This window comes from Argiope bruennichi, chromosome 5 (assembly GCF_947563725.1).
Source record: "Argiope bruennichi chromosome 5, qqArgBrue1.1, whole genome shotgun sequence".
NCBI classification, from domain to species: domain Eukaryota; kingdom Metazoa; phylum Arthropoda; class Arachnida; order Araneae; family Araneidae; genus Argiope; species Argiope bruennichi.
In genome coordinates, this window is record NC_079155.1 from 63599904 (window position 1) to 63888261 (window position 288358).

The following is a 288358-nucleotide window of genomic DNA, read 5'->3' on the forward strand; positions in this document are numbered from 1 at the left end:
GTTACTACAAATTATAGACATAATTAAATTGAAATTTCACTGAAATAAATATTCAGCGGAGCGAAAAAGCATATAATTCATCTGCTATTTACCGAATCGTTCTTTATATTTTACTATAAGAAGAAATGTTCGTTTTTCTTGGCAGTTCGTTTGGTTTTGATATTTCTTAATTTTTTCTCTAAATGTTAGGGACTTAAACGATTGAGAAACTGTCGTTTAATGAATGTTTCATTATAATTTACTAATAATAAGGTAAATCTTCAGAAATTTCAAACCAAAGTTTTGGAAGTAATAAAAATTTACATATTTTAATGAATAAAAATATTAATTCATGGATATTTCTATATCTTTCTGTCTCACATTATCAAACAATAAGTTTTAAATCAGTTAATATAATGTTCCTTGACAAAGGAGATAAATATTTTTAATAATTTTTTCATTGAAGAACAAACATATTGTTAATTAGCATCAATATTTTTTGAAAAAATGTATTTTTATTTCATTTAATTTTTTTTAAATATTTTTTCTCTTGACTGCTTTAAGACATGTATTGATGAAATATCTTAACAATTGATGTTATTAATCTAAAGACCAGTTCAACTATTTAATAATTGTAAAACTTGAGATCATACAAATGTTTTGAACTATATATCCATTTCCAGTTAAAAATTTCCTCCCAAAAAAGTCAGTTGAAAGCTTCAAATCCAGAAATCGTTTTACGGAATGCACTAAAACCTTTTACTTAATGGCTATCTCTTTTTTTAGTAACGGTTGCCATGCAATCATAAAACTTCAGGAATTAAATCCTACGGTTTCACCTTGAAGCGAAAATTGCCTTTTTTTCAAACTTGCCACAATTCCTGTTTTAAACAAGACGGTTATTTTACGGTTATTTTGAAATCCACACACATTACATTTCTTTTCATTGTTTTTTTTAATAGTGTTTTGGATGGATGTTGATAGCTCAGAAGAAGAAAAGCTGACAATTCTTTCAAAATAGTCATGTCAAGGTGTTTTATACAGTGATATTATAAAAGTAATATTTAAAAAAATATTTTTATTGGTTCATAAAGGAATTTAAAATTACATTAATATAATGCAAGCTGGAAATTCTGGAGAAGAAAACAAATAATTAAAAAATAAATAAATGAATCAATGAAAGAGTTGTTGTATAACCTGTCACTTTGGAATTGGAATTTCCCAGAATGACGTGGACACACGTGGAATACTTTTCACCAAAGAAACTTTGAAATTTATTTATATTTTGTAGGAGAACTCTAGTGTCAGATTTGATCGTTCGGTACATTTAAGAAAATATAATGCCAATTGTGAGAGTGCACTTTCCTCTTTCAGAGGAATATTATTTCAAATGAACTCATGAACTCTTATTTTAGATTATTTATGTAATCGCAACAAGTTGAATTTACACGATGGATATTTGGGAATAAAATCAATGTAATTGTAAGTTTTACTGAGCAATTATTTACTTACTTTGTAATAGAAATTCCAGTGTTCTTAAAGCTGCATGGTTCTTTTTTGTTTCTGTCTTTCAAAAGCTTTTCGAAAAATGTAAATATTACTCACATTTAGCTTATGGAAGCTTTATTCCATAGACGATGTTCATATAAATCTAGTGTGTCATAATGTACTCATTAAACTTTTTTTAAATTAAATAATTAAAGTCTTAGATAATGGGATTTAAACGCCTTCTACGTAACATTCGTAATACATTTGTTTGTGCTAATGTAAGGAATATCAAAAATCGTTTTCTATTGATTAGATACATTTTGTAAGAGAAATATATTTGATGTTTCTTTAATTATATTGATGGGAGCTTACCTAATATATTTTTATTTGTGTTCCTTATCATGATATCTAAATGTATTCGAAAAATAACTTTTGTATATAAAATATTAAAGGGCCAGTACTAAATTTTAAAATATATTACTTAAACGTTTCATATTTTACGACATTGAATATTTATTTATTTTTTCACACTAAGAAAGTAAAAACGTTCTTCAGCTAAAGTGTTAAATTTTGATTATTGCAAAGTATTCATTAAATAATTCTTAAAGATATATATTCTGAATCACAGACTTCAGAAAAGTAGAAATAGCTTTATAATGAAAAACGTTATTGAAAACAATTTTAAAAGAAAAAGTCATACTTTGACAATTTTTTTAAATAGTCTACTAAATTAAGGTGAAAATCAAAACTTCTGGAAGTTTAAAAAATATCTTAAAATCAGCTTTTTAACATGTTTTAATATTTTCTCCCTTCTACCACATAATGAGTGAAAGATTTAAAAATCCATAACCTTTCAGTTTCGTTACATTATATCTAAGCTACTTCCTGTAATATCGTATAGTTATGTCATGAAGTAGCACGTGATCATCTTTAAACTTTTTTCTATGTATATAAATAATACTAATTTGAATCCCAAATTTTTATTTGTTAATAATAATTACATAAATATTTTCTTTTGAATAATAAAATTACAATCAAGTGTTGAAATAAATGCACAGTCTTCAGGAGGAACAATGTATGAAAATCAGAATAGTCTGAACTGTGTAAAGATTCGTCAAAATATCAAGTCAATTTTTTGACGCTTACACTGCATTTTCTTAGTATTCTTCATACAAAAGGTATTAAGGCATATTAGTATAGAAAATGAAAAGGGAATAGAAGACATATAAAAATGTTTCTTTGTAGGTAGGGTGAAAAAAACCAATATCTTCAATAATTTATTTTGGTATCTGAAGAAAATGTGTCACTTAAAAATTACTAAACCCGAGATGATGCCTCTAAGAAAAGAATTGTCACTTCCATTTAGGAAAGGAAACATGGCTTTAATTTTTATCTCGCTTTGATGTAAAGACAGATGGCCGAAGCCCATCTATGGCTAAGTTATGAATCTTTTCTTTATATCTTTTATATTCGTAGATGGCACTGTATGAAAAACACCATGGGGAAAATATAAATAAATGAAATAAAAATGAATTTTATTTAATACAGAAATGCGATTTATTAAATAGAACAATATTTAAAGAGAATACAGAATGGATAAGTAAAAAATTAAATAATAATTCCAATTTTTCATGAAAAAGCAAGAACGAAAGAAGGAATAACCTCAGAAATCTAATATCTAATCCACTTCAGACTTATCAATATCAGAATATCAACACAATGATTAAACAAATTCTCCTTTTCATTGAAATAATATAATTCGAAAAAAAAATTCAATTCATGTATTTTTTTTCAAATAAATGAGATTTTCCTATAAAATCCTGCAAAATATGAATTTAATATTTTTATCAAATAAGCAAAAAAGGAAATTCAATAAAAAAGTATTAAATATTCAATGAATTGAAAGAAATAGAGACTTTTAAACATGATATCTAATAAAATGAAAAAAAGAAACAATATATTTATGCAGATGAGAGTGAAAGTTTCAATTTCAACTTTAATTATTTCCAACTTTCTAAATCCCTTGAAGGATATTTGTTTGAATTTCAAATATATTTTGGTAGAACTAGATTAAATAAGTTAATTCAATTTATTTAACGTATCCTTACAAACTGAAGGGGCGTCGGGACATACGTATAATAGAAGATATTTTCTCTATTCACATGATAAAATATAGTAAATTACACTTAAAATTTATATATAATCGTGGAAGAAAAGCCAAGAAGTTCAGTTCATTTCTAACTGATAGAATAGGGAAAGAGAATTGAAACTGGATATCCTCAGTTGTTGACTTATATTGTAATATAATCGGTAGCATGTTCACCAGTATAAAATTACTGAACTGGTCAGGACAGCATTCAAATGATTCACATGTTTTTTTTCGATATATTTCTGAATTGTTTCGTTTATACAATGAGAGTTTATTATTAAAATCGAAATTTAAGTAATATTTTATAATTTGCATAAGAAAAAAATAAAAAAAGGAATAATTTAAATTTTTTGATTGAGAAGGGATTTATATAGCACACTCGTGATCAATTTAATCTATATTTTAGAACCCATTCCCCCCCCCCTTTGTATTTTACATGGCAGAAAAATTTATGAGTCAAATGCTGACCGTAGTGCAGAGATAATAAAAATCTTATTTCATTTTTCTCCCTAACATTGAAATTTTTTTCAACCGCAGAAGCTCTGCTTGTATTTACTATTGAAAGCTGAGCTGAATACTTCACGTGAATTTTTATCTAATATCATCAGTGAATTATACGATGAATCAGATGCGCATGACAGCCATGAATGCTGATCCCACAGGAAAGCTCTTTAACTCATTTTTGACAAGTTTTGATCGATGACGGTCCGCAGAACAGATTCTTTTTATATTGTCATAGTCCTCTATTTACAACTACAATATATTTTGGAAGAAGTCCAAACTTATAAAAGTGAGTGACTTCCGTCAGAAATTTGCAGCAAATATTCGTTTTGTGTCAATTATGAAAGGGTAATCATATTTCCAAGATTCGGATAAATCCCATCTTTATGCATTATTCATCTCATTTTTTTGACCTTTGGTTGCAAATCTGTGAAACGATTTTCTGCGGAATGTTCATTGAAAATCGATATTTTGTTCTTATGTTTTTGTGAAATCGATCTCAAAGGCGAGCTAATATTAAACAAACCAAGAGGACATGAAAAAATAAAAGAGAAAAATCACAAATGAGCACGAAGTTTTGTGAAAATTCCTTTGGATTCAAAATATCAGAGTGCTTATCAAAAACGAATTACCGACAAATATATTTAGATTATCATTAATGCGAAATGGATTGGAGGAAAATATAAATTTATTTTGCTGTCAAGTCTTTTTTTGTATAAGATCATAGAAAATTGCAAAACAAATTTCCAGTGTAATAGTAAAATATTTAATTACTTTTTGAGCAATGTATTCTAAAGTTTTTCAGTATTTCAGATTATTTGAAATGAAATTTCTAAGTTGGAAACATAAGAAAATTGAAGAAAATGATGAAAAAATACTGATTATTTGATTTGATAATATTGAATTAAACAATTTAGTAGAATATTATTGTGAATAAATATCTATTTAATACGTAAGAAGGCTGCCCAAACATACATTATTAATTTTTTCTATAATGGTAGAAATTATTTTGTTCATATTCTAAAATACTTTTTCTCTACCTTTCCATACTATATAAACGTCTTATTATTTTTACTAAGATATTGACTTTCTTTAAATACTATGGTTTTTAAAGTGCCATTAAATTTATAAACTGAAATCAAAAGTGAAAAAAAATATATTAAAAAAAATAATTTTCTCCGTTTTATCGATAGCTCATTTGTTCAGGAAATGTCGCCTCATATTTTGTTTTAAAGTTATTCTGAATGTTGTTTATCAGAAAATTTGATTGATGAAAAAGCATGGTTAGGTTTGTCGTTTTCAGTTTTAAGATTTTTCTTATTTTTAAAATTAATTTCCTAAATTAAAACCCTAATTTAAATTCAAAGAAAATTTTGAAAAAATCAAGGCTTTAAATAAAACGGTTATCAAATCCAACTTGCAGAAATCCAATATGTTCTTTTTGAATTCTTATCATCACTAACTAATACTCTTAAAAATATTCTTTCCAAGACCAATATTGATTTTTACAGAAAGACTTGTTTGATTTAGAAATTTAACATAAAAACTATATTTTTGGAGATACTTGAAATTAATTAGTTAGTTTCGAAATTCATTGTGCAAGGCTTATTATAGAGTATCTTTAATACTGCAGAATTGAATTCAGTTTCAGAGGATATTTAAATATATTTGAAACATTTCAAGACATAAATAGCTTTTCAATAAAAAAAACTTATCTAATTATCAAAAATTTGGCTAATTTTCAGCTTTATAAGAGCTTATTTTCGAAATTAAATTAAATCAGTGTAATGTAATGTCACACACAGAAAAATAATTCAAAATATCAAAAACAGTTGTTATTTAAAATCGAAAAGAACTGGCTAATTTTATTAATTTATATTATTAAAATTTATAGTATTAGTGATATGGTGCAGAAATATATTTAGAATAAAAAAAAATTATTCAATCTTGTGAAGTTAAAATAGTGTTTTAGTACATTTTATAATTTGAGAAAAAACGATAACGAAAAATTATTAATGTTCTACTGGCATTATTGATTTTAGTTTTTCACTTTTGCAAACTTTGAATACATTTTACTTATATTTTTATTATCATCGAGGGACTTCTGTTTTGTTCCTATGATTAATTTTTTTTCTCCTTCTAGAGAGAGTCTTAAAATTCTGTGTAGGTAGTTTCAAATATATGTGCTATAATAATTAATAAAGCTTTAGGTCTTAGAGTTTCATTTCTTCCGTCAGAAAATTTCAAAATTAATATTTTAGAGTTTCCATGCTTTTTTAAAAATTTAATTACAAGGAGAATCATTAAAATTCAACAAAGAGTGAGATTCTCAATTCCATATTAACTTTTGTTTCATGTAATAAAAAAATCATTTGGAAAAATTGAAAAAAAAATAATAATACATTAATATTAAAATTCAGAAAAACTTCAAAATTTTCACTCCTTAAAAGTTTTTAAATAATAATGTTTGCAAAAATTTCTTATATTTTTCAGAATCAAGTTAATCATATAATCTGAAAAAAATATTATTTTTAATATGACTGTAGACAAAAATTGTTTAAAAAAGAGTACTATGGAAAATGGCGCTTAATACAATTAAAGGAATTGATTAAACAATAAGATAAAATTTCTGAACACATTAGTTTTTCTAAGAATCAGATTAACATATCCGCATATTTTGAAAAAAGATATATACATATTTTTCTGTTATAATAAAGGCAAATTTCAAAAATATGATTGTGTAAATTAGAATCCAATTTCCGCTACTTGTTGAATTCATCGAGCTCAGAATAACCATTAACTCTGATGTGTACTGTGAGACACTCCGAAGACTACGCAGGTCTATCAAGAACAGAAGACTGGGGCTACTCACGGAAGGTGTGGTTCTGCTCCATCATTGCGCACGTCCAAAAGTCTCAAGGGTCACACAAGCGGAACTGGTCAAGTTCAAGTGGGAGAAGCTTGACAATCCACCCTACAGCCCGGACATTTCACCTTGCGATTTTCATGTGTTTGGTCCCCTGAAAAAACATTTGAAAGAGAAGCGCTTCAACTCGGACGGCAAACTCAAAGACGCTGTGAAGGATTGGGTCTCGTCACGGCCACAGGAATTCTGGGAACAAGGAATCCTTCGGCTCGTTGATCAATGGGATCGTTGTGTTCAGGCCTATGGGTTATACTTTGAATACAGTCTTCATTCATACTCGCAGTGCCGTTCCGTACCTTTTCATTTGACCATTACTTGTAATATATATCTATATATCAATATATTTATATCTCTATCAATCTATCTATATAGATAGTTAGAAAGGTGGACGTAGATATTGTTTGATATCTATATGAATTCCCAATTAATATTACGTTTCTCATTACTAAAGAATTGAGGTAACTTTCTTTATAAGCGAAAAGAATCATCGCATCCTGAATCTCACAATCTCAGACAATTTAGGTGCGTTTTATGATTTTGCGTTAGTATTTACTCACATATATGAGTCATGTCCCTTTATTTTGATTAGCCTTTAATCAGAAGCTAAATTATTTAAGTTACGATGAAGACAAACTAATATCAATTAATTCATTCGACAAGTTATTTTCCTTGTACTAGAATTACAGTCTTTTCTTCCCTCCTTTCGATTCGGTGGGATGTTATAAATTGTACAATTTTCTGTGAAAAATTTCCAAGAAACATTAGCGATCAAACGATGCTTTAAGATATAAAAAATATTTTAAATATTTTCATGCTGCTATTGCTTACCATAAAATCCTTAAACCTTTAAAGAAATAAGTGATTCAGTTCCTTCATAAAGCATTTCCAAATTCCTAGTAATATAGGTTAGAATTGGTATTTTTTAAAATAGAGTTTACATAAATAGTTTTTGTAAACTCTTTTTTAAAGATACAGTTGTTCTTTCAAAGTATTATTCTTTAATATTATTTACTTTGTATGAAATATTAACATTAATCACTAATTTAGGCAAGAATTAAATTGCGATTTCAATCTAAGATTTGTTATTCTATTTGATATGATTTCCAGTGTTAAGCGACTCAAAATGAGTCCAAATTAATTTGTTTAAAACATTTAAAAATGAACAAAAATAAATTTTCTATAATTTATTTACTTATTGCTCTGTTTTAGAATAGAAGGCAAGGAAGAGAGTAGAAGAAATTTTTCGATTAAAGTATTGGAAAAAAATTGAATTATAAGCCGCCTATAACTAAAAACATCTTATCTATAATTGTCCCGCCTATAGTTTATTCTGACAACAATTGATCACAAAAACTTACAAGATATTTATAATAGAAATAATTGCTTCACATTAAAAAATATTTGTATGTTATAAGAAGTTTATGGATAACGCACATTTTTGTTATGATGCTTAGAACTAATTTTTTGTTCTCTGAACGTTTTCCATTATACTTCTTTAAATCATCCAACACGTTTATCAATCCTGTGAAGAAAAAAAATACTATAAGCGGTTTTCAATAAAAAAATCTTAATTTGTGTAACTTTTATTTTTCCTTACCTATTCAGAAACACAATCAATAGCGTTACATTTCTAAAATTATCGTTCGCATTTAAGTTATATTTAGTAATACAATACTAAGATAGTTTTAGTGCAGTTTCTATTTCAGGCCAGTTTATCTATCGATTTTAAGCTTAAAAGGCTTTAAATGCTCATGACTAAGTATGTAACACCTTAAAAACATAATCCAATTAAATTTATTTTGTGAATAAAAAAGTAACAACACTGAAAAAAAAAGAAAATTGAATGCATCTTTCGGAAATCTCTTTATCCAATATTCAGTGAAACATAAAATCGAACTAAGAAGGTTAATGCTGCTTAATTTAAAGTTTTTTAAAAGTGAACACAGGTTTATTTATCTTGTATCTTTTTATTTTTAAATTTACTTGTTATGTATTCAAAAATACATTGCATTTAATTTAATGTTTCTAACATAATTCAGTTAATTAATTTGTAAAATGTGTAAAATAATTGAATTTGAATATTTACTTATAAATGTTTAGATATCAAGCTTATATTTAGAGATATCTAAGTCTTCAGAAATAAAAAAATTGCTAATATTCGATTTTCTTTTTAGTTTGCAGTTTTATCACGAAGAAATTCTTTGGTGGGGAAAAGTATTACACAGAACAATTCTTTAACATTCTTTTCGTCCTAGTTCCATTATTGAGGAACTTTTATTAGCGCTATGATCAACTACTACAAAACTCAATAGTATCCTAAACTTAACAAACAACATTTCAACATTAATTCCTTAAAAAGATATTTTCAAAACTATTTTTCTTAACATTAGTTATTATATGTGTATCAAGATCCAGTTTCGTAATGCATCAATGCAAAAATGAAATCATTAATTAGCTAGATTTTGATTTCTTACTTATGGCAACATTTGATATTGAGTTTGAGAAACATTGGTGCTCAAGAAAATAAAAATAGAAAATAATTAAAATGTAAACTCCTGTTCGGCGTAAAAATAAAAGATTGTTGTTTAAAACTGAGCTCAATTCAATTAGTTCTCTAGAAATGGGATATTAAAATATTTATGGTATTGAAATAAGAAATTCATTTGGCTTATTTTAATAATTTGATTTGCTGAATGATTTTGTTAACTAATTATTGATTGAGGAATATAGGTACTTTCTTAAGGTTGAAATTGGAAGATTTAAATTTATTTAATAATAATAATAATAATAAAAATTTCAGTACAAAATTGTTTCAAAATGATGTTAATGATAAAATGTAATTAATTTGATTGCTTAAACATTTTAACTTAACATATTCTTTATTAAAATGTTTTGTGATATGTACAAACAAGAATAAATAGTAACTCTAATCAGACGTGATATAATTTCTTCCCATAGGTAATTGAAAATTTCGGAGAAAATATATTTCCATATCTTCAGAAAAGTTTCCAATATCCTCATATTATAGTGAAAATTTAGTTTACTTTAAAATTCACGTACTGAAAAGTGTCAAAGGGATATTTTCAAATAAAAATTTTAAGAGTAAGTTTATGATTTTTTTTGCCTAATCACTGGTCAAAATTGGAAGGTCAAGTCCCCCAAAATTCCGTTCTGCTTCAAGCACGTCAAATCGGTTTTCAAATATTGCGCTAATCTAAAATGAATTGAAATAACTTCTGTATCTTGCTGAAATTTTATACTCATTTCATTGACTGCTAATTTAATCGTCTCTTTTTACTTCTCGCTGCAAACTAGTATTAGATATTACTACATACATGTTGACAGAGACACACGATCTTATTCTTACAATTGCATTTTTTTAAGTCGTTGGGTTCATCGCTATTACAAGGAGTGTTCAAATGAAAAGGTACAAAGCGATATGTAGGTATAAATCAAGACTTTATTCATACACCATAGGCCTGAGCACAGCGTTCCCATTGATTAACGAGCCGAAGAATTCCCGGTTCCCAGAATTCCTGTGGCCGTGACGAGACCCAGTCCTTCACAGGATCCTTGCGTTCGTCGTCCAAGGTCCGCTATCTGTTGAATTCCTCGAGCACAGAAGAACCATAAACTCCGATGTGTACTCTGAGACACTCCGAGACTACGCAGGTATATCAAGAACAAAATACCAAGGCTACTCATGGAGGGTGAGATTCTACGCCATGATAACGTGCGTCCACACGTCTTCAGGGTCAAACATGTGGAACTGGCCAAGTTCAAGTGAAAGCAGCTCGACCATCCGCCCTACAGCCCGAACATGTCACCCTGAGATTTACATGTATTTGGTCCCCTGAAAAAACATCTGAAAGGGAAGCGCTTCAACTCAGACGGCGGACTGAAGGACGCTGTGAAGATTTGGGCCTCGTCACGGCCACAGGAATTCCGGGTACAAGGAATCCTTCAGCTCGTTAATCAATGTGATCGTTGTGCTCAGGTCTATAGTGTATACTTTGAATAAATTCTTCATTTATACCCACAGTGTCGCTTCGTACTTTTCATTTGAACACCCGTTGTATATAAGCAGAAGCAAGGAAACAGTCTTGCCTTGTATTTTTCATTTCATTTCGGAACCTTCAGTAGGTCTTTATAAGTTGGTTTAAATTAATGCTTTTATTAATAAGCTAGTTTTTAGTATTCACAGCATTTTATACATTTTTTATCTATACATCTATATTTTTTTTATCATTGAACTGATTTAATACTCAATTCAATGATAATTCTATTATTCTCAGTTTCTTCAGATGATAATTCTATTATAAAAAAGTTTAGATATGAATTTATATTAGAAGTATACCCATATCTGAAATGACACAATTATATGAATATCATCGAGTTGAAAAATGCAATAATGAAGGATTTTAAAAAATGCTTAAACTCAGCTGTGTAAACAGTTTCAACACCATTCCTTAAATATACTTAATTAATAATTAATTTCGTATTATTTTTGAAAAGTTTAACTTTGAAAAATAACAAATTATTTCTCAAGGGAAAAAAAATTGCTGTTTCAGCTCAAAATTGGACAGTTTTTAACAGTACAATGTCAATCAAATATAAATTATAGGGATATTTTTGGGAATATAAAATGCCCGTTAAAATAACTTAACTCTGTCAAAATAATTACAGTGCCATTTTTAAATGTTAGAACATTTATTCTTCTGTTGACTTCTGCTAAAAATATACTATGTTCCAAACATTTACTTGTGAACTCACGCAGAAAGTTTGAAAATATCCTGATCAAGAAAAATAATACATCTTCTATTGAAATATTCAAGTAAATGTTTAATTCTTTCTAAAAGAGAAATCTGTAATTATATAGCAGAAAAATAATAAATGGAGAATGGCCTATCGCCTCACATTATATCATTAATAAATCTGTTGTTGAATGCTGGATGACGGATGCGATTAAGTTAGTCATATGACAATATACTGTCCTTTCATTACAACCGCTCTCAGGTGCATACAACTGAAGAAATATCGAAAAATAGCGTTTTCCAAAAAGCTAAAAGCAAAAGTTATACTATGTGAAAGAGGACATTAGCAATGTTTTAAATACAAAAAATGCAATGGAAATTACATAATAATAATAATATAATTATACCTGATACTACACAGTTTGCAATTCTTATAGACCTTTAATATATTTATCATTTCCATGGAATCAGTGTCAATCCTGATTAAATTTCGGATAGAATGATCTATTGATATAAGAATCTTTGGAACAATTCAGTACGAATTCATAGTTTATTATAGTTTTTTGCTCGATGAGTCGGTAATTACTCTACTCAGATTTGAGCTCATGGTCTTATTCAAAGGAGCAATAATCACTTCGAGGCATTCTATGCAGAACTGCTCTAAGATCTTAAATCAATAGATCGTTCCATCTACGTATTGGAGTATAGAATAATAGAACTATTTCTGATTCACGTATTCCACTAATTCTATGCCGGTGGTAACACGCTGCAGAGAAAGCTGATGAATATATCAAAGGATTATAAGCATTAGAAGCTAGTACTTGTACTGTATCAGATGTAATTATATTGTTGCCAATGGCAAATCCAATACTTATTATTTGCTTCATTTCTTTTTCTCTCATGATGGGTTCTTCATTTGTCTGTAAAAAAAAATGTTGAAAAGAAGTAGGAAGATAATATAAAATTCATAGCCATTGCCAAAGACGTTTTAAAGATTTTATTTACAAAACGTTTTGCACATAAATTTTTCTTTTGAAATCAGCTAAATTTTAACAAAAACAATTACTATCAAAAGAATAGAAGAAATATAACATCTTATAGAACCGGTGATACGTTATAACAGATAAATATTAAGAATGTTAATCCTTTTAAATATATGTATATTAACTTTTAGAATCGCATTTCTATATTGGAATCTTATACATGTTTTTTTTTGTTTCATGCTAATAATGCTCTATTTATTATTAATAAGATCTATACAGGGTGTCCCAAAAAATGTATACACACTTTAAATAATTGTAAATTTGGGGTTTATTATAATTCGAATAATTTTCAACATGTAAAAGAATCTACAAATATCATTCTATTGTCTTGTTATCGCATGTTCTCAAACTGATGTCCGTTCTGCTCCAGACACTGCTGACAACGCGAAGCGATGGAATAGCACACATGATGGAACAATTCCCTTGGGATATTCGTACATTCATGTTCAATGGTGCCCTCAATTGAACAACTGTTGCAGGTTTATGGACGTCCTGAACAGTTCCATCAGCTTCAAACTTATCTCTAATTCGAGTGATGGTAACTCGTGTAGGTGGTTCTTTGTTAAACTCCCTCTTAAATTGTCTTTGCACTTCTACTGCATTTTCATACTTCCAGTAGTATTTTAGAATAAATTTCCTTTCTTCAAATTCAAGTCTGTCTGCCATCACTCGGTTCAAAGGGTTCAGTCCGTAAAGAAAGAAGAAATAACTTAGTTATCATTTGCTAAAATGTGTATACATTTTTTTGGGACACTCTGTATTTACTTTTAAACCAAGAAGGATTTTTGGTACATAAAATTTCACGCTTTATTTTCTCTATCTCGATAAAAAATTATTATTTTTTAAATTGTATATTCAAATAATTTTTAAGAAAAGTATAGAATTACTTTTTGAAAGGGATAATTACTTTATAAGAAACAAATCTTTGTCACAACAAATTTATGTAATATTAACATCCTGCATTTAGCGTTCATTCCTAGATATTTCTTTTTAAATATACATAAAGCTGAAAAACAACTCCAATTTTACTTTTTGCCTATCTTTTGAATTCTTTACTGGAAAAATCCAGTTAGTTTCAAAAACAAATTCCCCATAAAATAACGATAAATAACAATACATTTCAAGAAAATTTTTATCAAGGAAAAACTTTTAACGCGTATAAGATTTTAAATAACAAGTTTTTAAAAGAAAAATAGGACAAAAGAAAAGATGAAATTGGTAATCTTAGATTCAAACTTTTGGTAATATAGTGTTAACCAGAGAATATTGCACATCATGATAATATTTTTCAATGGAAACTCTTTGTAATATTGCCAAATTTTTACAAACTAAGGTTCCTAAATTTTGTTATTTCTATGCATACATTTTCTTCTCCAAGCTTCAATATCGGTGTATTAATTCTAGTTTTGTACATTATGCTTTTTAGTAATCTATAAATAAGAAATATATTTGGACTGATATCATGGATTTTCCAGTTATTTAAAGATTTGTTGGATTCTTTATTATATATTCAATTTGAAATTATCCAAAACTAATACAAAAATTGAAAGCAAACAAGAAGAGCAATAAAAATTACTAGGTCCATATCGCTTTGTCATTGTTTAAATGACAAAAATGGGTAACATCGAAGATATAAGATAGAATGAGAAAAAATAACATGGTTTATTTATTTTTAGAAATAATATATAGAAATAATGTTATATTGCGTCATTATACTGCGCTTTATATAGTTTGCAATATGTTAAAGTAATTTTGTAATTTATAGTTAGAAAGAGATATAAAAAAAAATTCAATAAGAATTCCTAATTTATTCCATATCAAGCCCTAGCAAGAGGAACCACAGATATGGGAATGCGCTATCAGTGTGGTGCTTTGTTTTGCCACTTTAACATGTTGATGAGTATCATAGCGGTGCGGTGTTGGCTACCCCTCGCCGATGACGAGACGTACCTTACCCACAGCTGATGATGGCCCTTAGGACTAAACCATTATTTATACAATGTTGCTGTAGTGCCAAGATAAGTCAATCTTTTCCGTATGCTTTAGAGTGGGAGACAGTAGCTTGTTTATAGTTATTTCAAATCAAGCAAATAAAAAGACACTTCGTGACAAATACTATATTAAAAAGTAAGGTGAGCATCAATTTCCTTGTTTAGTTTTTTATTAGGGTTTCATTCAGAAAATTTATCTTTACATAGTATAGGAAATGTTCATTACTTCCTTTCTTTTTTTATTAAAGAGTTCTTTTCTTTCATAGGTAAAAGAAGGAATAGGAAAAAAAAAAAAAAAAAAAAAGGAAATCGAATTTTAAGAAATATTTTAAAATGATAATTATACTGATAAATACTGCATTCCACTTACCATCTTTATACTTTCCCGTACCATATAAATATTTTTTGTTTGTGTTTTAGGTAATTATATTAGAAAACAGTAGCCTAGAAATATTATTTGTCTCATAAGAAATAACAAAAGGATTAGGACGATTTATATTAACTTTTTAAAAAAAGAATAATTTTCAAGATATGTATTATCTTTAAACTTTAGGAACATATAGAATCATTTGTCAAAACTCTTTTTTTTAAGTATTCGAACTTCTTACTTCATAATCTCATTGTTTCGCAAAAATGTTTATAAATAATGAATAGCGTATGATCTTATTTATTTTTCAGATGAAAGAATTATGCTTTTATGAAAATAACATAGATTATTCTTTTTTTGCATATGTTTCTCACAAAATTTTCTTTATTTTTATCACAGTTCCTTCTTTAAAAATTTGTCTCGAAATCCCATTTCATTGCAATTCAACTAAGATATATATATGCAAAATTGCAGAATACAAATTAGGAGTGAAATCTTCCCAAATGAAAGGTATTTATTGCATAAAAGATAAAAGTTGAAAAAGTGTATATAGTATGAAGCATAAAAAAAAAAATGGGATTTTAATATATGATGACGTGATTAAAATTAGTTTTTCTTTCCTGTTGCAATTATAGTGGAGAAACCAAAGGTTAGCCGATAAATATCTAAGAAAAATTCCAGTTTTTTTATTTTAATATCTTACCGCAAAAATTCCTGAATTTATTATCAGGTTTCATGAGTTTCATTTGCTAATAAATTATTCACTACTATTAGGTTCCATTAAATTGATACATAAATTTTATTCTTCACGCTTTTGCTTTGACACTTTAATTCATATATTCATAGATGATACTTTTTGTATTACTGGTTAGTAGAATTATGGATTCATTTTGAAACACGCATATTTTTGGCACTTTATTAGTTGGAATTTTTTTTCTTCATTTTTTTTTTAGATTTAAAACTTGATATAAAGCAATTTCCTGCGAAAAATAACAGTGAAAATGATTTCATGAGAATTAGTTTATTCGTTTTAAAATTCTTCGATCGAATTTCTTAAAAATGAAAGTAAATAAATAATTAAAATAAAACACTTTTAAAGATTCTCAACAACTGATTTATTTTTTATTGAAAAATAAAGTTTTATTCCATAATAAGTTTATTTTTATGAGGAAATTTTCCGTTATAACTGAAAAAAGAAATTTAAAAAAAAGAAAGAACGAAATTCCATAATATACAGGGTTAGCAAGAAATAAGTTACCCACTTCAGAGGACTCTAAAATGCGTTCTATTAGTCCAAATGAGATAAAACTTGAACTCAGATTATTCAGGTGATGCGCTTTACATTAATTAATTTAAAAAATAGTACAAAAATTCACCAATAGATGACTCTGTAACACAAATGACATTTATTTTGCATGTATTGAAAATGTGAAAAATAATTTACGTTACAACGCATGTCTATTTCCGTTTTACTTTGAATAAAAAGAAGGCGGATTCTACACGAACATTAGTTTCTTCTCTGCTCGTCTGCTTCTTGCCTACGTTGCAAGAAAAAGCGCTACTGGTGAAATTGTTCCAACGAAATCCGTTGCAGCTCTAAAGGAATTTCGTCATATGAAGAAGATGTGAAGAAATACAATGTCTCCATGTACCTACGCAAGATGATGCAGAAATTTGAATTGAAAAATAAACCCTGGACAACTTGGCATTCTTCCATGTAGAGGACGAAAAAAAAATCCCTCTTCCAGCGCCGAAAATGTTGCGGCCGTGCTGGTTAGAGCCAGCAGTCAGTCGCCGCATAATGCTGTGAGTTTGCCAGTTGTTTCTCGTATTATGGATATGCCGTATTCAACTGTACAAAAAATCTTACGGCAGATTTTGCATTTTTTATCCATACAAAATCAAGTGTTCGTACCTGTTGCAGGACAAGGACTTAGAGGTCCGTAAAACTTTTTCACTTCAGTTCCTTGATCGAATGATGGTTGATACAACTTGGCCATGGAATATTCTGTGAAGTGATGATGCCCACGTTTGCCTCAATTGACAATGGAATCTAAAACTGTTTCGTAACAGAACAACAGTACCATGATATGCTGAGGGATTTTGTAATCCCAACTCTTTTACAGCATGGATGCCTTCAAGACATCATTTTCATGCAGGATGGTGCACCACCTCATATTGATCGTCGTGTAAAGCGATTGTTAATACAACATTTCACAGAATTACGAGTTATCAGCTGTCATTTCCCAATAGAATGGCCCCCTCGCTCGCCGGTCATCAGTCCTTGCCACTTTTGGTTGTGGGTTTATTTGAAGATCATTATCTACTGTCAAAGCCCATTATCTCTACCAGATCTGAAAGATAACATTTGGCGCCATATTCTTTATATTCCGGTAGACTCACTCCGGTCATCTATAGAAAATATGGTTTTCCGATTAGAGCAAATTATTGGAAATGAAGGAGGACTTCATGAGCAATTTTAATTTTGCTTTATTTAACAATTATAAACAGCATTAAATGGTTTTATGTGCATTACAAAGCCACCTGACGGTGAATTTTTGCACTATTTTTTATTTAATAAATATAAAGTGCATAATTTCAATAATGTGTAGTTCAAATTTTATCTCATTCGGATCAATAGAATTCATTTTAGAGTCCTCTGGAGTGATAATTTATTTCTTGCTCACCGTGTATATTATATATGAAAAGCATAAAAAATTATTGATAAAGAAATAACGATTCAAATAAAGGATGCTTCAAAGTTTCAAAATTTTGTGTTTGTAGAAAAATATATCGCAATTTACGATTTTGCATAGTATTGATTTCGTATTAATCTACCTATTAAATATTACATTCTTAAAATCATAATTACTTATATCAGATGGCTCTTTAGATTAATACGGAGAGATTAAGACGCATCTCATCATTCCTCTTCACAATTATATAAAGGCAGACAAGAAATACCCATTATATCGTTTTGTTTGTTCGTTTGAATAAACAAATAGAAAGCGAATACCTACATATAAAAAGAATACAAACGATCAGCAAAGAATTAATATAAAAAATATAGTTCAAGAGCTTAATTGTGAGATCATTTGGACTATATATAAATCTATTGTAATGGTCCTCGAATAACAAAATCACATTTCGATCATTTTAATTACTTTTCAGTATTACATTCATAAAGAAACAAAGAATATCTGAAATATTTATATAGAATCTAAATCCTCTCTTAATTAAGCTTGTGCTTTATTTTTTTATATTAAATTCTTTGCTCATTTTTAATAATCTTTTTTTATTTGAAAATATTTACTTCCAATTTCAATTTACAAAAGAGCAACAGCAAAAAAAATGATATAATATATATCCCTTGCTTGTTTGTGTATAACTGTAAAGTATAATGATGAAATGAGTCTTAATCTCTGCAGCGGACATAGTGTTAATCTGAAGAGCACATCTTAATTGATTGTGAGGTCAAATATGTAACATTTAACAGTTAGAAAGACATTATGCAAAATAGTATATGGTGGTACCTTTTCTACAAATTAATTTGAAGAATCCTTTATGTGAATCATTATTTCTTCTAAGCAAAATTTCTTTACAATAGAATAAAATGTGTGTTGAAAAATAAGTAATATCTATAAAATAAGCGTATTTTGTTTGTTTTCATATTAGTTTGTAATTAAGTTTCACAAAAACAATTTATGCATTGCAGTTTAATGCAATACTGGAAAGGATATAATAATTTAAAATACTTCTACTTAATTTTAATAATAAAAGTAATTAAATCTATTATTCCTATATTCTCTTTCTTTTTTGCTTTGCTCATATTTACTATTTCCAAAAATTCGTTCTCTTAAATATGATAATATGAAATAATATATCTAAATATGAAATAAATATGATAATATGAAATAAATATGATAATATGAAATAAATATGATAATATGAAATAATATATCTTAATATGAAATAAATATGATAATATGAAATAATATATCTTAATATGAAATAAATATGATAATATGAAATAATATATCTTAATATGAAATAAATATGATACACGCACTGGAAATAATTACTTCAGAAAATATTGAATTTATTACGTACTTAAACAATAACACATTTCATTTCTGTTTTCCACTAATACTGTTCAATGCTCATCATCATGTATAGTAATTTCTTAGTTCTGTAATCCATTTAGCTGATTTATTGCGATCCTTTGATGAAAAAAAACACAACCTACAAATGAAAATATAATTTTGTCGCAGGATATCTAATGTAATGTTTTGAAACAAAACAATGAATGATATGTTATATCTGTTTTTTTTTTTTTCTTTTTCATTAGAGAATATATGCAATGAAGCTGAGCAAAGCATACTCCCGATTTATTCAATGTTGTTTTACATACATTTTCTATTTAATAAATATATTACTTATTAAAAAAAATCGAAATATAATAGTATATAATATGTGGCATACCAAAGAAATCTATATTAAAGAAAATGTTAAAAGCTGCTAAATCAGAATCTATTTTTTTTTTTGCCATTAAACGCAAATATATCTCTTCCCAAGTGTATACAATGTGTAATCCAAGTATATAAAATACATGAATGCTGAATTTATTCTGATACATTTTGTTTCACAGAAATTCCATTTTGCCAAAATCTGGTGAGTGGTTTCAATCTTTAAAAATATTTCAAGTTAACGATGTATATGCAATACATTGAAGGAAATATATATATCTGCTCAAAAAATTATAAATGTCTAAAAATTGTGTTGAATTTTTTAAGACCATGTTTTCTGAAAAGTATGCCAATGCATAAGTCTTTCATAATGACTTTGTATAAAAAAAATTGACTAGTGTTGCGAATCATTAAAAGAAAATGGGAATGATACATTCTCATTTTGAAATGAGAATGATACATTCGATTCCATAAATTTCATATTCAATTCTTTCTTGTCGCTATTAGTCACGATTTTGTAAATATTGTCTTTCAGAAATCTAAGAATATTTTAAGAAATTTTGAATAATTAATAATTATCTTCTTTTAAAAAGTATATGGATTTTTTTGCACTTCTTTTAAAAAGCCAACCTGATTCACTAAGAGAAAATTAAAATTCCCTTCTCGAAAGTTTAGTTAAATAGCATACTAGTTATTCATTTTTATTTCGGGAAAAATAGTCATTTCTATATATTTTAAAAAAAAAACTGGTAAGACTAAAGAAACAGTCAACCAGCTCCTACTACTGTGCCGATTTCGTCTATTTTTATTTATATGAAAACATATATATCCTAGATTCATCTCCATCCTTTATTTGCTGACAGCGATAGTAATTTCGATAGAACCCCTTCACTATACATTTACAAAGGAGAAAATCCTTGACAGAATTCTCTAGACATATCCACTTTACCAATTTCATCATTTTTTTTTCTTCAAAGTAAGGGAGTTTTTAAACTATATGTTACCAATACTCACTAATCGTGTCAGCTGTCATAATTTTTCCCAGAATGAATTTTTTTATAGTAGCTCCCAGGAGCTGCAACTTGATAGATTTTGCTAGATTACTTCGCCAATCAATTTCGCTATTTTTCAAGCATAACTAAGGAATCGAAGTATTCTCTGTTTTTTATGAGCGCATGATTTTAAAGGAAATTAAAAAGGCAGTTGATAGCATTAAAATGAAGGGGGATTTATTCCATCTGATTGCTAAAAATGAGTAACTGATTATAGAAAACATAGCCGAGGCATAATTCAAAGCGTTCTTCATAAAGTTTAGGTTTAAGAATTTATATTATTTTGAAAATAATATTTTTATTTGTATGATATCGTCTACTTATAAGAGAATGATATCAGAAATTCGTTTAAAAATCCCTTTTGAAAATGATTAAAAAAATCTGATCAATTTTTTTTTCAAAATGAAGGGTTGTTAAAAATTTCATTTCATGCTGGAGAAGCGTATAATTCACTCGTTCTGAATAGCTGTATTATATTTTTAATTTCCAAATGCACTTGTAAACGTTATTTTATTTCTTTAAAATTTCTATGCGTGTATATAATACTACTACACGTGTATATGATATCAAATAATGTCGTTTAAGAGAATCCATAATATTCTTAACACAATAGTACGCATCCTGATATATCGCTGCCTTAAGTCAAAACAATATTGTTTCCTTTTTCATATTGTTTTTTTTAATAAATTAAAACATTTCACTATCTGTTATGAAAAATATGATTAAAAGATAATTGAAAGATAACCAATCAAAGCAAAATTACTGTAATAAGTCATTGAAATCAAAATATAATCGCTAAAAAGCTAAGATTTTTTTTAGATTAAAATTTTTATCAAAAACTAAAATGTAGTTGTTTTTATTGTAACCTTATTCCTCATATTATTTTAGTGTTATATTTTAGAAAAGAAACTACCCTAAAAATCTTTAATATAATTTAATGAGTTACAAAAGGGAAGAAAGAAATAGATTCCAAAAGAAGGAGATATAAAAATCTGACATTTTAAGGTTTTTATGTTTACAGTTTTTTAAAGGTAATCATTTCGTTAATTGAAAATATATAAAGAAAATATGTCTTAAATCCAATAAAAACATTTTCAAGGAATTGAAATTTATACAGCAGATTTTATAAGGCTTTAAATTTAACTTTTATTTATTAAATATGTCCTGAATCATTTATACATTTGCAAAATAAAGATAAGAATAATTTTTTTAAAAAAAATTATTCTTAACTATTTAGTATACATCAAATTTATCAAAAAATCAAGTCAAAAGTATCAAGATTGAAATACTCGATACAAACTTCTACAAATAACAATACACTTCAAAAAAAATTCTTCGCAAGAAAAAAAATCCTATCAGTATAAAGTATAAAAACAGAAAAAAAAGTTAAGTTTTAAAAAACGATCGGAGGAGTTGAAAGGCCGAAGAGAAAAGAAGATTTTCTTTCCTGCTACATTTTTACTTAAGGCATGAAAGTGCCAGCCGGGGAATGTAACACTGCGTAAAATTCTTTTTTTTAACGTCTTTATCGTAAAAATCTCGAACTTATTGCCAGATTTTATGAGATTTGCTTTTTATAAAATAGACTGAAGAACTCGATTCAGATTTTTTCATCTGTATACGATCTTCACCACGCATTTGGATAAATGAAATAAATCATGTATTTATCAATTGTAACTTTATATTTTTAAATAACATAAATTATTTTTTATAAATAACAAAGAATGCTTGAAATATAAAATAAAAAAAATTATGTATCTAGTTAGAAATTATCGAAATAACTTATGTTAAATATTGCTTTAAAAAAGTAAAAGAAAAACATCAAATTAAGGGGCAAAATGTACCTAAATCGGTTTCGTTCTTTTTGTTGTGGGAAATAAGTTTGCATCCAGTTAGAAAAATGTGCATTCTAATAAAAAAAGTTTAACAATTCTTTCTATTCTTAAACAGTATTGAGTATTAAGAAATTAATTATTCAGTAATAAAAAAAGTACAGTTCTGTAACTTTTTATTTATTATCCCATGTTCACAATAAACTTGTTAACTGAGTTAATTAACATCATTAGTTAACCCCTAATTCAAAGTTTTCCAATATGGCTATCAACTTTTTAGTTGAACAGTTGATCGTCATAAAATGAAACTCTCAATAAAATTTTACGGAATTCAGATGATAATTTAGAGAGTTTAGGGTTTGAAAAATGATGCTACCAACGTTAGACGAGTCTTGTGAACTTTCGGCGATATTTTGGAAACTCATATATATATTTAAAATATCATTCACTTAAAGAAATTTATATTTCATAAAATTAAGTAATAAATGCATAAATATATCAAATTGATATTTTTTATGAATTTTTAAACATAAATGTAGCAAAAAGGTGAATTGTAACAAAGAAAAATTTTGCAGAGGAGTAAAGCGGAACTGCTAAAATATTTAAATTAAAAAAAAAATTATGAGCATACTTCAAAAAATTTTTAAAATATACTCAAAAATTATAAAGTTTCCAGAGATAATTTGCAACGTCCTCTTTCTGGGGGCCCTTATATACATTTTATAGATTTACTCTTCTTGAGCTTAACTGCCATTATAATATCGCCGTTATTAAAAATTTTAAATTTATTTCAAACGATTTTAATTTAGCATGAATTTTGATTTAAGGAAATAATGCTTTTTTCCCACAAAGACGATAAAAAATTTGCAGAAAAGGATTGCAGGAAAGATTGTATGTAGGAATATTTAATTAATGTTTAAACTTTACTGTGAATTATTGCTTGCAAGTAAATGAAATAGAAATCCAAGAAAATTCGTACCTTTTCTCAGAATTCAGTAAATTATTTATGCTATAATAAATAAATAAATTACTATCCGTTATTTATATATTCAATACCTTAATGTTCAGCACTCATTCAGAAATGTCTGTAAATTTATTCCCTCAGAATTACGAAATATTATTCTCTTTGCAACTGCATTTATGAAAACACATAGTTTCGAACCTGTAGTTCGAGAGTTTGTAGCATGATAATATGCTTGGAACGAATTGTTTGTTTTCATTTCTCTTGATTGTATCAGTCGATGCGTAACAGAAAGAATGTCTATCACTCTGCCATTTTTACAATAACTCTTAATAATAATAATTTTTTTCCCTTATATTTCAATAAGTGATTTTAGAAAACCTCATCATACAGTTTACAAGCAACATGCCTGTCTAAAAAATATCAGCATGTTGAAAAAGACTTAAAAGTATCATTTACAATTTTCAATGAGCTCACGATTCTAAACAACGCAATTTTATAATATGCTTTAAAATGGGCTTCTGTTAAGCTTCCTCGCATCTAGCATTGAATCCAATATATCTTTTAAGTCTTCGATCTAGTGGTAAGTCAACCAACTGACTCTCCGACCCGCCACGAAGGCACATGGATTTAAACCATAAGGCTGAATGACTGGACCGCCACAACAGCAACACTGGCGGGAACTGTGGTTGAGTCTTAAGCGCCATCACCGGCCACGGTACAACCCTCCCCGAAGGAAGTACCCGTCATCGATGGGAGGAATTATATCCTCCACCTATTTATGTACCCCCCAAGGTGGTGAGATCCAACCACTATGCCGGAAGCAACTCATCTTATTTTGGAGGCGTCCCCCGGGGGTCTTCGATCTAGTGGTAAATTTATTTGAAGACTACATCTCTTTGCTTTGTTTAATTTGAATAAGGGCCAGTAAAAAAATATTCCAAGTTCTTTTCATCATCACAATAAATTTCATCACTTTAAATATCACCCAAATGCAATTCTACAACCAGGTAAGTGAAATTGCGCTTTGTAATTACCATCCATTTAGGAAATATTTTCATTTAAAATTAAAATTTTGCTATTATAGTATAATTTGAACGTGTTACAGATAAATTTTTAAATATTTAATTTTTGCTTAGGGTATGAGTTCATTTAAGTTTTGTTTAATTCTATGAAAAAAATTATACATGTAAAGCGACGACTCCGAAAAGAACCAATAAATGAGAAATACTATTCCTAAATTTTAAAATGATGTAGTCCAACAAAAAGCTTCAAAACAAATTAGATGCTTGAAATATATTCTAAACAGCCGAGCCATGTCATGAAATAACAATTTTTTAATTAAAATACTTTTCAATTTGTTTTTCCAAATTAAATAAATAGTTATTTGATTATAAACAAGATAATTTTTTTCTTGGTTTCATAAGCATTGGACAGATTAGTGAATTAATCATAAATCATAGCTGGAGTGAAAAAGTAAAAGAAAACTTATTTATTATATTTCCCCATTCCCATATTTTGCACTTTGTTTGATGACAGAGTCAGTGAAGAAAGAAAGAAAAAACTGGCTAGGAAAGTTTGATTTTTCTACTATTGTGTGCATATGAGATATTTATTATAAAACAAAGGAAATTAGATTAATCTCAATAATATAGATAGGATTTCTGCATTATTGAGATTGGAGGATGCATAGGCAAGATGCATTTGGCAAGGCATTTTTGATGACGTATTCTCCAAAGAAGTTTCCTGGAACCAACTATTTAGATTGATGAAATAAATGGTGAGAGTTTCGTCAGAATATAGAATAAAAAGCAAAAACTTTTCTGACTCTTTTTTTGCTGGGATAGGGGTAGAAAGAAGGAAGCAAGTTTTATCTTAGAGACTACTCTTTCTTTTATGCCAGAAGTGGAAATGGCCATCGAAGAGGAAGTACAGCAATTTTGTAAGAAGCGAAGAAAGTTTTGTTGCCTTTTAATCACAGTTAGAAGGGCAAATATTTGGAAACAATGAAAGAATGTTATCAAGTTTTTCTTTTTTTTTTCGGAGAGTAGAAATTAATCAATATTGTAGGTGAATGGTAAATGGAAAAATTCAAATGTTAGTGTTTTTTCAAGTCTAAAAATTGTAAATGAAACACACTGTTTAATTAAGATAATAAATTTGCCTGGACAAAAGATTTTTTTATGAAATTTTAAACTATTATTTTGATTTTAAATAACATGAATAAAATCTATGTGAATGAAAGATATAAAATCTATGTGAATTCATTTTTTGAGTAATTTACTGTAGTGTGTAGACAATACTTGTAACACACTACAGTAGTACTGTTAGGAATCTGTAACATTGCTTCTCTAAAAATTTTGTCTTATAGTAAGAGAATTTTTAGACATCAAGTCTATCCCCTACAAGAATTTTGACGGATATCATTCTGCAACAGGATAATGCCCAACATTGGGTTGCCAAGGATGTTAAGACTACTCTGCAGAAGTTTCGATAGGAAGCTCTTATACTACCTCCATTCCATCCAGATCTCTTCTCATTAGATTTTTATATTTTTGGAGTTTTCAAGAAATACATATCTGACCTCCAGTTTTCTTCGACTGAAGAGGTTCGCGACTGACTCCAATTATGCTTCCGTAAGCAGCCACAAACGTTTTTCCTCAAAGTATTGACCGATTTGTTTCTCAGTGGGATAAATATTTTAACAGTTAAAACTATTACTTTTGAAATACCAAACACTTTAATTCCTTTTTTCAGTCTGTTTCATTTTCATTTTTTTGCTACTTACACTTTCTCATATAGCAGTATAAAATAAGTATTATAATTTTCAAAATGTTTAATTAAATAATAAACACATTTTACTTGTTCGAAAAACTTATTACGTCTGTCTGTCACTCAGTCTGGCTGTAAACATGATAACTCAAAAATTCTTTGATCTAGACTTGTGATATTTGGTACATGCCTTTATGACGAAATTTGTAGATGGCTTTAAAATTTTTAACAGAATCCCTTCAGAGGAAACATGTTTGTCTGGCTGTTCGATTAAAGATGCATTCTATGACTTCAAAGGCGAAGAACTAGGTACAAAAAATTTATTCCACAGGTTTATTTTCTAAAATATAGAGTCTTAACAAATTTGAAATCAAATGCTTCAAAGGGTAGGCTATCTGTCTGTCTATACATCCGCATGCGTGGAAACTCATAACTGATGAAATGGAACGATTTAAATCAGTGAGACTCGGCGTGTATTCTTATGGATACAATTATAGTTCTGTGTCAAAGTTCGATTTCATTTAGTCTGCAAAAGGATTTGAAAATACATATTGGAAGAATGATTCAGCAGAAAATGTTAAAATCACACCAAAGATCTGTATTTCATAATTATGGTTCGCTAATACTATGCAAAGAATATACGGTCTTAGCCAAGGTCCATAATTTTATGAGGGAGGAGGAGATATCACCTTAAATGGAGAGTATGCAAGAAAGTTTCGGCAAGACTACTCCTAGTGATTATTAAATTTAATTTTATTCAGAATGGTATAAAGCTTTTATTTATTATAGGATTGCAGCACTTATATATTACACATTACATTTTCTTCTAGAGAGCGTCGATCACTTATTTTTACTTTTTACATCTTCAATAAGACTGCAGTTTTTGTAAAATGATGTTTTTTATTTCTACAAATGAAAATAGTAAATATAATAATAATTTGAATCAAAAAGTGAAAAAAACTATGTGGTCTGCAATAAGAATGAATTTCTTATAAAAACATTAAGGATAAATCAATTCAGGCTCACCTTCAAGTTTTCAAATTATGCTGCCAAATATAAAGTATTAATCTTTGTTGAAATATATTACTGATTTTCATGCTGAGTATCCGTAGAATAAATATTGTTTGAGAATCTAATAATGATATATTTATCCAATATTTCCCTCGAATGAAATAAATGAATTCATTCTGTAAAAAAGAAACTTGAGATTGTGAGGGTAATCATCCTCTGATCATTAGTATGATTCATATATTATTCAAGATGATGTTTTAAAAAAGATTTCTTTAAAAAATATATATTGGAAATGACTTTTTTCTTCATTTTTTTTAGATGAAAGTGGTGCAATTTCTATTTCCATAGGTGGAAGGAACATAATTACATTTGTTTTATTTCACATGTCGAAAATAGTGGTTTTGTTAGAGAAGATTCCCAAGATATGAAAAAAATATCTGGCAACTTTGTATTATAATGATAGATTAATTTTATATGAAACATATTCGTATATGGAGCAGTTATTATTTTATATACCTTCTGTACATCATGAAAATTTCAAAAGATTGCTATATAAAGAACATATATGTTAATAATGTATAAATATAATTAGTTTTCAAAAGGGAAAAAATACTATTTCTGATTTTTCTTGTTATTACTTATTAAAAAATAATATTCAATTTTAAGTGACATTTTTTATAATTGAAATTACTTGATTTTTTATATTTATAAAAATGTTGTTAGACAGTTTGATCCCGTAAATAATATTTTTTTAGTTAAATTCTTCTAAAAGAAAGTCATAAAATCAAATTGTATTAGATAACACTGTCAAACTTGATATAATTAACTTAGATTTTTGATTGACTAATCTGCTAACTTTTAATTTTCCCAAAACAAAAAAAAGTTGATTTATACAACTTTCATGATGAACGGTCCATATACTGCGTTTTGATATAATTCTGTAGAGGACTAAATTCGAGAAGGTATTGATAAACGTATGACATGAATAATTAATAGAAAAAAAAAGTTTTTTAAACCATTCATTTGATTTCATACTCAGTTTTAGAGACGAGGCCAATGTCATTCATCATCATGTCAGCCTTCATTTCAAGTATATTATAGAGGTACTGAAATTAAAAAATTTATGTAACCGAAATAAGACCCAATATTTATATACAATTATAAAAGTATTTTAAGACTAAAATAATATTTTTTGTAGTTTCGTTTTTCTGTGCAGATATAGAGATTTTTGATTTCTCAGCAGATTGTTCATGTGAGAAGCAATCCAAGTCTAATTTTAAACCCCGCAATTCTACAAATTGGGTCTGTGCTTTGTTGATGGAGATTACGAACACCAGTTAAATTGGGAATTGCAATCTCCTAAATTGAAATCGTATAACCGTTAGTATCATAGGAAATCAAGGAATGAGAATGTATTCACCTCTGAAAGATTCTCTAAGGATGGTTGCATTTAGATGTTACTCATTAATATTTCTCCTTTAAGTGGTGTACCGTTGCAAAGCTCTCCTTAATTCATGTTGCTCATGATGATTGGTTCTCTGATTTTCAGTTGTAGCACTTATGGTGGCATCTCTGGTAGATCGAGTGTATTTAAACATTCTGTTCAATATTAATTTCATCTGCTTCATAACAGTGTCTATGACCTTGTATGTAATTAATTTGCTCTGAATATAAGACTGATTAATATTGTTTAATACTTTGTTCTTGGTCATAAAAATGCATCGTTCATTCAATTAATCGACATTCTTATAATTGGTTTGAGTACTGGAAGTTAATTTTCAATCAATTCTTCGTTGACATCATAAACGGTGGAAGTTATGAGGCAATGAAATTTGCCTTCAGGTCAGATCAATCGGTATTTTTCAATTCCCAATTTCCAACAATTGATGTGAGAATATTTCAGTTGATCGATTGTTTTGAAGCTGAATATGCATATTCGTAATTAATTTCAACGTATTTATTCGTCTTTACAAAGTAATTTCAGGCAAACATTTATTTCGTCCATTAGTGTTGATCAAGGAATTACCGGTGATGTTTCCTGAAATATTTTCAGCAAGCAATATTAATACGATCCAAATGTTTCTTTCAGTGATCGATTAAGAGCCTCAAGTTTTTTTTTTTTTACTTATTTGTCTAAAACATTAAGTGTACATTTCTATAATAATCAAGTCGGATGTGTCGGAAATGTTGCATCTGGGAATTTCAATGAATTACATGTTCAATGGCAATTTCAAAACGGAATGAGTAATTCTTTCATCTGGCAGCAAAGTCGCAGCTACTCTGATGCAAAAGCTATGACACTTTGGAATTGAATTCCTAAAAAAATCAATCTAATTAGAAATGTTTTCAGTTTCTCCTGGCGCATCTATACAAAAAGACCTCCATCCCCGTTATTAACAATTGCATTATGTTATCTTATTTGGGTTATTGTTCAAAGCTTAGGAATATCTGATTGCACGTACGGTCAAAGATACTTTTGTGTATAATATATATCAAATATATCATATCAGGTTTTCTACGACACAGTTTTATATCCAAAGAACAGCAGTATTCTCAATTTATTGAGATATTGTTGGTGATTTCTAGGCATGAATATTCAATCATTATCAACACGCTGTTGTAAATTTTTTCTGTGAAATCCAGAAATTATTTTCTTAGTAAAATTAATAAATTTAAAAATTGATAAAAATAAATTAATAAATTAATAATTAATTAATGAAATTAATAGTTAATTAATAAAATTAATAATTAATTAATAAAATTAATAAAATATAAAAAAATAAATTTTAAAAATTATAATTAAATAAATAATATTAATAAAAAATAAAAAAACCAATTTTAAAAATTATAATTAAATTAATAAAATTAAATAAAAATTAAATTTTCTTCGCGTATTCGACGGAAAATATCTTCAACCATGTACGATTATATTGCATCCATAAAATTGTTGGGATAGAAGGAGAGAAGGCGATCGATATAAATACACGCAAAGCACGAATTTGATTTGTATGTGACGCTTTGCATGTGTCATTAATACATACATTCCAGTATTCGTCATTCTCGAATAAATTGATTTTAGCATGCACTAAGGAAAGTGGCATGTGTAACGCCGTTGACAGTTAACTGCTGGAAAATCATTGGATCAGGCACATTTATCTTCAGCGTATAAAGAAAGAAGCATTCATCTTGTTTGAGATGCATGACGCACAGCCTGCTTATCTTAGTTTATTTGAATACTCATGTTGTCCATCAACTCGCTTTTCTCGTGTACGTTGTTCAAATAATTTTCTAATCTCATTCAGTGCATAATATGTAGGATCTTTTCGAATACAGCAAAGCTGTGCAATTGCTTAAATCATGACGGTTATTTACATTTTTATTTATATAGATACCATTATTGTATAATTATTATTGTTTTTTTTATTTTTAAACTTATTTAAGTATTTAAATTGAAATAATTAAAACCCAGATCAATCGATATATCACAATTTCAACGCAATGAGTATGAAATATTTCGACGAAATTATTTCGATCAAATCACTCCAAGTGGTCAATTTTACGATACATTCTAAATTCTAATCAAAATAGAGGTCAATAACTTCTACCATCAACTGTACTAAAAAATAATTAAAATTCGAAATGAAAAACAATATAATAAGTAAACTATACTTTCAAAATGATTGCTATGGTAAACAAACAGCATAGTTCTTACGCAATATCAATGAATAATTAAATAAAAATTAAAATAAATCGAAATCTTTGAAAATTCAGTTTAACAATCCAATTAGAAACATTGAAACTGAGAAACATGAGTTCGATATCCTTTCATCAAAAGATATTTAAAAACATAGTCACAATACTTTCTCTACATTAAGGGACATTTAGAATATCGCACAAAATCATGAATATGTATAATATCTTGTACTAAAAGCAATAATTTCATAATACATTAATACAAATACTCACCATAACTGTAGATCTAAAACATCAATATTCAATTCATACGATTTTAAAAGAAATTGTACAATTTTTTAGAGTTTTTGGCCCAATATTAAAATTTTTGGAAGCACATCATAATGATTAATAATCAAAACAATCGAAATTGGCACTAACAGTTTACTTTTTTAGGAATATAATTTCATTCCAACGTTTTTGTTTATATCATATTTTTTTAAAGTTATGCTCCCGAAATTCTTTATTTTTTCAACTCTCTTTGCCGAATTCTCTATTTTTTTCTGCTCAACTTTCTGCTTCCAAATGATTCTCAAATCCTTCGTCGTAAAAGCGTTTATTTCGCAGAGGAGAAATTGCTTTTTCTTATTCTTCATGCAAGTTAGTAACAAAACACTTCTAGTTAATTTACTAGTGCAAGGTGTATGGTTACTGCCTGTATTGAAGCCTGATTGCCTCGTGAAAATCGATTTATCAGGCTGTCGAAGTTTCAAACAGAATTGAATGAAATATATGTAGTTTGCATAAGTAAATACATAGCTATTGCATATTGTTTCGAATCATTAACAATTAACTTTCTCTTCTGTTTTTTTCTTGCCCATTCAATTGCATATTTTATTTCTTTAGAGAGTGAAAAGTGAAAACAACAGCAAAACGATCCTACTACTACGCATCCAATCAAAAATCAATCCACAAGATTGAAAATAAAGAAAAAATTACATGCTATCAATAAGACCATTACAAGTATACTCATTTACTGCAGATTCATTGATATAGTTAATTTGAAGCAATTCAATGGCTAATGTAAATGCAATTATGAAAAACAAATAAATGCCAAAGTTAATTTGTTTGGTTAATAATGCATCAATTGTTAGATTGACCTCCTTTTTATTAAATGGTTGAATTAAACCTTATATTTGCTGCGTTTCAATTTGAATTATTCGATATGATTTCAATAGTGTATTTATCTGAATATTTACTTTAGTAAAATAGTCATAGCCCATTTAATACTTAACTTAATATATGTCTAAAAGCGCTGACATTTAATAATTATATTTTAGAAGTGTATTCTATCATATGTATTACTTTCATAAACGCTACTTAACATTAATTCACAACTACTTAACATTTGGGCAGCAATTACTGATAAATCCTTCTTAATTAAACTATCAGCATTTTTTTAAATTTCGAAAAGACTTTCTAAGAAAAATAAAAAAGTTATCTGAAAAAATCGTGGTACATAGATATGTCAGTTTGATTGATAGGGCTAATTGTTACATGCAAAACTATTTATTTCAAATGTGTATCAGATTCTGATAAAACAAAAAGGCTAGAGTGTGTTTTTGTGATCTGATTAAAACTTACAAGTACAACAATTTTCTTATTATGATAAATTGAATTATGTTTAAAAAACCATATTCCCTGCATTTCAATATGATATGTATTTTCGTTTGATAAGTCATCAACATTGCAACTGTTTAATTCTTCAATTGATAAATAGTGAAAAATTAGAATAAAATCTTTTTGAGTGCACATAATTTTAAATTTTTAAGTAATTAATCAGTTTTTAGAAGCTTGTGTTAATTTAAATCTATATGCGAAGACTACCCACAATTTCCATGCAAAACATTTGGAGCTATCTACCCCCCATGAGCGCCTATGGAAACACACTATTTCTGAGCAACTAAGCCAAATAAAGGGCTAATAATATCATAAATTTTTAAGACAAAAAAGTTTTTTAGCTGCATTTGTATGAGGCCTAATTTATGGTTGTTTAGATTTTGAAAACTTAAAATTATCTAAAATAATGAATTGTGTCTTCTCTCTGAAACAACACATCAATTTAGTGTTAATTAATAATTTTGGAACTCTAAAGTTATGGGAAACATATCAGTTTAATTAATCAGATAGTTTATGAATCCGTTTTGTTTATATACTTTTCTTCTTCGTTTTAAATGAATTCAGTTTTTAAAACATTTGAATTCCATTTGCCTCCTAATTGTTTGGATATATCTCTGAAACGTTGTCGGTATTAAGTCTATATTTTATAATATATATATATAATATTAAACTATATAGCAGCTTAGTATACTTACATTGCATCAAAATATAATAGTTATAATATGTCATTGTGGATATTAACGGTCAAGCTTTTAATTCAGCAGACTGTGGAATAGTTTATTAAGTTTGCTTTGAAAGATTATAATGGAACATGTCATTCATATTGAGATGGAGGAACTTTAGCTATCAAGACATAATATTCTAGATGAGATAATGCTGCAAATGTCGAGAGTTTTAATGGGGGCGTTGAAATCACGTTCAAGTGATGCTCCCGTCATAATCTTCTACAAATGATTCATACATATTTTATACTCTAATACTCATTTGACAAAATATCAGCAAAAAAATTCTTTTTTTGCAAGTTTAAACCTTTTTCTAAAGAAATTATAGGCAATGAGGTTCCACAGTTAAATTATTTTTTATCCAATGAAACCCCATTCCTTTAAATCTGAATCTCTAATTCTCAGAACGCAAATGGATTATGTGTATATGGATTTTTTTTACCTGTAGTTCTTCAGGTTCTTCTGATAATAAAATAATTTTTATATGTTTGAAGTGTCATTAATTTGTATTAAAATTTGATGTAATATATTCAAACAATAACAGCTTGAAAATTAAATTTCCTTCTACCTTAAATCCAAAATTTTATTTATTAGAATTCCTTCTTTCAAATTTGTCAAGCTTTATTTTTTTGTAATAATAATTTTTATAATATAAAATGACAAACGTTAGGAAAAAAATTTTACAAATGATATAACTGTAATCAAGAGAACTTATGGAACGATTCTTTTGAAATTATTTTAACATTAAAAAATATTTCCAACTTCTGGTTTTCTATTTTATTCTACCATTTACTTTAGTCAAATATGATTTTTGTAAAAGTTGTATTTGTTTTGTAAAAAACTGTTTTGAGATTAATCGACATTATTTAAATAAATCATTGTTTCACATTAAAGATTTTATCTTGCTGCCTTCGAATTTAAACAGCAAGGCAAAGAAAACCCCAAATTTTTCCACATCTTTTTTCAATGAAAATTTCATAAATTTATAAGGCTGTGCATGCCATTTTTATTTTTGGGTTATGCATGTCAGATCTGGTCTATCTTGACGATTTAAAACCATACACCATATGGATCTTGTCGAATTACAGCAATAAGAATGTCTAGAGTCGATGTTATTTATTATTACATGAATGTGAATTACCAATTCTCGATATTTTTATTTATAATTACCTTCCTTCTCTGACCTACCAAAAGGGATAATAATCATCGTTTTAATAGACAGATTACTTATAAATTATATTCCTACAATAACAACAACAACAAAAAAGTCTGAAGAAAGTAAACTTGGAATCCTGCAATTATTCGTGTGTTCAATTTCAATTTTTGGTTGTTTAACTTCCTATTTTTCTTTTCGAAATTCTAAATAAATACTTATCTTGAGTAACGAATTTGTATTAATTAATTAATGGGGTATTAATTAATTAATTTACATTTTTACAAATTTTTTCCATCCAGTTTGGCGCTTTATTGAACATAAATGCATTCGTTCCTATTTACAGTAATAGAAATAATTAATTTGCTGTAAATGCCAGTTCAAATTTTAAATTATTGTATTTCAATTTTAAAAGAATCTTTTATCCTGTCTTTTGTTATTTATAGTGGTTTCATTTTGTTGTACTATATTTTTACTCTCATGGGAATCTTGCATATTAAATCAAATATTCTAATTTCCATTGCACTCTCAAAAACGTATTTTTTAAAAAACAAATTTATTATTTATTATTTTATTGTTTTCAGTTTTAACTGTAGCTAACACTTCATTTTTATGAATTAAGAAATCTCTTTTATATTTTCTGTAAGATAAATCATGCATACAGAATCAAAATTCAATTAAAATTTTGGATTAGCAGATATAAGATTTCTAAAATATATAAAAATGCAATAATTTCGTTTTGAAGATAAGATGCATTTTTTTTTTAAATTTTAGTGCATCAAAAAGTTTGAAAAACAGATTAGATCTTTACAGACATACAACCAGACGCGTAAGACAATAAGAGTCTCTAAGAACTTCTTCTTTCAGAAAGTAAAAAGAAGTTCTTACAAGTCTATCATAGCCTGTTTAAATTAGTTTTAGTGTAAACTATTCTAGTTATTAGTTTTGCTCTGATGAAAATAATCCTTTATGATCATGGTGAATAAAAAAAAAGATGAAACAGCAGTTAAAAATTAAATTGCTATATATATTGTTTATGGCATTTGACTTAATTTTATTTTATAATTCATTTCATTTTCATATTTTCTAATTATTCTAACATTTATGAAAATTAAAATCGTTTGATGTTTGCTGATGTTACAAAATAATATATGCATTCAAGTTTTTAAAAATTATTGTATTATAAAGTAATTATTTGTACAATAATTACTTTGTACTTATTGTACAAATAACAAAGTACCTATATTAAAAAGATGTTAGATGGGGCCAGTAATTTAAAGAATTAAAATAATTTTTCTGTGAGTCATGTTTTCCCCCCTTTTAATAGGGAGCAAATGTTTGAGTCCTATATTTATAGATAAGCCAATTTCTGGATTTTCATAGTATTAATGTTTCATTTATCATCTTTTTAACACGTATTATTTGATATTTGTATAATAATAGCTGATGATCTTAAACTTACAAAAAATATTTTCTCGTCTATTTGAAAGCACAAAAAATATGAGATCTTTAAAATATTGAACCATGTAAGATAATATTTAATTATGCTTAAAAGGTTGATGAGTGTCATTTAATTATAAAAGAAATTATTTCAAAATAAGATAAAATAGACTCGTATATTCTTTATTTGTTCATATAATTATTTACACTCAAGAGAATAAAGGATTTTCCTTCTTCCTATCTTTCTTATTAAGAAACGAAACGTTTTTTCTTTACAAGGTGTGACAAAATTAATTATTGACGATAAACATTAATCATTAAAATTAATATGATGTTTCATTGAAACTGAAATATGCGGTATCACGAATTATTTTCACGTTTTATAATGCACTCAGTCAAAGTGCATAAATAAAAGAATTTTGGCGTTAATGAAAATTTTTAATGATAAATTGTTTCCTTAACGTTTCTCAAAATTCCTGAAGGATTTTATGATGAAAGGAAGTCTTATTAATTGCTAAGAATTCTTTAGGAAATTCACGCTTAAATTTTGTTTATTTTCTTTTTTATTATTTTTAGTGTGAGGATTAGACCACATTGTAATTTTTTTCATTAATTGGAAAAGCAGTGTAGCATTTTTTGTCTTTCAGGAACACTTTACAGCTCAAGAAATTAAAATTTGCTATCATTGTTTTAATTAAAATTAAAACTTAATTTTAAAATTATTATATTTAATTAATAACACACATTACAATTTAATTTACGTACACTTTTTCACACTAAACAAATGATTGTTAACTCTACTAATAATGAAAATTAATAATAAATATTACTGTTTGTGTATACATTTATGTGGGTCGTTATAAGTCAAACCACTTGATCTGAAGCTGCTGAATTTGGTGTATATATATATATATATATATCCAAAAAGATTCTTGTCCAAAAATAAATTTTACATCGTTTAAAAATTTAAAATTTGCCTTTTTTACTATACAAATTTAATAGTAGTAAAAAAATTCCTAATTTCGGCAATTTATTTAAAAAAAATTTTTGCTTTACTTCCAAAAATAAATTTTTTGCTCTGAAATTCAAAGGATTTTCATTAGTTCTTCATTATCGATTCCTTATTATATTCAATAGCACGATTTTCTGTTATTGTTGGAAGCTAAAACCGTAGGATTCTGCTTAATATCTAAGTAATTTAGAAATAGAATAAAGTGAATACTGTGAAATTTAGAAGATAAATGAATCGCACGTTATTATCCAAGTTGTTATTATCGAAACTGGCTGCACAAAACTGTATAATACATTTAAAAGAGAATGGAATTAATTGAACTGATCGCATAGTCACATAGTAATCGTTACTACATAAACTTAAAAAAAACCATCCAACTTTATATTCTCTTTCTTTATATGATGTTTTTATTGTCTATGATATGATGATCTAATGCGATTCACGATAGATTCTTAAATAAAATTTTAATTTTTTTGTTGAAGTTTATGATGCAGATTTAAAAATACATAAATATTTTAAATTCGATTAACGACAGATCTTTATATTTATTGAACCGATTTTATTTGCATTCCATGTTTATTTTAAAAAAAGAAATATGTTTTCATCATTAGCCTGTAAATTTACAAAAGGTGATTTACATTATTTAATTTATGTTCACCTTTGAATCTCTTAAAATTAAGGATTTTTTATGTGATCTAAGAAACAATTATTCTTAATTTCTTTCACTAAATTATATGTTATACTTAAACTGCTCATTATCTAGTTTTTCTTTCTTAGTAAGTCTTATGTGTAAGTTTTTAAACATTTTTAATTTTGAAGCTTAAATTGAATGAACGGAATGTTAGGAATGATTTGTATGAATTCAAGGAAATAATGTTGATCTTTATTATAAAAGGAAACACTATTTTTATTTCAAAAATAAAGAAAATGAAACTCTTACAGATTTCAAAATTCTCTGTTTCCATTAAGAATTTGAGGAGCTTTGAAAAATTTTATGTATGAATACCTCTCGAATAATAAAGTATACATTTACAAAATTTATCCAATTTCAATAAAAGTATAAAACTTCCTTTGGTTGTCACAGGAGAGGATTATTAAATGCTGCTGTCCTGATAAACAACATATAAAAAAAAACTGATCTGAACTAGGAGATATAATATTTCACATAAGCAATGCAGCTTTTAATTTCATCAATGACATTTGATAACAGAGAGAATAGTTTTCTTATACTAGGAGTTAAAAGATACGAAAAAAAGAATAAATCATAAATGTTATGAAGATTTAAAAAAAATTCTCTATATATCGACCATATTTAATATTTTTAATGTCGATCATGCATGCTATTTTTATCTTACACCTTAAAATCGTCAAAAATTTGTGCAATCCCTTGAAACACTTGTTTGTCTTGTCACTAATTCGAATATTTCTTTGTGTTGTTTGGATTATTTGAAGTGAGAGTGTTTAATTTTCAAAAGGACAATGATTTAAAACCAAAGAATCAAAATTTCCTCCCTGCATTTTGATTCAATGAACAGTTCAAGTTCTCATACTGAAATAATTTGGTATTGTATAACTTGAATTACTCGCCAACGGCCTACTTTGTTTTAAAATCCCTGTGAACATTGAAACTTTTTGAAACCAAATTGAATTTGAAGTTACAGTCCTTTAATCCTCTTTATACTTTATAATTCTTTGCAATCCTTTAGTTCTCTTTATAAAAGACAGCAGAATGCAAACTTGATACTTTCAACAATTGCAATTCTCACTGTAGCATTTCTTCCTGTAAATATTAAACTCTTGCATCGATCCAAAAGTTAATAAAGGAGCTTCAAATTTCCAACACCACGCACACAAAAGTGTAACTAGAGCATAGTAATGCTATTCATTGCATTCATCTTTGAATTTATGTTTCCCGAAGGGTAAGGACAGAGAAGGAGTTTCCAGCCAATATCATGATCTTTCATTTGCTTAGCGTTCAAACAGTCGTTTAGTCATTCTCAGAAACAGTTCTAGCCAATTCATCTCCCGAAGCGCATTCGGACCTCTTAACGAATTCAAATGCTTCAATTTTTCAACCAATTTAATGCCAGTTTACTTTGAAACAGAATTGTGAATTTAAGTGCCTTTCCTTTTTCCCACCGAGATTTCATCGCAATACGCACACGAGTTCAAAACTAAAGAAGATTTCGGATGGTAAAGAAAATTTTCAGCACTTTTTCGAATATTTAGGAATTATCTTACATTTTTTTTGTTTTTGCTTTTTAATTAATTATATACTTTCTTGCAATATGTATATACTGATATTTTTGACCATTTTTTATAGAAGTGAATGCGCTTCAGTTCGTCTAAATGTGCACAAAGCACAATATATTAGATCATTTTTTTTCCACATAGTGCTTTTTCTGAAATTTTAATTAATAAAAATCCAGTATTTCTGGTAATTTTTTTTCATTAGTTTCACAAAATATTATTCCAACAATTTTTCACACTATTTTAAAATTCAAAATATATCCTTTCGAATCTTGTAGACTGCTTTGTCATGTCTTTCATATTAATTTATTTTAAAATACATTTACAGGCAAAAATAAATGTTATTCTTGTATTGAAAGTCCAAACGATTTCACAAGTCTTAGTCAACACCTATGGAAATGTCCTTTCAGTAAAAAAAAACCAGGACTTGATTTTCTTTTTCTCACACTTTTGGATGAATGGGTCGGTGCATAATAGTTTTGCTGATTGATATAGAGACAGTAACTAAATTTGTAAGCAAAGAGATAGTTCTTGAAACAAGGCTTATGAATTTTCGTTAATCACCATATAAAATTTACAACTGTTAGTAAAAAATAATACCTTGAAGAAAAAAATGAATAAAGGAGAAAGGTTAGCAATAAAAATGAAAATAAAATGATTGAATGAATAAGAATCCTTATTCATTAATTACCGTTATTATGGGATATCTGAACTCTCTTATAAAAATATGAAAATACTTAGTTTAAATAAAATAAGACATTGGAGTGTTTTTTCATCTTTTTCACAGATGATTTACTATTTTATTGATGAATGTATTTCTAGCATAAAATTAATAATATCTGTTTCACAAAACGTATTGTTCGATCAAATAGAAGCATTTTCAATTTTATAAATCGGAAAAAATAATATTTCAGAAATTTATTGAGTAATAAAATAAAATTCGGAAATTTATTAAATATAAGCACATTTTTTATCTGATTCTCATTGGCAAATTTACGAGCTATATTATAGTTATAATCATTCAAATTGAAAAAATAAATAAATGCAGCATTTAAAAAGTATAAACTTATTACTTTCTTAAAAGAAAAGAGTTCATTTCAAATTAATTTTAATTGCTTCCTACACAATGGATAAAACTGAAGATTCTTCAATATCGATATGAGATAAGTAAATTATATATTTGAAAATAGAAAAAGTCGATCAAAAAATATATCTCAGAAAAATTTGTTGCAATTAAGTTTTATTGATTGCAATTAAAATTAAAGAATTGCAAATCGTCGCAAATAATATGCTGTAATTACAAAAAATTGGCTCGACATCAGGTTTTAAAGGGAATTTTTTTTAAAATTAAACTGTTTTTATTCTTTTATACTTTTATCTTTCACAATTATTTTTTAAGAACATAAAAAAAAATCAAACTTGATTTCAGCATGCATTAAATGATGTGAGTGATATACTTTTAAAAATTAGGCAACAGTCTCACAGGAAATTGTTACGATATTTAAACTTGTACTGTGAAGCTTCTAAGTAATTCTGTAATTTTTTAAGAAATACTTTATTAATATATATATATATATATATATATATATATATATATATATATAGCGTGCGTGCGTGCGTGTGCGTGTGCGCGCGCGCGCGTGTGTGTGTATGTGTATGTGTGTCTGTGTGTGTGTGTGTGTGTAAATTGAATGACATTCATTCAATTTTTGAATTATTGAATATATTAGGTGAAGATTTTTATACTATAAAATTAATAATTTAATAAAATGTTTCTTTTTCAGAATTTGAAAAGCGAAGATCGATTAATGTGATATATTGTTAGAAAATATTCATTTAAATATTTCTAGGATTGTTCTTATTTTATTTATACTTAACTAGAATGTTATTTTAACTGATATTTTTAATGAATTAATTCGTCTTTTTTTCCTTTTTATCTCTTTTAACTTTTGAAAAAATATATTTGAAATTATCTTAAATATTTCCCAGTTCTTTGAAGGACAGGTTTTTTCTAAGAAATTCTAAACTTTTATATTAAAATTTGTAAAATAATTAAGATTGCAGACAATATATTTTTTACAAATTTATAACCACTAACAAAGAGGGAATGTGTTGTAATGGACGACTTCTATCTTGCTGTATTGGACTAAGACCATAATAAGTGAAAACATGTGATAAACAGGTCACATATGATTACAGCCATATATTTTAGAGATTAAATTTCATTTGGAAAATTGGAGGAATAAAGTAGAAGGTGGTGTAAAAAAAAAATTAAGAGATTAGTTCAACTGAACAATTTTGTTAGTTATTAGTGAGCTGTTTTAGAACGTTCTTATAATTTAAAGCCGCTCTCAGATGACGAAAATGGCATCTGATCAGCTACTACACATTTTGTACTTTTTATACCGGGAAAACACTTTCATCGCGAAGATATTTGAAACCAGATTTAACACGTAATAGATCTATACTAATATTGTGGAATTTCTAACCTGAAATTTTACGTCTGGAAACCAAAACCTTGAGCATACCACGGTAGCCTTTCAGTTTCAAGTGGGAATTGAAAAGGGAGTGGTAGTGATAACAACAGCGAATACAAGACGACATACGATCCAATGGTAGATTGGGGTTAGAAAATATTTACTCAATAATTTATAATTAATAATTTTTCTAGATTTTATAATTTTAAGAATTTTTAGGAACTTGTTTTCCATTATTGTGTTTGATGAGAATTCATTATAGTGTTTAAACTATCGACCATGTAGAACAATGGGCTTTAATTAGATCATTGAAGTCCATGGAGGTCTTCAAATTCATCATAAGATCATAAGATGAAGTATTAATATGGATTATTAAAGGAAATGAGCGGAAAAATCTATCAATAGAATTTTTCTGATGAATGAATTTTAACGTATAAATTAAAATTGAAAAAAACATCCCTTTTAAACATTTATTGATTGAAGTCACATACAAATAATTTCCTGGGACATGGTTTAACATAAATTAAACTTTACATCGAAATTTGTGTTCCAAGACACATGCACGACATTAAACTGACACAATATGTATATTTATATAAATTTACGGTAATGATGAAGTCTTTCGTGGTCTACTTTTCATGTATTAGGAGCACAAAATGAGTGTTCTTTAGATTAATTTAAGTACATTTCTGAATACCATAAAATAGTTTATAGTTATAGTAACATACATCAGTTTGAAAAAAATCCATATCAGCATTTAAATGCCTGTTGCATTGTCACAATGATAAAAAGCCAAAGAATTTTCATCTGTATTTTCAATAATTTTTCTCTGTGTCCTTCTTCTAAACACGCTTCAACATAAATGAATTAATATTCTGATTTATTTAATCGATGATGTTTCATTCAGTCTGATTCGCTTGTTTTATTCAACCTTCCAATTATGTAGCAATTCATTCTGTTAAATGATTTTATACAGCTTTGTATGCGGTAATTAAAGGCATTTATAATAAAAAGCAGTCAAACGGTAATTGATTATTTTGATAATTATGGATATGTGTACAAAGAGTTGAAGTATTGCAGTAAAGAGATATATATTCATTTTATTAGAGCTCGTTTAACATTTAATCTCTATTTCAGCAGTTACTACATTTTCCTTATTCTTTTTTTAATTTAAGATCATATAACAGTTATTGCAAAGTATACAGTTGTTTTAGGTTTATATTCAGTGTGGTTATAAGAAGTATGCAAAATAATTTAAATTATGATTCATAGCAAGACATATTATTATTTGGGCCCTATATTCAAAACAGATAATAACTATTAAATAATATAATTTTACTCTTGATAATGCAATTTAATCTGAGAAAAAATAGAAAACTTTTAAAATCTGAATTTAAAATTTTGGCAAAGTATTTAAAAGGTAGTTAGAAAGTTTTGAATTGGGAATTGCATTTTTAAATTAAATATAAAACAGTTTGAAAGTTGATATATATCGCTTGTAAATTTCGAACAGCATTCTTTGAAATAATGTTAAAATAATCTTAAAATAATTTTGATTTTATTTCGAGAATCCTTAAAGGTATCTTCCATTCATTCATAAAAATTATTTTTGAAAATTTGTCCCAAAATCATTAACAAACATGTGTAATCATTCCATCAAGTACAAAATCATAATTAAAATGTATCAACTTTTTGAATGTCCGCATGCATTCTATCTGCTTGCGTCTTAGGTAAAGTTTTAATACAAGAATCCTTTGAATGCTATGAAATGTACATGATCTGGTCCAATGTATGATAACGCAATAATCCGTTAATTTAAAGTAATTTTATAAAATTCTGGTTCAAATGCTGAAACTTTAGAGCTATTAAAAACTTTTACAATAATATATCAGAGTGGTTTTAATTTTAATCAAAACAAATGACATTCTTGGAGCAAAATTAGAAAAAAAAATTAATGAACGAAGAATAAACATATGGAGCAAGGTCTGATTTTAAAGACAAATCTGTTTTAATTACATTAAAAATCCCCAGAAACCGGATAAAAATATGTGAAAAATCATGCTAATTTAAATTAACGAATAACTGCGTTATTTATATATATCCTCCACAACACGCTTCCGTTCAATGTATGCAAGAAACTGAGACATATCATTTCAAAATCCAAACATTCCAGGTTCAACCTGAGCCAGCTAGTTCAATCCACAAGATCATCGTCACAACAAGAAGGAAGCCCAGTGCTCGAAGGTCAGCCTGGCTATTTACTTCCTCCTGCGGGTCGATGTGGTGTTGTGGTGGTTGGTCATTGTGTTCTCTGGAGATGAGCAGCTCTTTCGATATGGATGTTACAAAATTGGAAATGGAGGCCTCACAAGCAAGGCGAAGCACACCTTCAGGAAGAGAGCTCGAATCCATAGGGATATCCAGTTTGGCTGAAGAAGATTCCAGCTTGTCGTGGTGACGAACAATCTCATGAGATAAGACTGCACCCTCTGGTACCATCTAAGAAAAAGTGGGGAAAAAGTATTTTAAATGTTAAAATTAGATTTTTTTTTAATATTTGAGAAAATGGCTGATGAAATTTGTAATCATTTGACTTGATTTGCATTTAAACAGTTTGGCTGAAGAAGATTCCAGCTTGTCGTGGTGACGAACAATCTCATGAGATAAGACTGCACCCTCTGGTACCATCTAAGAAAAAGTGGGGAAAAAGTATTTTAAATGTTAAAATTAGATTTTTTTTTATATTTGAGAAAATGTCTGATGAAATTTGTAATGATTTGACTTGATTTGCATTTAAACAGTTTGGCTGAAGAAGATTCCAGCTTGTCGTGGTGACGTACAATCTCATGAGATAAGACTGCACCCTCTGGTACCATCTAAGAAAAAGTGGGCAAAAAGTATTTTAAATGTTAAAATTAGATTTTTTTTAATATTTGAGAAAATGGCTGATGAAATTTGTAATGATTTGACTTGATTTGCATTTAAGGAAACACGGTTTGGGAATTGAAGATACTAATTGTGCATTTGTTCCAATTAAAGACTCAAATTTTGAATAAAGATATGAGCCTACATTGCTAGAAATTCAAGAATACCCATTTAATGCATGGAGTAATTCTGGTTGTGTGCTTGAACTGAGTTTTTCCTCTTCTGTGAAATATATTATTTGTAAAATATACATACAAAAAATAGCTTAAAGGTTTTTGAGGGCTATTCCTTTTTTTAGACACATTTTTTTTTCATTAAATCTTCGAATAAATTTAGATCTTAGAACAAATTTAACTTTCTGCTTTGTCGCATATTGTAGCAAGATTTGGGGACCAAAACCTAGAAAGCATTTTATAGTAGCAAGTAGAAAGCCTTTAATATCGAAATCACTAACACAATATTGTATAAATATTTATTGACACAGAATTGAATAAATATTTGGTACTAATTTAGCAATATTTTTTACAAAATGATTTATATTACATTTGAGTGCACTGCCTTAAGTAATTGTAAATATCATATTATACTAAAAGAGTAATATATTTTATTTATCAAATAGGACATGAACTTCAAAATAGTAAAATTTGCTTAAAAATAATATGCAGTTACAACTAAAGAGTAGCCTTTATTTATTTTAAGTAGCGTGTATTTTGCAATAAAACTTAAAATAGAAAATAAGCAAATTTTTCATGACTTTTAGCAATTGGAAGATAACAGGTTAGCAAATATTTGGATATATAATAGAGTTAAAATAGTTGATAATTGACTAAAATAGAGAATAGTTGTTAAAATTTCCCTGCAATAATTATTTCCTAAATTAAAATATTAATTTAATATTTTTTTTAATTATTACATTAATCTCCAAATATATATAAATATTAATTGCATTGTATTTGTCAATCTATTCTGTTGAGAACCAAAAGCATATTTACTTTTATTGTTACCTATTAAATGTGCTTACGTTTTAAGGAGCTTTATCTATTTTTCAATTTTTTTTTTCATGAGCCTTAAATCATAATATGTTAGACGAAATATTCAGCACAGCATTTTTATAACTATGCAGTACTCTTTTAGGATAAATTGGTCTTGTTGCCAGATATGATTTAATCAAAAATAATTCACAACAACATTTTTGAAGCAGAGAATGTTTTTTTAATGGTTTAAAATATTTTCCAATATGAAAAGTACTTTCTGAAATTTTTTTTAGATCTTCGATATTATTATATTTCTAAGATAATAATAGTTAATAGATAATTTATTAAAATTTTAATATGTTTGGAATCATGTTGGAAATAGTTAGAAATTCTAAATAAAAATAAAAACAATATATTTATAAAATGATTATTTTCCAAATATCAAAATACGTGATCGTTATTGCTTTGCAGCATTATATATATTTCAGAATTTTATATTTTCGATTTTTTTGCATGTTAATACATATATTAAAAATTGTGGGGAATTTAATAAAAGACGCCTAAGGAATTCCTCAGATATGATTTTTAATCTTCCTGCGGAATAAAATATATGAATATTTCTACGACAAATGCACTTTATTTTTTATTTTGATTAAATAAAAAGACAATAATCTGATTTAAAACTTAATATAAAATTATCGCTCCATGTTAAGATTTAAAGCTTGATTCTAAAATTAAATTTTTCTGCATTAAAGATATTAAACGAAGTTTGAGTCTGAAACCTTAAATTTCGTTACATGAGATGAAACATGATATAAACATGTAATTGCAGCTTTCTTAGAGAATAAATGTAATTCATTTTAAAATAGAACCAGCATATTGTTCCGAATTAAAAAATGTTAAAATTTTAGTTGAAAACAGAAGATTTTTATTAAAAACATTATTTAAAATTTAGAATTATATCTAGGATTTGCCAACAGATATTTAAAATCTGAAACTCTGTTATTTAATTATCATTTTTTTTTCACTGATGCTTTACACTCCATCAACTGCTTTTCCAAAAGGATTTTCTTTTGGAATTTTGTTTGCATCGAATACATACATATTTTAGTCATTAAAATTGATTATAAAATTACAATAGGTAACTGAGATCCCTCATTTCCATTTTTAATATGGGAGTACTTATTTTAATTTTAGCAAAATAAAGAGAATGCCTACAATGCGATTTTTTATTTCCATATTGAGAATACATATTATATGATCCCATATTTATTTTTTAAGAATACAAATATTCATATAAAATGATTTATCTCAAAATTAATTTTTTTTCAGGAAATAACAATTTTTTAAGTTAAATTTAACTTTTCTTCTATTTACCTGAAATGCTCCCTTTTAGTATTATATTTATTGCGTCTTAGACCTTTAGTAACATCTGAACTGCATTTTTTAAAAATCCGACACGCACACGCACACGCACACGCACACGCACACGCACACACACACACACACACACACACACACACACACACACACACACACACACACACATATATATATATATAAGAAATGCAATAAAAATTTTACTTTTTAAAATAATCGAAGCAATTTAAGTAGATGAATCATCTAGATTTTACGTAATAACCTTTTTGGCCCAAATATTTTTTTAAAAAATTTTACCAATAAAATCAAGATATGTCATCTGTTAAAATAAATTTAAATTTTGTAGAGTTAGGAAGGGTAATTGAATATTTGGAACGATAGTACACATCAGTGAAGTTTTAAACTGTTTGGAAGCATATTCTTTCTTTATAATTTCCTAGAGGAGGACAAACAACACTTTTCCGTGATTGTTAATGTTTTTTTCTAACGTTTGTTTATTTTAATTGAATTCTTTTTTAAAAAGACAGAAAAACTTTCTTAAGCTTCATGATTCTTTTCCTACACTGGTTAGTTACAAGTTGTGTAGGCATTATTTTTGTAGGATTTGTAGGATATACGAATAAGATTCATTTTTCCTATTTAGATTTTTTTTTCTTGAGGTGCAGCACAATGTCCTTAATCACCATTGTCAATTACATGGGGTTGTGGTGACGCTTTATAAGCCAGATAAAAGCTACGAGGCATGAGAAATTTCTTTTGTCTTGTAATCACGTCCGGGTCACCAATAGCAACATTAATAACAAAAACAGGACAAAATATCGTTCGTCTCACCTCCAACGCACTGGAGGGGGAGTAATGTGGTGACGCTTTATAAGCCAGATAACAGCTACGAGACATGAGAAATTTCTTTTGTCGTGTGGTCATGTTACGCGGCTACGAACCATAAGGTTGCAAGTTCGGTTGCTCGCCTATCACTAATATCAACAGGGTATTTGGGTACATATTTTTTGTTATAAATAACAATATACCATTTTTTCGGAATAATTTATTATATAATAAAATGATATTAAATCTATGAAAACGATCGCACCAATTATAATCATAATTTTATGTCAAATTAACAACAGAAGTTTTTAAAGAATCTTCTATATGACGAGTTTACATGTTACTTTTCACAAATAAAAGTTATTATTAATAACTTTTTGTATGTTGTTTGACGTTAAAGGGAAAAAAACAAACACGGAAATGGTCATCGAAGGATGAAAAAATATGTGAATTTGAATAAAAATCTAAAGATGATGATGATTTTAAATCTTTTTAATAACAAACGGTGGCTTCGGTGATAGAAGAAGTAACTTATCTTAAATTATCTGCAGTCAATTTTGAAGCAAATAAGTATTTTATGATCTATTGTAATGGAGATCGTAAATTTGAGGGGTTGATAGAGTTGACAACCAAAGTAGAGTTCAACCAAATTCTATCGCTTAAATATACATTTTCAGGTAACGTAAATATCAGTAAAAAATTAATTGGAAATAAGATCGAACATTCTATTTGAAATAGGAACTGGCCTTACTATTATAGAAAGTAATTTCTCACTCATTTTAAAGCGCACTTATGAGTCTCGTAAAATTTAACCATTTCTGTTTTTCTAAAAATTTCATTTCATGACTTTTTGGACATATTTAAGGGGGGGGGGGGGAGGAGATCCATAACAATTATCAAAGACTCTAAAGTCATAATATTAAATATTTCTTACAACTTGCATACAATATTCAATTTTATTAAAAAAGAATAAAATAACAGTTGTTTGGGACAGTTCGGAACCAACCGAAAAGTAAATTCCCAAGCAATGAGCAGTAGTTTCTTATCATTTCGAATATTTTTTTTCTTCATTTCAGCATCTTAGCATGCTCAGGAACCAGATACGCCTTAGTCCTGGAGTAATTAGGAACATACCAGGATAATTATGGACGACAAGGTAACTCCTGTTATTTAATTAAAAAAAATAATCTGGAAAAATGCATTATTTCGTGACTTTTTCAAGACTTAAATGTATATCCGCATAAATTACATGCTCCTTTCCATCTCATACGGTTCTTTTAATTTAAATAATGACAAAATTGGTGAAATTCGTTTACTCTCTATTTTATTTCTGAAAATTTTCGAATTTTAAACTTTTAAAAAAATGAAACGGAAATAAATGTATTAATGATTGTTGGAATTATCTGTAGATGATATAAATTTGAATACAAAAAATATTCTGAAATTCCTAAATATTTAAATTAAAAATAACATAAATGAATGGTTTTTTTCAGAAAAGTTATTTTTTTATTCGCTCCTTTTGGAAAAGGTAATGTAGGTATTTTTATCCCCGTACAGAATAAAATGCAAATGCAAATTTTTTTCTTAGACTACGTCTACTCACAGAAGAAATTTAAATTCATACATTTACTAAAGCGAAAGACTTTTATCTTGAATGTGGGTGTTGAATTTTTCAGCAAAGTGCACTAGTAAATGCACATTGCGAAGTCGAGAGCCTCTACACACTATTCAGAAAATCCCCATTATATTCATAAAAAAAGCAATTTTTCTAGAAAGATTTACATAAAGTTTTAGGGAGTTGACGTCGCCAAAATTGTAGAAAGTATAAAAATAAAATATTCATTTCTGAAGACAATTTATTGGAAGATAAGAAATCTAAAAAGAATTCTGCTATTTTGTTTCAGCAATGCAAACGACGAAATCAATGTTTCAAATCATTTTCTTTCGAGCGACAAAAAAAAAATTGAGAAGAAGTGTGTAAGCCAATCACATCTCCTAAATCGCGTATCTCCTGAAGCATAAAATGAAAGCAAATAACCCGGCAAATGTGCATCGTACTTAAAAACTAAGAAATAATAAATAAACTGAAAAAAAATTCCAGGATCTGATTTCTTTAAAACTTGGTCTGCACTCTTTTTCTTATTTATTATTGCTTTGAAATTATTTTTCTTTGAAGAATGAAGAACTTTATTCTTTTCTACAAAGTATTTTAATGGAATTGAAGCTATATTAATTCCCCAAATGAAGCAGAAAATTTATTATAAAACAATTTAATTTAATTAAACTTTTGGTATTTCTTATAGCAGATTAATAGTATGTATTAAGTTGTAGAAAATGAAGAAATACAATAACCATTTTTATATATTTGTATAGCTCTAAACAGTATCTTGGACTCTATTTTATTTTTATGATCAGTAAAGAAAGAAAATGTAAATAAAAAGTTTTTCTTTTCATATATCATCTAATTTTATATGAATTATGAAACCTTTGCTTTAATCAATAAAAACTGGAAAAACGTACCAAACGTACGATGCAGAAAGAATGAAAAAATATGTCTATAATAATACAGCTATAGAAATTTGTGAAATTTTTAAGGTTTATAGGTAACATACACTGTGCTTTATTTTAGAAAATTTTTATTGTGTGTATTTTTTTAAATGAGTTAAAAATAATTGATAATGCTTTTAAAAAATCACATTAGATACGACACCACACAGATATAAATTTATTGAAATATGAATTTAATATGATTTAATGTAGAATAAATTAAGTAATTTTTCAATGGTGAGGTCATATAATTATCTCTTCAGGCTTGGAAAGAAAATTAAGTTTGAATATTTGATTGTGTTTATGTATAAATATAGATCGACCATTTTCTGTATTTAACAGGAATTTTAAGCATTTAATAAAAAATAATTATTTAAATATTTGAAAGTAATATATTGAATTGAATTTACTTGATACTATGTGACTATCAGTTTATTAATTTTTATGCTTTCTATAGATATGTAATTAAATAGCATATCTGAATAAATTATTATTAACGATAAGTGAAATAATAAATATAAAGGTCGGTTGTCTTTTCCGTTTGTGATATTCTGTTTGTAAAAGTTCTCATAATTAGATTGCAATTTTATAAATGTTTTTTATTTTAGGAATTATATTGTTATGAAATAAAATGAATTTGATAAATGATTTTCTAGGGCTCTTTAAATGAATTAAAAAAAGTTATCATAAATAATCCTTGCACAATTCTACACAATTTTGATGTTTCGCCATGTTAGATTTCTTTTTCAAATTATTATAGATAATATATTTAATATATTCTAGTAAAATAATAATATTTTAATTTAATAAATAGATCGAAATGTTTACATTTAAAAACACTATTTGTCTGATTTATTTTCATTCAGATGTTGTTTTTTTTAATTTCATCTTATGCAAAAAGAAAATAAAGAAAAGCAAAAGTAATTTTTCTATTAAATAAAAATTTGATATTTATTTTTTTTATTTTTTCACTTTTTTTCAAGATAAAATATATTGGATTCTATAACTTTCATTTAAGATCTTCTAATAATAATTATAAAAAAATACATTTAGTTCTAAGACACCAAATGTACTTAAATTAACAATTTTATTAAAATGACTTGATTATAGAAATGAAAATTTTAAGCAAAATGCATAATATATATTACAATTTCTTATATTATTTCGTTGAGGAAATCTAATAAATGCATATATATAAATGATAAGTATAGTTAATGATTTTTTTTATTTCCATGATAAAAAAGTGGATTTTTTTAGTAAAACAGTTTAGTAAAAATAATCGAAGGATTTTTCTTTCATAAATATTTGAATATTTTATGTGTAAGTAATTTTAGAAAAATCATACTACTAAAAAAATCACCATCTGGTTTCTTAATGCAAATGGACAAAAATCGATGTTTCGAATCATTTTCATTCATGCGAAAGAGAACTTAAAAAAAACCGTAAACCAATCACTTGCGCTAAATTGCTTATCATTTGAGGCGGAAGATTGAAAGGCAATAAGTTTTCGATTGTGTAGTTATTTAAGAGAGAAAAAAAGTTGCATAAAGTAAAAAATCTAAAAATTCGATTTTTTTTACATATATTGAAGGAATAAACTGTGTCTTTGCTTTTTACTTTAGAACATTGCTTTTACATATCTTCTTAAGAGAAAAAACAGTATATTATTTTTTTCCCAAAAAATATCAACTAGAGGCTTTGTTGGATAAATACATGGGATTTGTTTTTAATATGTTTCAATGAACTGATTTTTTTGCATATAAAATTTGAATTAAGTAATACATAATGCAAGGAAGTATAATATTTTGATGATTTTTTTATTTATTACTTTTTCATAGGAAATTCAGCATGATTTTAAGTACTTTTACCAAAATGTTAAACATTTACTTCATTTAACTTTTTTGAATTACTCACTGACTCATATTATAGTTTATAACTGATAATAATTTGTGGTAATTCAAGAATAATTAACAAATTTGATTAAATGCTAGTATGCAGAATTATGTGAGAGTGCACTGAATATTTGTAGCGAAAATATTTATTGTTAGGAACACACAATAAATATTTTATTTATGAAATTTTCATTATGAAATGATATAACAGAGATAACATTAAATGATCAATTTATCAATGATATGAAAGAGATAACATTAAATGATCAATTTATCAATGATATGAAAGAGATAACATTAAATTATCAATTTATCAATGATATGAAAGAGATAACATTAAATGATCAATTTATCAATGATACACCATTACATGGCCAATTTATCAATGATATAACATTAGATGATCATTGATTAATTTATCAACGATATAACATTAAATGATAATTGGCTAATTTATCAATGATATAACAGAGGATATCTTACTTATTCCTATTTACAAAGCAATTTCAGATTGAAAGAACTTAAAATGACGTAATTGAAAGACCAAAATTTATCGCAATTTCGATGTAAGCTTAGTAGCAGGAAAATAACGACCAGCAGTGTAAGAAGGAATTATTTAGCATAGAGATAAGGAATGATCTTTGAATTCCAATAAGAATAAAATATTAAAAATGGAATCTTACATAATTTTACCTACTCTGAATTTATAAGAAAACTAAATTTGGAATTTATTCGTATATACTATTTTTTAATGTTTTACATTTTTAAAGATTAGATATGCCATTTTATTATAATTTTTATCATTCTCAATTTAGAAAAATTCTCATTGAATAGCTTCAATGAGAATTGAAGAAAATTCTTCTTCAATTGAAGAAAAATCTTCAATATCTTTTCCCTCAATAATTACTTTAAAGGGAAATTATATTAATTCCAATCACTTAAATCTATAATGAGAATTTGAAACATAATGATAATATCGGAGATGAACTAAGTTTATATTTTATGTTTTCAGTTCCAGTTAAATAATGTAAGAAATTGTTATAAAAAATACACCTTAAGTACGTTGAAAGTATACCAATTTTGATAACGAATAATGGTTCTGTATTTCAGGAGAAAGCACAAAATACAACATAAACATACACAAATGCAACATCTCATAAGCATCCATATAAAACGTCAAATTATGCAGATACAATGTAAAGTGTTTATGTCTTGTATGTATATGTTTTTTAGTTTATCATGAAAATAAGTTTGAAGAGAATATATTATTTTACAGAGAATAGATTTTTTAAATTTATTATTAAAAAATGTTAAGTCAATGTGTTTTATGTCAGTTGGTAAAATATCGAGTTAAATTACATTTTTTGAAGGATTAATTATATTTTATTGTATAAGTCTAATATTAAGTCTAATAAGTCTAAATATATTTTATTGTATAAGTCTTCTTTCTAAAATCTTCATAAGAAGGAAGTATTTAATTTTTTTTTATTTATTGAAATATTTACTGAATTGAATTTCATGTGATAAATTAACTGCATTTGGTTTATAAGTAAAATATGCACTAGCTGATACCTTTAACTCATAGCAGATAAAATATAGATATAAGCAACCATATTCAAGCAGAACTCATTCTGTTGAGTTTTTCACAGAAATGTATTGAATTAATGGCAGAAGGATTCTGTAAACATTATTCCCTTAAGCGATGAAGAGTCTATACATCTAATAAGCACTGTATTATTGATGGTTTGAAAAGTTTCTTTTGTGAACGAATTCATAAATGATTGGTTCGTGAATGAATAATTGCCTTACACAGTTCTCATTATCACTGATGCTTAATTCTGTCTTATCAGGATAAACATGGAAGCAATGCCAGAACAAGAAATCGCTTAACACATTTCGCATAGGTAACAAATGGTAATTCAATGCTCAAAAGCGTTCGTTTACTTCTAAGGATTTCTGCATTTACAAAAGCAATAATTATCCAAGCTATTCTTCTCTGTTTTATAATGGAAACTTAAATATGATGATCCAAATGCAAATTAATTCATTTCTGATTCGAACATAATTAAGAATTAATTGCTCTAATGTTTTTGAAATTTTTCTAGCTCTTCATTATCAAATCTTATAATTCGGCAATCGACATTTCCCTTCTTATTTTGCCGTAGATAATTGATATAATTTATACATTATTAATTTATTCATTTTCAATTTTAATTTAATTACTTATAAATAATAGTTATAAAATTTGACTGATTTCAAGATAAATAAAGGTAAATCTTAAGGCAAATTCCCTATCAAATAGAATATTAATAAAAATATATTAATCCAATAAAAGTTACTCTTATTAATAGGCCATATCGTAGAATAATTTCATTTTATATTATGTAATACACATCAAATTTAATCTCTTGAATTTAATTTTGGAATTGATTGAGTAATTTTTTTGGAGAGAAATAATAACGCAATACACATTTAGATAACGTAAGAAAGCTCACATTTGGATGATAGAAATTATCTCAATATCACTTGCTGTATATGTCACATATCCATTGAATTACTAACGAATTGCAGTTAAAAATATTATTACATGTAGAATCTGCAATTTTAATACCGCTTTGTTTGTTGTTTTTTTTCAAAATGAAGCGCGAATACGATTACCTTTTGCAATTACATTGTGATAATGTTTCTATGTAAGTTGAATTTCGCTTCTTCAAAAAAGATACACCAATATAATTACATATAACTAATTCATTTTGATAACAATTATGTCATTTAATTTTGGGGCGTATATGAGTAGCATTGCAAAGGAGCGGAACTATTGTAATAGGTAATCCATTCCATTTTACAATGTAATTAAGATGCTGTGTTGGACTAAATCAGATGAATGAAGTGGTCAATTTCATGAAATATTCAAATTCAGAGTAGTTATCCAGGATGAATATACGGAACGTTTTAGTTCAACAGACTATTTGCAATAGTGATTCCGTAATATCTCTGTATTCGATAGCTTTTTCTCTTTTATTAATATCCACGATGCTAAATATATAGACGTTTTAATAATGTATAATGCAAAATGTAATGAGCTGTTTTCTTTATTTTTTTATCTCTTTAACATCCAAAGAAACAATGAATATTATTATGATATTCAATTCAGATTGCTACTGCATAAATCTACATCTCTATTACCAGTTTAAAAAAAAAATGCGTGTACATTTCGGCTATCTACAGAAGAAACTATTTAAGCTAGAGCTACTACATCTGATCCAAATATAATTTATAATTAGAAGATAGAAATGTACCTCTCAAAATAATTTTTAACAACTGAATTAATTAAAAGATAAATGAAAAATTTGGCACTTTTTAGAAAGTCTTAAAATTTAGAATGGGAATTTAAAACCAGTATAAGAAAGAATATGAAGTGGACTTGTCAAAATTATCTTCCAAAGAAACTAATTTTAAGTCTTTGTTTTAGACTTATGTAAATATATATGCATACGCAAATACTAAGATAATATAACTAAAGTCAGCTAATAGACAGCATGCGTTGATGAAGAATGAATTTTAATAATCACTGTTAAGAAAGCTGTTGATGATTAATCTGTTAATCAACCACAGCAATAAGAATGATGCTGAACAATTTTGTTGCTTTCATTTGAAAAGCAAAATGTTAGTCCTTCTGGAGCATAAGTCAAAGTAAAGTCTATACATTTATTATATATTAATTGGTATATAATTTCAAAACTGCATCTCTATTCATATAAAACTGTGCCTTGAGAATTTTTCCTGACTTGTTTAAATTATTAAAAATATGTCTTGTTTCATTTTCTAAAATATATTTCATTATTGCAATAGCATTCAATTAGTAATTATTGCCTCTTACTCGTGTGATTTTTTTTCTGTTCTAGAAAACAATCACACGAGTAAGAGGCAATAATTACTGTTCTAGAAAAAATAAAGACAAAAAAAGGCGATTCTGCACGTTATATGCACGATCTATATTTGGAATCAGAAAGTGAAATTGCTGTATTACAAAAAGAAATGTGCAATTTGAAATAGATTACTCAGTCATTTAAGATTTCAAGACTTTATGATGTCATGGGACTTGACTCCCTTAGGAAAGTCCATGTACTCAAAATATGGAATAGTTATAATTTTAAAAAAATAACATGGTTTTAATATCTGTCACAAATGAAGGCTTGAGAATAATTTGTCCAGGAAATAACAACATCCAACATTAAATTATACATGAGAATCTAGATGAAATTAAATGCAATCAATTTTTCCTGAAAATCAGATTATAATCAAAAAGAGGCAAGTTTTATATAGACATTAATAAATAATACATATTTGCTTTTATTTTGATTTGTGATAAAACAAGTCTTGCATTTTGTTTTACGAATATAAGCAATAAAATAATTCTATTTCATTGTCATTGCGATGGTCGATTAGCAGGTCGTTCATCAAAAACTTTATCAAAATTATGTACCAAAATTCCTTCTGAACCAATACATGCTGTTCTAGTAATTGATTTTATTAATATTCGCTTAGCATTTGCATATGCATAGGATTTACAGCAGTGGGATGTCGGCGCTGCCGAGATTTTTAATTCTTATTTCTCATCAGAAAAATTAATAAGGCAAAGACTGCCCTTTTAGTAAATAAATGTAAACGAAAATAATTGGCATGACACCATATTTAAATTTTTTGACAACATTTAATTGACGTTGGACGAAACATAACATATATGAACACTATTACAAAATTTAGCATGAGAACATCATAGAACTCCGAACATCCATCTCTCTCCTCTCTCGGCACCGTCTCTCCCGCCGTCCTCCTTCTCCACACTCTTCCCTTCAGTTCGTTTTCTGGTTCTAATCATCCGCAGCGCCCTCACACGCCGCCCCTAAGAGAAAAACTGCTCTTCAAACGGCAAAAGTTTTTCTCGCAGCAAAGGCTTGAAACTAAATTCTTTGGAATCAGGATTGTAGCCGTGAATATAAAAATTGCAATTGTTTAATATAGTTTTGATTTCTTAAACTAAGACCTTGGCTTTTGTAATGGGATATCTGAATTTGACTCTCAGTTCCAATCAAATTTTTAAATGAATGCTTTATCTGCATATTATTTCTGTTGCCTCCTGTTTCTGTTATCTGCAAATTGCCTTCGATTGGTGATTTTTGGAAGTGTGAGAGATGCAATAGCAAAAGTTATTTTCGTCATCTCACGATTAAAAACAATGATATCTGTCAGAAAAAAAAATACATTCCTTCAAAATGAGTTGTCAATTTAAATAAAAAATATATTTTTTTCTTTTGAGATGCAAACACGAAATTTATGTCAAAATTACTCCCTTGCGCTCTGCCTAATCACTCAAATAATCTAAATGATAGTCAAAGCGATGATCTGGAGAGGGAATTAAGTTGAGTCCTACTGACCATCATAGGCCATGATACAGCTCTTCCCTTAGAAGGTATGTAGCACGATGGAAATGATGGTAACTCACTCCTAATACCTTAATGCATTCACCTAGGAAGTAAACACCAATCACCGTAGTGGAATTATTTGATATTTATATTTATAATGGACTATCATGAAAGAAAACAGGAGGAGATAGATCAATTTACTTCATTCATTTTACAAATTAAAATAAATAGGAACTCAAATATTTGAATATTAATAATTTCTGACCTGATTTTTTAAAATATTTTTTTAAATATCATAAAATAATTATCATTTGAAAATGTTTGAAATTCTATTTTGCTTATAAATATTTAAAATCGGCAGACATTTTTCCATACTATCTTTTTATTACATTCATAATAGTTGCAGCATATAAATATTATAAGCCGAAAAAAGCTGAAAAATTGGGTTGTTGAGAATCTGCAAGCTAACAGTTACAAAACGTTAAGCAGATATTAACGAGTAAAGTTTGTCTGCAGTAAAATGAAAATTCAAAAATCTAAATTCTGGATATTTGTTACCTCTACATTCATTTAAAAAATAGATTTTTAAATATTTTGAACACGAAAATTTTCAAGAAGAATTGCATTATTTTAAACGGATTTTTCAAAAAAAAATGCATTATTTTAAACGGATATAGTATATTGTTAATTTGATTCAAAATAATTAATAACTATTTTTATTTTTAGCAATTCATTATTTTTTTTTCTATTTTAAACATCTGCATTATTGTTCAGAATAAAAGTTAATTCTCAGAATTAATTTGATATATTTTTGTTTCGAAATTATTTAGAAGACAACTAGAATGGGATTTTAGTATTTTAAGCGTCAATATATAGACAAGAAAAACACACGAACAGACTTAACGTCTCTTGATATCATCATAGGATGAATGACTGAAGAGAGTAGTAGCATAAATTCTGTCAATTATGCCTTATTATTCACTCATTCTTCTTGTTTATTCTTCTTCCTACAATGGATTGATGCATATGTGAATTTTAGAATGTTAATCTAAATTGATTGAATTAATCCAAAGTCATAGACAACTCGATAATCTTTAAATCATCTGTTTATAGGTATCCAAGGATAAATAAATTACACCCAAAGAGATAAAATAAAAAAAAAGTTTTCTGAGAATTGTTTTTCTTTTATAAAGGTGTACGTACACACTAGAAGATTTTTTTTTTAAATTTTAACTTTAAAAATCCAGTTTTTTCACAGTAGGCCATTAATATGTTTAAACTCATTTTAGTGAGAAAAAACCATATTACACTCATTATTAATTAATTAATTAATATTTAATGAGCTAATTAGCATTTTGTTTTAACATGATATCTTAAATTCTAATTTGTACAGACACAATTCTAATTGGGAATTATGCCTACTATTAGTCTTCATGTTATCTGCCTCAATCAAGTTATAAAAATATATAGTTTTTTTAACAATTTTTTCATCAACGATGAATAGAAAAAGCGAGATTTTTTCTGTAATTTTAACTTTTAAATAGCTATTAAAAATTTATTTATATATATATATCTTTGATTTGAGGCACAAAACATCCTCTATTCCATACAGATTATTTTGATGTATAAACAATTGTATTTGGTTAATTTCTTGTTGAGTTATGATTGTTTGAATGAAGAAACATAGTGGGAAAATATCATTCTTCATAAAATGAGTTTAAAAAAAAAACGTAACTAGAGTTTTTAATGAAAGCACCTCAAGAAAAATAATTATAACTCGAGAAATATTTCGAATATTGACAACATCTTGGTATCGTTTGAAAGCTAAAGGATCAGAGAACATTATTAAGCAATAAAAAAATATTCGATATTTTGAACAATTTTCGAAGTTTCAAGTGTGTACATACGCACTATGTCAATGTTCATCTCAAGGTATTTTACGCTTATTCCTTTCCTGGAAATTTTTATGGCATGCATTTTATTGAAATGCCAGTAGAATGTCTAAAATCCTGAAATTAATTATTTAATTGGATTAATTTTATTTTCCCGGATTTTTAAATAAAAGTCATTTTGTGAAATTTAAGAAAAATCTTATTATGGAAAAATGAAATTTAAAAAAAAAAATGTCTATTTCATGAAAATAAATATCTCTCATAAACATCTGAACATTCAAATAATAACAAAAGAAATAGTTAGCAGGTGTCTAACATTTTAAATAACATTCCATAACGAGCGCAATTTTATTTAGATAAACGCTTGCTTAGCATACTTACTCATTTTATTACTCGCAGTTTTATTTAGATAAATGCTTAGCATACTTACTCATAAATATTGCTTACTATGTCTCAAAATTTTTTGTTTAGAGTGCAAGATATAAGTTGTACTTGACAAAATTGATTTTATTAATGTTCAGAAGTTAATTTTGTTTGATGGGAATATTCTTTTAAATCATTAATTCAAAAATTTCTAGATGCAAAACAAAATCTAGAAAAGGAGTGCAACATTTGCTGTGGTTCCGTCAAGGCCATAATAGAGGATAAACTTCTAAAAATATAAAAAAGATTCTGCTTAGAAGGAAATAGAGTTCTGAATATAGTTTTAGAAATAACGGTAAAATGAATTATAATATTTTTGAAATTGAATTTAATGTCAACGAATGATTCAAGTGTGGTTTATATAAAAATTGTTTCTTTCAATATCTCATTTATAGTATATATATATTTATATATAGTAGGCTTCAAGTAAAGTATATTTAACCTTATCATATGGTTTGTTTCCGTAATTATGTTCCTCCATAACCGCTGAAATTACAGAAATACATACCATGACGTCATTGATGTACCAGCTGAGATTAGCAGCTGGTTTTGATCTTGCAGATAAGCAGCGAAGAGTAAGATTTTCTCCGTAATCGGTGAATTCTCCAGTGATTTCAGGTGATTCTTCTGGAGGTACTACAAAAAAGGTGGAAAAAGGAAGAATTATTCAAATATATATTCTTAACAAATTATAGGAATAAGATGTTGGTCTTATAATTTCAAATCCGATTCTGTTTTAATGTTGTTCAATAAAATAGAATTCAGAACTTTCAGAGAAAATTTCTCTGAAGTCCACTTGATTCGTTACTTGAAATTTTAGAATTCTACTTCCATCAAGTGTTAAATCCATCAGATAAGTAAATATTTGTTCCCATTTTGTGTGTTTACTTTCACACACAAACACCAGAAAAACCAAATTATATTGTTTCGGATTGAGCCGTCCAAATACGTTAAACTTTTTCACTGTTAGTCAAGGCGCGGTAAAAAACATTCCCATTAAAGCCATCTTGTCACTCCTTTGACTTTAAAGATCATGATTTACAATGCTATTGTTGATGTTTCGATGAAGTTAGAATTTATATTCTGTATCATTTCCTGAGCTTGCTGAATGAGCAGCAGTCACATATTTTCATCTATATCCTCTGGTCAACTTCTAACTTGGCAGCTTTACAGAAACTGCTGAAATCGACAATTAATTTTAAGAATCTTAGTTTAATTTTGTATTTGAAAATCCTATTTTCAATTATATTATTTTTTTATATAAAAACTGAAATTCCTTTTTTGAGAAATCTGCGAAAGAATCCATCCATGCTGAAAACGATGAACTAACAACCATATTGTTTAATTCGCAGGATATGCAGATGAAGAATTAATGTTTTTAATATTCTTCTAAGTTAAAAATAAGTAAAATATAACACTTCAAAACAAGCAGTCCAGATTAAACTAGTATTCTATTCACTTTTACAATGCTCTAGTAAAAATTATATTCTGGAATATTACACAGCAGTAATGATTCGATCTATATCAAGCATAACAAAAATGAAATTTAACAAGAAAGCAAGTGGACAATGTTATATTAAATACAAATGAATGTTTATACGAATGAAATTCAATTTTTCCAAGAAATGGTGGAATGAATGGAAAGAAGGAAAATAGTTCAATGAATGTTTCATTCTTATTCTTTGGTCTGTTGCTTTTTACCAACTTCTATAATTCGTAGAGAAATATTTTCTTGATTATTCCTGAAAAAATTGAAGTGAGATATGTATTATAATTTCCGAATTTCAGAGGAATGTATCATATATAAATACTTGCTGCCATTGGCTGGTATTTCAAAACACGGAAACATTTTAGCATATTTTTTTTTTTTTCCTTTTTTTCCTAAATATTATGATAAATACTTGCAGAATATAAATAAATGAATTTGACTCACATTTTTTGAGCTCAAAAATCTATCTGATAAAGCGCATGGGGCACCACATATTTTGATACCGGGGATTATTTAACCTATTTCATATGGATTTCATGTGTTGAAACCAAATGATTTTAGTTTTTGTCCATCAGCTCTTGTTTATATGATACTATGGAACAATTATTTTATTTTTGTATTAAAAATATAGTTGTTAAATTAAAATTTCTTTTTGCGAATAAATAATGCAACATAATTTAACTCATTAAAAACCCACGACACATTTGTAAATCTGCAATAGCTAAAATAAAATTACTAAGATTTTTTTTTTACTTTACATTTTAAATCAACTTTATTTACACAATGTTTTTAGCAGATTTCGACAGCAATTCTTTTTTCATATGAGCATACTTTTCACTGTGATTAAAATAATTTTCTGCTTTGTGGATGACCGGAAGTCTCTTGTTAGAAAGAGGAAATAAAATCCATATTTTACTCTTTCGCGATCGCGTAATCTACGAAATGAAGATTATTTATGAATTGCCTAGTTTGACAACCATAAAAAATGCTAGTTTTAAGTGTTAGTATTCATAACAATTATTTTTATCAGAGCTTTAATTTAATTTTCAATTAATTTTAGCTTCATATTCAACGAAAAAGGATTCTACATCGCCCTTTGCAAAAATTCTCGAATGATATTTCTTTTAGGATATCTATGGTTTTCTTTTCCTATCCAGTGGTATTATTTGATTCTGTTTGAAGCCGAAGAAATTAGGGTATTTCCGTTTGCTGGTAATTAATTTTTCTTCAGACCTCACAAATTACGCACTGACGTTCTGAAACTCAATTTTCTCAATTTTTTTAATGCTGCTTATTTATTATTCACGGGACTTTCTGTATGAGTAAAAATACTAATATTTTATCTTTCTTTTCTCTCTTTCTTATATAACTCTTCTCTACAAAAAATATTTTAGCTAAAGTAATTCCTTAAAATTAGAGAGTTGGTGGTGAAAAACTGTTTTCATATTTGAAATTTGAACCAAAAATAGTTAAAATCAATTTGAATGACACGAGACAAAATCCATTACATTTATTGTGTCATCCATTACATTTATTTTAATGCGATGTAGATCATCTATTTTTATTACGATAAAATATTTTCTAAAATCCGTAATGGATACCAAAGAATTTTGAAGCTCAGGCATAAACTGTTAAACTCTTGCTATAGATACTACGGTTGATAGATTCATAGACACTATAATCACAAAATCTACGCTTACACCATTTTTAACGTTAAATATGATAAGAAAAATAAATTAACAAAATCCCAAGCACCACAACTTTCTGCATCACTGGGATTTTACCAAACTATACTGAATTAATTCAAGTATAATTTCATTAACAATTTCTTACTTCTGCAGCACGTGAATCTATAGTAGTAATATCTAAATATTACTTTTAAAAATAAAATTATTTAACAAATTTTGAGTGAAAATCTTCTCTGATATTTAAGGGAAATATCGACATATCTATGTACATTTTAAAAGCAAAACTGTTTCTGCCATTTAGATGCTTAGCTACAACTATTATTTTGTAACTCTAATAACTTCTTTTGATGATTTCCATAAACTGCGCATGTGTGATGTGTAATTTATGTAAAATAAATAATATATATGTAATTTTTAGCCTCATTTAGCTCCGCATTTACCAAAATTGTAGTTGAATGCTACCTATTTATCAAACGCATTATTTTTTATAGATCCCATAATTCTTCTTAGGGAAATTTTCTTCTCTTTCTAAATCGTCTTTAGAAAGGATATTTGATTGGAGATGAGATGTTTTGCTTATGTGAGGCGGGCATCAAAATTCCTCCCGGAAAAGTTCATCCCATTTATCGCTTCTATTTTGGGAATTCTTTAAGAAGTTTAGAAGAAATAAAAAGACTTATTTAAAGCCAGGAAGCACAGGAAAAGGAAAATAAAATTCGAAATTTAGTATTAATTGGATGAAGAGATGTAAATCTCATTAAAAAAGATAAACTTAAAAAGATAAACTACTTTTTTTAAATATTATCTTGCTCCCATCTTTAAAATGCTCGAAATACTTACTTTCTAAAATTGGTTTAGCATGTTTCATTTAAAAGCATACTGCATAAATTTTAAAAAATAAATGGGAGAAAAAAAAAACTTTAAATTCAATATTGATTGGAGAATGAGTTTGAAATATCATTAAAGCGATAAACTGAGAAGTAATCGAAAGATTTGTATATTACCTTTAGAGTAGGGTAAAAACGTCTTCAAGATTTTTGAAGCAATATAATTAGATTTAAAGGAATTACTGTTTTCATTACATTTATGTGGCAAATGTTTCCTTCAAAAGTTTTAATAGAAAAACAATTTTTTAAAATTGAATATTTTGGTCACTGCAGACATTACCGAAATTTATTTTATCAACTGTTTTTAATAAAATGAATAGAATGCATTAATTACAAGGATGAACGATAGATTTTAAAGCATTATTTACTAAAGTAAGAATCATATGGACATCATTATTGCCTTATGAATATTATGTAATTACGAGACTTTTTTGAAATAGTTTTAAATCAGTTTTTAATTATTTCACACATTTTTTTCTCGATGAAATTTATGTACATATTTAAAAAGATATCCTTCATCGAAATATTAACAAATCGCATTTTTTTCTGAGCAAAATACTTAGATCATTAGTGTCATTTCGACTCGTAGCTTTTTTTCTATAATTTTGAGAATTTATCAATAAATTTATAATTTTATTAACATTTTTTTTGGAAAATAAATATATTCCTGCATAAAAAGAAAAAAGAAAAGCATTAATAGGTAAATTAACATGGTTTACCAATATTAAAACATACTAGAATTCCTAAATATAATCTTTGCGGTTAATAAAGAAAAATGTGTGCTTGTTGGCTCTGTACAATCTATCTAACCTAGAAATAACTAACTTTGTATATATATATATATATATATATATATATATATATATATATATATATATATATATATATATATATATATATATATAATTAAAAATGGGAATGTGCACTTAAAAAACAATGTTTCAAATTTAAATTAATTATATATTAAGCGTGATTTTATGATTCTAGCACATTTTAATATTATTACACATTCAATATTTCCTCAAACGCGTTATTACAAGAAAAATATTTCATCATTATAAAATTTAACCTTCCAGTGGGCACACGCATTGTACCAACAAGAGATGTCGCGCGTATTTCCTAGGTATGCTTTATAAAATATAAATTTTTAAGATACGAATTATTCCTAGGTATGCTTTATAAAATATAAATTTTTCAGAGACTAATCATTAAAATTAAGTTGTAATTGAGTAAAAGTTAATATGTGAAACAATTTTTATTTAAAAAATAATAGAAGCCATGTAATCATAAAACACTAAAGCAATATAAACTTACCAAAGAATTAGCTGAATGGTGTGAAAATATAAAAAAACGCAAGTGTCAATGTTCCAACTGAAATATTTATATTTGTTTTACAAAAATGTAGAAACAATACAGAAAAAATTAAGATTTAGGTTTTAAAAAAAGAAACAAAAGTCGTTTCTTACTCATTCCGTTGTAACGTTGCAGTCCGTTCAGATATGTTCGGAATGTTCCAAACATATAACTTTCAGGGAAACCTCACATGTAAGCATTACTATTCTAAAATGCTTGCCATTTCTGCAGGTTTGCGTTTTTTCACTTCATGACACAACGCTTCCTTTTCAAAATCTAGTTCTGCTTTTATTTTCAATATTTTTAGGTTTACCTTGGTTCGTAATAATATAGGCGCTTTCCGCTTATCGTATTCTTTCATAAGAGCGTCTGCTAACTATCGTAGATATTTTTTTTTTCTAAATAGCTTTCCTTTATTATTTGTCGACTGAAGACTGTAGTTATTGATTGATGTTTCATTATTTTTAAAAGAGATAATTTTTCCAAATCAACGAAGTAAAAAAGATAAAGCTAATTCTTATGTAATACTAGTGCAGCATTTCTCAGCATTTTAGTATTCGTGATCCAATCAAATCAAATCAAGGAAATATTCTCAAGAACTTAAATTTTGGGTTTACCAGTACTGAAGTAAATGAAGAAGAAAGGCCCCTGTGTATTATTTGCTCAAAAATGTTGGCCGCAGACAGCATGAAATCTAATAAACTTAAACGACATTTGGAAATGCTTCATAGTGAATACGTCAACAAACCCAGAGAATTCTTCGAATTAAGATTAAAATCATATAAAAAGCAAAAATCATTTTTTAAAGAAACTTTGTCTGTGAATAAAAAAGGCTTTAATTGCATCTTACAAAGTTCATATAAAATAGCCAGATGTAAAAAACCTCACACCAATCATGAAAAGCTTATTTTGCCAGCAGCAATTGAGATTGTAGAAACTATGTTTGGAGATAATTTTTCAAAAGAATTGCAATCCATTCCTATTTCAAATGATACTGTTGCCTGTCGAATTGGCGATATAACTGAAGATGTACATTGTTAGCTTTTCTCCAAGTTGCGTGACAAATTGTTTTCAATACAGCTTGACGAAGCAACAGATAGTAATAAAGATCTCATTTAATTGCCTATGTTCGAATTTGTGATAATATGCCATTAGTAGAAGAACTACTTTTCTGAAACCCAATAGAACTCAAAACATCAGCGCTCGCATTATTTGTTATTTTAAATGATTATAGAATGTCCGGAAGATTCCAAGGTATACAAGCACTTGTAAAACAAAAATCGCCTCAGTGCACACTTTGCATGATCCACAGAGAAGCTTTGGCTTCGAAAGAAATGAGTCCTGGTTTGAATATTGTGTTAACTACGGTTGTAACCGTAGTAAATTATATAAAAATGAAACCCCTGAAATCGAGAATCTTTTCCGCACTTTGTAAAGACATGGGTTCAGTACATTCAGCGTTACTATTTTATTGCAAGGCAAGATGGTCATCACGTTTTTTTTTGCAACGTGTCACGAAATTTTTGCAACGTGTTTATGAATTAAGAGAATAAATCGTAATTTTCCTAGAAGAAGAAAACAGACAGGAGGCCTTGAATTTTCGCGATAATTTATTTGTGATGAAATTGAGGTGCTTAGTCGACATATTCGAGAAATTAAATAACATGAATCTTCAACTCCAAGGAGCAAATACACATATATTGGATGCGAGTAATAAAGTTAAAGCTTTTTGTAGAAAATTGGAATTGTGGAGCAGAAATTTAAAGCAAAAAACCTAACAATGTTTGTAAATGTGGATGATTGTACTAAAACTTATAAGGCTGAAGAAGAACATGTAAAAGTTGTTTTTGTAACCATTGAAAATCATTTAGCCATGCTGGCAAAGAATTTTAAAATGTATTTTCATGCTGACGACAAACTAATAGCAAGTTACGAGTGGATTAGGGATCCCTTTCATAAGACTCTCGAAGGACTGATGAGGAAGAAAAATTCATAGACTTCACGACAAATGGCGAAGCTAAAAGGCAATTTAGTAATAAATCACTGTTTGAATTTTGGGCAGGAGTGAGGGTTTATTTTTCTGCACTAAAAACAAGGACATTTCACTTTTTATTACCTTTCTATTCACATTCAACATCCTACCTTTGTGAAACTGGATTTTCTGCTGTGGCTTCTTTGAAGACAAAATATAGAAACAGAAGTGAGAGTGGCTATTTCTGATATTAATCCTCCCTTCGAAAAACTTTGCTCTGCAAGACAGTCTCAAGGAAGTCACTAATAATTGTTAAATTTGTTTTTAATTTAGTATATTCTGATTTAGTAAATTGTCTTACTTTAATAAGTTATTAAATATGTCGAAGTGTATTTTGTTTTCTATGTGTATGTGTGCTTTCCTTTCAGTCAGTTAATAAATTTTTAAAATATTTTCTCTTGAATATTCTCGCTCCCCCCTCTAGTGTGCTCGCGCCCCCCTAGGGGGGCGTGCCCCATAGGTTGAGAATCGCTGTACTAGTGCATATCTCTGCATTATAAATAGCGGATTCGATGTGTTTTATTAACATCTCTAGTTCTAAATGTTGGCTTCATTGCATTAACAGGAGTTGCAAAAACAGCCAAATTCCTATTTCATTATTGTAAAAATGTATAAGACGAAATTATTTTCGAGCATATCTCTCATATATGTGTTTCATGTAAATGGTTGAAAAAATGATGGCATCTAATTAAATTTATGCAATCAAATCTCCTCTATCTTTTCCTGTACATTTTTTAAAATGGAATCGCTTTCAATAGTAATATCTATTACTGAAATTCAATCCAATTCGTTTTTATTATTTCATTAATTATTTAACCTCATGTTTTTTTTTCATTGTTAAAGGTTAAATAATGAGGATTAGATTTATTATTCAGAAAATTTGTATGAATAATGAGAAAGTGAAGTTACAGAACAAAAATCGACAAAGTGATACGAGGAGATTGGATACTTGAACAGTTAAATTTTTAATGGCACTATTAGGCTAAGAGATTTAACAACATTAGAAATTTTTTGTATAATCGCAAAACAGAACAAATGATGGATTATTAAAATCACCTACCTTTAGTTCCTATTCCAATTTGATATTTAAAAATATTACGATGTGGAAATCTTACACTTCAAGATATACATAACAGTTTTAATTGAAACTAAACACACTCAATATTCCATTGAAGTTTGAACTGGACGATCGCTAAAGGAAATGAATATAATAATTAATGAAAATATTTTGAAAGTCTTTGAAGGCAGAATGCAACTTACTATAAACAGATATGTTTCTGTGCACTTGAACACATCCGAAGAAAGGTTCATCTGCAGAAACTTGGCAAGTAAAGCGGCCTTCAGTCTCCAGAGTCACATTTGTCAAATAAACGGTACTTCGACCAGATTTTGATAACTGAAAAAAAAAAACGTAATTATTTATACTTTTTGAGAATTTTGACTCTTTTCTTATTTACCAGAGTTATATTGAATTATGCTTTTGAAAGAACAAAAAAAATAATGAATATGAAAAGATGAATATATTATTGTGATCAATATAATATACATTATATTATATTGATAAAAAAGAAGAAAGGATTACAATAAATACCAGAAATAAGTCAAAATGCATTACATAACCCTCAAGGTAATCTTCTACTACTGCAAAGCACTTTAATCTATAAGATTTCCATTCATGAAAATCATTTTTATATTTTCCAATCATGAAAATAAGCCTTAAAGTCGTTCTGCGAAATTCCTTCAGATCGTAGTAAATATTTTTTACCAAATTAATGGATTAAAAACAAGGTCCACGAAGATCCAATTTCAATCATGAAAATAAGAAAATAATCACGAGATATCATACCAGGTAAATATGGAGCTGTGGAGTCATATTTGATGATTTTTTTGTCAAAAATTCATGAATAACCATGAATTTTTGAATAAAAGAATTGTTTCCATGATTTATTTCTCTACAATTCTTTGTTCTTTCGGTGGTCTTTCATACTTGAATTTTTTAATAATATCTTTTTGTTAAATGACAATCACTAAATATCGATTTCCTGATATGTTGTCATGTCAATAATTTCATGAAGTGAATTGTTTTTCACAGAGTAACAGATTCTCTACCTTCTTTACAGATTTTATTCCACTCAAACATCTTATATTTTTATAAGATTTATCTTTAAAAATTTTTTTATATATTTCAAATATTTTATCTTAACAATTGCTTTGTAAATTCATATTTGAATTATATTCTTTTCTCAATTACATTCGCCATTATGGGAAATTGACAAAGTAAATTTGTATCTTATTAAAAACAAATTTATTTTCAGATGATAAAATGAAAATTATTTTTTGATTGTAGCCAGATATTCATATAATTCAAACTCTTTGATAAGTATTTGCAGACGATATCTATTATTTTAAATGCAGTACTCCGGATGCTTTTTGATTACAGTTATAAATATAATTTACAATATTGCGAAAACTTGGCATCAATGAAATAATTTAAAATGATGAAATGGTTTTTATTAAAGAATTACAAATAGGAAATAGAATTATGCTTTCATTCCAATAAAATTATTGAACATCATCAATTTTTCTTTGAAATATAATTTTTTTTTTCAAACAGAATAATATCTTACTGGTATAATGCAAGATGATATGAAATATTAGCAAATGAGATTTTGATTAGTTATTAACTCTTTTAGCTGTTTGTTATAAAATTTATATAATATAATTAAATGTTAAATATCATCTGAACTAAAAATTGGTTTCTAGTATTGTACAGTGATGTTATTACTTCATTGTATAAACAGAATAATATCTGTGATTTGTTTTAGAAATAGTTATTAAAGGAAGAAATACTGCTTGGTTTTTGTAATTTGTAAGCTTAATTTACATAAATATTGCTTTTAATTAATTTAATATCAAATTAAAAGCTTGAATTTATCCATAATATCAATACTATTATACTAGTATTTTCAACTTATTTTTTAATTTACAGAAAAAATTTATTTTCGCCGTTAGATAATAGTAATGTGCATATCAATTTTATAAATTAAATAAATAAATATTGTTTTTTACTGTTCCTGTTACTAGTGTATATTTGCGGAAATCTTGCCACGTTTTATATATTTTCATCTCAGTTTTTCTTCATTCTTAGTTATCGGAGCACGTATCTGCTGAAGATAATTGAATGCAATCCAGGAATCATGATAAAAGTTCTGAAAGTTCTGATATTTTTGTATAAAAAGAGTCTTTTAATCTGTTATAAGTCAAGAAATAATCGCCACAAAATATCTCCGACTATAATTCAAAACAATGATAAAATTTGAACCTATCTTAAAAGATGTACAATTTCTACTTCACTATTTATATTTTTTGAATTTTTTAAGGTATAAGCGATGTTTTATTAATTTTCAAATGATGAAGCAAAATAAATAAATAAATAAAGTAAAAAAATAGTAAAGAATCTGTTAAACACGATAGCAAATTAAATCTATTTTCTCAATAAATTGTTTTATGATTCTATTATTTTACACGTTTATATTTTGGTAAATATTGCATTTTTATTTGAAAACAATAAAAAATATTCAAAAATCAAATCCATATGAATTTTTAAGGAATATATATATATATATATAAGAAAATTTTGATTCATGAAACAAAATAACAAATAATGAATAAAATAATAAAAAAAAATTTGATAGCTAACGTAGTATTTTTTTCCCTTTTAATGTTTAAATAAATAACTTCACTGCTTCGTATTTAAAGTAAATAGGATTTATTTATATTTGCCACAAGACTATGATATCTATTTGGCTTAGAAAAATGCTATATTTCTTCTTCTTTTTTTTCCTGAATAAGAAAATTATGTAAATGTGCAGATAATTATTTAATTTCATATTAAACTATTTTTCATTTATTAATAAGAAAGTATGATATGTATTGATTACTGTAGGAAATTAATGCATTCTGGTAATTAACATATGAAATTAACTAAGATTTTTATTTTCAAAATTTTCCAAAGAAAATAGCCAAGACTTCAAGGCGAAGATAGGCAGACGGATGTGCAGAGACATACACCCTTTCACTAATTCCGATGATATCGTTTCACAGTTATCATTACGCCCATAATACAAACTTCTCATTAAACCAAACAGAAAAAAGATGAGGGAGTTGAATCTAAATAAGTAAATAGTTAAGAATAAAATATTATCATGCTACTATGTTTATTCTTGGTTGTAAAAAATTTTGTATGTTTTTGATGAAACAAAATAGTTTGTCTTTCTTTCCTGAGAAAAGGTTATCGTTTATAGTTTATATATTTTTTAGTTTATAGAAGTGGAAGTAAAGGTTAGCATGTATCAGAAATGGCATATTATAAAATAAGGATAAATGACATCAACAATTCTTACGTTACTGATCTTAGGAAAAAAACATATCATAATTCTGGAGCATGTGTTCGGGAGAATATGTTGTTTTCTTTCACATAAAAGCAACTGAGCGGAGATGAAGAAAGATGAGAGAAACGATAATAGGTAATTGAATGGAAAGTTCATTTGATTTTATATTTTCTCTGTAGTGGTGTAATTTCTCCTATTTCTGGCTTATCTGCAGTAAGAATATTTCCTCGCTCCATGAAACAAAAAAGTGAAAATATATATTGATATAAATCAACAAAAGTTCTGTCATGATATATTCAGTCGTATAGAAATTAATTTTTGACTTTACGAGTGATTATTAAGTATTATATACAAAAACATATGTAATTTGTTTACTGTTGGCAACTTATTCTTCTGTCAATTATGTGAAATAAATTAATAACCAACATAAAATAAGTTGCTCTTTTCATGAAACCAATATATAGAAGTTTTGTCTTCAGACAAAGTCGATTTAATCTATAGTTATTATTATTTATATAATATATAATCAAAGTCGATTTAATAATGCAGTTTATGTTACTTTGAGTTGAAACTTGTAAGCTGATATATAAGAATTCAAGACTCAATTTGCTGCTATTCTGTACAAACTAATGAAATTAATGTCAAATTCTATCTAACTTTAAAAAAAGGCTTTTTGCAGTTAACTACCTCTAACAATTTTTTAAAAAAAATTAGTTCATAGCAAATGAATAAATATATAAAATTTAGAACAATAATATGGTTAGAAAAATCACCATATATATATATATATATATATATATATATATATATATATATATATATATATATATATATATATATATATATATATATATATATATGTTATTCAGGTTTTAACTTTTCATTGAATAATATGCCTTCAATCCCACCTCATCTAGACAATTTTATAGAATTTTCTAATATCATAACAGCATGAAGAAAATTCGCCTCGATCATTTAATTTAATATCCTTGAAGCCCACAAAAAGAAAAATTGCAGATTTGATAGAATACTAGTTTTATTTCTTTAGTTTAGTAGCTATTTAATCAAAAATTGTCTTTTTTTTGTCGATGTAGTAATAGCTAGAAATATTACAACAATTTATGCATATGTTACGGCCAAAGCCCGAAGTACGGCCAGTTCGCGAATTGGCTGGCCAATTCGCGAACTGGCCAAGAGGTTTGGCCAAAGTCCGAAATACTTGCAATTAATGTTGTATTTTCTACTTTGGCTGGCCATTTCGCGAACTGGCCGGGAATCCTTGGCCAAAGCCCGATGTGATAATCTATACTTATAAATAAAGCTCAATGTATGTGTGTGTGTGTGTGTTGGCGCTCTACAGTCCAAGCCTTTTGACATAGAGTCATCAAATTTGGCATATATATATATACCATGGGGGTCGGAAATGTGCACCGTGGAGCGATATTTTAAAATTTTTAATTAGAATTTTAATTAAAAATTAAGCGTAATTTCGGCGTTTTGTCGCTGTAAAAAGAAAATATTACAGCACAAATTCGATTTTTGCATCAAATTAAAGCTTAAAATTTAATTTATAAATTATGCTTAGATTAAATTATGCTAAATTTTTTTCTGCACGAGCGCGTCAAGTTAAAAAAAATAGCTTTTATCAACGTGTTGCCACCATATTGATAGAAGTTTAAGTTAAAAAATAAATCAACTATTATTGCAAATTTAATAAACAAAATTGTAATTTCGACAGGTGTCTGTATAAAATGAAAAAAAAAATGAAATAAGATATTTTTTGAAAAGTAAAAGGAGGAAAGGTTTTCTACGAGCTTTGACAATACCTATATTATTAATTCAATAAAACAATTTAATTTAAGTCAAACATAGTTTAATATACTTATGATAATCATTCTAATCAGCGACCATCAGCTAATTTGGGGCATACATTTGCTAACAAAATGGTCTAAAGGAACTAAATTATATTTAATATAACTTTAGTCAATAAATGCTCCGATGAATCAGGAATTTTAAATTTTTACATACGTCCTCTGCCCTTTGAATCATATTTAACAAAATATTCTTGAGACACCAATATTTTTAATAAAAAATCAACCAACTAAATCAATCACTAAAACTGACTGATTTATGAAATTTCAATATCACTCTTCTATAAAAACTGGCGATTTTAGACTACTTCACCGACTGTCCCAATGAAGATACGCTAATCCTCTGCAGGGTTTCTCGACAGTGATTGCCCTGTGATTATAAAAATGTTGATTGTTCTAAAACTGATGCATAAAAACTTCATAAATCAGTCAGATTCATCGCAAAAGATAAGGACGTTTATTTATTTATTTAAAAGTTGGTGTCAAGAGTATTTCACAGAATATGATTCCTTGGGACCAAAGGATTGTGTAAAATTTAAAATTCGTAATTTATTGACTGAAATAAAATAAAATATTTTTATTTGCATCGTCCTTTTGAAAGCAAAAAATTAATTTTACGATGAATCAGAGAAATTTTTGTTGAATAATTCTTTAAGATATTATATAAATTATTCTGCAGTGCACATATAATTTCACTGCCGAACGATTGATTTCAATTTTCATATTTAAAAAAAGACATGGTTAGCTTCAATATAAAAAGCTTATATATTGATTGCAGTTTAACATTTCCACTTTAATTTAAAGTAGAAATTTTATGGATACTGACAGAACATTAAGGAAAGTAGTACAATATAGTACAATGTTCAAGGCCTACATAAAAGTACGAATGAATCATATAACTACCAAAATATGAAGCTCAAAAATATTTTGCAGAAAAAGCTACTAAGAGAACAAGTAACATTAATTGAAAATTTTAGCGATCATTAATACTGGTTAACCGGCTGGTCGCCAAAGGCGACTAGTGGTAAATAAATATAATGACATTCATGTATAAAATATAATTAAGGACATGTTGTATGTGAAATTCGACGGATGGTTCCAACAAAGAAATGCCCTTAAATGATATTAATAACAAAACTATTTGTCCTTCATATTTGTTTTAATTAGTCCTTATTTTTGCTATTTGCCTTTGCAAAAAATTTCATATTTTTTGAAGCGATATTTCGGGAGACAATTTGATGTGGGATCTTTAACATTAGAAAATGGAGCAGAAAAAGACTAAGGATCACCCTTAAAGGTAAATGAAAACTGAATACTCAATTTGCCTTTGTATTCATACACGATACGCAACGCCTTTGCTCAAGGTATAATTCGTTCAATTTGAAGGGCGCAAATCTAATCTTACGCTATCACGTTGTTACAGTATATAGGTTCACTGAATAATTTATATTATGGCTTTAATATGAGAACAGAATAACACAAGATCATATTTTTATATATTACAAGCTTATTTTTAATTCAGAGGTGTCACTTATATTTAAACTCGTTTCTTTAACAATTGTACTTAAAAAAAACGGTACACAGAAGTACTCATTTTTAAATACTTCATTTTTAACAGGGTGTAAAACAATCTGCTCTTGATTCCTTTCTTCCTACTTTGGCCGATCGTCCCTAGCCATTTCGCGAATTGGCCAGCCAAAGCCCGAAATCATGAAAAGATCGGACATTGGCCGATAAGTTTACAGCAACGTTGGCCAGATCGCGAATTGGCCGGCCAATTCGCGAACTGGCCGATTTCGGGCTTTGGCCGTAACACATACAATAAACATGAAATACATTTTTAAATGTTTTTTAAAATATCAACATTGAGTTTCGAGAAATAAATTCTTTAGAAATAAAATGAGATAATTAATCATATGAAGTGAAAATGCAGAAACTTAAAGTTTTTTTTTTAATATATTATAATGAGGAATTGTTTGAACATTTTATTCATAAAGTTGAATTTTCTGCTTTAGATTAAAAGATAAACTCTTATTTCAAAGTATATAAATGTTTGTAGATAATTACAGCGTTAAATAAATAAAACTTATTTTCACTTGTTAAAATTTAATCAGAATTAAATTTTCAACGACAGTTTGTAGAACGAGTTTTTTTCAACTTAATCAATTTAACTTTACCAGAATGACACAAGTTAAAGATTTAAATTCTCTCAAATACAAATGAATTCTCTAGCATTTAATATGAAAAGAAGGTCAATCTCTTGAGCTGTGTTATTTCCACTGTGTAATTTGTTGTGGCATAATTTTTTAATAACATTGAAAGCATGAAAATTATTATAATTTAGATAAGAATTTTTAATCAGTTAATCTCTAAAGATTATAATTATTTTCTAAAACGTTTAAAAATGAATCAGCAAATGAATTCTAAGCAAGAAGATTAATGAATAAGTAATTTCATTTATACCAAAATTTTGATAGATTTTGAACTAATTATTTCTAAGCATTTTCTTTTAAAGCAAATGTAATTAGATGGTTATGAATATATTAGATCATTTGAATATTAAGTTGAACCCTTTAAAATAATATTCTTTATTCAAAAAAATTTAATTCAATAACTTGAAGATTATTGAATTAATTTTTCAGACATTATTTCATCAATTCATTCAAATTTCGACTTTAACGGATTCATCGTGGAATTTAAGAGATTTCATCAATTTTAAAGGATCGAAATTTTGAAGTATTATTAATAGACCTCATCAAATTTAATTGATTGAAACTTTGAATTAAATTTAATTAATATTCTACCATATCTCCGTATTTCAAATGCTCCAAAAATGGATCCTGTATAATTTTATATATTTTCACAAACAGGAATCTTATAAACAAATTTGAAATTGCATAAAATGTTTTTTTTTTGTTTACCTTTAAAAATATTATAGATACTTTATGAAATACGGCTAACATGAGCATACATTTTTATAAGAATTCAAATCTAATTAAAACAAAAAGCTTTTGCTTTTTAAAACTTCAAGATATCTAAAGATTTCTCTATTTTCATTCTACGCCAATCTCTAATTGTTTCATAATCCATCATTCGATTTATTAAAAAAAATTCTTTGCAAGTTATGATTACAAGAAATATTTTTTTAAAGGAATGTTGCTAAATATTGAACAACGCTGGCAGCTTTTATAAATTGTAGTAATTAAATTAATCTTTATAATAGCTAATTTTCTTTATAAATTCTGTTATTTTAATTAGATCAAAAGGTCATAAAAGTTCTAATTTTGTTTTGGGGCTTGAAGTGAATTGATCATTAACTTTTAAAGATAGGCTAGACGAAAAGATTTTAGATATCGGAAAAAGGTTTTAAGATAGTTAAAATGCCATTAAGAAATTTTTCTTGATACTTTGTTCGGTTGGTAGCATCTTGACAGTTAGAAAGATCTCATTCCTAATGAGATTTCCGAAAAGTTTTTTAGATGAATAAACGTCTGAAAGTATCTTGAAATTACAAAAATCATTATCTATTTTTTTTAAAAAATAGCCTGACAAGCTAGTGACTTCACTACTTGAATTTTATCAAAAAATATATCTAGTAATTGAAGAACTTGAATAATTTTAATAAATATTTGAAACGGATATTTAACTTTTACGGACCCTCTAATATTTTACTAAAAATATTAATTGTGAATTTTATTTTAATTGAGCCTTTAACTATTATATTTATTTTTAAAAATATATATGTTTCAATTAGAAGGTTTTATTTATGTTTTTGTATTATTATTCAGAAACTTATTTCATCATCCTTAAGATACTGAAAGAGAATTATCATTATAATTACTGATATAATCTTTAATTTCATAAAATTTGAAATTTCCCAGAAACGTTTCTGCTTCTAAAATTATAGAATAATATCAAAAGTCTCATCTTTTTCAATAATTTATTTATAAAATTTTCCAAGATTTGATAAAATTAGATTTAAATCCTCAAATAATTAAAAAGATTATATTCTGGAAAAATCATTATCTAATTTCAAAGTTCAATTAGAAATAATTTGTAGCATAAACAATAGGTATAAAATGAGAATTTATTCCTTTATTTTCTTAAAATCATAATTAATTTTAAATAAGAAGAGATGGATTGTTATTTTTTTAATTCGAAATCATATTTTAAAGGGAATTTAGATTATGTTATGTATTTTTAGTTCGCTTACAGACTAAAATATGCCCTCATTGTTTACGGTCATGTCACTTATAACCTGCTTCTACCAACACAAATTGAGCATTCTAAATTCAATTATAAGAATTAAATTCTATTTTAGGAATAAATAGAATAGCTCCAAAACAGAGAAATGCAGAAAAAGATGAACTAACAACTATACTGTTTAATTCGCAGGATATGCAGATGAAGAATTAATGTTTTTAATATTCTTCTAAGTTAAAAATAAGTAAAATATAACACTTCAAAACAAGCAGTCCAAATTGAATTAATATTCTATTCACTTTTACAATGCTCTAGTAAAAATTCTATTCTGGAATATTACACCGCTGTTATAATTCGATCTATATTAGGCATAACAAAAATGAAAGTTTACGAGGAAGCAAGTGAACAATGTTATATTAAATATGAATGAATGCTTATAAGAATGAAATTCAATTATTCAAAGAATGATGCTAAAAAGAAAATAGTATAATAAATGCCTCATTCCTATTCCTTGGTCTGTTCCTTTTTACCGACTTTTATAATTCGTAGAGAAATATTTCGAAATAACTCCTGAGAAAATTGAAGTGAGAACATGTTTCATAACCTTCGAATTTCAAAGGATTTTATCATATATAAATACTTGCTGCCATTGGCTGGTATTCCAAAACATGACAACATTTTAACATAGATAATTTTTCAATATTTCTTAAATATTATGATAAATACTTACAAAATATAAATTTTTGAATCCAAAAATTTCTCCGATACAGAAGGAAAATTGAGTACTGATTCAGATAAAGTAATTTATTGAAAAATTTTCAGAAAAACATCCAAATTAAGTCTAAATATGTAATGCAACTAATCGGAGCATTTTATATTATGAAGTTCCTATTCATAATCCTTATATTATGAAGTTTAAGTTACTAAATTTAAAATAAGTACTTTAAGTATTACTTTTATAAATAAAAATTTTTCTGAGATCAGATAATTCTAGATAGGATTTTTTCTAGAATTAAAATAATAGATTATTTGTTTTTATGTACAATTTATTAACAAAATTTTTATGCATGAATATATAGTAAATAAAATCAATTTTTCTTGAATATATTTAATGGTTATTTTGATATAGATATAATGACATTTATACTGAACAGATCTTCACTAAGCAAATTCTATGAATATATTGGATAAATATTTATTTGTTGAGAATTGAAAATAAGCGTTTGTAAAAAAAAAAAAAAAAAAAAAAAAAAAAAAAAAAAAAAACTAATTCAGAGAGACTGCACCGGTGAGAAAATGGTCAAAACATCTCAAAATCTCTAAATTAATAGTAAAAAAATCATATTCCTTTGCCATCAAAATATCACAAGAATTTTGAATTTCCGTTTACTACCTAAAGAGAATAGTTATATTTGACCCTTTAATATAATGTATTAATGCTAACATAAGATAATTTAAAAGAAAACTGATCTCTCATATATTCAAACAAGGTATGTATCTCTTTGAATATGTAAACATATATGTAAAACTGCATTAACGTAATTCTAAAAGTCAAATAAAGTTAGTTAAAAGACTTTTTGAAGTCCAACTTCCTGGAGGAAACAGATTATTGAATCACATCATTCTAGGTTTGAACATAGCGGGTTATTAAGGACCTTCCTTATAGATATTCGAATTTGGTACATTATATAAAAGACCTATGAAAAGGAATTTGAGCTCAATGAATTGAAGAGATATTTAGAAAATACACATTATTAAAGCTGTCGGAACCTGAGAATGTTACATAAAAGGCTTCTAAACTCAAATTCTTCTTCAAATGAATACACATTATATTCATAAATATTTATTTCAAAACGCCTTTGGTGACCAGCTGCATCGTAAAAATATTTATAATATTTAATTTTAATTAAAATTTTTATGTATAAATTTTATATTTATAATTCATAAAAGATGTTTTTAAGTATCAAATGATACACAAAAACAGTATTATTTAACAGTATATTTAAATAATTTGTAGTTTTTCTATTTATTTAGCAAATGAACTTATTTAGTAAAAATCAAGTTTCTTAGTTTCTTAATATAACAAGAACATTTAAAACTTGACTGTAAAAAAAAATCTTTTTAAAACTTCACGTCATCTTACATATTCTCTAATGATTCTTTCTTATGCCGGCGCCTTGGCATAGGGATAGCGCGTCTTCCCCGTGATCTGGACGTCCTGGATTCGAGTCCCGGTTTGGGCATCGTTGTTCTTCATCTGTTCTATCTGTAAGATGTGTGAATGCGTCCCCCCTGGTAAAAAGGGGCTGTGCAAGCGAATGTAATGCGTGGATAGCAAAATCGCACTCTTGGCCCTAGTTGGTCACTATTAAAAAACAAGAGACGCTCTCTCCCGGCTTAAAATCACTGACTTCGTTCAACAGGCTTGTCTATAGCAAGTGCCATTAGAAACAACAATATTCTTTCTTATTCACCATCAAAACTGTGAAGAAAATAAATGGAATCTTTCTTTTAGATTTTAAAAATACCAGAAGTTCAGTTGATTAAATACTTTATGAAACAATAAAAACTATTTAAACGTCATTCAAATTATGAAAACATCATTTAAATATTAAACAAAAGTTATTTTAAAAATTAATTGAAAAATTATGCAAGATAAGTAAATTGATAACTTTAAAAAGAGATTTTCAAGAGTTTTAATATGATTTAAAAAGCAGTATTTAGCAGCAAAATTTTTCGACAGAATGTTGAGATCAATCAGCCTTAATATTCAAATAATAAATTTGCGAAATAAAAATCTCTCTGAAATTCACAGTCTTAACCGCAAAAATATATTTGAACCTTATTTGGTAGTTTTGAACAAATTAATTTGTCTTGTTGAACGTCAAAATATACACACAGTAATTCCTTGAACCTTCCACACACACACTGGCGCATTTCTCATTTATTATTAGTTGATATAAAATAATCTTGCTGACATAAAATTTTCATCAACTTATCTGCTAATAATATAATAATATTAAAATTTATGCACACAATTAGTTTATATGGAATTTATGTTTAAATGAAAACCATAAATAGCAAAATTTTTAACTCAAAAGTCATTTATTCTGAAGACTTTTGGAATAAATTAGATGAATTTTAATTACAGGAATACCAAAGAGCTGAGAAATGTTTGGTAACATTTTTTATCTTTAATCCATAGTCTATTTATCACTTCTTATTAAGTAGTAGAGCGAAATATGTAGCTAATCTATTTCTGCGTACATCAAAATTTCCATACACATGTGAGTGTTTTTTTTTTCTTTATTTTTTTTCTATTGTATACGTTAATGTTTGTTCAGAATTCTTCAAGAATAAATGAATGCTAATGAGAAAAGGGAAGTTTTCTTCATTTATAAAATGGCTTCACTGAGAATAAAATATATTAATCACTGACTTCAAAATTTTATAGTATTTAAAAAATAATTGTACAATCGCGAATATATCTCTTTATAAGTTAGCTTTCTTTTCTCCTGAAAACTATTTTCTATAAGTAGATTTTTTTTTTCTTTTTCGAAAAAAAATACAACCATTGTTTAGATGCTGAAGTCATTATTTCTGCATTTTAATTTATTATGAAATGGTTTTATAAATTAAAAAGCTGCTTTAGTTGGATTTTTGAAAAACAATTAAATTTAATTACAATGGAATCAGTAAAATAATAACTCCCAGAAAAATGAAAAAAAGAAAGAAACTGAGTAAATAGCAGCATTTTATTCAGGTAGTATTTTTTCATAAAATCAAAAACAACTTTTTCCGCTCCTCTTAATTCATTTGCTAAAATTAGAAATAATCTCATAAAGTAAGAGTCAGCAACCATTTTTTGTACTAAACCTTGATCATTTTAGTAAATCATTTTAATGATATTAAGTTCCTTGAATCTTTATTATCTTAGTGGAATACAAAATGTCATTAATACTGGGCGCTTATAGTTAAAATGATACTATTTAAATTAATTTAAAGTCCCTTCTAGAAGATGTACTTCATAAAAGTCTGACTTATGCGTTATATGTACCATGGCGAAAAGGAAAATTACAAAAAAATTAACAGTTTAAATTTTGATCACTAAATGGCGATTTTCTTGCAATACAGGGTGGTCCAAAAAAAACTTCCCCTATATATGAAACCCTAGCGGCCTGCAACAGTTGTAGAATTCCGTTATTCCTGAATTGCAGCAACGAAATGTCATTAGGGACATTGTACGGATGCAAGATGGGGATCCTCCACACGTCGCCCAATGTGTTCGACCAGTGCTGCAACAACACTTTGCTGATAGAGTCATCTCTAGTAACTTTGCAGTTTCGTGACCACCACGATCCCCCGACTCACTCCTATGGATTTCTGGTTCTGGGGTTATCTGAAATCTAAGGTGTACACGCCTAGTCCACGAGATGTGTCAGAATTGCAAGATGCCATAACACGTGAAGTTATGCAGATTCCTCCATTCATGTTACGTTCGGCATTGTTGTCCACAATCTCTCGAATGCAATGCGTTGTCGCCTGAGAAGATGAAAACGTTGAAAACCTGTAATTATAACTTTCCATTCCAAAAAAAACTTTTTTTCTCTTTCCTCTCTGTGTTGTCATTAGTCCTTTATAATGCTCTTCTTTGCATATGCTTTACGGCGGCAATTTTCGTCACACGCTAATCGTTCCAACGCCATTTGTGGTTTTTCAATACGCTGATCAATTTGCGCAATGAAAAAGTGGGTGTTGCCATTCGAAAATTTCAAAGTTCTCTCACTGTAACCGTAACTGTGAACCCTGTGTTGTTTAGAATCATCACAATCTCCAGCGCATACCTTCAAACAACCATGTCTGAAATTTTGGTTCGATTGGTTGAGCGGATAGGCAGCTAGGGTTTCATATATAGGGGAAGTTTTTTTTGGACTACTCTGTATAATAAACGCATTACGCAATGCCAGTAGCTAATTCTGTAATATCATTCTTCAATTACAAGGGGAGGGCATGGGGTTGAAATCTGAGATGGAGATGAGATTTAGTATAATGATAGTATACATTTAGAATGTTCATTCATGAAAATATTAAAACGCAATAGTCAGTCAATTTCGATAAAAGGGTCCTCAAACTTTTGGAAAAGCTTATATACTGATAGTTTAACATCCCGATGGCCTGGTTGTCTAGGTAAACGTCTCGTATGCGGAGGTCAGGGTTCAAACCTGTCTAGGATTTTTTTTCTTTTTTAATAACTTTTATTCAATTAAAAATTTACAAATACTCTTAATTAATATTTTTTTAATTTTTTTATCCAAAATAAATATTTTTTATCGAAATATATAATAATAAAATTAAAATTTTAAAAGCAAAAAATATAAATACAAATGCATTTTCTAAACAAAATAAAATTATTTAAATTTAATTAACCATTTACAGATAGTTTTGATTAATATGCTACTTATTTTTATGCAAGGATAAATGTGTATTCTTTAAATATTTAAATTGTAATGTAATATTTCATAAATAGTAATACATATAACATAAATGGTGATAATTATTAATTATAAATACTCATATAGAAAGAAATATTCTGTATTTCTAAAAAATTATCCTATATACATTTATTTTCGATTATATACAAGAACCAGAATGGTAACTATAGTAAAAACATTGGAAAGAAAATCTATTTCGACATCTTGTACAACTGATAAATGAGCCGTTTATTTTGAAAATGGGAGAAGTTCATTTTTTGTTATTGAGTGATATTTAAAAGTTTGCATTTCAATAAATTTGAAAATATAGGTAACTAATAATAGATATATTTTTTGTATTTTGTGGTACCAAATAATGTAAGTTTATAATCCAATAGTGTTTATAGTGCTGACTAAAAAAAAAAAGAATTATAAATAAATGGACTTACCTCACTTTCAAAATTAATGAATTATTGTAAATGATCTTTTAATTGGGAAATATTTCAGTTACATCAGTCTTTTTCTAATAATAAAAACAAAATACTATTCAAAAATTTATAATTATTCATTCATTTGGTAAAAAGTGAAAAAAATAAAACAAAAAACAAAGAATATTCTTGTAGAAAATATAACATAACAAAAAACAATTCAGTTTTATTAAGAATTTCAATGAAATTATACATTTTCTGCTTATACGTAGGTATAATTAAATTGAATTTTATTCAGGATTTAACGTTTTAAAATGTTCATGATGAATAGGAGTTATGTATAGTTTAAATCCATCATGTCCTTGCATTTTTCAGGTGTAACAGATCTTTTTTTTCATATATGAAAGATAATTTTTGGTCTTCCTCATTGTGGTGGCAAATCTATAATTTTAAATTCATCATCTCGTTCTATCGAAGTTTTGAAAAAGATTTGTATGGTGCATCCCTTGTAAATCTGATCCAGCATATATTTAAACAATTCATGGTTTCTGTATTGGTATTTTTATTACTTTTTTAAACCACATTCTTCAGATGTTGGGTTGAAAATAAATACCCCGCGTTTCTTTTCATGTATTTAACATTTTTTTATATTTTCGGCAATTTCGTATTACTTTTTAGTAATCCTGGTGAATATACAAGGAACTGGTTTTCCGGTTTGCCAGTTCTACCACTCCAAAATCACAGTCAATGATATTTATTTCATTGTCACTGGATTGAACAATCCGTATTGGAAGTAAGAATATTATTATCGAAACACAAAATTAGGATATACTTTTTATTACTTATGATACACATATCCACATTACTTATGAACCACATATTTTCATTATCGAAAATAGATAGATAGAAACACCCTAGATTACAGACATGATATCAAACGGCCACATTTGCTTCGCCATAGAGCAACCGGAGATAAATTTTGCCATAATATATTCGGTCAAAAATAATTTCAATCTATGATGAGCTTACTTGCACCACTTTGAAAATAAATAGATTTTCAATACTGTCGAGAGCTAAAACTTCCATCTCCAAAATACTAGAATTTGATTTTTTTTCTTTAAATTGTTTGCTAATAAAAAGATCATAACAAGTTTTATCTATAACAACCATTATGAAAAATTTTTTTTTTCAAAAATTGACTTTCCCTACTTTCAAAATATACAACTCATATGGATTTAATTAGATGGAGACTTCATGCGCGCCTAAATAGATTCAGTTCTATTTAGATGCGGATCTAATTAGATGCAGACCTGGTGCAGATTTAGATATGGATCTAATTAAATGTAAATCTGCTGGTGGCCTAATTAGATGCAGATTTAATTAGATCAAGTTACATACAGTTCTACTTAGATTCAGGTCTGATGAAGGCCTAATTACATGCAGTTCTAATTAGATGCAGATCTATTAAGATTCACGTCGATCTAATTAGATGCAGACCAGATTCAGATCTGTTTAGTTCCGGGCCTAATTAGATGCAGGTCTATTTAGATGCTGATCTAATTAGATGGAGATCTGATGCGAGCCTTATTAGATGTAGATTTGAATATAACTAGTTACTTGCAGTTCGAAATAGATGCAGTTCTAATGAGGACCTAAAAAGATGCAGAGCTGATTCAGATATAATAAGATGCAGATCTATTTAGATGAGGACCTGATAAAATCCAGTTATATTTCGATGCAGATCTGATGAGTGCTTAATTAGATGCATGTCTGATGCTTGCCTAATTAGATGCAGACCTGACGCAGAATTAGATATGGATGTAATTAGATATCAATATGATGGCGGTCTAATTAGATGCAGATTAGATGAAGTCCTGATATACGCTTAATTAGATGAATGTTTAATGTTGGCCTAATTAGATGCAGATTTAATTAGATCAAGTTACATGCAGTTCTATTTAGATGTAGGTCTGATGCAGGCCTAATTACATGCGTCTCTAATTTCATGTAGATCTATTAAAATGCATTCCTATTTAGATGCGCATCAAATTAGATGCAGACCTGATTCAATCTGATTAGTTTCGGGCCAAATTAGATGCAGTTCTATTTAGATACAGGTCTATTTAGATGCGTATCTAATTAGATACAGATATGATGCGAGCCTAATTAGATGCAAATCAAATTTGATCTATTTGGATGCAGTTTTAATCAAATGCAGGTCTGGTGTGGGCCTAATTGGATACATACCTGATTCAGATCTAATTAGACACTGTCCTAATTAGATGCACAGCTGATGCAGATCTATTTAGATATGGATCTAAAAAATGCAGAACTGAAGCAGGCCTAATTAGATTCAGTTCTATATAGAAGTGGATCAAATTTGATGCAAATCTGATGCGGGGCTTATTAGATGCAGATTTGAATACATCTAGTTACTTCCAGGTCTAAATAGATGCAGATGTAATTAGATGCAGTTCTGATGCGAGGCTAATAAAATTCAGACCTAATTCATATATAATTAGGTGCAGATCTATACAAATGTGGGCCTAATAAGATGCAGGTCCATTTAGATGCAGATCTAATGCGCGCTTAATTAGATGCATGTCGTATGTTTGCCTAATTAGATGAAGAGCTGATGCTTCCTTAATTAGATGCAGACCTGATTACGATCTAATTAGATGCAGACCTGACTCAGATTTAGATGGATCTAATTGAATGTAAATCTGATTCCGGCCTAATTAGATGCAGACCTGATTCAGATATGATTAGTTTCAGGCCTAATTAGATGCAGCCCTATTTAGATGCAGTTCTGATTCAGTCTGATTAATTTCGGGCCTAATTAGATGCAGTTGTATTTAGATGCAGGTCTATTTAGATGCTGATCTAATTAGATGCAGATCTGATGCTCGCTTAATTAGAAGCAGGTCTGAAGAAGGCCTAATTAGATGCAGACCTAATTCTTATCCAATTAGATGCAGACCTGATGCAGATTTCGATATGGATATAATTAGATATAGATCTGATGGCGGCTTGATTAGATGCAGACTTGATACAGTCCTAATAAGATGCAGTTGTATTTAGATGCGGATCTTCTTAGATGCGGATATGATGTGAACCTAATTAGTTGCAGATCTAATTAGATCTAGTTGTTTGCAGTTCTAATTAGATGCAGGTCTGATTTGGGTCTAATCAGATGCATACATGATTCAGATCTAATTAGATGCAGTTCTATTTAGATGCGGATCTAATTAAATGCATACCTGATTCAGATCTGTTTAGGTTTGGGCCTAATTATGTGCAGTTCTATTTAGATGCAGGTCTGATGGGTGCCAAATTAGATGCAGAGCTGATTCAGATCTAATTAGAAGTATATATATTTAGGCAGGCCTTATTAGATGCAGATCTGATGCCGATCTACTTAGATTCAGACATGATGCAGATTTAGATATGGACTTAATTAGCTGTAGATCTGATAGTGGCCTAATTAGATGCACACTAGTTGCATTTCTATTTAGATACCGACCTTATGCATGCTTAATTCGATGCAGGTGTAATGTTGGCCTAATTTGATGCATATCTAATTAGATCGTCACATGCAGTTCTACTTAGATGCAGGTCTCATGTAGGTCTAATTACATGTAACTGTAAGTAGATGCAGATCTATTAAGCTGGTACTATTTAGATGCAGAGCTGATTAGGTTCGGGCCTAATTATATGCAGTTCTATTTTCATACATTACATTTCATCATTTTTGCAAGCCTTATTAGATGCAGATCTGATGTCGGTCTAATTAAATGCAGGCCCCAAGAGGGGCTAATTAGATGCACACTGATGCAGATCTATTTAGATATGGATCTTATTAGATGCAGGACTCATACAGCCCTAATAAGATGCAGACTTGCTACAGGCCTAATTATATGTAGTTACATGCAGTTCAAATTAGATGCAGATCTAATTAAATGCCTGTCTAATGCCGGATTATTTAAATGCAGGCGTGATGCAGATCTAATTAGATGCGGTCCTCATTAGATGAAATTCTAATTAAATGCACAGCTGATACAGATCTATTAGCTATGGATCTAATCAAATGCAGATATGAAGCAGGCTTAATTAAAGGCAGTTCTATTTAGAAGCGGATCTAATTTGATGCAGATGTAAATATATCTATTTACTTGCAGGTCTAAAAAGATGTCTATGTAATTAGATGAAGGTGTGATGCGGACCTAATTAGATCCAAATATGTTTTGATGCGGGCCTGATTAGATGCAGATCGGATCAGAGATGCACACCTGATGCTAATATATTTATATATGAGCCATTTATTTTGAAAATGGGGCAAGTCCTTTTTTTTTTTTTTTGTTATTGCGTTATATTTAAAAGTTTCCATTTCAATAAATTTAAAAATATTGGTAAGTATTAAGAGATATATTTTTTGTATTTTGTGCATTCCAATTAATGTAAGTTTATAATCCAATAGTGTTTACAGTGCTGACTTAAAAAATAAGAGTTTTATTATAACTAAATGTACTTGCCTCAATTTCAAAAATTAATGAATTATGGTAAATGTTCCTTTAATTGGGAAATACATAAGTTACACCAGTCTTCTCATTCAGTTACATTAGTCTTTTTTTAAGAATAAAAACGAAATACTATTGAAAAATTTATAATTATTTATTAATTTGATAAAAAGTGAAAAAAAGCAAAGGAATTTCGTGTAGAAAATATAACATAACATAATTTTAATAATATAACATAACATAATTTAATAACATAACATAAGATAATTTTTATTCTTCCTGATTGTGATGGCAAATCGATAATTTGGCCAAATGGACATTACGTGATTTTGTGCTATTCAACCTGAAGTATGCCCTTGTAAACATTCCTGTTCTTGTAAGACAGGATTTGTGAGTAAACATTCGTGTAAGACAGGAATAAAATGCTGTCGTAGTGAAGAGGTTTCTTGATGGAAAAAAAAAACTTTTAGGTCTTTGAGTAGTTTTTAATCAAAGAAAAACTGGCTTAAAATGAAATAAGAAAAAACATTGATCATTAAAAGCGCAAATGAACAAATTATATGATTTAAAAAACCACCTGACGATTGAAATAGGTATTGTTAATTTTTATTGCACTTTTCTTATTGCCGTATTCCAAATAATGTATATCTGCTTAAATTTTATTCCCTATATGATTCCTGTCCTATGAATGAAAAATTTATTCCATAATAATTATTGCAGCAAAATTTATTGAAGAGTATATATTGTCAGTATTTAAATTCGTTATTTCTTTTAATTTGTTTGTCGAGGAAATTTTATTCTGTAAATATTTGACAACAATTTTATTTTATCTAAAGATTAAATATTTATTTATGATTATGAAAAAGTGCCGTGCGTTCTATTTCGAACAGTTTGCTTGGTTTAGCATTTTTAATATTCAATATTCTTTAATTATTTAAACTAGATATTTTCATTAATATTTTTTCAAATATGTTGCCTTTATATTTAGAATATCTGGTAATATAATTAGAATAACAATGTTTTTGAATAGAAAATTTCAATCTTTGCTGTATTAAATTCCATTTCTCAAAAATACCCTCGACAAAATAAAAACAACCTTTGTTAACGAAAATATTTATTTTCGAGAATAGGATTTTATCCTGATAAGAAAACCAAAACATAGATTTTTTTGTATCAATAAAAATGAAAACATTTCTGACATATTTGGTGTTTATTCAATAAAATTATTAATTATTCTTTTTAGTTATATTAATTTTCATTCCCAACAAGCAAAATTATTTTAAATAACTTTGATTTATATAAACACTTCAACAGAAATAGAATTTGTTTTCAAAATTTTAGTGAATTCAATCATAAGTGTTTTTTGATTAGAGCAATCTATTTACAAGCTACAAGACATTTTAACATGCATTTTCAAGATATATACAGGTGGTTATCAAATAATGGAAACACCTTTGATTTAATCGTTTATTAGTATGGTGTAATGAGAATCCTTTTTTAGTATGGAGTATGACCGCCTTTGGCATGTGATATATGTAGCTTGGATTCGCCTAGTTGATAATGCTTGGAGAAATAGTAATACCATTTTTACTGGAGATATTGCGAAAGTTCTGGAAGAGATGCTGGTGGAGGATATCGATTCCGTATTGAACTCTCTAAAATAGAGCATAATGGTTCAATTATATTGAGGCTGGGTGATTGAGCGGGCCAAGGCAGATGTTTAACTTCATCCTCGTGTTCATGATTGGACAAGTCTCGCTGCACGGATAAATGCTTTATCATCCTGGAAAGAGACATTTTCTTGCAGGAAACAGAGTTTGCCTCATAGGATGGACCTGGTCAGCTGAAATTTCTATATACTTCTCCCTAGTGATCCTTCCTTTCAGGGTTACGATTGGTTCAGCAGAAAACCATGACATGGCTGCCAATATCATTGCAGATCCACCTCCAAGCTTGACAGCTGCAAGGAGACAATCACGATCATACGCTTGTGCAGGTGTCAACCAAGTGTGCACCATGTTGTAGGGAGAAGTGTGAAACACGATTCGTCAGACCATATTACTTTCTTCCACTTATCAATAGACCAGGTTTTGCGAGTTTGACGCAATTATAGACGACGTTTACCTTTAACATCTGTGACAAGTGGCTGGGGAATTGCTGCTCCGCCATAAATGCTCCGCTTATGAAGGTGGCTTCTAACTGTAATTACTGACACTGGATAATGCAGATGGGTATTGAGCGCTATGGTCACTTTTGCTGCAGTTGTTCCCTTTTTAGACATTACAATCCGTTTGAATTTCCCTTCAATTACTTTCACTGAGCTTCTCTTTTTGATCATTATTTTACATTGCCGAGCTTGTCTTGCCGCGCTGCAAGTATGCTGTCATGACTTCAGACACCGTACCTTTAGAAAAGCCTAAAAGCTGGGATAATTTTCGGTCACACTTTCTCCAGCTAGATGAGCTCCCACAATTTGGCCTGTTTGAAAATTTGAGAGATCTGACATTTCATGCTTTTGAAAAAAAAATTCAAGAATTACAGAACTTCAATAAAGCTAACACATACTACCAGAATATATACATTACAATTTATAAAAAAACTGGTGGATATTATTATATTTGAATGCTTACGAATTCAAAAGTGTCACTTTTATTCACAGGTGTTTCCATTATATATATATATATATATATATATATATATATATATATATATATATATATATATATATATATATATATATATATATATATATATATATATATATATTGTGGGAATAATTACTTTCATTAATTATTTCCACAATGTGTCAATTATACAGGGTGTTGTCTAATTCAACTGACAAATTCAGAGGGGTGATATTAGGCATCAAGAGGATAAAGAATCACCATACAATATAGGGTCCCAAACGACGTTTAGTAGGTGAAAATTGCAAAAATATAGCGAGTCGGAGCATTGTTGGAAACAGTAAAAAATTAATAAAATAACAACAAGTGATGTTTCAGCTATGATTTTTCAAAAAGGGAATACACATTTTTAAAAGTTTCTTTTCATGTAGTTAATTTGCCGGAATGGCGAACTAAAGGATTGTATATTACTTAAAACGAAAAAGTAGTTTATAACCCCTATTTTCAAAAATATGAAAACTTGAAGAAAAGTAAAAGCTTGAAAATGTAAGGAAATTTATTGTCTTTAATTTTATATAAGCGTGTAGCGTGAAAACTGTAAAGTTTTAAGATATTTAGAAAAACTAAATTGGACACCAGAAAACATCGCTGCAGTATCGGTACCGATGATTGCGGAGGGTGTTGTCCAATTCGAAAGATAAATTCTGTGAGATGATAGTACGCATGAAGGAGATTTAAAATTACCATAAAACATAGGGTCACAGTTAACTGTTTTCAGTGAAAATGCAAATCTGGTGGAGTTAGCACGCTGGATGCTTGATGCCACACAAGAAGATGCACATTTTTCTTCCAAAGTTTTATTCTCAGATGAAGCCTGCTTTACTAGAGACGGCTTCTTCAACACGGACAATGTATATATTTGGTCATTCGAAAATCCGCAGATCACTTTCACGTTTACTATTAACATCTGGAAAAGGTCCTCTATTGGAACCGTATCTTCCTGCCCAAACGCCTCAAAGGCGCAAAGTACCTTGTATTATTGTAGCCTGTTCTTCCGGATTTACTGCATAGAACACCTACAACTGTATGCCAGAACGTTTGGTTAATGCATGACGGAATACCAGGACATTTTAGTTGCATTCGGGAAATCTGACTTGCAGTTTGCGAATGAAGTTTAATGACCATCAATTCTGCAATACTCACAAATGAATACTTGATCGCTGCTTTTATTTTCCTCAAACGTATGAAAAATTTACATAAAAGGCTTGCTTCTTCTTGATTACTAATCCTCTCATTCATAAGGTCATTCTCTACTCCAGGTCTTTTTTTGCGATTTTCACTGAATAAACGTTATCTGCGATCCTATGTTTTCTGGTAATTTTCATCTACTTAATACCTACTATCCTTGCTCTGAATTTATGTTTCGAATTTGACAACGGTCTCTGCGAACATCGGTACTGATGTTGCAGCGATGTTTTCTGATGCCGGTATTAATTTTTCTTGACTGTCTTAAAAACTCTACAGTTTTCACTCTACAGCCTTATATCAAATTAAAGAGTATAAAATTCCTTACATCTTTCAAGCTTTTACTTTTCTTCAAGTTTTAATGTTTTTAGAAATAAGGGTTATAAACTACATTTTCGTTATCTACATGAAAAAAACTTTAAGAATGTGCTTTCATTTTTAAAAAAAATCATAGCTGAAACATTACTTGTAATTTTTTAGTTTCGAACAATTTTTGAACTTCCTATATTTTTGCAATTTTCACCTACTAAACGTTGTATGGACCCTATATTGTATGGTGATTCTTTATCCTCTTGATGCCTACTATCACCCCTCTGAATTTGTCGATCGAATTTGGAAACACCTTGTATATGAGATTCAATGGAAATTATATACAACTAGCATTTATGGTGAATCAACAAGTCGCCAAAGGCGGCTATTAACAAATAAGCATAACAAAATGCATAAAAGTCAAAGCATGCAAATAATGATAATCGATAGAAAAACGCAACATTATATAATAAAATTATCTGAAAATAAAGAAGAAATTAGATATAGTGGTAGATATGCAACCTTGTTTCCATTTTGAAACTTTGGCATGACAATGGTATGGATTTTAAGTAATAGTGTTCTATATATTTTAATTTTAAAATTAAATTATTAAACAAATTAAAAAGAATTATACTAATTAACTTTATTTTTAAAATTCTTTTCCGCGTTATTAGTTAAAGGAATCAATTACACATATCTTATTCAAAATACAAAGTATCTAAATGATTATCGATGGGTTCAATAAGCATGATTGAATTTTGTCCACGCATTATTACAATTATTTATCCAAAACTGAAATATTGAAACCTGAATTTTGAGTTTTATTTGTTAAGAACATATTCCATTATAAATGCTGTACACCGAAAAAATACTCTGATAGCTTTTAAAACTTTTCATTTCGTTTTCTATATTCAATGCAAAATGTGAGCTAACGTAATGCTTTATTTTAATTTAAATCTAATAAAAATAATCCTTTAAAAATATACTTTAGCTATATTATGAAAGATTTGAAATCTATTTCACTATCTGTTTTCTGACTTACTATCTGTTTTTTTAATTAATTCTTTTAAATCACATAATTTTCATCTGAAAATAATTTGTTCCAATGTAACTTGTTGAAATCACCGAATCTCATGTTACATAAAGCAGCTGTATCAAAATGATAAAATGGAATAATTCCTTACAAGATGAACGAATTATGTATGATATACGTTATACTTCATTGGTTCAATGATAATTTCAATAAATCTATGAAAGGATCGTAGACAACTTTATTTTGCATGAAACATTTCAAGCTAAATCGTTTAGTCCATAAATGATGCACAGTATCTTGCAACTCGGTGAGGTCACGAAGACCATACGTCAAGATGATTTTTCGGCTTTGGCTTTCTTCAACATAATTCATTTCCAAGCCATCAAACCAATATATATTTTCTAAAAATTTCCGATTGAATGATCATAGTCAATGATGCTGCACTGATTCCATTTGTCATAGGTCTTCGAGTGAGTCAAAGCAGTCTATTCAGATGACGTTCGAGTTTCAATCTAGGGTAAATGGCTTGGATCAAGTTATTGTGTTTCAGTGGAACTCGTCTACCTGTATTAACAGAGCTGATTTCCTGTGGAGAATAGGACGTAATTTCTCGGTCAACTTCTCTTTGCATTTCAAGCATGATTTACGCCAGATTGGACTTTAGGAGGGTTACGTCCAGAAACAATACTTGCCTATAATACTAGTGGACATCTGAGAGAGCTTGGTTAAGCTAAATAATCATTCATTATAAAATTATAATCTTATTTTTAAGTTATATTATCTAACCATATTTGATAGGTTATTTACCCAATTTAAGAAAATATGAAGAGAAGTTAAGATTAAAATTATTTATAAATATCGATTCATAATTCTGTAATCTATCCATGTAACAATTACAGGAAATAGATGGAATCTGTGGAAATTTAAAAAAAATATATAATTTGTGTAAAGAATAATTTTATTTCGTTTATTTAAAATATCTTTGATGCATCTATCTTGTTTTATTTAAAGATTTAATTGTTGCAGCATACTGCAGTAGGTAATGTAAAGTCTTACATCTTACTTATTATAGAAATTGAAATTAATACAAACTAATTAAAAAAAATCTGTATAATACAGAAATATAATCTCTATAAAATTATATTGTCTCATTATTATTCTGCTTTTCATATTTTATTTAAAGTTTTATTTTATGCATGATACTTTATAAATCTGCAATACTTCAAATGATCATATCATTTTATTTAGTCATATTACTCTCAGAAATTTATTAGCTAGCAAGCTTATAAACTAATTGTATTTTAATACAGGCTTTGCCGGCGTCCTGGCTTAGGGGTAGAGCGTCTTCCTCGTGATCAAGGGTTCAAATCCTGGTTTGGGCATGGTTTTTCTTCCGCCTGTGTTCTGTCTGTGAGGTGTGTGAAAGAACCCCCTGTGAAACGGGGCTGTGCAAGCGAGTGTGCGAGTGCCACCTTCATATAAGCTTGAAGTCAGACTTCTGCCCTCGGGTGCTCAGGGGTCTTTACCCTCAGAAACGACTGCAAACCTCTTTCAGTGGTAACGAGGAGACGACATCGTCATTAATACAGATTTTACAACAATTCATTTCGAATCTCATTTTTCTTTTTCAGTTTAAAAATTAAAACTTTTATTGAAAGAACCGACTTTTTCGATTTCGATGTTTATTTTGAATGTAGATAAAGTGCATTTCTTCATATATTATGTAAAATAAAATTAAATAATGGAAGTTTCACATCGCAGAGATATGATTAGTTACAAAAAATTTCATTAATTCAATTTAAAAACTTTTTTTTTTTCATTTAAAAGATATGCGATCAAAATAATTGGCCACTGTGTAATTTTATAAGCAGGTAATCTTATCTGTTGACATTACTTTCCTTAGAAAATAATCTACAATAAACTCCGGATTATCCGCATAATGGGTATTGCGGCAATCGCGAATACAAATAAATAGGAGGATAATTCTCAAAATAAACGATAAAGAGATGAATAAGCATGGAGAAGCTTTTATTTTTTTATACATAAAATGAGCTTTGGGAGACAAAAATATTGCACTAATTGATTATGTTTTTTTAAAGGAATCAGTCATTTTTTTTTTTTTTGAAAAAGGAACATCTATCTCTTTAATATTTATGTTTGGAACATTTTTACATCATTTTACGATTATCGGCAGCAGATTATCTATATATAAGAAAACGAGAGTATATTGTATTTGAAGAAGAAGTCTATTATTTATAGAAAGATACAAATATATATATATATATATATATATATATATATATATATATATATATATATATATATATATATATATATATATATATATATATATATATATTAAATTAATGTATTTTTATTAATTTTCAGAAAATGAATTGTTTATTTTATTGAATCTTTTTATATTAATTTCACTATTTTACTGTGCTTTTCTTGTCCACGAAGGAAAATAATTTTTTGTTCCATTTTCTACTATATTCAACATTCTGTTTTGATAACTGCTTTCAAAATGCTATTATTTTAGTTAAAAGTGACAACCACAGAGGGATTTTCTAATGCGCGTTTGGTTATGAAAATCAGATTGAAAAATTTATTACAGAATTTTTTTTACTAAATAAATAATGCATTATTTATACTCTATTATTATGAGAGGAAAAAAAAAGTTCAATCATTTTACTCAGCTTCTTTTAGAATAGGAAATAAATCGACAATAGAAATATATGCTAAATGTCACCACATTGAATTTCGCATCAAGTCTATCTATGGAAATTATATGGTTTAAGAAAAAATTTTGAAATCCGTATCACGCTAGTTTCCATAACTAATCTCATTCAATACTATGAATGTAAAAATTTTTATTAAAAGTTGTCTTGGAGGAAAAGTTTAGCTAATATTGAAGCTATTCAAATCAATTTAGCTATTTGAAAATAGTTTGGTTATTTTACTCTTTTTCATGATATATAATAGGGCATGATAATGATATATTTAAGTAATATTAGATGGGTATGCAATAATTTTCTGCTTTTATCTTATCATAAGTTCAACATTTGTTTAAACAGAATGGTTTTCTTTTATTTATTGATTGTCAGATAGACAAACGTATATCCAGAAACATCGTGGTTAAAATATTTTGAGAAAAATTCGAGAGAGTAACTAAATCTTTTATTGGTTTGTCATGCTCTTACAATCTTCTAGCTTCATGGATTTAATAATAAATACTCTAATATACTGTTTGGTATACAGTTTTCTTATATTGGATTAGTTATAAGAAAATTGAATAAAAAATATTTTTGAAAGAAATTGCAACAATATAAATCTAATGTGATATTTTCCAGGCTGATTTATTTTTAAGATAAATCCAATTTGGGAAATAAAATTCCATGGAGATTTCTATTGATATTTTTTGTTCATCACCCCTCCCCACAAAAAAATATAATAAATAATATGACGTGAGTTCTATGGAATCTCAGGGAACAATTTTTTTTGTTGTATCAATAAAGAGCTCTTGAGAATCGAATCTATTTAATCTTTAATCTATGCAATAAACTTTACTTTCATTTTTTGAAATAAATATAATGCAGAATTTTTGAATAGGAAATTAGTAGATAATAAAGCTCTACGTCCCTTATTAAGCATTTATACTCTGAAAAGAATTTAAATATATTTTCTTAATATATTTTAAAGAAAATGACAGTGTCCAGCAATTACAAACTACACAATACAATGTTCAATTAAACTAGCTTGTTTAACTGAAAGTCAATCCATTTCTTAATAACATGTTTATTCAGTTCTTGCTTTTAAACACGTGTTGATTAAAATTAATAAATTTCTTCAAATTAAATCAAGTAGAAGAAAAAAATTAATGAGCCAAAAAGAGTTCATGTTAATTAAGTTCTATGTGAATTATTGCAGAGCTCTCATAATTTACGTACAGTTCTATAGGAGTGTTGTACTAAAGGAACATCTGATCATAATGCTGTGAATGCTGGCTAGGAATGTGTAAAAAATGTTTTCCTGCATAGTTAGTCTCCTAGAAAGGAAGATATTTTTCCAGATGTTTTAATGGATGTTGATAAACCAGGGACAATGATCTTCAGTCATGGCTATAAAATTGACAATTATTTGGCAAATAGCTAACGAATTTAGCAACCTAGGTCGCCAAGATGAGTGTTCAAGAAATTACAAGAGTTATGGAAATATCTGCATTAGGTCTCGGGATATTATTTTTCTGGAATTTTTTAAATCCTTTCACGGAAATTTATATAAGCAAGAGAGGCAATCGGTCAAGTGAATTTTGTCATTGGCAGTTGACCATAGAGCTAGATTTCTTGCTGTTGTTAAATAGCAATTTGTTGTGCATTCTCTGCATTTAATGATTATTACTTGATAATTTATTTCGTAATTATTCAATTATAAATTATTGGACTTGCTCTACAAGTATTTACATCAAACACACACACACACACACACACACACACACACACACACACACACACACACACACACACACACACACACACACACACATATATATATATATTGGCAATAATGCAGATTGATTATTTATTGTTATTCAAACTAATCAATTGAATTATAAAATAACTACGCTCACCATGTTCAAAATTTTGACTAAAACTTCTATACGAAAGTAAGAATTCATAAATAAATCTAATTTACAACGTTCACTTCGTTAAATTCATTGAAATTTTATGTTACAATTCAGCATTCATGGAAAATAAAATTTTTAAAGAAATAAACTAAGTTCTATCTCATGTAATATTTATTTATGTTTGTTAATTTAATCTCTGAAATGTTTCTTCTCAAGATATTTGCTGATTGCATTTGCATTTTATGGAACCATTTGAAGTATCAAAAGATCAAATGCACTGCTTCACTAAATTGTAAACTAAAGAATTTAATTATTTCGAATGAAGATCGATAAGTTGAAACAATGCAACGTAGTTACGTAGTTTCAACTTTAGAAATATACTTTATTACAAGGTTCAGATTTTTTTTAAATAAATAATTATAAGTAGTGAACATGAGGAAGTCGAATTCGAAGGAAAAAATTCGTGAATTGCTAACTAGTTTTATTGTTCTTAGAACTAGCATAATTTAAAAATGAATATATCGAGATAATAGGTAGCAATTAGTTATTGGAAATTAAACAATTTTTAACACAAACTTGAAACTTCGTCAAGTTTTTAAACAAACTCAATTTAAAAGGTATACTGGAAATTATATCATGAATGCAATTTAAAATATTATAACTATAAATATATTATATGATTATTTTTATATATGACAAAGACACATGAAAAGAATGTATATTTTAAACTGAAATAACATGAAAAAGCAGAAAACCATAATAAGAGATGTTCAATATTATTAATATTTGACTAATTTTTCACAATAACAATAAATATAAGAAATTCAATTCAAAACATGATCCATATGTTTTAAAAACTAGACACATTGAAAAAGAATTGATTAATATTTCGGCCTCCTAATTGGATTAATTAATTGTGGAAAAGGATATTGTCTTTTGCTTAATTCCACAGTAGTGTTTACTAAAATGCTTGGCTAAATTATAGAATACGAAACAATCGCCAAACTGTAATTTTTAAAGGCAATGAATTGCCATCTATTGTAATCACCTAACTGCATTCTTTTATGAATATTTGGCTAATTTTCTTTAGCTTTTCATTATTTGGTAAATATTGGTAGAAATTATGTACTGGTTTTTTTTCTAATTTTCCCAAAGGTTTTATTTGAGGTTTTATTAATATAATGCTTGAGTATATTTTCCCATTAAGTTTTCTGACCGATTATGTTTATATATCAGTCCTCTTAACAAGTTTTAGTAAAACGCAGGATTATTATATTGATCAATGCAGTGACAGTGACACAGTGAAAGATATAAGAAAGTGCCTTATATTTACGAAAAAGAACAATTTGTCGGAAAACGCAATGCAAAATTAATTATCAGAATTTGAGGCTGAAATTGACAGTTCTCTAGTAATTTAGAAAGCCTATTTATCTGTATCGAAATTTCTTTTAAATATGAATTCGTCGTTGCAATTAGTCTAAAAATTAGAGAGGAGGGTGGTTACACATTCCTAATCTAAGCACTGATATGGACATATTTCCTAAGTCCTGTCAGGAATTTTACTGCTTTGGGAATACGCTATACACCTTCCAAAATAAACTGATAAAGGTCCTAATTCAATTTAATTTTTCAAGTCAATAAGAAAACACTTTTTTCATGGTTAGATATACTAAGAAAAAGAAAATTATAATAATTATAAGGAGAAAAACGAAGTTGCTATGGAGTTCTTGTATTTGTTTTTTGTCAACTCTTGTTGTTATGTTTCTTTTCAAAAATTAGAAGTGTCGTTTCATTTTTACTAAATCGCCTAATCCTGCTTTAAATATTTAAATAAGATTTTCAGATATAATAATACTAATTTTTTTCACAGCAAAATTTTTAATGATATGAGGTAAAATATTTTTTTTTCTTTATTTTATGAATAAATCCAGTTGAAATATTCAGGGTTTCGGAAAAGAGAGATCTTGTACAACGTGAACCTGTGTTATTCTTGACTTACTTTCAAAACTTTCAGTTTTTTAAATATGTTTTTATAGGGATGACGTCTCCTGATATAGCATAAATGAAATTTATCTCTATTTTAGAAGGACTGTGGATTCCCTCAAAAATTCATAGTTTTATTGCTTCATGCATTTTTTTCAAATTTACCATCGTATTTTATAAAAATGTCAGGTTTAATTAGCTTAGCTACATAAAGAAGTATTTAAAAAAACAGAATCTTTACAAGAGGATGACATTGGAGACAAAGCACATTTGCAGGAAGCCTTATTTTAGTAAGATCAAATCTGAGAAATATTTAAGTAATAATCAATAAATTTCATTAATAACATCAAATCTATTCGCATATGTAATCATGAATAGTGTCTATGTCATTGCATCCCTTGTCGAATATCTAATGAATATTTTTTATAGACATTTTCGTATTTCAGACTTCATAAAATTATTCGCCAAAACATAACTATTTGATACCTTCAAGCATTCTTTTTATTTTTCTATTCATTAAAGATGGTATTATAATCCTGCTGAATTGTATGGCATAAAAAAATGTTTTAAAATTTAATTCCAAATTTCATTTAGATTTCATTAATTTCTGTTTACAAAATGAATACCTTTCAGTTTGTGAGAAGAATGCTCCTTTTCCTTGAAAATGAGACATGACAAATTCACAGTTCACTCATAGTAGCGCAGACACTTAGGTTTGTTATAAACTTTAGAAAAATATATTAGCAAGGTTTATCATGAGTGAATAGAAATGATATTTTTAATAAGTTAATAATAGAAATAATTCTTGATTATTAGTTGATAGAAATGATACAGGGGAAATACAAAATTTTCCTCCACGACAGAAAAACCTATTAAAATTTAGCCTTAAAATGTTTTATGAACAATTCTAATTTTTTTGATACATTATAAAGAGATTTGTAAAGATTTCAATAAAACCACATCAGATTGAATTTTAATGTAACCATCCTTGGTAGCAAGAAAAGTTTTAAGTTTGTGTGCCTATTCTTGCCAAAATTGTCCAATATGACTGCTGTCATAATAGACACAGTAACTGTGTAAACTGTGTTTGTATCAGCATTTTCAGTTGGCGATGTAAAAATTGCGTCCTTTATTTAACCCCAAATGTGACACTAAGTAATAATATTCTATTTGAATTCATAGATGCACAGAAAACACTGAAATGTTTCCTTTATTCTTACTATTTTGATAACAATCAAAAGTAAAATCACAATCCATGAATTAGTTGCGTTACTTGTTTGATTGAAACAAGAGCACTGATATTTCAGAGTCAAGATAATACATTATTATATTCAATGGTTACTTTGTAGTAATTTTTTTTGTAATAAGGGAAAGAAAATGAGACAGTTCTATATTATTAGTTCAAATCTAAATCGATTGAATAAAATAGAATGGTTTAATTGAATTTGAAACATCGAAATTGAAGTGCATAAGATTTTTGATAAAGTTTAAGTTTATATCTTTAAAACAGTTACAGGCCAGATTTTTATTGATATCAAGTTTGCATTTGAGAATAAGAATTAATTTGTATGATTTTATATATTTGACAGTGTAAATTAAATAATATAAATTCGCCCAGGACCTTCATTCTAAGCTTTAAAGGTAAAAGGTAGAGTTGATTCTCCTACGCGTTATATAAAACAATCAAATGTCTAATGCAATTTATCTTAATGTTGTTTAATCTAAGCTTTAAAGCTAAAAGATTGAGATGATTCTCCTGGGTACTATATAAATCAATCAAATATCTTACGCCGTTTATCTTATTTTTGTTTAATCTCTCTGGAATGAAATGTTGTCTTTCTAGCGGCGCAATGATTTTTCGAGGGTGACATTTACTCATACTTAAAAATGAAGCATCCGTCAAAAATATATCTCATGTATTTAACTATAATACTCAAATCAAAATGGCTAATCTTCCTTTTTTAAGAATGTTCGAACAACGAATGTTTCCTTTTATGATTTAAGGCATAACAAGGACTACTAAACGAATTTTCAGAATTAATAACTAAACTATTCAAAGAGAATGTTAGTTAACAAGGTTCCATAATGTACGTTACTGGATTCAAATAAATTGGAAATCCTTTTGATTAATGCGAAAACCTCTTTCAAATTAGTCATTTTCTTACTTAAAAGAAATTCCTTTTATTTATCTAATAGATTTTAGTATTAAATTATCAAAATAGATTGATAAATTCGAAATGAAAATTTTAAATTTAGATACAGTGTGATCAAGAAATAGCATGAGATGTTCGGAGCCCTGTAGCGTGTTATGTACTGAACGAAATATAACAAAATTTGGCCACCGTGCGCATTAAAGTATGCGGTTTCGATTTATCAAGAAAAAATAAATTAGTACCAAAAGATGCTGATAGGAAAAATTCTGGCTCTGCGATTGAAAACTTCATTATGTAATTTGCATTTACGGGTACTTTGTGATAATATATCGAGGTTAAAATAAAAGATTGCAGGAATTCAAAGTCATTCTGTAAGAATCGCCCGTAGATAGCGTTGTCACTACATGAACGTGCCTTATTAGTTAATCTGTTTTATCAGTGGGATGAAAATGCCAGTGCTGCTCTTCGTGAATGCCGGCTGTTGAAACAACTAGAAGACCGATGAAAATAAATAATATACTAAGAATGGTTGAAAGATTTGAAACAACAGGAATTCTTGGTGTACAACCAGGCCGAAGACGTAAATGTTTCTTCACATCGAGGACAATTTCTGGTTGTGGAGCTATTTGATTGGCGTTATGTATAAATGACATATTCCTGACATTCCTACTTTAAAAGATCAAATAACGTTACATATTAGATGAATAAATGCCGATATGCTGTGAGCTCCTATCGAAAACCGCGTGTACCGCATGTAATAATTGGAACTTCAGGTGTTGGTCACCTTGAACCAAATTTATAAGTTGCTATAATAAACGTATTTCATTGGTATGTATTGTTTTGCTATTTACTGTTTCCATTAGCAGTTATGTATTCTTTTTTCGTACTTATGCACTTACAGCGCCAGGATTTCTCCTATCGGCAGTTTTTTTGTTACTTTTTTTCACAAATTGAAACTGTGTACTTTAATGTGTCTGGTGGTCAAATTTTATTATATTTCGTCCAGTGCATAACACGCTACAGATCTCCGAACACCTCCTGTTATTTCTTGATCAATCTGCATAATCTATAATCATTTCATTATAATATTACATTTCTAATATATTTTTCTTTTTAAAGTACAAATTATAATTCCTTATCTGTATAATGAATATTTAGAATAAAGATAAATTCCGTTTATTAAAATGCAATCTACTTAAACACAATTATTTAGACGACCGATTATCATTGGTATAACTTCCAGGAATTACAAAAAAATTACTAGATGAACTTTGTTTTTAAAGATTAATATCATTTTTGTATCTTCTTGTTTAAAGCAATTCAGTGCAAAGAGAAAATGTACACTTCAGTCTTCAAGGAAATAAACTGTTAAAGAAAGCGCTTAAAAAGAATCAATTACATGTATGCATTCAATGAAATAAACAACAGCAATTGAACTGATCTTTAAAAAAATTAAATGTTAAAGTTCACAAAAATTTAATATCGATTTTATAAGGTATTTTTTATTATTACAAGTTCCAAGTAAAGTATGAAATTGCGCTGAAACTATTAATGTATACCATCTCTTAAGATTTAATGTTTTATTTTATGACTAGACATATCGATTTAAGATTATTTTTAAATTAAAGCTAACTTTAAATTCTAATGACGGTGTTTAAACTTTAAAAAAAAAACGTTTGATTCAATGAAAATCATATTACGTTACTTAGTTTCAATTTATTGTGATAATTTACGGCAGTTTGCTAATTAAAATTCATAAACTATCCAAATCATATTAAGCCTATTTCAATTCGATTTACAATACCTTACGCCTTTTAAGTGTTTTATGATTACAGTGAAGTCTTGTGTGTCTTATGTTTGCTGTGACTATGAAGAAAACAATCTAAATAATATCAGCGACTTGGTTGCAATTTACCTTCATTTGCGCATTTTTGTATTTTATGATTTTGATAATAGAATAAAGAATAATTAGAATTTTTATCAAATATAAATATATACTTTACTTTTAATTAATACGAAGTGATGATAATTTTTCTTATATTACTTTCTTATTTAGTAATTCTTGCTTAAATATCATCTTACTTGGCACATTTTTAAACTCAATATTTTAAAAAAATATCTGAAAAAAATCATTTAAGAGCGAAACACATTACAATTTCTATCTACCTTGTTTAGCATATTAGTCCTAGAAAACGAAACGCACTTTTTGCTCTAGACTTACAAAAGTAAGTATTTCATAAATTACGCTATTATAATTCCAGAAATATATTCATCCAAATAATTTGATAATAAAAAGAAATACTAAAAAGAAAATGAATTAAGTGAAGGGATAAATCAGTTCCAGACAATATAATACCGTTAAAAAGAATTTGGAATTAGTTTAGTATGCAGGTATTTCGAAACGAAAAGATCATCATTAAAAAAATCACCTTACATGGCAGTATCAGATATGATAATCCTGAAACCAGACGGTAAGCTGGAAATAATATCTCTAAAAGATCAAGAAGTAAACAAGGATTCATAGCTTAAGCCCAAGAAATTTAGCAGCAAACGATAATGAAATCAATAGCTATGCACTTAATTATTTTTTGAAATAATTAGTACTTAAAGCTGAAAGTTTCATCTCCGATTGCTAATGTGCGTTTTTATTCACTGAATGTTTTTTTAAAGATTTAATTACTAAAAAAAAGATTTTACATACTGGTTCTTTTCATAATAATTTCACCATTTTGTTTTCAAAAGGAATTTTTCAAGGATAGAGGAGATTAAATTACCATTCTTTTAATTGATACGCAAAAGACGAATACCAGTATTTCAGGAAATTAGCCCAAACCATTACCATGCATAACTTACGAGACAGGGCAACATTTATATGATCAGTACAAATAAAAAATGATTTTTCTTTCATGAATTGTTATGAAAAAATTTTAATCTCCAGTCTGAAACTTCTTGGTATTATAATATTCATTCTTGACTTGTCTTATCCTCGTTTGGCCTATTTTCATCAACGATTCTTCTTTTATATTTTTTACACCTTAAGTTTAAAATAATAATATCTAACCCTTCAATTTCCTTTTCAAGCATTATATGAAAGCAACTATAACATGCTTCTTTAAATTTAATATTTTTAGAAGTAACTGAGAAAAAAACACACTCTAAAACATTCTAAAGAGTGCCCACCACGACAGTATACATATGCAACATGTGATATCTCTCGTTCAAATGGTCTAGAGTGTATTGTGGTGACACATACACACAAAGAGACAGAAGCGTAAGCATGCATACTACTTTAATATTCGTAATAATGAATATTGCAATCATTCATCGAAAGATCCAAGCTATTGTAAAAGTTTGCAAAATACAACTTCCTACAATGCCTTCGTTGCTGCACTTTATCAGGGTCTGACTAGCGTTGTTCCTAAAGGATCATTGAACCAGCGCTTTATAACGATAGATCAACCACGATATGACTTTGTTTACGAAGAACAATTTTGATTGCAAATCAATCGAAAGCTTCACGCAAGTGGTGTTCGCACTTGAATTGAATGAAAGCTTCTACCTTGTTAGTCACATGATGTTATTTATTTGTTTTATGCGAAATTGCATGATTCGGATATATTTGAAAAATATTTTAGAATTTCTGAAACTTTTTAAAGTTACTGGCTGGAAACTCAATAAAGACTTAAGGAATGAAGATAAAAGTGGCTAACAATAGTTGTGAAATATATCTCTCTCTATACATATGTAAACAAAGAGAGAGATACAGATAATTTTTAATATTGTATAAAATGCCAAATATTTAACATTTAATATGGTAAATATTCTCACAGTCAGCAATTTATATGTGTAAATATGTCGCTTGTGTGAGTCTTTCTAGGGGCACTAAACAATATTTTGTAGATTACCACAATTTTACTTATGGAATTTACCAGTTACGTTCTCCTCTAAATATCAGTGCAAAAAAAAATCTCCTTGTGAAATACCTTCTAAAGTCAGTAAATGATCACACTAGATTTTTTTTTAATGAAATAAGATGAAATTAAGCAATATTTATTTAAGCATAAAAATTTAAAAAAAAATATTCGTAACCAGTTTTAAAAATACTCAAGTCATTAATACAAATTTAATTTTTGAAATCCTTTGCACTTTTGACAGTTGTATAAACGAAGTGATCTCATATTCAATAGAAAAAAAAACTTCAACATTTAAATATCGGATGAATTATCCATTTATATTTGTCACTTGATTATAATGTTACCTAAACAGATATTATTAAAATATTTACCAAAGAGTAAAATAAGTAGCTGAATACAGGAAAAGAATTAGAGTTTAGAATTTTTGTATAGAATATAGAATCTATATAAATGAATAATAGTATCAGTAATATCTTTATAATATACATAGTAATATCTGTATAATAGAATGAATAGAATAATCGATAATTGTGAAGAGCAATACCACTTTAAAATCTGCTTTTTTATAAATTAATTCAATAGATGTAAATTATCGAGTGCATGTTCAGTATTTAAACTCCCGACTTTTGTGCCAATCATGTTCTGAGTTTGAATGAGAAAAAATTATTCCTGTCCAAATTTTATTTTGTTTATTTCGATAATTTTTAACTAATACTTCTCTTCTTCTTACAAACTCGATTCTAACTCTATTTCTTCAATTGCTAAAACTTTCATTTACATTTTATTTAGATATTTGAGGTATATTATTCTGCTTTTTTTATTTTATAACCGTTGTTTATTTTTAAAGAGCAATATTAAAAATTTGCATCATTTGCGTAGCATATGAGAAATCATCTTATCTTTAATTAGAATTAAAATGTTCACTTTACAAAAAAATAAATATAATAATAATAATAAAATTTATCACAAAAAATGTCAATGTTATATTCATATCAAAAATGAGTTTGCATAAAACAGAAACCCTTATTTAGTTGTTTCTATATAAAATGATTTTCATCTTTTAGAAATCAAGTTATTAATTGAATCCGCTTGGATTCAAATTAAAGATTAAAGAGAATATCTCAATACGGATACATTTTTATATTCATTAAAATAATGATATCATTAGATTGCATGTCAGCATCTTTTTCCATATTTTATTAAAGGCGTCTTGTTGAATCAATTTTGTCTCTAGTAATCTTAAATTGTTTTAGAATAAAATTGCTCTTATTTTCATTCATATTCAATGTGAGCGTAAAAATGATAAATAAAGAAAATTTCTGTTTCGAAGTTTGTGATTTATACAGGTGGTTAAAAGCCAAGAGCTCTGCTTTTTCCCATCAATTTATTTTAGTTTGATGGTAAATGTCTGCTTTTATTTTTGATCCAAAATTGCAAGGCTATCTTACGAATACAATTATTTACTTCTGATATTTTGAATACTTAGTGGTTTAATACTTAACTTTCAGCTCATGAAATACAGAAAATAAAATAATCAGTCAAAAACTCTACATCAGTTTTTTTAATGAAACCTCATGTTTTAGGTTTCTTTAGGCCCAAAAATGTTTTTAAAGAATATATCTAGTCAGCTACCTGAAAGTGCTATAAAAGAGATAGGACTAATAACTTTAAAATTATGCCTTTAAAATAGAAAATTACGATTAAGTTTCGTAGAAAATCTCTCCAAGAGATGTCTATATATATCTCTGTTCATAAATCAGACGAAAATGATTATTCACAAAAAGTATTTACTCGAGGAATTAAATTTGTTTTTAGAACATTTTCATTAAAATTGTACGTACAGTAATTTTAGGCAAAATGCCTCAAAAGGGAAATTTTTAATGCAAAATGCCTTAAAAATTCACCAGCTTGTCGATTTGTGTGTTTCTAACGGTGGTATTTTAAAAGTGCTAAAAATCAGAAAGACGAATAAATATTATAACTATATAAACTATAACTCCCACAACTATTCCAATCTCTGCCAATTCATTTTATCGTTTCACGTGACAGGACATCAAATGTTTTAAAGCAAATATTGGAATTAGAACAGAGATATCGCAAAGTTTCTCAAATATTCAAGATCCTTCCTTTCTGTCGCAAAATTCATCCAATTCGTCGCCAAGGTCTAAGATCATTAATTTGGCGCCTATTCAGCAGCCATTAATATAACAGTCTCTTCCTTAATGTAAAACCAACTGCGCAAGAAAGCAAAATATTCACATTTAATCATTTGACAGTTTAAATTTTGTATACAGCATTTTAGCCAGTAATTACATTTATTGTACCATTTTCCAGCAGTTTAGTAATTACATCTGCACAGTTTTGCTCAAATATATTGAAATGTTAGAACAAAGCAATTTATTCGAAACATTAAACAAGATGCTTTCATACGACGCTTTGATACCTCGGGGAATGGGAAACTATTCTTTACCATTCATTTCCATCCTGTCCCATTTTATAGGACAAAGTGACAAGGAAAATATTCAGTAAATTTAGACTCGAATCGATTTAGATCTCTTCTCTAAAAGCAATCAACAATTACATTTCCAATTTACAACTATGGTTGAGTTAAGTAATTGACGTGCTTTCAAGACTTTTAGAGATTGAGAAAGTGTCTTTCAAAATAATTTTCGCTTGAAATGAAACTTTTTGTTACATAATGTTTTCGAAAGATATTTTCTCTAAATCTTTACATGTTTACATAATATACAAATGAAATTATGCATTCCTAATTTACAGAAGTAAGATCGAAATTTCAAGAATATTAAGAAAGATCCAAATATACTTCTCTAAATCTTTCTTATTGTTCTTGAAATTTGGAGACCCAGGAAATGAACTAGCGGGAGTTATTTTCTTAAATATTGTCTGCATACTACCAAACAAAGGTGTCATTTCTATGGCATGATTAAAACTATGAAAATTACATGAGCTCCAGATTTTTATTTTTAAAGTCCGCTCTTGAACTTTTTGTGCTAGATAGTATAGTGAGTAAAATAAAACATGCATTTTTAGATGACTTTCCTGAAACGAAATTTAACACAGAGCTTCAATCTTAGTATCAAAAATCACATGCCGAATTTCAGTGTCGTCGCATTTTTAAGTTACCATGTTGGCATGCATACGAGACTACATGACTACAGACGGTAAACACTTTTGCGAATAAACTTGAAAACTTAATAAGAACGCTGGGAATTTTCATTCTACAGATACTTTTACAAAGCTAATTATTGTTTTTTGCCATAAAGAATACATTCGAATAAAAAAAGTTGGTATTGCCATTTGAAACTTTTGAAATTTTGCCACTGTAACTATAACTGTCAGAGCTTAACTGTTGATTCTTGAGTTCATACATCAAAATACCATGAACCAAAATTTTATTCTATTCGTCTGAACGACATGATAGTTACGGTCACATATATTGGGGTAGCTTCTTTATAATCACATTGTATATAAAATTCATGAATTGTAAACTGCATACACTGTATGAAAGTTGTTCTTTCCCTATTGCTTCAAAATTAATTATGAATTTAAACGTTATACATCGCTAAGAAATCCTACTCGAAATAAGTAAAAGATCATAAGACTTTACCAACTACCATGTAGGATCCCTTGCATGTATGTGTATTACAGTAGTTCTGCAAGATTAGTTTTCTTATTAGAGCATGTTATAAATCCCTTGCGATCTTAGTAATCTGAAGCTAGTAACTAGGTTTCCAAATCGATCAACTACTATTACGAGTATTGGTTGGAGTTACAACCGACAAGAGATGCTTCTCTTGAGGGTAATGAGGCAGTAAATGGAGTTTTCCTTTTCGTAAGAAATATTTGTTGGACACGTAGAAGAAGAATACATTTCTAGGAAGTAAATGTCTCTTTTGCATCTATGTATTGGATGTCGATGCTTGTCAAATGAATTATGATATATCTAAAGGTGGTTTTCATTTATTATTATCTCATGGATAGTGGGTAACTATCAATTCCATTTGACATAAGAAGTTAAAAGAATTATATATTTTATGTTTCTATGCTTTATGATTTCAAGTTTAAATGGAATTTATTGATCGAAATATAGTTTGACACATCTAAACAGTGATTCTATGTTTTTTACTATCCTATTGACAGTCGATTTTCATTCATTCTCCTTTTTCGTCATTTTTGATATTTTTGTAATCTCATTTGGAATCTCTTGAGAAAGTTTTAAACCGACTGTAATTGCACGAATATTCGTTCCAAAAGTATTATTTTTTTATTTTATAGATAAACATAACAAACACTTCTGTTTTATTACAATTACAGAAGTAACGATGCTTACAGAAATAAATGTACACTCAATTCTAACTCTGTTCAAAAATTCTTGAAAAAAGTTGAATGGAAATGAAAAAATAGGGATGAACATGAATAAAACAGACACAACATAAATGCAACACATAAAAGAAAAGATACACATAAAAGATACACATAAAAGAAAAATAATTCAAGACATAAAAATCAACATGTAACCTAACACATAAACACTCTTACAAACGACATTATAAGTTAAAACTTCAATTTTGAAAACAACATTGAAAGAAAGCATACATAGATAGAAACTTAGAAGAAAGAAAAGAATGAAAAGAATTCCTCTGCAAAGAAATTAAGAGTGAAAAATGTTAAAAGAAAAGAAAAAGAGGAAAGAAGAAAACTAAAAAGGAATGCAACGGTAAAAGTAATATTAAATAAAATAGTCTAATAAATGGTGTAATAATTCTAGACTATAGTAAAAAAAGTAACATTATTTATATTTAAAAATATTAGCAAATTCTGCAAATGATAAGAAATGGAATATTGTTACAAACCTGAAATGTTACTTTCATGCATGGTTAGTTAAATCACTGGAAAGACCATTTTACGATATCACATCTGTTGGGTGTAGAACGGGGCCGCGTCATTAATCTCAGAGCTTGGTGATAAACTTGACGATCATTTGACGACTTGGCGATGAATTTGGTGATTTTAACGACAAAATAGATATTACTGAAAACTTTGAGAATTTTAGGCATTCAGCCAATAGGAATTGATATACGCTTGATTGGTCCAGATTGGTTGGCGATTCTCGGTTCGCCTCCAGGAAAATATTAAAGGCCAGCAGTCAGAAACTCAAGTCAGTTGGAGCCGTTAAACGAGTCGTTGAGAGGATAATGAATGAACGGCGGAATAGTTAAGCGTTGTGCGGAGCTCAAACGATTGCTGAACTGAGCTGTGTGCTGAGTCCTGTCGTTTATTGTAGAAGCAGCATCGTGCCATGTGTGGAGTAGCCAGTCGTGTAGTAGTGAGTCGGCAGTTGGATACCACTAAAGTCATGGGACAGTGGAGAATTGCAACTGTTTTGGGAGACCGTAGAGCGAAGCTACAGAAATTCCCTCTCCTGCTGAATTCTGTTTGGTCGCTTTGTGTGCTGTGGTTGTTATTGCCACCAATTACTACTTGTGGGCTGCTGTGTGTTGTAGTGTGCTGTCCTGTGTTCGTTTCGGATGTATATTTGTTGTCTTTGTTATAATGTCTTCATGTCTAATAAAAGTCGTAGTTCGTTTTTGAGGTCTGCTGATTATTTTCACACCATACACTCACTACTATCGAACCCGGTGAATTTAGAGGCTTAGTAGTTTATTTTGAAGTTCCATAACAATATTATATCTACAAATGAGTTCAGAGTAACTGATCAATACTTTGTTGGAATGCTGAAAATTTGCTTCATTTTTTTTTTAAATTCTGTTACCCTGAGATGCAAGAACAGGAAAAAAAAAATACATTCTCAATATTTTGAATTCCTCTTAAGTGACGATTACGTAAATCAATTGTATGCAGATGTAATCTTTGAAAGTATGCTGAGTAAATAAGTAACCAAGTAAGAACAAAAGGTAGAACGATTCTAAAGATTCTTGTGCAAATTTATCATCGAAAAGAACTTTTTATACTGCTGACTTTCTCTAAAAAACTATATTCTTACAAAAACTGGTAAATAATTTTTTGAGTAGATTTCCCATTGGTATATCGGATTCCCTAGTCATTATTAATTTAAAAATTTAATGGTATTGTTTGGTAAGATTTATGCTTTTTCATACCAAGGGTATATTACAGAATCCTCTTAAATAAGCAAATGAAATTTGCACGACTTTTCTCCGCGATGTTCAATTTAACAGAATCCAAACACTTTTATCATATATGTTTCTATTTCATAGATCTTTTGAATAAAAGGTATTCTTTAAGAAAAGTAATTGTTTTTAATATGAAGAATCTTTATTTATAGGCAGGCGATAGATGATATTCAAAAGTTTTAAACGTTCCAGTTCCCGAGCATGAATCTATGGTTGCCAATTTTATTATATCTGTACAACAGTGAAACCACGTATCAGAAAAATTAATGTTTCCTTCCCAATATTTTTACTTTGTTTTGTAAAAATATTTTAATAATTTGAACTTTTAGATTAATATCTAGAAGAAATTATTAAAAGTTAATAATATGGATCTCATTTAAATAGATAAATTAAACTAAAATAAATAATAACTTGGAATTTTATGCCAACATACACACGGACACCCACAAAAACTATAAACGCAGAATTCATCAACAGAAGAAATAACCCATGACGCTCGCATAAAAATTAGGGTGAAATATTACGCCACAAAGAAATCATATGTAATTAAATATTTAGAGAAATCGTCGCTAAGCCTCAGGTAACTGAATATTATACAAAACGTTACCATGAAATATTAATAATTAAATAGCATGCGGTATTGCTCATGAATAAAGATTGCATGCTTATCATTAAAATTTTGTAGCCTTTTTATTAACATAACAAGTAAATAAAACTCACACAATTCAAGATTTAAATTTCTACTTTGCAACAATTGCTTCTAAATAGATTTTTTCAAGAAACTGGATCTTACATAATTAAAAAAAAATGAAGAAATTAGACTTACGTCGACATGTATTCCAGGCGCCCGAAACGCCATGTATTGGGGGTTGAGTGACGGAAAGAATCTGTAGAATTCCTGGTCGTCTTTGAACCACTTCACAGAGTACAGCTTCTCTCCTCCCAAGTCGAACAAGCAGGTCAAGTAGGCCGAGTCTCCGGGCACCAGCAATGAAGGGACCTCGAAGCTACTGATCTTCAAGCACGCGATCATTGGAGGTAGGACTGCATGAAAAGAAAAGACACCGTTTTGCTAAATGTTTGCATGTAAAAATTCTATTATTAGCAGACTCTTATACATTATTAAGCATATTATCAGAAGTAACAGTGATGCCATATTTGAACTTTATATTGAAATAGTTGTTGTTGTTTCTTATGGCACTTGCCATGGACAAGCAAGCTGTTCGAAGACAGCCGATTTAAGCCTGAGGGGGAGCGCCTCTTGTTTCTAAAGTAGCGCCATCTAGGGCCAAGAGAACGACTTTAGCTACACACACGTCACAACCCTTTTTACGGGCGGACTTCATTCACTCATTCACGGATCGTAATTTAGACCTGGATCAGAGAACGATCACCCCTGATCTAGTACCCCCAGTGGTATTACTCTCGACATGGAGGACTTTGTGACCACGAAAGATTTTACGCGCGTCAGCACGAAGCACGCGGGGAATTTTCGGCCGGCGGGGTTCGCACTCGCAACCTAATTGAAATAGTTCAGGAATGCATAAAAAATGTACATACTTTTCAAGAATTAGAAATTTCCTACAAAGTATTTGAATCTGCATTCTAATATCGGAGTTTTGGAATTGAAATAAAATTATGCTTGTTGTGAGAAAAATGAACAATACTCAATTTACCAAAAGCATATATAAGGATCTCAACATCATATATAATTGATGCTTTTTTTATACACTACAGCTATTTTAAACTTTTTGAAATTTTGAGAAATGCACAAAAATTGTGAGAAATAAATGTCCTTTTCAAATATAAAAATGCAATAATTTTTTTTTTGAATATGATATATACAACCCAATTATGAATTAGCACGATTTAACTCCTTTGACTTAATCTATATGATATTGCTCTGAGTTTACTTTGGCTCATTTTGGATAACAATTAAAATAGCATCATTAAAATAACCCAAATTATTGGTTTTGAAAATGGTATAAAATCATTTTTGCTCTTTAATATTTTTGTGCACTATTCTGTAAAGACATCATAGTGTTGACTTCTTTTTAATTAATTAAAATTTTGATTAAAAGGCATTTTCACAAACAAAGTTTAAGAATGCATCAATCATGATACACCATTAAAATTTTTCTTTCATCATTTCAGAAATCAAAGTTTGATTTGCCAATTAGTAACTTAAGATTACAAAATTTAGAGTATATCATGCTGATAGACTATTAAAATATCTGGTATTAAAAATCGAAATGTAACAATGACAAATGCATCTTTTACTTTTGATGATATCACTGTCTGTGCCATTGATAGAAATTTCTCACAGAGATTGCGTCCTGCAGGAATGATGGAAAGAGATATAAATTTTTCAATGTTGCTTCTTCAGTATTAAGGAATTTAAATTTACAATTCATATACTTTGTATTCAAAAGAATTCTTATAAATAAGTCTGTAAATCTACCGATCTGTTGCACATTTTTATAATTAAAGTAGTAAATGCATTTTTAATCAAAATATTTGAATAAATTTAAAACTGCAGAATTTTATTGTTAATTTTGGATTTTGCTAAGTATGAGGTATTGTACTTATCTTTCAAATACATGCATTCCAACAAAGATTTAATGCCAAATAACATTTCTCAAAACGAATTATGAAAAAGATTTTCCGAAATACGAGATAGTAATTTGTAAAAGTAACTTCCATATTTTTATGAAAATTTTGCATTCAAATAACAAGTTTTCATCCGTTTTAGTACATTTTTTTATGCAAGTTCTTAAATTTCAAATATATGCCGTCAAAATAATAACTCAAGTTTTTCTAGCATTTCTCATCGACTGTTTTTTCTAAGTATATGGGGATTTTACATGTAACTCTAGTGTAATGAGGTACGAAATGAATGAAGCAAATATTTTCTTAAAGATACGGACGGAAAATAAGAGGTGTTTAGCATATATTTTCCATTTCAGTCACGATTTAATGTTTGCACCAGACATTTCAATGGGAAGGAATATGTATGTGGTTCATGAAGCTGAGAAGTTTTCCATTTAAGTGGAAATTTAAAAGCGTGAAGGCGAATAACTTACAAGTCTTAAGAGGAATCCAACTGAAATTTACACAAAATTTTTTATCTGCGTAAAACGAGTTTAGAATGTGAAAGTCGTTGACGCTCATTTTTAGAGCATTATTAATTAGGAGAATGTCTCTTCATGTCATTGCTCATATTATTTGAAGCCTAGACTGTAATTTTCAGATAATACCGTATACCGAATAAACGGTGTGGGGATTTAAGAAACTCAAAGATTTGAGAAATTGCAATTCCATAGTTCCATTTAAATAACTGAAAAAAAAGCTACTTTTGGCTTGGTTTTGTCTCAGACAAATTATATTATATTAGTTATCATTTTTAAATGTACTTAGGAAAAATGGTAAAGAATTTAGGAAAAAGAAAAGTGTACTCTACCAAAATAAATGAATAAAAAGTTTAAAAACGTATTTTGCTACAGTGGTGGTTATCGGGGTTTTCAATGTATCTTAAGTCGTAATATAAGTCATTAATTTAAAAAAAAAACAGAAATTGTACTAAGGACAGCATATAACCACGCGCATAGGCAAGTCGCAGAAAAAAAGTGATGGAGACTAGATACAATACTGCCTTTCAGTATTATGTATTCCTTCGTCAATGGATGACATTGTGGCGGATTGGTATGAGCGAGGATAGAACCTGGGACCTTGTGGTTCGCATCCGAGTAACAAAACCACAATACAAAAGCAATTGCTCGTGTAGCGTAGTTGTTACCTGTCTTATAAGCTTTCACCACCGACTGACCCTCCAGTGAGTCGGAGGTGAGACGTACGATATGGCTGTTGAGTAGTGATGTATTTAGCTATAGAGTCTAATGCGCCTATACCATTTGAGCATTTGAGAAGCGCCAAGCGTTATGGCGAGCGTGTGTGGGTGAGTGGTCGCTGTTGCGTCAAGTGAGTCTGACGACTTTGACTGCGGGCAGCCACAACAGCTGTACGAATGTTTGAGGTTCATCATCTGAGGCCAGCAATGTAGCGGATTGGTATAAGCGAGGATAGAACCTGGGACCTTGTGGTTCGCAACTGAGTAACAAGACTACAATACAAAAGCAATTGCTCGTGTAGCGTAGCTGTTAGCTGGCTTATAAGCTTTCACCACAACATCATCAAAAGGGGATAAACAGGCGAGGAAATTCAATTAACCAAATACAACTGGCAATGATGCCACAGATCCCAAATTTGATATGAAATTACTTCTTACATACGGATTTAAATATGACAAAAGTTTTTTTAAAAAATACGATGAAACTTTTACTTTAATCAAAGCAAATATTAATTATAAATAATATTGAATACTCATCAAAATTGAAACATTATTCCATAAACTTCGGTCCACATTATTGTAAAAATTCACTTTAGCATCATTTCAAAATTAAAAAATTAGCATCATTTCAAAATTAAAATCAGTTTTTTACATATTTTTTTGAAATTTTAACAATTATTTAAAAAATATTTAAGCATATTTTTTTACAATACATACGACTAATTTAATTGTTGACTTAATTCTGGAATATATGTTTTATGTGAAAGTTATTGCTGCTATATGGTTAAGAGTAAATTTGAAAATAAACTAAAGAAGGGCGATACAAGATAAAAATATTAAGATATTTTGAACTGGAGATAAGAATTTATATTGAATATATTGCATTTTTTTTATCTTCACTGAATTCCCAAAATATTTACTATTTCTCTTTCTCATCTATTTTTAATTTTCGGAACAATTATTTTACTTTTAAATACCTTAGGTCCTATCATACTTTTACATTTAAATTATATTAAATTTGAAAACCTTTAATTATACATTTTACGTTTTGAGCATTTCATGCACTTTAGTTGCGGAAAAAGAAAATGAAATATTTCCACGAATATTTTGTAAATAACAATTTTAATTAAACCAGATTTCTGCAAGAAAGCTTGTTTTAACTTCAGTTTTCCCTCAAACGGTTAAAGAAAGTACTTTAAAAATAAAATATTTAACTTCATCCAAAATTACTTTCACTTTCTAGCGAGAAATTTGCATTTAAAATACAACATGCTGTTTAAAAAACTAATTTATTTTAAGTGATTGTAAGCAATTTTGACAGATTGGAATGTTTCTGCAGCTTAAAAGACAGTAAATCACTTATCCAACTAGTATATAAAAAACTAATTGAAATTATAAACGTTTCATTTAATTTTCGTCATTGGATTATTTATTTGGAAATAAGTTTCAATATGTTCTATATTTAAATGGCAGGTTATTAAAAATACCAGAAAATATGGAGCTGTTTTCTTGGAATTCTGTTATAGAAATTCATATTCAATACGTGATAAAGCTTTCTGCTTTAACTTGAAAGTAAAAACATTGAAGGAAAAATATTACTATGAAGACTTTGGAAAAAGAAGGAAGTTGATTTAGCTATATTTATGCCAAACAATATATCTGATAAAGATACAAGTACTTAAATTTCATATTAAATTTTAATTTATATTAATTCGTTTAGTTTGCATTTTCACATTATGATAAGTTTAATAAACATCTCCTTACTATATTATGATTTTAATAAAATTTTTAGTTTGCATTTTCATATTATGAGAAATTTAGTAAAAATCTCTCTTCTATATTATGATTTTAATAAAATTTTCAGATTTGATGAATTTATTACTTTAGTGAGTAAATATGTGAAGATTTATTATTTACATTAATTAATGAATTTGTCTATAGTCATTCTTTTAGCTATTTAGGAAGATATAAACGCTTATTAATTATAAATTAAGTAGTGAAAGAAGTCTCAGTGCCAGAACATAATTATGATTTGAAACGAATAAAATAATTTAGCTAAAATTGTAATAATGAAATTATTTAGCCAGAAATATGTAAAATAGATGTAAATTCGGTATGCATCAGTGTATATTATTCCAAATAATCAGTAAAAGTAAAATATGTAACATAATAAAATAAAAATAATAACTGAAAATGAAATAAAGATGATGCCACTCCTTAGAGTCTAAATATGTACAAGTCTTTGGTTATTTCATAAATATATTGCTTTTTGAATATTTATAAAAAAAAACAATTTCTTTGAAATTTGGCATGATGCATATTTTTAAATTTTGGAAATTATCAAATTATTTTACAGAAATGGATTTCGTAAAAATTTCTACTTGTCTATTGGAAATGGCAATATTATAAATTCAAAGGTGCAAACATTTATGAAGACAGTAATTAAATCTAATTATTTCGTCTTTCTTATCTTTCATCTCCTTAAATTTGTAATCTAAATAATAGATTTGTAAGCGATTTTTGTATTTCAAGCAATAAATGGATTTTAAAAAATAAATAAGCAGAGCCTTTGAAAATGAACGAAGAAATAATTTCAAATCTTATTTTAGAAAAAAACGAATTTTCAGCCTTGTTGCTGTTATATAAAAATTACTGCACTTTAATAAAAGTAATCTAGGCCATGCACTATAATAGGAAGAATAAAACATTATAATTATTTTTTGTTAAAGAAAGCAAATAAAATTTAAATTTATTATTCAACTAAGAAAATATATTAAATTAGAAAAATTGTGAAATTCACATGGAAATGTTTATTATATTTCTTGAAGAAAGTGCATAAATTTAAACTACAAATTATATTATTATTTTCCCTCTATAATTATATTTTCATATAAGATATAGGAAATGCGTTTGCTAGTAATAATAAATTAAGATGCTCATGTACTGGGTTTTACTGAAAGTAAAAATCTCTGATATTGTAAGTGCTATATAAATATATAAGTTTGGAGTGTGGAATTCCCTTCAAGGAAAATAATTTTTTTTCAACAGATGAATCTAATTTTGGTAAAATAAAACAAATCAATGAAATAATAATTTTTAAATTATTATTTGATTTATTTAAATTGTAGGAATAATTGATTTGAAGGAAAAATTTGAAAAAGTCATTTACGCTAAAATAAGAGTAAAAATTATTTCAATTATAGACAAAACTCCTCCGTAAAGACTAGTAGCATAGCATAATAAATATAAAGAGAAAGTACATTTGAATAGAATTAATTCATGCCCATCATACTTGAAATAAGTCAAAATTTAATTATGAAATATTTTGCACATCAGGCAGCCAGAAAAGGACATCTCTTAATTGCAAAGTGGAAGAAACGCTCTCCTAAGTGTTATGGTCATTTAAATGTTCGTTAGACTTCATATAATGTCATATAAAGTAATTTTATTTAAAAGCAATTTCCTTCACAAATAAAAATGACTCCAAATAAATTTCATAATTTTAAAAATAAAAAAAAAATATTAAAAGAATTGCAAATATTTTTAGTTTAATTTCACGAATACTCTATGTATCTACATACAATGATTTGCATCGGACAGCAATTAAGTGCCGGACATGGCACAGGACTTTACTTAACCGTTTATCAGATGACATATTGCAAATAGATACAGTGTGCGCATTCGATGTCCATCGATCAGCTCTAGCTTTATTGATGTCCAGCATTTCCCAGATGCAAAATGTCACTCCTGAAGATAGGTATATACATGTACAGTATCAGGAGTATATACATAGAGACATACTCCTGATACATTTATGAAACTAATTAAAATCTGCCATATTTTTGTTCCTTACTTGTTGTTTCCGTACTTTTTTTATCAATGTCTTATGATCCTGTGTCATCTTCTACCATGAAAGTTTGCTTTTCCGCTTTGTAGTTCATACTATTTATATCTATTTATATCTCATTCTACTTATATCTTGAATTAAATCCTTATTCTTTAAGTGTGGGAGCAATTAAGAATTCGGTTAAAGAGTTCTCAAAGGAATTAAGATAGAATACTGCCTTTTGAGTGGAAAGAATTGACCAGATATTGTAATATTTGATACGAAATATGAATCTTTTGCATATCGTATCTTCGGAACCATTTCATATAGTAATGGTTAAGTCGATAATACAGAATCTAGTAACTGATGCCATATTGTGTTTCAAATAATATGATGCAAGATGTAGCGCTGAATAATGGATTACAAATTTTCAATACATCTTCCCTTCAGTTGCATAAGCATCAGATAAAGAACTACAGTTTTACTTTGAGTGAAGAAATATTTATGATAATTTGATTAAACAAAACAAAAATAAAACGAGAAAAATATATATATCAAAATCGACAAACGAGATATATCATGTTTATTGATCTTGGTAAACTAGATCTTACACATGAAATTTTTACCTGTTTTTAAACATCATGTGCAATTAAATTTATACTATTCTTTATCAGTCTTAGGAAATATCTAGATATTTCAACGTAATTTTGGCAAATTGTTTCTCAGATAAGAAAACTTTAACATCATGAGAAATATGCTGCCTTCCAAAGAATGCTGTCTTTCAGTGCAAATGTCCTTCATGTTAATCAATTAGTTGATTTTATATTTTTAAAATATAACATGAACTTTCTGCATATCCAATTTGTTTTATTAAATGTTTTTGTTCTTCATTTAGCACAATTCCTCATTCAGCATATGAAGAAAAACTGGGTTAGCGAATAAACAACAACATTCATAAAGTAAAAAAATAAGTATTCACTACATGTTCATATTTTTTCTGCTTTTATCCTTTATTAAAGAACATTCATTTATTAATAATACTTTAAAATAGTGCCTGTAATTAATTGTATGACTTATTTCTTTATATGAATTGGTTTCTTAGTGTATTCTTTATATGTATTAATATATTACTCATTTCTTTGTAAAGGCTAATATTATATTATTAGCTGATTTAAGGAGTAACGAGCAAAATACTCCATTGAGAACTTTCTAACTTTCTATTTGGTTATACTCAATATTTAATGGAAAGTAAATGGTTCAAATAATTTAAAATCACTTACTTAAAAGTATATAAAGTTCCCCTCTCATGAGGCCTTCAAAGTAAATGAATGACGAGGGGAATTTGTTGAGCAAAATCTTTGAAAATAGTCCATGAAGAAATGATTCGATGGTGTATTTCTCACATTCTTACAGAATGGCCAGTTACACACCTGTGGGAAAAAAACAATATTTAAAGAGAGAACAATTAACTATTCAGAGGATTCTTAAATGTAATTAAAAAATGCATTCTACACAGTTGTGTTGGTACTGCTAACATGGATAAATATCATGAAAAAAAAAAACCCGAAAATTTTTTACAGGGAGGATCTTATAAGCCAGACAGTTTCTAATGCAGTTTCAAGTTGCAATCCTAAGACATTTTCACACTTGTGTGAAAATAAAAATGGACTTCATATAGAAACACAAACTGGAGGATTTTTAGAGATTATTAAACAATGTGTTACCTACATTTGTAGTATCGGAACTGCTAACATTAATAAGCTTCATTTAGCACACACTCATGTACACGCACAAAAACATACCTCTATGAATTTTTATGCACTTTACAATCTTAGCGGACGAAAAATTTTACATTTATAATTAGAGAGCCTCATTGGCTCGAAAACTGCCGTGGTCGTTTTAAATTTGCAATCATAGAATAGTTTCACATTGTGTAAAAATAAAAATTGACTTCATATAGAAACGTAATAAATAATAGGATCGGTTTTGAAAGTCATTCAGATACACTTTAGAATGGTTAAAAGATGCACTTTACATAATTTGATGGAGATGCCTGATATCCATTTGGGATTTTCAATTAAAATTAATTGAATAAAATCAAGTATATATTTTAATTATAATATGCTTACTTCAATAATGAAATTGAATTTAAATCAATTAAATTAATTCAATAAAAGTCAATTTAATTTTCTGATGTTTTTAATAAAAATTAAGATATTAAATACAAAAATTTTCAGTACTCGCTGTATATTAATCTCCCAATTTCTAACTTTTTCCCAATCATATTCTGGATTCTTTTTTTTTTTTTGACAAGGGCGTGTATTTTAACGTCAAGGCTTATGTGATTGGTTTTCTTCCTAAGATCCACTGATATTAAAAATTTCATAAGCACCAATCTCAATGATATCAAATAACATTTCTATGGTTAAATATTATGGAACTTAAAGCGCAGCAAAGTTTTCTGAAACGATTAAATAACAGTTTTATCTAAGTGCCATCTGTTTCATGAGAGTCTTCTTTTATGAAAGAATTTAGAATGTGGTCTAATTATTTATTATCAATTATATAGCATGAATAATTTATGAGGAAGATATATTTTCAATATATTTTCAAACTTTCTTAATTAATCCTCTTTAACCATATATATAATTTACTCGAATAACTGATATACGACATACATATATTAACATAATTCTTCAGCTTTGTGATGCAAATTTTCCTAACTGAAAGTGTTCTTCAAAAGTTTATAAGTTTGAAGACTAACCATGTTATATGTATATAAATTAATTCTTTTAAAGCACATCTAAATATACAGAGTGATAATTAAGTTATGAGTTTAGAACTCAATTACAAAGAGAAGTCATAACACAACGTGATTTCTCAAAAGTGATATTTAAACCTGAAGAAATTATTTAAAAGAAATAAATTGTTTATATTTCGCCAGCTAACTCGGAACAATAAAATCAGCAAAGAAACAAAAGCGGATAATTGTTTTTAGCGCTCGACTGAATTTTAACGGAATTTAAACATAAACTTTTTTTAAGCTATGTTACTTTTTGTTATTTGCATTTTTTTCCAAAAAAAATGAAAATGCATATTATCTTTTTTTAGTTTTTTTTTTTTGGCTGAGTGGTAATTTGAACCATCCTAGTTTAAAAAAATCGAGCAATTTACCCAGTTTAAAGGATTATATAAAATTTCATATCAGCCAGATCGGTAAAAATGGGCTACATTCTGCAATCGACAGTCAAATTTTGAGAAAGAACAACAAAAGTAAAACATGTGAAAGGAAAATATATGGGACGACATATAGAATAAATTATGAAAGAAGAGATCTTGTAAAAAATGCAAATCTGAATTGTAAAATCAACAAAGAAACTGCAGATATGTCAAAATGAAATGAAATATTAAAACTGAAACACAATTGCTCTCTCTCTCTCTTTATATATATATATATGTGTGTGTGTTTGTGTGCGAGGAAATGCAGTAGCTTGAAAACGGACTTAAATATATCAAATTCAAAATACTTCTTTAAATAAGACTATCATTTTAAATCAGAAATGAGAAACATTAATTCAGATATCGTCTTTGTGAACTAAACACGATTAAAAATTACGAATTCTATCCCAAATGACTTTTTTATTGCTTCAAAACACACATTAATACAATTTTTTCACTACGCAAATGATCAAAAGCTGAGTCAGAAAAATAAAAGCTCATGTGTTGACTTTCTTAACTAACCAAGATTGAAAATTGCAGAGTTCATTTTATCCTACTTTAAAACTGGTTGCATTGTAGTAAATCAATCCAATTCAAAGCAATGTTTATATTAAACTATCTTTAGAATAAAAAAGACAATATCTTAATGCATTCGGGTTTCCAAAAATATTCAGGAAGACAAATTGCTAGACATAATTAATTTTCAGTTTAACTTCTATTTTTCATGCTAGGAATAAAAATACTTTCATGACAAATTTTAGCCTTTGTCAAAACTCTCCTAAGGTATATATCATAACACTCAGAAGTGGATTACTTATATTATTCTAGACGGCTTTATCTATTATTTTTAGTTCTAAAAAGTTTAAGTCTAAAATGCATAAGAACGAAACTATCGCTTCCGTTTTGATGAAAAGTGTCACGTATTTGTTTTAGTTCTGAATTATTCCGAAAACAAATGCGAATACTGCGGCTGGTCGAATTTATATTCGATCAAACTCGTCAAATAGTAACCCTGGCGATATTTTATTTGAAGAAAAGAATACTGAAAATAGCAACTTTAAAACCTTTCACTCCTACTTTGTAATTCAATGAATTTGTGTCAAGTATAAAAAGTCAGACGGCTTTTATAAAAAAGGAATTTAATGTTTTATTTGTGTCTTATTCTAAGACTGCTGTAAAATGAAACTGCCTTTTTAGAAAGAAAAATTACCATGAAGTTCGGTGCTACTAACTCCTTAGTTGAAAAACTTTTTGTTGCTTTCAAATAAGTAATTAGATCTCCTTTTTTAAATGTCATTGTAATTAAGAATATGTGAAATCTGATATAAATTAACAGATCGTAATGCGTTTAACAGAATTTATACCATAATGAAATTACGTTTCTAATACTTTGTTTTTTATATGGTGAAAGAACTTCAATTAAATATAGGAAAAAACTTTAAAAAAATCCATAACATTACAAATAACTTAAGGTTAAATGTAGCAAAGGAATGAATAGCGCAGCATTTTCAATTATAAAATATTTTTGTTATTTGTAAGAATTTATTTTAATTCTGATATATATAAATTCTGTTATGATGATATTCGAATGTAAATCACATGGAATAAAGTTATCTTCCGCAAGAAAATAACTTTAAGTAAAGAAAATGATAGAAATGCGATAAAAATCTCTAATTGACATATTCCGAAATTTAAGTGTGTGTGTAAGTTTTTTCCACAATTTCAGAAAAAAGAAAAACAACTCATTTCTTAATGTTGGAAATTTGAGTTGATAAATAGACTTTGAAAATATTATCATTTTATAAATTTTATCGATATAAGGCACTATCAATAAAAATTGAAGCATTACCAAACTTCTTTCAAAATACTTATAGTGAGGTATATTACTATCAGTATATTAAATATTATTCCAAATCATTTTGAATTTTTAAAAATATGTAAGAGTGATATCATATTTTATCCTGTTAATGAGGATTGTCCTGTTAATGAGGATAAAATACAAGAATGCAAATAAGAAGTAATTGTAAATAAAATTTCTATCTATCTCAGAGAAGTTTCAAATGCTAAAAATTTATTATTTGTTTCAACTGAGAACTTCTATTAATAAATAATATAATATATTGTAACTAATAAAAAAACTTTAATACACTTGAAAATTTTATTAACTAAATTTTATTGTGCTTTTTGAAAACTGAAGAAAATAGTTACGTTACTTAAAAAACCTTTTTATGTTGAAAACATATATCCAAACATGTTTGGAGATCGATAAGGTTTTTGACAAGTTTAATTATTGATGCTATGAAAGAAATAGAAATATCATCGTATTTTACTGTGTTGCTGATAACTTCTAGGGGGAAAAAACCGAGGGGTAATAATATGTGAACGTTATAAATTATTCGGCAGGAAAAGAAAACATTGATAATTCATGATTTTCTTCCTTAAACCTTTTCTGAGAGAGGCTAAAGCTTATAATGCTTAATCCAATGCCACACAAAAATATTTAGAATTTTTTTACGCCGGTGCAACCTTGAATTTCTTCGTAAATTCCACACAGACATAAGAATTGTGTTCACTCTAGGTAGATCCTTGATTGCAGTTGATCTTAATCTTACAACATAGAGAACATAGTGAATGCAAGGACAACATCTTTGTATTTCACTATAAAATCCAAATTCTTGCTCACTATTTATTAGTTTGTCTCCAAGAGAAATCCTACATTATTTTGGAAGACACCTACACAAATAACAATCCATTACTAGAATGCATATTGCCACCACATGTGAACACTGACCTCTGTTTTAAACGATAATATCCAACAAATCTCATGTTTTCGTAGTAAAAAATCATGATTTCTTCAATTTATTTAGTCAGTGAAATGAACGACTAAAGACCGTGAGTGAATTATTCCTATGTCCCGTTGACTTTGTTGCCTTTACACAATTTTTTGATTGTGTTATCCTACGATATCATTTTTTAACTGTAATCGTTTGAATACATTTTCAAAAGGTAATCTACTTTGTACCTAAACTATCATGCCCAGCTTTGATGGAAACAATTTATTTAAACTTATGGAAACATTTGTGCCGAATTGTTCATTGCCGCTTTTCATTTCTTGTTGAAGTATAAAATTCTATTTGTATACGAATTTGTAATTAGATTGAAATATTTAAGATTAATAGAGTATAGAATATAGTATTGGTTATGGAGTATAGAGTAGAGTATTGATTACAGAGTAGAGTATTGATTATTGAGTATAGAATAGAGTATTAATTATATAATATAATATTGATTAAAAATATTATTAACAGAGTATTGCCATTTTATTGCAGATATCTTTTCAATTAATTTGCGTTAAAACACGTGAATGCATTATTGACAATCTCACTTGTTTTATTTGGAAAAGTGGGCATAGTTAATTATTCGTTGAATAATAAGATTTAAACTATTGCTTGAAGACACATAAAATATAATTCTTTTAACTTTTCCTAAAAAATAATCAACGAATTTTTGTAACTGTGTAGGTTCTTTATTTAACTACCGAAATAAGAAGTGGCAAAATTATGTGTAGCCTGGAATGAGGCATGAAATTCCGGGAGCTAACGTTTCACATATTGGACATAATGATTATTGCGTAATTAAATATACTCAGAATGGAAATAAAAATATCCAACAGATTAAAATTTTCTTGATTTTAAATTCTGAATCCTTGTGCAATTTTAATATCCTTTTTTCAGAAATAAATGTTGATTTAAGCCAATTATTTAAACTATATAAATTTTGTATACATGCTAAGATTAATATTATTAAGAAGTAATCTTTAATAATAAAAAAGATGAATATGCGTCTGTAAGATGGATAAAGATGAATATGATTAGCCTTTAGAAGTCAAACTGTTTAACCTGTAGAGCGCCACATTCGACAAAAATTTGCCTAGAAGGATGGGCGTTTTTTAAAACTTTGAATAGAATTTTAATTAATTAAAAATTAAGCAAAATTGTTGTGCTTTTCCCTCAATAACATCCCAAAATATGAAAGTACAAAAATGATATTTATGTTATCCTTAAAGTTAAAAAACAGTTAACTTTTATAATAATACTGATATTCATGCCTTTTTTTCTTATTATTTTGGCAATTTCTAACATATATTTTTTTAACTTGATTTCCTACAATAATTTACATCGCTTTCCTGAATCAAACAATTTTCGTGGTTCCAACAAATATTTGATAACGTAATTTTTCTTACATTGCCGAAAGATAAAAAAAATGATTTTGATTAATATTTGTGCAGTTTACAATACGAATTAAAAAGTAAAGTTACAATACCGCTAAATTTAGAAACCAAATAAACTGCATATTTGCGTCTTTAATAGTGCTATGTTATAGGACCTGTCTTCATTACAAATGTTTTGATGCACAAGTAATACAGCACACGGAAAACGATTAAAAAAAACACTGATTTAATGTCTGAGAATTTAACAGAATTTGGGACATAATCCTACATCCAACCACTGTAAATGAAATGAAATATAGCGAATATCGCCGGAATATCGAATAGCTGGTTACCAATAGCAACCAGTCATGAATAATAAACTGAAATCAAAATACCACGAAAGTTACAAACTAGATGAACTGGACAATTGTATTTTAAAGTGCTCTGACGTCATGGAATACGAATCTGCTAGGATGGTCAATATACACACGGAAATAAACAACTGCGCCTTATTAAATTAAGAGGGTTTGAAGGCTTGTCAAAATGTGATGCTTAAAAATATTTTCTTGGGGGCACTACGGTATGGAGAAGGGATTTAATGGAAAATAAATACAACCAATATTATATTCAGATCAGCTGATTGGCAAAGGTGTCAGTTATTAACAATAAATGAATAATCACATTAATCGTATTATATCTGGGAATTCCAGAATTCATTTCGTAGTTTAAAAAAAACAAATTGGAATGATTTGTTTTCTAATTTTTCTTTTTATTTTATGAAGGACATTCATCCATCTAAAATATTAGAGAAAAAGCAAAGAAGAATTAATTAAATAGTATTTGGAATTCTTAACTAACTTACTTGATAAATTCATTTAACATTTGCAATTTCAAATTTATTATTTAAAAGATAAATACACATGAATTAAACTTCTTTGAAGAATACAATGTTTCAAGAAAAGGTTTTATAAATTTTCAAAAATGAAGGCGTTCTCATTTCATTTCCTTTTACTAAGTTAGTGTAAAAGTAAAAAGCAAAATTTTTTCACTTATCTTAATTGTCTCATTCTTTTTATTAAAATTAAGTTTCTCATTCAATGTCTTTGAAATCCAGGGAAATTTTTCTCTTTTTTTTTTTTTTAAAAATGTAATTTAGATAATAGAATATTATGTACTTGGATTTTAACAGCATTGTACTTTGTTTGTATAGCAATACGGTATTCGTTATATTTACCAATATATATCAAACAATATTCAAGTTTCTACTCTAATGTGACTCAGTAGTTCATTTTCAGATCATTTGAAACAAAATAATACTTTAAACAGAACAAGTAATATATATATATATATATATATATATATATATATATATATATATATATATATATATATATATATATATATATATATATATATATATATATATATATATATAAATAAAGTCAATTCCTACTTAGGTCAACAAAAAAAATATTTTAGTTACTTTTTATTGAATAATTACAATTAATATAAATATGTATATACATATGACAAAATTACAATATTAAGTGGCAAAATAGAGCTTGGCGATAAACTTGACAAATATTTGAGACATGACGATAGATTTGGCGACTTTGGCGACCAAACAGAAATTATTGGACAAATTTATTTGAAAAAATTGTATTAACATCAAGTGTCAAAGTCAATTGTATTAACATCAAGAGCTAATAGTAGGAAATGAAATAAGCGCTATAAATGGCGCAAAGGATTAAAGGACGCAATAAATGTGCCACTGAAAATTTTGTAATTAAATGTTTTATAGATTTCGGTTTTATTATAACTATTTTATTATTATTCGGTTTTATTATATACTTGTAACAATTAATTCCACTCCTCAACGGCCAATATTCACTGACCTATTTATAAAGTGTTGAACATTACTAATTGAATTATTATTTAAACAGTTCAACGACCGCCTCAAGAAGATAAATAATCAACCCAGTGAATTGTAAGAAGAGATTAATAAGAATACCTTAGAATATGAAATTATTGATACAAAAAGAATCCTCATGATCACATTTTATAAATTAACGTTTTTAAAAAATAACTATAAGCATTTCTTCGAAGCGTTGCAACATGACACAAGAGCCTTGTTTATCGAACTCTAAATAACATCAAAGATGAACCAAAGAAATAAAGAAGGAAATATCTCTTCAGGCTGCGTTAGCCGTATGAATTCTTATATTTCTGCTGCTGATACTTCATCTTCCGATCCATGAAGTCTTAGTACTTTTTTTGACAGTTCTCTGGTATGGAATTTCCTCCAGGGAAAAAGATTGCGTTTTCTTTTGTCACTTTCGATGACTCCGGAAAATTTCATATATATATATATAAATAATATATATATATAAATATAAGCATTATTAAATTCAAACCTATTTTTGAAACCATCAAAACTAAAAAATTATTTCGGAATCAAACTAAAATCTAAAAAAACTATAAAAAAATAAATAGAAAAACCACCATTGTATTTAGAGAGCGCAAATGCAGCTGCTACTAAAACACATATGAATCTAGACTAATTAGTAATAAATACCAAATTAAAAGGAAAAATAGAATCAAAATTAAACCAAATAATTCTTATTTTATTTGGTTTAATTTTGATTCTATTTTTCCTTTTAAGTTGGTATTTATTACTAATTAGTATATTATATATATATATATATATATATATATATATATATAATAAAAAAATCAGAATTAAATTCTCTTTTATTGCTTTAGATATCTAACCTTTTAATAGCTTTGCTTCAATTGTTTATTCAAATTGTAAAATATTGGCACATAATAAATCCTAAGTAATTGACAATTTCAAAAAAAAAAAGCAAGCATGTTGAGATAATAAAACAAAAATCAGTCTGTTCTAATCTCTAGACCAAAATATTCTACGTTGATTATGTTTCAAATTCGTCTGTAGTTGCATTATTTTTTTTAAATTTCCATTTATAATAAAGTGAGTGAACAAATTATGCGTACTGTAGCAAAGCAAGGACATATAATCGCAATAATTAAAATAAAAAAAATATTCTTGAATTTTTAAAAAAAAAAATATTAAAATTTGAGAAGAATCTGTATAAAAATAACTATATCACCTTAAAAAATTAGTATTAATATTGCCTTTTGCCAACAAATACAAATATATTCTAAACAATTCAAAATGTCAATTAAATTTTAAATATGTAATTATAATTTAAAAAAAAAAAACATTTTTCTTGAGCATATTTTAGTTAAGAAATGTTGAGCTTAAGTATAGGTTTTAATTTTGCACAAGAAAACAACAACAACAAAAAAAGCTAAATTTTATCTAAAGTATTAAAAGAGCTAGTTTTTTTTACTAAGAAAAAGAGCTAATAAGCATTTGAGAAAAAAATTTACATATCAAAAAGAGAAATCTGCTCAAAAAAATTGCAACAGTTTTAATTAGTGAAAGCGTTTGATTTAAAACCTCATTACACGTTACCTTTCATCTTGTTGAAACTTCGCATGCTTTTTCCTGCCATAACATGAAAATAAAACTTCAAAGTAAGTTAGAACAGAATGAGTTGAACTCATTATCGTTTTCAATTTTTTCATATTAAATCTTCTTTGGAAATCGCATATCATATAAAAAGTTTTTTTCTAAATTCCTATATTTTAGCTTAACATTATTATTTATTTTCTTTTTCTTAGCGCTTTTGAAGTATATGATTTTATTTCTCATATTTATAGAAGAAAAATATATTATATTGTTTATTACAATTTCCTTTGTGTTGGTAAATCTAATAGAAATAGCTTTTCCAAATAAATATTTTTGTCAAAACACCTATTTACACTTTACATTAATTTTAATTACAAGGAGTAGTAAATATTGAATGTGCTTATAATGGGAAATTCAAAATTATTAGTGAATATTGAGAAGGAATTAAAACTAAAATTCAAAAGTGCGTTTAATCCAATACATAAGATCACTATATATGTTAACAGATGAATCTTTATATATCAGTTGAGAAAAGAAGCAATACAGTAATTTAGTGAAAGCTTTTTGGCATGGGACATTTATTACAGGTGATTGTACAAGAATTTTCCTTTATGTTTCTGCCATATCTTAAATACATTTAGAAATGTAAACCAACGTTTGATTATTTGCAAAACTGTCTCTAATAAACATGTTTTACCTTCCTTTGTACCATATCATTTTTTTTATTTTATTCTTGATATAAAAAATAATAATGCTCTTTATGTTATGAGGATTAACTGATGCAGAATATGGATAGAGTGATGTATTTAAAATTACTATTGAATGAAAAGTAAATGAAATATAAAACATTTTTTTAGAAATGAATATTTATTTAATACCCAAATTTATTAACAGATGAGTTTTAAAAGATCATCACAGATAAAATAGATCCAAGATCATCATAGAATAAAAAGCTTTTGTGGAAGTTTCTTGGATTGATTAAATATCGTTTAATGACCATGTCCATAAGAATATTTTTATGCTTCAGACATATCTCAAATAATTTTCGAAATGTAAGCAAATCTTCGAATAATTTTGAAACTCCATCTAATGAATAAATTTTATCTTCCTTTATACTAGATCAAAAATTTCTTAAGACGCTTAATGACGAAGAGTTTCTACATTTCATCAGAAATCAATGATTTCTCCCTAGGATTTCCAAAGCAATTTCATGCCTTGATAAACTCAGGTAATTTGAAAACGAAATAAAGTTCCTCGAATCGGTGATATCTGATTTCTGCCATTTAAAAACTTTAAAGGCACTCATTAGTTTAATTGCATTCTTTACTGAAGATATTAACACTACAAATTTTCTTGCGAGGTTACAGATTCGAATGTTCTATTCAGAAGCAGTTTGAAATTAGAGAATCTGTCTTAAAATCCATTGGTAATGCTATAATCTTATAGAGGCATAAAGCGTTAAAGTAATTAAAGAAAGTCATTTTTCGGGGCTAATTAAAAGTACATGGTGATAAACAAAGTTGTATATTTCAGATGTGGAGATTAGAATCAGGCGACTGTGAAGAAGATGTAATGATAGTTGTTGCTAATGGCTGATTAAATGCTTCCCCGAAAAGAGATTGAGAACTTATTTTCTTTAAAATTGACATTTTGCTCTCCGAGTTTTCTGAACAAGAGTGCATTTTGTTTTACACGAGATAGTTTACCATGCGTTGCACTTGGAATTGAAATATTTTCATGCCTTTTGTGAATGAAAAATAATGTTTCAATTAATTATCGTGAAATTTTTACAAACTCCTTTTATGAACAAAATTTGAAATGCTTACCAAATATAAAAATCCGTAAAAGGAGGCCATATATATCAAATATCAGATAAACATTTGAGAGAAGATAAACAATATACATCAATTCTTGACTAAAGCATACATAAATAAATATAAATTTTTTTTGAAAATATATATAACTAATTTTAAATCAAAATAATGCTTTTATATAGATTTTCATAATGCAATAAATATATATTATTCTCAGTAATGTTAAAAAATAGTTATAATGAGACTATCAGTGTACGAAATGATTTTCAAAACACATAATACATCGGTTTATTTCATCACTTTAATATTTTTTCGAACCTAAAAACATCCTAATGATATAAAAACTCGGTTTTAATGTCGTTGGGTTCGAGGCTTGAAATATAATTCTACGGAAGAATTGTTATGTAAGCCCATTTAATTCATGTTTAATTAATTCAATCAGCGTCCTCCTACTACTATAGCCCTGAAATATGGCGAAGTATTACTATTTCAGACGATACCATTGTCATCTGATTTCGGATACAAAATGTGAAGTTTGCCTAAAATCAATTGCTATATTACTTCAAAAAAGGAATTAGACTACATCAAACAGTTTTTAAAAAGTGTGAAAAACAAACTGCGCTATCCATAACTTAAATAGTAAGACAGTATATATAACATATAATAATAATGTTTTTACGCAAAAAAAAAAAAAAAATAATAATAATAAATTATCCCCAAAACCACACTGAATATTTTACTGTATTCGTGAGCGATATTTTGTAAAATAAAGTATTCTGTAATTTAAGGTTTTATAATGTACCAACTATTTACGAGCATTGCTTTTCCCGTGATCCGTGCAAAAAGGGGTTGTGCAAGCGAGTGTGTGTGTGCTATCTTCATTTGAGTTAGAAGTCAGACTTCCGCCCTCGGGTGCTCAGGGGTCTTTACCCTCTGAAGCTACTGCGTAAAAATTTGGCTTAAAATAGTCACACGACAAAAAAAATTATGAGCATTCACTCTTATTTATTTAGATTTAAAAATTATGCATGTTATCATCCTCAAACTAAATTTGATTTTAATTCGACTTTTATTGAAAGAAATTTAATACATTGTATTTTAAGAATATTCATTTTTCCGTGTTTCTTTACAGACATTCCACTTTTTATTTATGCTGAACAGAAAATCATTCTCTAAATTTTTGAGCTTGTAATATAGAATTAAATAATATTCTGAAATATCGTAGATCACATTTGCCTGAATATTGCTTTTATATTCATAAATAGATTAGCAAAAAAAACAATATTTTAAACAATAAATTCTTAAAAATATTTTTGAAACAAAAGTTTTTACTATTTTCTCTTCTATAATACCACGAAATTTATAAACAATGAAAGAAATTAATAAATATAATTAAATATTAGTTAAGGATAGCCAAATTAGCAGCAAACATTTCAAAAGAAAATAACAACGTACATCCCAAATGATTTCCCACTAATTAAGAAATGAATTTTAAAACCAACAATTTCTTAACATATTTTCAATCCGTTCGAAAATCATTTACACAGGGAATCAATTTTTTTTGTTACCATAATACTTCATAAAATGAGCTTATTTATAGGTTTACCAACTTGGAATTCCAGCACGTGTATTGGTAATGGATCACGTAATTTTGAGCTAGAAGATCATTTGCAGTCAAATATTGGGCACAGAACCATGAATTGGTATTTTCTCTCCAAATTTGCAGATTACATCAACTAAAATGTTTCATCTAGAATCAATTTAAACACGCGGTAATCTGCCGTACCGTCGAATTTTTGATTAAAAAACCCAATGAAATTTGTTATATTTTTACAAAGAAAGAACTTTTTCAATGGAATTTCATCAACTTTATTTATCATTTGTTTTCGAAAGTATCCTTAAAGTGATCATAAGATAATTAAATATTTTTTTGTAGTACCAAAATAGTGTTTTGCTATTGATCAGATGGTTATTGGATTTATTCACTTAAAAAAATGTTATATATAAGATTATAGTACAATCAGAGTAATTTAAAATAATATTGATTTTTTGTTCTCTTAATCATGCATCAAAATGCATTAATATGGTTAAAAACGTTACCATAAATATCAAAAGAAAGTTTGAAATCTTAATCATAGTTTAGAGCCTTTGTACACTTATTTCGAGTCTAACTCGTTATTTTGAAGGATATATCGTTTAAAAAATTCTTACTTGATAATCACTTTTTATAAATCTGTATAATAGTATCTGTATATCAACATATTTTGCATAGTATAAGGACTGTAAGGATACTTTTTTTATGCGCAGGAAGTTCAAAAATTTAGTCGCTAAATTTTTGAGTTACCTATGTACTAAAAGGAATCCTTACGGTCCTTACACTGTGCATCTTTTTGTTTTTGGACTTCAGAGGATTTTCTCATCAATGTTATTGCTTCATAATATTGTACAAAGTATCATTTCCAAAATTTGTTTCAACGGAGATTTATTAAATTATATTATATTCTTGGACATACCATTAATGTAGAAACTGTTTTATAATATAAAAAAGAAAGTTTTATTTTTTCGCATTTCAAGTGCGTGAAAAATGGAAATGGATTCTCATTAAAGGCAAATAATAGGAATGCTAACAAAACCCAGAAAAAATATTTGAATTTGCTAAGTGATCTTAGTGTTTTCTTTTAAAAAAAGGCTCAAATGCAAGAAGATGATTAAAAGATAGTTTATTGTTTTTATTTATTCGTTAAGTCTTAAATAATAATTTACTCATCATATTTTGCTTTCTAAATACTGAACAAACAAGTAATTACATATTTATAAGTAAGATTCAGCTTTGAAAGAAATGTTTTCATCCAATATATCAATGTTTCTTTAGAGAAGCAAAAGGAAAATCTTTATCCTTGGAATTTATTAAATGTTTAACTACTCCAGCACTAATTGCGACAGAGAAGAATTACCTTCACTTTTAAAAACGGCATCAAATCTTTCCAGCAAATTTCCTTGTTGTACGTGTTTTGCTTTCATAACATGAAGTCATGTACAAAGAAAAACTATCTTTTTTCCAAATTTAGCACTTAATGTCAAGTGCTTACACTTTACTAACTTTGGAACTTGCGAAGAAGAACAGAAAATAAACTAGAATTCTTCTGAAAAGAAGTTGATTTTTTTAAAAGAACTTTTTAGCTTACGTAAATAAAGTGCTTGAAACATCGAGTTAATTTACTTGCCTTTCTAGTTCGCTGAGTCTTATTGCAATGTCAACTGCTCTCAAACATATTCCATTCTCCTTTCTTTTTTAAAATTCTTCGTGTAATTTGTTTTATAAATGTGCTTCAACAATTCTAGAGATGCTGCCTGCATCAAAAGTTTCTTGGAAGAATGTATTCTAATTTTTGTTCGACGTGCCTATTGCTTAGTTAGTATGAGATAGAACCAATATTAAAATAAAAAAAATGTAATTTAAAATAAAATTTAAAATTTTTATTTTTCTTATTTTAATGCAATGCTTAAGAACAAATCTAATTTTCATTGTTATATATATATATATATATATATATATATATAAATTTTGATTTTATATATAATAAATAAATTGATTATTTGTAATAAATTGATTCCAATAAATTCATAATTTTCATTATGCATACACATCATCTGAACATGATTTGATCGTGCATTTTGTCCCTTATTTGTAGTAAATATAATAGAGAGAAACATACAGATTAAAAGTTTTTTTCTTATTAAGCTTTGTTCAAATGTTCTTTGAAGTATATGAGTTTAAAAGAATGTAAAGTGTTATATCTGAAAAAATAAAAATAATTTTCAAAAATTAAATTAAAATGTGTAAAAATTTAAATTAAAAATAATTTGAATAATTCAAATTAAAAATAATCCTTAAAAGGATCTCTGTATTTGTCCTCAATCGTAATTTTTTTCCATTTATAAAAATATTACATTTGTAAAATCTACATTAATTGATTTGTTTTAACAAGCAATCAGTTCATTTAAAAATGCGACATCGCTTGGCAATTCTAAAGATTTATCAGCCGGCGTCCTGGTATAGGGGTAGCGCGTCTTCCCCGTGATCTGGGCGTTCTGGGTTCGAGTCCCGGTTTGGGTATGGTTGTTCTATCTGTGAGATGTGTGAAAAAGGGGTTGTGCAAGCGAATGTGTGATGCGTGAGTAGCAAAGCCGTGCTCTTGGACCTAGTTGGCGCTACTAAACAAACAAGAGACGCTCCTCCTCCGGCTTAAAATCGCTGTCTTCGTAACAGCGGGCTTGTCCATGGCAAGTGCCATAAGAAACAACAACAACAAAGATTTATCAATTAAAAATTACCAAATAAAAATCTAATGCTAATAGTTTACAAAATGAATGTGTATATCCACTTTTTGTAGATATACATATTTTCTTTCATATGGCTTTTTAGTTTTATCATCTTTAATATTTTTACAAGCATGCATACGGTAATGACAATACAGAAATAAAAGATCAACATGTGATTGTTTTTTGTTTTTTTTTGCGTATTTTCAATTATCCAATATTTGATGACAGTCTTTCAAAGTGTATATGTATTTTCAAAAGTCATTTTAAACAGCTAAGTACTTTCAAAGAGGAATGCTTTTGAACAGAATTTACAAAATGATATTCAGAATTTAAAAAAAAATATTATTATAAGCAAAAATATTTATAATCTATTGATTTTAAAAGAAGCAGTACACTTAATTGTTTATGTTATCTCCAAATAAATAAATGTGCAATAATAACACAAATTATGCTTTAAGGCATTTTAAATCTTATTCAAAATGAAAAGAAAAAAATTACCAAAAACAAAGTATTTCATGTGGTTTAAATGATTTGTATCTCATAACATATTATAAAATTTTATCTGCATTTAATAAATGAATAGAGAGATGCATAATCTTAGTTTCATGAACTGTAAATTATTTTAGAGAAGAAATAACTGAATTTTAAAATTTATTCACTAATTCAACTTTTGATAATATTTATTTAGCTGCAAATTCTGTAACCTAATAATTAGCTCATCAAATATATAATCATAGAAATAAAATGAAGAATTAAATATTATATCCTTCCTGTCAAAGAACATTTTTTATTATAATTAAAATGTATTAATCTATGAAATAGATTTCTTCTAAAGACGGAATATTCATCAAATTTATAATGAAAACGTTGATTGGGCTCATAGACAATATTTATTCAATTAGTATGTTTATTTGTAAATTCAATAAGCATTCAAAATTATAATATTTTAAATAATATTCCTTCATTTTCATACAAATTTATTTAGTTTAATAATTAAAAGTAATTTCCTTTTAAGCATAAGGTTTTAAATATTTGCAGTTGAATTTTAAATGTTTTTATTAGGATTTATTACTATTTCCTTTAAATAAAATTTATATAAAAAAGAATTTAAATGACGTAAATTCACATAGTTCCGTGTATTAAAGAAGAAGAACTGACTGAAATTTAAATGAAATTTTAGAGAATAATGTTTTGGTTTTAATTCAATTTTTTTTAATAATAACGAATGTAAAATTTGAGTAGTTTTCCTCTCCATTGTTTTAATATTATCTATTAATGTTAAATGAATACTGTTTGGGGCATACTTCACTATTTGAGTCATGATCAATTGACGAGGGCGACCCATGAACCGGCATGCCATCCCTAAACTTGCATTCCTCTCCTCAGAATGTTATTTTATCTCGACGCATTCAATATCCATAAATCTTGAGCATAAAGTGGATTTTCTAAGGAAATGCCTTCATGTAACTACGATCTCTGGCAGATCAAATATTAGGGCTATAGAGCTTCATAATACCAGGAAATTGTTTTTTTTTAAAATTGTGTTCTTAATCCAATTTGCTTACTTTTTTTATCTGAGAGTCCAATGGCCAAGAACAGTGAGAGAAAAAGAAGTAATAAAGACAAAAAAAGAGAGAACGTAAATCAAAAGCAAGATAAAAAGAGGTCAGATCTGACTGCGAGTAGGTCATGAAAAGCCACTGTGCACACAACTGATTAATTGCTTTTGAACAAAAAGCAAACTTTTTTTCTTTGAACTAAAGGATCCCACAGCTATTTTCAAGCTGGACCTGCTTAGTGATAGGGAAGATTCGTTTTTTTCTTTCATTTCCTTTGAAAGTTTATTTTTATACTTTTTTATGTTTCTTACTTTTTTTCCTTTCTCTCATTAGCCATTCTAAAATTTATAAAACGAGGTCACTCTTCGAAGAAATTACATGGGTAATGTTGGTAAAATTCGCAAATTTTTGTAAAGGGATTGTACAGTTTATATATATAAATTGAGCAAATTTTCGCAAGACAACATCTATTATTATTAATGATTATTTGCAAGAAAATGTGAAAGGTGAAGATCATTTTTGGAGAAGCCTTATAAAATTAGCTGGTCTAAAATAAAAGTTTGTCTTGGGAGAGAAAAAGGTCCTGATACAGCTAAATCATCACCTCAACATTTATATAACTTTCATTTACAAAATAAAAAGGGATATACTATTTATATATTTTTCTAGTGATATAATAATTTTGAAATACATCTTTCTTTTATCTGATATTAGATTTAAGTATCTTTAACTGTTTATCGTGAATACATATTTTTTTTTAATCTTGTCATTTCTTGATAGATATAATTTTACGATATTGCTGATTTTTCAAGATGGGAATTGCTACTGACTACAACCTTCTAGATTTAAAATCGAGATATTATACTTAAAATAACTGTACACATGTAAAAGCTAAATGTTCAGAAAATTACGACAATCTGAGTATTATATTATATATTATCGATTTAAGATAAATAAATAAAAAAAAGTGTTTTATGCAAACGGTTATTTCGAAAATTTCTCATCTCCCACAATTTAGGAACTATTTAATTCTGTTACTTTTCCTATCAAATTTTCTCAGAATAAAGAAGAGGGTAATGAAATGGGCATCTGTATCAAAAATTCGTTATTGAATTTTTAATTAATGAAGTCAAAGTTCCGATCGCAGGATCTGAAACAGAGAATTGTGCTTTAAGGGATACGGGAATTTCGTTCAGTGCGAATACAACTGCGACGCATGATCTGCTTTAAATTATCAAATTCCACGGATGATTGTGCCGTTAAATACTGTTTTATTCCCGAAAATCGGAATTAATTTCTATCGTTTAATAACACAATTTATAATTGTATTTCTGTGATTTGCAACTTTCGATTAATGCAGACAACATTATATATATATAAAAAAATAGAATCGTTTTTTACGATGAAATCTTAAAGGAATAATGATGAAATAGTTCTTTCATTACTGATTTTCCACGGACAAAATCTTTAAACAATTGAAATGCTTTGATTTTAGTAGGATAATATTTTATTTAAAAAAAAAATCTGAAAAATATGAATTTAATGGCAAAATAGATTTAAACGTATCTAAATAAACTTTTTCTTCGTTGGTTTTCAAAGCAATACATTTTAATTTTCAATTAAGTATCTGCAAATGGCCAAATATAACAAATAAAATGCATTGATAAAAGTTTGCATGATAAATACCTCATTATACCTTTTAGATGAAAAAATAACGTATTGCTTCAAAAAGTACAAAAAAAAAAAGCTACGTTACCAAGCAATATATTGATGAGTTACAGTGTGTTTTATATTTTAGGCCATTTTTTTTAAAAAGAAATATTAATTATAATATTGCATCATTATAATATGTCTAAAATCTGAAATTACAAAATAAAGCAAATTTCTGATATCATTTATTGCAGATAAGTATTAGAGTATTTTCATAAAATTATTTTTTGTCACGATTAAAATTATTCTAAATAGCATCGTTCTGTTTTAGCAATTAAAAGTACAGAGTCGGATAAAAAAATTCGATTACATTAATTTAAGAAGAATGCTCATTTTAGATAATATCATGCTAGACTATCTATAAGTATTTTCAGAGAGGGGGAAAAATGAGAAATAAATGCCATACATTGGTGAAGCTTTTAGTTCATATTAGTGCTGTTGTGATGAGTCTCATCAAAAATGAATAACTCCTTGGGAACGACATGATGTATTACGAGTATCAGAGTCTGCAAATTTGATAAGTTGTATAAATATTCTATAAATCTGTATATAATAGGAAAAAAGGAAAGGACCCTAGCAGTTTCACCAGAATTTTCCTAGAATGAATAAGAAAGTTTCTCCTGAAAGGCATAAATACGATTTCTCTGACAAATGATTTATTAACTGAATTAATGTTGCAATATAAAATATCAAAACAAAGTTTTAGGTGTATGTATAATGATCTTGTTTGGTTTTTAAATTGATTGTATACTGTGTGAATATATTTTCACAATATTTTTTCTTACGTCATCTGTTTGTGAAGATAAAAGTGTTCGATCAATTTTTTTTGTCGAATCGCTAATATTTCATGTGTTTTAAATAGTGCTTAATTGTGTAATCTTGATGTCAATAAGCTACTATTGCTTTTTCAGAACTTAGTTGTCACTCAATTGGTAGTTATATTAATTTTTGACTCATTGCCACTGGTAGAACTTAAAAAAGAGTCTGTGAAATAACTGACAGTTAGATTAAAATGTGGGAAATAATTCAAATTCAGAAATCTGCAACCAATGTTCGATAAAAGTATGCTCCTTTTAAACAGGTATTTCGTATTATGCTCGTAGATAATGACTCATTTTGTATAGCCCCCACTACTCAAATATATATATCCTAAATTAAAACTAGCATTACAAATGTTTGATTGCACTACTATTTAATACTCATTAAAAATGTATTCCTTTTACTCAGGTTATTTCACAATATGCTCCTAGGTAATGATTCATTTTGTATAGCCCTCAGTACTCAAATAGATTCTAAATTTATACTAGCATTGCAAATGTTTGAATGTACTGCTATTTAATACTCATTAAAAGTGCGTTCCCTTTACTCAGGTTATTTCGAAATATGCTCCTAGATACTAATTCATTTTGTATAGCCCCCAGTACTCAAACATATATTCTAAAAACTAGCATTGCAAATGTTTAATTGCACTGTTATTTAATATTCAATAAAAATGTTCTCTGTTTACTCAGTTTATTTTGTAATATGCTTCTAGATAATGATGAATTTTATATAGCCCCTAGTACTCATAGACAAATGTTCTAAATTAAAATTAACCTTGCAAATATTTAATTTACTTACACATCTTAAAACATTAAAAACCCTAAAGTCATATAACAATTTCATACATTTTTCAAATAACAAAACAATGTTGAAATCTTAAAACTTTCCAAACATAAATCAAACAAAGGAATACACGCGAATATATTTTAACGTAATATAATATAATGTATGTTTATTATGCATTTATGTATAATTAATGTTTAGTTAATTATACATACTTGGCTCAAAATAATTCTTTTATATTTTTTATCGGCAAATTAATTCAGATACTAAATATATCGTTTACTATAAATAAGCAACATTGTAAAAAATGTTTCTTTTAAATTCTTTAGTTTTGAAAAAAAAACATGTCAAACAACAATATTCACAACTATTGGAAAACTCATAACTTTTTTTATCAGCCTCAATTTCACCGACGAATTCCAGAAGTTATTTGATATTTATGTATTTTTATCTATAGTACTTCGTTCAAGTACTTGAAAGCGACAACACGGATAACGATATTTTGAATTTTTCTTGCAGCAGCTGTTCTCTTTTTGTGAGCTATTTACATGGATGAAAGAGTCAAGAATCTTCTTTTTTATGTTATAAAAAAAAAATCAGCTTAGAAGTTTAGACCATCAACTTTCCTTCTGTAATGAATAAATTTACCATTACTCTGTTAATATCTCCATAGTGTTATGAAGTTTTTCTTTCAAAGTACCATCATCTCTTTTGTAGATGACTAATCTGTTTTCGAAAATAAATTGCTGTTTTCTACTGAAACCATTTTTTAAAGTAGGAAATCGTGAGTGGAATTATTTTAAAACGAGTCATTTTTAACAGCACCAAATATGACAGTTATGAACGAAACAAAGCACCTCAATTTATTAAAAAGACTAGAGAAATGGATTGAGAAATGAAAAAAAATACCAAGTAAACGGAATTGGTTCATTCTCCAAATATATTTATTATATTTCTCGAATAAAATATTATACTTGAAAATTAATTTATTAAAATATTCAATTCAATATTTCACTTAATTAATATTAAGCAATCTAGAAATCAGTTCTTTTCTCTCGCAATCTCTTTAAAGTGGTACTACGAAAAGGCAAATAATTTAATTAAAAGAATAACTAAATTATGAAAATATTAAAATAGTGGATTGTCATCGAGAACACTTAAATCACTTAAATGAACGATACTGTAGAATTCCACTCATTGCGTATTCGGTAATAAATAGTTTGCATTATTAAATATGTACAAACATGAAATACGTTATGTTTCTTAAAAATGCTTTTACTATTATTAATCTTATACTTTACCTCTAAATTTCATTGCTCATATATGGATGCTTTTTGAATTTCGTAAAAGACAAATTTCGGACATGAATATCTTTCTTACTATTTTAAATTACTAATTAGATAAAAAGTGCAATCAAATAGGCAAAAATCTGACAAGCAAAGGAATGTCTATTTTATCGTTGTATCGGCAAAATGTATGTTTTTCTGCGAATTGAGAAATCTATTTCTAAATAAGAGAAGGAATTAATATGTGTTCAAAATTCTTCATATGGTGTAAATTACTTTTTTCGAAAAAAATATTTTCATTTAGATTTGCATGCTTTTGCAAATCTTCATGCTGCATATATTTAGAGAAAACTGCATTATTCATTGTAAAAAAATACATAAATTGTATTAAATACAAAACATGAATCAATACAAAAGCTGAAAATGTGAAGAAAAATGCAAAAATTAGTCAATTAACTGCTCCATATGCTCAAAGAATGAAATCAATGCAAACCGCAAAAGGAATTATAGCATTTTTTTGAAACAACATCTAACAATTAAGTGAAGATATTTTTGACTTCACCCTGAATGCTAGAGTAGTCCAATGCGGAAAGATAGAAAAAGCGATGTAAAACCTAGATACAATATTAATAATTTAAAAGAAAATGCATGGTATACCAAGGTAAATCAAATATAGATATATATTGGTGATAGAAAATGACAAAAATTGAAATAAATTGCACATAAAAAAAAAGAAAAAGGAGTAATACTGGGAGCATCTTTTTTATCGGTATTGGCCGAAATATCAGATGTTGAGAGTGTATCAAGTTACTTAGTTATATATATATGTGTGTGTGTGTGTGTGTGTGTGTGTGTGTGTGTGTGTGTGTGTGTGTGTGTGTGTTTATGTGTGCGTGTACGTGTGTGTGTGTGTTTATGTGTGCGTGTACGTGTGTGTGTGTGTGTGTGTGTGTGTGTGTTTATGTGTGCGTGTACGTGTGTGTGTGTGTTTATGTGTGCGTGTACGTGTGTGTGTGTGTGTATGTGTAAAATATAATTTACACTTAATTTCCTAATTCTTAGCTCAATTCAGCAGATATCAACTTCGTTCTAAAAATATTCTTTTATTTCCTGATCTCATTCCACTTTTTCTATTTAATTAATTCCACGCGAGTTCTAAAGTGGCTGAATTGGCTAAAGGCCGACAAGTTCCACACTCGAGTGAAGGGATAAAAAACTCCCCAGAAAGCACATTCTTTTAAAAGGTAACTATGTTTTCCTTATAAAATCGATATGTGTAAGAAATCTCTATCAGAATCTCATTGTATATAAGCACTGGGGAAAATATTTTCCCTCTCTTTTAGCGTTTCCTCTTTTCGCTCTGTGTCGTTCTGTATTGTACACGTTGCTTCTGCTTGTTCATAAATCATGCCTCCCGGGATGGAAATAAAACGAATTTAAAAATTCGAAGCGCCTTTTCTGTCTTCGGCCACGACTCTGATATATATATATATATATATATATATATATATATATATATATATATATATATATTTACTATAAATAAAAATTACAGCAAGTATATTTGAGATAACATATAATCCAACTGTAAATAATATTTAATTTTTTCTTAAAATCTTTTTAAACAAAAACAAATTACAAAGCATTTAGCTTATTTCATTTAAAAATTTGTGCATCGTTTTATTCATTAGTGCATATTAATGCCAAATTTCAATATACCAGTTTTTAAATTTGTTAAGATTCTTTTCTGTCTTATTTAATAATTCATAAACTATTCTAAATTATCCTACAGTTCCTATTAAAGAAGATTATTCATACCTCATTAATAGTATTTAGCGCTTTTTTATTAGATATTTTTTATTAATATTTTTATGCATACTAATATATAATTTAATGATTATGTTATTTTATAATAATAAGTGATATTTGTTTCGCAGAGCTCAGCAAAGCACATTTACTTCAAAGTATGCATTATTAAAAAAAATTTAAAAATTCCTTTTTTTTATTGGACGCATTTTTAATAGATCTGTTATTAAAGTGCAATATGTGTCCTTATGAAGCGTTTTTACTCTTAATTGTTCATAAAATCTCTAAGATTGAAAACCTTTAGAAAATTTGCTAAATAAAAGAATTTTTTTTGAAATATTTATTGGCTAAAAGGATGTTTCATAAAGGAAAAAATCTTGAATTTATAATTTAGCTTATGTCCATAAATTATGTTTAGATTAAAGAATATCGAAACTCTGAATTTAAGAAATTTTGTGATCTAAATCGTTAAGTTTTAAATAAACATAGCCTTATTAATTTAAATATATTGCCATTTCCCTGTCGTTTTATTTCTAGCTATAAAGAAACATAATGAACAGAAATGAAAATAAAATAAAAGTATTCCATAACGAAAACTGTTTTATTGTTGTTCATCTTATTTTATGCATATAATCAAAAATATTTTTATAAAAATATAAACAAACTTTCAGTACTCTAAAATTCTGCTAAATGATAGATGGATATCTAATTATTGATGTTTTTTCAAAATTTACCATTTCTATAAAAATGCCATTATTATATGTTTCATAATATTAGGAATTTTTTCCGCTTTCAATTTACACTCAACACGCATATGGCAAATAAATCTAGGATCAGCTCCCATCCATTTTCAAGAAAACATTTATTCTTGGGGAACTTCGAGAAATTGAAAGCGTGAAAGCCAGCGGAAACCACTTCTGTCCAAGAAGTGTAAATCATTTTCTTTTCTCGAATCCCTTTTTTATTTTGACTTAGTGAATGAAATCATTGGAGCACGATATTACGGCATTGTGAATGGTGACATACCCAAGTGTGTGATGACAGAACATTCAAAAGATTGACGAAAGCAATGAATTTATCTTGTTTTAATTTTTTTTAAAGATCTCTTACTGATGCAAAACATATGAAAGTTCTGCAACAAGCATATTTTATCTTAAATTCTTAATCATTACTTACTTTTTTAATAATTACTTCTTTTTGCTCACTTTTTCAAATATTTAAAATAGAAACTGGTCGAATAAACTCTTTATAGTTAAGATGGAAAAGCAAAACAAACATTTTTTTTTATTAAAACTTTAAATCATTGAGAGCATTTTCTACTTAAAAATATTTTTAGGTCTTGAGCGTTTCATATTATGTCTCTCTATAACAAATTTCTACATGATTAGTCTATGTACATATTTTTCCAATAAAAAGCGTTCAATTAAAAAAAAATGTATTTATCTACAATTGTCCTTAGTGGTCGAGCTAATGCATTTAATGTAGTTTAAATATTAAAAATATTTCATTAATTGAAAGAATTTAAAGAACTGATTGGATATTATACATTAACTAATATTAAAAGAGTCAATCCAAAAAGTAAGGGAAAGAATGTATTAATGATGAACATAAAAATATTACCCAGGCATTTTTAGTTAATAAATAATGTTACAAGAATGATAAGTTAACATTTTTTCGAATATACGAATACTAGCATATTTCGGTATTTTAGAATGCAATGTTCTGTGAAGAACAAACTAATTTTTTTTCAATATTTTGATAACAATTAACCAACGCAATGACTAAATTAATGGTATAATAGAAAATTTGAATATGCTTAATGACGGACTTCGATAGTTTGCAGCCTAAAGCCGTGTCAATTATGAAAGATTTAATTAAATTGGTCGATGTAGTTTTGAATTTAAGTGTATTTTTAACATTTCTCGATTATTATAGTTTTATATTTTATTCCTTGTTAATGTTTTGAATACATAAATTTCCTTTTTATTTTTGTCGTTAAAATGCCGGACATCCATGTTATTCCGCAGATGTTTGGTTTTATAAATGCTTTTAAAATTATGTGAATGTAATGAAATATGAAGAACCCTGGCCAACTATTTTGATTATTTATAGAATTTGTATTCTGTAAAGATGCATTTTTCCTCAAAAAGGAAAATAATTTTCTTTATCACCATTTTTGAGGTCAAGATACCTTAGGGAATTGCCTGTCTAGTAGGAACAGTGTTTTCGTATGCGTCGGTACACTGCCAAATAATAAAATAATAATTTATTTATCTTCAGCAATTAGAATACAAAACAAAGACTGATTTTCGTTCAATCCAATTCACTATTCTCTTTTGTTGTTTATTTTTAGGAAAAAAAAATTAATTAGATATACAATCTAATTTATATGTAAGTGAATCCAATAGCCTATTGGTAGGACATATTAAAAAACGTAGTTTCAATCATTAATATTTGGAATCTTATAAAGTAATTTACAATGTACAAAGTTTATTCACTTTGATCTTTTATATCTTCTTCGCTCCTTTTTCTGGAAGTATCAATTACATGGTAATTAAACACGGTAACTGTGTCCTTTTTTTCAGTCTTCTGCTAAATTGATACAGCTATGCTACTAACACTAAGAGATTAAAATATAAAACTAATCAGGTTATCGATTTAACTAGCTGCAATCTATGGTAGAAGTATGAAAATCCTTTTATTATTCTCCAATATAAGGTCATAATTTTTAAAAAAATAAAATTTAACAATTCATAATTATGTTTAAAAACTTTGAAAATTTATAATATTAAATTCACGCTTTCAGAATTCAAATTATATCTGGTAGAGAGCCTTTTATAAAAACTAAACAAATTTTCAGTTGTCCATTTGTAGAGAAAACTGATTTGTTTCTTTATTAACATATTGATGCATTCTATTTTTTTTAAATTATAAAGTTGTACTTGAAACTGTTTAGACAAAAGTATTAAACAAAACACTTTATATTTCTTATATTTTATAAAATGAGAGCAATGGATGTTATTTAATATTTCTACTCAATACGATTTAGAGATATTTCTCCTCAGAATTTTTTAAAAAGTGAGATAAATAACTATTTTCAAAACAACTCTAAGTTTTCAAAAATTATGGAGCGTGTACAAATGGCTTAGATAATGAATAAACAAGTTTGGTCCCTGAAAACATGGGTTGTAAGAATGGCCTAGTTAGGAGCATTAAAAGTCCATCATTACAAAGTTACTCATTTGTCTTGGAGAACAACATGGGATACAAAGAGCTTGGAGTGAAAAATTAGTATTGTCATTACAGAAACAATGTTTTTAACAAAGTTTCAGAGGTTAAATATCCAGTGTATGCTTAAATGAACACCGTTTGGAATTAGCTTTCTTTGAAAGATATTTTTAGATTCCTTTCCTAATCTAAAAGGCGACAATGTCAGCAATTTATTTAAAAAATTGGAGCACTTCTATTCTTCTACAAATTGACATCAGATCAACAATGGCAGTTCGTTCAGTTCTTTTTTAAATTGATAATTCTAAGAGTAATGGCGTCTCATTAAATGCAATGGATTTCCATTAACTGCCTTATCGTGAGGCACTATTATATATTCATACTTAACTACTACATTAAATGGCTGCATTTAAGAAAAACATTTAATATTATTTTTATAATGTTTTACAAATATTTTAATTAAAATGTATAAATTGTGGCATTAAAAAACTCAATGCATTTTTTTAAAAATTACTCTTTCAAGAAATGGATTTCTATTATTCTGCAAACAACAGTCATGCCTTTCTTTTAGAATTGCAATTTGTCCGAAAAAAATTTTAATATGCAAAATTCAGTTACTCAAGTTAAATAAAGGGATCTTCGAATAGATTGTTGTTTTGTTTGAAATAATCCATGCTTGTAAGTTTATAATCTATTTTAGACTTACTTTCAGATTTGAATATTCAAATATCATCTGTACTTTGTATAGGTGAAAGTAATAACATTTAATTGCTTCAAGATTTTGCAACATAAACTACACTTGTTTCATTACCTAAACACTCTATTTTTTTAAAAAAAAGTGCGTCCCGCTTCGGCAAATTGGCTATTTCAGCTACGAATAATTTTGCTTTCTGGAACTACATAAATTTACACTCCTTCGTATCTCCTGGAACTTTTATGAAAAAATGTCGTTTCTGGGACTAAGCAAACAGAGCATGTTTTAAATTGGAATCGTCTGGCAATTTTTCTAATCTATTGCCCTCATCGTGCTTTCCGCTCGTACTTCAAAAATTTGGGAGTTCTTTGACTGCTTTTTGTAAGAAGTATTTTCCATTAGATAATTATTTCCCTATGTAATAGGGACTGCCATTTTTGATTATTCTATTTTATGCATAAATCAAAAATGAAAATAAAGATGATTTTTTTTTTACTTTTGTATTGTTAATACGCATTGTTAATGCATATTGATTTATAAATATATATATGAGTAGCTGAAAGTCTGTAGATGGTGCAATACCTTCTCTTTATTTCTAGTATTTCAGAAATTTACAAAATTTAAGGACTTTTTTTGCTCTTTATTCCAGCGAAACTGTAACCATTTAAAAAGATTTAAGAGCAGTTTTTAGCATGTGGATGGCATGATGTATATAAGTAAACAGGATTTTAATACCTTACTGGGTAAATTAATAATATGAAGTTGAGTTATACCCAGTCCAATGACCGAAAGTACCTCCCACGGGTGGGTTTTCTCCATAATCGTCGATAACCCTTAAGATACACACATTTTTCAGCATATATTATATATATATATATATATATATACAAAAGTATTAGAATCAAGTTAATAGGAAAATCAAAAAAATCAAATAAAAATTAAACCAAAAAAATTATAAAAAATATAAAAAAGAATCCGGCCTGAAGACTTTTTCAAGGGTCACCCTCAGGCAGGGATTCAAAGAAAGGGATTTTTTCTGTTAGTAAATGCAGACATTTGTCTAATAATGATTCCTCATGACCCGAAAATCCTCTGAAATTATGCCCAAGAGATATACCATTTTAACAGAAAGGAAAATAAAAAACAACAAATTAGAAGAAAATGACCACTACAAAGTAAAAATACAATAACAAAAATAACAATAAAAACAAAAAATAGCACTAAAGGAAAAAACGAAAAGGCCAGAACATACCTTCAACAGTCAAGGAAATTTTAAGCTATCGATTGTGATTCGCGCATTTTAAAATACTAACGGTAAATTATGTAAACAAATGTAGGCTCCCAGCGCCATCAATTGAGTGATCTAATATATCTAATTAAGAGTAGTTTTTAGGCCAAAGAAAATATTAAATTGAATGCTAATTTTCAGGACTTCCAGAAAAACAAAACTAAAAACTAAAAAAAAGCATAATTATTTTTTTCTTTCTTCATATGTATATTTATCGCTTTTCTTTATCAAAATAATTTATTTTTAAGCAAGAAATTGTATTCCAATTTATAACAATAAGAATGGATCTAAAAGCATATAGCTCTCATAAGCGTATAATAATAGATAAACTAAAATACTACAATTTTTGTTTTATGAATAAAATGAATTCAAAGTTATTCTCTTTATAAATAATAAAAAAATAAATATGAATGCACAATGCATTGTTCTGCACCAAAACGCAAAATAATTCAAGCAAATATAAATTTTATTGATTTGCATGGATTATTCTCTCTCCTTATTTTATTTATGTATTCTTTATAAATTCAGTTTTTTTATCTACTGTTCTTCATTCCGAAATATATATAAGTACATGTTAAAAAGAAGATTAGAGAGTTATCTATTAAAAAAAACAGAAATAATATTTAAGAATTCTAATAGTTAAATTCAGATTATTATGCTTTAAAAAATATTAATACGCCATGCATTTAATTCTACCAAATTTTTATCGTAATACGAAGTATGCAGAATCCTAATTCGATTGGGAATGAAATTAATTTTGCATTTTAATTCAGAAGACAAATTTGTAAAAGTCTCAAATCTTAGAAATTCTGGTGTTACATTTTAAATATGCAAATTGAATTAAGTTAACAATGAAATTGTTGAACCCGGGGGGAATTTAAGATGTGATGTGTTTATAAAGAAAGTCTGGAAAAAAAATCTACTCAATGGTCCTTTTTTTAAATTTTTAAATTAAATAAATCTCACAGGAATTTAAATCGTGACTTGAATGAATTGATCCTAATGCAATTTTTTCAAAAACCGTATAAAAGAAGGACGCTGATTTAATAATTATTTTTATTTGAGTGTTTGGTTCATTGCAAAAGCATTTTTCTCAGCACAACTCTTATAACATTATAAATTGGAATAATTACTGCTTTTTTAAATCATAGGGAGTATTTTAGCATATAATTTATATATAACCCGTAACTGGAGGAATGAATTTTCTTACTCAAGAGACATGGAATCAAAAAGACTCCACTATTATTTTTCTTTTTTTGTCCTTTATAAAAAAAAATGGAATTTATTTTGGCAATGAAATATATTCTGAAAATCATGAAATTACCAAAAATATTAATATTAAAAATGTTATTATATTAAATATTGAAAGATATAAGAAAAACTTAAACGATCTTTTGATGAGTACCCACTTCGTTTATATATTACGGGATGACACTAACGTTAGTAACTGCTGAATTTAACAAATAAAAAAATAAATACTATATAATGCAATGTGAAACATGTAGAAATAAATTGACACGTTAAATATTTTTTAAATCATAGTTTCAGAGATATGGAGTCAATGACACCATAAATAGCAGCGAATACTTTGAAAAAGAATGACTTAGTTATATGAATGTTGAAAGATATTATAAGAAAAACTTAAACGATATTTTTATGAGTACCCACTTCGTTTATATATTACGGGATGACACTAACGTTAATAAATGTTAGAATGAATTTAACAAATAAAAATAAAAAATACAATACAATGCAATGCGAAATATGTAGAAATCAATTGACGCGTTTAATATTTTTTCAATCACAGTTTCAGAGATATGGAGTCAATGACACCATAAATAGCAGCGAATACTTTGAAAAAGAATGACTTAGTTATATGAATGTTGAAAGATATTATAAGAAAAACTTAAACGATATTTTTATGAGTACCCACTTCGTTTATATATTACGGGATGACACTAACGTTAATAAATGTTAGAATTTAACAAATAAAAATAAAAAAATACAATACAATGCAATGCGAAATATGTAGAAATCAATTGAAGCGTTTAATATTTTTTCAATCACAGTTTCAGAGATATGGAGTCAATGACACCATAAATAGCAGCGAATACTTTGAAAAAGAATGACTTAGTTATATGAATGTTGAAAGATATTATAAGAAAAACTTAAACGATATTTTTATGAGTACCCACTTCGTTTATATATTACGGGATGACACTAACGTTAATAAATGTTAGAATTTAACAAATAAAAATAAAAAAATACAATACAATGCAATGCGAAATATGTAGAAATCAATTGAAGCGTTTAATATTTTTTCAATCACAGTTTCAGAGATATGGAGTCAATGACACCATAAATAGCAGCGAATACTTTGAAAAAGAATGACTTAGTTATATGAATGTTGAAAGATATTATAAGAAAAACTTAAACGATATTTTTATGAGTACCCACTTCGTTTATATATTACGGGATGACACTAACGTTAATAAATGTTAGAATTTAACAAATAAAAATAAAAAAAATACAATACAATGCAATGCGAAATATGTAGAAATCAATTGAAGCGTTTAATATTTTTTCAATCACAGTTTCAGAGATATGGAGTCAATGACACCATAAATAGCAGCGAATACTTTCAAAAAGAATAACTTAGTTATATAAATGTTTCAAAGTTGGACTTTTTCGAACCTACTGCTAAAAGTATTACTTGAGGGTACCGTGGATTTGATTGTATTCAAGGACCAGATATAATCAGATTCAATGAACAACGCGAAGTCATTTCGATTCCCGGTATAAATTGCCAACTTGTATCTCTTACATCCCCTGTTAAGTTCAAAATGACAGCAGATATAGATATGAAATCGGTGCCTAAATATAATGAGCTAGAAATGCACTGTGCAATGAGATCACCTGCGATTTTTCAGAATTATTGTTCCTATCTCGAAAGTGATACAGCAAAAAGAAATGTGAATTATAAAGTTGTAGAGCGTTTCCTATTTAATACAATATCATAGCTTGCGCATATTAAAGCTAAGAGCAATGTTCTCAAAATGAGCATATGTTGATACAAAATTCAAAACATTATTGTGGGAAGAAATGGTTAGAAAGAGATAAAATAAATAATTAGCTATCACAAGATATCTCCAATTTTGTTATTCAAATTGCTCTCCGTCAGTTACAATACTCATTTTGATACTTGTTTGTTTCTAACCTTGTACACTTTTACCATATCAGGTGTCACATCAGTACTAGCATCGTTAATACGTGGTCGAAAATCGCGCAAATTGGGCGTAGTGGTCACACATATGTTATTTCAAGAATCCCTAAAGAAAATGTTCATTTGGGAATGCGCGTTCATACTAGAGGAAATATCAAATAATACCTTGCAATAAGTCAAATCTTGCGAAGATTTGTCATTTATAATTGTCTCTGGAGAGAAAGTATGATGTTACATGTATATTTGCACAATACAAAAATTGAATATGATTCGTAGACCGAATACAAATGTAGTTTAGTTGACAATATCTCTAACGATGATATTTCATGATTTAAATACTATTTATATTGGCTAATTTTAAAGGTAGTCTGTAAAAGGTCACATCTTTGGAATTTTGAAGGACATTCTTTTTGATTATAAATTACACTTTATACACCAAATCGTGAACAATTAAATGTGCATTTTAAGAGGCCTGCTCTTAGTATTAATGTGTATAAATTATCTTTTATCTGGTACATCGAGTTTTATAAATTGTTTTTTTCCTTCTTGTATTGTTTCCTGTATATCAAAGTTATGTTATAACGACAATTGGTTTTTCATCAATTGATGCACTGTAAATAGTATCATTACTTGACATTCGTCATTTCACTATACTCAAATAGCATCGTCATGACTGGCATCATTGTGAAATCAAGGAGTGTGGATAAGGGATTTAAAGTAATTTTTATGGTCAATGTAACACATTAAAATAATTTGAAATTTTTGCTGTAATAAATATATTTCGATAAATTATTTAATTATATGAGTTTTTAATCTTGAATTTAAAACTTTTTGACAACAATGAAAACATCGAAAGCTCCAAGTTTTCATCAATATTTCATAAAATATCTCCTACATGAAATGTAGTCCTGCAAATAGAATTGTTTAATGTAGAATTTTATATTTTTGGTACTTAGAAATGGGTGAATTTTTTTGTAATAATTTTTCGTTGCATAAAAAAAAATTGTCTTGATTATAAAAATTCTTTCTTTCTTTTTTGAGAAAAAAAAATGAAGATTGATCAAACTTGGGAATGAATGAAACCCACAAGAAATTCAAAGCATGATTCTCGTTAGGTCATTTATTTTATGGAAGGAAACATCTTTTAAAAATATTTTTGGTTTCATTCATGAATACACCATTCAATATTCTATGCATATGTTTACTTATGTCGCATTACAAGTCTGCAAATGAAGCTAACAAGATCATTGTTATTAAAATTACACTGTTACTTTTTCTATTTTTCTGCGTAAAATAGAAAAAAAATTCATTATCTTGAGCTATCATAGATTCATGAAATTCTAAAAAAGTAGAGGCTTAATATCGTAAACAATTTAATTAAATTATAAAAATTCTAAGCAATTAAACTTGTAGAAATGAAAGATACTGAGGAAGACATTTTTTGGAGTGCCTGCGATTTTTTTTTATATAAATCTTAAATAACGACAAAGACAATTAAATTATAAAAGATGTCCTAAATTAAACGATTCTAACAAACTAAATCATATTCACCTTTTCCCACTATTTATCAACATTAAACTTAATCCTGAATTTTAATTAAGAGACTGGTTTTTGATATTTTGACATATCCATAAATAAATAACCACCGAGAACTGATTGGTTTTTAATTAAGGCATTTTTCCTCCAAGGTCTTAACCTACTTTTGAATGATTTTATACATACTTTTAATTAAAAATAGTTACTGAATGTATTTCAAGGTAATTTATAAATCAAAGACCAATTAAATTGTTTTGAAGTTGTTAAGAATCCTCAGAACTTTTCTACATTGCAGTTGTTTTGGCATAAAAAAATAGTTTTCTTTTATAAAGAAAATGAAATACTCGCATAAACTTTTAATTATATCCGAATCTATCACTTTTGGTACATTCGAGATATTTTATTTTGCAATAATTTTTAACTATCAAGCTGTTGCCAAACATCTACAGAAATCTTAGTGTTTAGCATTTTTAATATTGAACAAAAAAAAAAAAAATCTGGGATCATTTTAAGAGTCTCCGAATTCTTAATAGATCCTTTCCTCAAATCTGAAAAAACAGAATCATGTATTATTTACCAAGCGAAAGTGGAATCAACTCTGGTTCCACCCGATGGAAACGTGATCTGGATTTCGATTTTGATCAAAAATTTTCGTCTTCACAAGATTCGATATCACCCGTCCTAAAAAGCTTCCCACTGATTCTTTACTTAGACCGACGTAGTTTTTGGAATAAAGTTGAGACTACAACAAACTGATGTTCCAGTGATGGGAATAAAAACTTGAGTTTAAATACACTTTCGAAAAGTTCTGATTGGTAGAGTTTTCTTTGGATTTAACTTCTCGGGAATTCCTTTTTGAGTTTATTAGATTTAGTAATTGGGGTTTTGTTTAAAAAGAGGGATATTTCTGCAAAATTCTGAACGCTGATTGAAGTATTGATTAGTATTTTCTCCTGTTTTTAAGAAATAAATAAAATATATTTTAGTGATTTAAAAATAAATAAAATATTTTCTTCCTTTGGTACAGGATTACGTCATGTACAGAGGAATTATTTTTCTCCTGAAATTCTCGGTTACAATAAAAAAATCAGGGAATTTTATTAATTATGGAATAATAAAGTGACATATTAGTCAAACCTGTTCCTCAAACTAACTTTTCTGCTCATTTTTTGTTATTGGTAAAACAATATTGTAAAAATTTAATTCAATTTTTTTGACAACTCTTCTTTTGCAATGCCGTTGCACTATTTCAGAACTTAAGGACCGTTTTCCCTCAAGCATATTCTTCATATGTCCACTCTTTCACATTATTTTTAACTGGCTATGCTTACAAAAATATGCGAGTTTATTTATTATCTGGCTCCTGAACAATTTTAAAATTATGTTTCATTGGTGATACAGACTCATTTAATACAATTCCTACATCATTTAGTATTCAAAACAAATCAAAGCATCTGCAATATGCTTACGCTTCATTACCTTAAAAATTGATGGAAGTAGTTTTACGACTTCTACAATGGTCTGTGAATGATTTGGGAGATATATAACTGATGATATTCGAAAATTCCGCAGTAAGCGTGAGATATCGAATGCCTCTTACATGCCCTGGACAACGATACAATTAAGATGCGATGCTCAAATAATGTGTCTAGGTTTTACAACTGTTAACGGAGACCGGACTGCTTCTCCAACTGCATGAAACATATCTTTTCGTAAAGAGAATTTGAAATACGATTTACATTTGGTTTTCGGATAATAGACAGTCATTGGTCTCGAAGCTTAAGTTTTACCCAAAGAAAGTTCTTAGGTTAATTTGGTGGGTCTGAAAATGTGTAATCTACAATGTGCTCCTTTCTAAACATGAAGCCATTTATTTTACCGAATGCTGAAATCAGCCAAATACTGTTAAATTGAGAGCCCCCACAACAGAAAAACAACCGGAATTGAAGAACAGATTGTGGACAAGACATTTTTTTTTCAAGACAAAGCAAAGCCTGTGCTGTATCTGCATTGGCTGTAAGAGAAAAGCCATTAAATTTGATTGGGATATTCAATTACACTTTTATTGATTTCCAACTCCTCTTCCATCTGACTATTATTTACTTTTGTTAATAAAAATTATTTGTGTGTGAAGTTGTTGCAATCCATAAAATAAAAACGCACATTGGCGAATACTTAACAAACAAACACCGAAAAATTATGGAAGGAGATTGTAATGGGATTTCATTAAAGTTGGAAGAACATTATAGAGGATAACTGTTCATTTATAATACAATAAATAACATTTAAAAAATATTTATAGTGAGTTTATTTCGTGTAAAAAAAGAAGAAAAACGCTTAGTGTGCTCTAATACAAGGAAGAAAATCAAATGAAGGAATAAGCTAATTGTGAATATATAAGATTGTGATAAGATGTAATTTGATATTGGATGAAACTGATTTGGTGCTTTCATATAATAAGACTTCCAAAATTAGCATTCCCCGTTACAAAAAGTTTTACGTAAAAAAGTCATCAGACAAACTTTTTATTTCTTTCGGAAAGATTTTTTGATATTATTAGGGTTATATTACACAATAATATATAACTGTTACGTCAAGCAAATGCAAAAAGCCTTCATCTCTCTCTCATCTATATATATATATATATGTGTGTGTGTGTGTGTATTATATATATATATATATATATATATATGCACCCATTTATAAAGCTCTTCAAATATGTGTTTAATTGATCACAATTGCCTTGTGCTTCAGTTTGGATGAAATAGTAGCAAGTAAGGCATGTGATGGGTATGTCATTTCTTCTTTTAGAGAATGTTTAGTTCCTGTTTACCTATCCAATTGACATGGGAATCATTTGGGTTCCAAACTGGAATATATCATTGCGCTTAATGTATTCACGAACTGCTCGCATGCACAGAATGTACTTGAACTATGTGAAACATGTTTGGATTAATCGATCATACGATTACCTCGTCTTATCTATGGCACAATTCATTTGAATTTGACAGCATTTAAGGATTCACGAATTTTTCTGAGCGCAGTACTGTATGCATAGTTATATCTTTAATTCTTATATATATATCTTTAACTTCGTACCTTCGTTTTATTATTCAACAACATCAAGTAACAAACTGCTTTGTAAGAGATTTTTCTTCCTGGGGTGTCCTATTACTTGCCAGGAAAATCTCAATGGGAAAAATATGAGGTAACGCAAAAAAAAAAAAAAAAAAAAAAAAAAAAAAAAAAAATTATTTTGGATGCCAGTATTTATGCATTTGTTTTGGGGTAAGTAAGGACCTATATTATGAAGTAAAATACTTAAAGGTTCAAAACAGAAGAGACGCTCAACCAGAGAGTTTAAAACAGTTATACATAATTAGAAATTCCAGGAATAGTTATGTGCTTTTATAAAAGAATCTGGACTTATTTTTTCCATTTGATATAAACCATTTACTTAATAACTTTTTCATGCGATGTTAATAATCATATATGAAATTTAATTATTTATTTTTTTTCTTTTAAATTTTTATTACAATTTACTGTTAAATGCATTATGCATTATCTCGAAGAACTTCAAGAATATATGTTAATATGAATTTTAGTTTTGTCAATACAAAGCAGGATATTACGTGAAAGTAATAAAATAGATTCAGCTTCGTTAGATATTTTAAAACTCTTGGGCATAATATCGTTTAAACTCAATTTAGATTAGGGTAACTGTTCTTATAAATAATTTATTCTTTTATACAGCAAACATTGCTATTTTTAGTAGATATTTTCCTTCATCTAAAGGTTTTACAAGCAACTGTTATCATTTATCAATCATACGTGCCATATTTAGACTATTTACCCATAAAAATGTCTCAAGGCTAAAAATTGTGAAGCGACAGAATGTTTCAAATAATTTTGAAAAGTATATAAATATATATTGTTTAATATTCTATAGTAATTTAATATACTGTGTTCTTATATACTCTGATACAAATATTTGCACGTATCAGTAAAATGTTATTTCAAGACGCCTGTACAAGTGACGAATTAAATACCAAATGCAAAGAATAGTTTCAAGGACTGGGAATTGCACAAGATAGCCGGAGTTAACTTACTTAACATTCGGACATTATTTATGATAAATATATAGTGATTTTGCTATTTAATTCACCTAGAAGTGCAAAGCTACTGACTACATCATTATGATTATTTTTTTAAAATTTATTTAAGTATGCAGCAAAGAATCAAATGAAAAACAGGAAAAAAGGAAGTTATTTATAATTTATAGGGATTTTTAGTCCTACAATTTAAATTGAAGTTTGATTATACTCAAAAACTATGTGAACTTCCATCTATAAAATTTAGAGTTTTTATTTGATGTTATTAAACCAACTGATTGGTTTGATTTACCAGATACTCGACATATTTCTAAATTGCAAGAGGATATTTTGCATCGGTCTTACCGTGGCATAGTTAAGGAGCATGAATTTAGTGCAATCTTCTTGCTTCCATCAGTATTAAAAATCGTTATCAAAAAACGAATTTTGTGCTTTAATTATGAATTAATCGTTGTTACCAGGATGGATTTTTCAAAGAAAAATTACAAGGCCTCTTGGAAATTCCTATCACAGTCATCCTTAGCATGTGGATGGCATGATGTATATAAGTAAACATGATTTTAATACCTTGCTGGGCAAATTAATAATATGAAGTTGAGTTATACCCATTTCAATGACCGAAAGTACCTCCCACGGGAGGGTTTTCTCCATAGTCAGGCGATAACCCTTAAGATACACACATTTTTCCGCATATATTATATATATATATATACAAAAGTATTAGAATCAAGTTAATAGGAAAATAAAAAAAAATCAAATAAAAATTAAACCAAAAAAATTATAAAAAATATAAAAAAGAATCCGGCCTGAAGACTTTTTCAAGGGTCACCCTCAGTCAGGGATTCAAAGAAAGGGATTTTTTCTGTGAGTAAATGCAGACATTTGTCTAATAATGATTCCTCGTGACCCGAAAATCCCCTGAAATTATGCCCAAGAGATATACCATTTTAACAGAAAGGAAAATAAAAAACAACAAATTAGGAGAAAATAACCACTACAAAGTAAAAATACAATAACAAAAATTACAATAAAAACAAAAAATAGCGCTAAAGGAAAAAACGAAAAGGCCAGGACATACCTTCAACAGTCAAGGAAATTTTAAGCTATCGATTGTGATTCGCGCATTTTAGAATACTAACGGTAAAGTATGTAAACAAATGTAGGCTCCCAGCGCCATCTATTGAGTGATCTAATATGCAAGGAAAGTTATATTTTTATTTAAGCCAAAAGATTAATCCCAAACCATACCTTATTTAATTAAAAGATTGACATTACAGTAATTTCTAGTGTATATATATATATATATATATATATATATATATATACACTCACACACACTTATATATATTTATATATAGATATATGGAGAGAAAGCAATCATATATAATTCTAAATTTTTTTAAATTAATTTCGAAAAGACTAAAATTTTTTTATTTTATAGTTAACTGTTTTTAATAATTTTTATTTTATACTAGATTTAAATTTAATTTTAATTAAATTTTAAGAACTCTGAAAATAAAATTATATTAATTCATGTGTTATGTTTAATCGAATCTCTCTCTCTCAAACCCATTGGCGAAGTTTAGAGATTACAATGAATTCTAATTGTAACTAATAGCTCCAAATGCAAATTACAGTAAGCGATTAATCATGATATTATGAATATATGCAATAATACGCATTAGAAGCAAGGATTTCATTAGGCTTGATGAATTTATTATGCATTAATCGCAGTTATAGACTTTCAAGCGTAATCAGCAGTTCAAAATGTTAATCGTATTTGGTAGGGTTTCGTAGGTCCTACCTCAGACCAGAATAATGCAATCATAGGAAATTTCACATTCCATCTGTTTTCTTAAAGAGTAAACATATATAAATGAAGAAATTTAAAATTAATTTCGAAAATACGATGATAAGATGAAAAAAAAAAGTCATAAAAAGAAAGTTCATTTAATGTCATTCCTTAAGTTATCTTTAAATTGTATGAGCTATGGCGTTACTTATTTCATTATTTTAAGGTTGCTTTTCTTTGAGTAATATGGCGCATATAAAGTTTCATTCAATCAATCATTCATTTTATAAATTATTGATTGAATCTTCGTGCTGTAAGTAAAATAATATTGTTGCGGCAACTTTAAAAGAACTGATATTTTCCAATAAACATAGCTAAAAATCAAAAAGGATGAATGAGTTATTCCCATTTTGCTAAGATACACAGGGTTTAATTGAATGACAACCTGTAATATATATGTAGGTGAAATTAGGAGGGAAAATTCCGATTGTCAAAAGGAGGCACATTCTGTCAATGGAGTAGAGACAACTTCAACTAACGTTATTAGTTTTTCATCAGAGAAGTAATAACATGTTTGCTTATATGGGAACTTGTAATCTTCAAATTAATGGTAGCTACTAATACATAAAAAAAGTAGGTATTCCAGAATTAAACCATGGCTAATATATATATGATTCGAAATCTTCCCACGCTAAAGCGACACGGGAAAAGATAAGTTCTGCGAAGCCTCAAACTTGGTAAGAAAGTATCAAAGAAAATAACAAACCACAAAATAACAAAACAGACCACGAGTAAAAAAAAAACTCGAAAACCGATTGCTTTTGTAGACTTTCAAAATGATGCCTGTAAGATCAGCAGACAGAATATAAAATGATTCTTAAATATTTACAGAATTTAAGGATAGATCATAAATATAGAAGCATATCATTTTTGTAATAAGACAATGGAACGCAAACGCAAATACATGATCGATACATGACATGCTTTATCGATGAATCAATGAAAGTAGAAGGATACAACAAATTAAGTATACAGTATAACTTTAATGGGTGAAATAGAAACAATTGCAAAAATAACAACATATGAATCAAATACAGATTCAAATACTAAGTGTTTTACGAATCTTTTTAAGCACTTTAAAGATTCGTCATTGATTATGTATCCTGCTTGTCAGTATGTCTGCCCTTCTGCATAAAACCTGATTTTTTTTATTAATGCACTCTATACTCTTTTTAATGTGTTTTGTTCTATTTCTGTTGAATCTTTTTTTTCACTTCATGAACAATTAGCTCATTGTAACCATAGAATTATACTATTGAAATCCCTTATTCTGTGGTAAAAGTGACATTTCTTTATGTTTGATCTAATTTTTTATTTTATAAAAGAGATTTCTAAGAGATAATTGGATCCCTTTATAGAAAATTTAAAGGTCCACACAGTAGACCGCTTTTTTATTTCTCTCTCCCATAATTGAAATAAAAATTCAGGTCTGGTAATTGATATTTTTGTTAAATTAAATGACATATACAAGAAGCTACTGAAATCTGAAATCCATCGGAAGCCCATAAAAAATGGTAATAAGAAGTTTCTGACATGATGATTGGTTCTCACTGCCATGGTGGTTACAGAAATGACTTGGATACTCCATACTGATGACAGGATGCGGCTCCTACATAAAGAACTGTACCATGGCTGGTACAATTGTTAAGACTCATCCATAGTTTCCGCTATTGATATCGTGACGTTCCAATCATTCAGATGTATCCGAATACTGAAGTAGCCTCTTTTGATCTTTGACTGGAGTTATCCACTATCCAAAGTATTTCAATGATTTTAATAAACTATTATTTCTCTGCTATTTGAAATTTTTAAGTGAAATGTGAACGTGAAATGTTTGATATTTTTAAATGCATGAGCATAATATTCAAAAAATTCAGATTTCATTTGAATTCGTTTCATATTTATTAAATCATCAATAATCAAGTCATCAAAATATAAATCTCTTATTTATTAATCAAATTATTTATTAGAATTTTTGCATGGATTAGGAATAAAAGTGGATTAAAAAACAAGAACGTTTTGTAAATTTTTAATATGGAATATTTTTTTCTAGTAATCTAGGGAATACTTATTCTAATTAAATATTGTAAAATAATGAAAATTTTTATTAATTTAACTAAATAAAGATTAGTCCTAGAATAGATTTTTTTTTATTTGATTCATAATTATATACATTTCTTATCTTTTCATGCACATGAAATAGAAAGATGAAAAATTTAGACTAGTCTTTCTGGCTGAATTAAATGATATAAATATATAATTTGATTTTCTTTAATAGTAGTATCATATTACATTTTATATCAACTTTTACACTATCTGTTTTTTCCATTAATTATAATATTGTATTATAATTATAAAACTAAAACTATAAAACTAAAAGAAATTGAAAAAGATGCAAATGTATTTAGAGAGCGCTAATGCTGCTACTACTAAAGCAGTTTTTCCGAATGATTAATGCTTTTATGAAAAGACAACTTTGCTAGAAGAAAATAATGGTGTAAAAGGTTAATTGTAACGATATTTAAAGAATAATTAAAAATCTAAAAGAATCATTAAAGTCTGAAAAGTCCTTTAATGTTTAAAAGTGTGACGATATCACGGATATGAAGTTTTATCAAAATGATTAAACTGAAACTGAATATGACCAATATCTTCTGCAAATCATCTCATTGCCAGAGACGATTAGTAATAAATTAATGGAGTAGACTCTGTCAATAGTATTAGGCAATGTTAGAGATGTAATTATTTATCATATAATGAGATAATTCAGAGTAGCCACTAAATTTAATGATGAGACATCTCAGTACAACATATGCTATGATAGTTTTATGATTTATGCGTGAGAACACACACACATTTATATAGATATAATGAATTAATAAAAAATACAAACATTATGAAATTTCAATTAAAAAATTATTTCTGAAACAAACTAAAAATCTAAAAAAATTGAAAAAGATGCAAATGTATTTAGAGAACGCTATCCCTGCTATTACTAAAGCACAGATGAACTTAATGAAGTTAGTAAAAATTTTAAGATAATATAAACAAAAAAATGAAGGAAAAGAAATGATGAATCCTGCCTGAAGATTTTCTCAAGGGTCACCATCAGGCAGGGATTGAAACAAGGGATTTTTTTCTGTGAGGGGTCTGACTTTCGTCCAAAAATACTGACCCCTCGTGACTCTAAAATCCCTTGAAATTGAGATTTTAGAGATAAAATAGTTTCATAGAAATAAAACAATTAATTATAACTTCCAAATCCAAGTGAATTTCAAATAGTGTTATTATTTTTATGTAAATCATGATGCAATTATTTAGGTAGTTAAGATGATGCATTAATTATAAATGTAAAACTATAAAAGTTAAACATGAAGTAAAAGTTTAATATTAAATATAAAAATCAAAAGTTTTAGTCTGTCGCAGCGAAAAAAATAAAACATAAATAATACCTCCTTGAATAAATTCCATAAGTGTTAGTATCACAGTATTACGTCACGTTAGTATCACGTCACAGAAAGAAACAGTTTCTTTCACAATGAACCATATTTGTATTCATTAAACGTAATTTGAGAAAAACGTCGTTATGTTCCTTCTACTAAAATTATTTCTTTTTAAAACATTTTTTTTAATATATTTCTTTAAAATAATGAGATTATTTTCATGATGAGTCAATTTCATGTATTAAAATATAGATAATATATAAATAAAGCTTATTTCATTAAAAAAAACATTGATTCTACACCTTTAAAAATAAAGATTAACGCAATTAAGTATTCTTAAACATGATCTGTAATGCTGACAAAATAATGATTTTTTTTAATGAAGGCTAATCTAAACAGAAACTAGATATCTTAATAAATGGGATTGCCAAATAATGTTAAAGCAAGTTAAAGCGTCGAATGATTATAATGAAGCAAAACTCATTTAGGATGACGGAGAAAAAATGTTGCTACGTAATGAAGAGCATATTGATTGTTAATGTTAATAACTCATTAATGAGCAAGAATGGATATAACAAATAATTACGTAATTATTAAGAAAACACAGATAATTAGTTTTTGATTCTGCTTTATAACCTAGAAAAACATTTTAATAACAAATCATGTTTATTCAATAATTTTATGAATTAAACATTGGTTAATGAATTTTAATAGTGGAGAAATGTGACTTATTATAAGTCGTCGTCTACATTAATAATTTCTCATTAAAAAAATCAACTAATGGGCGTTTCTTTACAAAATGAGTATGGGAGAGGTAATTTTTATATATAGGACGAGAAACAGCGGATGTTTCAAATTACTTAATGATTCATAGAAAAGCGTAATGAGGTAACACCTGTAAATAATGTCAAAAATCAAGTACAGTTGTTACGATGATGTTTACTTAATTTTTAAATGTTTACAAGCCTGTCGTAGTCCTCAAGATTAATGATTTACAATTTTATTAAATGTTTTACAAATGCATTTAGCAGCTTTTGTTTTATTTTACATTTTAATGATATTTTTCAATTCGAACACTATTTATTGGTGAATTCTTGGACACAAGATGATAATTTTAACTAAAATTTATTGCAAATTAAACGGCCTATTATTTTTATATGTATATATTTATTTTATTTTGCATGTCAAATATATTATCAATACATCTACTGCCAGAATAAGTGTGAATCAATATTTTTTTCCTTCTGAAAATAAGAAATATTACACTAGCAAAATATTTTGAGTTTGACTCCATCTTCCTCTTATGAAGCTCATTTATCTCTCCTATAATGTTCTAGCTGATAATTTTACTATCCTAGATAATCATTAATGCTTATTATATATGCATTGTAAAAAGTTTAGTTGCTAATAAATGAAACCTGAAAGTATAAGGAGTAAGCTCCTTTCTGATCTTTCTCAGAATCTCCATTCTAACAGCTTTCAATTCTCCAATAGATTTCAATCGAAAGGTAAGATTTCAGTCAAATAACTATCGGGTTTGTTGAAGGGGGAATAATAATAAGAATAATAATTTTAAAAAATTGACTCTAAAATTTTAAAACTTTATAAAGATTCCATCTCAAAAGATTTCCAATTTTTACTTACATCCTATCGCTCTCGACTCATCTCTAGAAATCGTATCTCTAGTCGACAATCTGAAATCAATGATTTAATTTTTTTTCTTCTAATCGCTATATTTTTTATTGATCAATAAAAATGAATGAAACTATGCGATGAGAAAAAAATAACATGTTACAATTTGCGAGATTTATCTTGATTTATATTTGATTCATGGAGTTGGGTTGTCTGTTTAAAATATTACCAGATTATTAGCCCTTAAAGTTCAGATCTCTCTCTACAGAATCACGCGCAATGAGTCTACCAAAGGTTCAACTAATTACAGAAAAACTTTCCTAACTGACCCACTTGGAAAAGGTACAAGGAAAAATAACAAAGTGACATAGTTAAAAAGAAGTTCAAATAAGAAATTTAAGAAGAAAAAAAGAGCCTGAAAGAAAAAGGGGAGGAATAGAATTTGGCACTAGGATATAGATTCTGAAAACGAGAAAGAGACTGTGAGAATTGTTCTAATTAATATGAGTTTAATTTGCAAAACTTGGGTACCAAATATGTGCTATAGGAGCAGTGTATCATTTGCTTTGCCAAAAATTGTGATGCTGATGATATGTTTATATTATACTAAAATCCCATTTTTAAACAACGTTAGGATTATTTTGAAGCAGATAAAGTAATTGTGAACAGCGTTCAGATTACGAGGACAGTGCCTGAGCTGACAGTCCTTATTTAATCTTTCTCATCACATTAGCGGGAACACATTTGGCCACGATAAATTCAACCTGTAGTAGATTCTTCAATGAAATCGGGCCTCGATGCTAAGACTTTAAAAACAGCGCATCATGACACACCATCCTCATGAAGAAAAAAGGTTCATTTTGATAAATTCATTCATTAAAGATTCATTTTTGTATTGAATATGGAAGATAGAAAGAAGTAAATTCTGTTGCATGAAGACTTTATATTGATTTTACATGCATTTTAAAATTGTTTACGTGTTTTACTGGAAATGACTTGATAACATTTACTATTACTATATCTATTGATAAAAATAAAAAAAAATCTTGTGCATTTTAATTCATTAAGTAATAATTCATGTATAATATTTATAAGCAATTTTTGTTTTTACAGCTTGTCCTAAATTCAGCGTAAATAACAACCGACAAGTTATGAAAAAATATTTTCTGATGCTAAATTCATAAAAAATGTTGAATGATTCATATGCATATTATGAATGAAAAATCAAGGCACAAAAAGTAGTTATAATCAAGTAATCTAAAATATATTTAATATTTTAAACTTTTTCTTAAAAATATGTGCCACTAATCCAATCTCCGATACATGAAAGATGATATCTATGTATTGAAAATTATTGTAATACGCACGGGAATTTAGTAGCAAATGCTTTTTTTACAAACTTCTTTTTACTCAATAATTTGTTCAATAAAAATATTTATACAGTTACTGAATTTGTATTTAATTTGTATGCTGTTACCAAAAAAAAATAAGAAAAGTTTGAATAGGACATTTTGATACTATAACAGTCTCCATGAGACTAATCGATTGACTATCCAGTTTTATTTCCAATATATTATTTTTTACTTCTCATCCTTTGTTGGATAAAATCGATTTTATTGCTCACTTTACATTTTTGAGATTTTTATGTTATGTTTTCCTTTCTTCTGTGTTTGCTTTCAGTAATATTGTTACTATGTTAAATAAAAGCATTTAACCAAAGGCTTTTTTCTAATGTCAAAGAGTTCATTTTGAAAAGTTAAGAAAAATCCATGATTGTTAAAGGAATAAATATTTTACGTAGAATAAAATAAACAAATAAAAATAATAATAAAAAATTAATAAAAAATCTAAAGCCTTTAGTAATTATCTATCTGATAGTTATTCTAATGATTATCCCTTATCGTGGCAAGATTGCTTTTTTGAAGAAAAGCAAAAAAATGTATATAAAAATTATTTTATATACATTATTAATCATCATCATCACCATCATCATTATTATTATTATTAATGTATATAAAAATTATTTAACTAAGTCAAAAATTATTTTATAGTGGTAGTATATTTTTATAAAGTTGTATGTATGGTATACTATACAAAACGAACATAAGGGTTAAAGTCTCATGTACAGGGGCTTTAGCCGATTGGACTGATTTCATTGAACGTGTCCTACTCCTAAGGGGCCCGTACCAGTGGGTGATTACTTTTGACTCAAATCAGCGGCTAAATAAGAATCAGACACTTAGGAAATATGATCTAGATAGCATTAGGCCATATTATGTCTAACCAGGAAATATGGCCTTGATACCATTACAACATACTGAAAATGGTTAAGGATTTAAGAAAGCCATCTTTTTTTTTTCTTATCTAAAGTATTCATGTATGAATGCATTAATGAAATTTTCAGTGTGTTATTCTTATTTGTCAATTCACCGCTTTATTTTTAATTCATTCAAAATTTGAAAATGTGTAATGGAGGTTTAGAAAATCTTGTGATACAAATTTAATGAGCGGTTGTTTCTAAATGAGCTCCATACTTCCAAAAGTCGTTCCTGCTCATCAGATTATTGATTTTGAAATAGTTGATTATTAAATGATTAGTGATTTTATTATTTTTTAAATTGGAAAATGAAGTAAAGAATCATACTTTTTTTTTAATTAAGTTGTATATTGCTGAAAAATTATTGAGAATAAATTACTCTCAATCCTATTTACGAAATTTAATAAAATATTTATGACAATGAAAAATATCTTTTCTTCTGTGGCTTCCAAGCTTTGATGATATGAATTTTATTATTTCTAATATTCAACAATGTCTTCAAAGAAACTCTGTGTTTTGATTGGTGTACTGCTTGGTCAATCGCTTTGAAATGATCTAAAATCGTCTGAAATATTTTCATAATTCAATTGGAGCAGAAGAGAAGAACTGTTTTGCTTAAAATGTTAGTACTTCAAGAATATGTAATTAAATGTGATTAACGCATTTGTGGCGATGATAAAAATTTAAACTTCGTAATTTTTTTCAGCATAACATTAATTTAAACAACATAAAAATAATACTTAATGATATTAATAATAATTAATGTTCATTTTTTATTTGAAAATATATGTGTATTATTTTGCAAGTTTGAGAATTCACTATCCTGCATGCATTTACATATAATAATCAATTTTAATTCTCAGAAATTTATTTAGCATAAAGATATTGCTCATAAATACTTTCAGTGGATTACTGACGGGAAGACAGCTTGCAAACGCTAAAATAAAATTTGGGAGCTTTGAAATACATAGACCCAATTCAAATGGTGTCTATTTACAATGTTTGAGTCACATAAAAATTGAATAAAATCTTTTATTTAATTTCTAATTATTTCAGCAGAAAGTACTGTTTTAATATGAGCGAAAAATTTGCGAACTAATTCACTTTCCGCTTTTGAGGCGTTTCAAATGAGTATAAACTTATTCATTTGAAACAAATTGCTGCAAAAAATAGTTAATTTATTCTGATACTTAAGAATACATATATTATCAATGACTTAAATATCTTGCCTATCCAAAATTAGAGTATAATATATGAACAAAACTCTTCCTTGAATAGGCTAATTTTACTCTAACAATTAAGCCACAGGGTAATAAATTTCTAAATAATTGAAGAGCACAAAAGTGCTAAATCATAAGTTTCACAAATCTTCAGAACAAAAGACCTCTGTCGACTATATGACCTTCAATCGACCTTTAAAGATTGCATAAGTGAGTAGCATCTGATGTCTTATGGCATACTGAATCTGAAATGAGTGCATGATCCTTTATACATATTGCATATTGGTCAATTTAGACGCTTGTCGCAACAATGACAATTGCATTTCATCAAAGGATTGCTGTAAAATATGAACTCAATAACAAACTAGCGATATGAAAGGAATCTTCCAACTAATTAATAGGAAGCTGAAAAATAAAACTTTTCTTGTTTGGGCTTCTTATTTCAAATAAACGCCTTTCAGTTTTTCTATAAGTTAGTAAAAACGATTTAGTCTTTTTTGTCTCTTAGAATCATTAATTGTTTTCAACATTAATAAACATAACTACTCATCTGAAACAAGAAATGTTGGACATTATAAAATGACGTAATTTGCCTTCATTCTCCTATGCTCTAATTTTCCAAGTATGAATTATATTATATTGATTTCTACTTTTGATACTGGATGTAAGACAATAAAAGCTTTTTATTTTATCATTTTAAATTCTAGAAGGCAGTGATTTGTTATTTAGTATAAATGTTTTAATTCTAAATACATATACGTATTAAAATGTTAGTATATTGTTTGAACGCTTTCTTTAATTATTTCCTCTCTCTTATATCATTCCTTTTCGTCAAAAATTATTTAATGCAATGTGATGAACCTTAAACTAAACGAATCTAAAAGTTAACAAATGCAAAATATTAAAAAAAATACCATTATAAGACTTCTACCGACCTTACCTCATTTTTTTAATAAAAAAAATATTTGCAAGAAAGATTGTGAACTAACTGAATTTTTCTTAATTTCTAGGCTTTTCTTTAGGAGTTATATAAAAGATAACCTTTCTTATAATAAAGTGTTAACATTTTTTTTAGTTACATTGTGTAATAGTTATTCGCTATTGTGGCTATAAAAACTTCATACAAAATGTATCCCGTGCTATTCTGGTTACATTTTCTGGAGATTCTAAGACATTTTGTAACTTCTCGATTGTATATAAAAATAATATCAAGAAAGAAGGCACTTTTAGTTCTTAGAAAGGTGTCGAATGAGTTAATGATGTGTATAGCAAGAGTATGGATCAAATGACATTTATTTTTCCTCATTTTTATAATGAATTTAAATTTGAATGTTAATATTAAGGCCAAGGTTAATCTTAAAAAGGAAAAAAAAATGTCATAACTTCATAATACATCTACAGTTAAGCATTAGTCAACATGATGGATTTTGATATAAGACTATAATATATCATTAATCAATTTTATTATTAATTTGAAAATCATAAAGTTAAAAATTGATTCCTTTTCTGAATGAAGCCGATTCAATAGAGAAAAATTAACTTTTGATCCATTAATCATATAAATCCTTATTAAATAAAAGTAAACCAATATTTTTCTATGGCATACAATGTTTAAAGTAGCAATTTTATGCATGATTTTTTTAACAATTATCTACATAAATGTTCTTTGCATCGGATTTTTACACTATAAATTAAAGCAATCATTAAATTGTAATTTGACTCTCTTTGCAATAAAAATTTAACAAAAAATGGACGCCACTAGTTTTGTTGGTAAATCATATAATATATCCTTTCTACCACTTTTATCCCGGTTGCCGAATATATCTCCACTTTTAATTTATCCTGTACTTATTATGCACTTACTCTGAGGACTCATTACTGTTATGAATACTTATTCTGTTAATTTAGTTAATATTAAATACTGCAGTTTGATTCAGAATGTCAGGCAGAATAATTACTACGACAAATTCAAGCTTGACTTCCATTATTATAAAATCAGTGTTCTCAAATTTTTTGGCACCTATTTGCCATCTGCAGAATTAAAATATTTTTATATAATTGGCTAAAACGTTCTTACTCTCAGTGCAAGTTTTTTTCGTTCAATAGTAGATAACATGGTAAATGCCTATCACTGCTAATTGTTATATATATATAAATAAAATTAGCTAAGTGATAATAATCTAAATCAATCTTTATCCAGATATCTCTATAATTATTATAATTATCTGTGTGTAAAATAATTATTCATACTTATAGTACCTACAGATAGCAAAAAATTAAGACATCTACAACATGAGGTTGTAAATCGACGACATCTAGATATGTGATCTACAACCTTTTGTTGCAATACTTGAATAGCCTCAGAATACTTGAATAGCCGAAGTTCTCTTTAAAGGATAAGTAAAATCACGTACCTCTCATCTAAAGCCGCAATGACAGTCTGTATTCTTAAGGGGGCTTACATCAAAAAGAAGATCCCACTTTGCTGAGGGCTATTAAGCATACGCATTCTCAAGCATCTTTTGAGAGTTTTTAGAAAATTTCCCTAATCCTTAAACGCATTAGGCCGAGCTTCTTAAAGAATAAAGCAAGATTCAAAAGTATCGAATTAATTACATTTAATCAAAATGAAAGGAAATTTTGGAATAATATCCAAACATTTCGCCCATTCACCTTAGTTTCGCTGACATAGTTAATTAGTTATTTAGTTATATTCGCTTAGTTAGACACATCTCATATTGAGTTGAAAAATATGAAACTTAATTAATTAATTAATTAAATGAATTGATCAATACTTTTTTTTAAATATTAAAATATTCTATTGTCTTTTGAACATCCGTTCAGATAAAAAATCATATAAAACATAGCAAGCAAAAAAAAAAAAAAACTTTTAAATTTTTATCAATACAATCATGAAAATAATCAAATGGAATAAAAAGTATAAAAATGAAATATAACAGAATACCAATATGTTATATATCAAAATAAAGTATATAAATATATATAACAAAATAAAATTATTGTTCAGATATATCTATTATTATCAACAAATAGAAAAATGTTTACAGTCTTTCACAATAAACCAATCTACCAATAAACAACACACACAGTCTTTCCCAACGAAATAATCATCATACCATGCTTATCATTATCATGATCTTAATTAGATCAATTTGAAAAGTGGAAGGGGCAGTCATTCAATGAGTAACACTGTTATGAAGCTTATAGCTTATTCTCTGTCTACAAACATATCTTATTACGGAAACAAAACATGTTCCCTTACCGAAATGCTCGAACAACAATATTTTAGGGAAAAAAATACTTTTACTATATACTTTTTTTATTTTTATCTACGGGGATGGCAGATTGCCAAAGTAAATGAGTCTATGCAAAGCGTTGTTTATCACTGTACTGCAGTTTAGAATTGACAGATAAAATTCTTTATTGGAGTTTGACTTAAGTAAAAATATTAAAAGGGTTTGAACTGACTATTTTACATTTACCCATGTTTCACTTCAGTAAAAATATTAAAAGGGTTTGAACAGACGATTTTACATTCACCCATGTTTTTTTTTCTGAGTTACTTGTATGATGCCAGAAATTATTAACTGTAAGTAACTAATAATCTTCAAAAATTTATGTAGGAGATAATAAAAGAAATGAAAAAGGGAATTGCATTTATATTTAAAATAATTACATATTAGACAAATATAAAGTAGTAGCGTGTTAAGATAAATTAGAAAGGAAAAGCTTGAATTATACTAAAACATTAATTTGGGTAAAAACTATTTTATTTTTTATTAAATTGATGCAAAAGTTTTCTAACTCCTCTAAAATTTCACAGCGCAGAATTTCCAGATCGATATTTGCATTACTTTATAGAAAAATTAACTTAGTCGATAAAAACAGAGTCGACAAAAACTGACTGTATGTCTGCTCCTATCTTCCATATTTGCGAAAAGAAAAAAAAAATCAAATTTTAAAATTTTTGTTCTACAGAAAAGGAAGGATTAAATTTAAAGAAAAACGAGTGCCTTTCAAAAAAAGATAAATAACGATAAATTCTCGTTCATAACGGCTTAATAAACTTTAACGTATCGTCATAGTGGAAAATAAACATATTTATAACAATGTTTTGTTAAGAAGATGGATTAAAATCCGTATTTATCACAGAAAAGGAACGAGTTCTAGACTTGAAAGAGGCTTAATACTTTTGTAATATAGAAAAAATGCGTTGCCCACAGTATACATTTTATGGTAAATTTTTGTTGTTTTGCTTACTTTATCATATAGTTATCATTTTCGACACTTGTGGGCTAATATCTTTGGTATTCATATTCTAAGAGTTGCTATGTTTTGTATACATCCTAGGAGAGAAAGTTTTCATGATATTTTGAAATGAATCAATGACACATTTAAAAAATGTTTTGGATGCCGAAAACTTGATAATGTTCAAGGATTATTACTCCGAACCAAAATTATTCTTTTATTTATGCTTCTTGATATTTATCCAAAAGGAAAAGTTTAAAAAATGAACTCGCATAACTATTATATCAAACATGATTCCAAAGTGATACAGCCAAGTGATACAGCAAAGTGATGAGGCTTCAGCTCCGAAAATAACAAAGATATTAAATTTTGGTGAGACTGTTAGCAGAGAATATAATATATGTAGTTTTCCTGATTTAATATCAAATTGTCTAACTGTCTAGTTAATTCTTTTTACTGAGAAAATGTAGCACATATCTAAGAAAATATCATTTCATCCGTTCGTAGTTTTCGTAGGTTTTTTTCCACAATAAAAAAAAAAAACTAGCACTGATGGTTTTACATCTCAATGATATCGATGCAAAACTAAAAATTATTAAAACCAAGGCATATCAATAAAATAATCCAATGAATTAACTGAAAAGGGATGACACTTAGCGAAGCATAATTTACATGCAGGATAACGTAAAAAATGTATTAGAGCAGCATTATCTGCTATTAATATATGATAATCTCAGAAAGCATTGAACAATTTACATTTTCATTTAAAAATTTTCAAAACCACTTCATTATGTTTCTAGGATTCGTACAATGTAAAATCTCATTTTTCTTATGAGTATATTTTTTAATCACATCTGGAATTTTTATGATATCATGAGTTTACTGCATGAAGGGAACATATTCAAATCGTAATTTTATTTTTTAAATGACTTGGATATATTTCCTTTCCAGAATTGTGCATCAAATATATTAGTAGACAGCCAGAAATTTAAACGACCACAACAATTTTTCTTCATTTGGAATAATAAAAAAATAGGTTTGTTTTTGGCAGTCAGTAAGATTTATATTTGGGGATTTATTCCCTTTTTGCCATTAACAATTCATTTATCATAACCTAAACAAAACAGGATATTTGTTGTGAGATGGATTTGTTTTCCAATACCAGGAACGTACACACAGATATGGAAATGATATGAAAGATAAAAACTTTTAAATATTGGAGAAAATTCAGTCATCCTCATAAGAAATCCATTAAGTCCCATTATAGTGTAAGAAATATCTTTGGTAATTTTTCCCACATCATCTAAGACGCTTCTCTTTAAGAAAATTTATTCCTTATTTTCGATGTGAAAAATTGAGTTTTTGTTTACGTTGAAAACATAGTTTTTGCGCCATTCAAATACTGCAGCTACGCTCCGATAAACCAAAATAACAATCGTATTTTCTTATGTGAATATAATTCCAGTAAGCTTTAAAATTTAGGACACAGAAATGAAATGTAAATACAAGAATGCGTACCTCTGTTGTATAATAATTCTTATTTATTCAAATCATATTAAAAAAGAAAACGTATTCAATTTCGGATAATAAAATCAACTTTCGAATTTGATGGAATAAACGGATCTTCAAACTTTCTAAACAGGCCAAGAAAAATAAAACTTAATATGTGGAGTTTAGATAATTTTTTTTTGTTTAAAATAAAATTTAAGAAGCATAAGAAGCATTTTAAGCAGGTTACTAAATAACAAATGATACTATAAATTGTGGAAATTTCTTTCCTCAAGCCTTATTTTATAGATCTAAACATAGAAGATCATGAATATTTAAATAAGTTTAGTTTTCAATAAGTTTTTATATTTTCATCTGTATTAAACATTTAAAATGTTCATGATATACTATGCGGATTTTATTTCTTAATCCGCTATAAGAAATAAAATCCGCAAACTATAAGAATGTATTAAATATAATACAAGCCCATAAACGCCTAACGTTTTTGAGAAAATAAGTGTATTCATGTAAAATGATCAATTAAGAAGCAAAATCTGATATAATTAGGTGATAACATATAAAAAATAAAATATATATTTTATGTACAGAAAGTTGATAAGATTAATAAATTAAAGATCTGCCATTCTATGAATGAAATGTGTTTCATAAAACTTCGAACTTCAAATCAATACACTTATATTGCTACCAAATAAAAAAAAAATGTATGGGTGGGTGTATGTTTGTTGGCACATTACAGGCCAGATATTTATCAGAACCAATCTGCACCAGTTAGCATTAATATACTTTTGAGCGTGAAAATGAGTACAAAAGAGGAAGGTTTTGGATAAAATTTAATTAATTAAAAATAAGGGATATTTGGGCATTTTCTGCTATACTTCAAAGTATTATGCAAATAACTAATTTTTAAGCCATTTTAAAAATTTTAATGACACCAATTTAGATAAAATGCAATTTTTTCCAGAATTTTGAAAGTTCTCTTAAGATGTATCGTCTTGCTTAATTTTCAATAATAGATTTCACTTTTGCACTGGAATTCGGTATATTTTCATGGTTCCATCTCATCATTGAATCTCACGAATTTGTTCCATTATATAAAAATAAGGACGAAAGGTCTAGCTGATTATTCAAGCAATTCAAATGAGAAATTAGGTAGTGAAATTGCATTATTGCAAATTACAACATGAAATTTGAAAAAAATTTCAGAAATGATAAAGGGTTTAAGTGCTTATGGTACTGTGAGATTTAAAGATGTTTCATGTGTATAATATGCATAACAAAGTTGAAAATAAGTTTTATAATAATACATGTTCAAATTACTCACGTCTGAAATGAAATAATATTGTAGCGTATATAAAATTAGTTTCGGAAACTCGCATGCTAAGCTAAAATGGAAGCACGATATTGAAACTTAACTTGTAAACATGTAAAACTCAATCTCACATCCGGTAATAAACAATATAGGAAACAAATAAAAAAAAGTAGAATATTTCTACAGATAAATCCCGCAGAGTGCTTTAAGCGAATTTTGTATGAGCAAATTTCGAAATTGTGCCCCTAATCTAAACCACTAACATACTGAAAAGAATCAATTGAATTTAATTGACTATGTATTTTAAAAAACAGGAAAAAATATTGAATGTACTAAAAGTATTGGTTCAAATTCATTTTTCCTTCACAAAAATATTATGTTTTAAATATGTTTTGATAATTTTTGGTAAAACAAATTTTGAAAAATATTTTCTCATTATGGAACAGAATAAATGAAATTTTGATAATGTATCGCATATCACTGTAAAATGTAAAACAATGGCTAACACAAAAGTATCAATATGGGCTACAGAGTGAAGAGCTGCAACATTGTGTATTACGCTCAGTTTTAAATCCCTGTTTTTTTGTATTGAAGCTATTTTGAGACGGACCTAGTACTTTTGAACTGCAGTCAGAAGACGAGAACGACTAAGACCCCTTCTCCAAACTTCCTCATTATACAAGCGGAAGAACATTTGGCCCCTACGAATGGGGAGCTCACCAGACACATTCACCAGCCATATTCTGGAGAAAACGGTCTTGCACCCTCCGATCCATAACTGAATCCTTAACTGTTAACTACTTTTAACAAGAAATGTATCCTCCTCTAGCTGCGATGGAGCAATTTCGTGCCATCAGTTTTTGTTTTTATGCCATTTTTGCAAATTTTCAATTAAGTTATGACACTGAACCGGAAAGGGAAAGGATCAACGTTTGTTCAAAGTCATATAAAAACTTTGAAAAATGTCGGCTTTTTAGATAGTCCACGGGATGTTCGTTCAGATTAAACTCGGTTGGCCAATTCACATGCTCCAAAATTGATTCAGAAGTGATTCCTCAACTCCTCGCTTTGTGATATCCAACACTCCATCAATTAACATGAATTATGTATTGTATGCATTCAGTAGTTTTAATATATGATCCGACGTATGGATTATATCATGTATTGCTTGTTACTATATTCATATCATAAAGGGAATTCCCTTATGCAGCACATGGGGCAACTTCAATTTCATGAGAGGTACCGAATAATAATCCTTACATAAATTCCTTCAACAATGATAGATCGATGGCATCTAAGCCTTAATCTATCATATTAGAGCATACCGTGATTATTCAGAGCAAATCTGGGCTCTTTTGCTAAAAGTAAAGCATTCTTAAAGCACTTCAACCCACCCGAAATACGGTTGAATTATCAGAACGCCGCGATTGTAGAGTCCTGAAATATGATTGAGTTCTAAAGCTATCAATGGCCACGTTGTAACCCTTCCTGCAGGAGGCTCATCCCGTCATCAATAAAAAGTTACTCGACACCAAACCATTACTACACCCACCAATAAAGTGAGGACCAACGACGCTATTGGAAGCTTCACGTATGTCTGATGAACATCTTGACAGACATGTTAAGAGTAAAGACGTGTCTGGTTAAGGTAACGAGGCGACTTGTTCGTAATAAATGAGCACTTCTCCATAGTCTTTTAAATGGGGCATACTAGTGATATTTTTCCATGTAATCTATAATTCTGAAGATTGCTTTACACTACAATAGCCAACATTCTCGGCAGTACTGAAGGAAATGATCTCAAACTAGTTGTAAGCACAGTAATGATACTGCTACTTTGGTCTGAAAATGTCAGTCAATATTGTTTGCAGATAAAAAAGGGTTGTGCAAGTGAATGTGATGCATGAGTAGCTAAGACGTACTTTTGCCCCTAGATGGCGCAAATGAAAACAAGAGACGCTCTCTCGGCTTAAAATAGCTGATTTCTTCAAAGGGCTTGTCTATAACAAGTGCCATAAGAAACAATAACAAAAAAAATATTATCTTGTGAAGAATAATATATTAGGACTGGGAAAAATGTTAGAAAATTGATTTTTTTTTTCGGAAATACATTTATAGACTCAATCGGTACAGAATTATTTATGTCTGTTAGATCATTTATTTCTCTTATTTTAAGTACCTAATATATCTCGAAGGGTTTTGAAGTCAGGTATTGAATAACAATTAAAAAAAACTTCCTGTATGTAATAAAGTAGAGTAAAAAGTATAAATCAAAACACACAAAAAAATGCAAAAAATTAACATAGAATATATCAGGAGGAAAAATACCTGAATTTTACTTCAAGAAAAGGATCTTTTTTTGCCTGCAGGCGAATTATTGGTAAATCATGACAATTATTCCGTAAAAGAAACTTAAAAATACATCTCGGAAAAGTTAATATACATAAATATATATTTAAGTTAAAAAATTACGATATCAGAAATGCAGACAAGCAGGAACCATCAGAAAAGTAAAGGAAGTAAAACTATTTCATGTATGAACTGTGGGAAGCGAAATCTGACAAAGAAAATGCTTAATTATACCCTCAGATTAATTTAACAGACTGTATTCTACTGATTAAAGCTTTGGATATTTTCGACAGTAAAATGGCAAAAATTATGATCTGAAATGATTTAAAAATTAATTTAGAGATGCATTGTTTAAATTTAAGTTGCTCTTTTAAATATTAAGAAAGAGTATTAATCAAGAAAAAGAAATATCAATTATATTCAAAGTGCTGATTTTCTATGCAACGTTTAAAGAATAAATATATAAGAGGAAATAGAGTACTATTCTCTCTTAATTTTAAAAAAGAGAAAATAGAATATAAAATAAAAGGAATTATGCACAGAAATACACAAAATAAAAATACAGAAAATGCCGTACTTCAAAACCAGGAATTGCATTTTCCTTCCAGGCTTACCACACATGGACTACAGAAAAGTTCATAATAGTACAAAAATAATTTAACAAATCTAGAAAATCAGTTTTGATCCTGAATTATACATTTAGGTTTGGAAATCTCAAATGTTTCTAATTTCTTTTTTGATAAGCTGTAATAAATGTGGCATTAACTGAAATTTATTAGTAAATATTTCTTTTTTAATATGATTATAAATTTAAGAAATTTTTTTATAATATTTTGTTTTATGTAAATGCCTGTGGAAAATATTAAAATTTCTAGATTTCTTGATTTATAAACAATTCAAGTTTGTTTTTATTACTTTATATATTAAAAATATTTAATCGGAAAATTCTTTCTAAATTTTTTTTTCCAATTTTCCAATTATATTAGGCCAATGATAAAGTTAAATTTTAATTATAAATTTAAATAGCTCTACACAATATTTAATCATTATATAGATTTAAAAAATAGATATACATGATGTTTTGGCAGCTGTAGATAATACAAAGTGTGTTATTAACTAATTCCCATTTGCTTCTAGTCTAAGTTCAATACTTATTTGAACAAGCCTTCGAAATTAAAATAAGGAAAACTTTCTTTGTTTCAAATTCACTAGATTACATTCAATTTAGAAGTCTCTTTTTATTTTCCATGACGACGAGTCTAGCAATCCTTCGTTAACATAACTTGGACATAACATGCTTGACAAAACATAGGACGCTCTCTACCAGGTAAATTAATGGAAGGCAAATTTATTAAGATGGAAGACTAAATTCCTAATCACTTAATGACAATAGTATTCGTAGAAGTCTGTTAGAAAAGGAAACATTCTGTTCCTATGACAGTAATTTGAAATCAAATTGTTGCACCTGTAATATTTGAGCTCTTATTTACTTACTTATTACAATTAAAACTTTCCGATCTACTTTTCTATTACTATTATATTCTGCTTTCAAATCATTTCGAAAACTAGGTTATTAATTTATTACTTTCAGTTGATTAATTACCAAAAATATTTATTTAATCAATGATTATTAATATGTGAATATCACAGACTAATTACTAAAAACGAGGCACCGTAGAAAGGATTTCGCTTTCGTTGATTTATGACACTTAAATTAAAGTAAAATTTTAACTAAACAAATATCTTTTAGTGGATAATGTCATTAAATAGAGGCAGTGCAATAAATATTCGGTCTTTAATAACAAAATAGCTTTTCTCCAGCAATCTTGGCAACGGTCCTCTATAGTTTAAGAACAAAACAACCTTCAAATAACTTAAAACATATGTCTTTTTCTGAAATAAAAAATATCAGACTATTGATTCTTATATCATTGTTTGAGTAATTTTATTACAAAGGCTTTAAGACTTTACAATAATGCAATAATACTTGTACCTAATTTTTTGAAGCAAATAATGACATTTCCAAATTTCGAATTCTTCTAAATTTGATTAGCTAAAGATGATTGATTAAAAACACAAATGGTAATCGTTTTTTTTAAGTAAAGATCTATTTTTTTAGCTCTAAGAATTGAAAATCTTATGTTAAAAAAGGAAATAGTCAAACGTTTTATTTCAGAGGAACACAACAACTAAAAACATCTTTTCCATAATATAATGAAAATAATATTTTTACTTACTAAATACGAAAGATTTGTGATTTTTTTTATTCCTTCATTTTTTTTCACAACTTTATGATTTTCTTACTCTATTAACTTTACGACTCGATAAACAGGAAAGAAAATTCATTTCTGGAATTTTCACAAAGAATCAAAATCCTTCTCCGACGAAACTATTTCATTCTTATTTTTTTCTATATAATTTAGATTCTCTTTGAGTTTTGTGGCTCAACTTTTATCCGTTTATCGGTTTTTGTTGACTCAGATTTTTTCCAGCCAAAATTCATTTTCCTTCATTTATAATGTTTATCGTTTGCCCTTTTTTTAAAACTTAAATTTCAATAATTTTATATTTTTCCTCTCTATACTAAAAGGAAGCAGTTTTTTTCTGATTATCTACTTCGGTCTCCGGCATAGCATTAATTCCCGGAAAATGTGTTCCTATTTTATGAGGAAAAGGAAATTTCCTTTTTCTTTTGAATACATCCTGTAAACTGAGTAACTTCCACAAAAGAATTTAGTTTTTCTTAACTGCAGCCGTAATTCTTTTTTAGTGCAACTTTTTCTTATTATTTTAAGATTACTCTTTTTAGTTGTATTTTGTATTTTATTTCGAGAAACGTTTTTCTAGATTAATGCTTTATTTGATAGCTATGTGGAGCAAATACTTTAAAAAAATTGATTCTTTTTTTCTAACAGCACATATATTTTAAAACTAAAATATAAATTCTTATATTTAAGTTATATAAATATTTATAAAAATTACGAAATTCATAAATACATGTAATAAGTATTTTTTTGAGAAACTTTTTTGCAGATTATTTCTCTATTTGAATGCTATGTGAAGTAAATATTTTTTTTTAAATTTGATTTTATTTTTCTAACAGCACATATTTTTAACTTAATCAGAAAAAATTGATTTTTTTTATTTATAGAAATATAATCAGTAAATATTTTTCTTCCATTTAAAAATTCTAAAAATCAATTTAGTACATTGATGAAATGAAAATAAATTGGGGAAAATAAAAATCTAATATTTTCTATGTTTTTAAAACAAAGTTGTTGTTTACTTAAGACAATTATAGAAGGAAAGTAACGATTACTAATACTTTAAAATTGAAAAAAAAAATCTTGTCTGTTGGCATAGTTGATTAGAAAATTTTATTTTACTTGCTTAATGTGTTTAGGTACAATTTTATTTTCGCTTTTGTATGAATAATAAACTTGACGCTGATATACAGCACTCTTTACTTTTTCAAAAACGAATATTTTCCTAAAAATATACTTTAACACAGCTAAAGTCTTTTTTCTAATTTTAGAATGTGAGTAAAAATGATTTTATTTTCTAAGAGAGAAATAGAATAAAAATAAATTCATTGATAGGTTAGTTTAATTAAAAGATAAAACGATGTAAAAGTTTACTTTTATAATGTAAATCTCAATATAATAAAACATATTGAAGCTTTTTAACTCTGAGAACTAAATACTAATTTTCATCCTTTGAAAAAAAGGCAAAATGATAATATTAAAAATTCAGTATTTTATTTATTTATTCATTCATTTATTTATTTATTTATTTGCAATCAATTCACTACTCAACTGTCATTTGATTCTAATCTATAAAGTAAAGCATTGCTTTTTTTATTTTTTATTTCTTCACTGAAGCACAATTTATGTTAAATATCTCTTCCAAGAATATATAATTATCAATAGAAAAGAATAAAAATTTTAAATTCGTTTTTCAATAAAAAAATAATGTGCATATATGTTGCATTTTATATACATGTTATTTTTCCCATGGCGTAAAACAGAGTCTGCACTTCTACGTAGTGTGTAACACTAATATTATAAGTGAGTTCTATTTAAGTATATGGACATGAGTGTTCAGTATTAACAATCATAAGTAATATAATAAGATTATTTATTTATGTATTTGATAAAATGAAATATGCTTTTCTTGTGAAAAGAAAAATCTCTTTTTATCTTTTTGTTTCCTTACCAGAATCTAATTTTAATTTTTTTAAACACAGGGGCTTTAAATATCATGTATCAAATATGCTTTCTTAATGTTTAAATGATACATTTAAAATATATGAAGACACAAACTGTTTTCGACAGTTTAATTTAGTTATATTAACATCCCGTTTTTGAAGCTACATTAGGGCTATTCTAGGTCACGGTCAGATGGCGAAGATAATACATGAGCCAGTACAACCCCCTCTTCAAAATTTTGCACCACATGACTGGGAGGACATTTCGCATCGACTAATTTAATGCGCGCCAGATCCGCTCATATGATGTTTGTTCCCTAGGATCAATGTGGGCCGTGGTGGCCTGGTGAAAGTGGTTCAGCTTCGGAAACGAAGGATATCAGGTTCGAGACCTGATTCCACCGAAAAATTGCCGGTTAAGTGGATCTGGTACGTGTTATATCAGTCAAGACCAATCGTCCTACAACTGGCGTGGTGTAGAAGTTTGGAGAGGGAGTGTCAGCTCAAGTGCTCTCCTCGTTATCTGACCGCAATTCTGTCCCAAAATTACGAGGTCCATCCCAAAATAGCTGTTATATCGCTTTAAAGCGGGACGTTAATATAACTAAAGCTATAAAAAAATAACCGTGGGATTGGGTCTCGAAACTAGAATCTTTCAGCCCCAATGCCGACACTTAACTACTAGCCCATCGCGGTCTGAATGTGTTCTAAATATCAAAGTTTCAGTTTTTTAAAATTTTAATGCGCATTTTGAATACATTATATCAGGCTCAAGCTTTGATCCCAATCATTGTCAAATTAGTAAAAGTAAAATCGATTTGATTCAGATTTATTCCTAATAATTGAGTATGGAAGTTTAGTAAGACGAGGTATTGTCCTTGTGATTGATATATATCTAAAAGTGCACAAATGTTAATACAACTTTGATTCAACGGTTATTAATAACAATAATTGTTAATGTAACTTCAAAAAAATATCATTTCTATTATTGAAATATTTAACCTGTCACTTTCTATGTAACAATAATTAATATAATATTTTAAAGATAATTAAGGTATAACTCGTTCCTAAATTGCGTTGGAACCTGGTATTAATGGAGCGAAAATCTACTTTAACAATGTATCTGCCTATGGATTAATCGGTTCTCCAAATCAAAATTAACCTATCGAGAATTTCTGCTGTTATCTTAAAATAGTAGAAGATTGGCAATTACTAATGTATGTTTCTCATTATGAGACAAGAAATTTATGCGGGAATTCTATGCGGGATGTAATTACAACATCCCGCATAGTTGTGTAACAATTGGTCGATTTACTTAATTAGAATATTGACCCTCAGAGTAATTAGGTGATCTGTCGACTTTTCAAATCTCTTTTGGGTAATGAGCTACCAACAGATCAGATCCAACTGATTTATGCCAGAGTGTTAATCTAAGCATTAATCCGTATCTTTTCTATTGTTATGTAATTAATATATAATTTCCGATAAAGAAATTTGCAAAGTATATAAATTCTGTATCCAAAGCCAACAATCTAAATATCTAGTAGAAGCTAAAATTAAATGTGAAAGGGTTTCACATTATTCATTCTTGTATTTCTAACCCTTTCTGCAGATTTTTTTTTTCTGTCATTCATTTAGGTAACGTATTTTTTTATGTTTTTTATATACTTTCCTGTTTACAAGCCAAAGAAAAAGAAAATAAGGCGATATTAAAAAACAATTTTGAAGAATATCCACTTTTTAGATAGTTTTTAGTTTGGAAAAAATTTTGATTATAAACATATTTTTAACTTGATAGTTAAACAACACTATCGTATAAATTGGAAAGGATTTAATGAATAAATTATGTGTATATGATATGGTTTTTATTAATATACTAGTTTTAGATCTAATGTAGGTTTGACCACCTATTTTTGGAATGAATTATCTTGCCTGTCCTTGAATAGGACTGAAACTGGAAGGCCAAATTGAAGAAAACTCGTTTTGTTGTGTTTACGCTACAAATATGCATTTGCAATAAAAATTGAAATCGAGTCATTGCTCTTCAAATCCAGTCTTAATTAAATCAGAAATATTTTTAGTTAGAAGTAGTGTTTTAAATCTATGTGGTTCTCTTTTCTTTATGAACTCAAAACATATGCCTTTTATTGTGTGGTGAAAGCTTATAAGCCAGTTAACAGCTTCGCTGCAAGAGCAGTTGCTTTTGTATTGTGGTTATGTTACTGGACTGCGAACTATAAGGTCTATCCTCGCTCATCCCAATTTGTAACAATTGGAAGTGTGTAAGAATGTGCACGGAAAAGCAGATTTGGTGGTTTACCTGAATAAACTTCCAGCAAAAAAGAAAAATTTATATATTTCAATGATATTCAGTCAAGTATTGTAATTTACTACAAATGCTTTTGAAAAAAGCTTTCAATTTTAAAAAGTTAGTAACTGTAATAATTATTACAAAAAATTTGTGAATAATTAGAAACTCTATAATAATTATTACAAAATTTGACTTCCCAAAATTTACTAATTTAGTAATCCGGGATATATAAATAAATTGTTTTAATTTTTTTACAATTAATACCTCAGAAATTCATTTAAAAATGAATTGTGCCTGTATTTGAATACCTATTTCCATTTTTACCTTATTGCATTTGATGTAATGATACTTTTACTTCTTTTTTCCTTTCATTTGTAAACTTCTCTGATAAACGTTCTGATCAGTAAAGTTAGAAAATACAAAACACTATAAATTTGAATTTGCAAATAATAATCTCAGATACCAATTATTTTTTATTATATCACTTCCAGAAAAAGAATCAATCTCAAATATAGCTTTAGAAAGAAATAGAAAGAAGTAGAAAATTGAGATAAATATTATACTAACTTGATAAAAATAATAAAGGATTTTACTTACAGTGCATTTAAAATTTAGAAGGAAGGTTATATCTTAACTTTGTTTCTACGTAAAAAGGGAAATAAATGGTTTTCCAAAAGCGGGTTCAAATGTCACAGAGGATTAATCAGGATTGATATTCTCAATTGCCATTTGCTGAAAGTCCAATTGATCAATGTCGTTAGATTCGACTATAATGTTTCCACAATGTTTAATAGGCAGAAACATGTGATTATGACAGCAATATCTCGTATTCCAACTGCTTCGGATACGGATACGATGTATCAATGTCCAGAAACTGACAGAATTTTCTGACCAAATCCGGGATATCATTATACGTGGGAAATATACTTTGTTGAAAAGGGGGCTGGGATTGATCAACGATCATTTAAAGAGTTTCAATTACACTTTAGTTACTTTAAGCTGATTACGAATGGATATTTTAGTTATTTGTTAGAATTGATTGGCAATGATTTTTAGGATTAAAAAGATACATTTTTCTGTCTCAAATATTTCATGAACTATAGATAAGCAATATAAAAAAAATATATTGCTAATTTCTTTTTGATAAGCTACTATTTTGTATCCATATCATAATTTTTTAATGTTCCCCTCATCTTCAATATTTTAGCATTATTTTCAACCTCAGATAAATTTCAATTCAAATTAAAAACAAAAATGTTTTAATTCTGCAAATATTCGTCGTTCTTGGTAACTTCAAATGTAATGAATTTTTAAAATATTGGGAATATTATTGTTCACTTACAGAATTGTTCGATTTTAAAAAATAAAACCAAGATGAATTTATCATAATAATTATCAAATTTTGTTTAAAAAATCAAGCAACAAGCTAGTGTAATAAAATAATTCAGGTAATTGATTCTTCAATACAAACGGAATTGAAACAGAGTTTTAAAGATAACTTAATAATAAGAAACAGAAAGAGTAAAGGATGAAGTATTTGTCAGTTATGTTTTGCTTGTATTTTAAAGTTTAGACATTGCATACGTTAAAAATAGCAATAATCAGAGAGCAATACAGAATATTTCGGGATAAATTATTCCTTTGAATTTATAATCACGAAATGTAGAAGAAGTTTACATCATTACACCTCACTGCGCGTAAATATTAATTTGTTCATTTTACGAAAACGAATAGAATATGTGGCAAAATGTAAAAAGATTTTTGCTTTTCGAAAAGAAAAAAAAAGTTATTCATTTTTGTTCTTTGTTCTACAGAGAAATGCATTAAATATGTATTTTAGAAAGGTGAATCTTCAATTTGACTGATATGGTCTATAGTTTCGCACTGCACTAAATATGAACTCATTCTAAATCTTGATGTATTTTTGACTTCATATACAGTATCGAGGATTTGCGTAGTTCAAAATACAGGGTGATTAGAATTAAAGTTAGGATTTCAAAAATCGATAATTTTAAAGCTACTGGTCAGAATAACTTGATATTTTAGCAGAACAATCGTAAGGTAATAGAATTCTCTTTGGCAAAGGAAAAAATAATTCCAAAATCTGTCAATAGATGGCGCTGTCAGAGGAAAGACCAAAAATTGATTCGTTAAATACAGGAAAATCGTTAGCTAAAATGAAACAATAGAGTTAAGAGTTTACTAAAAATTTATTACTGATAAGGCAAGACTACATATTTTTAGGGAAAACAGGGAGAAGACATAAAAAAAGCTTCATGGAACAAACACCTTACTGATGGGTGGTTAAGGCATAAGTTGTTCGATAAGCCCTCCGCCTTGTTCCGCTACTAATTGGAAGCACAAGACAACATTCTTCGCAACAGATCGGAGGATATCTGTACTGATACAATGGATGTGCTATGTGATGCTTTTCCTTCAAGTCTGTTAGATTCTCAATCCGCCCGCTATAAACAACATACTTCAGATACCTCCAAATCCAGAAATCACACGAGTCACTTAAGTCTACGTTGCCACGTTGTTTGAAAATTTCGGCTTACGATCTTATCATCTCCGAAATAAGCATTCATCAGTTACTTCACAGGAGTAGCGCCATCATGCATGAATATTGTACTATCCACACACTGATGCTGCCGAAGTGCCGGAAGGACCAGGTTGCTCGAAATTGCTTCATACCGCTTGTCAGTAACGGTGCAAGTAACGGGACCCACAGGTGTGACTACTCGAAGAAAAACGGATCAACGATAAACGCTGCCATTATTCCGCACCACACAGTGATCTTTACAGATTGAAGAGGTAATGGCTGTAGCTGGAATGGACTCTCGGTCGCCCATATCCTGCAATTTTGTGTATTTACAGAAGCGTGCAAATGGAATTGTGCTTCCTCAGACTACAGAATGTTTCATAGCCATCCGTTGTCCACTTCCATCAGGGCAAGAAATAGGAGTGCAAAAGATTCACGTGCTTCCAGGGCAGCAGGTAGCAATTGCTGCACATGAGTTATCTTGTACGGATAACAGCGCAATCCGTAGGACTTTACTCACCATACTGATAGACATATCTAGTATTCGGTCAACTACCCTGGCACTGCTGATTCCAGCATCATTGTTAGTCTGTTCCTGTAATGCTGTAGCCACATCTCTGAATGCCGCAGGCGAAAGTGGTTTTCTTCCTCTTCCTGATTTCACGTTAAATGAACAGGTCACTTCGAATTTAGAATCATTTTTCTCAGGCTATTTGTGGTTATTAGGCCCGACTTTATGGATTTTAATTCCGAAACTCCCTGATAGGTGTAAGTGAACAGTCATCGTTCTGATCAAAAAAGTTTCAAGAGCAGAACGCGATCCTTTATAGTCAGAATCATGATGAAGCCTTCATGATGAGCTGGTGCTCTGCATTTTTATGGCAGCTATGTCTACGGTGCGCACGTCACGTATAAGTAATTCGCATATCTCCAGACAATGTGAACCCTGGCAGAGCCATCTATCGGTACATTTTGAAACTATTTTTTTTTTTCTTCTCCAAACAAAATCCCATTGCCCCACGATTGTTCTGTTGAAATAGCAAGTCAATCTGACAAGTAGTTTTAAAATTATGGAATTTTGAAATTGTAACTTTAATTATAATCGCCCTGTAGAAAGAAAATTCCCAATTATGATGATAACCAAGCATCATTTTTTCTCAACTTTCTTTTTACGTTTTTCAATTATTATAGTGGAACGATGACATATTTAATCTAGTATATACAATTTCTTGTAAAAAGGTAAGGTACCGGGTTTCATCCATTTAGCATTTACAGTCAGGCTTAACTCCATAAATATTTATTCCATTCTTTGAAAGGAAAAATCTTTGGAGGTTTATTAAAATCTCTAGAGAGAATTTTCGCGTTGCAATATTTTATCTGTTCATCCTTCGAATCCGAAGGATGAAAGAATATATTGAGAATAATTATAAAAAGAATACGATTCAGAATAAGAATAAATATAAAAATAATGATAAAATTTAGTGATATTTTTGCAAAGAGTATGTTTACGGTAGAGTGAAATGGCAGACATGATTCGATACGATTTGTTCCATGAATATAGATAGATGCGGAAATATTTTTTTATCGTTATATTTCCAACAAAATCCCATTGGAATGCTAGATTTTATTTAAAGAAAAAGCTAATTATTGGAATATCAATATGTTAAAAAGACAAAAATGTCGCTTATTTTAAATAAAATATTTTATTAAAAATAACTATAAATGATAAGTTTTATTGTTTACTCACATCCTTCAGTTTTATTAAACATTTCATAAAATTATTCCTCAGAGTAGAACACTAGAAGAGTAAATTCAAAAATTATGGGCAATGAAGCAGCAATTCAGGAACTTTGAATATAAATAATTTTATTTTAGCTTATTAAATTTTTAAAAAAATATATTTACCATACAAGTTTAGTAAAAATTTTATTTTTATATATTTCATATTTTTACTATAATTTCATTTTTAATCGATGTCTTTAAATAGGTGTACATGCAGTAATTGATTGAATTAATAGATAACTAAATTTTTCAAAAGTAAGCAAAATCCTTTAAAGAGTGATTTTTAAAAAGGAGAGAAAAATAAATATGTCCTTTTTTTAAAATCATATCAGAAGGATCTAATCTTTCATCAACATTCATTTTCCAGAAAATTTTTATTCTCAGCATTTATAACTTGAACATTTAGAACAACTCCTTCTTTTGGTAATATTATCTCCACGAAGATTTAGATCATAAAAACGGATTGTTCGCAAATATTCAGTGACATAAAAAAAGATAAACCGATGAACAAAACAGATAACAATTTAGAACAGTTTACAAGAAAATCTCCAAAGCATGCATTTCCTCCAGTAAATGGTTCCGATACAAGTCCTTTCGCTTAAGTACTATCAGCATAAGTCTTACCTAGTTTTATGTTAGAGCCATTTTCCTTGAAATGATCTTGAGAGCAATGCTTACCGAAGACCGAATTTCCAACGATAATGTTTCCGGTGTCTTCTACACAGTGCAATTTAAATTGACACACCGAGCTATTCGATCTTATCAGCAAACAAACACATTGTTTTGGTGGTGGTCTTTTAAACTATTGAGAATCTGAAGAAATTCTGTTTAAACCGAGGCTCGAGTAGTCTTTAGTAGCTACATAAAATTGAGCTGCTTTCATTAGAATAAAAATATTATGCAACTGAATTATATTTGTCTATGTCTTTTTGTATGAGTTTGACATTCTGAGAGAATATTGTACATATGGTTTGCAGAGTGTTAATAAATATTCAGTTTTTTATTTCCTTTATATGAAGCTTAAAAATAAAAACTAAAAGTTTCTGCAGCTGTGAAAAGGTTTAAAGAATGTCCATTTTTCGGAATTTTTGGATTTTTGGAATCAGAAATCATTTTTGATCTTATATATATATATATATATATATATATATATATATATATATATATATATATATATATATATATATATATATATATATATATATATATATATATATATATATATATATATCTGTCTACCTGCCTCTTGCTGTCTATGTAAACGTGAGAAGTGAATATGGATTACATCAAAGAATTATTAGTATAGACAATATTCTGTACTGAATCTGTGGAATTTTTGATGGAACCGAGCTGGCTCAAATATACCTTAAGGTATTAATTTATTTAAATATTATTTTTCCATAATTAATGCATCTATGAGACGTTTTGTATCAGTGAAGCAAGCAATACAACTCAAATTTTCAGAAGGAACTGAATGATATTTTATATCATTCAGTTACTTCTGAACGAAAGTTTCTGCACCAAAATATTTGATCCATTTGAAATTGTGAATCTATTCAGACAATGAGATGTCTAAATTGCATATACAAGTGAAAAGGTTAAAGACAAAATACATCATTATGTATAAATGCAGGACTGTTATACTTAATAGCATGCAAGAATGTTTTAAATGTTCACTAGTTCCTAAAAAACGTTATTTCTTTAACATGTATGCGAATAGTATGTTCTCTGCAAACAGAAAAAAACATCCTGTTTGAGTCAGCAGGCAGCATTGTGCCAATATATAAGGCGAGCTTCAAAATATTTTGTTAAATAAATAAATGAAACATTTATTCATTTTTGTTTAAATTAAAATTTGCTGTTTCAAAAAGTCATAGGGCCAAATCTAAGACTCCAAACCATGCAGAAAACGTCATGTAATGGAATCCGCATCAAATTAGAACAATAAGTTTCTTTTTAATGGAAAATCTTCAAAACCAGTACTATGCAAAGCAATGTGCCTTAGTTATTTTCAAGCAAGAGTTTCATTTTATAAACCGGGCTCTCTACTGCATAATATAAAGTGTTTTCTATGATTGAACGGTTGTGAAGCGAAATACTGAACATCAGATCAGAGATCGTCTAAAATTTAAATTGAGATAAAAAGTCTTTTAAAAAATTTCACAGGCAAAAATCGCATGGTGTAAGATCAAGTGATCTTCATGACAACATTATTTGAAAAATGAACTGCATAATGCACGGTGCTTTCTAGGAAAGTTATAACGAGATAACCAGCAACGTCGTTGATATTTAGATGAAATAGTTTTAAAAAAGGATCCGCTTTTTTAAAGTTTGTGATTCTTACAAAATTTTGAGTCTATTCTTTTTCAAAAACAATCAACTTGTTCATTATCAAAAGAATTACAAATACTTTGTTATGAAGCGTATATATGGGTTTTGAAGTTGTAATATAGTTACTGTTGCACAGTTTGTCAAAAATTTGAAATAAGGTGTCTTCAGGTTGCTCATAATAACTACCAAACAATTCAAATAGATAATTTAATTTTGATTCATTGATAACGCAGTCTGGGAAAATAACCTTACATATTGGCGTAGAGCCATCTATTGAGAAAAAATGTAACTGATTTTCTCCGTTTTTACAGAAAGCAACAATTGTATTACATGCTCATAACGTTTTGATTCTTTGGAGTTATAGATTTGGTTGTAGAACCTTTTGAATAGGAGAGATGAAGTTGTAACAACCGATAATTTTAGAATCATTAAGAAAAAAAAAAAACTTATATTTCCTTTAAATTTTCCCGCTTTACTTTTTAAAGTAATGATTTATATTTTTCTTTTCGAAAATAAATTAATACATTTATTTTTATAAATATTTGGTTTCATATAATTGAAATATAAATAAAATCCAAAAACTCCTCTGGTGAATAAGACCAACTGTTAAATTAAATTTATGAAAGTAATGGCTACAAAAAAGCAAAGCAGAAAAAAAGTAGTTAAAATTCCATGCTTAACTTCTAGTTATATTTAAAATGCACTGTGCATCTGTGTGACTTAAGATCAATGATAAGATCTTATTTGTTATGAAATTCTCACAGACAAATGTCAAAATATCTCATTTCCATAATTAATTGCTTTTGCGAATATTTCTGCAAATATTTCCATAACTCATTCGCCATTACTCATTTCCATTTCTGGCCGACATAAATAAACAGCGTCAAAGTTTATTAACAGTTCGCAAACTTAACCCCGTCCTTTGTATAAACCGTTCATCATTCAATAAACGAAACGAATTTGTTTGCCGTTGATTAAACAATAGTTAAGCAGATGATGATATTCATAATTAATACTTCAAAAATACAATGAACGGATCTGTGTTTAGATGGGAAATATTTCTTAGCTAAACTAATTAATTATGATGTTTCCATTTAATAACTCTTTCTGGAAGGAAGTTGATAGTTCAGATTGATTGTGTTATTCCTTCCAATGCCAGGAGGGAAATTCAAAATAGTGATTTAAAATAATAATAGTAAATTATGCAATTAAAGTTTTTGAATCTGAACAGTCTATCAAAAATAATATTCAATTCTCAAAAAAAAATGCAAAAATAAAACAGAATTCAATAAAGGAGAAAAGAAATAAAATTCGTGCATATATTTTTTTAGATTGTTACATTGTAATGTGTGTGTACGCTCGGGCGTGCATGCAGGCATGCGCTCGTGCGTTTGTGTTAAGAATTTGTTTTTATGCTTTTTTCATTGATAAAAGATCTGAATGATCACTTTTATAATCGTAAGCGGTTCACTTTTGTTCATCTAATAAAACCTCGGTTGAAATATAAGCAGAATAGAAAATGTTAGGTGTATGCAATTTTTCACCTCATATTTTCATTTATTTCAATTAGGAAAATAATTTAAAATAATGCCAACAGGCATGCTTCGTTTTCTGTTTCATTTTAATTTTTTTCATTCCTATCAAAATATATTTGTATTAAATTGAAATACCTATCTCTGAAAGAGAAAATCGTGCTATACCAAAAGGTTATGACATCGCTGCATATAATTTGATTTGAAGGCAACGAATACAATTTTGAACAATGATTCTTTTTTTTTTTTGCTGCAATTTTGAACAATGATGCTTTTTTTTGCTTCAATTTTGGACAATGATGCTTGATTTTGATACATGAAAATTTTGATCTTCAAATTTTTTGTGTAAATTTAAAAATTAATTAAAAATTAATAAATATACTTTTAAAAATAAGTAATATTTCTTTTTCAAGAGAATTTTGATGTAAAATAATAATTACGCTGAAACACATTTTTTATATCTTGAAATATGTTGAAACAACAGGGGCTCTTTTTCAATAGAAGGAGTTGAAAATTTCAATTGTTTATAATCTTTCAAAAATGTTTTTTTCACATTTATAAAATGCTGCATGTATTCAAACCTATTTTAATCCGCAGAACTTAGATATGTATTTGAAATTGATTAGTACTTTTTAAATAAGATATTTTTTTGTTTGAAAGTAAATATTAAAGTATCTTGCATAAAAAGGTATTTTATATACTTATAAAGAACGTACATCTAAAGCGAGATTAATTTAGGATTTTAATGAGAGGGAAATAGCTTCGAAATAGTGATGAATGTCCGGAGGAATTTTTGATGAACTCTACTTAGAGCAAATATGTTGTATTTATATTTTGTGTGCACACTAGTAGTATTTGTAGGACTCTGTAGTAGCTCACACAATTAGTAACTGCAGCTTCCAAGTGTTGGTAATGCACAAAATGTAAATATGTTGGCCTTTTAATAAAAGTTTTCAAATAATACCCTCTCGTCCCATGGGATATTTGGTTAGTTCTGTCTCTCTTAATAAAATTACAAACTGATAGGTCTGGTGTCTACTAGTACTAATAATCAACAGGGTTTATGATCTAGAACAATATGAACACTTTTCTAATTTTCATCTATTTTCTTGTTTCCGTCGCTTCAGTGCTTATACTGTACCATTTTATGTATGTCACCATTGCAGAATATTTTGAGATAAGCCTGGATGAAGATATAGAATCCCTTTATTCAGTTCATTATGCCCTTTAGCATGCGTATGATGATGCAATAAAATGCATTACGAACTTCATGCACAATAGTAAATTATTATCTCTATTAGCAAACAATTTTTTTTAAAAAAACTTATTTTTTTATCTTCTTTATAATTTGCTCTTTCTTCTTCATTCTAGTAAAAAATTCAACAATAGCAGAATTTGCGATAATATAAATGGACATGGAATAGATTCATCTAAAAATCTATATAATTAATTTCTCTGGTAGGTTGTCAGTGGTATTTCAAAGTCATTTCATAAATCCGTTGCACCTTTTCATGTGACTGATAATTATATCTCGCCTCCCAGTTGGCATCTTTTGCATCTGTCTCCATATGGGAATGAACGATGACACTTCATTATGTCTCTTTGAAAGGTACTATATCGAATTATAGATTAACATAATATAGTATCCTAATTTCTCTATAAATGTTTTCATATTTTGAATAATTTTCCTGAACTGTAACATTATACAATTACTTCCTAAATACCATCATTTCTGTCGCCTACAATTATCATCTAAATGTCAATTAGAATATTAGTAAGTAAGGCATGAGAAATATGTAAATCAAATTTGAAAGCAATTGTAAATAATATTTAAGAATAATTTACTGATAATAAATTTCTAAAAATATTACTTGTGTAACACTTTTTTCCAAAATTGCTATTTATTCAGATTACAATGATCATAATTACTACATAAGTACTTAAAATAATTCCATAAGCACTACATTATTTCAAATGAATAAGAAATTCAAAGAGTCCTCACTTTCTTATTTGTTTACTATATAATTATATGACATTTTATGTCGTAAATAAATTGCTACTGTAAATTCATTTTCTTGAATTCTTCTACCAAATATTTTGCCGGATAGTAAAGCTTTGAAATATTAAGTTTTAAAATACAATAATTACCGCCTACACATATTATGGAGAAAACATTTGGACTTTTTTAAAACGATATATTGCAGACATTCCAAATCAATTGAAAGAATGTTTGAATCGATTCCCAAAATTAGAGTAATAAGATTCCATTGTTGATGACAGAAAATCGTTATCTGCTTATAAAACAGAGGCATAAAAAGTTTCATAAGTAAAAACTAAGTATTGAATAAAGTTTTATTCGAAAACAATGGATGAAAAAGAATAATTGAAATTGCATTAAAATGATGAAATACGTACACGTAATATTTCTTTTTATTTTAAATATTGAATATTGATTTTCTGTTTTTGGACTATTAAATAAATCCATTGATTGCGTAGATGGATTTTAGATTATTGAGGTTAAAATAACAAATAGCATTTACCCATTTTATAAAATCTAAAAATGTGGAATGACTATAGTATACTAATTTTTAGGATTTGATTGAATTTTTGATTTTTATGGTGAAAGAGCTAGAATTGGCTATGCTAAGCTAATTCCGGCTTTAATCTCTAGATAATAATGATTTCTGCAAATAGGTAATAACACAATTTCAATAATATCATAAATATTCAGTATTGCCAATGGATGTCAGACCAAAAGCCTTACCGACAGACTTAACAACTATTAGACAAATGAATGAAGAATTTGTTAATTTTCTCAATGAAAGCTCTAATGAGGCAAAAAAGAGATATAAATAATCTATATATGCAACCATACAACTGTCTCTATTAGCAACTGAGACATAGGAATTCTTCTAGAAAATTCCATACTCTTTTAAGCGACAAGACTAGGCAAAGTTACTCACACGAGGAATCAATTATCTTTTTGAGGAGTTATCGGCTGCGGTGAGTGCTTTCGTTCACTAATATTGTTTAATTATTTGTGTTTTGTGGTTTGCGTATACCTTGTTGATTTCTACAAGTACTGATATTATATATGATAATGACTGCTTTTATGTCTGAGCTTACATGTGGATGATGAATTCCAGTAAGAATAACATACATTGATTGATGTTCATATTAAACATAAAGATATTTAAGTGAGTATTTTTCTAATAGATGCTCTTCAATTCAGTGATTGAAGTCATCAGCTATATATTAAAAACTATGCATAATTTCTATTTTTTCGAGATAAATTAAAATTTTAAAAAAAATAATATGAAAAGATTATAAATTCAGAAAGTAACATGTGCGATTTGAATTGTTTTTTAGGTACATTTCTGTTCTTGTCGTACATTGATAAGAAACTTCGTGAATATTTTCACCCTCGAACCACTTAATTAACAAATTTGAAATCTGAGTGATTATATTTTTATATGATTTCGTCAAACTTTGTTAAAATAAAAATTTAACATCAATATTCGTTTTACAAATAAACAAATTTAGATAATAATAGAAAATATATATTTAGTCAATAATAGAAAAAATATGATACATCAAATAATTTAATCGTCAAATTTTTTTTTAGTTCACAGAAGTATAATATTTATTTTTATTCACTTTTGTCAAGGTCAGCTTAGTTTTTAAAAAATCGTATTGTTTTTAAGGGCATTTTAGGTTTTCTTGATTGAGAGATTTTCAAAAATGCTAAGCTTAGATATATGAAAATGTTAATAAAACTGTCAAAATGATTTGTCAACACTAAAGTGATTTCAAATTTCTCAACAGTCTTGAAAATCACGATTAGGGAAGAAAGGACAGAGATATAAAAAAGTAAATTAAAATTGAAGAAAGAAACCGCTATACGAGTTTAAAAATCAGCACATCTGTTTCAAAGGATCAAATTCTAGTCCTCAGTTCGTACTTAGTTCATGTTTAGATAAAGTATTTACTAGTGTATAAAATGTCAAATAAATGTCAAATTAGTCATAAATAGTCAATGAACTTTTTTACTTCGAAGAACGAACACATGTCGTGGACAGATAAATGGAATTCTGTCAAATCCTGAGATGAAAGAAAATTTAATATACACTATCCAGATGGTTACCAATAATACAGACATTTTCTAAAACAAATGATGATCTCTACGAACGGCAGATAATACATTGAAGGTCAGCAGTTGAATATGACTCAGAAAATCAACTTTAATCATTTTTAATGGTAAATAGTATTGTTGAGATTATACTGAAATGAAGAAATCAATTTTTCTTCCGCGTAGTTCAGAGTTGGGAGAAGAATGGATATTATAACCAGTGAGGACATCCATTCATATAGGCAGTGCAGTTGAAAATTGATTCTTTTCGAATAATATGCGGGTTTTATCACAGCCTACTAAATGCACTGATCTTAGTACAATGGAAATAATCTGGATAATGCTGCTACTACTTTAGAATTCGTCGTTAAGTATTGGGAATGTAAATCAAAAGAAAAAAATGCGTTGCTAAATACAAAATAAAAATAAATGCTGAACAAAAGAGAAGAAAAAGCCTATAAGCATTCAGAAACGTTAGAACTTCTCTCTTTCATATTTACACACACATATTAAAAAATGACGCATGCTAAAACAGAAATCGGCAAGGTGCCAAAAGAAAGTTGTGGATATCTGCAAATAATTCTTATATAAAGATATTACTGGTTATTATTAATAATAGCCACAACTATTATTAATAATAAAATCAACCACATTGATTTTAACAAGTGCAATAATTTAAAATGTAATAAACATTTATAATAATAATAATAATATATAAACTTAAAAATATAATAAACATTAATAATAATATGAATAATATGAAAACTTAAAAATATAATAAACATTAATAATAATATTAATAATATGAAAACTTATAAATATAATAAACATCTATAATAATAATATCAAAACTTATAAATATAATAAACATTTATAATAATAATAATAATAATAGTGCAATCATTTATAAATATAATGAGCATTTAAACTATACAGATGCCACTTAAAAGCGTTTCTTGGAAAATGATATTTAAAAATAATTCGCAACTATTTTAAATATGTTTTTTTTAGCACCAAGCATATTTTAGTGTAATGGATTTAAATTGCTTTGTTTCGACTCTCGCATTTAAGATATATGCAGTGCTTATAAAAAGGAAAGCTTTTAGAAGGCGTTCCGTTTTACGAACGAAATTATTACACCTCTTTTTAGTTTCTTTTTTAAAAAAGTTAAAAATGTTCCTTTTGAGAATCGTTTTTCTTTTAAGTCAAATCTTTATAAGCTCCATTTATGCATTTCACAGTTTTTAAAATCCTTGTTTACTTTACTTTACATACCAATATATAAAACAAACATATCCGTTCATTTTTAAAAGTCTAACACAGCAATAAACTGTAAAATACTCACAAGAGCAAATAAAAGGCCAATTTAGAGAAACAATGGTAATTTATTCTCTGATAAATAATCTTCTCCTTTTTCCCATACAGAAAGAAATACATAATTAAATCTCTTTTTTTAGCGTAATTTGTTAAAAAAATATAAATTACCGTGAATAGTAGAGATAAATCCTTTCATGTTTTTTCTGTTTTACCTTCAACGCAGTAAATTAAGTTTGCTATAAGATATTTTTGAAAGAAAATTAAATTAGCTTATCTCGCAACTTAAATTTCTTTGAGGCGAAATATAATTATTCTGACGTTAGGGTCACTTGCTTCCATTGACTTTCTTTTAATCGAAGATTAATTTTAACTTTGCCAGATAACTTAATTTTTTGAAATTTTCTTTGAAATATATTTGGCAATGTTAAGTACAGATGTGCTTTTGAAAAAAATATGTTAAAGTTTTGGGATACCTAAAATTAAATTATTTGATCCCATTTGCGGTATGTAAGAGGAAATCATCAGTCGAAATTGATATTGGTGTTTGTTGCTGTTGTTACTTATGGCACTTTACAAGCCTGCTGACGAACTATCAGCGATTTAAACCAAGTGTATAGTAGTTTCTGAGGACCAAGGCCTCTCAGCACCCGAGGGCAGAAGTCTGATTTTTAGCGCATATAAGATGACACACACATTCGCTTTCTCAACCCCTTTTCACAGGGGGGGGGGTCACACACCTCACAGATAGAACACAGGGTGGAGAACAACCATGCCCGAACCAGGACTCGAACCCGAAACGTCCAGATCATGGGGAAAACGCGCTACCCTTGGCCAGGTCATTGGCATAATGGCACTTTAAATAATTAAATGATTTCAGAAATATTAAATTTCTTAATATGGAACTTAATTCCTTTTTTTAAAGTTAATAATCAGTATGATATAACTTTTCAGCCACATCACTGCATCATTCATTCTGAAATAAACGCTGGACAGTTTACTAGATGGACCGGAATTAACTTTCTTTCCCTTAAAAGCTTTTAAACTTTTTCACAATGCATCCTTGAGAGTTAGAAAGACAGAAATAGAGAAGAGAAAACTGACTATTTGTCGTCAACGAGAACTGTGTACTATATTCTTGTTTACTTATTTTCTATTATTCAATAAAACATTGATGCTAAAAATAAGGGAAGGGGAATCTATTTCAACTTATAGTTTTTGATAGAAAAATATTGAAGTATAAAACTTGATTGTGTGACAAAATAGATTCTAATAGAAGTACTTTTCCTTCTTTCGGTCGAATGTAAGCTGTAGAAAATATCTCTGAACCTGCTGTGCTGACAAAAAACCTCTAAGACAAAGGACTATAGCTTAACAGTTTTCATAAAGGAAACTAAAGTTTATTTTATGAAAACGTCATTACAAGCCTTCTACAAAGTGAATTTCCCTGTTACATTTTTAATTTGTTCACGGTATCTGCGACATTTTTAAATTTCAGCCAATACTACTTCAGATTAAAACTTGTTATATTTTATACCAGAATTAAATTAAAAAAAATATTGGTTGATTGATTGACCTATCATATTTTTATAATTTTATTTTGAGTAGCTAAAAAAATATCTGATATCTGCTTTTGCCTCTCCTGCCGGGACCTCTCTCACTATTACTTTCCAGACGATATATAACAATAAATTTTAATCCTTGGAATAAATATGGTTCTTCTTCTGATGATAAAATATTTAATTTGGTATAATGTCAAAGCAATGTATGTGTCATAAAACAGTGCAAAATATTACATGGGGGATATATGGCTCAAGAATTCATTTTAATTAAGGTTAGAATATAAATATACAGTGTTTCTTTTTCTATGTAAATCTTTAAAATATTAAAGGAATAAAATAATCTAGTAATGCCAATACATAAAAGATATTTCTTATAAGTTTATTTTATATAACTGCAAATTAGTCTATAAACTTAAATGATAATACAAATACGAGCCAAGAATGAATGAATAAACATTCAGTCCTGGCACACTTTTAGATTCTATATATCTTAAAGTATTAGAGTCTTGTTATTAAACCATTAATAGAATAAACAAATAATGCTGCTAATAACTCCGCATTAATATCGAAAAAGGGTCTAAAGACTTGGAATACGATGCAAAATATGAGACACAGGCGGATTAAATAACATTCCCTCTATAAGATTCTCGTGCAACTAAATGACCCACTCTAATATTCCGTACTGCAGGATTTCACATTAGCGAATATCCATAACCGCATTCGTAGAATTCCCCTGAAACAACCTTGATCGAAGCCAGCTGTTGCGGACCACAAGGTCTCTGGAACATTTTACTTTTCCCTGCATTCTTTTGCTAAAAGAGATAGGTGAATATCAAGCTGTGTTGATTACATTTAGGTTATTTCCGTCCAACAATCTTTTCCAGTCTTACGAAATAGCAGGATGTAATCAAGGTTTATTCTAAACAATGAGAAAGTTAGATTTTCAACACAAGAGAAATGAAGTTGGAGAATAATTTGAATGATTATAAGATTGACTTTTCTATATTTTCGTATGCACATCATACAAGAACAAAATAGAACATTAATTTGGCTAAGAAGAAGAACAAGTAGAACAATACAATGGCTAAGAATTATAACAACAAGATTCTTCACGAATATCCAGGTATTGAACCTTCCAGAAATATGAATTATAATAGGTGTATAAATATGACTCCGTACTCTTTAAAGGACTTGCTTTCAAAAAAAAATTAAATATCGATTTATTATAAGAATTTCCTCAGAAACTATATTTGCCCCTCTTTGGGCAACAACCGATTTCAAAGAAGAAAAAAAAGTTTGTTTCCTTTATACAAGTATTGGTATAAGCGTGGGAATTGAACATTCATCCAGAAAATGCATTCTACATAGAATCTATACCAAATGGTGATCTGAAGGTGCACCATCTGGTGAACAGAGAGACTGGGTCAGCATATTCTAAAGTCTATTTAACTGGCACTCCGATATGTGGGAGATCATAGACGTGTTGTAAAATAATCTCGCGATATCATTCGCCATTTTTTTGATGTTTCTCCTTCAATGATTCGTTCAAATGGATCAAATGTCGCTTGTATCATTCACCATTGACTGTTTGATTGGATTGCAATAGTCTTTTCATGCGTTTTACCTTCTATAACAAGCACTAAGATCAATCTTTTTAAATCTTCGAAACCACTCTTTGTAAACTGTCTATGAGGTATGTTCATCATAAATGAAACCAATGTGTTTCTGCTGATGTTTTATTCATTCTGCAATTAATAACATAACATAGCTCCCCGTAAATATTATTTATTTGTAAACAAACTCTTTCTGTCTAAGCTAAATATATATACATTTTAAATATAAGCTAAAAGTTATACAATTTTTTTTAAGATTATAATCAAGCTTTTTCAATTTATTTGCAGTCAAGCAGTACTACTAACGCAATTTGTTAAAATCGATGGAGTGATATTTATACACTGAAGAGGTGTCTGCCAGCGAAAAAGGAAATCAAAGAACGTGTCAATACAAACGAAAGAAACTGAATATTTTGTCTTCTAGTCGAAATGTTGGATCTATATTGAATTTTAGCGCAAAGACAAAAATATTTTTATCGAATTTCGAAACATAACCCACCAAGAATTGTCTACCTCTCAGTCCGCATGCATGTAAATTCAAGAATTTAAATTAAAACTTGATCATTTAAATCAATGAAATTAGCTAGGTGATAATGTGGTCACAATTGTTATTCTGTGTGAAATTTTAGTTTTAAAAGGACGAAAAGAAAGATTCGAAAATACATATTTACATGATATATTCCATAAAAATCATAAATTCATTAAAAAAAAATCTATATTCTCCTAACTATTGTTCGAACTATTTCGTTAACTATTGCTGTGCAAGGCATTCTCGACCTGACACAAGATGCGCAATTTTATATGAGAGCAGGTGGAAATGTGTATTTGATGTGTCTATGTCAGCATGTATTGATATGATTTATTGCTGAATTCCCTATATTTCCTAATATTTTTAATGTCATTTGAAAACTAATGTTATAATTATATAAAAACATTCAAAATGTTGAGAAATTTCTTTTAGTGTGTAAGATTAAGAGCAAATAATATCTGCATATTTGATTATTCTTTCAAAACAGTTACTATCCTGCATTTTTGCCGTCTTTCTTTCAAAAATGTTGTTGTTTCTAATGGCACTTGTCATAGACAAGCCCGCTGACGAAGGCAGCGATTTTAAGCCGAGATAGTATTTCGTGTTTTTCAGTAGAGCCATCTAGGACCAAGAGTACTTATTAGTTTCTCACACGTCAAATTTGCTTATGCAACCCCTTTTTATAAGGGTGCACATTAATATACCTCACAGACAGAAAACAGCAGCAGAATGACCATGCCCGACGAGGGATTCAAACAAGGGAGGCCCAGATCACGGGGAAGACGCGCTACTCCTATACCAGGACGCCGGTCTTCAAAATTGTGAATGCGGGTTACGAATCTTCTTTTGCTTCTTTTTCACTCTCTGTGGAGCTACAACTCTTCAGAACTTTTGATTTATTGTTTCTTAAGCAAATAATTCACAGAGGAAAGGTCACATGATCATTCAAAAACAGGAAGTAAGGATATTTTGTTTCATATAGATACGTATTGATTTCAGAAGTAGCAGGATTTGACTTTTTAACAAACAGTTTCATATCAACCGAAACATATTAAAAAAAGCCTAATTTTTTTGGAGTACCCTCTATTTGATTTTCACTGTAATATATCGTTTAAAATGTTTTTAATGATGAGTTTCGCGCATTCATATTACACATTTAAACTGAAAAATACTAATTTTCGTCAGTGGATCATATGACAATTTTTGTTTATCACACAAATGCTTCATAAACTATTTACATTTGGGTAATATTTAAAAGTTCTGGAATTTTTTTAATGTAATTGCACTTTTCACATAATGACATACTTAAAAAGTATGTCATTATACCATTGTAATGATTGTAATGATTTTCTACACTATATTCTTTTTTTATTACAACCGCATAAAACTGAATTGGCTGTTACAGTCTGATATTAAGTTTTCTTGAGACTGCAATTGAAAGTTGTAAGACAACAAATGAATCCAATTTGCACACGATTATTAATGAAAAGATGCAAGACCGGAATTCTTCTTGGAAGTTTCTCTTAAAGAAAGATCGATCTCGTTTCCTCCTGGAGCTAGAAGTTGGGAAGGTTCATCACTTAGTCCTACACCCTAGACGATCAGCAATAGCGGAAATATTTATTGGGATCTACACCAAATGAATGAATTTATTTTCTGTGTTATAATTTTCCGAGTACCAGAAATAAAAACTGTTTTTATTAACAAATTGGTCCCAGTATTAGAAAGATTGTTATTTTTGAATTTTTTTTTTTGTATAATATTATAAAATCTTAGAAATTATTATTACTCTGGGAAAATTTTAAAACTTGACTAAATGAAAAGCATAATAGCGACAGCTTAATTTTATTTTTAATTAATCGAAGAATTTAGATTCTATTGAGTTTAGTTGTTTGAAATTCCAGTTAAGAAGCAATATATAGGTTAATGTCGGATGGGTTTCAATGCTTTGTGCCGTGATCAGACACCATCTAGCGATGCAAGTTGACGAACTTTCTCCGAAATTCTACACCACACTAGCTGAAAGAGCCTCTAGAGATATATAAGTTGGATAATTTTTTATTGAATTTTCAAAAGGAATATTTAAAAATAGGAATTAAAGAAAGTTAGATTTTAAAAATCCGTATCTCCAGTCCACAAACATTTTCATTTTTTCTGAGTTGCAATTTTTTTTAAAAACATTGTTATGGAGAACTTTTCTGGTACGTTGAGAAATCCACTCAATAATAAATAATATCAGTTTACTCGAAAACAAAGCAAAATTCATGGCAAACAAAACACAATATGACATGCATTGCATTTGCAGAAATCTATAATACAGACGCTGACTGTCGCAGATGCATCACGGCACAGGGATGCTTCTTGATCTCATTCCAAAGAGCGCAATCAGTTGAATGACTCATTGTAGCTCTTTGGAACAATTCTTAGTCTCCGGAATAGGGTATCGAATTCTCAAGAAGGATTTGTATCTTGGCTCCTAAAAGAAATGTCGCCAAAATGTTGTTTCCAGAAACTTTGCCTTTCCAAAGTTAATTTCAAAAGATTTGTTGCTAAGTCGCAAAATGGTTGGCAAAGCCCGGGATCATTATTTTCGATTCTATTTATCTATCAAAATATCTGTAAAACTCCCTTCTTTACTATGAAACTAAACTACACTTGGAAGTTACATTACACACACAATTCGTAAAGATTTTTTTTTATTACCAACTTCTATATGATGAATAAAGTATCAATGGATTCTAAAATGTACGGATTTTTTTTTTAATTTAAAAGAAAATGGAAACATTATTTGCATTTAGTTAAATGCCAGGATGTCAACGTACAACTCTAAGGATTCCAGCAGGCAATATGAAAGCGTGCTTTTTGAGTGCTATTCAGTAATGCGTTTTCATAACGATAGCATTTGCACTTGTTAAATTATATCATTATGGTATTTGACAATGGGTATTAATATTAGGATCTTTCGAATCCATGAGAAGTTTATATTTGCCATTTTTATAATTACCTTTAGTATTTAAAACGCGGAGTACCCTCAAATCATTTTTTTTACAAGGCAAAATTTTATCAATCACAAATTGTTTGACTTTTCCAAGAGTCTTTAATTCTAATGAAACTTTTGCATTATAACTGAAAATGACGAAAAAAATAACGGTGATTGCATTTTGATTTCAAAACTGTAAAAGGAAATTATAGAAATCTTAAATACGTTCACACCGATAAAATATCTTTGCTAAAGTGAATACATTTTTTGTTGGATGTTTAATTTGAACAACGAACTGCACCATTAGATCTTTTTTGGAGTGGAATGCCTTTGGTGTACAAAAATTTGTCAAGAATTTAATGGTATTTATAAGACAGAAATATAAAATTTTAAAAAATTCTGTCATTTAGAAAAATATGATATTGGTGTAGAAATTTGTCAAAAAAATTAAATAGAAACATACAAGATTGTAATACAGAAAAATATAATTTCTTGGGTAAAAATTGTCTCAATATGCTAGTTTCAAGAACTGACTGCTTTTTATTAATATGTGAAATAGTAAATTAACTCGCTAGATGATATTCTTGTTATTACTTATATGTTACTATCAATGCAATTGATCGGTTAATATTAATAAAGACTGCAGTTAATATGAATAATTTCAAGTTATTATGAATAGTCAACCAAACTAGTACTTTAAAGTACAATAAGTGTCCATTATTATTTTGGTTCATCTGCCAGTTTCGAAACAGTTAGAAATATATTTCATATGGAAAAATGCTTTAAGTGATATACGGAATTGCATTTTATGTTACTTGAATAAATAAATATGTTAAAAAATACCGAAATCACAATTTTGTACAAGGGGTGTTCAAATGAAAAGGTACGAAACAACACTGTGGGTATAAACGAAGACTTTATTCAAAGTATACGCCATAGGCCTCAACACAACGAAGCCATTGATTAACGAGCCGAAGGATTCCTTCATCCCAGAATTCCTGTGACCCAGTTCTTCACAGCGTCCTTGAGTTTACCGTCCGAGTTGAAGCGCTTCCCTTTCATATGTTTTTCCAAGGAACCAAACACGAGAAAATCGCAGCGCGACATGTCCGGACTGTAGGGAGGATAATCGAGCTGCTCCCACTTGAACTTAGCCAGTTTCGCTCATGTAAACCTGGAGACGTCTGGACGCGCGTCATCGTGAAGCAGAACCACACCCTCTGTGAGTAGACCTGTGTAGTCTTTGGAGTGTCTCACAATCGAAGTTAATGGTTCTTCTGTGCTCGAGGAATTCAACAAGTAGCGGACCTTGGAGGGCGAACTCGAGGACGCTGTGAAGGCCTGGGTCTCTTCACGGACACAGGAATTCTGGGAACAAGAAATCTATAGTGTCGTTAATTAATGGAATTTTTGTTCGCATGCCTATGATGTATAATTTGAATAAAGTCTTCATTTGTACCCACAGTGTCGTTTCGTACCTTTTCATATGAACACCCCTTGTATTATATCCCTATTGTGATAGACATATTTAATAAAATATTTTCGAATTGGTGACAATCAAACTGAGTTGTGAAGATTTGAATATCACAAATTTGAATATCACTAATTTTTACGTAATAAAAACCTCCCTGCTTCCCTTGTCTAGATTAATTTTTCTAGCACAGAGCAATATCATATTTAATTCGAATTTTGAACTGTAATGGAATACACTATTTTGAAAAATTTACACCTATTTTTGTTTTATTTTGCTTTTTTGATTTTACAATTAACTTAAAAGTTTAAAAACACGTAAAAAGGATATTAAATGCAAAAAATAAATGAATAAACAATATTCTATTTTTTCATAATATTCGAAATAGAATTTGAATATTTTTAATGTCTGAAAAAATTTCGTTTAATTTTTAAAATAATTTACAGAAGTATGTATCCAATTTTAAAAATACATATTGAACATTTAAGAAAAGTCAATTTTATAATTTTTCAAATTTTCTCCCCAAGCAGTTTAAACAGTCAAAAATATTAATTATGTTAAATGAATGAAAATGAAAATAAGAAAACAGAATTTAAAATTGCTGACTCTTTATATTTTGTGCACTGTACTGATTTTAGATTCCAATATGCCTCTTGCTTTAAGAAGAACAATGAGACTACAGTACAAATTGCGTCAATATGTCATTCACCGAGAAATTTTCCATGTCTCTATGAATTAATATGAGATTGAATTAAAACAACAAAAAGACAAGGGTAATTTCAGATGAAATATTTCTAAAATATTATTAATACGGCGCGCAAAAATAGATGCACACAAATAGAACGTTAAATAAAAATATCTTCAAAAATAAATCAACTTCTGTTCTGGAATAGGTAATAATATAGGAATAGGTAATAGGTATAGGAATCAGGTAATATTACACAATAAGAACGTAATTACGCAAATAGTGTTCAAAATCTTCAAAAAAATTTTAAGCGCATTAAAAAAATAACAAACAATAGGCATATTCTAAGAAGGTAACATGACTTTTTGAAGAAGATGGTGGATAACAAAAATTTGACAATCTCTATTATCAACTCTATCTTAAAGACATTACTTTTAAAGTTAAATTATTAATTCCGAATAACAAATACAATTAGAAACTGTTAGATACTGATATATAAAATGTGTAATATATAAAACGGTAGTGATCATTTAATTCGGGAATCAATTGATTTTTCGTTGTACATTTCAATCTTATAATATTAAAAAGTAATCATAACAGGAAATGTAAAGTTGTGTGTTTATCATCGAATTGAAATTGGTTATCTTGAAAAATAACAAATTTAAACTGTTTTAAAAAATAGTCAGGGAGAATCTTTGCTTCATTTTCTGTTTCCTGTTTTTGAAATAAACATATTGATTAAGAGAGATTTCAATCGGATCCTTCATTTCACAGTAATATTTTTTCAGGCAAAATACTTATAGATATAACTCACTTTGCAATGATTTTCATTTACAGTATAGATATAACTCACTTTGCAATGATTTTCATTTACAGTATAGATATAACTCACTTTGCAATGATTTTCATTTACAGTATAGATATAACTCACTTTGCAATGATTTTCATTTACAGATATTTCTAATAATCTGCATCGATCATAGTCCTTAGAAAGGTCAATTCAGCCTCCTTTTGTTCAAGTTAACGCATGCATAAGGTGACTCGAGTTATTTTGTTTGGGCATGAAAGGCGTGACATAATGCTATAGAGAAAGTGAAAAGCTTGACCAAGTTCGTAATAGGGCACCTAACTGAATAGGGTTGGTAAAGATGGGAGGTTTTGTTTCTTCTATGTAGTTTTTGTTCTTTCAAAGTAGAAAATTAGTTCATCCTGCCTGAAAGTTAATTAATTGGACATAGCTCCGAAATTTCTAGAAAAATGCCACAAGAGGAGAGCAGGAAACCCAAAGCAAATTTTTCAAAATTGCTTTAAAACAAATGAAATGAAAAAAAAAAATTTTAAACGTAAAATATTTATTCCTTTATATACATCTCTATCTTTCTCTGTATATATATATATATATATATATATATATATATATATATATATATATATATATATATATATATATATATATTTCAATAGGAAATATTGATATAAATGATGATATAGAATAAATTTGTTTATTTAAAACACGCAATACCTTTCGTCAATATAAAATAAATCAATATTTCCCCCAGGTAGCAATGTATAGTGGTTATATTTATAAATTACAATAAGGTAACTTATCCAAGTTTATTTGAATTCAAAAGTAATAAGATTTTGAATGAAAGAACAAACTTTAAAATAAAACAAAAATAATTGCTTTGAAATCCATTTTGGTAAAATGCTATATAACCAAATAATTTTTTTCAAAAATAGGGAATAAATAAGATGCGTATGAAAACCCCCTGTTTAGTCTCTAAACCAAACATGTTTATAATAAATTATTTTTAAATTACGTGGATAATCTCCTCCCGATTATGGTTAGATCTGATAATAAATGATATTATCACTTTAAATAGCTTCTACAGAGAAAAATTCAACACATAATAGTTTTAAATACATACTTAATCAACCCACTTCAATGCATAAAGGAAACCAAATTTTATTCATCAGTGTTTAAAATTTTTATATGTTCTCTCAGAGCCATTTTACCTTACTTCAAATGGATGCTTAAGCATTTTGAGAATTTCTTTTATGGTCACACTTAGTTTTATTAACAGATTGTAACCTCCATTAAAGAACGGTAATTTTAAAACAGCAATATAATCGAGACAAAGTAAATGTTATTTTATTTATTTTGTAAAACATTTACTTCAAAAAAGTAATTCATTGAATAATACTTATTTTCAAAGATTACTAAATAATAAGAATAATATTATAGAAAGGAAATTCAAGCACCTCTTACAAATAAGATTATACTTTTATTATATAATAGCTCTACAATATCCATGATCTTTCTCTGTGCTTTTATTTTTACAACAGTATAATATACTTACATTTTAAATTTTAATAGAACAATAATCCTATATTTGCATATAAAATATTAAAATTTATATACTTTTTTAAGATTTAGAAGAAAATATTAATTTAAATAAAAAAAATATTTATTTTGTTATAAAATAATTTTCCGTATTTGAAGCAACCGAAATGCAATGTTTCTCCGAAATAATATTCTATATTTTATTTCTAAATTTCACTTTATAAAAATGTGAATATGATGCGTATTTTTTTTTCAAAAAGAAATAATAATTCGCAAGCGAGATAGCATTTTCAATTAGGTGAATAATGATTGACAAAAATTAATGTAAAAAAAACTTACTCAAGCTAAACTTTTTAAGAAAATTTTGTCATGGCATAAAAATATATTGTTTTAAATTAGGTTTTAAACTGTATACAATAAAAAAAAATTTTGCAAGAGAAGAAAACAAATATCATTTAATGGACTTTTCTTTTTCTTTTTAATCCATGTATCTAAAGTGAGCGAATTGAATAAGATTCCAAAATACTTAAGATGCTTTGCTTTCATTTTCAAAAATCTTAAGCTTAATTTTTGAAAAATCTTATGAAAGGTGTTAGATTTTTATTCTTTATATTTTATATACATTTAAAAGGGATTTTTAATCCTTTTTTTATATTGGATAATATTACAATTATTTAACACTTAAATTTTGAATATATATATATAAGATTTAAGCATTAATTTTAAAATCAATAGATTTTAATTAATATGCCTTTTCTATTGCATATTCATTTAATTACCAATTGTAAAAGGTTCAATTAAAAATTTCACTAAAATTAATATGATTTATAATAAACATATATATACCTGCTGTTTACTATTACAAGTTGCGTTTCTTATTCATATGGTTTTTAATCGGATCAAAATAATATTTCGTGAGCTTAATATGTTCGTTATATCATGCATAATAATTAATTTTCTTGGCACATGTTAATTAAAAGTCGATTCAATTTTCATAAAAAATTTAAAAATACAATATTTCAAAGTCATATAATAGAATTAAAATGTTAAATTATATCTAGTGTACAAAAACCGTCGTTCTCACTAAAAATTTTAAAAAAAAATGTAAAATAGTCAGAATGTATTAGTAATTCTAAGTAATTTATTCTTTTTGTTAATACATACCTAAAAAAGTCGGCTTGATAAAAATTTCAAATTCAATATTGCAATTTACATAAAATTTTTAAGTTAAATTCAAAAACTAATTCCTTTTAATATCAAATAATTCATTGCCTTTTGAAAGATATCAAATGATTTCATTTGTACTATAAATAAACTTCCATTATTTGAAAAAAAATGAGACAATACTAACCGTTTTCAGTTATTCGTGTATAATAAAATATTTTTCTCTTTATAAAACAAATTTATCGAGCCCATTAAGCAAGTTCTAAACTATTAAAACTTTTCAACATAAAAGTAATATCTATCATCTTCGGAGAACTAGAAAACATATCATTTTCACAAATAAATACTTGTTTATCTAGTTAATTTTTTCAAACAAATTTTCAGTTTAAGCCGAAAAGAACTTACCACATCCGATAACAATGAAATATCCGAAGCAAAGTAATCCACAAGTTCAATCGATACAGAGCGAACACGGGCAAAAGTTTTGGAACCACTTTCTACTCAGCACTTTACGAACGGAGTGACATAGGAAATAGGAGGGCCCCCTTTCACTCTGAGGGTGTGCGATTGTGGCGCCCTAAACGTCAGCTTCGTAACTTATTGACAGGACTCACAGTCGATATTGGGTCTGATTTTGATAAAATAGAATGATGGTGTCAGGAGATGAGTGATATATCTATTTTCAAGATTCAGAGAATTTCTTTTTTTAATCGATAAACCTTTCCTTTATGAAAAATTAAATAAAAGTTTTTTTAAAATTGAATATTTTGTGATGGAAAGAAAACTGGCAGAAGTTAAAAAGTTAATTGATTTCTGAATGTCATTTGTACATTTAAAAAAAAAGGCACTCATCTCAAAGTGACATCGACAATAACGGATGGAGTTAATTTTATTATTAAATTGTTTGAAAAAATTGGTTAATAATTGTATTAATTTATATACAAGAAGTATGTACAGTTAATATGTTGTAAAAACAAAATACTTATTATTGTGAATTTAAGAGATACCTCTTTTTTGGTATTTTTCAAACACGAAAAATAATATTTTTGAAATTATGTTTTTTAGTAGATTTTTTTTTCTTTTTGCCTCTGAAGGGGAAAAATTAAATAAAATGAACTAGTCTAAATATTTCTCCATTAGAAAGGCTCATGCACACAATAAGCAAGGCACGTATAAGACAATTAAAAAATATATGATTTTAAGGTCTGATAATTTGACAGAATAATTATGGTAATTTAGCTGAAATTAAATATAACCAATGCCGGAAAATCGGCAGGTCGCTAAAAGCGATTAGTGAATTATATAGAGTGTATTATGCAAGGAAAAACACTTCTTTTAGTTAAAATATGTCTTAAGTGTTCACTCATTCTCAACATTCACGTAGTATAAATGAAGTTATTGCACAGGTGAAAATCACCATAATCTCTTGTAATTTTAATTAGTTATTACATGTATAAACTCTTATTGAATGATGCCAAAAAATTATTACCTGATTTCCTCAATGATTAAATATGCTTAGCATTTTGAATTTCTAGTAAATAAAAGAAATATAGGATCCAATTATGAAGCATCTTGATTTAAAAATTATTATAAACGACATTTTTAGACTCCTCTAGTTTCGGGAAAATATTAATAGAGACTCTAACCTTTAGTTTGAAATATCTATCGTAGCACTGTATTTTTATAAAATTAATTAATTTTTCTTCATGTTTTTCATATATATACTTCTAGTTATCGCAACAACATATGAATAGAAAACGCAATTAATATTATTCTAAATTATGGTCAATTCCGGAAACAATTTCGAAGAATCGCAAAAAAATGTAATATGGATTTAATTAAAATTTTAAAATTAGAGAAAATATTTACAAGAATAAAGCCGATACCACAAGAAAGCTAACTGTTTAAATTTTAAAAACGGTCTATATGCGAAAATATATCCGAAGTTGCAGGTGAAAAAGAAATTCTCAAAATTTTGATAATGGTTAAATTGAATATCTAGTTTAAAATTAATAAATTATTATTAAAAAATCTAGTTATACTAAAATTCTGTTAATATTAAAAAAATATAGTAAAATATAACTCCTTTTCTTCATGAGCATATTTTCCTGAAGTATAAGTTATCTGCCATATTTTCTGTTTCTTTGTCCAACGACTTGTTTAGTAGGCTGTTTTACGATTCTAAGTTTAGTAGATATGTTTCAATAGTGAACGTTACATCATATAATTTCCAGATAATATCCTAAAAAATGAGTCCTTGGCTATCTTAGGTATCCATGTTAAATCAAAATTTACCATGCTACAGATCTTTTATAATGTCACAGGATAGATTTGGTGGAACTATCCTCTCTAGAAAAGATCTCCAGCTTGATCAATGACTATAGTAAATCTCTTAAAGAAAATCACACTAGCTCCAATCTTATGTCGGTTTCTCTTTTTTAAAAATTGATCAACAAAATGTCCAAAGAAAATACATTTATTAAATCGCCTAAAGCACTAAATATCCAATAACGAGTGCAATTCTATAAGCTGTTAGACATTATAAGTTGAACCATGTAAATAATACCCTACTAAGTTTCGAATTAAAAATCACTATTTTGGCATTAAATCTTATAATTTGGGATTTATTATAGATATATTTTCATTAATCAACTTGCATATATTGTAGATTTATAGAAGTTCCAAAGTAGCATCCAAGCTTTCAAATTATATTATGTTGGAAATATATTTTACCACAGAAAAATTTAAATGGTATATTTAAGTTATTTTTCATAGCAACATGGAGGAAAAAAACATTAAAAAATGATATTTCAATAGTTTTATAGCACATAAAATCCTGTGAATATTTTTATTTATAAAATGAGACTTAAAATCAAAATTTCTAACAAAAATAAAATCATTCAAGCATGAATTTGGGTTTAATTATAATATTTATTTTGGTAGACATTTCATATTTTACATTAATACATGAGACACTGTATATCTGCTTCTTATTTTTTCTCTGTCTTTTCTATTGTTATTTTCGCCTTATGTATACACAATGTTAAATATTCTGTACCTTATTTATCATATATATTTTCTCCATGAACTTTTTTTTAATTCAAAATTATATTTCTTCATATATTTTAAAAAGTATTAATAGTTAAACAAATACTGCTCCTGAATTGAATCAAAGTAATGAAAAAACAATTTTTTAAACTCTGGTATGTTTTATAGTATTACATATGGTCTTTTCTCATGTAGAATTCGAAGGGGAAAACTGAAATATTTGCAAATATATAAATACTTTAAAATAATTATTTCTATCTTCAATTTTTTATAACCGATGAATGATTCTTTTGATGCTATGCTATATATAATATTAAAATTTCGAAAATAAATTAAATAAATAGAACTATTGTTTAAAGGAAAAATGATTTGTGCTAGTTTATGTGAAATATTATTCTCCATTTATTTCGATAAAATTCAACGCTGCTGTTTAAAAATGTTTATTTACATCGCATACATTAAAACTCCAAAGTGCATGAAAAACTTATTGCAAATGTGTTAAACTATTATAATAAAAACAAAATCTGATTTAGTAAGAATATTATTTTTTAAAATACCCATTGAAATATTCTTTACCCTCACATATAAAAATTACAAAAAATAGTAATAATATTAAATAATAATAGATAAGCAAAATAAAAATATAACAAGAAAAATATGAATTGAAGTTTATCGTTTTTTTTTCAAAAAAAGTACTTCTAGCGATATCTACATACCATACTTCAAAGATGTTTATAAATGTTTGGAAATATATATTAATATTAAAATTATTATTTGTTTTCGCTAATAATTTAGAAATGAATGGATGTTAGATTTTGAAATTTGATGTCAGAGCAAAAATATTTCTTTAAGTTTGAGATTTTACTACAGCAATACATATTTTGATTGGATGATTTAAAGTAAGTGTATATTTCCAAATACAGATGAAAGTTTCGGACATTTTTCACTTCCAAAACTTTAAGAGAATCTATAACTCTAAATCTCTAATCCAAAACGTGAAGAGAATTTTTAAAAGCACATTTTTTTTAAAGAATAGTACAAGAATATATTTGATTTTATTTCCAACAACTATATACAATAAGTTTAAGCTTAATATAACAGACTCTTTGATTTGTCTAATATAATTTTCTTTAATCTATCGTGTTATTTTAAACAGAGAAAAGAGAGTTTTGTTCATAAACAAAATGCACTTCTATTAAGCAAGAAATGACTTTGAATTATATTTTTAAGAAAGAACTCAAATGATTTATAGAATGAATTAATCAACTCAGAAGAAAATAGTTAGGTTTTTTGTTATTTCTTATATATATATTTCTTTTTAATGAATACTTTCAATATGCTTTTAAAATTGTCTTTACGACTTCGTTTAATCGAAATTAAACATTTTTACCTTCTGGGTGTCGTTAAATGTATTGTTAAAATAGAAGCATTGACGCGTAAAATGTAAATTCTGTCTGGGACAATGTATTATTTTATCACCCTGTTTAAATATTTATATGCTTTATGTATACTTTGAAAACCTGGCGTAAGGGAATAAATGGAAAACCTGCCATAAGATCTTTAAAATGTTATAAAATCTTGTATAGTTTTTTTTTCTTTTTGCAGGATTGAAACATTCTGTTACATAGAAAAATAACTTTAAATATAATTATTCGGCTATAGTAATTTTCGTAATATGCTTTATACCCTATTTGCTTTTACTTATACAGCTCACAAAAATTTAATTAAATAATAAAACTAAGTAAAAAAACTCATTATTAAAGAGGATGAATAATTAGAATAATTTTTTTTCATTCCATACCTTTTAAAGGCAGAAGAAAAACGTTTACTTTAATTATTTGCAGAAAAAAATGAGACGATTTGAAAAACATGACCAAGTAAAATAATTGGAACAGATTTTGCAGATGTTGTCATTTTTTTACATCAATCTAAAAAGATAGTAAATGACCTGAAAAACATTCATATCATTTATAGAAGTGCAATTTTCATTTACGAGAGAAATCTTTTTCTAAAGGGCTCATTTTTTAACTATCAAATCTTAGTTACGGAAACATTCGTAATTGCCACATTATGCTAGAGACTGAATTTTTTTTTTAATTTCTAATATCAGTAATGATTTGAAGGGAATAAGAAATGACGAGAAGGAACTCCTTATGGACTCGCATTTTATTTGACGCTCCGTTCTCAATTACTTTTTTGCTGTTTTTTAGTAAAAGTACATTTAATATCGTAGAATATTGCGTATGGTTATCTTAATAATTTAGTGTCTTCGATTTGTCTTAATTTATAATTATATCTTCAATTTAGCGGGAAACTTCGGGAAATGAATATGTGCAAAAAAAAAAAAATGTCCGAATATTATGAATTAGGAGAGAAAGGCGTTAGTTATCTAAGAGTAAATAATATATTAAAGTTATGCAGTTGTTTTTAAAATTTTTAATCAGAGTTTTCGCAAAAAAAAATTATTCTTATCATGGGCTTTTTTTCCATAGGTATAATCTGTGCCCAACAAAAACGAATAGCCAGTAATTATGAACATATTCACTGTTTTAACTAGGTATTCAATAAAAAAACATTAATTAATTTTGATGTAAGATTATTGATGGTTTTTTAAAAAGCTTTTTACTATTTATTTCATACCAATAATAAGCTTTAAAATATTGAGCAGCTTTTTACATGAATCCACAAAAATATATGAAACTATGCAAACGATCAAATTATTAAAAAAAAAAAAAAATGCGAGAAAACTTGCACCATATTTCAACTTGCGAGATTTATCTTGCTCTATAAGCAATTCACTTATACATAATTTGATTTTTTCTATATACCTATATAGTTCGACTGTACTGTTTACTATAAATACTATACTTATACAGTTTGACTTTTCTATTTTATATTTCAAAATGCACCTTTAACGAGTAGATCCCTGCAGAAGGATTTGCATTAGAAAGAATCTGACAGAAATTAAATACTGATATCTTTACTGAACCATTTGGAAAGGAAGCAATGGAAAAAGCATGTGACGACATAATTAAAGAAGAAATAAAAATTAAAAAAAACTTATAATAGAAAGATTTAAGGGGAAAAAAATCTGAAAAAAATTATAAAGAAAAAATTTTGAACTTGCTAACAAATTCTAAAAAAGAAAAAGAACATTATTTTTTTTTCTTTTAGTTTGAGTAGTTTATTTTGTATAGTTTGACTTTAGAGCAGTTAAGTTAACTTTAAGCAACTACATATCCACAATCAATTTCTTATTGAAAAGAATACAAATCGACACCCTCAGATTCTCACATTTTTGTTTCAGTTTTCCTTCCTTTCCCACGACTTGTTAATACATTTCGATTTTTGATTTTCCATATTTAATATCAAAGGGTTTTATGTTATTAACAAAGCAACTTCCAACCTTAAAAGATCATGTATATATAGAACACTCAGTGTATTCTTTAAAAGCAAGCGTCAATTGTTATTTTAAAATTAAAATACTAAGCATTACTGACTAGACAGAATGTTTCCTCGTTCCTAGATTAATGTCATATCTTATCGTGAAATAAATTATTCCAAAATTATATACAATTTTTTGCATTAAAAATGTTCAGAACTATCCCATAATAAAGACTGTTAAAGTAATTGAGAATCTAATGTGTTACTCAGTAGCGAATTCAAAAATTAAAAAAAAATGATTTTTATTCCTGACAGTTATATCTGGAAAATTCAAGAATCGCATAACTTAGCTACTTCTCTTGCATATAACCTATGTCAGGAACGAATAAAGACATTAAAGGAATAAGTATCGAGCAAAATTAGTTTCAATTTTTATTTAATTTTATTACACGGTTATAGCTAAAGCAAGCATATGTCAAAATAATGGTGCAAATAGCGGGATATTCTACGAAAAATAGTATTTCGTCTTCTCGTAGAATATCTTAAGGAGGCACATATTTTCAGTTCTCTAATGACTTACTTGTCCATAATCACTGTTCCCACTTGTACCGTCTAACCGTAACTTTAATAATTAAATATAAAAATATTTAAGGATTTCAAAAAAGTTATAGAGAAATAAGACGACGTAATTAAAAAGATAATTTTTGAGTTGACAATTGATGTAATAAATATTTTTTATGAAATTTTTTTTCTTATATTATGATGGAGTAAATTAAAAATGACAAAATTTCTTTTACTTTTTTTCTTATTAAAAATCTAATTAAAATTTAAACCCCATAAAGAAATCTTTGAATAAGATTTCAAAAATTAAGTATTTCCAGAGTATTTTTAGCACTTTATAAATAACAAAATGAAAATCCCATTTTTGCTTATATTATTAATATAGATCTCATGATTAAGTCATTTTTCAGAAAGCTGGCACGAATAAAATTAAGAACAATTATTGGCTTTTAGAAATATTTCGTATTTTTTAGATCCACCAAACCTTACTTTTTCAAGTTGAAATATATTGTTCTAAAATAGAAGGGGTGTTCAGATAAAAAGGTACGAAACGACACTGTAGGTATAAATGAAGACTTTATTCAAAGTATATATCATAGGCCTGAGCCCAACGATCCCATTGATTAACGATTATCGATTGATTGATCCTTGTCCCCAAAATTCCTGTGGCCGTGACGACTCAGTCTTTCTGAGTTCGTCGTCCAAGTTATAGGGCTTCCCTTACAGATGTTTTTTCAGGGAACCAAACGCATGAAAATCGCAGGGTGACATGTCCGGGATGTAGGTTGGATGGTCGAGCTGCTCTCACTTGAACTTGACCAGTTCTGCGTGTGTGACTGTGGAGACGTGTGGACGCGCGTTAACATGGAACAGAACAACACCCTCCGTGAGTAGCCCCGATGTTTTGTTCTCCATGGACCTGCGTCGTCTTCAGAGTGTCTCAAAGCACACATTGGAGTTAATAGTTATTCTGTGCTCGAGGAATTCAACAAGTAGCGGACTTGGGACGACGAACTCAAGAATGCTGTGAAAGACTGAGACTGGTCACGGCCACGGGAATTTTGGGAACAAGGAATCCTTCGGCTCGTTAATCAATGGGATCGTTGTGCTCAGGCCTATGGTGTATACTTTGAATAATGTCTTCATTTATACCCACAGTGCCGTTTCGTACCTTTCATTTGAACACCCCTTTTACGAACACGTTTAAAATATTATATTAAAATCAAATATTTTTTTTTAAATGCATTTGTGCGACACAAAAATTTTATCATTCATAGTATAATGTTTTAAATTTTAAGATGAGAAATTTTAAGATATTCAAATCACTTTTGTGCTATACTATTTTTTGAAGTTATTAAAGAAAAAAATATCATGAAATGAATGATAAGTTTTAATAAATTGAAATAAGTATAAGTGTTTCCAGGTGCCTATTCCTACCTTCCAAAGTTTGATCGAATCAAGATTGGTAGCTTGGAACCCGATGGTCTGTCTTGCAGAGTGTCCTTATTCACATGCGCATATTTATCTTCATTGTCAGTAGAGATATTCAGTTGTTCAATTTTAGAAAAATGGTAAAAAATGGAATCTCTTATTGAGATAATTTCAATAGAATATAGAAAAAAATATTATTCATTTCATTATTATTATTCAGGGGAAATCATATTTGACTTTCTAAATTTTAAATAATACCAAATTTATTTCCGTTTTTTTACTCTCTCACATACAAAGAATAGAAAGTGAAAGTATTGTAATTGTCAAAAAGTTTGAACTCGAGGTTTCGAAATATCTTCTTGTTTCAATCCAAAAATCTCATTTCTATAAATGTGAACAAGATAGTTGAAAAACGCTTTCGTTAGGTAGATGAACTTTTAGATGTATAGACTTTTTTTTACCAAATTGTAGCTTTTATCAAATTCTGAACAAAATTTATTCAGAGGACATTTTCTGCCAAGCGGTGGGATTACAAGTAAACTCGATAAATATAAAACAAAATTTGATAAATTCAGTCAATTCTAAACTTTATATTATTTTACATTTGAAACCATATCCGTCAAAGCGTTGGCCATCTGTCGGTCATCACTTCCATATGTATGTAAATGCAATAACTCAAAAACCAAATGATTTAAATATATGAAATTTGGTATGTTAGTTTTTAATTGCAACTATAGTTTTATTTCAAATTTTGATAGCAATCGGGGGGAGAAAAGGCATCCAAAATACACATTAAATTTTTTGGTTATGTATTAACTACATACCATGGGTTAATTTTAAAAAATCCCCAAAGATTCTATCCTAGATTCCTTAAAATGGCTACATAAGCATCAAAGATAGATATTCCGCAACTATTTTTATCCAATGCCATGAGAAGCTTTCACTGCCTTACCCAAAATCCATAATTTTATACGGAGGGAGGTGAAAATAAATTCATTAGAGAGTATCCAGCGGCAGTGCCGCTGGTTTCAAATATAAATCAAGGATTATGATTTCTCCTCGCTGAAATTATAAGTAGCTGCCATATTGCAATAAATTTGTGCCCTGTTTGCATTGCATTTTTAAATGATTAAATGAACGTTCAATAAGTATCAACTCATTAATCGTCGATTAACGTTGTTGGGTCAAATTTTGACTTAAAAATTTAATCAGATTAAGCAATATGTGTTTAATCAAGATCACCTGCAAGTCAGTTCACTTTAAGGCTATTAAACTTATCCAATCCATAGGTTTCAAAAGAATGCCTATTTCGTTAAAATTGTAGATACCTTTTAAACAGAAGATATGGAATTCTTATTAGATTCCTATGACGACAGTTTTAACCATGTTAATTTTCAGTGATAATACAAAACATTAACAGCAACGTTTAAATCAAGTATTACATGCGTAAATACATTTTAAATTCACAATTTATTTAAAATTTGGTGCATCTTTATTTTTGAGACTCCCAAGTTCATTTGACGATTTTCAGGACACGCGTGAATCGCCAATCCCCATTATAAATGAGGTGCCAAGATGTTTGCATCTCTATGTTTATTTGGCGATTTTCAGATATCATCGAAGCTTTAATTTTGGATGATTTGTAGCTGAGGCCATAAAAGTACCCGGAATTTTAAACTAGAAAATATTTATAGCAGACCTAATGCATCAATATCCTTTATAATTATCTTCGACTGTCAACTTATGAGGAATTTCGTGTTCATGCTTTACTAAACTAAGTATTTTTAATTATTAGATTATTGTAAACATAATAGTGTGCTATTTTAATAGGTCACGCTTGTTATGTTTAATGTGTGTATGAACTTTCCTAATAGAATCGAGTCCCATAATTCTATTAAAAAGCCTCTATTCGCGTTATCATTGCTTTAAATGCATGTTACCTTTAGTGATGCAATAACTTGCCTTTTAATTTTTCATGCGCAAATTGCGCTATGATAAAGAGACTTCCTTCCTTAGTGTGTAATAATGGATGAAAATCAATCAGTTAAATATTACAGAAAACAATAAAAATGTTTGAATTGCATTACAAAGGTAAAAGTATTTTCGAAGTATTCTGAAAACTATATTTAAAAAATTGCCAAAATTTAAAAAAAAAATAATGCTTGCCTAAAAAAAATGGATATCATTAAAAAGATAATCTTTTAAGTTATTTATAATGATGAAAAAAAAATCTAAGTAATGTTTCTGAAAGATTTCACGGTAAAATACCAAATGAAACGCCTAAGTTTAACTAATTGAAATTATAATTAAAATTGGAACAATTAATTGCTATATTGCATACTTAATATAATTAAAAAGACAATTCTTTGAATTTTAAAATGATGTAAAATTGTTTTTGAGGAATAATATTTTTGGAAGTTATCAAAGAATAACAGTGAAATATCGGTTAATTTTGAATAATAAAATATGTATCTTCCAAGTGCATATTTCTACCTTTGAATGTTTGCTTATATTATATTTGATAGCTTCAGTCAAATGATCTTCTCTGTATAGTGACATCAAACAGACACATATTTTCCTTTATTATTAGTAGAGATTTCTCTTAATAATGTATGTTACTCCATACGCATAACTTGAAGCAAGAAGTAACATAAATAAAATATATCACAAGATGAGCAAGAATATGTCACAAGATATGTCACTGTTGACTGACTTCACTTCGACGTGAACTGATTTATCACAACTCTTCCACAGCTATTGTTCTAAGAAGAGAGCGTCTAGCCATCCTATAGATTCACCAAGCAGATAATAATGAATATAAAATAGCAACTCCTGTGCCCAAAGCGAAGGCAGGAGATTCTCGCGTGGTTAGAACAATTGAAGCTTATACTATGTATCGTTGCACAATTAATGAATGTCGATACCAGAAACTTAATTTAGCTATAAAACTTGAATGTCAGTAATTAAATAAATCCGCTTATGAAACATCTGGGGGGAAATTGATAAATATATTTTTCATGTTGGCGTTTTAATGATAATCGAGGAAGTGCTTGTTTATATCAACAAGGTATTGTTTGATCAGAAAGGCAAACTGGTGGTAGAAAGCAATTTTAATAGACAGGTAAATTATTTTGCTTTTGGAAAAAGGTATTTTTAATGCTTAATAATGGTGTTGCTGCTATTTTTAATAAAATAAACTGTCGCAATTTTGATTAAATTCTTTTAAACAACAAGTCTTAATAATGTGAAATTATCAATTCAAATTTGAAAGGCTTTATATGATTAGTTGACTTCATATTCTTAGTAGGCATTAAAACTAGCATATAAGATTTTAATCTATTCAGATGTCATCTCATTTATTTTTAATACATTAGACATTAGTGAAAAAAAACCTTGCTAATGTTAATAACTGGTTAAAGGAATTTAGAGGTTGGATATAATGTAAATATAAATTATTTTTTAAAATCATGTTTGAACTGAAATCATTATAAAGACCTAAAGGCCTTTTAGAAAGTCTTCAAGTCTTTAGATTAGTTAAAAATCTGTAAAATATTACAAAAAAATTGCAAAAATAGGCATTTGTTTAAAATTTGTATTTATAGAATATTGAATATTGTTTAATATAATTTTTAATATACGTTAAGGCTTATACAAATGCATTTTACACTTTATATATAAGATTAGTCAATTAATTTCTGCTTATGTGCAGATTACATGCAGATTATACTAAATAATTTGTAATAAATAAAATTCACTTCCGGTTTTATTTTTAAAATTATATTAATTCTTTAATTTGGATATGGATATAACTTAATTAAATGCGTATACTTGTAAGTATGTGTTAGTACTTGGCGTTTCAATAGGAAATATTTTCAAAATAAATCAAATGTCATCTTCATTACACTTCGTCCACCATTCACTGAAATTAAATAGAAGTACCAAAAATTAAATTAAAGTCTAAATCAATGAAAGATGATTAAAACTATTTTTTAAAATGTCTTATTTAATAAAAAAAATACCCATTCTGCCTTTTAAACATCAAAAAGTACATGTCTTTTGATTTCTTAGTTCGAGCATTTAAACTGAAACGAACAAGCAGTGTTGGTTTAATTGTGGTGGGAGGAAACTAACCGATTGTCTGACTCGTCTAATTATGACTTCAGCAATGTTATATGCTAAGAGAATGTGTGTTTATCTTTGGCAACTTAAAATATTCGAAAAGATCGTTTTCCATATGCTGTCTAACAATTGATATGCTGAGATATTATATCTTAAAATCAGCATTTAATTCTAGTTCTTCTTGGTGTCCATCTGATTCCACTTTTTTAAGCTTAGGAATTTCTACTTGGATCTGAAAAAGCATGGAATTTAATCCATTGCGTTCATAATTTCTACGAATGCAAATGGTTATCTATATCTATACTTATAATAAAGCTCAATGTGTGTGTGTGTGTGTGTGTGTTGGCGCTCTACAGGCCAGGTCATTTGGCATACAGCTATCAAATTTGGTACATGTATACCTTAAAGGTCGGGAATGTGCACCTGGGGTCCCTATTTTTGAAATTTTAATTAGAATTTTAATTATTATTTAAAAGCTAACTTTCCCGCCAAAAAGTCTTCCATTTTCCCCACCGCAAACTTTTCCTCCAAAAAAATCTTCCATTTTTCCCCACCGCCAAATAAGTAAGACTTCAATTTTTTTTTTCTCCCAACAGTAATGAGGCTAGGGTTAACATTTTTCGGCGGATTATTTCAACGATTCTGTTTATTTTCTTAATGTTTTATGCATTTAAAATTAAACATTGTTAATCAATCCATGTTTCAGATTCATTCTGAAGTACTTTTGAATTAAAATAACACAGAATAAAGGAAATTAAAAATGTATAATCTGCATAGCGTTACCCCAACTGGCGTAGAAAAATTCACGCATTTCCGTTACCGTAATTGGCAAAGAAAATTCACGCATGCTCATTGTGTTCCGATTATTGTCATGACAACCACTATCAACGGATGATTTAAATTATTTTTAGGTTAGTTGCATGCTTTTGTAATTAAATTGTTTTTATGTTAGTTATATATATATTTTTTGTATATGCTTATAGTTTTAAGTACATCGTTTTTTAAGTAGTTTTTTTAAACCTGTTTTAGACAGATTATTTTAAACGATTTATTTTATTTTCTTAGTGTTTGATGCCTTTAAATTTAAACATTGTTAATTAATCGATCTGCTCATAATGTATCTAAGAAAATTTTGTTGACCAACTCTTGAGATATTACATAAATTTAAAAAGATATTCTTTAGTGCCCATAAAGTTTAAACGCTCAGTGACTCTATTATCAGTAATCATATTATTAAAAGAAACGCTTTGTTTCAGTAAAAAATATTATTATATTAATTGCAGTTTAATCATTTACACTTTAATTTAAAGCATAAATTCTACGAGGGGTAACAGAAAATTAGAGAGATACATATCACGTTATGACTGAAGGCCTTTATAATATTATGAGTAAATTATATGACTATCAAAATTTGAAGTTTTAAAATATTTTGCTGAAGAATCTATTAAAGTTGGAATTGCATAAAATATTTAATTATTAAAATCTTAATGAACATTAAGATTGGCGAACCGGCTGGTCGACAAAGGCAGCTGGAAATATATAATATCAAGCTTTCTTTTTATACATTACAAGATTGTTTGTTGCTGTTTCCCTGACTCGAAACCTTCCTTTTTCTGTAATAATGTCTACTTCCATTTCTCAGGTCTTTGTCATCTTGAAAAGGGTTCTTTCTTGTTTCTTACATTGCAAAATGCCTTTTAAATCAAATCTTGGAAGATATATAGATTGTCAGATCATATACAAGCCTTCCTTCAATAGAGTAAGTACACATTCATAAACACTTAAATGTATTATCTAATTTTAAGAGAATTTATCAAATTTTTACTCTTGCCATTTGGAATTCAGTGCCACTTTTATGTAAAGGTGACTTTCAAATTCTAAAGTTTTTGGATACTTTTTTTCAATCACCTGCCCTAGACATTATGTATATGTTAAATTAGCTTTAAATGTAGAAGGAGCAAAGTAATTATTTCTCCCATCATTTATAAAAATGGTACCGACTTAGTTGTAAGATTTAGGCTTCGAATGAGAAGGTTACAGGATTATATTCGTTTTCAACAAAGATTTATCATGTAGGCGAAATTGGTTTACTGTAAATTCGGGCTATGTGGTATATAACTGGAACAGTACAAAAGTTTGGAAAGAGAGGGAAGTTTACTTGCTGGCTCAAATATCGTCCTGGGAGACCAATTCTCAAAGAAGTTGTCAAGTCCTAGGAATGCTATGGATATATTCAATTCCTCCTTATTTCCTTTCCTCAGGCCTACTCTATGAGTCTCTTAAAATGATTTCGTTTTTCATTTAAATGAAAGATTTGAGTTTTGAAAAATAATTACTTATCATTACCAAAACCATTTTGAATTTTTAGTTCAAAAAGAAGCAGCAAAACGTTTTCAGACGATTAACATTCATATTTCTCTTGCCTAACAATGTATTAACATTTGTTTCGAAATTATTTCTTTTCAAATAACGTAGATAATCCTACTATTGATTAGATTTTTTTTAAAAAATGTCCTACGAACAGAATAAAATCGATAATTACTAAATCATTTTTCATTGAGAGTCAATTCAATATTTGAAAGTAATCATTATAAATGCTTTTCATTATATGCGAGACTAAAAATCTTCAACATCATAAGAGATTGAATTTCATCGGGTTTTTTTTTCAGCAGTTGCAGAAAATAACCGTTTAAATATAAGTAAAGTAATGTAAAAATTCTATGATTTAAATAACTACTGCTTTTGTTATTTGTAATTTATGTTCTTTTTTTCACTAATTTGTTTTTCAAGGTAGGAGACATCAAATAATTATGTATTGCAAATGGTATTCCATATAGAATATAAATTTGTCTGGTGTTTAAATGATGTTCTTACATCAAAATGTAGTAATTTAGTTATATTCTTCTGTAGGAGTATATAAACTACACAAATATTTATCAAATCCTAAAGGAATTTACAGTTTGCAATGCACTTGTATGAATGGTTTTACTTTTATTTTTCTGTCTTTAATACATTAATTAATTTATTTTTTCTGAAGATCATAGATTGGTCCACTTTAATGTAATGTGTTAGGTAATTATTAGTTCTTCTTCCTTTATTAATGCATTCGTCTTCCTTTATTTGACTTGTAATTACCCTTTAGTAATTTATAAGCATTGCTTCTGTAATGTCATTGATTTTGTCTTTTAATAAAAAAATATAATTTTCTCTTTGATTATTGAATTTAAAATAAATTCATTTCTTGTCACTCAGTTAATTTCTCATACAGAACTCAGAAAAGATATTCAACTATGGAAAATTGTGATTTATTATTACTTTATAGTTTTCCCTATGGTAATTTTTAACCAATATTATTGATGGATTATTGATGGTTGAATAACTTACTAAACGTTTTCAAAATGTTCTGAAATAATTTGAATATGATTTTCTAAATCAATTACAGATAAATAATATGAATCGAATATCAAGATAATAATTTATTTATAAAGCTGAGGAAGATAAAAAAAACTACAATTAAACCCTTAAAAAGGTCAATTTTGTTCTAGTCATGGTACATTAAAATATTTTTGGGATTGAAACTGGCTTAAGAAAAAGGATTAATTTAGCTTACTAGACAAATTTATCTTGATTAATTAATTAATTTGGCTAATTAATAACTAATTAACAAATCGAGACACTTTTTTTTGTGATATAAGAGACTGAAGCATATATTTCTCTATTTTATTGAAAAAATTATAATAGCTTATGCCAACCTACATATCTTCTTACAAAGATTGATGAATTTGATAAGGAACATACCGCCGGTGTCCTGGCATGGAGGTAGCGCGTGTTCACCGTGATCTGGGCATCCCGGGGTCGAGCATGATTGTTCTTTCTCTTTGTTCTATCTGTGAGGCGTGTGAATGCCCCCCTCCACTGTAAGAAGGGATTGTGCAAGCAAATGCGACGCATGAAGTAGCTAGCCATACTCTTGGCGCAACAGTAAAAAGAAGAGTAGCTCACTCGGCTTAAATCGCTGATTGATAACTCTCAGCTGGCTTGTAAAGCGCCATAAGTCACAACAACAGGAAACATACTTCCCAAAGAGTTAGAAATGGGTAATTCAGATTTTTAAATATGTAATGAATGTCAGTACCAATTTAAAAATGGCAAATTTTATATGAACACACTTTTAGCACTAAAAAACAGGATATTATTTTATCAAAAGTGTCCACCAAAAAATAAAATAAAAAAATAAAAATGCTTGGGATACTGATATTAATGCTCTAAACAAATTGGAAACTTAATTTACTTTAATTGCTAATGAATATCTTAGAATTCTCTTTCGTATTGCATCCATTTTAACTTTATTTATAGTGTAGGTTTAGAGTAAAGAGCCTTTTAGCTTTTAGAAGTTCATACTTTTGACAAAGTATATTACTCTCTAAAATAATTTTAAAAAAATTACTTTTCTTGATTTTTTTTGAATTGTATTGTTTTATAATTTATTAATATAAATGTTGTTATTATTATTATAACATTTATTTATATTATATTTAATTATAATTATTTTATTTATGTTATAATTATTTATTTTATTATATTTATTGATTATTCTTATAAATTTTATAAATCTTAAAAATATCTTTTATTTCTGAAATTCGCTAAAGATGGGCGCATAGGGCTACTTTCATGGATAGTTTTACTTTTTAAATTGGAAATTTCAAAATATTTAGTACACTAAGAAATCAGTGTACAATTGAATGCTAAATTTCATCTATACAAGCATTAATTGGGCATTTTAAATAAAAGTCTAAGATAACTGATTTTTAAGCATAATATCTCTACATTAATGATTATGATATAAATAAATGATTTAAATTAGGATTCGCATTTGTTCAACAGTTATATGTGATCCTTTCCTAAAATGCAAGAAATATGCTTCAATTAAATAAATAAATAATTAAATAACTTGTCATCTACTAAATGGTATTCAAATGGCCCATCAAAATATGTACTTAATTAATTTAAAGTTTATTATTTATATGAAATGCTTAATTTAATTAAATTAATAAAATACAGCATAGTTAGTCTAAAACTCTAAGGCATTTTGACAGTTCTTTGTAATGTTAACATCAAGAAAACTTGCTGTAATTTTTTTGAGTATAGCAATCTAAACATTCGATAAAACAATGATTTTTTTAATAAAATTATTCTGGTAAAACAAAATTTTGGCTTCATAGTTGTAAATTAATTAAATTTCTATCGATGGAATTTTAGATTATAGTTTGAGAACTTTCAAAATTAATTAAATCAAATTGAATAAAATAAAATTTAATTAGATACAGATATATTTTAAGAACAGTTTTTGTTTGCATTTTAGATGCATATGTGGAACTATAATATTCTTTTGGGAATAAGGAAACATCAATACTTACAATATAAGTTAATTAGATGTACGTCTGGATTCCAGTATTAAACTAAACAATATTCTTTTTCTTCTTGATTATTCACAATAAAATTAAACAATAAATTAATAAATGTATTATTTATGCTTCTTCTAACTTAATTCTTACAATATTCTTTGAATTAAATTATTTTTAAAATTTAATCATGTCAATCCATAATGACATTAAAGAAATTCCAATTATTTCTGTATTGGTATCGACTCGTGAAATGGCGAATTTCTATTTTACATAAAACAATACTTATTTTATTTTATTTATTCTTTTATTTTACCATTTAACAAGCATTCAAATTATATAGAATATTCAGCAAGTAATTTCTTATTTGTTTAAAGTTGGTCATTAAAAACTAATATATTGAAAATTTTCATTGGTTAATAGTACAAAAAAATATTGTTAACAAGCTAAAAAAGAAGTCACTTTAAGCAATTAGGGAATTTCCAGAAACTTCTAAAAGTAAAGAAACATTAATTTTGAAACAGGTACTGATAGAAATATGTTGGATTTAATCAAGGCCTTTCTGTTCATTGCAAATAAATCTCAGAATGTAAACGGCTTTCTCTTTTCCAATGTTTTAGGTTTTAATGTGAGAAAAATTCTGTTTGCTTTCACTAAATCCACTGAAGTGGCAGGCTTCAATTTACTATACTCCAAATTTGCCAGCGCAAGATCATCTGAATTTATCTGTTTTCTCAGTGAGAAGATATATTGTTGAAGAACGAAAATTTTCGTTTTCTCTAATTAGTTACTAAATATGGTGTATTATAAGCTCATTAGGATTGCAACGTAGCGTTCCTAATTTTTCCTGTGTTCTGTAAGTTAGTTACTTTGAATGTAGTAACTATCGAAGATTGGATTGATCTCACTTTTATAAACTGCAAATATATATAAATAATAGCAGTAAATGAATTTACGTGTGCATTGCCTTAATTATAGTATATTCTATTAAAAAACGTCCCGGAATCGTAACAATACTATATAAAAATAATAAAAGAGTAAAGAAGACGCAGAATAATAAAATAAAATTTTCATTAGAAAAATAAATGCCCAAAACGCTGGTAACTTGCATAAAATTAGAAAAAAAAACCTCGAGAATTTCTAGATAACTTTCAAACAACAATCAAAATATATAGTCTAGACATTTTTTAAAATATCAACCATTTTTTTCCATCTGAACGAATTAATGAAATACTATAGAAAAAAAAAATGTACTGCACACTGTATTTTTTTACGATTTTATTCAAATATCCAATTAAATATAATAGACGCTTAAGAAAATAACACATCTATAATAAATCTGGAAAAATATTTTAAATCTTTGTTACGAAAGAACTTGGGGCCTATCATAACAATAATAAAGGCATGAATTTCATAAAATATAATAGAATGGAATAATAGAATAGAATCATAGACATCACGCTCTATAAACTATGATGCATGTTAATACGCTATTATTTTAATGGTTTAAAAAAGTTTATTTTAATTCCTCACATCCAAATTCCTAAGACATATTGACCTGAAACATCTTCATTAAAATGAATGTATACTTTTTATATTAAATAAAAAAGTATACTCTGTAAACTAAAATATCATATAGTTGGCGACAACATAACTATAGGCAACTATAAACGACATACCATAGATAATAAAATTTTCAACTTTAATCTCAAATTTAATCATTAAAACAGTAAGTTACGCAATGTATTTTATAAATTGTGTAAGCATACTAATGAAATGATGTTTAAATTTCAGTTATTTTTTTTATTTATTTATAGTATTTATCGAGAAGAGCTTAAATCAATAACATTTAATATGCAAATTTAGCAAGCGAACAATCTATATTGAAATATTAGATATGATAACATTGATACACATGAATAAATTGGACTTTGATTTTCATGTAAATAAATTCCTTGGAATCAAATATTTTAAATCACATTTACAAAAATAAAATCATTAATTAGCTTATTTAAATCATATACACCTGTCACTATCAGGCATGAAGTGTTTACAAAGTATTATTTTTAAAAAATTAAAAATGTTCTTGACTTAAAAAATTTTCTTCTTCTTTCACATTCCATTATAAACTATTTCTTTATTTTTTTCTATCAAGATATCGAAATTAGATAAAGAAATGTAATCCAATAAAAGACGATAGCTTCGATTTATTTTTGAAGCAAATATAATTTCGAAAATATGGATTAATTCAGGAGGAAAGAAAACAAGACTGAAATGTGATAAGTTGCAAATAAATTAAAATACAAGGTTTCTATATTTCACAGGATTCAAACAAAGATAAATTTTGTTCTTTCATAAAATTTGAATTTATTCCGAAGTATAAATTACAAGCCAAAAATAAGGGGAGAAAGACTGATAACTCAACAATTGATAGAGTGACGTGTTATCCAACAGAAGATAATAGATTGAGAAGCGACTTACAAATGTTTAATAGATATACGTTTGATATACGGTTACCAGATTTTGTACAAATTTATTTTGCCGTGTGGTAAGGTAGATTTTATTAGCAATTATTTTAAAACTTTAATTAATTAAAAATATGTAAGATTTTGACATTCTTCCACAATAATTTTCTGAAATATACCAATACCCAAAAATGCTTCAAATGTTAAAATTTAAAAATATATATGGTTTAGGTGATGCTGATTTAACTCTCTTATCATTTGTTTTCAAGAATTTGAAGTTTTTTAACCCTTAACTGGGCAGGTGCGGTCTCTCAGACCGCTAATGATGAATTTTCGGCCACCCCTATTCTATTTTTAGCTCAATTGATTGGATGACCCTGTAGCTTCCTGTTTCATGACCTTCACTACACATGCACTTTTTCAACTGGTTTCATCGGATGCTTTTTTAAACATATTTCAGCTATTTCTTTGAGCGACGCCTGTGAGACCTTCCTTTTAGTCTTCCAGTATTACACAAGGTTTAGCAGATAGCTCTAAAATTTAGTCTTCGAAATATCAATCAATATAAGTGATAGTCTTATGAAGCAGAGCTCCAGAGACTTTTAAGGGAAGTAGAAATTGGTTTTAGTGATGAAGATCATTGTACAGAAGATTTTTTTCAATGAAAGTTCGCATTAGACTGATTCCGATATGCATGTTAAATATAATTAATTTTTCTAGTGATAATGTATTTTGAAAACTTTTATAAAATATATTAATATGCCAAGTGAAATATCTACAGAATTTATAGGCTGATTTTTTACACTAGGACTTCACCTGTATATTTAAAATGTCTTCGAAAACTGTGCTACGAAAGTCCCACAAGCCTATAAAAAATGGTCAATTTTACCCATTGTCATTTTTTTTTCATATAATTGTTGAATTTTCCATTATATTATTTTCTATATACCTTTATATACTTTGGAAAAATATGATTTAAAAAGTGAAAAGCAATATGTTTTTTCAAAGATTTTATATGTTGTAATATGCGATTTGAGAAGAAAATGTATGTCGCAATGCCATCACACTTTGCAGAGATAATATTGATTGAAAAATTTCTAAAACATATTTATATATCAAGAAAAATATTTGCAGAATATATTGCCAGATTTTCATACTAATATTTTCATTAGAAAATTTAATTTGAGTGTAAAGAAAATGCGGTCCCGTAGACCGCACCTCCCCAGTAAAATCCTAAATTTTCACTTCACCAGTTAAGAGTTACACAAGTATTTTAAGCACAATTTTCAAGATAGATTTCTTTGGAGCTATGAGATTCGAACTGTTTTCATTGTTTCATCATGCATTATGCGTATTCCATAGAAGCTATTAATTACTCTTTCAGTTTAATATTATTATAAAACGTGTCGCTCTCAAAAAAAGTTTAATTTACACAATAAGCAAATCATGAAGCTGTTAAATTAGGTTCCAATGCTTATCACATATAACCTTCAGATTTAGTTGCTTAAGAATTCAGGAACCAAACAAAAGTTTTATATAATTAGTTGGAATTAAGCATACTAAATAATCTTGGTAATTTTGATTTCCAAAGACGTTTTGCTAGTTATTGTACTGAAATTATACTATTTTGTAACTGTTTTTTTCATAAAATAACAAATAATATAGTTTTTGTTTCAATTCATCCAATGTATAAAAACTTGAAATACATCTTTTATACTCATAATAAATATTGAACATTAAATTTTAACAGCAGTGAATACGCTGACTCCATAATGCGTTGAATTCTTAAATTTGTCACATTTAAAATATTTCTACAACTACGTTTTGTACTGATTAAAGCTGTAAACTGAACCATATATATATTTTTTTATTTTTCGTATTATTTGTAAAATATCTAGAAATGTAGGCTTTAAAATATCATGAATGATTTAAATAACTGTTTGTAATAAAATGTCCCTTTTTTTAAAGAATAAATGGGGATTAAATGCAATCTAGATATACAATCAGCGTGCATTTTATTTTTTTATCAAGTTTTTCTAGATTAATTTTTCAAGTTCTATTATCACAGAAAAGTCTTTTTGATAAATAATGTGAATTTCTAACTTCTGTCTTATTTGTAATGCAGAAAATATATTCACATTAGTGAGATTTTATCAGACAAGGAAATGCAATATAGAATTCCTAGAACATGTTTATTTACAAAATGTTTTATCGTTGTGTCTTTTACTGTGAAATTTTAAAAGTCGATACAAAGAGAAAAATTTCTAAAAATGAAACTTGAACTACTGTTCGAAAATAACTAATTGCCTTACTGCATTAATATTTTTAGCATGAAAATGCAGACTTATTTTCCAGAAATTATTTGATACCTTATATTATTCAAGGATATCTAAAATTAAATCTATTGGGAACACATTATTATTATTAGTCTAGATAGTTATTCGGAATTATTTTTCTATCTATCTATCTAACATGCCTTTAACTCTAAGTTTAAAGTGTACGGAGTTCACGAATAAGTTCTTTCTGAGTGAACACTTTAGACTAACTTGTTGACACTTGCACACACGTCTAGCCTGAACAAATGTTTTCTGATAACATTTCTTCTTATTTTATTTCAAAACAGCAAGTAGATAATACACACATTCATTGTAGCATACTTTGTAAACGTCAACGTTTTCAAAACATTTTGCAATGAGTAGTCTGAAGAATATTAATACTTCAAAATAATTTTCATGTAAATCAGATTTATGATTTATCTCATATGTATTTCGCAAAATATTCGTCATACGTCATTCATTAGTTCTCAAAATGTTCGTAAATTAAATTTTTTCTGCAATATTTATTCGGAACATTTTGAATCTCGTGATGTAATTTCTAGTTTATTGATTTCATTTTCATATCAAATAAACGTTTTCCTTTTTTACTGTTTTTCTTAACTTTTTTTAAATTTTATTCAGAAACTCTATAATAAAAAAAAAGTCCAAAACATGCCTGATTTAACGATAGATTGAAACTTGATGAGAAGATTAAATAATTCTCTGGCGTACATACACTCTATACTATGAATCACAAATTAAAGAGCCATTTGAATTTTTCAAGCGAAGGGTTAAACGTCTGTGACAGAAAACACAGTGTACACACACCTTAATATATTTAGTTATAAAATACATCGTGTGTTTATGTGGAGGGGGGGGGGTAAATATGCTGATGAGGAAACATGTAACAGTAATTAAATTCTAATATTCCTAAACCATTGCTTAAAAACATGAGACATGTATCTCAAATATGGAAATGAAAAACCTCTTAAGAAATTAGGCTTCTTTTTACATGCGGTACGCTAATGGTGGCGGTGTTATCTCGTTAATGTATTTATCACCGATGACGGATTGTACCTTTCTTCATGATCTAATGTTATGATCATTACAGGAATGTTATAATCTCATAGCTCATGGCGATTGCTGTTCAGGGCGACGCCATTCAGGTCATCCAGAATGCTTACTCTAGGCAGTGATTTATTTGTAAATATCAATTTATCACAAGACAGAACTTATCGATTGCAAGAGGTGTTCAAACGAAAAGGTACGAAACGTCGTAAAAACGTGACCGTTAACATATTTGCCTATGCCACTATGGCTTCATAGCAAGACATCAGAAGAACGTAGCAAGACATTTAGGGATGTGGTTGCAGTCTTCTGCGTAGATCGGAGTATGCGCGGGCACCTACATGCGCAGGACAGAGCAGCGGTTCTTATAAAGTGTGCAGTCAAATTGCTCTACTTGTCGAATTCCTCGAGCACAGATGAATCATTAATTCCGATGTATACTGTGAGACACTCCGAAGACTACGCAAGTCCATCAAGAACAAACGACCGGAGCAACTCAGGAAGAATATGGTTCTGCTCAATGATAGCACGCATCCACACGTCTCCACGGTCACACAAGCGGAACTGGCCAAGTTCAAGTGGAAGCAGTTTGACCATCCGACCCTACAGCTTGGATATGTCACCCTGCGATTTTCATGTGTTTGGTCCCCTGGAAAAACATCTGAAAGGAAAGCGCTTCAACTCGGATGACGAACTCAAAGATGCTGTGAAGGACTGGATCTCGTCAAGGCCAAAGAAATTCTGGGAACAATGAATCCTTCGGCTCGTTAATCAATGGGATCGTTGTGCTTAGGCATGTGATGAATACTTTGAATAAAGTCTTCATTTATACCACCTTGTCATTTCGTACCTTTTCATCTGAACACTTCTTGTAATTTACAGTAAAAAAATATGAAACATTTTATAAGATTATAACCTAATTAGGATAATAATAGGCATTAATGTTTCAGTTTAACCTTTTTCCTTACCAAGAAATTAATTCATTATTCATTATTATAAATACAGCGATATCGCATCATGAAATGTTTCTCCAACTCAATATCAGATTTCACTACCTGTTTAAAATCAAAATTTTGTTAAAATTATCGCTCTATATTATTAAGATCTAAAAAGTTTAAAATAGTTCACTGCAATTAAAAATACAAAACTAATCAAAATTTTAAATGATTTCTAGATAAGAAAATAAAACTTATTTTGAAATATATTATTCACAAACATGAGTCAAATCAAGTTAAATAAAAGTGCTTTTGGGAAGAAATATATCTTTTATAACGCGTTGCATTTTATCACAGTAATCTTATAATAAATTTAAATATGCATATCATATGAAACTCTTCTGATATTATTCAAAAATGAATGAATGAAAAAATATTTAAAAACGGTGAGTATAACAACGAACTAATGGAGAATATAAAAGCTTTAACTATTTGAGTAGTTACTTATATTGTTATACTCTTAAATCTTTCAACCATAGAGCATAGAATATAGAAGTGAGAGCTAACCAGTGGGAAAGAATGAAATATACTTCTTTCAAAGCTCGAGAAATGATCTTTTTCCAAACTAACTATTCGAAATTCACCGTTACAAATAAATAAGCATGTTAAAGTATCTAGTTCATCTTAAAATAATTCTCTTTCAGTAATATTAAATTATTATTTTTTATTTATTAACCATGCAAATATACATTCTATTCGTATTAGTTTTGTTTTTATGCCCATTTTAGAAGATAAACATTTTGGATATTTATTTTCGAGTTTTGAAAAATTTGATATTTTATTTTTCATTTTATATGATTTTAAATTAAATAAAAATAGTAAGTTAAATTAATTAAACACATTTATTAATCTTAAATAAACTTATTTGTTATCTCGGACCAAAATTTCAAATATCGTTTGCATTACCCAGATTGACGTGAAATTATTATCATGATTTTTATCTCAATAAAAAAAAATTAAAAATATAAATTTTTAAAAAAATTACAGTGAGTGATAGAGCATTGGACAAAATTTTATTGAAAATTATGGATTATGCATACATAAACTGATGTGAATTTTATATTAAATTATTAACATCTAAATTTAAAATCAAACGCATTAAAAATTAAATTTTCGTACTCTTATGTAGGAAGATAAAAAGATTTTTGTCTTTTATTTACATTTGTTACCGAAAGTTTACTTTTTGCATCATAGTTCCTAGAACAACAAGCCATGCCTTGTCCAAAATTTTATGAGACTCTATATGTGTTTGTGTGTGTTGTGTGTAAAGGCATCTGTGTTTGCATCCGTATGTAATGTATTTTCTTCATAAATGAAATATATAAAGAATTCTTTAAACAACAATCTTTATTTTGGAAAAATTTTGTAACTTCTGGACGTTTGTATTTGGACACTTTTGTAATTTTTAACGTCGTTTAATTTCCATCCCGGGAGGCATGATTTATGGATAAGAAGCGATGACGAACAACGCAGAACGACAGAAAACGAAATGAGTAAAAGCCAATGAAAATTTTATCCCTCTGAATATATACTGTGCGATATTAATAGGGATTTCCTAAGGCCTAAGCCCTGATGAAATTGGTAATTTGTTGCGAGAGCTTTCGAATGAATCGTATGGTGGTGAACACTCTTCTTACTTAGATTCCGATGAAAACATAAGATTGCGTGAAAGTGACTGCGAAATATCTGAAGAAGTGCAGATGAAACTGATAATATCCCAATAATAAATACCGAATTTAAAGGAATTACAAATTCGCTAAAACGTAAAAAGTGCGAAATTAAAGAGTTTAATGGAAATGCAATTAAAAGAAATGCGTGTCTCTTGCATGGAAATGGTGTGCTGAAAATGTACAAAAAAAATGGAATATCGCTGTATTCTATGCAAATGAGGTATGTACGAAACATTATGCATTAAAACGATGCATAATGATTAAAAAATTTACATTCTCACAAAAATTACTATTTTGCTTATTATACTAATATTTATGAATATTATTGTTTTATTTTATTTTACAAGATTAAGTAATTTGTTTTGTTACACTTTTTTATGCTATAAAGTGTCATAATATATGAAAATTTACATGAAATAATATTAAAAGTCTTAAAACTAAACCCTACTGAACAGTAATCCTGCAATTATTTAGTTATTACAATTATTTCATACATTTTATATCGCGGTGTCAAAGCGACACCGGTGAACGTTTAAGAGTAATCGAAATCTAGTGTTAAATGTTAAAACTAACCTTTGAGATATCCAATGATAAAATATATGTTTAAATGTTAAAATTAACTTTTCAGATATCCATTAATAAAAAATTATGTCAAAAGACGAAGAAATAAATTATAAATTATTTGATAGAATTTCTCAGAATTTTCATACGTCTATGTATTTTTAAACATTTCAATCCATGATCATGCTCCTCCATATAGTTGTACAAAATGTTTAAAGTGGTTTAGAACTATATTGATTTATACCAGATTTTTATTTGAAATGAATCAGCCCGATCTGTCGTTTCTTGGTCAATCTAACTAAAAGTTTCTGATAAAAATAAGTAATTTTATTTGTGACAGACATATCTAAAGCACCTCGCTGCTGGTCAAAGAAAAATGACTTTGATAACGATCGCGGAATTCTTCTGGCTTCTTTTCCAGGAAACTTGTTTGACACATCTTTTCACAGACTGATTGCTAACGTCACGATTTACGGGAAGCAATTGTTAAGGTCCTTTTAACTCCGAATCTATAAATGAGTTTCATCTGTAAAACATTCTTATATAAGGAATTCATTTGTTAATTAATTTATATGGAATCGACTGTTATTTTTTCATACATTTTTATTTCATAAAACTGAAAAATCCGGTCTTTTCATTACTTTTTCACTATATGTTTATTCCTGACAATGTAAAATACTAATTTCTCTTCAAATGTCTTCAAACAATCCGAAAATTGTTCTAAAATAAATTTTATTAAATATATATGATGGGAAAATGTAACAAATTCAAGCTATTAAACTATTGTTTATTATTTTAATTTTATAAAAATATATTTGTTTTATAATATCCTCTTAAATTTTCCGATTCATAATTTCAATCGAATTAAACGAATGTTTGAACGCTTTAGACACTTTTCTGTAGATGTTTGCTCTGGATGAATGTTTCTTTAGATAATGGTTAAAAATTGAAATATTGTTTAGTTATTAATGTGTAACAGTTTTTGAAAGAACTGAGTCAATTCACAAAGACGTCAGAGTCAGAGAAAATAAACTATTATGAATATATAAATCTTCTGACAGCTTTCCACAAATTATTTATCTATAAGTTGTAATATCATGATCAATTTAATCGTGTCAGATATAAAGTAGAATACAAAGTTTAAATTACATAAGTTACTTTATTTTAACTATAGACATCAATAAATTATGGATAATGTCTATTATTAACCAAATAATATTTGCAGAACCGGCTTAAAATTCTAAATTGTTTAGCGGAAATATTTGCTAAAATCACGATTAAAAACTGTAATTTGAAGAGAAAGGAATATTGGAAGGACAATTTATTTAATTACAAATCACATTGCAAAATACTTTTTATAAAATAAAATGCCCGTGACTGAAAGATATAAATTATTATATTTTATGCTGTTTCAATCAATCAATATACTGTCGAAAAAGTTTTAATTTATGCAATTGTTCGGTCACGGGGAGTAAAATGCGTTTGAGACATCAACATTTTAAATAAGAATGTTAGAGAATTTTATCAGAATAATTTTTAGATCATAACAATTAGAAATTTTTTTAGACAATTTAGGCCATTTCAAAAGTTTCACCAATAAAATCTTTAAATAAATGAACACCATTCCTCTCGATTTTGCTGCAGATTAGCCTAAAGAATTTTCAAAGATTTAATTGTTTAATTTTTAAGATTTAATTGTTTAATTTTTAAGATTTAATTGTAAATAATTTATTTTTGTTTCAAATATATAAGAATGAAAACAATATAATTTACTATATGGTGATTCATAGGATTAGAAATATATATATATTATACTTTATATGACTATATTTCATCAGTATGCATATTAACACAAGCAACATAAATATAAAGTTTTATCTCGTTTAAAACATTTTACGAATTGGTTAAGCATTTGTTTAACTTTAACGGTTTAGAAATTAGCAATTGATCTAAAACTATATTGGACACCTTGTATAATGTAAAAAAAATGTCTATACTAAAGTAAATATTTGGTTTAATATTATATATTTTAGGAAATTTAGAAGCAAAATTTGATTTCAAATAATCATATTCGAAAAAGTTGTAAGAAAGTTTTGAAAACTTGATTTTTCTAATTGAACTAAATCAATTTATTAAAATTTTTTATTGTTCAAAGTGATTTTATTTCATTATTGTTTCAATTCTATCAAAACTTTCCGCAAATGCATAATAAAATATATTTAGCAAAAATATATTATTTCTTGGAATTATAAAACTATTAAATTGAGTATTTATTTAACTGGATTCATATAATGGATGGATTGATGCTATTTATTTTCTGTCACTTTATTTTCTGAAAATATTCTTTCCAATATAACAAAATAATATTATTAAAATATGCGATAACAACTGAAATTTCATATTGCCACAAACAAAATAATAAAAATTAAGCGAACCAATTTAGTTCTAATATGAGTATGCGTTCTTAACTTAATTCAAATTTATATTAAGAAATTTATGAAACAAAAATAAGAGGTTATTTTAATATAATTTTTACAAAATTATTTAAGTAATTTTTTTTTTCTGAAATTGATTAGTGGGTCCAAAGATTTAAATTTTTGTTCGCCGGCAACAAATAAAAAAAAAATTATTAGCTTGACTTATTAATTGTGAAAAATATAAGATATCGCCATAGGAATAAACAATACTGCAGTAAATAAAGTTCAGATCATTTATGTTAACCTCTGTTTCAAAATCATTTAGGCTTAACAGATACAAAGCCATTGTATCTAAGGTCCAAATGTCATTAAAGTACAAAAGAATAAATCATTTGTATTAGTCAAGTATACATATTATATTACTGTATGTATCTTTGCATTACTAAATCTTATTATATAGAATGTTGTATTGTTACATAAACACGGGTTCTATAATCTGTTTACGAAATTAATCATTTATTGAAATGTGTATAGATAGAATCTATGCATTAAACAAATGAAATGGTTGGTTTTCGACTCGTAATGTGGATTCAAACAGTTTGCTTAAGTCTAATTCGTATTCGATGATAACAAATGTTTGATTGTCGAAAACTTCTCAGGCAGATTCGGGTTTCCTGGATTTAAGTCAAACATATGTATGTTAATGAATCATTAAGTATTAGTTTCTACAGATTTTAAGGACTTACAAATGTGATTGTAAGTGTATTGTAACCGTGTCTATTGTCGAAACTCTTGCATGGACTCGTGATTTCTAATTTTCGTTATATGAATATTGCACAGAATTAATAAATGTCAGCATGAAAGTTCAGTATGTATTAGAATATAAAAAAATACATGTTTGTAAAAAATTGTTAATTAATTAATAAAACAATTTTTAAAACACATTCTTATTAGAAAATTGAAAAACTTTTTTTTTGTTTTATTTATTTATTTCCTGAATTAAAATGCATTATTGCGATTGATATGGATTATCGAAATCTAATTTGAAGTCAGAATTATTATTTTTATTATCGGAAATAACGTTAGTTTTTCCTATTGTTTAGTAAACTAGTAAATTTGGTTAAATACATAGATTAAGTATCTGAAAATGTAAAAGTACCGTAGTTTCAACCAGAAAGCAAAGTGCAAAAAAATTCAAACTATGAAATCGAGTAAAATGCCATGCTTATCGGTATCATTTTTCCATTTAGACTTTTCTTTAAACAGTCTAGTTAAAATCTATTAGAATATCTGTAAAGAATTTACAAAACTCATACAGATGATATTCCGTCTAAACAGGATTGAATATCTAGTTTTTAAATATTTAATTTCAATCCTTCCATGCCTTAGCTTAAATAATTTTATTTATATTATTTTAATAAATAAGCCGTTGAAAACGTGAAGACATTTAAATGTTTATACAATCCCTAAACTCTCAATGATAAATTTTCTGAAACATAGTCATCATACTAAACAAAAATGAAAGGCTCCATTATTCAGGGAATAAAGCTGTAAAAATTATAGGTGAGTGAATATTGCATGAATATGTAAAGAACTACTCTGTTAGTTTAAACAAAAAGTTAGAATTATTAGAACAAAGCAACTCAAACAGCACGACACTGAGAGCTTAGCCATCAGTGATGGGACTCAGTTTTTATACACATATAGAATGTTCGAGAAGAATCCAATTTGAATATTTAATAGAGAACTAGAACCTTTCAGATTTTCAATAATAGATAACAATTTAAATAAAAGAATCCACTATTAGGATGAAACACAGTGGCTGGGGTCGAACCACTGACCAATCAATCATAAATAAGATGCTCTGCTCCACATACTGTACCACGGTAGCTGTTCTGGCTTATGCGGCGATATCACTATTTTAGACCAGTCAACTGCCACTTGGTAAAACTGTCATTCGTTAATAAGCAGTCCCTTCTCAAGATAGCCGTTGAAATGGTCGAATACGGAACTTATTATTGCGATCAAATATATAATATAATCACGGAATTTTACCTTTTTAAATATCAATTACTCGGTTAAAGCAATTAAAGCAACATTCATTTCTGCAAACATCAACAATTCTTTCCAGGCTAACGAATAGACACCACTCAAGTTATCTGATTTGTGCAATGGTCCCTAGCTATATTATTTGTATTTTCTTTCAAAGTTAATTACGTGAAAATTAAACCTTAGTCTCTTGATAATCGTTATCCCTTCACTCGCTGGGACATCTTTTGTCTAGAAATGCACTTTAGGAAGAACTTTTGTGAAGTCTTCTGCTGATAATAGCCTCGAAATTAAAGCGAAAGGGGAACATTGTGTAAACTTCTGAAACAACATGGAACAAAATAATTCGGAAATCTTTAAGGATATTGTTTGATCTAATCCTAAAGATAATGTATTGACTGACAGGTATTGTCGAATTATTGTTAATTCCGATTTTGAGGCTTGATCTGATTAATGAGATTGGAAATTATTAAGGTCATATATTATAGAATAATAATTATATATATTGTATTATATTATAAATTATATAATAATTTCATGTCTGTATGCATGCTAGTATACATTCTCTAATCGTGTCTAATAAGTAAATTGTAAACAATTAGATATGGATATATAACTCCCATTGTGAAAATACTCAAAACGATGCAAATATTTATATCATATTATTTTAATAAATTGATAAATTGATGAAAGAAATTATGAAATCTGAATTTTTATACAATCTGCTTCTGTAAATTCTATTTAATAAAATATATATTTAGAATACTGAAATTTAAAAAAAAACACAGCGAAAATAGTTTCCACAAATCTTTCTTCCATGCTTTCTAATTAAGATGCGATCTCCTCCCCTCCCCCGTATGAAATTGTGAACTTTGAATAAGACCGTGATTGCTTTACACGACATTAGTGAAAAATAGTTACAGTTAGTTAGTTAGTTATATTAACATCCCGTTTTAAGCAACACTAGGGCTATTTTGGGACGGACCTAGTAATTTTGAACCGCAGTCAGATGACAAGGACGCTACACCAGCGGGAGGACTGTTACAGAATATTCGTCTTCGTAATGAATTTAGCATTTTTACTGCATCTATCGTATGATCTTTCACAACTTTTTTGGCGATTAATCAATGTTATTTTGCAATGAGTACCCGAAATTCGAATTTGTGTTTTAGACGCGTTCCGACTAAACCAACATTTGTGATTATAATAATACATTTACAGTCACAAAATCACATACCAAATCTCATTGACTTAAGTAGCTGTGCCTTAAATTATGATGTTTACATGATTGTGAAAGTACAAACCGAAAAAAGTCGATTCCTTGGAAAATTTGGTTCCAAATTGGATAGGTGTCTATAATTTAGATGTAAAATTATGGAACTTCAAATGCTTGTTTGAAATTGTATCTATATAGCTATCTTTGTTTCGTAGTTACATTGTTAAATTATATTTCAGAAGCCGGATTTCTCTGAATGGATCTCGCTTAAAACATGTCATAAATCAACAAATTTGGTCTGAATCTCATATAGTTGATCCCTCTAACTCAAATAGTTTCTATCTTTATCACGGACAGACATGAGGAAAATGTATTTTTTTGAACTCGTGAAATTCTAAAACTTGAAGATATATTAAATTCCTGAGTACGACTTGTAAAATCCCGATATTTATTTATTTATTTTTTTTGCCAATTACTATACTTTCTATATAATTCATATACGAGAAAAAAAAAGAAACTCCGTTCTTCTGTGAAAAAAAAATAGTCGAGTTACGTAGCTTTCATTTTCATTATTATATTCTACTCAATAGCTATTTCCCAAAAAGGGAATCCGTTGATTGTATATTCTTGTTTGAGGCAAGAAAACGCAGATCTTATCTAAATTAAATTAATTATCATATTAAAAGCCTCAGAACTCTATCAGTATTAGTTATTATTCAGATATCAGCTCTTAATATTCATACATATGATTATATTATATTATAGAATAATAATTATATATATTGTATTATATTATAAATTATATAATAATTTCATGTCTGTATGCATGCTAGTATACATTCTCTAATCGTGTCTATGCATAATATGCATGATTATGATATGCATTGTCTATGCATGATATGCATGATTATGATATGCATTGTCTATGCATGATATGCATGATTATGATATGCATTGTCTATGCATGATATGCATTAATATGCATGATTAATAGAACCGAGAGACTTTTAGAATTCAGATTTTCCATTTTTTTCCCCCACAAATCCAACGAACTCGTTTAAGCATAACGAAGTTTCTATCCCACAAGAATACTTGAAATACAAGTGGCATAACACTGAAGAAACACAATTGATGGTCAAATAACGGTACGACTTAATAGTAGTCAGATTGCTGCTACAGAGCTCTCTCCAAGATCATATTCTAAAGAGTTATTTACTTGAATTGATTTAGATTCTCTCTCTATATATATACTTTCTAACAAGAAACAAAATTCCAATAAAAATGTGCGAAACTCGATTCCTAATAGGCAGAGCGTACAATTCTTGAATTTTCTAGAACCTTTATTTTTGAAACAAAACTGGCTCATCAAATGGATATAAAACGAAGAACCATTCATCGGGTCTTACTATCCGAAAGAATTTATCTCGAAAATTTTCTTCCTTACTGCAATACCAGAAAAAATAGCAAAAAAAAATCACAACATATAATTTTTACTATGAAATGCATTTTTCCATACGGAACTACATATTATCTATAAAAAAAATCAAGAAAATATTATAAAAATACAATTAGAAATGTACAATTTATATTATGTTCTTTGAAGTTTCATAAAGAATTTCCCCTTCGTAAAAAGGAAATATACTAAATTAATAGAGAAAATAAATTGCCCTGCAATCTTACTAGCAACTTTTCTTGCTCAACACGCTAATTTTGTGTCGTTGTTTACTGCATTCAATAAAATCTTCACGGAAGGCATAAACAACTTCAAGTGATTTAATACCTCTTTCTCTTTTGTGTATAAATAGAATAAACTTAATTAACAGAGGAAGCTCTTAACTTATTAGATAAAATATGTCAGTTTTACTTTTTAATGCAGCAATTTATTATAATTGTTATGAAATATCTAACAGTAATGTCTTGTAATAAATGATTGATATTGCATTAAATATTTCTATTGGATAAGTTTGTAAATGTTTTTATGTGATATTATATGAAAGTTATGAATATGAAAGTTAGGCTTAAAACCATCTTGCCGAAAACGTGTGTGTTTAAACACACATTAAGATTAGCTGTTATTTATATGAAAAATATTCATTATGATTTAATTATTTTTCATAGAATCCCTTTCACTTTGAAAAAGCGTTTGAAATATAAGTGTTCCGAAATAAAAGTGACAAAGTAGAAAGAATTTATAAATATATCCTTCTTTATATTATATTTTTAAAGAAATTTAAAATTAAATGCAGTTGAAGTAAAAAGACGATGAATTTTGAAACAAGCAAACAAATGGCAGAAATATTAAAAGTTGTTTTTAATTATTATTATTATTTTATCGACTAAACAGCTTATATTCAAATAAAACAACATTCGAAAATGCATTGTTCTACAAAGTTCAAACATTTGAAGGAACCAGAGGATTAATTATATTTTTATAACTTTTTCAAAACAAAGTTCAAATATCTTTGAAATCTTCCTTCGCTTTTTTAGGAAATTGAATAAAATTTGTAATGAAGATTTCGGATACATATTAAAAGAAATTTGGTATACATTTTATATTTTGAGTTCATTTAGTTAACTAAATATCAGTTTTAATTCAGAAAAATACAAAATTCTTATGAAACTCCAATCCATGTGCATAAAAATGCTACTAAAAATTATCTTTTATGTGGAAGCAAAAAATCATAATCAGATTTATATAGGAAATATGTAAATATATTATTTATATATTGTAACGAAGGAAAAATAATAGAAAAAAATTTAATCGTCTAAAACATTTTTTAATTTTTAAAAATTATATGATTTTTATTTTTATTAGAATTGTTATAAATGATTGCAAGCAGTTTTTCTAGTATACCTAAAGTATTTACATTTAAATACATATGCATAAAACTTTTGATTATTATAAGTGAATATTTGCAAAAATGTTTAATAGGCATTATTGTCTCCTTAAAACATGTCTTTATAATGACTAATTTTCTTGAAAATAGGCGCTTATATATAAAGCATCGTGAGGATATTGCTAATTTTTTAGCAATTTATTAATAATTTAATTGCTCTAGAAAGATATATAGTTCCGGTTACATCCGTAATTATATTTTAAGTTATTAGAATGAATAAATAAACTGCTCAAAAAATCATGAAGTTTACATTTTTATTGAGTCTTTTTTTTTTTTTTTTTTTTTTATCATATTTAGTATCGCGTTTTTGACATAATGATACTTCAAACTACAAAAGTGACAATCATTTGCGCAAAAAACTGACAGAGATGTAAGGTTTTGAATTTAAGTATTTCAGCCAAGGAATATTCGCTTCAAAGTATTGTCAGCATTGAATAGTGAGCCTACCTTTGAAGTGGTTAAAACTCGCCTAAAATTGAAATGTTCTAATTTTCATAAATTGATCAGTTTTCTATCAAGAAATTACTTTCTTTTTTTTGTTAAAAATGTCTATTTGTCTGAATATTCTGCTACTCAAAAATTTAATGAAACTTCGAAAAATTACCTGCAAAAATACATTTCTTTTCTGGAAAAAATATTATAAATTTCTTTTTCCTTTTTTTTTCAGATAAAATTGTTTACCGATCTATAGTGGTTTAGAAATCATTTATTGGACCACGTTTAGCTTGATCATATCAAAAAGAACATTTATTTATGTCTATTTAAGAAAAATATCGATTTTTTAAAGTTTTAAAATATTTCTTTCAAAGTGGATTCCTCTTTCTTAAACTACTTTTTCATAAGATATTTATAATTTAGTGATTGAATAAAAAATATATAGCTAGACGAATGTACAAAGGATTTATAGATTGGATGCAAAACTGTTTTCAAGTCTCTTCGATCTAAGTGGTTCAAAATCTTTTCGTGGTCTTTTATTCACACAAATGCGGACACTATTATACTTACGCAGCCAAATACCAGACCTTTTTATACTGAATTTTCAAATTATCATGTTCATGAAGGTAATAATAGGCATACAAGTAGACATGTCCAAATTTAAATCGGAAATAGAAAAATTAAGCAAAATATTTTGTTCCGAATTTTCAACATGTATTTTTTTTTTTTTCTTTTTGGTTAATGAAATTATCTGTAGTAAAGAAATTAAGTTAAAAATTTTCACTATTACCCTTTTTCATAGTTTTCCTCGGACAGAGAAATAATTAAGTAACAAAATCAAAAATGAATAATTTGCAAATTTTCTTTCTATTCTATGATTTGTAGTTGATTGAATTTACTGTAAAATAATCAAATTTACAGTTAGTCAAAAAATGAGTAAAATTTTGAGCTTAAAATTGTAAACTATATTCTTATGAAAAATTATAAATTAAGTCCATACAGCTTTTCCTTTATATTTTAAATAGTTTAATTCATTGGAATAAATATTATGTATCTATTTACTTTATTAAATGTAGAAAATAGAGCATGTTTGCTTCGTTTAATTTCAATTTTTTTACTATATTTTTTAACATTTGAAAATTTTAGGTGAAGAAAGATTCATAAATTTCTCAACTAATAAATTTCAAAATTTCCCTGTTGTTTTAATTATTATGTGTTTATTTTTGAATATTTATATTTTATAAACGAGCCTTTTAAGGAAATAGCAATATAATATAATTTAAGATGGTGCTTTCCCTTTTCACAGTCAATAAATTGCTTAAACTATTGGAATTATATTCTATAAATAAAATAATTTCTTTAAATAGCAAAATTTTCTAAAGCTTGAGCGAAAATCGTATATTTTTATACAATATTATACAGAATATATTTTTATTAATTAACAACAATTATTAAATTTTTAAATTTTTGAAATTGAAAAATTAGAAAGTTTATTGTATAATAAATCTATAATAATAAAAACATTTTTGAAACTTTAAAATGGTATACAAATTGTTTTAGTGTAATAATATTTACGCAATGTAGCTAAAATCTTTATTTGTAACTACACTGGTGGACAAAATTAAGAGATGGAAGACATTTTCCCAAATATCTCAAAAAATACTGAATATAAATATATGAAATTTGGTATGGATATAGCTTATACCATGATAATAAAGTATGCAAAACAAAAATGAAAGTGCCATTCACTGGCAAGACCTATTGTCAATAAATCCAATGTAGTCTGAACTTAAGGATAAAAGATGACAATAAAAGTGAGGCTTGTACAGTGTGTGTTGCCTCTAGTATGGTGTATGGTCACCCCTGACAGACAGACAGCATGCACAACGAGTATGCATGCTATTAATAAGGGAGTTAAGGAGGGGTTGTGGAAGACCCTCCCATTCTTCCACCAGAGCAATTTTTAACTCTAGAATGCTTCTGGGGGGAGGTTGGCTCATCGCAATAGCTCTCCTAAGAGCATCCCAAGCATGTTCAATAGGATTCAGGCCAGGGGATTTGGCTGGCCAATCCATTCGTTGAATGTCCTCGCTTTCCAGATACTCATCAACCATGAGAGCCCTATGTGGTCGCGCATTATCGCCTATAAAAATGAACTCAGGGCCAACAGCGTCCCTGAAAAGACGCACATAGGGCTCTAGGACCTCCTGCCTGTACCTCTGGGCATTCACGGAACCATTGTCAAACACATGGAGCGGTGTGCGGGTATCTTGCATGATCCCTGCCCAAACCATGAGTCCTCCACCAGCATAATGGTCCTTTTCGATAATGTTGCTGGGATGGTATCGGGTTCCAGGTTCCCTCCATATCAATAACCGTCCAGAATCAGGTTGTAGACTGAATCTGGACTCATCGGTGAAGAGAACATTAGCCCATTGAAGCTGTGTCCAATTCTGATGTTGTCTGCACCATTCTGCACGCGCTCTTTTGTGGGAAAGAGTGAGTGGGATGCAAATAGCGGGCTTCCTGGCATACAGCCCTCTTTCATGGAGTCTTCTGGAAACTGTTTTACTCGAAATTGATGTTCCTGTAGCAGCCGCGAGGTCCCTAGACAATTGAGTGGCTGTAGCCATCCTCTGACGCTTAGCTGAAACGAACAAATACCGGTCTTCATTGGCCGTTGTAGCCCTCGGGCGACCTTACCCTGGTCGTCTGCATACTGTCCCACTAGTTTTAAATTGACTCCACAAATTGGAAATGACGCTTGTTATATCCAATTCCCTAGCAAACTGAGCTTGGGACTGGCCTGCCTCAAGTATACCCACAATTCTCCACCTCATACCGTCGTCTAAACGATGATGTTGACTCATTTCACCTAAAAACCAGCAAGAAACAACACGATTATTCAAAAAATGCACTGTAATCTGCAACTGTGTTGAAGAGTGGAATGAGATGAACAGCTCGATGCGGACTTTTATACCTCCTGTTGGCTTAGCAACGCCCACAAGAATACGTAAACTTATCTTAGGGTCAATAGCGCTACAGTGACCATATATGGCAATCAACTGTCCAGGTTTTGTGCGGTATTTTTAGAGAAATGTTCGAAAATGCTTTCCGTCTCTTAATTTTGTCCACCAGTGTATTTAAAACTCTATTTAAAATTCCTAAACTTGTTCCTTATAGCACATTTTCACTTAGTACATTTATACAAAATCAAATAATCTAGCTTCAAGATTTCTAACCGGCTTCAAGATTTGCAAGCGTATTCTCTTTTATTGTTAGAAACACCGAGAATATAAAGATATTTTAAATATTCTCTTGCGGTGTAACAAAATTTAAATAAACTTCCCCTTTTTTATATACTGTCGTTCATTTTAATGCACACCTTTTCTCCAACGATTTAGGGTTACTATTGTATGATGTTTCTTGATTGAGATTTAAAAAAATGCATATTAAAAATAGGGTCTGGAAGTCATTTGGAAGTTTCGAAATATGACTTACAAAAATGTATCCACAGCTAAAAAACGGTTTATCTCAAACTTACAAAATGAAAAGAAACGAATGTGGAAATCTGATATTCTTTATTACTAATTTTGTAGAATAAATAAAGAAAAAAGAAATTGTTATTATTTTGTTTTCTTGTTCAAAATACGCTATCTTACAGAAAATTAATAATTTTTTCAATGCCGTTTCAAGGTCAGTTTTTAAAATTGCTCCAAGGATATGGGTCGAACATAACAGTATAGTCAAAATGTCATTAAAATAAGAACCTTTTATCTATACATTAAGTTTTGAGATTAAAAAAAATTTTAAATTTTCGTAAAAAAAAAAAAAAAAAAATGTTGAACATTCTAAAAAGTACATTTATACTTTCATCCCATTTTCAGTATTTTTTTTAATTTCACGATATACCTTTTTCATTCGAATTAGAAAATACAAAATTCAGTCTGATGTCTATTTATAGAATAATTTTTAAACCTCTTTTCATGTGGCATTTCATTTGTAATTTTTTTATTAACTTTAGTAGTAATTTATTCGTTCTTTTGAGTCTTAATCTAAATTTTAAATAGACACAGAAAAAAAATATAAAGTAAAAAAAAAATAATAAAATCTGAAAAAAATGCGATTTACTTCATGAAATTGTAAAAACATATCATTTGATCGATATAAGATGACATAATTTTGAAAACAAGTAAAGAAAATCGAAAATAAAAGTTAAGAAATTAATAAATGCAGAGGAAATGGAAATAACAGTATCGAGAAGTTAAAAAAATTAGGAAATGGAATTTAGAAAGTAATATAAATATTTAAAAACCTCTTTTTTTCTTGTACTGAAAAAAAAGAACTCTCATTAAAGATGATGCATGTAATAGCTAAAAAAATTAATGTCATTATTAGTTGTAAAAAAGTATCAAAGTTTTTAACGAAACTTAATTATTCTAAATTGAAATGCTGAGAAATAAATATATACCCTACATATATTACAAACATGCTTATTTCTACATAGTCACGTAAAAGTTTCATTAAACAAAAAAAGACACCCTTCTAATTTTCTAGATTTGAATAGTTTAAAAAGGCAGCTAAATTTTATTTTAAATTGGTGTGATAAAAGTAGGCCTCACAAAAAACGCTACAAGACACAAAAAATGCTTTCTAAGATATTTCTTTGAATTTATATGCATGAGCGTGGAAAAAAATTCTAATCATGGTTTTTAATGAAATAGTTTGCAAATAAAAAAACTTCTTCTCACATCCTTTGGCTTCATATTAAAAAATGATTCGTTAATATTTAAACCTTTTAAATATTGCAGACACAATAATTTTGTAATACTTTGTTAATATTATTTTTATCACCTTCTTTATAATTTACCTTGAATTTAATGAATATCAATATTAAAATACCATGTTTTATTTGTTTATTTATTTTATAATCTTATCCCTTTTTACAAAAAAAAGTAAAGAAGTTAGTTTCTGTAACGAAAAGTTTTCTTCTTATTTCTATAGCTGTTATAAATTTACAGTCTTTTTTTCTTGAAATAAATTAATGAAATTTGTAACGGTTAGCGTTTTTGTATTTAAGACCTCACTACCATCAAGTATTAAATCAAAAGGCTATTATTAGAGACCAAAGAGATAAAATTAACTTCTTCCTGACAGTATAAATCTCTTTAAAAATTTAATTTCCTAAAAAGCAATATAAACCTAGAATTTTTTTTCACCGTCATATGTTATTAAATTCAAACAGCCCGTATATATCAGCTTTAAATTTGAAGTAAAGAATGCCTTTTATCAGAAATATGTGGATTAGTAATAATTTACAGTTGAGGGTCTTAACATTACTCATGGGATTAAATACAAAAATTGTGCGATGTAAAAATATTTCTTGTTGTTTTTATCAATCTTCAAATAGAATAGATAAACCGATGGAAAAAAATGGAAATAATTGCAAAACATTGAAAACGATTTGACTTTTATCCATAACAATGAAAATATTTTAAAATTACCTTAAAAATTATTCAAATGTTAATTAAAATGGCTAAAGTTTTTTTGCAGGAAGCAAACTTAATCATTGAAAAGATACATTTTTTTGGCTTTTTAAATGATATAAAAAGTGTTATTGCAAGAGGATATTTTTGGAAGTTATTACGAAGAAACTTCAAAATCTGATTTAATTTTCAATATCTAAGATTGCAAAAAAGCTCTTTATTATTCTCCTCCAAACTATCTGTGCTGAATTTGGTATCATAAACAGTCTAATCTGTACATACAGTCTCTTTTATTTTTAGTACAGTTTATAACTTTTAAAACAGTTTTCGCCATTTTTCCCAAGTTATTACATATTTTTATTTAAAAATAATTCCGAATAGAAAAAAAACCCGAAAAGTGATGCTGAGCTTGAGACAATAACATAGCAATTGAAATTTGTAAATTTTATAATCTTTCAGGGCAAGCAAATGCTTATAATCCTACCAGTCAGTATTAATAATATATTAAATGAGCAGAATCAGAGAATTAATTGCAAGTGATATTCGAGTGCTTTCATCAAATTTCTACTTTTCGTTCTTTTTGTTCTCTTTAGTCTCATAGATCTTCCTCAGACACCAAAGCTTTAGAGGCTCTCAAATCGAATACTGAAATTAGCGTTCTCCTGCATGTAGAAGACAGGTAGTACAATTTGAGTGAATCTTTTTTGATGTCATGAAAACTCTTACTGGACATTTTTACCCACCTTGGAAAGATAAAATGATCATGAACTAAACGCATTACCAAATGTTTGAGAATTTACATCATAAATTATTCGGGACACGATATTACTGAATTTTGCTCTGTAATATTCCAATTTGAAACTGAATGCAGCTGTTTAGTAGCTAAATTAAGTTAAACCAAGATCATACAATATAAAATATATACTTCAACAATAAAAATATCTAATTCATATTATTCTAAACCTGTTATGCTTCTGTTTCTCGTTAATTGACTCTAATTTCTGTTAGATTCATTATATCAAATTAATCTTCCTCCATTTTATAAAAAGTTTCATAAAAAACTGTTTTTTGATACTTTGTATGGTCTGGTATCGCTTGGAAAAATGAATTTTGTAATACACCATCAAACCTGAAAATATTGAACTAATCCCAAAGAAAAATTCCCAATTTTATTTATAAATTTAGATTGAAGCAGTGCAGAGCTTCAAAAAAATTGAGAAGCACATTAGCACGAATAGAGTAAAAATATGGATTATTAAAAAATATTAAATTCAAAAGCAAGCACTTTTTGAATATAAAAGGAATTAATGAACAATGAAAAATCCAACTTTATATATGTTCAACAAAATTCTGCATTTTAATCTTTTCAGAGAAATTCTCTTATTTAATAACTAAACACAATTTTTGAATCACTAATTTTGCTTCCTTTGAGAATAATTTTTTTTTGAAGGAGATAATGTAACTTTTCGAATTCCTTTTTTAATCATTCGCACTCGAAACCTAGCAGAGATTCACATTATTTGTTTTTGGAGCAAACAAGAAGAATGTAATATGAATAAATTTTAGACAAATAATAATAAATTTTAGATAAATGTTAATAAAATAAAACGATCCATAATAATAAAATATGCATATATATTACAGTTTTCTTGTAACATTATGCATGAGCCATTAAAGATAGTTACTATATTGCACAAAGTTTTAGATTTAAGTGATAATAAAAGGATCATGGATACGTTTTCGAATTCTTTGTAAATATTTGATTTTCGGTCATTTAACAAATTTTGATCCACTAATTATGGAGAATATTCGAATGGAAACAACACTAATAAAGTAAAAAACAAAATTATGTTTCTAAAAAATAAATTCTTATTACCATGGGAACCGCTTTTAGTCCTCATAAGGATAGGGGATTCATTTAAGTTCTGACATATTTTAATTAATGTCATTATAACTTATATTATTTTGCGTTTTTTATCACTTTGGTGTTTGCACAAACATGTTCAAATTAATTTTGAAAATAATATCTAGTAACATTAAAAATCATTACAACTAAATAAAGAAATTTTAATCTTTTTTTTAAAAAAAATTGGATTTTATTTTAATTCTGATTTGTGAAGATTAATATATTATAATTTCATTTTCGAGCATTAATTCAATAAAGGTCTGAATTGACAATATTTATGACAGGATACTATTTAATTTAAAATGTGTTCATTGTATATTTTTCTTAGATGTAAGTGGTAGCAAGCTACGAAATAAATGCAATATTTGAAAATATCTACATGACTATCACCTGTTAGAGAGGCCTTAATTACACATTTAATGAATTAAATTCCACCAAGCTTCACGGAATACTATTTCAAAATAATTTAATTTAATAGAATGAAATTAATTTTTAACAATTTGTGATACGTAAGCAGATTTATACGTTATATTCTTTTCATATTTTAGCATACTTCGAAAGTTTTAAGTTGACAGGGTGCACTACTATCCATTGCATTTATTATTCTGCTTAATATTTTTTATTATCTATAATTGAAATGTCGAGCCGCTGTGACTTAGAATTGCATTAATCTGCTTTAAATAATATTCTTAATAAATGATTTTCCATCTTATATTCTTAATTTATGTATAACAAGCTTAATGTTTCGTACCCCCCCCCCAACCCCACGTTTTGATTGCAATATCACCACTAATAGTTTGATATTTGAATTTAGAACCAACCTCAATACATAGTTTGCTTCGTTTAATATTAATAAATTCAAAACGTCAGGAAACGTCGGGAAATTTATCATAACTAAGTCTTCCTTTCTATTACAGAGAGCCCATTCTATTCAGTTATATTCGCTGGACAAATCTGGATTAATTTTAATTGTTGATATTTATTTCATAGCTGAAGAAATTAATTTCAGATAAAAACTTTTCTTTTTAGAATCAATCTTTTTAGAATAATTTAATCCTTTGCGAAGTTCAAATTCTTTTTTTAAACATTCTACAGTTCAGATATTAAGATACAGACTATTAAGGATGAAATTGACATGAAATGCCACTATTTGTTATACTAGCACTATGGTAGAACAGGATATTTAAATATGCCTTTATTGTAATATTCTAAATGCATATAAAAATAGTAAGTACACATTAGCAAAAGCAGCAGAAATCAGAAACGGAACAAAAGTAAGTAATATTGAATTGCAGACATAAAAGAAATATATTGTAACATCTTTTTACGTCATATGTATTATGTACTTAAAATAATATCAGTAACAAATAGAGATGACAAAAGAAGCAATTTAATAAAGTTACTTGGAGGTACATAATGATGTGAAAATGCATGATTCGCCAAGACATAATGTACTTTCAAATACACACTCCATCAATATATTTGACCCTCTTCACTAAAAAATAGTAGAGTGGATAATATTTCTGTTGATAACTAAAAAATCTAGGATTCAAATCAGGAAATGAACTTCAAGTTGTAATAAAGCAAATGATGAGGCAAAGAAAAAAAAAAGGAACAATAAATATCATTTATATAGCAATCCTTAAATCTAATCAACTAAATTTCAAACTTTTTAATTTATTATTATTTATTCAGGTATTTAATTATTAGTTTTATTGTTATTTATTCATTTATTACTCAGTCATGTATTTACTAATTATTCATTTTTTATTCACACATAGAATATTATTAAGCGTCATTGCTTATTAGAAGTAACGTTCATTTTTTTTTTAATATTAGCGAAAACATTTTACATTTGTTTGCTATCATGCATAAAGGACACAATAATATGCATTTTTTTTATATATTAGCGAAAACATTTTACATTTGTTTGCTATCATGCATAAAGGACACAATAATATGCATTTTTTTAATATTAGCGGAAAACATTTTACATTTGTTTGCTATCATGCCTAAAGGACACAATAATATGCATTTTTTTTTTTTAATATTAGCGAAAACATTTTACATTTGTTTGCTATCATGCATAAAGGACACAATAATATGCAATATTCAAACCCATTATTGAGTATTAAGATTTGTATATTTTGAATTATTTCGATTATATAAGAAAATATTTTGCAAGATTTTTTTAACTTGCAGTATCGTGTACTGCTGATGATGCTCGATTCTTTGTCTTATTGCATAAAACACCATTTCTTTCTAAAATTCGCAATCGAATATTTTAGCAGGATTTGAAGTAGAAAGAAGTGCCAAATGAGATTTCAAAATAAATTTGTGTTTGTATAAAAATTAAAGTAGTTTTTCTTAGCATGCGCGTTACCCACATAAGCATAAATTTTGTTTACTTCGCACCCGCCAAAATTTGATTTTCATATCCTTATTTAAAATCAACCCATTCGGCGGATTCGAAATTTGATTTTTTAAAAAAACATTTATTGTTTTTAATGAATGTATTCTCGATCAAAACCTATCTTTCTCAATCTTGCATCAGATAATTCTAATACACCAAACTGCTAAACCAACGTTTAATAATAGATAATATTCTTTAAAAAATATTATAGAATATCTGTCGAAACATCAGCATTGGATAACGATATTGAATCTTTTAAATTAATAACTTTCATGCAGTTAAAAACATAATTAATTTTGAGCATAAAGCAGGATGAGTCAATTACACTTTACTAGTTGATTCAGACGTAATTGATTTATTATATTCCAGGGGTAATTACAGTCTCATGAAAACGGTGGAGTCATCCAGCAATACCGATCCCCAAACCTAAAGTTAAAGAAGAATCACCTAGTGGTCAGAACAACTGAAGGTTATTCTGTGTATCGATGCACATTTAACGAAGTGCGGTGACAGAGAGCTAATTTATCTATGAGATCGCTAATTAAATAATCTGCTGGAAACATGTGGAGAAGATTTAATAAATTATTTGCCTCGGTTTATGTATGAAAGATTAATATTAAAAGTGCTTGATGGCTGTTTAATGTTAATAGCCATCAACGAGATATTCGTTACCTGTTTATACGGCTTAGTTCTGTGGTAACTAGACGACTAGCTGTAATTAGAATAAAAATATATTTGTATTAAATGAATGATGCGTAAGTTCAAACGTTCTCATGAATTTCACTTAGAAAATATGCTGTAATTATAAAAAAAAATTGGGTTTTAAAGTATAAAATTGAAAGTATTGATCCTTAGATTAAATATAGATTGATTTGCCTCTTTAAATTGCACTATTAACCAAAATGTTGACAACTATTGCATCCTTAGATTAAATATAGATTGATTTGCCTCTTTAAATTGCGCTATTAACCAAAATGTAGACAACTATTGCATCCTTGATAATATTACGGATAAAATGTCTGTATATCAAAAAAAAAAAAAAAAAATCACGCCTCTGTGAATTCATTCTCAACAGAAATGACAATACAAGCAAAATTGTTTACATTTAATAAGCACAAATAACTTCAAAATTGTTTATAATAATAGCCTTCTAAAATTTTACACACACTTAAAAGGAAAAAAAAAACTTTTTAATTGATATTAACATAAATTTAGTTTATACTAATATGATAAAAAATATTTCCATTTCCAAAATGTTTCCAAACAATGGTTTAGTGAAATATTTGGTTTCCACTTTGGAAACAAAAGACTCCAAGATCGAAGCCTATTTTACCTGAATTTCTTCTTTACATGGAGTTGACCATCGACGTTACAACATTCACTATAAATCTCATATGAACGGAATGCGTATTCTGTAAACTATTTTTTTTAAATTGTGTTTATTTTTTATCGTTTTTAAAGCATCTGCATGCTTCTTATATATATTACAGTTTCAATGGATGCAAGTTTTACAACTGAATAGTTTTAACTCGTTCATGTTAGTTCTCAGATTATTGGATTTTTATAAGTAATTGTTATCACAAAAAAACTAAGTTTATTTGATCAAAATTACATAAAAGAAAACAAGGCCTTGTTTTTAAATTTAGTAGGAAAATATGTTTTTACAATTATTCTATGAATACAAAATTCCAGTTTTTCCCTCCACGAGTGAATTTTTTTCAATCATTTTTGAAACTGACATTTCCTAAACAAAATTTACACTTGAAATCACATTAGAGAGGAAGAAAAATTACGTATGCACTGACGCCATACAATAAATTTAGATATTCACCTGGATTCTATTTCAGTAACATAAATAAGAAAATTGGAATTTTTTTTAGAGTCCAAACGTATAATTGAATGCATGAATATCATACTTTTTTTTTTCCGATTTTTCTGAAAGTAAATGTTACCAATTGGAAATACAAACATGCTTTGAAATTATTTTATTTATAAATTAGCGTTTTTAAATATGAAATTTAAAAAAAATCACCTTTTTGAAGAATGTTCAAAAATGTATTTTTAACACTTACATGTGCACAGATGAATTTATAGGATTGCTAAATTTATTTTCAATATGTTTATTAAAGCAAATTTTATGTGATATATATTTTTTGGTCTTACGTCTACAGAGATATTTTTCAAATAATTAGATTCTTTTATAATTTATATGTTGATTTTATGAAAAAATAAAATGGTTGTTTACAGGAAAAGAATGTGTGTTATTCCTATATTAAATTATTCTATAGTGAATGATGATTCGTCTATGTTCCAGAAATTAAAATTCAAAAGTAATTTAAAAAACTAAATTTTTAAAAAAAACTGATTTTATGATTATTAAATCTCCAAATAAAGTGATTTACAGAGAAAGAAAAAAAATATTAAAAAAATATAGGTAGAGTTAACTTTTATTATTATTACAAATTATTCGAAATATTAAATATATCAGATACCAAAGATTTCTCAATTAAAAATATCACCATTATATTTTTAACTAAATATTTTTAAAACAATTAACATTTTTTTAGCATTAATTCAGCTATCAATTTATTTATACTTGTAGAGTAAAAGCAAGCGATAAAATTAAATTGATTTTTTTTGTTAAATAAAGTGATAAGTATTTCAAGAATTTCAAAAAGGAAAGGAAAAAATATGTACAGATTGCTTTTATTAAAAAAATATTTTGGGGGGATAATAAATCTGTATATTTTTGCTTATACTGCATTTAAAACATTTTCACTTCGTTACCTATAAGTCTTAAAATCACTCTACCTAAAAATTTTTACATTTAAAATTACTAGAGAATTTAATTTCTATTCATTTTATATTCGTAATTAAGTAGTTGTGTTGATTATGAAAGTAATTCATTACATTAATTTATGTATCAAAGTTAGTAAGAGGTTACGGATTGTAATGCCAGTCTATTATTATTTCACAAAATGTTTGATCGAATGTCAACAAAAAGGTTAATTGGTTTTTAACCTATCTAAGTTAATTGAAATTATCCTGAATTAAAATATTAATCACCACCATTTATAGAATGATAGCTCATAAGAGATTATGAATATTTTTAATTTTAAGTTCATCTTAAAACATAATATTAAACATTTTTACCAATAAAATTGAATGAAATAAATTCGCAGAATTAATATTCCTTTAAAAGAAGTGGATGTAAAGGGACACTATTTTTTAAAATTAATTAATAAAAATGTATTTTTTTTTTAAATATATATATAATCTTTACACACGTTTGAGTTGAAAATCCATTTAATATATTAAAAATGTTGCCTAACGGATGTACGTTCCAAACAAAATATGTTCTTTTAATTTAAGAATTCTTAGAATATTTCTTTCACTATATTTGCGATTAAATTTACTTGAGAGCATATGACTCAGTTATTATATTCAAAAGCAGAAAAAAATAATTTAAGCTATTAATCTACTTTAATCGCTGCTACTACTACTACGCTAATACTACTACTAATCGCCTTTGTATGGATAAAGTGGAGTTGAGCAACAAATAGAAATTTCACATTATATTTATTTAAACGTCTGAACTCATTGAACAAAATTTCAGGATTAGGTAAATATTTTTTAGAGTTTCATAGGATAACAAATATCCCAGAGGTAGGTAGTAATAATTGTTCAGAATGTTTGATTCAATTTGAATTAAATTTAGTAAATTATTTATTTTTGCATTTTCCCCCCCTAGAGAGACACCGGAATTGATTGAACTGCACCAAGTAATGTTAACTTCAGATAGAATGGTTTTAGAAAAAATTAAGACTAAAACTATAAAATGCACATAAAAAATATGAATAAACTTTACTTTCTTACAGAATTTTAAGAAAGATTTCCCACCTAATGAAGGAAGATTAAAAGATTGTATGAAAATAAGAACTATAGTGTGAGTTAAAAGAAGGGCATTCGATAAAAATGATATGATTGTAAATAATCGTAACGCTTACACCAACCATGGGATGCCATCTAAATCCTCAATCATCATCATCTTAATCTTATATAATCATCTAAATCTTATATAGAGTGAATTTGATGGCAACTTCATATGTCGAACAAAAAGCAATTATGGGTTAAACGGAATGTAAATTATTGTGGAACGCATATTCATTAAACTAAGAAATCTTGATTTTCATTATTCAACTAAAAGCACTGCAATGGTAAATGAACTCTAACCTACTCCTCCTATGCTGAATGGCAGAAATGCATTTAATAGATGAAAATGTAAAAGAGAAGTATTTAAAATTTTTAAAATTTAAAGGAATGAGAATAATAGTACGAAATTCTCATATTAAAAGCTCTAATGCATTACGATCTGAAAAAAAATTTATAACATTATATGAAACTGTGGTGGTATGTAGATTATTATGATCCATGCAGGAAGGAACAGGACGAATGTTTCTAGGAACATTTCTTTTAATAATCACATTCACACACTAAACAAGCAGAAACACAAAGACAAGACATTCACGCGCGCGGCTTCACAGTTCAGCATCACATCTCATTCTAATTGCAATCGCAATGCACTATGGGATGACATATGGGATGGCCTAATCAGGTTTCGCCATCTAGTATCCAAAAGAGAAGATAAGAGCAATGCGACTGCTACAAAACAAATAAAAAACAAAATAATATACCATTAGAATGAAGATAGTTAATATTCTTTTAATTTGAAATGATAGAGTTTGAGTTAAATTCCTTTATTAAAATAATATTAAACAATACTACGTAATAGGTATGAGTTTGATTAAGTCCCTGCGTACCAGAACGCTTTGACAAGAAGATAAACCCTCTACTAGTTTATATATAAAGATGGCAAAAATTTCTAAAAAAATAAGAAATATATTCAGAATGAAAATTTTCTAATCTATTCCATTTCTTTATTTTTCTTTTGGTAAAATTATAATGTTAGAGATTTTTTAGCTATAATTAAATACATATCTTAAGGCTAAAATACATTACAAAAAAATAAAATAAAAAATATTGTGTAATTTTGAACAGCTAATTTCATTTGCATAACTAAAGAAAGAAATCTACCTAAGAAAAAAGAAAAAAAAAAAAAAAAACGTTATCTAATCACCTTTTCTTTTCCTGTACGGATTTAATCTAAAAATATTATCTGAAAGTCATCCAGCTCTTTATTTGGTTATCAGGCTGCCTAATTGAGTCTAAGTTGACCTATACATAAATTCATTGCATTTTCCAGTGCTTAATTTGAACGGGAAAACGATCCCTCTGAAAGTCATAATTCAAGATTAGAATGCCTTAAGAGAAATTCCAATGATTTCTAATTATGCTAGTGAACTTTTTGACGAAGTTCTTGGAGAAATTTATTTCTTGAAGGCTCAGTAGATGCTAATTATTCTTTAAATATGTTACTAGAATTATTCCCAGTTGTTATCCCGTGTTAAAGTGTAAAACAATAATTGACTTTTTTTATTTTCTCTATATTCCGATGAAAATGATGAAGTAGAGCGCATACAAGACAAAGGATTCTATCAGACATTTTTTGAATTATTTACACTTGTATGCGCATTTTTACAAATTTGTAATATTGCTTGGTTGTACATTTAGTTTTCTATTAATAGAGATAATTTTGTAGATAGCAATAATGGATGTCGAGTGAATGATCCGCAACCATGGTGACAACTTGGCGATTTTGGTGCAAAAATGAATGAGACAAAATATTCAAGAATATTGATGATAATTCTATTAAAACACGAGTTTTGCCGCTTGTTTCAGAATATTCAATGCTCTGTTACGAGAGTTATAAAAAGCCGAGAGGACTCGATAGTCAGTTGAGTCGAGCTCAAGCGAATGAAGCAAAATCTTTCTTTGGAATGGTGATCAACAGAGGCAGCAAGTTCTCTCTGAATGTGCTGTTTTGGTTGTTTAATAGTGATTTGTTGTTTGTGTGCGGCTGTTTAACTGATGCTTTTATGATAAGTCGTGTGTCTCTTAACTGATGGTCTTGTGATAAATCGTGTGTCTCTTAACTGATGCTCTTGTGATAAGTCGCGTGTCTCTTAACTGATGCTCTTGTGATAAGTCGCGTGTCTGTTAACTGATGCTCTTGTGATAAGTCGCGTGTCTCTTAACTGATGCTCTTGTATGCACTTCTTGTATTCTTCATTCCATGTTTTGCTTCTATATATTTATATTTACGTCAAATAAATTGTCGCTTTCCTTTACTGAGCCTGCTGAAGCTTTCTTTTATCAAGCCACGGAAGAATTCTGGATTTTTCCATTACAATATGCTTTTTGATATAAATGCATCAAATACCTTTTAAAATATCCTTAATACCAAATATATTATTTTTAAAGAATTAAAAAATCAATTAAAATTTTTAAAAATCTTAAGGAGTCATTTTGATATTGTCTCTTGTTTTTTTTTTGTTTTTTTGTTTTTTTTGTTTTTTTTTTTTTTTACGAGATAAAAAATGCTTTTCTAAAAACTGATTATTTTCTGATTCCAATAAAATGGTAATTATTTTAGAAATATATTTATGCTTACGTATTATAAATTTTGTATGTTATTAACTGAAACTAACTTTTTGATATCTAAAGGATCTTGAAACATTAAAAAAATTAGAAATATTTTATTTTAGAAAAATTTAATTTAATGTTTAAGAGGAGTCTGTATCAGGAATCTTATTTTGGTTCGTCGAAAATTAAGAAATCTGAAACGTTTCTAAAACTTTAAAACTGAAAATATCATAGCTATTTTTTTAAATCTTTAAATTATATTTGCCTGTTCAGACTCTGTTACATATTCATTTTATTTAAAATTCAATTTGCTTTATAATGATAATCGTATATATCATATATTTATTCGTATATAATCATAAAAAAGAATACATTTATGATTCAACATCTTTCAATGCGATATTATGTCTTCACTTTTAAAATAATGCTATTCATAAGTAACAACAAAAATTTATCTGTCAGAATCATATTACAGTTATAATATTTATTCAAAGAATCAATCTAGCAGTAATCAAAAGAATCAATAAAAAATGTATTATATAAATATATTTTTGGAAATTCAATCATTTTTGAATAAAAAAATTGCCTTAAACTATTTGCTGAAAATATTTAAATAATGAACATGCTTCCCTTTCAATTTATCTTTCGCGTTTACAATTATTTACAGTAAAATAAAAATAAAAACTAATTTTTTTTTTTGTAATGACGGAAAATGATTTTGGCATTGGATGTAGTTGCAAGAACTCTGATGATGATGGCAAGCTACTTTTATTTTTCTAATAATATTTCAATTTTTATATATATATATCGCTATTTTGTCATTTTACGTGATCTATCATTTATATTTTTCAATTTCCTTATTTTAAGAAGTTTTTTTTATTTAAGAAAGTTTTCTGGGATATATTTATTCAATTCTGTTCTACTAGGTAATATGTTTTAATTAATTGTGAAATTTATCATTTTAAAATTTACTTTCATTCCTTCATTGCTATTAGTTAAAAAGTAATAATTAATAAAAACATAAAAAATTGCTGTATTTCTTAATTTTTCCTCAAATCTTCGACGTTTTTCATCATAATAATTTTTATCACGCTTTGATTATAGTTTAATTATTGAAAAATTTCTTCATTGCAGTTTGGACTGCTATTGCAATCCAAAACAGTAGCTTTAAATGCATAATTATGATTGGTGTTGGTTTTGTTGTTTCTTGATTGCTTTTTAATTTATAAACCATTATACCATTTTCAGTTTTTAACTCGTATCACAAATATTTTCTAACGCATTTACTTTTATATAAAAATATCTAAAATCATGAATTGATTTCAGATGTGGGATTATTTAATGAATATAAATAAAAATAAAGGAATAAAATATAACTGAACGTAAATTCTATATCCACACAAAAATATGTAGTTAAAAATACCATAACAAGAATTATACACCGAATAGTACTTATGAAATTAATATTTATAAAATTATTAGCAGAATAAATATAATGCCATTCGTGCCACACTGGACACAATACGATGCTCGGAATAACAAGCCTCTTTTCTTTTCAAACAATTCTGGAGAGATTCTTTTAGAAATGCATATGGGATGGGTTCTTTCCTCGAAGGTATGAAGATGCATCCATAAACCAAAACTCATATGCACATATATTTCCTAGACAAACAAAATCCCATTCGTATCTGTAATCAATGTTATTGCAGTCTCAGACGCAAACTGATCCTTCTTTGATAGGAAACAACAATATCCAGAAGTATTAGAACAGTTTCACTGGAAATAGAAATTTCTTCCAAAAATTGTTTATTTTACAAAAATAGTTTACATTTTTAATTTATAATCTCAAACGAAAAAAAACAGACAACCTCATTTTTGTTAGAATTTAACAGAATTCTGAATATAAAAAGTTGAATTACCAATTGTATTAAGTTCAAGAACAAAAATTGGTAGAAACTTTTGTTAAAAAGTTGGTAACTCATTGGCAGAAATATTTTGAGAAATGAAGAATTGAAAATTCTGGAATTATTTTTCAAAATGCGAAAGTTAGAGATAGACAGACTCTTAATTATATTTTGATATTTTTACACCATAACCATTAAGGAATGTTTCATATTTTTTTAAACACAGTACAAGGTAGCTGCTTATTAACTGAGTGTTATGCTTTTATTTTGGTGCTCCAAAATATACAATGGAGGCAACATATCCAAATTTTCTTTTTGCGTCAAACAAATTTGATCAAACAAAAGACATTATATAGAATGAATTATTGATTTAATGTGCTTACAAAATACCAAGCGGTGTAAGAATACATATCATTTAGTTTCATTCATAACTTTATGTTCTTAAATTTGCTTAATTCATAAACAATACATTTTCGAGCACAAAAAAAAAATTAATTCTATAATAGGAATACTATAATATGCATGATAGAAGGTACCAACAACATACGGTTACATATTAGTATATAATTTGCAATTACGTATTATTCTATATTAGTTGCAATCATATACTAAAAACACAAAGAACTATAAAGATGCAAAGGTATTTAAAAAACCCAGAATATGTTTCTGTCATTATCTCAAATTTAAAATAATTTTTTGAAAGGGGACATGAATATCAAATTATGCATAACAGACTCAACTGAAAAATTAGTATTTTCGATAGATAGGTGGTTTGCTAGAGGCAGTTAGTAATTTTAGAAAAAAAAATGTTATGTCTTAAATGCGATAAACATCCAGCTTTGTTTTGTGAGAAACAAAAACTTAAACTATAGAAAAAATAAAACAACATTTAGACTCAGAATACCCTTTCAGCAGTCTTTTTATTAAAAATATGGATCGAAGTTTCCGATCTATTAATCATGCGCTATTTGCATCAAAAAATAAAAATCCAATACACATTTACTTGAAAAGTTTATTGTTCAATAAAACGTAAATTTAAAACCTCTTACTGAATATAAATATATCATGAATGTGATGGGTTGTTTCCTAGTTCTTAAATACCAGCTTTTAGCACAGAGAAATTTCAAATGTAATGTATGTAATATATCCACTTCAACAAAGTATTCATTTTCTTATCACTTTTTATAAAGTTTTTTCTTGCTATGCATAAGATATTCGGTACGAAAAGAAAGAAAATTCTGCATCGCTCTTCGCGAGGAGACAAAAAAAGCTTAATGGTTTTTTGTAACTCGAAACGGCATATAAAGGAAGCACAGTAAGAAAACGCAATCGACATTTTTATTAAACATCTGGAGAAGCTATAAAATGCAATACAGTGATCCAAAAAGACACTATTCATAATTGCATTCTGTTTTTGATTCTTTTGTGGGATAAAGTCAACCATCTAACTCTCCGACCCACCCTAAGGCACACGGATTTAAACCATAAAACTGAATGACCGGACCGCCGCAACAGCAATTGGCGGGAACTGTGGTTGAGTCCTAAGGGCCGTCACCGGCCACGGTACAACCCTCCCCGAAGGAAGTACGTCCCGTCATCGATGGGAGGAGCCAGATCCCCCACCTATTAGTGTACCCTCCAGGGTGGCGAGATCCAACCACCATGCCGGAAGCATCTCATCCTCATTTCGAGGTGCCCCCCGAGGGTCTTTTGTGGGATAAAAGTAGCCATTAGAGATGCCATGAAGTATATGGGAAAGTTAACGCTTTCTTTTTCGTTTATAATATTTCAGTAGATATTAAAAAATAGCAAATGCCTAGATCCTATTTCTTTTCAACAATAAAAAATAAAGAATATATATATTTTCATTTCGTGATTAATCATTAACCTAGTTAAAGAATGTTTTGAAGAAAAGTGTACTTTTATACAAAAAATAACTTAATTCACAGGCAATTCTTTTGTTCTTTCTTTAATTTATAATAATCATTTTAAAATTATTTTTTAACAGTCTGGAATTCTATTCTTAAAACATAATGGAATACGTAAAGTTATAACCATTAATGCAGGTGCTTTATAAGGCATTCAGACTGCTTTAGAAGGCAAACAGTAGGATTCAGAACAACCAAAATTCCATACGTCACTGCCTCATTAGTAATATGTATCGTTCAATAAATCCTCAGAAAAATCATCACATTTTAATTTAAATCAAATAGTTCTTGTGAAATATCTCAATAAAATACTATGATTTAATATATAAATAAAAATAATAGGCAATTTATTTACAGACATTTTAGACATGGTATGACAATAAATTTGGAGTAAAACTTTTTTAACTAATGAGTAAGGTTTAACTTAATTATTAGTATTTTAACTAAATTAGTTATTTCCAAATATATTTTGATTTGAACAAGAGCTACATCGGAAAATCAAACGTTTCAATTAAGGAATAGAAAATCTTTTTCGGATTATAAATAGGAAAAAAATTAAATCGTGGGAAAATGTATTTAATGCAGTTTCTAGAGACCATGTGCTAGATGTTATATATGATAGGGAGTTTCAAAATTTGTTATAATTTAGCTCATTATAAATTTATTTAAATATACCAAGAGCATATAATCATTAAATAAATTAGATTAAAAATTCGTTCATATAGTCTTAATAAAATTAAGAGCATATAGTCATGTATAAATTCATGTATAACAATTTAAAATTCAAAAAAACTATACTTGTAATTTTTAATTACATTTCCACGAAATTATTTCTTTAATTTTAACAAATTGACCACATTAGATTTGAATATAGATTTATAGCATTGCATTTTCTTTATTTTACCGTGCACAGTCAATTTACTAAATGAAGAATTTCCAACTAAATATTTTAATAGATCTCGCGCAATTAATTAATGACGATAATTAAATTTTCAGTTTATTTCTAACTGTTGTTTTCAGCATATTTCAAAACTTTCAATTACTTTTATAGCATGTAATGATTTTAAGCGAATTCGTAATACACAGAATGCAATAACAGATGTAATCAAATAAGACGAAGAAAAAGCTGGCTGATCGATTCAGAAAAAAAATTAATATGTTTCACAAAAATTTTAAACATTTTTCTATTTTTTTTTAAATATAAATGTCAATAAAGTGACTTAAAAATATATTTTTTTAATATTCCGCTTATGGTATATCAAAGTATTTCAAAATGCCAAATTTAAAGTGTTAAAATTGATTCTTTGTTTTTTTCCCCTTTATGTCTTATTTTATCTTTCTTCATATGAGATTTGTAGGATTTTGATTTAAATTAAATATATTGAAAAATCAAAGAAATAACAGAACGAGTCTGTTAGGCTGCAAATTTTGAAGTCTGATGATATATGAGAGAAAGGTGCCTTGTAGATGCATTTAAATGTTTAATAAAAGCGCCAAAAGGCTATTTGTCTTGAAAGAATAATTCAATTTGTAATCAAAAAATTTCAAATGAATGGAGTAACAGAGCAAAGTTTTCATCAAACCCATTTAGAAGATAAATGTATTAAAACTTCGAACCAATGTCATATGATTAAGGGGAATATTTAAAGCAGAATTTTTTAATCCAAATAGTTATTCGGTGGAATCAAATCTTTAGAATTTGTGTTCATCTGTCGTCGAAACTGGCATTCATTACCAAATTGTTTGTGACCTATGACCGTTGAATCCTTTTTTTTTCAGTTTCGATATCACTACAAACTCTGAATACCGTGTTGACTGTGTAATAAAATGTATCAATTTATGAGCTTTTCCTACGTATATTTATTTCATTTTTTAAGCAGAGAAACCTATAACATTTGTACCTTAAGCAATAATATGTTTGATAAAAAAATAATCATGCCAAATAATAAAGTAGGGAATTGAAATACTCTCTGGAAAAAAACTGTTGTCTGATCAAGACCAATGAATTTCTATGTAATAAATTGAATTAATTGCCTTTGTTTTCACGTTTATCAAACTTATTCAAATTAGAATTGAATTCCTTGTTATTGCCGGTTAAATTTTTTATTTCAATGCAATTATGATGAGAAAAAATTCACAGTTTAAATTATCTTAACGCTATGAATTAGTAAAAACAATTAAAGAAGAAAAAAACCCTATTATTTTTAATAGTTTGACTTTTAAATGAGCAATGTCAAAAAAATTGAAATCTTTATAATTCTATAAAAATGATTTGGAATTAAAATAATGTTATTTATTAAATTTTGCTGTGACAGATATTTAGCATGCAATATATAAAAAAACAGAATAATTAGGAAACTGTAACTGTGAATGTAGATAATGTTTCAAAATATTAATTTGCTTCTGACTTTTAATAGACAATGATATAATTTTTTTGTTACTTCTAAGACAGAATAAGCTATATCCTTTTGTATATATTATTATACTTTATGCATTCCACGACTTTGTTAAATCAATTTCTATTCAAGTTAATACACTATATACAAGATTCAAAAAAATTTGAAATCACAGTAAAAAATCGAATTTATTGTTAAACGCAATGATTTTTTGTATTCTATTTCTCACACTCCTTAATATTGTACTGACGTTACTTTTCTATAAAGCTTAATATTTTTAAAACAAATATAAATTTACTGTAGTTTATCTTGCTATCTTGAGAAAGTAGCAATTTTTCTCCGCTTTCTTCAAACACAACCACTCAAAAAAATCAACACATTTTTTTTTTATTTCTCAAGTATAACTGCTTTATATATATATAAATAAAAGTTTTAATTTATTTACAAAACCAACACCTTTATCATTGAAATTATTTTTTTTTTATTTTTTACCCTTCAACACTTACATCCAATATCATTCTATCCGGAAAAATTTTGGATTCCCTTCAAAATTATTTTTAAAAAAATGGAAACCCTTGAGATCCTTGAACCTGCTTTTTTGGTGAAGTGATAATTATTCCTTTATTTTTCTCAAATGCAGCTGTGCATAAATATCTAAACACTAACGTTTTTTTTCATGTATAACTGCTTAGTAAAATTAGCTTTTTATATATTTCTGAGGTTGCTAGAGGCTTGAGTAAATAACATTCTTTAATAAATACTTTTTTCAAGTATTGAGTCGAGATAGGCTGGTAGAAGGATGTTAGATTAAGAGCTAGAAGAGAGAGGTTTCATTTTTGATTTCATTAACATGAAATAAATGGAAATGATATCAGATAATCTATGAATTTCAAAGAATTTAAATATGCTGTTGCAGCACTGATGTTTAGGAATGGTGATTGTTCGGAAACTGATAACTGAACAGTTTACTAATATAAAGCAATATACTTATTTAAAACTTAGTTTCGTTACGATATCCTGACAGAAATTGAAAAATGCATTATACATCTTATTCGCATGGCTTAAAAGCGAAAAACTATGAAACCAATGAGATTAATCGGTTTCCTTTAAGTGATGCAAAAATAATCAATTTAAGAATATATGTGACAAATTTTTAAAAATAACAATAATTATATTATACTATGAAAAGTTGGTTGAATTGTATTTGCTAAAGAACTTTATATTAACAACAAATTGTCATAGTTTTAATAAATTCGTAATTAGTGTATCGATATTTCTTGATCTTGTAAAAAGAGATAACTTACGTGGTAGTTTATAAAAGAGGAAATATTCATATCACATTACCAATATAGTAGTACTGAAAAATTTATTCAAAGAATTATAAAATTTAATAATTTTTTTTATGTTGTATGATGCTATATAATTGTAATCATATGGTACTTGCTATTCCTTCTTAATGCGATACTTGTGTTGCGCCAATCATATTTTGATTACATATTGCATACACATGAATTTGCGTGACGTCATTATAAACATACAGAATTCTAAATTTCAATACCATGTCATCTTTATCTACTCTTTTAATTATTTGCTTATTTAGAAACATTATGTAAATTTTCCCTTTAACACCCACGCTATTGTCCGAAGTCCATTATCGGAAAACTCCAAATTGCTTCCCAAGACAAACATAGCCGGACAGTAGGTGCTTCTTCGGTGCGAAAAGAGAGGAAATTATCAAAAGACCGAAGTTTAATTTCCATCCAACTAACTTTAGCACAAAGTTAGAAGAAAATTGGAATCTAATTTTAAAGCAATATACTAGATTAGATTGATCTAAAATTACCTATTCAGCATCTGTCTAAGCATCTGAAGAGTATTTCTATCTATTAAGAAACCATGTTATAGCAACCGAGATTAAATGAATGGAGTTCATACTTCTCTCAAATTTTTAATTAGGGCATCTTGCATATTAATGAAGAACAAACAAGAGTTTTATATAAAGTATATGGTAAACTTAAAATTCCTTTCTTGTTTTTAAGGCTGATTCTTGCGTTTGTTCTTGTTCTTATATTATTTAAGAAATTCAAATTAAAAAATGCTTTTAAAGGGTAATTTTTTTCTCTTAATTATATGTTTAAAACATTTTGGAACTTTTGATTGAAATAAGAAAATCATTCCATTTGACTTATTAAAAAAATTTAATTTAATTTAATTTTTTGGTAATTTGATTAATTTATATTTAAGTAGCAAATTACAAAATGTTTTGAATATCTCACTTTTGCGTCAAGGGACATTCTGGATAAAATGAATGCCAGTTCTCTTTTAAATGTTGGATGCTTATTCATTACTATCTCAAAAAATATTAATTACCCATAATTATTTTGATTTTTAAATTCTCATTAATGTAGATATTATGCTACCCTAAAAACAATATTACATTTAATTAAAGTACAGGAAAGAAAAAAATAATTTAATTAAATTGAAATCCCTATTTGAAATATTTTAATGTATTTTATTCACTTCCCGAATCAGACAAATAATCACAAGATTAATTACAATTAATTAATAAGCAAGTAATACAAGATAAAATTATTACAATTTAAGATAATCTACACATAAAATAAGTAAAATAATTATATAATTAATAAAATTTCAAAAATAATAATTTTCTCTTTAATAATGAGAAAGTTTAATTCTTTGTTAAAAGTGTTTCACCCTTAATACATTTAATTAAATGCAAATACATTTTGTATTTTTACAGTAAAACTTATAACAAAAAAAAATTCAATCTTTATTTTATTGATATCTAATGAAACACTATTTGTTATTTAATAATACTTCACAAAATAGTAATGAAGGCAAAAATTGCCATTGAAAGAAAGAAATTCTCTTTCAAGAAATATATTTTATATAAAAACTCTGAGTATCTTCCATGATCCATACACTGAGGGTCAAACAAAGGAGACTTTTTATGATGGGGACAGTAAAAAGTTATCAATGTAAGCTGAATGAGGAAATTTTCAGTGAAATGAAAATATATGAACTGCATGTATTGCATTCCAATTATCCATATTTGCCTGAGAAATCTTACACTGATTCCGAATAATTTCATGTGAAAACGATTTATTCAGATTTCTAATCTTCAATTTTTTTCAATTCCAAGAAATGTCAGTATCGTTTTTTTTTAATTGATACTATCTGTACCTGCTCATGCTAAGTTGAGGCTCAGTCTATTTAAATTAAAAAGAAAGAAAAGATAGACCACATATTTCTAATGTTTTTCACAATGTTTTTGGCTATACAATATTTTTTTTCTTGCCACAAAATATATGCAGATATAGGGATTGTCTGGCTTGATGAGTGAAATAAATGTAACATGGAATTGTCAATGGGAGAAACAATACGTCTGTGGATCTAAACCGCACAGTTCGAAAGATTAGTCTTGGCTTTGATAATGGCTATTGCACATTCTAATCGAAATGGGAATTGCAATTTCTTAAACTGAAATGGCCTATCCATTGGAGTCATAAAAATGCAAGGACTAAGGATACAGTCACATTTGAAAGGTCCTGTAAAAATTATTCTTTCTACATTGCTCATTAATTTGTTTATTACAATCCGCATGCTGTTGCAATGCTTTGATTGATTCAAGTGAGGACAGTTAATAATGGGCAAACCGATTTTCAGTTGCATGGAAAGTATTTCTTATTTTTTCTCTGATTTTTTTTCACTTTCTCGTATACGAAGTATGGAGTATTATACATGTCAAAAAATTACAGCTGTATGTTTTGATGAATCTCCAGGTTTTCGACTTTCCTGAGCAGGAGAAACACGTTTTTGAAATATGCCTATCTGTCCATCTAAGAAGAAGAAAATTAAGAAAATGTCTTGAACTAGACTGATGAAATTTGGTATATGGTCTTTATATCAAATTTGTAAATTTTTATCCCTTTTGAAGCATTCTGAGGAAGTTTCTCCATCCGATGTTAGAATATAATAACACTACACAATGAGGAAACGATAACTGCATAATGAGGAAATCTAGAGATATAAAATTCAGTGCACAGACGCCTCTCAAATTTTGAGCCAAATCAGTCTGATCATTGAATCATTTTTGAAGATATTTATATATTTCTGGAGACATATTTCATATGAGACTAGAATTAGTTTCTCGCTCATGAGTTTGATATGACCAAAATCAAAATTCTGAAATCGGATACTGGAGAAAAATTTTATTTTTGTTGTAAATTTTGAAATTTTACAATAACAATATGTATTTTATTGGATGATTTTTTATTAATGCATATTTCAAAATATAGATGAACGTTTAAGAAATTTTTCAATTACAAAAATCTAGTAGAATATTATTTATTTTTAAATACACATTTTCTTTAAAAGAATATAACAAGAATAAACACTTATATTTGATTTTATTCTATATCCAATAAAAACCTTAGTTTAATAAGCCCAATACATCAAGAACTTTATCTACTTTTTTGGAAAAAGGTTTATTTGCAAATTAATAAATTGCATCTATAGAAAGTAAGAGATTTCTTTAAATTAATTTTTAAGAAATGGCTCCAACAATTTCTAGAATAAATAAATCGTATTTATATGAAAAAAATTAAATATATTATTATTCTTTTTACGAATTTCTTTTAAAAAGATACTTTCCATATGCTTTTAAAATTGTCTTTATGGCCTCTACTAATCGAGTTTAATCATTGTCTTCTAATGCCATTAAATGTGTTGTTAAATTAGAAGCAGTAACGCGGGAAATGTAAATTCTGTCTGGGACACTGTATTATTTTATCGTCTTGTTTAAATATTTGTTTAAGTTATGTACTTTAAAAATCTGATAAAAGCTTTAAAATTTTATAAAATCTTTTATAGGTTTTCCATATCATTTTAGCTCGGTTGAAACGTTCTGTTATATAACAAAAGATTTTTAATTACAATTATTCGGTGTACAATATTATTTCTTAATATACTTTCTATGTCATTATTTGTACAGGGATCTCACAAAAATTTAATTAAATAAGAAAGGATATAAGAAAATCTTGACGACGTTGCTAAAAAAATCATTAACTATTAAAATGAATTTTCATTCCTTATCCAGGCAAAAGAAAAATGTTTCATTGATTATTTGTTGAAACAATGAAAATGATTTGAAAAGCAGTATCAATTAGGATAATTGGGAACGAATTTCAACGACGTTGTTATTTTTTCAATTTAAAAGGATCATATATGACATTAAAAACACGCCTATAATTTAAGTGAGTGCAATTTGTATTAACGAGTGCAATTATTTTCTGAAAGACTGAAATGAATATGCATTTTTTAAATTAATTTTTAATTATTATCCAACTATAGTTACAGGAATGTTCATAATCATCACAGAATGCTCATATTTATTCCATAGACTATGATTTTGTTTGGCTTCTGAATTTAATAACGATTTGAAGATAATATGAAAAAATGAGAAGCTACTGAGAAATGAGAAGGTAATGAGAAGAAAATAATTTCTTGGAATTTGTTTTATTTCTAATTTCTAAATATTCAAACATATTATCTTTTTATACTTCATGGAATATTGCATTTAAAACACTTTTGCTATCTAAGGCTTCTGATTTGGAATCAACTTATAATCATCATATCCCCAATATCGAAAAAAAAGTGAGTAAATGAACTTATAGAAAAAAAATAGACTGAATGATATGAAATAGGGAAGCGAAACCCTAGTTGTAACAGGAGTAAATTATAACCTGCAAATTATGGACTTGTTTTTAAAATTTTTAATTAGAAGTTTCGCTAAAAATGGTTCTTATGATGGATTTTGTTACACCAGATTAATTAGTGCCCAGCTAGAATGGGCAATGGAAGGATGTAAACACGTGTTCCTTTTTAGTTACTTAATTGGTAAAAAAATGTTTCATAAGTATTTATTTAATGTAATTGGTCTTTTTAAAAATTGTTTTTATAATTTACTTTGTGCATTTATTAGATTTAAAAATTTTCTTTAAATGTATATTAATTGCAGTTTATTATTTATAGATCAACAAAAATATCCGAAACTATGAAATGAAGATATATCTAACATATTACAACTTGGAAGAATTATTCTGAAATGTTTTATTCATGTAGTTCTTTTCATGTTTCTGCTTCAGATATTAACAATGTCCTTCGACAGTTCGGTCTCTTCCGAAGGATTTACCGGGAGAAGAGACTAGCACAGGCTCACTTAAAACTTCTAGGGGAAGTCAAAAAGTAAAGGGACTTTTGCAATTTATCTTTCCAGAGTTTAGTAACACTGCTACTATCCAGCGCTGAATTAGTGTAGTCGGCAACACTTTTATGCAACGTGTCATTCTTATTCTTGCGTAAGTCGTTAGATAATTAAATATGCTCCATTGTCGATTTGCAGCAAGGAGGAAATGAGGGCAGTGATTCGTTTGTTGGTTGTGGGAGGTGTTAAACCTGTGGGGATTATGCTTCGAATGCAACATCCATCGTCACCATAAGTTTAAACTTAAATTTAAACATCAACCATTAAGATATGCTAACACTGTTCTGGAATATGGAAGGTTGAGTCGTCGTTCCTTTCATCCCAAGAGAAAAACAGTGAGAACTATTGTGATTTGTTGCGAATTAAATTGAAACCTGCAATCAGATCCAAATGTCATAGAAAACTAAGAAAAGGTGATATCCTGCATAACGCTCATTCACATTCTGCCCAACGAAACAATAAAGAAGTTGTGATTTGGAGTGATGGAACATCCACCATACAGTCCATATCTGGTTCCAAGTGATTTTCATAAGTTTGGACCATTGAAGAAAGCTCTAAGTGAAAAAAGATTTGCAGTCGGTAAAGAAATTGATATGGTGCAAAATTGGTTACAAATACAAAAGAAAAACCTTTTTTCTCATGCTATCAAAAAACTTGTGGAATGTTGAAAAAAGTGCTCTGATGTCCAGAGTGGTTGTGTAGAAAAATAATATATGCTTCAGTTTTCTATCATTAAAATAAATGCACCTTTTCTCAAATGCCCCTTTTCGTTTTGACTTTTTCTCGGAAATAAAATGCCATCTTAACTGAGCCATCTGAAAATGGGAAAGGAGTATGACAGAATAAGGAATGAGAACAAGAATAGAAGAGAAAGTTTTAAAGGAATGGATTAAAAAAATCTAAATGAAAAAAAAATTGTAAAAAAAATTTGAACTCACACATAGATTCAAAAGAGAGAGTGAAATAAGAAGAAGAACCATTATGCTTTCCTATTCGCGGATTCTATAAGATTTAAATTGACTTTTAAATATTTCCTCTATCTCCATAGCATTCATATTATGTTGAAACGAGTAAAAATTATCATTTTTAAACTACTCGTATTTGCTTTTGGCATCACATTTTCATCTTTCGCAAATAGTTTATATTCTATTTGTTTACTACTTTAAATTCTTCATAATATAATAAAACCATGCTTGAAAAAATGTATATGTTCATGACATGTAGATTTCTTAAATTCCTGTTGTTCATCGATATAATAAAAGCATAGATACTTACAGCAACATTATGAGATATGAAACAAACAATTGAGACCCAGGTAGCACAGCATGAGTACAATATTTTGCAATGTTGGGAGATATTGAATTGTATTAATTAATTGTATTGTATTAATTCTTAATATTGTTTAATATCGTACAATATTGTACAGTGCATGTGTACAACTGGGAATGTTGTCAGATCAGACGTAGAAAATGAAAGACGCAAAGTATGCAAATAAAAATAATAAAATTATATGGAAATGAAAAATGAAGTCTAAAAAGCTTGCCTTTAAACTCCTTTTTAAGAAACCCCACCAAGAAAATCAATTTTTAATATAGAAATGAGAGGCCATATTATTCGGAAAATGGTCAAAAATCTGTTTTTTTTTTATAGCATGTAACAACTTTTAAATCTATAACATTTTTGTATTCGTAATATAGTTTGTGGTTCTATATAACTTGAAGATTTTATAATTGAAATAAGGAAATTTCATTACAATTTACCACAACTGATTGATGAGTTAGCATTTTGAAATTTTGCTGGCATATGCATTCTTTATGATAGTTAATTAATTATTAGATAGAATTCATTGAATGGTTAGTTAAGTAATCTAATTAAATTTGTACAAATAGCAACCTCTAAAGGTAAATTTGTGAAAAAAAGAACAACTCTTTAAGATCTTGCACTATTTACAATAATAAACGAGAAATAAAAAATATATAGGAAATAATGAACCTATCAGCCTTCAATTAACATATATTTAACTCTTTTCACATTGTAACATTTTGGCCTATTCGATTAAAAAGTCAAAATAAAACCAATCTTTACAATTCAACATATAGTAAATTTTGTTTCTAAAAATTGTTTTTATCAAATTTTCTGAAGCGAATTTTCTAAAGAGAATCTCCAGAATATTACAAAATTACTTTCATTGTTTCTATTGAATTTATTCTATTTTAATTTCAAATGAAATATTCGAATTTAGATAATATTTCCAAAAATTTCAAACACTTGAATTGTTAAGTATATACATTTTATTCTCATTGCAATATGGAATAATATATGTCAGTTTGATACAATTTATAATTTTGGTACTTTTCATAGTTTTGAACTTTTTGTCTAAATATGCATTGCATTATAATTTTCAGATTGCTGATAGCTTTATTTTTTTTGTTACCTACTTTAGAAAATTAGATGAAAGTAAAATATTTTTTTGCAATAAAAAATAACTCAACTCATTGATTTCAAAGTTGATTTACATTTTCTTTTGTTTGCTCTCACATAAAATAAATTATCTTTATACAAATATCAACAAGATATTTTTCATTTATAAAAGAAAAACATCATTCAGTTTGAAAATAATATAAGAGTGTATCGCATTTTATAAAGAGTGATACAATTTTCAGCAAAGAATTTTGTCTTAAGTAATGTCGTCTAGACAATATATTTCAAGTGAGAAGTTAAACATATGGAATTTGTTTCAGAAAAATACTATATTTATGATTTTCTTATATTTTACTTTACTCTTATGATATACATATAATAGTTTTTTTTCTTTTTTGTATAATTTAAATAAATTAAAAATTAAATTTTTAAAAAATCAGCTTTGTTATTTAATCAACTACACTGTATTACGCAAATATGTATGTAAAATATAGAGGCGAAGGCGTAGATTAAAATGTTTGTAATTCTAAAGCTTTAAAAACTTATATTTAAATTATTTACTTATTAATTTTAATGAATGAAAGCTAATTTTAAATCTTCAATTTCTACTTTAATTCGATTGAAACTATGATCATTGTTAGAATATCGAGCGCATTGAGAAATTCATGCAACTAGAAAATGTCAAATATGAGAAAATCGTTTAATGTATTCTAAATGAGAATTTTTCTGATTTTATTTGATTGTATGACATCTTAATATATCCCAATCTTCACTAATAATAAAGCAAATGCATGTAATGATATTTTAAACTCTTAATTTAATCCAAATTAATTTCCAAAACTTTACCTTAATTTAGCCCTTCCTAACTTCATTCTAAAATATTCTCTTATTTCGTGATCCAATTCCACTTTCGGTTTAATTAATCAATTTGTAAAAATAATGCGCCATCAGAACTACGTTTCAAATGAGAGTGATACTTCGGTACCCTTGAAAAGGTGTCAAAGGTCATTCCCTCGGCGCGTGGCCGGAAATCCTATGTTATATAAGGCTAGTCATCTTTTTTGCTCTTCTTACTTCTGCTTTGTGCCACACTGCGTTTTCTTGAATATAATCATACCTGCCACTCGGAATAGAATAAAACGAAATTAAAAATATCAAGTCTATTCACTATTCCGAACCTGCATTCTACTTCAATCAAAATATGTTACATGCATATATATTGGAAATCAACAGAAAAGACCGTCTAGCCTTAATCTACCAGATTTGGACTCGTATATATTTTGAAAGGCTTATTTTTATACCATTTTGAAAATTATAAAAATTACATTTTATTGATACTAATTGAGATATTTGACATTATCTCCCAACTTTAATAATTAAAAAAATAGATCATCTACTTATGCATATCGAATTTAATAAAAATTAAATGTAACCATACTTTCAGTCATGCCAACTTATTGACAAAGGCAGAGAATTTATGGAACGAATTTTTTTAAAATTTTATTTTAAACTAAAATTTTCCAACAAAATTTTATTTTTCATCCTAAAAAATCACTTACACATTCTTTCAACATCATCTCAATTATTAATTATTTTTATATATTTGAATATTTATTTCATGTCAATTAGTTCTTTAAATTTTATTCCGAAATTCATCACTGATTTCTTCAATTAAGCAAGATTTCTGTAAACTATTCCCATATTTCCAAAGTCCTAAGTTTGACGGTCAACAAAAATTATTTAATTTAACCTTTAATTTTATCAAATTCTCAGCGATACGATGAAAATACGAGAATTCACATTTATTTGAGTAATATTAAAGTTCCAAATGAATAGCGTTTTAGCATCACTTATAAATGAAAATTATGTACTCTAGAGAAAAACATTTAAATAAATTAAACCGAATTTCCTTTAGGCCTAAAATCTTTTCCATTCTTTATCTTAAAATAAATAAATATTTGAATCATTGTTAAATTTTAGATTTTGGTTAAAGAAACAGTAATCTCTTTCATTTTTAAAGTTTCAATTTTATTTTAAAAATCATAGATGATTGAATAATAATTCCTTTTGTGCTAAAAGATGATTGCGCGCAGATTTGCTGACGTACAGCGAATGTTAAAAAAAAAATTCATCAATGTGGCATGGAAGGCATATTTTATTGACAGATTATTACACTACATGGTTGGTGCTGAATTATGATATATTAATAAGGTTTCTTGTAGGTTAAGTTAAACATAACAGATATATTTTTGCAATGAAAAGGCAGAGAGGCTTATTTATTTAGTGTTATTTACGATAAAATAACACTGAATAAAAGATTATTTTAAATCAAATATTATAATAGAAACCATAAACATTCATATAAAATGTAATTTATTATTTTGTAATTAGTAATTTATATAATGGCAGAAATATTATTGCCGGAATTGCAAACCAAGTGTTTTCGATAAAACAGCAAGAACAGGAAATTAATGCTCTCCAAATTCACTAATTATTTATATAGAATTTGTATATAAATATGAAAGTTGGTTACTTAAGATTGTATATAAAATACTATTGAATGTTACATTTTGAAACATTTTTACTTTCGCCATCTTATTTGCCGTGTAAATATAAAATATATTTAATTTTTTTCATTGATTGTAAATTAACGATATATTTCCCACAAGTTATATTTATAGCGAAACTAATTAGTTACTTTTAGCAAAATTATTTCCCTCAGCAATAAATATTCCTGTAATAAAATTTTTTCTACCTTTTAAATGTTGTCCAAATACTACAAATTTAATTTTTATTTTTAAAATTATTTTGAAAGTAATTCAATTCATATACAAGTGGCTTAAACCCAGCAAAAAAAAAAACATTGTTCGAAGAAATTAGATGAATATAAATATTCTGTACCAAAAATAAAAATTAGTAAAATTGTTTATTTCGTTTACAAAAATATGAGTATTTAAATATTAAAAATTACCTATACTTTTTATTTCTAATTTTGTTCCATCCCATAAAATGCTAAAGCCCGCACACATAAATTAGAGATACATTTTCTTTGACAGATAAATGGAAGTAAAATTGCATTAACCGTAAAAAATTAATAAACAACAAAAAAAACAGGTATTTACATATGTACTTACAAACAGAATATTTTGTTTATGTGGAGAATAGAAGTATACCAAAACTTAAAAATCCATAATTAAATTTTTCAGCACAAACTTACAGAACTATATTATTATTTTCCTGTAATATTAATGCACGAAAGTCTTTTTATCGTGAGAAATGAGCCTCTGCATATCGAAATCAATTTTCTTATTTTCTTCTAATTTGTAAATATTTATGTAGAAATCATAAAGAAATCCTCCTCAATATTTCACACATGCATACACACACATTTATATCATAAAAATCTTGAAAAAATTGTGGTTTCAAATTATAAAAATAAGTAAATTGAAATAAACTGTGTTCTAATAAATGCAAAGAAATGCCATGCATTGTGGAATACATCTACTCCAATTTTTCCTAGATATGAAAAATTCGTCAAATAATTATTCTTAAATGCTTAGAAGTCATTAAATCAACTTACTGATACAGCAACAAATCGTTCCTTTTCCATCTTCGTTTGCATGGTAACAAATTTCTTACATTTGAAATAAAATTTTATTGTAGTTATAAGTTCTCATTTGAACCAGTGATTTCTAAAATTTAAATAATTTATTATCTGGTTGAAAAACAAAAACACAATGATTGACCGCCATTTCAGAAATGTGCACAGATATTGAAGGCAAGAAATCTAAAGAAATCACTCACACCTGATACAACAATTTATTAGGATTTAAAGAAAGAAGTCTCAAATACAGGTAACTGGAGCGCGATTCAAATTGATAAGGTAACCGAAGTCCTTGAAGGATTCGGGACGTTCGGAATGCATTTAAAATTCTTCATTTCCTACTTCTTGGAAGTCAATTTTCTTCCAGCCGTTGATTTATGGATTTATTTCTGGGGATTTTCTCATTACAAATTGTTTCTTAAACAGTTCTAACTTTATTCCCTATGAAAGTTTAGGATGTTTTTATTATCATTTTTTTTGTGTGTGTGATCGCTGATTTCTTTAATAGGAGGCAGTTTGATAATGAAATTGTATTTTTGTAAGATGTGTTTACAAACAAAGTTATCAAACATAAAATTTAAAAATATAATTAGAATAAAATAATTATATATTTTAGTAAAAGTTTCGTTAATGATGGAAATAATTAATGATACTATTAGGCATTTTTAAATCGTTCACACTGAAGGTATTTTTCAAAAAGCTCAAGGAATAGCATCTTTCTGGTTGAAGAATTTCTTTAATTAGTATTTTGGAATTTAAGAATGTGTGGACTGCTTTGAAACTTATAGTGTATATTTATAATTAAAAATTAAATTTTTTGAAATAACTACTTCATGCATTTCCTATATTTATCTAATAAATTGAAATTACTTGTGTTTTTTTTGTTATACTAAACATTCATTTAGAGTTAAAAATTAGTAATTAGTTACATTTATTAATTAGATTTAGAATATTATTAAATTTAGAGTTTCAAAACACCTAAAATCTTGAGTTTTAGAAGATTTTAAATTGAAAATTGTTTCAAATTATGCTTAATACCCTTTCAAACTTATAAAATAATAATATAAAAAAGCAGTAAATTATACAAAATGTCTTACATTATTCGCATTATTAAAACATACATTAGAATTGTAATATTATGTCACTTATTCAAAATGCATTCAATTTATTCAAATTTAAAATATTATGCCAGCCTGTGTAATTAAGAATATCTGGTCACCTTCATGTTTTGCTTACCTTGCAAATGTGTCAATTACTAATATGAAGTGAGAAAACTATTTGTTTTAATAGTAGCTCTTATTCTATGATAAGGTTACTCACAGAAATTGGGAGTAATTCTGCAAGAAATACGGACCATTTCAGTAAAAGAAAGTTGTGACTTCCTGCTAACAATGTGGGAGATATGGTCTAGACTCTTACCGAATTTCCCGTGCATTCAAGAAGGGTTCAGAAATTATATTGGTCTAGTGAAATTCACTACTCAATACTATGCAATTATAATATTTCTGCAAATAATCTCAATGACGTAGCACATTTTATTGTTTTATTCACTTTATATTAAATACTTATTCGAAGATCCAAAAGTATTTCAGCATTTTTTTATATCTTTATTAAAATTTTAGCTGTATGAAGTTTAAACTGTATCAGTTGACTCAAAAATGCTCATCATTTAATTTCTTTTAGAAAGCAATTAAAAAACAGTTCACTGCATTGTCTACAATTTTTTTTTTACTCTTATCTGTATTTCATTAGAATTTTTATAAAACTTCTATATTTGTAGTAACGTTTGTGTGTGTGTTACGGTAAATATAATAAAGTGGTAGTAATTATATATAATCATTCGGTTAATCATTTAACTCACTCATATAAGTACACATGCACTCACCCATTACTGTGTGTGTGTGTGTGTGTGTGTGTGTGTGTGTGTGTGTGTGTGTGTGTGTGTGTGTGTGTGTGTGTGTGTGTGTGTGTGTGTGTGTGTGTGTGTTATTCATAAAATGACATTTCTTTGTATTTATTAGAATATAGATTATTACAATTTATTTATTAATTTTAATTTCGAGCCCAACATTTCCTTTGTAGATCATTAATATATAAATGTGCGTGTGTGTGTGTGTTCTGGAATTGCCTATACAATTGTGCGCATCATACAAAACAACTAATAAAAGTTTCAAACGCTCTCAGCGTTCTGAGAAATCAGGTAGGATCAAGTATTTTCTTCTGCAATATCGGCCAAAATGCCATCATGACGGAATTTTCATTATGAAATTGAGCTTAAATGGTTGCATATAAAAGCCCGTAAATCCGCATTGCGTCTTTTTAATTTGTAAATAAAATATCAGAGCACATTATTTTATTTCTAAACATATACATTAGAAATGAAAGTTTGAAAATATGTATTGATATTTAAACAGAGGAAATTAGTGGAATCCTGCAAATGTAAAAATTCATTCTGACAAGGAAAATAAAATGCATTTTCATCTTTCAAGAAATTTTCCTGTTCCTACTTGCCTAAGTAATCTTTGAAACTTTCATACGTTGTGCGAAATACAGTAACACTAATAAAATTTTTAAAACAAACTACCAGCAACGAGAAATTGAAAGACAAAGTTTGTATCTCTTTTAATGTCAATATATCGGTTTAAACTAATGGAAACTTTTCAAATAAGTTCCCATCCCCTGTTTGTTAAATATACAAGATACATTCGTTATACTTAAAATTATAAAATTCATTTCATTAATTCCGATTCAGAAACTACGAATCCTTCGTTGAATGAAAACACGCTTCAAATGTTAAGAGAAAGACTGAATAAATAGTTTTAGAATTATCAAATAACGTAGATTGTGTAAATTACCCCAACAATCTTCTTCTTCTTACCATGTACTAAAGTTAAATGGATAGAAATTAAATCTCTTCAAATTCTCCTATCTCTGTGTTCCCAGGAGTCTGTTTTTGAGCGATTACGGACATCTTGGGACAGAGTTTTAGAAACTCGAGGACAATAATGGAATTTGCATGTGTGAAAATGGAATGATTTTACTCGCACTTTACAATCTTATATATAATCATAAAGATTTTATGCAACGTGGAATACAGAAATTCCTATTATTGTTAGGTTACACAATTAAGTATTTATAACTCGTTTTAAAGAAACACGAGAGCTATTATGGGGATTTTCGTAATTTTGAACCTCAAACAGATTATCTGATACGATATATCATAGCTTTTGCGCCATACCAGCAGAGGGACTTTAGGCCATAGTCACCATAATTATCTAAATCAAAGACCCTTCGGACTTGAATTTGGAACTTGATAATTCAATCATTTTTACTCAGAACATTTATTCCGTAATACTAAAGAACTCTTTAACAATTATATTGGATTTATATAATATTTGCTTTATATTATATAATATATATATATATATCCTTATATTATATATATATATCATTTATTATTTATATCTAGTATTTCATTAGTGAAGTATGACTTTTTTGACGACAAAACATGTGGTTTTAGAAAGTTTAAACCAATTTCAATGTGTAATCCAATTACAAAAGTTACAATGTAGAAATAAGGAGTACTTTTTACATAATTTAATCATAAAATCCATGATTTCATTTCTAATATCTCCTATAAAATGGGTAAAATACAAAAATAATCTTTTCACTGAAATATAATTTAAAAATTCTATATTTTGTTTATAGCAAAATAAATATCAATTAACAATTCCTTTGCTTATCATTCACTTTTAAATACAATTTTTAAAAAACTAATTCATTAATCAATTTCTGATAAATATTTAGAAAGGAAAGAGGAATATTTTCTACAAAATTAAATCTAATAACTCCATTTTTTAAATTGCAATAAAAAGTTAGTTCTTGAATATATAAAATAAAATATCATTAAGTGAGGGAACTTCAGAATTCTTTGTGAAAATATTATACAATGTTATTTAAAAATAAAATTTTAAACATGATATACATCTTTTTATTATCTAGACGGATATAGAAATTATCATCCATGTGATTGGGAGATAAAGAAAAGTCGTTCCATTATGAATCTTAATCACCAGTCCTAGTTTTAAAAGCATGATACGTATTTAGACATAAAAGTTCAATGAATTAATCAAATATTTTACCTAATCTAATATTCAAAAAATATCCTAACAGCAAAAATCTGAAAATATCATGAGAGAATGGTAAAGAAATTTTTGAAAGATTAATTATACATAAGAGTATTCTTTTAGTTTTCCTCATTAAAGAGAATTAAAAATAATTAAATAATGTTTGAATGCACATGTCTTTTTCTTTTGTAGAAAATTATGTCATAAAATGACTGACTAACTTGGGAACTATTATAAATTTCCTGAGTTTTTATTTTAAGTAGTTCACTAAATAGCATTTGAGTTGCAGAATTAAGCTCCTTTGCTGTTTACTTTTAAATGTCATTAACTATGAAAGAAAAAAAACATTCTTATTGTCATATGTGATTCATTTTTTTCTTAAAATTCATTATTTCGACAAGTTTCAGTAATTAATTGCCTCTTTTTTTAATGTTTAAAGTTTTAATTTCTAAAGGTTTGTTAAATAAGAAATAAAATAATACTTCTTCTAAACGTTTCAATAAAAACGTCAAAACTAAGAAGTATAATTCACTCGAATTTCTTTTAAAGATTCAGTTTAGTTTTGTTTAGTTTAGTTATATTAACGTCCCGTTATAAAGCAACACTAGGGCTATTTTGGGACGGACCTCGTAATTTTGAACCGCGGTCAGATGACGACACCTGAGCTGGCACACCCCTCTCCACACCACACCACACCAGCGGGAGGACGTTTGGCATGACGGATTTAACGTGCAACAGACCCCTTACACGACGGTTCTTGGGTGGAATCGGGTCTCGAAGCTGAAACCCTACGGCTCACAAGTCGAGACCTTACCACCAGGCCACCGCGCCCTCCTTTCTTTTAAAGAATATGGATATTTGAATATACGAATCTAGGATTCTTTTTGTATGACAGAGTACTCAAACTGCTAAATGCAAATCTTATTATTTAAATTATAAAATTTAAAATCGTTTATAATATTATATTATGGTTTCCATTGGTTATATTATCCAAATTATTTAAATTATAAAATTTAAAATATTTCATTGTATTATATTGCAGTTTTTATTATTTATAGTCTCTGAAGTTTTTAAATTATAAAATTTAAAATCTTTTATATTACTGCATTACAGTTTTTATCATTTATAGAACTTTGTATCAATATATATACTCACTAATGCATATCCAAATTAAAATAATAATGATAATTAAATGTAACTCTAAGGTACATTTCATGAAGCAATGTATTTTCATTTTATTTATCGTTATTTAATTTTCTACATTCTGAAAGATTCAATTTGCAGAATGTTTGCTGTTTATGCAATACTAAATGAATTTTATTTTAAAGTCTGTTGAATTTGTATATTTTCTTATCCATATATAAAATTAATTACTCGTATGTGAAATTGTACATTTCCAAATAAATTTAAAGTCATTCTTACACTTATATATAATATATTCTGCGCTGTTGAAAGCAAGTTAATCTAATTCATGGGTTTCTGATCATAATCAAGTATTTCAAAAATTGCGTTTCAATTTAATTATATATATTACAATATTGCTACGAAATTTCCGGGGTTCGTTTGGATAGTGGGAATTATATGGTGTGGAGAACACTCAATCAGCAGGCGGAAGTAGAAAATGAAACAACGGCGTTTATTTAGACGAAGAGACACAGGACAACAACTATATACAGCACACAATTATCTTCAGCCGAGACGTGCAGACAACAGCACACAACAGACTCTAATGCAGACCGTAGCGCACAACCTAATTCAGC

General features: G+C 27.6%; 1 protein-coding gene across 1 annotated transcript; it reads right to left on the minus strand.

Annotated features, from left to right (window-relative positions):
* Nucleotides 1-43873: 43873 nt before the first annotated feature.
* On the minus strand, nucleotides 43874-212046 carry LOC129968286 (uncharacterized). Its single transcript, XM_056082142.1, has 8 exons — nucleotides 211957-212046; nucleotides 121327-121476; nucleotides 113200-113417; nucleotides 68692-68827; nucleotides 60491-60618; nucleotides 44498-44574; nucleotides 44293-44386; nucleotides 43874-44197 (listed from the first exon to the last, which is right to left on the minus strand). The coding sequence occupies exons 2-8, from the start codon at nucleotides 121352-121354 to the stop codon at nucleotides 43874-43876; spliced, it is 1005 nt and encodes a 334-aa protein (XP_055938117.1). The 5' UTR covers nucleotides 121355-121476; nucleotides 211957-212046.
* Nucleotides 212047-288358: the final 76312 nt, after the last annotated feature.

Bases quoted from the DNA above. Each gene is read 5' to 3' on its own strand.
- LOC129968286 (XM_056082142.1), bottom strand. From the start codon at position 121,354: ATGAGAGGGGAACTTTATATACTTTTAA. The intron at 68,828-113,199 runs GTAAGTCTAATT...TTTTTTTTTCAG, and splicing joins CGCCTGGAATACATGTCGAC to TTATCAAAATCTGGTCGAAG. The intron at 44,575-60,490 runs GTATGTATTTCT...ACTTTTTCTTAG, and splicing joins GGTACATCAATGACGTCATG to ATGGTACCAGAGGGTGCAGT.